Here is a 288,358-nt window from a genome sequence, read left to right on the forward strand (position 1 = left end):
CTCTCCCTATTTATTCCAGTTCCCTCCCCCCATCCCCCTCTCTGATGAAGGGTCTAGGCCCGAAACGTCAGCTTTTGTGCTCCTGAGATGCTGCTTGGCCTGCTGTGTTCATCCAGCCTCACATTTTATTAACATAGGTGGAGAGAGTATAGGTGGGGAGATAGGGAGGGGATAGGTCAGTCCAGGGAAGACGGACAGGTCAAGGAGGTGGGATGAGGTTAGTAGGTAGCTGGGGGTGTGGCTTGGGGTGGGAGGAAGGCATGGGTGAGAGGAAGAACAGGTTAGGGAGGCAGAGACAGGTTGGACTGGTTTTGGGATGCAGTGGGTGGAGGGGAAGAGCTGGGCTGGTTTTGGGATGCAGTGGGGGGAGGGGACGAACTGGGCTGGTTTAGGGATGCGGTGGGGGAAGGGGAGATTTTGAAACTGGTGAAGTCCACATTGATACCATTAGGCTGCAGGGTTCCCAGGCGGAATATGAGTTGCTGTTCCTGCAACCTTCGGGTGGCATCATTGTGTCACTGCAGGAGGCCCATGATGGACATGTCATCTAAAGAATGGGAGGGGGAGTGGAAATGGTTTGTGACTGGGAGGTGCAGTTGTTTGTTGCGAACCGAGCGGAGGTGTTCTGCAAAGCGGTCCCCAAGCCTCCGCTTGGTTTCCCCAATGTAGAGGAAGCCACACCGGGTACAGTGGATGCAGTATACCACATTGGCAGATGTGCAGGTGAACCTCTGCTTAATGTGGAATGTCATCTTGGGGCCTGGGATAGGGGTGAGGGAGGAGGTGTGGGGGCAAGTGTAGCATTTCCTGCGGTTGCAGGGGAAGGTGCCGGGTGTGGTGGGGTTGGAGGGCAGTGTGGAGCAAACAAGGGAGTCACGGAGACCTCCCACTGACTGAGGACGAACGGTCAGTCCTTAGTAAGGGGCTCACCTTTGTCCCCCTACAACCACACATCAACAAATACCAGTCACGACTGGACATAGAGCAGTTTTTCCGCCGTCTTCGCCTCCACGCCTACTTCTTCAACCGGGAACCTAACCCTCCCTCCACTGACCCCTTCACCCGCTTCCAACACAAGTCCTCCTCCTGGACACCACCCCCAGGCCTCCTACCCTCCCTCGAACTCTTCATCTCCAACTGCCGTCGAGACATTAACCGCCTCAACCTCTCCACCCCTCTCACCCACTCCAACCTCTTCCCCGCAGAACGGGCAGTCCTCCGCTCCCTCCGCCCCAACCCCAACCTCACCATCAAACTCGCAGACAAGGGTGGCGCAGTGGTAGTATGGCGCACTGACCTCTACATCGCTGAGGCCAGACGCCAACTCTCCGACACCACCTCCTACCACCCCCTCGATCATGACCCCACACCCGAGCACCAAACCATCATCTCCAACACCATTCATGACCTCATCACCTCAGGGGAACTCCCACCCACAGCCTCCAACCTCATTGTTCCCCAACGCCGCACGGCCCGTTTCTATCTCCTTCCCAAAATCCACAAACCTGCCTGCCCTGGTCGACCCATCGTCACAGCCTGCTCCTGCCCCACCGAACTCATCTCCACCTATCTGGACTCCATTTTGTCCCCTTTGGTCCAGCTACTCCCTACCTACGTCCGTGACACCACCCACGCCCTCCACCTCCTCCAGGACTTCCAATTCCCTGGCCCCCAACACCTCATCTTCACCATGGACGTCCAGTCCCTGTACACCTGCATTCCGCATGCAGATGGCCTCAAGGCCCTCCGCTTTTTCCTGTCCCGCAGGCCCGACCAGTCCCCCTCCACCGACACCCTCATCCGCCTAGCCGAACTCGTCCTCACCCTCAACAACTTCTCTTTTGACTCCTCCCACTTCCTACAGACTAAGGGGGTGGCCATGGGCACCCGCATGGGCCCCAGTTATGCCTGCCTCTTTGTAGGTTACGTGGAACAGTCCCTCTTCCACACCTACACAGGCCCCAAAACCCACCTCTTCCTCCGGTACATTGATGACTGTATCGGCGCCGCCTCTTGCTCCCCAGAGGAGCTCGAACAGTTCATCCACTTCACCAACACCTTCCACCCCAACCTTCAGTTCACCTGGGCCATCTCCAGCACATCCCTCGCCTTCCTGGACCTCTCAGTCTCTATCTCAGGCAACCAGCTTGTAACTGATGTCCATTTCAAGCCCACCGACTCCCACAGCTACCTAGAATACACCTCCTCCCACCCACCCTCCTGCAAAAATTCCATTCCCTATTCCCAATTCCTCCGCCTCCGCCGCATCTGCTCCCACGATAAGACATTCCACTCCTGCACATCCCAGATGTCCACGTTCTTCAAGGACCACAACTTTCCCCCCACAGTGATCGAGAACGCCCTTGACCGCGTCTCCCGCATTTCCCGCAACACATCCCTCACACCCCGCCCCCGCCACAACCGCCCTAAGAGGATCCCCCTCGTTCTCACACACCACCCCACCAACCTCCGGATACAACGCATCATCCTCCGACACTTCCGCCATCTACAATCCGACCCCACCACCCAAGACACTTTTCCATCCCCACCCCTGTCTGCTTTCCGGAGAGACCACTCTCTCCGTGACTCCCTTGTTCGCTCCACACTGCCCTCCAACCCCACCACACCTGGCACCTTCCCCTGCAACCGCAGGAAATGCTACACTTGCCCCCACACCTCCTCCCTCACCCCTATCCCAGGCCCCAAGATGACATTCCACATTAAGCAGAGGTTCACCTGCACATCTGCCAATGTGGTATACTGCATCCACTGTACCCGGTGTGGCTTCCTCTACATTGGGGAAACCAAGCGGAGGCTTGTGAACCGCTTTGCAGAACACCTCCGCTTGGTTCGCAATAAATAACTGCACCTCCCAGTCGCAAACCATTTCCACTCCCCTCCCATTCTTTAGATGACATGTCCATCATGGGCCTCCTGCAGTGACACAATGATGCCACCCGAAGGTTGCAGGAACAGCAACTCATATTCCGCCTGGGAACCCTGCAGCCTAATGGTATCAATGTGGACTTCACCAGTTTCAAAATCTCCCCTTCCCCCACCGCATCCCTAAACCAGCCCAGTTCGTCCCCTCCCCCCACTGCACCACACAACCAGTCCAGCTCTTCCCCTCCACCCACTGCATCCCAAAACCAGTCCAACCTGTCTCTGCCTCCCTAACCTGTTCTTCCTCTCACCCATGCCTTCCTCCCACCCCAAGCCGCACCCCTATCTACCTACTAACCTCATCCCACCTCCTTGACCTGTCCGTCTTCCCTGGACTGACCTATCCCCTCCCTACCTATACTCTCTCCACCTATCTTCTTTTCTCTCCATCTTCGGTCCGCCTCCCCCTCTCTCCCTATTTATTCCAGAACCCTCACCCCATCCCCCTCTCTGATGAAGGGTCTAGGCCCAAAACGTCAGTTTTTGTGTTCCTGAGATGCTGCTTGGCCTGCTGTGTTCATCCAGCCTCACGTTTTATTATCTTGGACTCTCCAGCATCTGCAGTTCCCACTATCTCCCCACTATCTCCAGGAGCCCTCACTACATCAGCACCTTTAGTAAAGATGGGATGGAGAGAGGAAGAAAGGCTTAAATATAAAATTGCAGAACCTGCTGTGTGTATGCAAACCTTTTCCGTGTGATGATGCTGGTTATCTGCAGGACAAGCCTGGCAGAAGAAGATATGCAAAAAGATTAAAATGCAAAATAGGGCTTATTCTTGGCACACATTAAGTAAAGATTATAAATTTTAAACACTTATCAGAAAGTAAGCAACATTGTAAAGTAAAGATTAACTAATAAGGTGATGTTTATATATAGAGAATACAAGGTGCAGAGCTGGATGAACACAGCAGGCCAAGCAGCATCAGAGGAGCAGGAAAGCTGATGTTTCGGGTCTAGACCCTTCTTCAGAAAGGAAGACCCTTCTGCCCCTATGATGCTGCTTGGCCTGCTGTGTTCATCCAGCTCTACACCTTGTTATCTCAGATTCTCCAGCATCAGCAGTTCCTACTATCTCTGTAACAATGTTTATATATAGTTTATTTTTGTTCTTAAGTATTTACTGTGACAACAGGGAAGAAATTGACTCCTTGGTGCCTGATAACACCCAAATTAAATATATATATGTGCCTTGGCATTGTCATGCCATCAGCCAGCACCTTCATTACTGAGCTAAGGAAATGAAAGAGAGGGCAATCTCTGATCTGTGTTCATTTATTGATTTCATCAAGGGTTTAGTCACAGCATTCCTTTCTAAGAAATGTGGCAGTGAGAGGTAGAGTGAAGGATATTGATTGCGTTTATTTGTTAGGATGAATTTTTGTGGTAATTTCCTGCCTGCTCATCAGTCATATAGTATGCTGCCATTTATTATAGATTATCATACAGCAAGTGTGGTCATTGCCTGTGCCTGCCTCTTAAATAACATAACATTAGCTAAACAGGAACTACATGTTCGACTTTCCACAATGATGTCTTCAATTCAAGGTGTGGTCAGATGATTATACAAATCTCCATCAGGATCATATTTCAGTTGGCAATCACTAAGTCACCTTTAGGTTAGTGTAGCCTGTATGTAATGATAGACCTGCAGAGTGACAAAAGCCAGCACCATAGACATTTATTGTTTCATCCCACAGACATTTTTAATGGACATTGAGAATTTTTATTTATTCACTAATTATCCCACACCCTGAGTTGTGACACACAACAGCTCAGTTTCCTGCCCCACCCTGCCCCCAAACATTCAAGTTGAGTGCAGGTAACTGCTGTAGTATGTTACTTCAGTAATGTGTATTTTTAAAAATATTTTTCCATGGAAATATTTACATTTACTGCCCATCCCCAGTTGCCCTTGAATTGATTGGTTTGTTTAACAGGTGAAAGTTAACCATATTGTTATGAGACTGGATTCACGTAGATAAGACCAGGAAAGGACATCTGAGTTTTTTCCCTAATGGACATCAGTGAACCAAATGGGTTTTTAATGACAATTGATATTCACTATTATGACATTAAGGATGCAATTTTACCTCTGCAATTTTTCCACCTCTTGGAGGTGGAGGGAAAATGACAAGAAGGGAAATAATTGGGTCAGTTGACCCTGGTATATGTTCCAGTACCGAAGATCCTTCTTGAAACCCCAACAATTACTGCACTTGAGTGGTCAATTGATGGCCACAAAAGGGCCTCAATTTGCCACACCCCCAATCATTCACCACCCCAACAAGTGATAAAGGTGGCTATTTTCCTGACTGTGAAATCAGGGTGCCCTGTCTACCAGGTTGGGGGAGTGTTTTCAATCGTTCCACTTGAGGACAGAGGGCAATCAGAGCACAGATGAGAGGGGCTAGGCCATCTGAAAGCCAACACCCTTGCCTTGACTCCCCTACCTGCCCTCTCTCTCAAACTCCACCCCACATGAACAGTGTACATTTTGGCTACTGGATTTCTTGAGGAGGAGACCACATGTTGTCAAACTCTAAGTGATGATACATTGAGAAATTTGTCTATCTGCCACTCTGTTCTTAATGAGCTGGTTGGCACATGACACAGCAAGCTTTACCACCTAACATATCTGCCTCCACACAATATGTTAACAAACAGAAAATCATAACCCAGTGTTCAAATCCACATTTATTAGTTGAATTTAAATTCGACCACTGCTATGGTGGGATTTGAATCTATGTCTCAAAACTCGCCATGTGACTGAATGTGTGTATAAGAGAAAGAGATAGGTAGCTCTAATTCTGGCTACTTTTCAGTGTGTGTGTTGACTAGCTAATCGTAGTCAAAGGGCGCATTGCTATAATCTGGCATCACTCACACATGATCTAACATTGGATATTGATTTAATAGGAATTCTAGTTAATTATTTTTCTATCATCAGTTCAGAAGCTCAAAGGTCAATTACCATTATTATCACTTCAACAGAGGTTAACAATTTACTTTTCCTTTTAGCTAAATGTTTGTAACATATTCAGACACTCCACAGGTGATTCAAACACCAACACAAAAAGTTGGAAAAGAAAATGCCTGGGGGTATAGTGAAAGGTGGGGGAGGTTTTTAGCAAGCTATGTGTGCAAAATAACATCATGCAGCATGCTACTGCTTGAAAGTTTTAACTCTGATTATGGACTGAAGGGAAAGAAAGCACCCAGAAGTCAAGCTTAATTTTTTAAAAGAATTTTTAAGAGTTTGAGGGAGCTAGGGCATGAGGTTGGAAACAAAGGGATGTATAAAATAAGATAAGGACCTTGAAGTCAATGGAAGCTGGTGAAAGTCCACAAAATAGGAGTGACTGGTGAATGAGATTTATTGTGAAATAGATGGATCTCCAGTTGAGTTGGAGTTTATGCATACTGGAGGCTGGAAAGGAAATTTGTGTAGGTATTGCGCACCATGGCTGGTGCTGAGGGGAAAAAGACTTTTAACAACAATAGATATTGAGATAGGGATTGAACTGGAGGATATCTTTAAAGCTGAAGGCACAGTTCACAGTTGAAAAGGGCACCACAAATTAACAATGTCAGGTTTAGCCAAAATGAAGTACTGTGAAAAGGATGGAGTAACATATTAAAACACAGAATGGCTTTGGTTGCACCAATGCTCAGCTGACAAACTCGGATTGAAGCATTTTCAAATTACTCCATTTCAAACCTGGCAGTGATAGTTTGGCTGAGTTGGCAACATACCGGACAGTGAAATCAGAACACTGGGTTCAATTTCCACACTGTGGTTGATAAATTTGATCTGACACGACAAGGAAGGAATTTTGCAGCAACAGAAGTTCTCTCATTCAGTTAAATTGTTAAACCAAGGTTCAGATTAGGCATTAAAATATTGTGAATTATTTGATAGGATGGTGGTTAGGTCAATTATTCTCTCAATAGATATCACCCAAATACTTTTTCTTAACCCATCATTAATTTCACTGCTTTTATGGGCAAAATGTCGGCTCTGTGCACAATTACATTATTGTGTGATTTTATGCCTACATCCATGAGTCTGGGCTAAAAAGAGATCCATTGAGGAGAAGGCAAGATCAAGAACTGTCTTCAGGCTTGGCCTTCTTTATAATACTATTTATTGCATGTGGAGATTAATTAAATTTAGAGATATACCAGATTCTAATTATGTTTTACATTATTGTAAAACTATTCCATTAACTCTATTATTTAATGCTAGGCGGTCTACTCATACTTTTTAGAACATGTTTCTGGTATTCACAAAGCTTCTGCCTAGTAAATCGTGTGTTTCTTGCTTCTCTCTAAATTCTGCCCATACTGTGCTATTTATACCCAATGAGGAAAAGCTCCATGACATCACTGCAAGGTCGCTCCAGGGTTCCTCTGATGCTACCTGGCCCACTGTGCTTCTCCATCACCACTTTCTGTCTCCTGCCATTAAGCCAATTTTGTAGCCAATTGGCAAACTCTCCCTGAATCCCATGTGATCCAACTTTACTAATTAGCCTACCATGCAGAACTCTGTCAAAGGCTTTCCTAAAATCCGAGTAAACTACGTCTACTGCTCTGCCCTCATCAATCTTCTTGGTTACTTCCTCAAAAACATCATACTGACCATCTTTAATCATTTCTTGCCCCTCCAAATGCACATAACCCTATCTCTCAGAATCACCCACCACTGAAGTCTGTCTCACAGGTCAATAGTTCCTAGACTTCTCCTTACATCCCTTCTTAAACGAAGGCACAACACCAGCCACTCTCCAGTCATCCAGCACCTCACCTGTAGTTATAGATGGTAGCAAATATTTCTACAAAGCCCACAATTTCTTCCCCAAGTTCCCACAATGTCCTGCGTCCTTACTGTGCTGAGCGAGTTGCTATGATAAAGATGGGACAGTTGTCTGAAAGGGATAAACAATCTGGGATCCTGCTTTCTGTGTGAATGCAAAAAGACCCAGAAAATGTTGCAAACACACAGCAGATCTAGCAGAGTCTTTATAGAACACAAATCAGCAAATGTTTCAGCTTGTGCAGACATAATGAACTAAATGATAAGTCTGAAGCTGGATGAACACAGCAGGCCAAGCAGCATCTCAGGAGCACAAAAGCTTACATTTTGGGCCGAGACCCTTCATCATAGAAGGGGATGGGGAGAGAGCTCTGGAATAAATAGGGAGAGAGGGGGAGGCGGACCGAACATGGAGAGAAAAGAAGATAGGTGGAGAGGAGAGTATAGGTGGGGAGGTGGGGAGGGGATAGGTCAGTCCAGGGAGGATGGACAGGTCAAGGAGGTGGGATGAGGTTAGTAGGTAGGAAATGGAGGTGCAGCTTGAGGAGGGAGGAAGGGATAGGTGAGAGGAAGAACAGGTTAGGGAGGTGGAGGCAGGCTGGGCTGGTTTTGGGATGCAGTGGGGGGAGGAGATGAGCTGGGCTGGTTTTGGGATGCAGTGGGGGAAGGGGAGATTTTGAAGCTTGTGAAGTCCACATTGATACCGTTGGGCTGCAGGGTTCCCAAGCGGAATATGAGTTGCTGTTCCTGCAACCTTCGGGTGGTATCGTTGTGGCACTGCAGGAGGCCCATGATGGACATATTGTCTGAGGAATTGGAGGGAGAGTTAAAATAGTTCGCAACTGGGAGGTGCAGTTGTTTACTGCGAACCGAGCGGAGGTGTTCTGCAAAGCGGTCCCCAAGCCTCCGCTTGGTTTCCCCAATGTAGAGGAAGCCACACCAGGTACAGTGGATACAGTATACCACATTGGCAGATGTGCAGGTGAACATCTGCTTAATATGGAAAGTCATCTTGGGGCCTGGGATGGGGGTGAGGGAGGAGGTGTGGGAGCAGGTGTAGCACTTCCTGCGGTTGCAGGGGAAGGTGCCGGGTGTGGTGGGGTTGGAGGGGAGTGTGGAGCAGACAAGGGAGTCACCGAGAGAGTGGTCTCTCCAAAAGGCAGACAAGGGTGGGGATGGAAAAATAGCTTGGGTGGGGGTGTTGGATTGTAGATGGCGGAAGTGTCGGAGGATAATGCGTTGTATCCGGAGGTTGGTGGGGTGGTATGTGAGAACGAGGGGGATCCTCTTGGGGCGGTTGTGGTGGGGGCAGGGTGTGAGGGATGTGTTGCGGGAAATGTGGGAGACGTGGTCAAGGACGTTCTCAACCACTGCGGAGGGAAAGGTGCGGTCCTTGAAGAACGTGGACATCTGGGATGTGCGGGAGTGGAATGCCTCATCCTGGGAGCAGATGTGGCAGAGGTGGAGGAATTGGGAATAGGGGGTGGAATTTTTGCAGGAGGGTGGGTGGGAGGAGGTGTATTCTAGGTAGCTGTGGGAGTCAGTGGGCTTGAAATGGACATCAGTTTCTAGCTGGTTACCTGAGATGGAGACTGAGAGGTCCAGGAAGGTGAGGGATGTGTTGGAGATGGCCCAGGTGAACTTGAGGCTGGAGTGGAATGTGTTGGTGAAGTGGATGAACTGTTCGAGCTCCTCTGGGGAGCCGATACAGTCATCAATGTAACGGAGAAAGAGGTGGGGTTTGGGGCCTGTGTAGGTGCGGAAGGGGGACTGTTCCACGTAACCTACAAAGAGGCAGGCTAGGCTTGGGCCCATGCAGGTACCCATGAGCTAAATGATTCCTTTTGCATTGTAACAATTCTGTGACCATCTGAAATAGGGAATAGTATAGACAAAAAACATGCAAAAGGAACAGAACAAAGGAAAGATAACAATAGCAAGAAAGATATTCAGTCATAGTACTGGAATATGGAAACATGACTCTGCTGAGGTGCTCCTGCAGCTGTAAAACCTGGCCACATAAATCCTGCAAGAAAAAGAAACGACAATTTTTGTTTTAAATTCAGAAGTTAGAGAATTCACCTTTTTGATGTTTTTCTTATTGTATGTAATTTTTGACTACATAGCATAGTAGATCAGAGACAAAGATACAAATTCACCTCTTTAACATTATCCAAATCTCTTGCCTAATACCACTGCAAACACTGAATGCATTTTCTTCCATTTATGGTTGAAAGTCTGTAAGCTGTATGCAACATGTGGGAGGGACTGTGGTTTCCTTCTGCATGAACACTGTTCCCACTGACAACAATCATTACAGAAATCAAAGTAATGAACCTCTGACACAACTCATTGGCAGGACTCTCCCAGACTGTTAAAGACATACTATGACATACTGACTGCATTCCTCACATTCCAAACCTGGTGCAGCTGGGAATCATAGCTTCTAAGTCCTCAGTTAAGCCTTGTCATTGGTTGTGATATAACCCTCAAAGTTCTTTCAGTTATGTACAATTTTCCCTTTTTAGGGCAGGGAGCAGCTGGAACGGGTTGGGCCTTAGTGTGGGATGGGAGGACTAGTAAAAGCACTGCTTTTTAGTCATTTGGCAAAAGATCCAGTGATTCATGCTAGGTTTCATGGGGAAATATAACTCATGCTCTCCACATACTCTGACAATTAATTTAATCTGTTAATTCACACTAGAACTGGTAACATATGCACAATGAGACCAAATTAATATTAAGATGAACTGATATCAGATCCAAATCAGGACTTAGGTTTAGAAATTTAGTGTTTGATACTTAACATGGTTGTTTGAGGTCCTTCATTGTTTGCCAGCAATGGCTCAGTGAGTTCCAATCTTGCCACTTGAGTCAGAAGTTGAAATTTTGACTCCTACTTGCTGAGCACATAGGCTGATGATTACAACTTCCAAAAAATCAAGGACTATTCCTTGTTTACGCTGTACCTTCAGGATGAAAGTTTTGTGGTGGATCTTATACTAAGGGAATGTAATTTTGTGGCTGGGATCCTTTTCCTCTGAAGGGGAAGATCTCTGCAAACATGAATGTAAAGATAATAGTTACTGAATAACTGGAAATCTTCTGAGCTGCTGACAAAGACAGTGAGCTCAATTTTCCACATTTTTGGAAAAGTGTCTTTTTGAGTGAGATTCGTGACACTTGGTCTGCCATGGCTTACGTTGACTTTTCTCAAGCAATCTTCCACTCTTTATCTTATTAATTATGTAACTAGCCTGTTCGGCACCTGTGACTTGGAATTGTGCCAAAGGAAATGCAGACTTGACTGCCATTGCTAGGCTTTTGCAATGTTTGTGCATTGGCACTGTGTTTAAACACCAGCACTTCAAGATTTGGCCTTCAAGTCGTGATGCTCCAGCCTTATTCCTGAGAGAGTGGCCTTGAAAAGTCAGTTAGCTCCCTGCTTTGGGGAAAAGGATAAGGATCTGGACGTGCTGGTGGATGGACTGGTGGGAAGCAAAGCCATCCTTTTTCTTGCTGATTGGCAAATGAGGCTGTGCCACCAGACACAGCCATTCTGGAATGAGATGGTGCTCTGGTTCAGTGTCCAACAGCGCTCAAGTCCAGTCGGGCCAGGGTTATCATACATAAATCACGGTCAGGAAAGTGGCCACTCCTACTGTGTTTGGATCAAGGGTGGAGCCACTATGCTCAGGTCAGGGGCAGGGAGGGGGCCATTCCAATTGTGCTTAGATTAGGGACAATACCACCATGTTTGGTTAGGGACTGGGGCCCACACCATTAGGAACTCCAGGACACGTTATTTCCATCCCTGGTCCCAATGCAGGAAGAAAACAAATGATATCCTGTGTTCTGCAAGGATACGTGCCACCATCTTCTCTCTGCTGCCTCACACTCACAGGGCCACCGCTCACTACTGCATGCAGCATATCCACTCATCAGCTCTCAGCTACCTCATCCCCAAATTACTAACTCTTCCTTTCTTTGTGCATCCTAATCATTCACTGGGGGCATCTGTTCTGTCCTGCATCACCACTAATGCCTCTGCACTTCCATCATAATCAATCTTTGTCCTGAATAATTGCAGGACATAATGTCTCTTAACTGGGCCAAGAGGACAAAGGTTGATGGTGGGGTGGTGGATATTAACGCCCTCACTCCATACAAGGAGATGATGCTAGATCTGGTCAGAGAAGAGCATAAGTGCTCGTGTGGAGATGCAGAGACCAACACAAGCAACAAACACAGTGAGCTTCATTGTGCTTTACTGCATAACACTTTGAAAAAAAAATGCAGATATAATAAGTGTACAATTAGATGGATAGTTAGCAGCAGATATGTTAAAAGATTGCAGAAACAACTGGGCCTACATGTACTTTGGACTGAGCAGGAACTGCTTGGGTAACTAATAGAAAAATTACACAATGAAAGGAAGTCCAAACTCAGTTCATTCATCCTGCAAGTGGTTTTCCGTTGGGTTCTGTCTGAAATTTCATGATACATTGCTCTGTCAAGCTGTCTTGGATGTTCCTCCTGATTCTCATTTGCATCCTTGAAAATTTCAGTCAATCTCCCATTTTCTCTGTATCCTAGATATTTCCACTTTGTCAGCTCCAACTGTGAAGGGCCACAGTGATGGCACACTCTTTTGGAAGGGTGCAGGCATGAAGCTTCCTTGTAGGAGACCTATAGTCTGTTCCACTATGATCCTGGTAAAAGCATGGGCAGCCTCATCTCTCCATATAGTCCAGTTTGAGGGTTTTGTCAATGTGTTGTTAGTCCCGTTTGGCCTAAGGAATTTGAAAGGAAACAGAAACCTGTGTGTTCTCCATAATCTACACATCATGACAGCTCCCAGGATATCTGGCGGACACCTCTAAACCCTAACATCTATGATCATAGATAAGTGAAATGATGTAACTTGCAACCATACTAAAAAGTTTAGAAATTCAGTCATTTCATAGGATCTTTTATCAATCTGTGTGTTCTGGCTGCAACTTTTAAAACTCAAGGGCTCCAAGTTATAGATGAGATACCATCAATTACAAATTCCTATATGTAATTTCAAATGTGGATCTGATGTTTCCAGCTAGAAATGGTTCACAACTGGGACGTGTAGTTGTTTAGTGCGAACTGAGCGTAGGTGTTCCTATTTCAACTCCCGCTCCCATTCCTCAGACGAAATGTCCACCCTGGGCCTCCTGCAGTGCCACTACGATGCCACTCAAAAGTTGCAGGAACAGCACCTCATACTCTGCTTAGGAACCCTGCAGCCCAATGGCATCAATGTGGATTTCACAAGCTTCAAAATCTTCCCTCCCCTGAATGCATCCCAAAACCAGCCCAGCTTGTCCCTGTTTCCCTAACCTGTTCTTCCTCCTACCTATCCCCTCCTCCCACCTCAAGTCCCACCTCCATCTCCTACCTACTAACCTCATCCCGCCCCCTCGACCTGTCCATTCTCCCTGGACTGAACTATCCCCTCCCTAACTCCCCAACCTACACTCACCTTTACTGCCTCCATCCCTGCCTCTTTGACCTGTCTGTCCCCTCTCCGCCTATCTTCTCCTGTATCCATCTTCTTTCCACCTCCCCCTCTCTCCCTACTTATTTCAGAATCCCCTTTCCCTCCCCCATTTCTGAAGAAGGGTCTAGGCCTGAAATGTCAGCTTTCCTGCTCCTCTGATGCTGCTTGGCCTGCTGTGTTCATCCAGCTGTACACCTTGTTATCTCAGATTCTCCAGCAACTCCTATTATCTCTGAAACAACTTGGGTGGCTATTTATTGTAGGGAGGCAGCAGAATTATACCAATGTCATTGATATAGTAATCCAGAGGCTCATGCTCTGGAGCTGCGGGTTCAAATCCTGCTGTGGCAGGTGATGAAATTTAAATTTTAGTAGCTGTGGCCATGAAACTACCAGTGATTGCTATAAAAACACATCTAGTTGACTAAACTCTTGTAGGATCAATAATAGGCCATTTAGCACAATAGGCCTGGCCTGCCATTCAATACAATCATCAACATTTCAATGCCTTTTACTCATCCCATGCCCACAACCCTATTTCCATTGGTCATGCTCAAAGACTGAATTTCAACAGACGTCTGTACTGGAGAATTCCAAAGGGTCTGTGTAAAATAATTCCTCATCATCTTGAACTTAAGCCCTTTGTTTTTAATTTGCTCCCCCCATCCCAGTTCTAGACTCTCCAACCAAGGGAAACATCTACCCTATCTATCCTTTTAAGTATTTTGTAACTTTCAACGAGATCACCCCTCATAATTCAAAGCTGTAGAGAATACAGGATCAGTTTGCCCAATCTCTCTTTATAGGTCAGTCCCAGTGTCCTGGGATGAACCTTTGCTGCTCTCCCTCAATGACAATAATATATTCTCTGAGATAAGGAGACCGAGGCTGCACACAGTATTCCAGATGAGTTCTAACCGAGCTCCTATACAGCTGAAGTAAGATTTCACTATTTCTGTACTCAAATCCTCTTGCAATAAAGGTTACCATGCCCTTCGTAATAGCTTGCTGCATGTTAGCCTTCAACTACTTATCAACAAGGACCACCCACGTCCTTTTGTACATCAACAAAGGAAATCAGTTGTCCTTACTTGGTCTGGCTGACATGTAACTGCAGACCCATGGAAATGTGGTGACTCTTTACTATTCTCTGACCTATTCGTTGGCCTTGCCTACCTCCCCTAAAAGAATATAGAAAAAAAATCAATTCAGAGCATAACCTACTTGCTTGCTGGCTCAGACTGTACACCTGCCAGCTAGAATAACTGGACAGCAACTGAAGAATTGATTACCTCTCTAAGTGTTTTAATATGATGGTTTCTCCTCCAGTTGCCATCCAGTTTCCTTCAGGTTAGGCCAAGAATTCACCCTTGCCCCCTTTTCTTTCTAATCAACATGTTCCTCACCAACAGCATTGTTTATAGACATGGATTCAAGCTTGCTAGTTTGTTCTCTTCCTTGAATCGTGACCATCTCCATTCTATTAGAATATCTGGCCCACTCAAAAACCTTGGAAGATCCAGAATTTTCTCCAGGTGAACAGCTGAGAGATCAAATCTATTGATTTTGTCCTCATCATCCCCTTCCCTGACAGCTGACTCAGGCTGAAACATTCTGTTTGACACAGAGTTGAGCTTGAAGCTAAAACTCTTACCAATCTTCATCAGCTATAGGCTCAATTTCTTCAATGTTTCACTTGACGATTTCCCAGATGCCACCTTTCATAAACTCCAAATTATGTGGTCCAGCTCTAGTGGCACAGCTTTCAAATCCTTGGTTCTATTTCTGGAACTCCCTCCCTAAAAACCTTCAACTTTCTATCCCTCTTCCTGTTTTTAAAAGCCTTCTCAAATTACATATCCTCAATCAAGAACTCAGTTACCCGCCATAAGCAGCAATGTCAACTTGTATCTATTTAGTGCCACCAACGTAATAGATGCTTACATGAGCATTATAAAACAAAATATGGCAATGAGCTTGGTACCTAAGGAGATACGGAGTCTTGTAGTCAAATGTCCAGTCAAAGCAGTAATTTTTATACAATGTTTGAAAGGAGGAAAGTGAGGTCGAGGTTGGAATTCCAAGATTTAGGGGCATGGCAACTGAAGACACCGCTAGTGAAACAAATAAAATTGCGATGCTTACACTGAATACAAAGATTTTGGAGAGTTCTGGAGCTGATGAAAGGTTACGGAGAAGGAGAAATGCAACTATGAAGGGATTTGAAAATAAGAATGAGGATTTTAAAGTCAAGGCATTGCTTGACAGGAGTCAGTGTAGATTAACAAGTAAAGGGGTGATCTAGTTGCAAAGACCTGGCATTCAAATCTGTACTCATTCATCATGTTAAAGATTAAGCACATCTGTTTCTAAAAAAATGCAGCCCAAGCTGACTTACTCTACTTAGCATTGAGAGGGCAAGGAAAACTACAGCAGCCTGTTTTGAGCCTCTCCCCAACTTCTCAAGATATGCCAGTTCACCATAAAACTTGCATCTTCTTAATAGTCTGATCCTGGTTTCCGTAACTGTTTTTACAGATTAACCTGATCAGTTTTGAATTACTCAGGCTCAGTCTGATAGTTAGCAGGATATAGTGAAATATATCAGTATCATTGAGCTTGGGGGTAAGTGAAAAAAAATCCAGTCACTGAATTTGATTCTAACCATTACCAGTTTCACAAGATGCACTACAGCAACTTTGACAGCACCTTCCAAATCATTGAGGTCTACTGCTCAGAAAGACAAGTGCAACAGGAGCATTGTACACCATCACTTGCAAGTTCCCTTCCAAGCCTGACTGGGAACAACTTTGTCATTCCTACACTGAGGCTGGAAGCTGGAACTCCCTTCTTATCAGCATCTTACGACAGCAGTTAAAAGAAGCCAGCTCACCACCATCTCCTCAATGGTAATTAGAATGGGCAATAAATGCTGGTCTAGTCAATGACATCCACATCCCTGAGAACAAACAAATAAATGTCACTGATGTGAGGACAGATTTGGTGATGCTGCTCCCAGTTTAAACACCTCTCCATCATTCACTGACTAAGCATGGAAATAAATTTCCAAGATATATTAGAAAGGCTGCTTACACCATAAAATTTTAGACCTGAAGCAACCCTGCCATTGAGACAGGAAAAAAGCAGACATTAGTGGGGCAAAATCAATAACTCACAGCAGAAGTCACCCAAATTTTCATGGAGCTTCTTCAGTCAACAGAATTCTTCATGAAACTCACATTTAGGTCAGAGCAGGTAAGCATAATAGACTTCCCTCCCCAAAAGACATTAGTGAAACAGATGCATTTTATAACAATGGTAGTGGTTACACAGTTGTCATTAAGCTGGGTTTTTGTTACATATCTTTGAATTCAAATATTGCCCATTTCCATGGTGGGATTCAAACTTATGTCTCCAGGATATTAACTTGGGCTCTAGATTTATTAGTTCACAGACATTATCATTATATTGCTGCTTTCCCAGAACACCTCAAATGTTACTGAGCTCATTGTCAGGATGTAGGTTTGGGTGTTATAATTAGATTTAACTGTTAGGCTTATGACAAGAAAAGCAACCAAGGCTGCTTTTACTGAATGCCATTCAGCAGCTAAGATGGGAAATGAATATAAGTAATGTTCAAGTAAAGCAAGCCGAGGCTGCAGTCATCTCAATTTGCTAATATTCGTTACAAAGTTTTGTGTAAACAGGGGTGAGTAACATTCATGAACCTGTACCTGCAAAGGGGATGAGGAAAGAAAACTACAAGAGGTCTAGAAACAATACAGGTGAGCAGTTCTAAATTCAGTCATTTCAAAAACAAAAGAAAGCACTAAACAAACAATGCACTAGATATCAAACAAACACTAAACATTTCCCACTGGAATTCTAAGAAGTGCATGTGAAAAGACACACCAAATTCAAGGAATTTGTAAGCTAAATCTCAAAGTCTTCCTCACTCTCCAGCCTCACTAACCTGAAATTTCTATCTGTCTTTCTCAACATCCTGACATCACATTGGGAAGACATTGGCAGACCCTATGGATAAATTATGATATCAGACCTGCAGAAATACTGTTGACTCTAAACAGCTCTCTTGGCAATTATGGATGGGCAATTCATTTTGACCTAGTTAGCAATACCAATATTGCATGAAAAAATTCCATGTAAAAAATTGCTGGAGTATTTCAGCTTTTGACTCAACTAAATAAAAGAACTTGCACTTATATTTGGATGAATTTGGAGAGGTTTTGTTGAACCGATTTTTTAATACATCAAGTCAACAGGACATGAGCCTCCTCAATCCATCCGCATGTAACCCAATTTTCAGATCCTTTTATTCTTTTGTTCCTCTCCGTCTATGCTATTCATCCCTACTGCTTCAATGTCATAGCAAGTTCCACATTTTACACAGACTCTTTTGCTTGAATTCATTAGATTGGATTCACTAACAACTAATTTATACTCAGTTATTTAGTGGTGTAGAACTTGAGTTTTATTGAAAAAAATACAGATTTTGTTGAAGCTTTTCATCTTGCATTCAAGATAATTCTCAAGAAATACCAAATGTAAAGGGATAACTACCTTGTTCTTATTTGTTCAGGGGATGAAGGGAGTGCTGGCTAGACAACATTTATTGCCCATAGGGCAGTCAAGAATCAACCACATTGATGTGGGCCTGGAGTCATATGTAGGTCAGACCAAGCAAGGATGGCAGTTTCCATCCCTAGAGGACATTAGTGAACAAGATGGGTTTTTCCAAATATCAACTCATGGTCATCTTTAGATTGTTAATTCCAGACAATTTATTGAATTAAAATCCTATCCAGCCATGGCAGGTCTCCACCATTCCCCCAGATCTCCCTCTCACTGAGGGCAAATGGTCAGTCCTCAGTTAAGGGCTCACCTTTGTCCCCCTCCATCCTAACATCAATGAATACAACTCACACTTGGACGTTGGACAGTTTTTCTACTGCCTCTGCCTCCACACTTACTTCTTTAATCATGAGCCCAATCCTCCCTCTACTGACCCCTTCTCCTGCCTCCAACACACCCTGTCTTCCTGGACACCGCCCCAAGGCCTCCTACCCTCCCTTGACCTCTTCATCTCCAACTGCCATTGAGACATCAATCGCCTCAACCTCTCCATCCCCTCACCCACTCCAACCTCTCCACCACAGAACATGCAGCCCTCTGCTCTCTCCGCTCCAATCCCAACCTCACCACAAAACCCGCGGACAATGGAGGCGCAGTTGTAGTTTGGCGCACTGACCTCTACGTCACCGAGGCCAGGCGCCAACTCTCCGACACCTCCTCTTACCACCCACTGGATCGTGATCCCACCCCCGACCACCAAAACATCATCTCCCAAACCATCCACAATCGCACCACCTCAGGTGACCTCCCACACACAGCCTCCAACCTCATCGTTCCCCAACCCTGCGCTGCCCATTTCTATCTCCTTCCCAAAATCCACAAACCTGACTGCCCTGGTCAACCCATTGCCTCTGCCTGCTCCTGCCCCACCAAACTCATCTCCACTTATCTCGACTCCATTTTCTCCCCCTTGGTTCAGGAACTCCCCACCTATGTCTGTAACACCACCCACACCCTCCAAAGCTTCTGATTCCCTGGTCCCCAACACCTCATCTTTACTATAGTTGTCCAGTCCCTGTACACTTGCATTCCCCATGCAGTTGGCCTAAAGGCCCTCCACTTCTTTCTGTCCCTCAGGCTCAACCAGTCCCCATCCAGTGACATCCTCATCTGCTTAGTTGAACTCGCCCTCATCGTTAACAACTTCTCCTTCAATTCCTTCCACATCTGACAGGCAAAGGGGGTGGCCATGGGTACCCACATGGGCCCAAGCTATGCCTGCCTCTTTGTAGGTTACGTGGAACAATCCCTCTGATGACTGTATCGGCCCCGCCTTGTGCTCCCACAAGGAGCTTGAACAGTTCATCCACTTCACTAACACCTTCCACCCCAACTTTAAGTTCACCTGGACTATCTTTGATACCTCTCTCTCCTTCCTGGACCTCTTTGTTTCCATCTCTGGCAAGCACCTGGAAACCGATATCCATTTCAAGCCCACCGACTCCCACAACTACTGAGAATACACCTCCTCCAACCCACCTTCCTGCAAAAAGGCCACCTCCTATTCCCAATTCCTTCACCTCCGCCACATCTGCTCCAAAGATTAGGCATTCCACTCTCGTACATCCCAGATGTCCTCATTTTTCAAGGACTGCAACTTCCCCTCCACAGTGGTCGAAAAGCCCTCGACTGTGCCTCTCACATTTCCTGCAACTCAACCCTCACACCCCATCCCCACAATAACAACCAAAACAGAATCCCCCTCATCCTCACGTACCACCCCACCAACCTCCGGAATCAACGTATCATCCTCCAACATTTCCGCCATCTGCAATCTGACCCCACCACCAAAGACATTTTTCCCTCCCCACCCTTATCTGCTTTCTGGAGGGACCACTCTCTCCGTGACTCCCTTGTCCACTTCACACTCCCCTCCAACCCCACCACCCCTGGGACTTGCAGCTGCAGGAAGTGCTACACCTGCCCCTATACTTCCTCTCTCACCCCCATCCCAGGCCCTAAGAAGACCTTCCACATCAAACAGATGCTCACCTGCACATCTGCTAATGTGGTATACTGTATCCGCTGTTCCCGTTGTGGCCTCCTCTACATGGGGAAACCAAGTGGAGGCTTAGGGACCGCCTTGTGGAACACCTCTGCTCGGTTCACAACAAACGACTGCACCTCCCAGTCGTGAACCATTTCAACTTCCCCTCCCACCCCTTAGACAACATGTCCATACTGGGCCTCCTGCAGCGCCACAACAATGCGACCCGAAAGATGCAGGAACAGTATCTCATATTCCGCCTGGGGACCCTGCAGCCCAATGGTATCAATGTGGACTTCACAAGCTTCAAAATCTCCCCTCCCTGGACTGAATACCAAAACCAGGCCAGCTCATACCCACCTCCCTGTCCTCCCACCTATCCCCTCCTCCCAACTCAAGCCCCACCCCCATCTCCTAGCTACTAACCTCATCCCACCTCCTTGACCTGTCCGTCCTCCCTGGACTGACCTATCTCCTCCCTAACTCCCCACCTACACCCACTTTTACAGGCTCCAACCCCACCTCCTTGACTTGCCTGTCTCTCTCCATCTATCTTCACCTTTATCCATCTTCTATCCACCTCCCCCTCTCTTCCTATTTATTTCAGAATCCCTTTTCCCTCCCCCATTTCTGAAGAAGAGTCTACACCCGAAGCGTCAGCTTTCCTGCTTCTCTGATGCTGCTTGGCCTGCGGTGGTCATCCAGCTCTACCCCTGTTATCCACCATCTACTGTGAAGCAATTTGAAACTGGGTCCCAGAATTTTATCTGGGTCTCTGGATTAACAGTCCAACAATAATACCACTAGGCCATCACATCCCCTGAGATAGCACTGCTGTATGGTTGGCAGGTGCTCTCTGTAGCATTGGTGTCGTGGAGAATGCATCTGTTAGATGATGACTGCCATTTAACTGGAAAGCTTAAAATATAATTACTTATTACCTCTAAAAATGACATTGTTTTCTCTACCTCACACGTAGGCCAGAGCAGGTAAGGACAGCAGATTTCCTTCTGTTTTAGACACGGTTACAATTACACTAACGTTTTATTAAAATCAACTTTGTCAAGGTGTGATTAAAATTGATCTGGGGTTGTGGATAACCAGTCCAGTGACATTACCACTACACCACTGCCTCCCTATCTGGCTTCTTAATTCTCCCTACCATAATACAACACCACACTTCTTTTTATCCATTCTTGGAACGTGAATATTGCTATGACAGTTTTAATTGTCCATCCCTAATTGCCTTTAACAAGATAATGGTGGGCCACTTTCCTAAAATGTTTTAACTGTGGTGTTAACACACCCACAGTGTTATTGGGGAGTTCAAGAATTTTGACTCAGAATTTTTATTGTAGTATAAATATAAAAGTCAATACATATATTTACGTGTAATTCTAAGTCAGAAGGTTGTGGGTTCATATGAAGAAATAAGCTAGGAGTAGTAGACCATTTGACCAAATGAGCCTGTACCACCATTTGATAAGATTATGGTTGATCTGATTGTGGCCTCGACTTTCTTGCTTAACCCTAACGCTCTGCCAGATTGTATACATAGAGCACATAATTCTGGATGATACTTCAGGTGTTGAGGGAATGCTGAAGTGTTGGCAATTCCAGACTAAATTTCAGATTTAATATTAAGTTGTCATTGTCGCCCCTCTCAGATGTTAAAGAACAAGAGAAATCAGTTCTTCTACCATCTGATCAGTAGTCTGACCAAATCTTTTAAGGGTTGTCATGATTGGAGTATGAGGCCTGCAAGTTAAAAGCACCAACACACACAATGCAAATGAAAAATAAAAGTTGTATCTTTTCATGTTGAATATTAGGTTTCAGTTTGGAGAGAATAAACTCATGTCACAAATGTCTGTTATCTGTTTGTGCAAAGCATCTCCTTATTCTAACCACATCCTGCTCAGCTCAGCACAGTACTGTGGTCTGACCCAGCATTTTGCAAGTTGAGATACAACATGTGTTGCAATAAAACTTTCAAGCAGAGGCCTTTTCTCATTCCTCTTGAACACATAAGCTTTTTGGCAAGGAATTCCAGCTGATGAGAAATGTGTACTTAATAGAAAGCAGCATCCGATTTTTTTTCTTCCCACATCTCCTTAGGAAGGTTTCCAAAAAAACAAAAATAAATCATGCTTGTTTTGTAAATGAATTGTTAATGTGGAAGTTAATGGAGGTGGATTGGAGCTGTTTCCTTTGTCATCATTTAGGTTTCAACACATCAGATTTAGTAGTCTGTAACAAATTGGTGAAGCAATACGGTGTTATCAATGCATAGCACATTGGAATTGGAAAGCACATATAGCCCCAAAGATTGGAGGGAAACGGGGTTCTTCTGCCGATCTTCAGTCCTCTCACATATCATTGTGGGAGAGTCCCATGGGTGAGTGTGGAAGGTGCCATCATTGCTAGTTTGCCATTCTGTTGGCTCAAATTCACATCCCTGATAAATCAGTTGGAAAGGCCAATGTGTATCTAAGCCACACAGCTCAGAAAGCATCAAGTTTGATGCTGTTCCTTTTTCACCCATGGTTGCAGTAAATGAAGAATAACTTACTTAAGGGTCCCCAGCTACAGCAGGAAATCAAACCACCCAGAATTCAACCTGCTGGTTGTGATCCAACACTGATTGGATGATGTAGTCACGGCTACTATACTTGACCAACCTGAAAGCATTTATTGATTCATCTTTTCGATAAGGTTATGGGTCAAGTGCTTCAAAATGGACTACAGCAGATAGGTGCTTGATAACTGAAACAGACACAACAGGCTAAGGAATCTCTTTCTGTGCCAAAAAATCCAATGGCTGTACTGCTAGGCATCCTGCATTCACGGAACCCAGCCATAATTGAGGTCAATGCCTTCAAGGGAGGAGAGAGGAGAAAGTGAGCCAACTCCAAGATTTAAGTCATGGTAGCAAGATGTGTACAAGCAAATGCGTACAAGTTCCCAATGCAGAAGTCCAGCTCATGAGAAATTTGAATATGTCTCCAGCAAGAGATCCAATCAACTGTACTTGAAGAAATGTCTTTGTAGAAATTCAAATCTTCCCTGTTGAAGGAAAAGAAATGGGGTGACAGTTCAGATAGATCCTATTTACTCCCTACTTTCAATAATGCTTGATTTTGGTTGTGGTGCTTAAAACTCCTGATGAGAAACTCATTTAAAAATACAAACCAGGGTCCCACATTGTATGTGGTACCCCAATAATTTTTTAACTCCTTCCTGAAAGTGATGCCAACCATAGCTAACCCTCCGTGTACAGCTTTGGGCAAACAGTGAGATCCTCTAAGTTAAGCTAAAGAACCTTAACTCCTAGCAGTGTGAACACCACCTTGCCAGCCCATGGGAATTCCAGATCTCTGCTGCTCTACTACCCCATCAGCAACTACAAAATATTCAACCCTGAACTTATTTCACTACTGGTAGCTTATCCAGGCATCAGTGATTTATCTCTGGCTTAACCAAGTTATGCTCCCCTCTCTCAATCCTGACTCCTCCTCGTTCACTTTCGTTACTTCTCCCTTGAAATGAATGATTCAGCTGTTAAATGGCAGCATTCAGCTGTGAAGTATTATGTTAAAAATAGTCTGCCTTCTTTTATACATGAAACAATGGTAAGGCCTTGCTGCTTTGGAACAGAGGGACCTAAGGGTGTAAGTACATAATTCTTTGAAGTTTGTCTTACATATAGACAGGGTGATTAAAAGGCATTTGGCATGCTTGCCTTCATTGCTCAGTCCTTTGAGTATAGGATTTGGGAAGTCATGTTGAGGTTGTACAGGCCATTAGTGAGGCTTCTTCTCGAATGCTGTGTCCAGTTTTGGTCACCCAGTTATATGAAGGATATTATTAAGTTAGAAAGGGTTCAGAAGAGATTTACCAGAATGTTGCCAAAGTCTGGAAAGTCTGAGTCATAAACAAAGGCTAGACAGGCTGGGACTTCTTTCACCGGAGCGTAGGAGATTGAGAGGCGATCTGATGGAAGTTTATAAAATAATGAAATAGAGTTAGTGGTAGTTGTCTTTCCCCTAGGATGGGGGATTTCAAGACTAGGGGGCACAGTTTTAAGGTGAGAGGAGAGACATTTTAAAAAAAGACACAAGGAGCAACTTTTTTTACACAAAGGGTGATTCATATGGGCAATGAACTTCCTGAGGAAGTAGTCGATGTTGGTACAATTACAACGTATAACAGGCATTTGGATAGATACATGAGTAAGTTTGGAGGGATGTGGTCCAGGAGCAGAAGGTGGGACTATATTAGTTTGGGATTATGTTCAGCATGGACTGGTTGGACCGAAGGGTTAGTTTCAGTTCTGTATGATTCAATGACAGTTATCTTTATGTTAATAGTTGGTCATGCTCAATCTAAACTTATACAAATTGAAAGCATATTTTCTGCAAACTGAAAAAAATCAGGATTAAGATCACCATATTTTAAATTGCAGGCCAAAAGGATTAGGAAAGAAAAGACTTAGTATTGATATCCTCAATTTGCAGATGGAGAAGGTAAATGCAATGTGATTATAATGAAACCTGGTGTGCAATCTTCATCCATGTTTATGTGCCAAAATCAGAAGACACATCAAATAATGCATTCACTTAAATAGTAGTTACATTTTACTCAGCATCCAACAAAGATTTTTGTAAGATATTAACATCCTTTATTGACAAGTTCCCTCCAAGATTGAATATTGGCTATCAAAGGTCAAACTGCTGAAGCTACCATATATTACTTAATTCAACAGATGATGTGGGATGATGTCTAACAAGTTAGTATGGTATAGAAAGGATAGACTGGGTTTGATTAAGAAGGGTGAAGCAGAGGCTTGTGTGAAGCATAAACCCATTAGGTTGAATGACGTTGTTTTCTATTCCACAAATATACTTCATTCATAAAATACCTAAAAATATATTCCAAGGCATTTTTAAATTGAACATTGCAACAAGTGCAGTAATACTGAACACATTGCAATCTTAGACCGCTCAATAAAAATGCAATCTGTGTCATTTACTATATGCATTCAATGACCTGTCCATCTTCTCTCCACCTATCTGCTCCTCTATCCACCTTCTATCATCGCCTCCCTCTCTCACTATTTATTTCTGAGCCCCCTTGCCTTTTCCCATTTCTGAAGAAGGGTTCAGACCCAGAATGTCAGCTTTCCTGATCCTCTGATGCTGCCTGGCCTGCTGCGTTCATCCAGCTCTCCACCTTATTATCTCAGATTCCAGCATCAGCAGCTCCTACTATCTCTCAGCCAGAACGAGCTGTCTTTCACAGAACTGCTGATCCTCCAACAGTAGATGATGCTTGTCTCAGTGTAGATCCTGGGAATTGCCTGTAGAATATAAAATCTTACTCTGTTGAGCTGTTCAGGCCAAATCAAGAACAGAAAATACTGCATCTTTCCAGACCTTCTTTACAAAAGCACATTTCAAGATTTGTATGGCAGTCTCTTCACTGCCATGGCCAAAGGTTGCATACAATAGCAGAGAATGTGCATGTGCATGAATTTTCTGAGTGTGTGTCCTTCTCACCATCAGCCATGTTACGTATTGATGCTTGTTTAAAAGTTCTGCTAAATAACTGTGTTTTTCATGCCTGGAAATTCTAGGGAGAAAAGGCAAGCTGCAGATCCCAGGAGTGTCACAACTCTCAGCCAGATCATAGTATCTTTTCTGGGTTGCCTTCCAGAGCTACCCCAAGAAAAACATGTCTATGTGTACTTTGGAGTCTACAAAGTACCAGAATTGTCTTTGATCCTCCAAGCACACAAAGATTTTACATATGAGCTAGGTACCAAAGAGCTGCCATAGCTACAGAACTGTCATGTCAGTTGAAAAGGAGGTGAAAAAATAGATATAGATATAACTGAAGATAAAAACATGTTAAAAATGGTGAATTAACGTCATCATTATGTTTGTGGCGTTATAGCACAGTTCACAGTGTAGATGTGAACATTTCCTGAGATTCTGCCTGCACAGTGGTCCTTATTCAATTTGGTTTGTCCAGTCGTTACACAGGGATCTAAACAGGGATGTGCATATTCAACCACAGGATCTAAGAAGGACCAATTTGAACTGAGCTGACAAGTTTCAGGTGGGGCCCGGCTGGGGAATAGTCCAATTTTTATTCTAGTGGCCTCCGCATAGAAAGAGGGAAAAAGAAATGTCAGTGATGGCGCTCAGTTCTGTACTTCTGCCTGTGAACCTATGTCAGGTGGAACCAGGATAAGGTTAGGATAGCATCCCTCTTTTATCCATTATTTGTGAAAGCATTCATGTGAAAAATAGTCAGTTTCCCAACACATGAGATAGCCAGAGCTTGGATCTCCTCTTTCAGCAGAGAGAAGCTAGGAAAGCATTTCAAATAAGAAAAAATAATTTTAAAAAGTCTTGCTGTCCAACGAATGCTGTGGCAATGGAATGTGAATAACTGACACCTGTGTTGTCTCTTCATATAAACGACACCACAAGAGTAGTTTGCAAACTATTAGGCTCATGAATGAGTCACTCAGTGGAATTTATAACTTCACCTCCAGGGCAAAATGGGAGTAATTTACAGTCAAGCTCAGTTTTAACTAGTGAGATTGCTGTTAGTAAATTGATAGTAGCTTGACAGAAAAAGTGTTGGTGCTCCTATTTACACAGACCAATGATTTTGGGAATAGATACAACCCATCAGAACAACTTTAAACATTAATTAAAGGAAAAGATGACATGTCTGAACTAAATACAGTACTGGTCAATTCAAAACACAATATTCAAAGTGGATCAATAATTTGTCAACACTTGAAGGATGAATGGAGTTCTCTGAAAAGTCTGCTTTATTGGACCTAAGTGATGGTGTTATACAATAAATTTTTTTGGTAAATATTTTGAGTATGAGGAGCTAGAAGTAACAAACAGCATCAAACATTTTATTAATCCTTATTCCTCTCTTTGAATGTGCTGGCTCACGTAGTGTTATGATTCCAGAGATTGAAATATTCCTACTCTTTTACTATAAATGTTAACTAGAAATGCCACAAAGTCATTACAGAAAGTGTTCCAGCCAAGTCCCACCCTGTCTTTAACTAAAGCTCGCATCTTTGGCAGAAGACATTAGATGGTGATTGGGAGTGAAAGAGTTTTCTTATTCGTCCATGGGACATGAATGTTGAAAGGCCAGCATTTGTTGTTCATCCCTAATTGTCCTTGACAGCAGTTAGGAGTCATCCACATTTTACTGGGCCCGGAGTCACATGCTGGCCTGACCAGGTAAAACAGATAAACTGACCTAAATATTAATGAATAATATTTTTGTTATGACAATTATTGATAGTTATCACAGTCACTATTAGTGAGATTAGCATTCAAATTAAGATCTTTTTAGTTAATTTTGCTTAAATTCCACTTACTACCTTAGTAAAATTTGAACCTGTGCTCCTCGGCATTGGTGCTACTCCTGATTATTGAGCCAGTAACATTTCCAATTTTACTACTAGGTATGCATAGAGAAATCAACAATCCCTCTTTTTAACACAAAATCTTCATTTGGTTGCAATAAGCATTTTTATTGTTTCCCTGTAAGCACATTTCAGTTGAAATTTAAATAAAAGAACAAAATCATAAGGTTTTCTTGTGTATATGGAAGACCTGCCAACCCTGAAATGAATAAAAATGTGACACCACACACATACACAAACACTGGTAATAAGTCTCCATGAGGTCCAGTAAGTTATCTCATACAACTGTCTGTTGTTCATTTCATTATATATGCACCATACTAATTGCACTCACTGTTGAGATATTCACTGCGGCTTTTCAGGATTTGTGCCACAGGTACCACATTTAAATCCAAGCTCTATACCAGATCAAATGTTGCAAGCCGGGAACTGATGCTCGTGGTGTGTTGCCGCATGGCTGAGAAAGGGAAATTGGCACCCTGAAATCCTAGTAGACAGAGTGGTGAAGGGGAGGGTCATCCTCTTCCCTCTGGACTGCTAGACAATACTACAGGATCAGATCCTGCCAACCTGATCTGATATTGTCACCCAGGTCAGTGAAGTGTCTGCAATCTGGAGGAATAGGCAGCAATGCTGCAAGAAGTTTAATGACCTTCTGTGCTTTGCAATGGTTAATGCTACTATCCACTTTCTGCTTCCTCACATTCAAACCCTATCTCTGCATCCAACCCCACCAAGGCTAATTGTCAGCCACTTCCATCATTGTATACAGCACCTTCTTTCACTTACTCTCACACTCCCAACACTATTAACCCTGCATGCTCTCTGTGCTTCTGCTCATTCACGTAGGAGACCTCACCAACTGTACTGCAACTAACAGCTATGGCAGCCACTTTCATCTCATTCAATCACTACCTTTCTCTAATTGCAGGAGAAAATGTCCCACAATGGGCCAGAGATGGATGGTGAGGTGCCCAACATTCGAATCCTCATGTTATACCAGGTCTTCGGGGAGAGGTGACATCTTGAGCTAATTCTGAGATTTCCATGTATATGAGACATAGTTCCACCAATGTGATATACAACTATAGCACAACATTTCTACTTTTACATTTTATACCCCTTAATAAATTGGCAACATTGCATTTACTTTCTTAATCACTTGCTGTACCTGTTACTACCAGTCAACGTACCTCTGCAGGACAGAGCCTTATAGTCAATCACTGCAGTAGAACAAATCTAGTTCTAATTTAGTTTAATAATCTAATTTGAAGCTGGAAATCATTTAACTTTTAGTTGTCAGAATATTCCTGAGTCTTTAGCAGATTTCGCCCAAGTTTTACCTAATGTCAGAGCATTTGCAAACAGTTTCGTAATGTGAGGGAAAGAGTCTTGCTAAGGATATGGAAAGAACGTTTCTTCCTTCAGGAAAATGTGGGTTTAGTAGTTGTCCATTTAAATAGAGATTATGCAAAGAAAGAATTTTCTCAGAGGGCAGTGAATCTCTGTGAAAAGGTAGTGATAGCACAGTTCTTGAATATTTTTAAGGCACAGACAGATAGATTATTGTTAAGCAAGGTTATCAGGGATTGGCATGAATGTGGATTTGAGGTTACAATCAAATCAATTATGATCTTACTCATCGTAGAGCAGGCTTTAGGGTCTGAATGATCAACTCCTGATCCTGATTTATATATTCCACCGGTTCATAACAAGTTCTAAAGTGCTGACCCAATTTTTGACAAAGCTACAACCATTCCCAACTGTTTTATGTCAAACACACAAAAAAACAAGCCTGATGTCTCAATATCCACAGCTATTAAAATACCTACAGAAAATAAAGGCTGCAGAGTCTATCGGTGTGAGGCTGGAAAGCACAGCAGATCAGACAGCATTTGAGGAGCAGGTATGTCAATATTTCAAGCTAAAGCCCTTTGCTGGGACCGGGGAGGATGAGGGGTGCCCATGAGGAAGGGGTGTGAAACTGGGTGAAGGGTAGGTGGTGGTGTTAGGTGAATGCAGGTGGTAGGTCGATGGTGATAGGTGAATGCAGGTAGGGGATTATTGTGATTGGTCTGTGGGAACGGTGGGGCAGATAGGTGAGTGGGAAGATGGATAGGTCAGGTTTGGTCAGGAGGGCGAGGGCTGGACATGGGATAAGGCTGGGGTTGGAGAGATATTGAAGCTGGTGCAGTCAACGTTAAGGCCATTGGGCTGTAAGCTTCCAAGGCGAAATATTAGGTGTTGTTTCTCCAGTTTACATTTGACTTCTCTCTGACAGTGAAGGAGGCCAAGGGTGGACAAGTCGTTAGCGGAGTGGGAGGGGGAATTAAAATGGATGATAACCAGAAGGTCAGGTTGGTTGTTGTGTGCACAGCACAGATGCTCCATGAACCAGTGTCTGTGTTTGGTCTCCCTGATATAGAAGAGACCACATCGGGAACAATAGATCCAATAGATGAGGTTGGGTGAAGTGCAAGCGAATCTCTGCCAGATCTGGAAGGATTGTTTTGGATCTTGGATGGAGCAGACAAGGGAGATGCAGGGGCACGTGTTGTACCTCATGCGGTTGCATGTAAAGGTACTGGCTGTGACTCAGGAATTGGTGGGGACTGCAGAGCTGACAACAGAGTCATGGAATGAACAGTCCTTGTAGAAAGCAGACGGGGTGGGGAGGGAAATATCTTTTCAGGGGTGATGTCTAATTGTAGGAATGTTGGACGATGATGTGTTGGATTCAGATGTTGGTGAAGTGGTAAGTGAGGACTAAAGGGACTCTACCCTTATTGCTGTTGGGAGGAGGAGGTTTGAGGGCAGAAGTGCAGGAAATGGAGGAGATGTGGTTGAGGGCATCCTTAATTATAGAGGAGGGGAAATTATGGTCCCTAAAGTAGGAGGATATCTGAGATGTCCTGCAGGGGGAGGTGATGGCCTAGTGGTATCATTGCTGGACTGTTAATCCAGAGATCCTGATAATGTTCTGGGAACCTGGGTTTGAATCCCGCTACTGGAGATGGTGGAATTTGCATTCAATAAATATCTGGAACTAAGAATCTAATGATGACCATTGTCGATTGTCAGGAAAAATTCATCTAGTTCACTAACGACCTGAAGGGAAGGAAACTGTCATCCTTACCTGGTCTGGCCTACATGTGATTCCAGACCCACAGCAATGTGGTTGACTCTGAACTGCCCTCTATGCAATTAGGAATGGCGGATAAATGCTGTTTGGCCAGTGACACCCCCATCCCAAGAATGAATTTTTTTAAAAAAGCCTCATCCTGGGGATGAAGGTGGAGGAATTGGTCATACGGGATAGCGTTTTTGCAGGAAAGTGAGCGAGAGGAGGTGCAGTTGAGGTATTTGTGGGAATCAGTGGGTTTGAAATGGATATCAATGAACTAAAAGGGAGTCTCGTTATTGCGGTCCTTTTTAAAATTGAAGAGGAAAAAGTAATTTGGAGCGTTTTTCATTGGTTGTTTCATTTTTTTTCAAATTATTAGATGTAATGAGCTGGGAATTGTGAGAGTTGATTGCTTTATCATGTACTTCTGGATCCACTGGGATTGAAAACAGGAGCAGCATTGGGAATATATAATCAGCAATGAACAGTCATCTAAAGTTTCCAATCTATCTATCTGGGCTGCATTCCCAGAATTGCAGAGCTGAAAAAGCAAAATTTTTATGAACGGAAACATTTCGTATAAATTTCTGTTAGGATCAAGTGACCAGAAACGGAATGTATATTGTTAGAACGCTTTGATGTTGAAAATATGGGCTCATCAGCCTTCAGTTTAATCATAGCTGTCACACTGGAGTAGACTATCCCACAGGTTTCAGGATCCCAAAGTTGAGTCTATAAGGAGGTACTGAACCCTTTCATTCTGGTGATGAACCCACAGGCACAACGTTCTAGGAAAGTGGCCTCCTGTTAATGATGGCAGGTGGGTCTCAGAGATGCAGGCCCATTTAGGCTCAAGGCAATATTAGTCCAGCAGTCCCTGCAAGTGGTGAGAGCACCACTGAGGCAGTCAGGCAAGCTCAAGAACATCTCAATATGGTGGACATGAAATAAAAAGGCCTAAGGTTGGTTGTGCCATTGAATAGAGGGGAAACGCACCTACAGTTTTAGTCACAGACAAACTGTGGTCTTTCATTCCCTGACTTTGTCATTGGGGCATGGAGGCTGCCTTGATTGAGCTACCATCCTTTACACACTGTTAATATTGGTAAAATACTAGAACTGGTGCAAAATGGCATCTAAGTGAGGACTTATTTCTACAAATTGGCTACCAGTTCAATGAAGCAGACCCTTCTTCAAGGCTGCCCAGAGAAATTCCACAGAGACACAGGAATATGTCACGATATCCTGATGAGGCATGCTATATTTTCCTGGCTGGCACCACCACCTCAAAAATCCAGCTCACTGAGTCCACCAGTAACTACTGTCCACATTTGGCTTCTTCTCTCCTCTTTCTTTGGAGCTGTAGCTTCTTACTGAATTGTCATTCCACAGAGACAGTAGGAACTGCAGATGCCGGAGAATCTGAGATAACAAGGTGTAGAGCTGGATGAACACAGCAGGCCAAGCAGCATCAGAGGAGCAGGAAGGCTGATGTTTTGGGCCTAGACCCTTCTTTAGAAATGGGGGAGGGAAAGGGGGTTCTGAAATAAATAGGGAGAGATGGGGAGGTGGATAGAAGATGGATAGAGGAGAAGATAGGTGGAGAGGAGACAGACAGGTCAAAGAGGTGGGGATGGAGCCTGTAAAGGTGAGTGTAGGTGGGGAGTTAGGGAGGAGCTAGGTCAGTCCAGGGAGGACGGACAGGTCAAGGGAATGGGATGAGGTTAGTAGGTAGGAAATGGAGGTGGGGCTTGAGGTGGGAGGAGGGGTAAGGTGGGAGGAAGGACAGGTTAGGGAGGCGGAGACAAGCTGGGCTGATTTTGGGATATGGTAGGGGGAGGGGAGATTTTGAAGCATGTGAAGCCTACAATATGGATAATGTGCACATACCAGTATGTGGTATATTGTATGCGCTGGTCCCGTTGTGTCCTCCTATACACGGCGGAAAGCAAGTGGAGGCTTGGGGACTGCTTTGCAGAACACCTATGCTCGGTTTGCACTAAACATCTGCACCTCATGTTGCAAACCATTTCAACTCCCCCTCCCATTCCTCAGATGACCTGTCCATCCTGGGCCTCCTGCAATGCCACAACGATGCTACCTGAAGGTTGCAGGAACAGCACCTCATATTCCGCTTGGATGCCCTACAGCCCAATGGCATCAATGTGGACTTCACAAGCTTCAAAATCTCTCCCCCTGCCACCACATCCCAAAACCAGCCCACCTTATCCATGCCTCCCTAACCTGTCCTTCCTCCCACCTTGCCCCTCCTCCCACCTCAAGCCCCACCCTCATTTCCTACCTACTAACCTCATCCTGCCTCCTTGACCTGTCTGTCCTCCCTGGACTGATCTATCCCCTCCCTAATTCCCCACCTACACTCACCTTTACTGGCTCTATCTCCGCCTCTTTGACCTGTGTCTCCTCTCCACCTATCTTCTCCTCTATCCATCTTGTATCCACCTCCCCCCCTCCTTATTTATTTTAGAATCCCCTTCCCCTCCCCCATTTCTGAAGAAGGGTCTAGGCCCAAAACGTCAGCCTTCCTGCTCCTCTGATGCTGTGTTCATCCAGCTCTACACCTTGATATCTGTCATTTCATACAGGGTGGTTGCATTAGAAAATAAACCTATCACCCATTCTTTCTAAATATATCTGTGTAGACTTCATGTTCTTAAGGAATTACACTTTCAAGCACGAATGCTTGGACAGCAATCAGAAATGTGAAAATTGGGTGATTTATAGAAACCCAAAGAACCACGGATGCTGCAAATCAGGAACAAAAATAGAAGCTGCTGGAAAAGCTCAGCAGGTCTGGTAGCATCTGTGAAGAAAAATCAGAGTTAAAGTTTCAGGTCCACTGACCCTTCCTCAGAACTGATGGTAGCTAGGAAAATGTCGGTTTATATGTAGAAGATAGAGTGGGGGGAGGGAGTCAGGAGTAAATGATAGGTGGGGATAGATCCCAAAGACAGAGAAGAACAATTGGACAGACAAAGGAGTGCCTTTCTGCCCCAAGTCCATAGGCTATCATCATAGTGGGTGGTGCTTATGGTGCTTACCCCTCAAAGTTAACCTTTTCAGACCCATATATGACACTATGAGAGATGGCAAATGTGAAAGTTAAGTGTATGAGGGTTAGAGTGACAGGTAGGTGGTGAGGGGATAGGTAGCAGGCAGATGGGTGTGAGATTGGGTCACATGTGGGTAAAGGGATTTTGTAGGTTGGGGTATTGGGTTTGGGAGTTTTAGGTGATGAAATTAAGTATGGTCAGGTTGGAGAAGGAATCAATTGTTGGAAGTGGACTGGGGTGTCAAGAAAGGTGCTAATGTTAAGTTTCAGAACGGTTGGCTTGGGTGTCTAAGTAATCAGTGCAAGGAGCGGGGTCAGGAATTAGAGCAAACTTTTATCCTCTAACTTTTGTAGGGCATTGATTTAGTTAATTAAGTTGGAATCCTTCAAAAGTCTCCAACTCTAACTCAGTGGAAAACATTTTTTCTGGGTTCCAGCTGTTGGATTACTGCCCATTACAAGTTTAAACATCTTGGGTAATTACCTTGTTGTCATTGTTGGGAGTTCCATAAAATTCAAAGACGGACTTACAAAGTAGATGCTGAGACACAGTTTACCCTGACTAGAGATTCTAGAAGTAGAAGACATGGGGTTAATTATTTACGAATGAGATAAGAGGGAATTGTTTTTGTCTAAGGGTTTGGGAATCTTTGGAATTCTTTATCCAAAAGGACTCTGAATGTTTGGTTGTTGAGTACATTCAAGGCTAGCTTAGAAATTTAGGGGAATCAAGGGATTGATTAATGGTTAAGAGAAAAGGAGAAATTGGGGTCCAATCTCAGCATGATCTTTCCCAATAATGCAGCACATTTGAGAGGCCTTAAGGTCTGTTCCTGTTTCTAGTTTTTACATCCTGTTTACAATTGCATATGTGTGTTGGCCTTGATTATGCAGGTTGGAGGAGGGTTTGAATCCAACTTTACTGACTCAGAGGCAGAAGCGCTATCAATAAAACATTGTTAGGAGCTGAAGTACCTGCTGTTGTCTATAACAATTAGAGACACTGAACTGCTGAAAGCAGCTGAAAGTATAGATGAGGGTCAGTGTCACAATAGGCATTTCACAAGTTAATAAGCCAGTCATATTATAAAGAGGTTTTGAATTTTAGAAACATATGAAAATGACAGACATAAAAAGACCAACTGGCACACCAAATCTGCTCCATCATACAGTTACAATTTTTAAAAGTATTTGGATAAGTACATGAATAGGAAAAGTTTGGAGAGATATGGGCCATGACCAGGTAGCTAGGACTAATTTAGTTAGGGATTATGTTCGGTATGGACTGGTTGGGCCAAAGGGTCTGTATAAGTCTATATGACCCAATGCTACACGACTGAGTCCCTATATGTCACACTATAGGAGTAGTTAATCCCTCACATTGTTTGATAACGAATCCAAAATGTGCTGGAGAAGGTGGTGTGAAGAAGAGACTATATTTCCTAAAGGAACACAGAAATTTAGATAGGATGTCCTTGTTGAACAGAGCTTGCACCTCCTGCTAGTTAGCCAAAGGAGACAGCAAACAGACTTCTTGAACTTACCATTTACCAGTTTTACAGTCTTGTTCATGGAGTGTTCATAGCCAAGCCAATTGTGTCCATATCCAATTTTGTCATTTGTACATTTTTCAGTTGTGATGAGTTTTTTTAAAAAATCATAGTTTTTAAGAGTTAGATATGTTGGTCATCCCTAATTGCCTTTGAACTGAGTGGCTTGCTGATCCATTTAAGAGGACAATTAAGAGTGAACTACATTACTGTGGGATTAAGACACATATTGTTCAGATCAGGCAAGCATGGCATATTTCCTTAAGGTGTTATTTAATGGCCACCATGACTGAAGCTAGCTTTAAATTCCAGACTATATCACTAAATTTGAATTCAATGTGTTGTCAAGGTGGGATTTAAAGCCATGCAGCCAGATGAGCTTCTAGATTATTAGTCTAGCAACAGCACCATTACACCATCATCTGTCCCTAAGGAATGAATCTGAAACCCGGACAGTTTTTTTTATCCCCATCAGACCATCAGATGAGGTCAACTGCAGCATTGAGCTCAGCTACCTTGACACAGACCAAGAAATCAAACTTACTTGCACTTGTGGCAAGTAATGACTCAAAACTTCACATTTTGGAGGAGTTCCAATATACCAATTTAAGCAAAAGATTACTGGATGTTTAGACATTTGTGTAATGTTCAATACCTGTCTGAGTCAGTTTCTCTGAAATAATCTGTCAACCTTCAGTCTGAAGTGAAGTTGTCAATCCCCTATGTTAAATTTCAGTGTTTCACACGCAAGTTAACAAAGCAGCAAACAGGTTTTTTTTCTGTTTCAATACTATCCCTATAAAATGTGCAAACATTACAAACCCAATCTTAAATTTCACAGAGAACAAGTCTTCTGACATCCCTGATGCAGCAATAAGTCGTGGTCAGGAGATTCTGAAGAGATGGTTCTTCATTCTTGAGCCATAACATGTGGTACCCAGTTTCAATGGTGGGGACTCCACCTGGGAGGAGCAGAAAAGGTAAAAAATGACCCTATAAAAAATTTCAAGAACAATATCAGGACAAATGATCAAAGGATGAAATATGGCTGTGCATCAGCAGTTTGGAGACGATTCACTTGACTCATTCCTAGAATGAAGAAACTATCTTGTGAGGAAAGATTTGATAGGCTGGGCCTTTACCCATTGGAGTTTAGAAGAATGATAGTCAATATTATGAAAGAAAGGATCCTGAGCAGGTCTTGCTACATTGGATATCAAAAGGATGGTTTCTTTTGTGAGGGAGACACGAACTAGGGAACGCATTTTCTAAATGAGAAATCTCCCTTTTAAAGGCAGATATGGGAGTTTTTTTCTCCTAGGGTATCATCAATGTGTGGGATTCTTCTTTTCCACAGAAGGTAATGGAGGTTCATTTACTGAAATTTTTCAAGGCTGAGTTGGATAGACAAGGGAATCAAAGTTTCTGGGTGGCAGACAAGAAAATGCAGTTCAGCCCATAACTAGATCCACCATTATATTTTTGAATGAAAGACTAGGCTTGAAGGGCCAAATGACCTGCTCCTAAGTCATAAGTTTTGACTCCAGAGTTGCCCCTTTCCTCCACTCTCCTCTGTCATTGATATTGTAGCAGATCTGTGTGAAGAGGGTGCAGGAGACTCTTAAGAGCCTGGGGCTCTCTAGGTTCTGAACCCACAAAGCACGCCCGATGAAATCTCTACAGTGACCAAGGGATTCCAGTCAGTAGGCTCAATCCACTCTAGCTGGAGATGTTGGGCCTTCACATAGATGCTTTGTAGGCAAACGAAGAAGAAATCCTTCTGATGACACTTCAGTGGGTATGAGTAGCTAATTGCATATATGAATATAATGCATATGAACATCATTTTTTTGGCTTCTGATGTAGTCTCATTTCTTCACTAAGATCTACATGATTGCCTGACATGAAAGCAATGCAACAGATTCCCCAATTACAATGACATGCTGCCTTTCCCCCAAGACACCTTTGAATTCCTCAATAATATGCACACATCTGTTCATAACCCAGTGAACATTAAACCTTGAATTGGTGCAGTACAGTCAAAGTTGCATAGGTAGTGTTCAGGGATCCACATTTTGTCCAATCAGTTCAATGGCAGGATACCGAACATGAACATCCACAAGTGGATGCTACACAAGTAATTGACAAAAGCCATGCTTAATAGTCACAGGGGTGCAGGAGCCAGAGGTCTTCTTCCTGGTTGGGGTCTCCTCAACAGGCAAGCCAATCTTAGGATATGAGCTAGGCAAAGCACATTTGAGAAATTACTCTCATCATTCCTGGGATGGGGGTATAGTGGGGAAGTGTAGTTATTCAAGCACATTTGATGTGACTGCTAACTCACTGAGAACACATGGCCATTGTAAAAGTATCATTAGGATCCTAAAATGATACAGCATTCTAAGTAGGGAGTGGGAAAAACAAGGTGAATGGAACAGGTAGAGTGTCATAGATCTGGTGAGTCTTCCTGAGGCTGATTGCTCCCTGGTTAGCCTTCTTGCTAATGAACAGGTGATCCAAAATATTGCAGCATTCCATGAGCCTGTTTGCAGGAATACCTATTTTGTTACAAATATTGGTGTTAAGCTTGACAGTCAATGCAGAGCCGCTATATCTCTCAGCTAGGCTTCCTGCCTCATAGTTACGACATTGCACAGCACAGAGAAGAAAGAATTTGCTTTTATTCTGAACAACATGAGTGAGGTGATACCCATGCGATATTATTTAGGACTACTAATCTAGAGACCCAGATAATGTTCTGGGGACCTCGGTTTGAGTCTCACCACAGCAGGTTGTGGGATTTGAATTCAAAGAAAAAGAAATCTGGAATTAAGAGTCTAATGGTGACCATGGATTGATTGTCCATTATCAGAAAAATGCATTAAATTCACTAATGTCCTTTAGGGATGGAAACTGCCATCCTTACCTGACTTGGCCTATATGTGACCAGACTCACAGCAATGTGGTTGACTCTTGACAGTTAAGGATGGACATAGCCAGTGATGACCTCATCCCAAGAATGAATTTTAAATACAAGATAGTTCTCGAAAAGTGAATGGGGTACAATGTTGAGAGGATGCAATGGCCTTCCATTACATACAGAACAGCAAAAAAATAACTTGTTCATGTAGCTTAGTCACCCTGGGAGCAAGTGGCTATGAGATCTTCATGTGCCTCAGTCACTTGGTGGACAAAGCCGTGTTGTCTTGGTGTTTGTGAGGGACTTCCTGGGCCGTGTCAGCATCATCTTCCTTACTAGAGGAGACTCTCAGCTCCTCCATCTCATCATGTCCCAAAACATCCCCTGATTTATTAAGTCAGGATGAGGAGGACATTATAAATAATTGTCAGTGGTTCACTATGTCAACTCTTTGTGTAACATTTGCGCACTTACATTATCTCTGGTCACAGATGATTTGCACCAATGTGGAATGAAACCCTTTTCAACTCATGAAGACTGCCGGCTACTGAAAGGGAGCCCTGATGGCCACATAGATACAATCAATTTGCATGCTCTGCCTGTTAAAATTTGCAATGCAGCAAATTCCCTGTCTTGGTTTCCTGACTTGCAGCATCCAAGGGGAAACTAATAAACAGCTGACCCTCAACAAACAGAAAAACACTGATCTCGCGGATGTATATGAGCTGATGCCTGTGAGATTCTGTACAGGTTCCCAGTGGCTCCTTGAAATGGTTAGATTAGATTCCCTAGAGTGTGGAAACAGGCCCTTTGGCCCAACAAGTCCACACCGCCCTTTGAAGCATCCCACCCAGACCCATCTCCCTATAATCCATGCACCTCTGAACACTGTGAGCAATTTAGTATGGCCAATCCACCTAGCCTGCACATCTTTGGACTGTGGGACGAAACCCACGCAGACACAGGGAGAACGTGCAAACTCCACACAGACAGTCGCCCGAGGCTGGAATCGAACCTGGGGTCCCTGGTGCAGTGAGGCTGAGCGCTAACCACTGAGCCACCGTGCCGCAAATGATTCATGGGCATAGAAATTAATAGGCACTTTTGTTTTCAAGGCAACTAGAATGGGATTCCCTCTTGATCCATAAGGATACAGATGCTCATCTAGCAGCTAGCAGATGCAGGAGTCAACTTTCCAGGATATTCTGACAAATTGTTGTCACTGATGGTTTGTTGTTATGAAGGTAGCTACATTAAATACTGCAGAATCAGTTTTGTGCCAACATTCCATGTCTACATGGGTCCTCTTCCATAGGTGAGTCTGCAGCCAGTGCCAGCTTCTGTTGTCATGGCTCTTGTCTTTCCTTTGGAGCAGTTGACACATGAGAGCATAGGAACTATGAATAAGAGTAAACAATTCAGTCCTTCGGCCTGCTCTGCCATTCAATACAATCATGGCTGAACTCATCTCAGCCTCAACTCTACTTTCCTGCCCACTCTCCATAACTGTTCAACCCCATCCCTCCTTTTACTAATTAAAAATCTGTCCATCTCCTTCTCCTTTACTCAGTGTGCTGGCATCCATTGCACTTTGGCATAGTGAATTCCAAAGAATCACAACACTTTGAGAGAAATAATTCTTTCTCATTTCTGTTTTAAATGTGTTAGCCCTTATTCTAAAACTATGGCCCCTCTCGTTCTGTATTGCCTCACAAGTGGAAATAGCTGCCCTCATCTACTTTGTCAACGTCTTATATGGACTTAGACCTCCTCTCATTCTTCTAAACTCTAGAGGGAATGGGCTTAAACTGCACAATCTCTTTTCATAAGATAAACCCCTCATTTCTGGAATCAATCGAGTGAACCTCCTTTGAACTGTCTCCAATGCAACTGCAATGTTCCACAAGTAAAACTGTATTTCAATACAGGTGCAATCTCACTAATACCTTGTACGATTGTAGCAACACTTTATACTCTATTCCTTTTGCAATAAATGCCAAAATTCCATGTGCCTTCCTTATTACCTATTGTACCTACACACAAGTTTTCTGTGAGTCATGCACAAGGACACTCAGTTCTCTCTGCATTGAAGCACTTTGAAGTTTCTCTTCATTTAGATAATAAGTTGCCTTTCTATACCTTCAACCAAAATGGATAGCCTCATACTTAGCAACATTAAACTCAATCTGCCAAGTTTTGGCACAATCACCTAGCCAATCCACATCCACTTGTAATTTAATTTTTTTTTCATTGCAACTTACTTTTTGCATTTACTTTGGTATCATCTGCAAGTTTGTCTATAGTACTCTCTATCCCTATATCCAAGTCATTAATATAGATTGTAAATAGTTTGGTTTTGAGGTCTGAATCCTGTGGCGCATCGCTGGTTACATCTTACTAACCAGAAGAAAAGATTTATCCAACTCTTTGGTTTCTGTTGGTTAGCCTTTTTTTTCATCCAAGCTAATGTATTACCCTTAAGCCTGTGTCATCCTATGTTGTGTACTAACTTTTATCTAGCATCTTACCCAATGTGTTCTGGAAGTCTGGAAATACTGCATGTACACAAGCCCCCCATTATCCACTTCATTAGTTATATCTTCAAAGAACTCTAGCAAATCAGTCAAACATAATTTAGCCTTCAGAAAACCATGCTGACTCAAATGTATTGAATTTTGACTTTCCAAATGGTTTTTAATAACTAAATTGATTGGTCTATAGTTTCCTGCATCTGCCTCCCTCCTCTTTTATATAAGGGTGTTATATCAGCATTTTTCCAATTCACTGAAAACTTTCCAGCATCCAGGAAATTTTGGGATATTACATGCTACCTAGAGTTTCTTCTGAAGAACAAAGTGATCAGAAGAGTGGCATGAGTGATGTGAACTGTATTGAGGTAGTTTTCAGGAAGTTTGTACAGATAGTAATATTATGCCTCTGGACTGCCAACCTGCCCCAGCATGTCTAGAAAAATCTATCGTCTTGTAGGTTTCCCACCTAGTCTCCTTCCCAACCATCATCTGTTTTGTGCAAAGTTACATCCTATGCAGCATCAAATACAGTCCTTGCAACCTATAGGGAATGAGTATTGCCTGGGGTTACTAAAAACATACTACTGTGCCTTCCCATTCACTATAGTTACTATTCCCATGAAAGAATAAGAATTCACTGTGTGCCAATTGGTCTTGGATATTACCCAAGGAGAAAGAGTGCCTGGGTCTGCTTAGATGTATTGACTGCACTTAAATTATGCTCACAGTCACACATGCTGTGTCTTTAAGCCATATTGCTGTAAAGTAGCAAATACTTACCCTGAAGCGGATGGAGTAGTGAAGCTGTGATAATGGGAACTGCAGAGGCTGGAGAATCCAAGATAATAAAATGTGAGGCTGGATGAACACAGCAGGCCCAGCAGCATCTCAGGAGCACAAAAGCTGACGTTTCGGGCCTAGACCCTTATCAGAGAGGGGGATGGGGTGAGGGTTCTGGAATAAATAGGGAGAGAGGGGGAGGTGGACCGAAGATGGAGAGAAAAGAAGATAGGTGGAGAGGACAGTATAGGTGGGGAGGGGAGAGGTCAGTCCAGGGAAGACGGACAGGTCAAGGAGGTGGGATGAGGTTGGTAGGTAGGAGATGGAGGTGCGGTTTGGGGTGGGAGGAAGGGATGGGTGAGAGGAAGAACAGGTTAGAGAGGCAGAGACAGGTTGGACTGGTTTTGATATGCAGTGGGTGGAGGGGAAGAGCTGGGCTGGTTGTGTGGTGCAGTGGGGGGAGGGGATGAACTGGGCTGGTTTTGGGATGCGGTGGGGGAAGGGGAGATTTTGAAGCTGGTGAAGTCCACATTGATACCATTGGGCTGCAGGGTTCCCAAGTGGAATATGAGTTGCTGTTCCTGCAACCTTCGGGCGGCATCATTGTGGCACTGCAGGAGGCCCATGATGGACATGTCATCTAAAGAATGGGAGGGGGAGTGGAAATGGTTTGCGACTGGGAGGTGCAGTTGTTTATTGCGAACCGAGCGGAGGTGTTCTGCAAAGCGGTCCCCAAGCCTCCGCTTGGTTTCCCCAATGTAGAGGAAGCCACACCGGGTACACTGGATGCAGTATACCACATTGGCAGATGTGCAGGTGAACCTCTGCTTAATATGGAAAGTCATCTTGGGGCCTGGGATAGGGGTGAGGGAGGAGGTGTGGGGGCAAGTGTAGTATTTCCTGCGGTTGCAGGGGAAGGTGCCGGGTGTGGTGGGGTTGGAGGGCAGTGTGGAGCGAACAAGGGAGTCACGGAGAGAGTGGTCTCTCCGGAAAGCAGACGGGTGGGGATGGAAAAATGTCTTGGGTGGTGGGGTCGGATTGTAGATGGCGGAAGTGTCGGAGGATGATGCGTTGTATCCGGAAGTTGGTGGGGTGGTGTGTGAGAACGAGGGGGATCCTCTTAGGGCGGTTGTGGCGGGGGCGGGGTGTGAGGGATGTGTTGCGGGAAATGTGGGAGACGCGGTCAAGGGCATTCTCGACCACTGTGGGGGGAAAGGTGCGGTCCTTGAAGAACCTGTACATCTGGGATGTGCGGGAGTGGAATGCCTCATCATGGGAGCAGATGCGGTGGAGGCGGAGGAATTGGGAATAGGGGATGGAATTTTTGCAGGGGGGTGGGTGGGAGGAGGTGTATTCTAGGTAGCTGTGGGAGTCGGTGGGCTTGAAATGGACATCAGTTACAAGCTGGTTGCCTGAGATGGAGACTGAGAGATCCAGGAAGGTGAGGGATGTGCTGGAGGTGGCCCAGGTTAACTGAAGGTTGGGGTGGAAGGTGTTAGTGAAGTGGATGAACTGTTCGAGCTCCTCTGGGGAGCAAGAGGCGGCACCGATACAGTCATCAATGTAACAGAGGAAGAGGTGGGGTTTGGGGCCTGTGTAGGTGCGGAAGAGGGACTGTTCCACGTAAGCTACAAAGAGGCAGGCATAGCTGGGGCCCATGCGGGTGCCCATGGCCACCCCCTTAGTCTGTAGGAAGTGGGAGGAATCGAAAGAGAAGTTGTTGAGGGTGAGGACGAGTTCAGCTAGGCGGATGAGGGTGTCAGTGGAGGGGGACTGGTCGGGCCTGCGGGACAGGAAGAAGCGGAGGGCCTTGAGGCCATCTGCATGCGGAATGCAGGTGTATAGGGACTGGACGTCCATGGTGAAAATGAGGTTTTGGGGACCAGGGAATTGGAAGTCCTGGAGGAGGTGGAGGGCGTGGCTGGTGTCACGGACGTAGGTCCCTATGTACCTACGTCCGTGACACCAGCCACGCCCTCCACCTCCTCCAGGACTTCCAATTCCCTGGCCCCCAACACCTCATTTTCACCATGGACGTCCAGTCCCTATACACCTGCATTCCGCATGCAGATGGCCTCAAGGCCCTCCGCTTCTTCCTGTCCCGCAGGCCAGACCAGTCCCCCTCCACCGACACCCTCATCCGCCTAGCCGAACTCGTCCTCACCCTCAACAACTTCTCTTTCGATTCCTCCCACTTACTACAGACTAAGGGGGTGGCCATGGGCACCCGCATGGGCCCCAGCTATGCCTGCCTCTTTGTAGGTTACGTGGAACAGTCCCTCTTCCGCACCTACACAGGCCCCAAACCCCACCTCTTCCTCCGTTACATTGATGACTGTATCGGCGCCGCCTCTTGCTCCCCAGAGGAGCTTGAGCAGTTCATCCACTTCACAAACACCTTCCACCCCAACCTTCAGTTCACCTGGGCCACTTCCAGCACATCCCTCACCTTCCTGGATCTCTCAGTCTCCATCTCAGGCAACCAGCTTGTAACTGATGTCCATTTCAAGCCCACCGACTCCCACAGCTACCTAGAATACACCTCCTCCCACCCACCCCCCTGCAAAAATTCCATCCCCTATTCCCAATTCCTCCGCCTCCACCGCATCTGCTCCCATGATGAGGCATTCCACTCCCGCACATCCCAGATGTACAGGTTCTTCAAGGACCGCACCTTTCCCCCCACAGTGGTCGAGAATGCCCTTGACCGCGTCTCCCGCATTTCCCGCAACACATCCCTCACACCCCGCCCCCGCCACAACCGCCCTAAGAGGATCCCCCTCATTCACACCACCCCACCAACCTCCGGATACAACGCATCATCCTCCGACACTTCCGCCATTTACAATCCGACCCCACCACCCAAGACATTTTTCCATCCCCACCCCTGTCTGCTTTCCGGAGAGACCACTCTCTCCGTGACTCCCTTGTTCGCTCCACACTGCCCTCCAACCCCACCACACCCGGCACCTTCCCCTGCAACCGCAGGAAATACTACACTTGCCCCCACACCTCCTCCCTCACCCCTATCCCAGGCCCCAAGATGACTTTCCATATTAAGCAGAGGTTCACCTGCACATCTGCCAATGTGGTATACTGCATCCAGTGTACCCGGTGTGGCTTCCTCTACATTGGGGAAACCAAACGGAGGCTTGGGGACCGCTTTGCAGAACACCTCCGCTCGGTTCGCAATAAACAACTGCACCTCCCAGTCGCAAACCATTTCCACTCCCCCTCCCATTCTTTAGATGACATGTCCATCATGGGCCTCCTGCAGTGCCACAATGATGCCGCCCGAAGGTTGCAGGAACAGCAACTCATATTCCACTTGGGAACCCTGCAGCCCAATGGTATCAATGTGGACTTCACCAGCTTCAAAATCTCCCCTTCCCCCACCGCATCCCAAAACCAGCCCAGTTCATCCCCTCCCCCCACTGCACCACACAACCAGCCCAGCTCTTCCCCTCCACCCACTGCATATCAAAACCAGTCCAACCTGTCTCTGCCTCCCTAACCTGTTCTTCCTCTCACCCATCCCTTCCTCCCACCCCAAACCGCACCTCCATCTCCTACCTACCAACCTCATCCCACCTCCTTGACCTGTCCGTCTTCCCTGGACTGACCTCTCCCCTCCACACCTATACTGTCCTCTCCACTTATCTTCTTTTCTCTCCATCTTCGGTCCGCCTCCCCCTCTCTCCCTATTTATTCCAGAACCCTCACCCCATCCCCCTCTCTGATGAAGGGTCTAGGCCCGAAACGTCAGCTTTTGTGCTCCTGAGATGCTGCTGGGCCTGCTGTATTCATCCAGCCTCACATTTTATTATCTTGGAGTAGTGAAGCTCATCAGTTAAGTTTGGAGCTTCTATGGTGTTGAGCTTTCAATTAAGTAGAATTTAATTGGGAAGGCAAAGTTAATTCCAGCAAGCTATTGGTAATAAGTAGTAACAAGGTGCAAATACATGCAGATAAGCTTCTTACCACCTCTTGGTGACATAGTCAACATGCTACCTGATGGGAGTAGCACTTAATCAGTCAAACCTTTTCTCTATTTTGAAAATTTGATTTTGGTTTTTTACCTGGTTAAGTTCACCAGCCCACCATTCTCCTTGCCATGTTGGGGAGTGGAAAATCTGGTTCATTGTTTAAATAGGGATGAAATGAATTGATGGGAGAGCTTGGAATGGCATGGAGGGATGGAAGAAATGGGAGAGAGATGGGATGAGAGGGGTAGATGAGATGATAGAACTGGTTAACTATGGGAAATTGTCAGGGACATACGTTTGACACAAGTTGTACTTAAAAGCTTTATTTGAGAGCTTATGTTTGATACAACTTTTACTTGAAAGCTATATTTTATGTTAAAAATGAAGATTCACTGGATTTAAATTAAAATGTTTTAGAAACGGAGTCAGATCAATTAAGAGTGGATCAGTGTTGATTCGAAATTCAAAGAAGCTGAGGACAGGCTATAGCCTCCAGAGTTTCCACACAGTCTAGCTCCAATTGGCATGCCACACACAAATTTAGAATCACAGAAGGAGTAGTTATAATGTTGTTACAAAACCGGAATTCTGAACAACGACTTTGTTAGTGAACAGATTGATAACGAGGAGGCTGCTCTATTTGGTGGTAGATACTGAAATTATATCACAGCAATGTCAAGGAAATACAGCCTTTATTTTTCACATAATATTGAGCCCATCAGATGTAAACTCTTCTAAAACTAAGGCAAAAATATTCCTCAATTAGACTTACATGTTCTTTGACTACAAATAAACAAAGTTTGATACTTCACAAATTTTATGATGATATTCCTAGGTCTGTTTTCACCAATTAACAAATTTATATAGCCTTTTTCTAGAATAAAACATCTTTATCTTGTTAAAACTTTTGTTAAAATGATCATTAGAGCTAACAAATTTAAAAAATTTATTGCAGCAATAGAATATATATATTTACTCCTTCACAAATGATTTTGTTGGTCTCTGCTAGTAAGGATACAATAGGACAGGTGACCAAAAAGCTCAGACAAATTGGGAAAATTTAAAGGAAATATATTTTAAAAGAAGAGACGAGGTAGACATTTAGAGGGGTATGCTACAGTCTAAGATCCAGACAGTTGATCCCATCACTATTGTGAAGCTACACCTGCGACAAAATATCTGGAAGAAAACAAAACAGGTCAAACAGGCAAGTCACTGAAGGCATATTGCTTTTACCCTCTGGATGAAACTGCTCCTTTAATGACACAAAATATAAACATATTTTAGTTACGCTGTTTCTGAGGTCTCTGGCCCAAAGGGGACTTAAGTTTTCAAACTATAATTCTCAGGGGCTTGCCTTTATATGAGAAGTAATATGATCCAGACTCCCAAAACACCATCTTACGCCAAAGTACCACATCAGATAGCAGAGATTCTAATATGCACAGCAAACTCTACTATCCCCAGCTGTGAAGTAACCTAGTAAATTTCCCTTGCCTCAGGAGGTTAAAGGGAGGAATGCAACAGGGAAAATTAAGTAAACAATAAAAAATGAGCAATTTCAATATTTTTAATATATCTGTAATTGATCTTACCTTGTCTAATGCATGTTACTTGTGATGTCCACAGTCGCAGTATGGGAGTAAGGTAATTCATCTCAGATAGTACATGGCTCCTGCTATAACTCAGTTTCTGAAAACAGTGAATAGGTGATCTAAACAGACCAGAAATATCCCAAATAGTTTGCAAATCTTAACCTGAGTGATACTACTGTTGATTTTACTGGCCTCTGTGCAGAGGGAAGAAAAGAATTGGATTTCCACTGTAGCAATAATGCCAGAAGATTAGGAGTACAGGGACTACCCAATCTATGGCGTCCCTCACATTGGTGGGGTGGGGGGAGATTCTGCCACACTGGGCCGAGATTCCAGGGTGAGGCACTGCCATGCCAAGCTGAGAGACTGCCATGGGCCATTGAGAGACGGGGCCAAGACACTGCCATACTAGGTTGAGAAACCAGCATGGGCTGCTGAGAGATGGGGCCAAGGCACCACTACATTGGGCCGAGAAACTGCCATGGGCCACCAAGAGACTCAGCCGAGAGACTGCCAGAGGCTGAGAGGAGACCTCACTGGGTCTGCATTGAGGCCGCGTGTGAAGAAAAGAAACACCAGGAGAGAAAAAAAAGAGAAAGAAATAGGAAAGAAATGGATAGAGTGGATGACCTCCTGCTGAAGCATCCTACTCCGGTGCCAATAGGAGGAAAGGAGCAATGTGTGTATCATCTTCTTAATATCACATCAGGGAGTGATACACTACTGTCTACTACAGACAGATAGTTTCAGGACAGGATTTCTCTTTCTTTGAGGTCAGTTTAGCTCAGTTGATTCTCATCTTTAAGTCAGCGGCTTCAACCTTAAAGCTTGCTCCTGGGCTTGAACATATCATCTAGCTGATACTTCAAAAGGCATAGAGAGTGCTGCATTGTTGGAAATGTTATATTTTAGATCAGCAATTAAGGTCTGATCTGTATTTTTATGTGAATGGAGAGATCCTACAACATTATTTATCTGAAAAAGATCATGGGGAGATGGATGATCTATCAATATCATAGGTGATATACTAGTGTTGTCATTAGACTAGTAATCCAGATATCTAGGCTAAAGCTCTTGGGACATGGGTTCAAATCCAACAATGTTCAACTTGAACTTAGTGAATAAATCTGGAACTAAAAGCTAATTTCATGGTAAGCATGAAGTAATTGCCAAAAACATCTGGTTCATGAATGCCCTTTGGATTGGGAAAATTTGCTATATTCACCTGGTGTAACCTGCAGTGAGCAAAGCAGTACTTACTCAGCAATAACCTACTCACTGTCGCTCAGTTTGTCTGGCCCACTGAGTTACTGTCCTCATTATAGGCTGGGTCCAAACATGAATAAAAGAGATGAACCTGTGAAGGAAAGTGAGGGTGATTGCCTTTGACATTAAGGCAACATTTGAACAAGTGTGGCACCAAGAAACCCTAGCCAAATGGGAATCAGAGGGAAAGCTCTTTGTTACTTGGAGTCATATTTAACGTAAAGTAAGATGTCTGTGGTCGTTGGTGATCAATCATCTTAGCCACAAGAAATCACTGCAGGAATTCCTCAGCTGTTTCAACAATTATGCACCCTTCATCATAAGGTCAGAAAGGGGCATGTTTATGGATGATTACACAATATTCAGAGCCATCATAGCTCCTTACATACTGAGGTAGCACAGTATGGAGCTGGAGGAACATAGCAGGCCAGGCAGCATCAGAGGAGCAGGAAAGTTGACGTTTTGGGTCAGGACCTTCTTCAGAAATGGGAAGGAGCAAGGGAGCTCAGAAATAGAGAGAGGGGTGGGGCTGGGGAAGGTAGGTGGGATGGTGATAGGTGCGTGCAGGTAGGGAGTGGGGGGATTGGTCGGTGTGATGTGTTGGGTAGATAGAAGATCGACAAATTGTGTCAGGTCAAGGAGGGGGGATGAGAGGGAGGGTTAGACACGGGATGAGGCCGGGCATAGGGAGATTTTAAAACTGGTGACATCAGTGTTTAGGCCATTGAGCTGTAGGCTCCCAAGGCAGAATGTGAGGTGGTGCTCTGCCAGTTTGTGGGTGGTGTCATTGTGACACTGAAGGAGGCCCAGGATAGACATGTCACCCAGGGAGTGGGAGGAGGAGTTAAAATGGTTGGTGACTGGAAGGTGTTGTTGTTAGCTCCGTACTGTATTGTCTCTGACTCCGGCATCTGCAGTTCTTGCTATCTCCTTAGATACTGAAACAGTCAGTGTCCAAATGCAGCAAGATCCTGACTTGGGCTGATAAGTGGAAAGGAGCATTTGCAATACACAAGTGCCAAGTAATGACCATCTCCAACAATACAGAATTCAACCATCTGCCCATGATGCATTATCATTCATAGTTGAATCTCCAACTATCAATATTCTGGGGGTTGCCACTGACTAGAAATGGACCATGACTAGCAATTTTAAACAGTGGCTAAAGCAGTATTAGTTAATTTTTCTTGATTCCAGGGCGGTCAAATGACATTCCAATCATTCTATCAAGATCATAAAACTCCACAACAACTTTTTAACAAACTTCTTGTTGCAGTCACTTCATGAAAAATAAATTAATGAAATGGACTTGACTATGTTGCCACTTGGTGCATATTGATTTAAATTCATGGTAGACCAAATCAAATGCCACAGAACCTAGATCTACCAGTTGTGGTGTTCATTCACTGTTTAGTTAGTTATTCAATTTTCAAATGGTGCTTCTACTGTCAGTTGTAGGATGCTTATGATCAAATAAGTCAACACAAACCAAGAGTGAATCAGGGGACGTTTGGGTTTTGGAATCATTGGACTTTCAAGTCATTGAACAGCCACTTATTGAATTGTTTTGGCAGCTTTGGTATGGCCTTTCGTCAGTTTGAATACCTTTCTTATCAGAGAATGTTCAGAGCTGCTTGTTATCAATTGCAGGGAAAATGATATGATGTGATGTGATAGAATGAGTATTTTTACGACTGTTAACAAGAAGTAATGATATACACAAAAATATTAATACAGAATAGAATCCCAGGTAGTGTAGTGCAAAAAACATACATAATTTAGGAATCGACTGGATTCTGTAAAGGGAGGGGAACCTTCAGAATAGTCTGCATTTCTAAATTGTATGCTGATGTCTGTAATTTTGTTATACTGGAAAGTGTGATTGAATCAATTGAACATGTGAGGATATTCATCTTGGTCAGTGGTGCAAAACGGGCAGTACTGGAGATTTTTCTATTCAACTTGTTCAGAGATGTAATTAAACACATTTGGAGCAGAAGTTCTGACAGAATAACTGGATTTGAAACCTTAACTCTGTTTTTCTCCCCAAAGATGCTTTAGACTTGCTGAGTTTCTCCAGCAATTTTTGTTTTTGTTTCAGAATTATTTGCAATTTTTGTCTTTGTTTTACTTTTAAGGCAAATGAAAGGTTGGCTTTTTTTCCAGTCAAAATTGTGTGTGTGGGTAGAGGGAACTCAGTGTGGACCCAGTGGAGCACAGCAGGCCAGGCAGCAACAGAGGAGCAGGAAAGTTGTCGTTTCAGGTCGGGATCCTTCTTCTGAAGATTCTGTTCTGTCAGATAGAATAAGGTAAGATTTTTAATTAGTAAGGGAACCAAAGGTTTTCGGAAAAAGGCAGGTAAGTGGAGTTGAGGTTTATCAGATCAACCGTGGTCTCATTAAATTGGAGAGCAGTTTCAATGGGCTGAATAGCTCAATATTTCTTAACAATGTTCTTATTCTTACCTGGTCAAGCCTACGTGACTCCAAAGTTCCAGTAACATGGTTATTTCTTGACTTCTCTCCGTACAATTAGGGATAGACAGCAGACGTTGGACCAAACAGTTTTGCCCACATACCCATCAACAAATAAAATAAAAATTAAGGCTAAGCAAGTCGGGAGCTACCAATCCCTTCAATTTTGAGCTTTTACCACATCCCCTCCTTCAATGTCCTTCTCCGTTGGCCGACCGAGATGTCGTTCAATCTTACCTCATCACTCCATATGACTGCGGCATTAGCCACTTTCCTGGCTTTGCCGCTGTAGGAGGAGTTATCAGTCAGTTGGAGAGGGAGCTGCCCCGACGATGGGGGATTCTTTCTTGCTATTTGTTATATCGTCTGCCACTCAACTAGCACGGCGCCCGTCTATTGGTCAGGGGTGGAAGTTTACGTCACGGGTGGGATCTGCCCAAACGGTTGGTGCGCGAGCTGCAGTTCGAGAGCTCGAGCGAAGCAGTGAATCGTGACGGACGGACAGCATTTTTAAAATTTTGGATTAAAAAGCGATAAGCAAAGTCCATCTATTTCTATAGATTATAATTCAGGAAGGCGACAGCGTTCGAAAAAAAACTTGAATCTCGGAGGTAAGCGACAGTTTGAAAAAGCACCTTGTTTTTGGTCGATTTATTAAGGCGGAAAAGGGAGAGAAACCAGGAAGAGAGTCAGACACCGGGTTGGGCCGGCGCGCTCGCCGCAGGCAAGAGGCTCCCGACCCAAGACGTCAACTTTCCTGCACCTCTGATGTTGCCTGGCCTGCTGTGTTCCTCCAGCTCCACACTGCTGTCTCGCCACGGGCAATTTCGTTCCTATCAAATTTAAATACTTTTTCCTTTTTAAAAAAAAAGTTCAGAGGATAGCTTTGCTCTATCGACTAACTCTACTGACGAATTTAAAAACTACCTTAATCTGCAAAAGAATTGAGTTTTTTGGAGTTAGTGTGAGCTGGATTGTTAATGCATTTTTGTAATTTTCAAACTCGTGCTAATCAGGGGACAGGTAACATGGAAACCGCCTTTCGCGTTCCAGCCACTATAAAAATGGGCTTGGCTTCCGCTTCTTCGGTTGTATGAACTCCCTGCCTCCTCTTAAAAAAAATCAAATGTGATTTTTCTCTCAGTCTAAAATAATTAGTTGGTAAGATAGCAGTTAAAATGATTACGTCTCTGGGACGTGGAATGCTGGCGAGAGGCATTTCATTGATTTAATATAGAGCAGAATAATCCACTCTTATGTACGCAATTGTCCTATATAAAATATTTTTGGTATCATTTAGCTTGCATAGTTATGTTCTGTTCCAGGACAGTAATGAAAAGCTGCTTTTATGAAGTTAAAATAAAACTTTGAATTTTGAAGAGAGGAGAATTCAATCTTTTCCCCAAGTGCCCATCCCATTATCATTAAAATTGTCAGCACCCTAAGGACAGTAATTGACTTTCTTGTTTCTGACAAGTAAAAACTATGGTGTGAAATGTTACTGTTATAATATCTAACAATTCATTTCCAAAATTAAATGCATAAGGAAACTTTGAAAACGTGGGTTATATAATTTGTGTTTAAGTAAAACACCCTTATGCACCTAGAATATAACCTTTGAATACTTCCTTTTAAAATGGTTAGATTTTTGTTTAAAAAAATTGTTAATTGGATAAATTACATATTCCCCAAATTTGGAGATGATGGTTTAAAAGGAAGAAGTTTAGATGGTGTACAGCTTATTTACCTGAAAGTACTGCAAATGAGGTCATTAAACTGCTTTGCCATATGATAGCTCTTTACCTTCTGCAAATCCTTAGGGCTTCTGCATGAACTAAAGCCCCACCCAGTTCGAAGTGTAAAACTGTAATGTAAGTCAAGAATGACTCATGGAGAAGTGTGCTGATAACTTACAAAAGCCTTCCCGTTAGCTGACTATAACTTTTCTGGAATTTGAAAATGTTATTGCTTCAAAATGCCTGGTAGCTTATACTGCCTACTAGTGAAGGATGCATTTTTACAGAGGTTAAGAATGTCAAAACAAGCTTGAATATTTCCAAAATGCATACTGTTGTTTTTCTTCTGATACTATGAATAATGCAGCAGTGAAATGCTGAGGATCACTTTCCTCATGCTTTTGTTTCCAGTAATGTGACATTGATCAAGCTTTTCTTCTATAAAATTTACATTCACCCAAACTTCTGTTGCTCATGTTCTATGCTTAACTTTTGCTCACCTGTCACTGTTTGAACTATTTGACTTCTGGTTTTGCAATGTTTTGATTTTAAAATTATCATCTTTAATTTTGAGTCCATCTCTTTCCCTTCAACCTCTGATCTCTAGCACTACAGGCTTCAGATTTTTGCACTCTTCAAATTCTGGCGGCTTGTGTGTCCCCATTTTTTCATCCCTGTATAATTGATAGCCTTTGGCTGCCTGAGCCCTAAGCTGTGGAATTCCCTCATTCAGCTGCAGTTCTTCTGTACCTTTTCTTCCTCCCATCCAACCTCGTCTTATTTATTTGAGGTGCTTTATTAAAACCATCCTCTTGTCTGTTTTAATGTCTTGTGTGGCTTGATGTTTAAGTTTGTATGTATTGTTCCTGTGCAGCACCTTGAAATGCTTCATTATATTAAAAGTCCCAAATAAACTATTTATCTACATGATTTATAAGATTTAGTCCATTTAAGTTAGTGTATCTTTCAAAATGTTGTCTGAAATCTCAATATTGTCAATGGGGAGGTTGCCCTGCTTCCTATTTGAGAATAAGTAATTAATAAATTGAGCCATAATTTACTGCAGTAAAAAGACCGTGTCACTTTCAAATGTGGCAAAGGACTTTTGACATTTCTATGGCATTTCAGAAGGTACTGAAATCTTGTAGTTTTGGCATTTGGACATTTTGTAATTATTGAAGTTTTAACTCTGTTATCTTCCTTTAGCTTTATGAAATCATTTGGAAAAAAGTAATCTAAATACTCCATTTGAAATTTCTAAGCTATTTAAATATAATGTTTTTGTACAGGACTAACTTCTGCAGAAATTATCATCTTTTCTGAATGTTCACACTTGGAAAAGGAATTTGGTAGTCAAATGGAACAATAATATAATATATTTCATAAAATAGAATTGGTAATTTATAAAAATCAAACCTGCATACCTTGAAGGTAAAAGCTAAAGGTATAGGTGACAATATGTCTGTATACGATCAAGGTATAAGTAGTCCAAACTCCTTTTTGTCTTGCATGATTTCCAAGTTTCTAGGGCATCAAGGTGTGGTGGCGTGCTTAAGAATGTAGAGTGGTGTTCTGACTTGTTCATGATGGATGTTTCATGTTTCCTTTGCACTGTCTTGCTTTGTTTCTTTCTGGAAAAGCTTTTACATAGGGAGCAGAAGAACAAAAAATGTGAAGTACTTTTTAAAAAGTTGGAAAGAATTTTAATGATATTGGTCTGTATTGGGTACTGTATTCTGCCAAAATTTCAGTGTACCATTCTTGATAACTTAAGATATTTTAAATAATGTCCATGCCCAAGAACTGAATTGCAGAAAGCCGTTTAAAATGAAGGGAGTGTGCAAAAAGATAAAAGGGAAAATGAACGCTTCTGTTTGCATTTGGTGTTCTAGTGGTATCATCATTAAGTTCTTTTATGAAGTTTTCATAATTAGCTGAAACTTGACTAGATGAGTGACATTATACAAATGTAGGTAGACGTATGCACAAATGAGTGGTCACAAGGATACTTCGGTGTAAGACAGAAGTTTATGAATGTGATGAAATATGTAACAGCAAAAATACTGAGGATGCTCAACACAGCTGGACAGAGGAGTTTTGCTGGTTCTCTAGCAATTATATCTTTGAAATGTCATCAGCTCCAAATCAGTCACCATCTTTAGTAAATGTGGTACTGTTTCACCCTTGACACTGGGCCTGAAATGCTCTAACCAAAAGCAGTTGCCTGCATCATGCCTACAAAAAAAAGGCCCTCCACTCTGAGGACATCAGGGCAACTAGGGATGGGTAGCAAACGTGGTCTGCTTATTTTCTACGTCATGACAGTAAATATAATTATGGTCACTACGTTGGATAACGGAAATGAAATGGAAACATGCTGTCAATACCCTGGACATCTTTGAAAGGATCAGAGTTACTGTTTTAGGTCTGAGAGCTTTCATCAAATCATTGAGGATTCTCACTTCCTCATTCTTCACTATCCATTCTTACTTATCTATATACAGTCAAATCTGATATGTTAGAATTTCCAGCTGGTGTTTTGTTGGGCCAGTTAAGAGCCCATGGTGTTGAAGATTGGCTAAGTATTAGGAGATGGACTTGGCATAAAATGGGCACTTTCAGGATGGCAGCCTGTAATTGCCATAGGGATCTGTGCTGGCACTGCAGTTATTTGTAAAATATTAATGACTCGGATGAGAAAGGTGAATGTACTATATTTATGTTTGTCAAAAATAGGTGGGAAGACAGGTGGTGTGGATGATGGCCTGGGGGATACCGACAAATAAGTGAGTGGGCAAAAGCCAGGCAGAATATAATGTGGAAACAAAAACTGTGTGCTTTAGCACGAAGAATGGAACTGAATATTATTTAAAAAGAGGAAAAACTGCAGGAAGTTAGAGCACAAAGGATTTGAGAGTTGTGGGTAGACCATAAAAATTGCTTGCAGGTTCAGCAGGAGCTACATAAGGCAAATGGCCCTTTTTGTTTCAAAGAGACTGGAATATTTAAAAAAAAGTGGTGCTGAGACTAAATAAGACAATGGTGTTATGGACCGGATCACAACCCCCAAAATATTTTGGCGCTAGCCTCGACCCAACCACTTTTAGTTTATCCTTAAAAGGCAAGTGTAAGGAGCTGTGTACCAGTTATATTTGATTGGTCCTCCACTACATTTTTTCTTACAACAAGTTAAATACAACAAAAGAATTGGCATAGCTTACATTATTTTACCTATTTCAGTGGAGTAATATTTAACAACGAATCTCAATCTGTTCCAAGTTAACTAGCATGGTATTACCACACAACCTCGGCAAAGGCACTTCAGTGCAGTTATTATTCTCATGTACTGTCCCTTTCCAGTCCAGTAGAGAAAAAAAACTGGAAGAGACAGTCTGCCCTCTTGATTTTCTTTTAAAAGAAGCCTGTCTGTCTAAGACTTGACTTTAGCAGCAGCAAACTCAAGCTTTCAGTTCCAGCAGCTAGTGAAAATCAGACATTAATAAGATGACCTTGTGGTTTAACTTTGCTCTGCTAAAACTACTGTATAGTTAATGATTTGTTCAATTTTTCAGCTATAAACCTCGTATCAAAGTCTAATTAGGAATGGAGACAGCAAAGATAGCAGATGATGAATGCCAGATTCTATACGTGTGAGGCTGAAAAAGCGCAGTAGGTCAGACAGGATCAGGAGCAGGAAAGTCAACGTTTTGGGTTGAAACCCTTCATCAGGACATCCTGAAACATTGACTTTCGAGCACCTCTGCTGTCTGCTCTGCTTTTTCAGCCTCTCTCCAATAGACTGATTTAGGAATGTTTGGGATCAATTTTGAGTGTCATTGAGTACTTAAATTTTTACTGTTACAAATACAGGAACAGGGATGCTTTTTGGTTTGTCACAACATGGAGACAATCTGAGAAAAACTGCACTGGAATTGAAGGCAGTTCACTAGGTTGTTCCAGGATATGAGATTTTCTTGAGGTGAGGTGAGGTTAGGCCTGTACTGATCGGAGCTTAGAAGAATGAGAGGTGATTTTTCTTTTTCTTTTTTGGAAACATTCAAGATTCTTAGAGGACTTGACGATGTAGATGTGCAAAGAATGTTCTTGTGGGAGGATCTGGAACCAGAAGAGTGAATCTCAAGACGAGATTGCGCGAATATAACCCAAATGAGGATTTTCTGACTCTGGAATTCCATTCTGCCTCTACAGCCATATAGTAGGTAATCCTTGAGCCTGAGATTCTTAATCAAAGGAATCTAGGGCTTGTGGGAAGAGGCTAGAAAATAAAGTTGAGTGCTATGAGATGAGTCAAGAACCCATTGAATGGCGGAATAGCCTGTAGGCTGAATGGCCTCCATCTTGCGGAATCTTTATTATAGTCTGCACCACATACTGTTCCCTTGAGTACTAGAGGCTACCTTCTTGGGTCAGCAAAGTGTAGATTAAATGCATGAAGATGCATTTGTAAGATTCTCCCAGGCACATTTACTGTCATTTTTCAATGTGAGGTGTTTACAATTGTTCTATCTAATTCTTTATCTGCTTTTTGGATTGGAGAGAAATGATGTAGGAAAAAATGCAAATAATGTTAATGATGTCTGAAGGGATAACCTGAAACTACTCCATATGTTAGTATTGTAACTTTGGAATTCATACATGATTGGCAAATTTTTAAAACTTAATGTTTGTGTTATCGGAATAGAGGTTGCTTCTTTTCAATGTTTTGCAATGTGACAACTTTTCTGCTTTAGAATGCCCACTTATATTTTTAATTTTTGTGAAGCTGCATGCTGATAGTCACATAGTAAGGGTAAAATAACCTGGGACATTGATTAATATAACAAAGGAAAATTGCAAAAAAGTACATCTTTAACCAATGAGGTCAGAACACTCAAGAGGAGGAAGGACATGAGTGAAGTGACTGAATTAGTATCAAATTGGATACATTGGGATAACAGACAAAAGATAAAATTTACCATTTTAAAATCTTAAAATGGTTCCAATCTAAAGGAATGGGAATCCATAAGACCATAAAGACACAGGAGTGGAAGTAAGGCTATTCGGCCCATCGAGTCCACTCCACCATTTAATCATGGCTGGGCATTTCAGCTCCACTTATCCACACTCACCCATAGCCCTTATTTCCTTGAGATCAAAAATTTATCAATCTCTGCCTTGAAGACATCTAATGTCCCGGCCTCCACGGGCCCACCACTCTCTGGCTGAAGAAACGTCTCCTCATTTCCATTCTAAATTGACCCCTTCTAATTCTAAGGCTGTGCCTGCGGGACGTAGTTTCCCTGCCTAACGGAAACAACTTCCTAGTGTCCATCCTTTCTAAGTCATGCATTATCTTGTAAGTTTCTATTAGATCTCCCCTCAACCTTCTAAACTTAATGAATACAATCCCAGGATCCTCAGCTGTTCATTGTATGTTAGGCCTACCATTCCAGGGATCATCTGTGTGAATCTCCAACCTATAAATTGTTTGTTTTATGGACAAGAGAGTTAACTGGCAGTAACTTAATGATTGTGTTAAAAGGCCACTTGAACTGTTAATGACTAAATCATGTGTGGTTTAACAACACCTTCATGAAAGTCATACTGGTTAAGTACAAGGTGCTGTTTGTTTGGAGCTAATGATGGAACAGCAGCAATTGGGCAGCACTTTGTTTACCAACTCATGGTACATTTTGCCTTGCTACATGATTCTTGTAGCTAACTTGTTTATTAATGGCATAAGGCCAGATTTGGCAATGTATTTCTGAAATAGAAGTTAAAAGAAAGCAGAAGAATTCCAAGTGGTTCGTGCCTGGTGCTTTTAAGCCTGGCTGATCTTTGGGATAGAGAAGGATTGGAAAGAATTTGAGATGCCTTTTCTTTGAAAAATTTTCAGTTATTGTGCAGATATGGCTTTGAAATTATGTTCAGATTTTCCTTTGGTTTTGGGAAGGAAAGCTTCCCTTTGAATGATGAAGGCCCAATGGACTGAATGGCCTACTTGTGCTCCTGTGTCTTATGGTGTTATTAGAATAATTGAGCAGGAAATGATTACCAAACTTTGGATTGTTACATAGAAATATATAAACTGTTGTTTTGTATATGTGGCCTGAATCAACCTCTGGGGAATTTTGCTTTGTAACAAAAAAATGAAAACAATTTGAAAAGTTAAACCATTTTTGTTCAAACAAGTCTAATTTTATATTTTGGTTACAATTCCTCAGCATTAGCTTCCGTATCTGGTTCAAATTACATTTGATGTAAAAACCTGAAGTGAGTGTGGAAATTGCATGTAAAATGCATAATTTTTAGCAGTGGCATCTGAGTGGGAGAATTGCTGATTTTTGTTTCTGCTTTCCAATTTAACAAGAACATTGTATGGCACCCTCACCTTTTTGAGGTTTGGCAAACTAAGCATAACTTAGCAAATTTGTTCAGGAAGTTTGCAGATTCATATCCCAGGTTATGTGGAATTTCATCTCGGCCAGGATGAGTGCAAATATGGAAGTTGCCCTCACTGTTTGAGATTATCATCTCCATCAAGAAATTGCCCCCCCCTCCCTTCCATGATATTCAATGGCATTATCAACTATTGAGTACCCATCTTGCTCAGCTCTTCAGTGTCAGGTAGTTTTCCTGTAACGTGATTGTTGAGTTCTTGTGTGACCTTGTGCTATAGGGAAATTGCTATACTTGTGCAGCAGAAGGTTTGAGTTATTCAGTGCCCTGTATTCATCAGTTGTGTTATAGCCAATTTGTGTTAATGAAACATGTTATAGCCTACAGGTAGTTCTGCTATGTTGAGTGATTCACCTCCAGAATCAGCAAACTGTATTTGTCACTTGCAGTCAAGGGAGTGATAGAATACGCTTCCTTTGGATAAGTGTATTCCCAACAGCATGAAGCTTGACTTTGTTTAGGATGAAGCAGCTCATTTGTCTGGCACCCCACTACCACCATTTAAGGTTAATTCACTTTAATACTGCTGCAACATGACTATAGTGTACACCACCTGAAAAAAGGGGTCATTGTAACCAAGACTTTGGCAGCACCACTAAGACTAGCAACCTGGACTGCCTAGAAGGGGATAAACACCGTGCACCCAGGATCACTACCTGCGTTTTACCTTTTTGAGCCATATGTGTCATCCTGTATTGAAAATGTCACTGTTCCTTTACCATACACTGGGTTCAGAGTTCACTAATAATAACCTTGTGGAAATACTTTGATCACACAGGCTGCAATAGCTTGACAAGCTTGCCACTATCTTCAGTGCTAGTAGCGGAGGATTGTAAATGCTAGCCTTGCCAGAGATGTCCACAATTCTGTTGAGTGATTAAAGCAGTACAGTGCATCTAAGAACTGTTGCCCTGAAGAAATAGCTTGCTATCTCGTTTCCACTGTTGTAACTTCAAATGCTTATAAAACATTTTATAAGCATTCAAGTTTAAAATTTCTTTTCAAGAAAGGTAGACCCAGCCCAACATCCCCCCCTCTTGATTTATTTTGCTATTTCTGAATGATAGTACCTGTGTAATCCAGGTCAAGGTGAAATGTGGTTTGTATGATATCTCAAAGTTATTGATGAATCATATTAACTATTGCATAGCTAGACTGCAAATACTTCAGTTTTCCTAGGCTGTGATGAAACTTTGAAAACCACCTAACTTGTACTTGAAGTAATGGTTAATTAATACAGAGAATTTTCACAATTATGGTTTATGAATTAAAGAGCTCTAATTTCAAACAAGAATCCAGATTATATTTCCAATAAGTAACTTAATTCCCTCAGGATCTACTTTTTATGCAGCTGTTTTCATAATATTAGGGAGCAAAAAAATTTCAATATTTTGTGCTTGGTGGCGACTGGCAAACCTAATCTGGTACTCACTGGCTAGATACTAGTACATGCTGTTGTGTTCCCTTTCAAGCATTTGTGTTTGTCTTGCTCTTTCGAAGTGATCTTTAAGATTGATTTTTGCCGTTGGTTCATCCCACATGAATTAGTTGTTTCTGTCCTCCACTGTCCGCTAGAAGTGCATGCATTACCTTTTTAAATCTGTACTTTGTCTTTAAGCAGTTTGAGAACCAGCTAAACTGATTCAACGTGGATGAGTGACTTAAAATATCCTTATTTGCTTCAACTGTGTCATTTTAAGTCAGTTATGTCAGTAAACAAATTGTAAACAACGCAGCTGCTTGATTTTTGTCTACATTTATGTTGACTTAACTCTGACAGTAAGAGTGAAACAATTCTTCTAAATCATTCCCAGATTATAAGTGAGAAAATTTAATGTAATTCGGAACATTGTTTGCATTGGTGTAACTTTCAGTGTATGCATATGTGGGTTACAAGGAAAATGATCAGACGTAGCTGTGTGTCCTTACATTTGAATTGTATATGTGGAGGCTGCCTTATTTCTGTTAGGTAAAACGTCTGTGATAGGTTTGAAATCATTCCTCGGCAAGGACCCAACAGTAAAGGGAGAGGAACGTTGAAGCAAATGTGAATTAATGAAAGGGGAAAGTTGTCATTTTTTTTTGAGTTAACTTTTAAACTTTGATTAGAGGCTGGAGATCCGTTTAGACGCCATTGGATAATAAATGAATTATAGATTTTGTGAAATAAATTTTGTGAAAGAAGATTGATTGTCAAATAAGACTTCAGAAATCAGACTTCAGATGTAACTTCATACAGAGATAGTAGGAATTGCTGATGCTGGAGAATCTGAGATAACATGGTGTGAAGCTGGATGAACACAGTGGGCTGAGCAGCAAAGCTTGACATTTCGGGTCGGGACCCTTCTTCAGGGGAGGAAAAAGAAAGGGAAAAACTCGTGTGGTTCACTAATATTCTTTTAGGGAAGGAAACTGTCACCCCAACATGATCTGGCCTTCACTTTTACCAGTACATGTCCAGGCTGAGAAATGGTAGCATTTACTGTCACTGATAACTGTGCATGCCCATTGGGAAATGCATGGTGTCAGGCACGTAATAGTATGTACAGGTGATATTATGCCACAAATGCAGGAAAGCATGCATGGTATTAAAGCAGTTTTCAGTGGTGGGGAGAGGGATACCAGACACAAGAAGAGGCCCTTGGATACTTCAAGGCTGCACTGGTTGTCCGGTACCAGTCTACTGTAATTCCCTTTCCTCTAACTTGACTGCTATGATGTTTCAAGTGTTCATCTAAATATTGTTAAATAGACCCATACAGTCTGGAAACACACCGTTTGATTCAACAAGTGCACACTGACCATGTTCCCAAACTAAAATAGTTCCACTTGCCTGCATTTGGCCCATCTCCCTCCAGATCTTTCCTATTCATGTACTTATCCATGTGACTTTTAAATGTTGTAACCTACCAGCATTCAGCACTTTTCTGGCTGATCGTTCCACATGCTAACTATTGTTGTCTTTTTTTAAAAAACAAGCCCCTCGTGTCTATTACTAAAATGTTCTTCTCTTATCTTAAAAATATGCCCCTAGTTTTGAATTCACACACTCTAGGGAAAAGACTTTTGCTATTCACCTTATCTATGCCCCTCATGACTTCATAAAGCTCTGTGAGGTCACCTTTCAACCTCCTAGGCTCCAGCTAAAAAAGTTCTAGTGCATTTTTTAATCACTCAAACCCTCCATCCTTGGCAATATCTGGTAAATCTTATTTGAACCCTCTCCAATTTAAAAACAATTATCTAGAACTGCACGCATACTCCAGAAGAGGACTCATCAACATCTTGTACAACTTTCAACATGACATCCCAACTCCAATACTAAAGGGTCTGAGCAGTGAAGGTAAGTGTGGTAAATGCTGCCTTAGCCACCCTGTCTGCCTGTGATGCAGCTTTCAAAGAATTGTGTGTCTGTATTCTACAATACTACCCAGGGCCCTACCATTAATTGTATAAATCCTGACCTCATTTGTTTCACCGAAGTGCAATACCTCCTAGTTATCCAAATTAAACTCCATCTGCCATTTCTCAGCCCATTGACCCAATTGATCAAGGTCTCTTTGTAATTTCCGATGACTACCTTCAGTGTCCACTATACTGCCAATTTTGCTGTCATCTGCAAACTTACTAACCAGGTCTCCTACATTCTCATAAGTCGTTTATATAAATGACACAAAAGTGGACCCAGTGCTGATCCCTGTGAAACACTACTGGTCATAGTCCTCCAATCTGGAAAGCAGCCTTTCACCATCATCTATCTCCTACTATCAAGCCAATTTTATATCTAATTGGCAAACTCGCCCTGAATTCCAAGATAATAAAATGTGAGGCTGGATGAACACAGCAGGCCAAGCAGATCTCAGGAGCACAAAAGCTGACGTTTCGGGCCTAGACCCTTCATCAGAGAGGGGGATGGGGAGAGGGAACTGGAATAAATAGGGAGAGAGGGGGAGGCGGACCGAAGATGGAGAGTAAAGAAGATAGGTGGAGAGAGTATAGGTAGGGAGGGGATAGGTCAGTCCAGGGAAGACGGACAGGTCAAGGAGGTGGGATGAGGTTAGTAGGTAGCTGGGGGTACGGCTTGGGGTGGGAGGAAGGGATGGGTGAGAGGAAGAGCCGGTTAGGGAGGCAGAGACAGGTTGGACTGATTTTGGGATGCAGTGGGTGGGGGGGGAAGAGCTGGGCTGGTTGTGTGGTGCAGTGGGGGGAGGGGACAAACTAGGCTGGTTAAGGGATGCAGTAGGGGAAGGGGAGATTTTGAAACTGGTGAAGTCCACATTGATACCATATGGCTGCAGGGTTCCCAGGCGGAATATGAGTTGCTGTTCCTGCAACCTTCGGGTGGCATCATTGTGGCAGTGCAGGAGGCCCATGATGGACATGTCATCTAGAGAATGGGAGGGGGAGTGGAAATGGTTTGCAACTGGGAGGTGCAGTTGTTTGTTGCGAACTGAGCGGAGGTGTTCTGCAAAGCGGTCCCCAAGCCTCCGCTTGGTTTCCCCAATGTAGAGGAAGCCGCACCGGGTACAGTGGATGCAGTATACCACATTGGCAGATGTGCAGGTGAACCTCTGCTTAATGTGGAATGTCATCTTGGGGCCTGGGATAGGGGTGAGGGAGGAGGTGTGGGGACAAGTGTAGCATTTCCTGCGGTTGCAGGGGAAGGTGCCGGGTGTGGTGGGGTTGGAGGGCAGTGTGGAGCGAACAAGGGAGTCACGGAGAGAGTGGTCTCTCCGGAAAGCAGACAGGGGAGGGGATGGAAAAATGTCTTGGGTGGTGGGGTCGGATTGTAAATGGCGGAAGTGTCGGAGGATGATGCGTTGTATCCGGAGGTTGGTGGGGTGGTGTGTGAGAACGAGGGGGATCCTCTTAGGGCGGTTGTGGCGGGGGCGGGGTGTGAGGGATGTGTTGCGGGAAATACGGGAGACGCGGTCAAGGGCGTTCTCGATCACTGTGGGGGGGAATGTTGCTGTCCTTAAAGAACTTGGACTTCTGGGATGTGCGGGAGTGGAATGTCTTATCGTGGGAGCAGATGCGGCGGAGGCAGAGGAATTGGGAATAGGGGATGGAATTTTTGCAGGAGGGTGGGTGGGAGGAGGTGTATTCTAGGTAGCTGTGGGAGTCGGTGGGCTTGAAATGGACATGAGTTACAAGCTGGTTGCCGGAGATGGAGACTGAGAGGTCCAGGAAGGTGAGGGATGTGCTGGAGATGGCCCAGGTGAACTGAAGGTTGGGGTGGAAGGTGTTGGTGAAGTGGATGAACTGTTCGAGCTCCTCTGGGGAGCAAGAGGCGGCGCCGATACAGTCATCAATGTACCGGAGGAAGAGGTGGGGTTTGGGGCCTGTGTAGGTGCGGAAGAGGGACTGTTCCACGTAACCTACAAAGAGGCAGGCATAGCTGGGGCCCATGCGGGTGCCCATGGCCACCCCCTTAGTCTGTAGGAAGTGGGAAGAGTCAAAAGAGAAGTTGTTGAGTGTGAGGACGAGTTCAGCTAGGCGGATGACTGCACCTCCCAGTTGCAAACCATTTCCACTCCCCCTCCCATTCTCTAGATGACATGTCCATCATGGGCCTCCTGCACCGCCACAATGATGCCACCCGAAGGTTGCAGGAACAGCAACTCATATTCCGCCTGGGAACCCTGCAGCCATATGGTATCAATGTGGACTTCACCAGTTTCAAAATCTCCCCTTCCCCTACTGCATCCCTTAACCAGCCTAGTTTGTCCCCTCCCCCCACTGCACCACACAACCAGCCCAGCTCTTTCCCCCCCCCCACCCACTGCATCCCAAAATCAGTCCAACCTGTCTCTGCCTCCCTAACCGGCTCTTCCTCTCACCCATCCCTTCCTCCCACCCCAAGCCGTACCCCCAGCTACCTACTAACCTCATCCCACCTCCTTGACCTGTCCGTCTTCCCTGGACTGACCTATCCCCTCCCTACCTATACTCTCTCCACCTATCTTCTTTACTCTCCATCTTCGGTCCGCCTCCCCCTCTCTCCCTATTTATTCCAGTTCCCTCTCCCCATCCCCCTCTCTGATGAAGGGTCTAGGCCCGAAACGTCAGCTTTTGTGCTCCTGAGATGCTGCTTGGCCTGCTGTGTTCATCCAGCCTCACATTTTATTATCTTGGAATTCTCCAGCATCTGCAGTTCCCATTATCTCTCGCCCTGAATTCCATGTGATCTAACATACTTGTATCTTGAGTGGATGGGAGAGGTCGAGGTGAAGTGAGTGGCAGGGCAAAGCAGAGAATGGTGGAGTGGTGAGCAGGACAGTGATAAAGTCCTGCCATTTAGCTCTGTTTCCTGAGCGCTTTGGCTACAGACAGCAGAAGGTCAAAGCTGTCAAACAGACAGCAACCTGTAACTGCCAGACACTATACTCAGTACAGAGTCTTCGTTTCACCATAGACAGACACCCTTTTCAGCAATATACCCTCCAAAGCATTTACTCGGGTTTCTCTGTTTGTCAATGAAAACCTTGACAAACAATATTCCTGGAAGGCCTTAACGTCTGGAACAGATCTTGATCTCAACACCTGGAGCGAGTGGTTATATAAACAGTACCTCAGTTCAGTCATCCTTTCTGACACCCAGTTGTAATGGCTCCCACCTCTGACAATACCGTACCTTTTTAAGAGATGTGTTCTGTCTTGTTCTCTTGTGGAAGGGTGTTGTCACGGTGATGCTGAATCCCTTCATACAGGCAGTTGGTAAACAGTTTTGAGTTCTTCCTGTGTGTTTTTTAAAATGAAGAATCAGGAGTGTCAGCGTCAAGCTTGCTCAACCAAAAGGATTTTGTTTCGGTTTTCAGTTAGTTGGTTTTATTGGCTGCTGGGTGATGTCTTAGACAGACAGGAGGCTTCCTCTTAAAAATCAAAAGGGCAGATCGTTACTTTCTGCTGAACTGAAGAGAGGAACCTGTGCAAATAGCAAGCGTTAAATTGCCCTTGCCAGGATGTGGTCTGCATTGGAACAATTGATTAGTGTTCAATAATGCATTATCTTGTTAAATCTTGTTCAATAAAATTATGCCTTTTTTGTTTTAACAGTAGTAAGAATAGTGTGCTTTGATTAAAGATTAGTTGTGGACCAGTTAAATCTTATCTGGAACACTACCATATGCTTGCCTTTCAAACAAAAAAGTTGAAAGTTAGGGTCTAGGCTATCTCTATATATTTTGGGGAGGCGAGGCTAGTCTGGTCCATTAGACCCCGACCATCCTTCTCAGGCAGTGAGTTCCAGATGCCCACCACCCTACTGGTTTAAAGAAAATTACCCCCTAAATCTCCTCCCCCTTAATACCCCTGGTACTTGACCCCTCTAAATGAAGAGCTTATTCCTCTCATGCTATCTGTGCCCCCCCCCCCCGTTTTGTAAACATCAAAATTCCCTTCTAAGAAATCAGTGGCTAAAGTTGGTGTGTGTTGAATTGAAAAAAGATTGACCTGGTTGAGCTGTATTCTGAAAGACAAGGATATTGTTAGAATCATCACCAGAAGTGCAGCTTTCCCAACATGTGGTAACTTCTTAATTGTTTTTTAAAATTTCAGGACGCCAATTCTTAGTCATCATGACCCAACGAGATGCAGAGCGTTATCTCTACGTGGACAAAAATGTCATCAATAACCCATTGACACAAGCTGATTGGGCAGCAAAAAAACTGGTATGGGTGCCGTCAGAACGTCATGGATTTGAGGCTGCAAGCCTCAAGGAGGAAACTGGTGATGAGGCATTAGTTGAGCTGGTAGAAAATGGCAAAAAAGTCAAAGTCAACAAGGATGACATCCAGAAGATGAACCCGCCCAAGTTCTCCAAGGTTGAAGACATGGCAGAGCTGACTTGTCTGAATGAGGCTTCTGTACTGCACAATTTGAAAGAACGTTATTACTCAGGGTTAATCTATGTAAGTATTTATTTAATAGTTATTCAATTTTATGACATTGTTTACTGATTAACTTTTGCCATTCTAATATGTATTTTCAATCTGTATTCCTAATATTTCTGGTTTATGGCCTGTCAGGCTTGTCTTGTTTTCTTGGTGAAACATACACTATCGAGCCCATTTTGGTTAACTTGATCCCCTTGGAAGGGGAAGATGACTTAGCTGAATTTACAAAAACCATGGGCACATTTCTTTCCAAACCTTGAAGATATTTGATGAAGCTGCATGGTGAATATTTGCACTAGTTCCATTCTAACTCAACTACCTTCTGCAGCACTATATCATTTTGATGTAAGGGATGTTATCCTGTGTTATAAGAAAATGCAGCGAGTCCACACTTTTTTTCCCCAAAAGCTGATACCTTGAAAATGGGTATCTGACAGTTTTTTCTTTATCTGGATACGATTAGCAAAGCCAGCACTTGTTGCTCTTCCTTAATTGCGGTTGAACTGTGACATCTTAGAGCATTTTGAATAGCAGGTATAAAGTTCATTATATTATGAATCTGGAGTAGCATGTGGACTGGATTAGGTAAGTAAGGTAACTAGGTAAGGATAGCAGATTTTCTTCTTTAAAAGACTTTTTTTAAGCAGTCCATGATGATTGTCATGGTCAACATGATTGAGACTAACTTCCAATAAAAACCTTGATCAGCTGAATTTAAATTCCATCAGTTGCTATTGTGGGATTTGTACCCATGACGTTAGCATTATGTTAGGTTTCTGGATTTCTAAATCATTGAAATTAATGCCACGCCAGCACCTGTCCCTGATGGAATAGCACTTCCTAACACTACCTTACATAATCTGTAAGAACAAAGGAATTGTAAGCCATTTGGTTCGTTGTCTCTTTCCCCATTTAGTAAGATCATTGGCTGATTTTCCATACCTTTACCTTCTTCCCTTTGAATTCAAATCTCTGGATTTTTACCACCGAATACATTCGACAATGAAGCATCCATTGTGCACTGGTATAGTGAATCCTAATGATAACTTGCTTGACTGAAGAAATTTCTTTCTTTATTTCAGGGCTGACTGGCTGATTCCCTATCCTGACACTGATTCTTGGTTCTGTCAAAATAGTCAAACAGCAGACTGACATTGGCATACTCACAGGATCATACCTTTACAGGCAATATCCCAAATGCCACAATTGCTACTCCTGGATATGTTCCTGTCTTGCTGGCTGAACAGGCCTAGCTGAGTGTTGTACAGTTGGGAGTGAGTTGCCCTGGCAGTCCTCAGTGACCTTCTGGCTACATGAAGTCTCATGACATCAGATCAAACATTGGCAAGGCAATCTCCTCCTGACTTACCATATACTGTTTTCCCTTAGCTAATGAATCACTGTTTCTCCATGTGGAATAAGACTTGGAGGAAGTACTGAAGTTGGCAAGGGTGCAGAATGTGTTTTGGGAGGGGAATTTCAGTATTAGTCACCAAGAATTGCTTGACAGAAGCTCCACTGATCAACTAACCAGTCCTAAACTTCTAGGCTGGCAGAATGTGAGGGAACCAGCAAGAGGGAAGAATGTACTTCACCTCTTCCTCACCAGTTGGCCTGCTGGAGATGACTCTCATGGCAAGGGTGACCACGGTTGAGTCTATGTACAGACAAAGTTCTGCTTTGACATTGAGAATTTCTTTCACTTTGTTATGCGATGTTATCACCATGCTGAATGGGAAAGATTTTGTAGAGATTGGGAATCCACAAGGTCTGTGGGCTATCAGCAGCAGAGTCCTACTCCAGCACAATTGGCAACCTTTTGTGGCATATCCCCTGTACTACCATTGCTATGAAACCAGGGATTTCACCCTATTTCAGTAGGGATTTGCCAGGATGCTGCTTTGCGTGGAAGACTTTAAATTATGAGGAAAGGTGGATAGACTTGGATGGCTTTTTGTGGGAGAAGAAAAGATGGGAATGATCTGATTGAGATGTACCAGATATGAGGGACGTAGACAGTATGGATAAGGAGCATCTGCTCCCCTTAGTTGAAGAGTCAGTCACAAGAGGTGGAGTGGGAAGTTTTAGGGGATGTGAGCAAAAACTTTTTTTTTTAATCCAGAGGTGGTGACAATCTGGAATTTGCTACCTCAGATTGTTGGAAGTCAGCTGCGCCTCATATTAAAGTACCTGGATAAGCACATGATACATCATAATCTGAAGAAGGGTCCAGGCCTGAAATGTCAGCCTTCCTGCTCCTCTGCTTGGCCTGCTGTATTCATCCAGCTCTACACCTTGTTATAACATTCAAGACAGTGATGGCAGGTGGGATTAACACAGAAACATGGAAAACAGATGCTAGAGGCCCCCAAGGCGACTCTGCCCTGAATGTATACCACTCTACTGCCACCCTGTGGGGGGGGCAAGACGTACCAGGGATGGTACTGGTGGTTGGGACATTGTAAGATATAATTTCTGTGAGTGACTTCCATGCTTAACTAGTCAATGAGGCAGCTCCCCTAATTTTGGCACTACCCCCAGAGGACTTGGCAGGGTTGACAAAGCTCTTTCTGCTGTTGTCTTTTCTGAAGACTTTGTAAAGATTGATGTAACTGTTACAGATTGCTAGGCCATTTCAGATGTCAGTTGAGTCAAGTGCACTGCTGTGGCTCTGGAATCACATGAGGGCTGCTAATCTTAAACTGAGTTTGAGAGATGGGTTTTATTGATACAGAATCCGGACAGAATTTTATAAGTCTGTCAAGATTTCTCTCCACCACCACCCCCCCCACCTCACTCGCGCTGCCGCTGGCCATTTGTGTGAATTCCAGTGAAAACAATCCTAACCTAGTCAATCTTCCTCGTAAATCAGTCCTGCCAGCCCCAGAATCAGCCTGGTAAACCTTCGCTGTACTCCCTTGAGAGCAAGAGCATCCTTCCTCAGAAAAGAAACACAATATTCTAGGTGTGGCCTCACCAAGGCCCTTTGTGAGTGCAACAACACATGCCTGCTCCTGTACTCAATCTCTTGCAATGAAGGCCAGCATAGCATTTGCCTTCTTTACCATCTGCTACGCATACATGCATGTTTAACTTCAGCGACCCAGTGCACAAGGACACCTAGGTCCTGCTGCACCCTCCCCTCTCCCAACTTATAGTCATTCAGATAGTAATCTACTGCCTTGTTTTCACTTCCATAATGAATAACCTCTCACTTATCCAAATTATACTGCATCTGCTATTGATTTGCCCACTCGCCCAACCTGTCCAGATCATGCTGAAGGATCTCTGCATCCTTGTCACAGTTCACCCTCCCACCCAACTTGGTACCATCTGCAGACTTGGACAAGTTATATTTTATTCCCTCATCCATATATATATATATAGCTGGAGTCCCAGCATGGATCCTTGTGGCACCTCACTCGTTATTGCCTGCTGATTTGAAAATGTTTCATTAATTCCGACTCCTTGTTTTCTCTCTGCCAACCAGTTTCTTATCCATCTCAATGCACCTCCCCTATTCCTCTAGACTTTAATCTTGTATAATTATCTCTTATACGGTTCTTTGTCAAACACTTTCTGAAAGTCCAAATATGCCACATTGACTGGCTCCCTTTGTCTACTCAACCAGTTACATCTTCATAGAATTCCAACAGGTTTGCCAAGCATGATTTCCCCTTCATAAGTCCATGCTGACTCTGTCTGATCCTGCCACTGCTTTCTAAATGCTCTGCTGTAAAGTCTCTAGTAATGGATTTGCGAATTTCCCCACTACTGGTCTATCATTCCCCTGTTTTCTCTTGGCCTCTCTCTTTGAAGATTGGAGTGACATTAGCTACTCCTGGAGCTGCAGGGACTGTTCCAGGGACGGCCAGTGCATCCACTATTTCTAAAACCACTTCCTTAAATACTCCGGATGTAGATTCAGGCCCTGAGGGATTTATCTGCCTTCAATCCCGTCAATTTTCCTCGTACCATTTCTCTACTAGTATTGATTTCCCTCAATTCTTCCCTCTCACTAAATCTTGCATTCCCCAACATTTCTGGTATCTGATATGTGTCTTTTAAGACAGAACCAAAGTATGTATTTAGTTGCTCGGCCATTTCTTCGTCCCCATTATACGTTCCCATGTTTACACCTGTTGGGGACCTACATTTGTCTTTACCAATCCCTTTCTCTTCACGTACCTATAGAAACTCTTAGCATCAGTCTTTATCTTCTCTGCAAGCTTATTTTTGTACTGTATTTTCCTCCCCTTAGTCAATTCCTTGGTCCTTCTTTGAATTCTGAATGGCTGTCAATCTTCAGACATGTTATTTTTCTTGGCCAATCTGTATGCGTCTTTCTTGGATTGGATGCTATCTCTAATTTCCTTTGAATGCCATGGAGTGGCTCTCTTACCCACTTTGTTTTTGTGCCAGACAGGAATAAACAGTTGTTGCAGTTCCCCACCGTGTGCATGTGTTCCTTGAACATTTGCCGTTGCTGATTCACTGTCATCCCTTTAAGTAACTCTGCCCGATCTATCAAGACTGACTTACACCTCATATCTTCATAGTTTCTTTTTTATTAAGATTCAACACCCCAGTCTCCAAATCAACCGCCTCACTGCCCATCTTGACTTTAAAAAAAGTCATGTTACGGTTGCTCATCCCCAAAAGGGGTCTCGCACAGTTAAATTAGAACTGATTCCCTTCTCGTTACACCGTACTCAGTCTAAGATGACCTGCTCTCTAGTTGGTTCCTCCACATATTGATCAGGAAAACCATCTTGTATAGACTCCAGGAATTCTTTGTTTACGGCATTGTGACGAATTTGATTTGCCCAATTTATGTGCTGGTTAAAATCAGCCATGATCACTGATACTCCCTTATCACAGGCACTCCTAACTTCTGCTTTAATGCTATTCCCAACATCACCGCTGCAGTTTGGTTGGGGGGTCTGTATATGACACCCACTAATGTTTTTTACCCATTGGTATTTCTCAACTCTACCCATAAAGCCTCCACATTCAGAGCTGATATCCTTTCTCACCGTTGTATTAATTTTCTCTTTAACCAGCAATGCAACTCCACCACCTTTTCCTTTTTGCCTATCCTTCCTAAATACTGAATACGCTGGGACATTCAGTTCCCGTGCCTGGTCACCTTGCAGCCTTGTCTCCATAATCCCCAATTATATCGTACCCGTTTACACCTGTTTGTGTGATTAGTTCATTGCATTTATTGCACATGCTCCGCACATTAGGCATAAAACTCTTAAGCTTGTCATTTTAACCTGGTTTGTCTCGCTCTTTATTATTTTCAGTAGCTGTGGCTGTCTTGTCCATCCTTTTATGTCTCTTCATCCATGGGATGAATTTTTTGTTCCTCCTGAATTATGGTCAGAAACCCATGCCATTGCTGCTCTGCTGAGTTCCTTGCTTTGCTCTCCTTCCAATCAATTCTGGCTAGCTTCTCCCTCATGTCTTGGTAGTTACCTTTTACTCAATTGTAATACTGTCACATTTGATTCCAGCTCCTCCCTGCTGCCCAAAGGGAAAACTGCACAGTAAATTCTATCATAGTATGGTCACTGCACCCTAGGAATTCCTTCACCGTAAGCTAATCAAGTTTGCCTGATTACACATCATCAAATCCACAATTCTTAGTGGGCTCTATCACAAGCTGCTCAAAAAACCATCTTAGACATTGCACAAATTCAGTTTCTTAGGATTTACTACCAACCTGATTTTTCTCAGTCCACCTACATATTAAAGCCCCATAATTTTTGTAATTGTGCCTTTCTTACATGCCTCTATCTCCTGATTTTATTTTCTTACCCACATCCTGAGGCCTATACATAGTCCCATCAGCATGCCCATCTGCGTACCCCACTGAAAGGGTCTATATCCTTGGATGTTTGGTTGCTATAACTGGTCCCCTTGCTGCCATGTCTGTCATACCCACAATTTAGTTGCTGCCAACTTCAGCCTGCGCTATGGCCTCACTTAAATTGACTTGTATACTGCATGCATTTGTGTATAACACCCTTAGTCCTCAGCCTGTTCCTGCCCCACTGAACATGACCCCACCCCTGAGCACCAAACCATCATCTCCAACACCATCCATGACCTCATCACCTCAGGGGACCTCCCACCCACAGCCTCCAACCTCATTGTTCCCCAACCCTGCACGGCCTGTTTCTATCTCCTTCCCAAAATCCACAAACCTGCCTTCTCCGGTCGACCCATTGTCTCAACCTGTTCCTGCCCCACCAAACTCATCTCCACCAATCTGGACTCCATTTTCTGCCCTTTGGTCCAGGAACTCCCTACCTACGTCTGTGACGCCACCCACGCCCTCCACCTCCTCCAGGACTTCCAATTCCCTGGCCCCCAACACCTCATTTTCACCATGGACGTCCAGTCCGTATACACCTGTATTCCTCATGCAGATGGCCTCAAGGCCATCCGCTTCTTCCTGTTTCGTAGGCCCGACCAATCCCCCTCCACCGACCCCCTCATCCGTCTAGCCGAACTCGTCCTCACCCACATGGGCCCAAGCTATGCCTGCCTCTTTGTAGGTTATGTGGAACGGTCCCTCTTCTGCACCTACACAGGCCCCAAACCCCACCTCTTCCTCTGTTACATTTGATGACTGTATCGGCTTCCCAGAGGAGCTTGAACAGTTCATCCACTTCACCAACACCTCCACTCCAACCTCAAGTTCACCTGGGCCATCTCCAACACATCCCTCACCTTCCTGGACCCCTCTGTCTCCATCTCGGGTAACCAACTAGAAACTGATGTCCATTTCAAGCCCACTGACTCCCACAGCTAACTAGAATACACTTCTTCCCACCTGCCTTCCTGAAAAAAATTCCATCCCCTTTTCCCAATTCCTTCGCCTCCGCCGCATCTGCTCCCAGGATGAGGCATTCCACTCCCGCACATCCCAGATGTCCACGTTCTTCAAGGACCGCAACTTTCCCGCTGCAGTGGTCGAGAACGCCTTTGACCACTTCTCCCGCATTTCCCACAACACATCCCTCACACTCTGCCCCTGCCAGAACCGCCCTAAGAGGATCCCCCTTGTTCTCACATACCACCCCACCAACCTCCGGATACAACATATCATCCTCCGACACTTCTGCCATCTACAATCCAACTCCAACTCCAACACCCAAGCTATTTTTCCATCCCCACCCTTGTCTGCCTTCCGGAGAGACCACTCTCTCCGCAAATCCCTTGTCTGCTCCATGCTCTCCTCCAACCCCATCTCACCTGGCACCTTCCCCTGCAACCGCAGGAAGTGCTACACTTGCCCCCACACCTCCTCCCTCACCCCTATCCCAGGCCCCAAGATGACCTTCCATATCGAGCAGATGTTCACCTGCACATCTGCCAATGTGGTATATTGTATCCATTGTACCTGATGTGGCTTCCTCTACATTGGGGAAACTGAGCGGAGGCTTGGGGACCGCTTGCAGAACACCTCCGCTCGGTTCGCAACAAACAACTGCACCTCCCAGTTGCGAACCATTTCCATTTCCACTCCCCCTCCCATTCCTCAGACGACGTGTCCATCATGGGCCTCCTGCAGTGCCACAATGATGCCACCCTAAGGTTGCAAGAACAGCAACTCCTATTCCGCTTGGGAACCCTGCAGCCCAATGGCATCAATGTGGACTTCACAAGCTTCAAAATTTCCCGTCCCCCCACTGCATTCCAAAACCAGCCCAGCCTGTCTCTGCTTCCTTAATCTGTTCTTCCTCTCACCCATCCCTTCCTCCCACCTCAAGCCGCAGCTCCATTTCCTATCTACCACCTCATCCCGCCTCCTTGACCTGTCCGTCTTCCCTAGACTGACCTATCCCCTCCTTATCTCCTCACCTATGCTCTCCTCTCTACCTATCGTCTTTTCTCTCCATCTTCGGTCCGCCTCCCCCTCTCTCCCTATTTATTCCATTTCCCTCTCCCCATCCCCCTCTCTGAAAGGTCTCTGACGTCTGAAACATCAGCTTTTGTGCTCCTGAGATGCTGCTTGGCCTACTGTGTTCATCCAGCTCGATACTTTGTTACCCTTAGTCCTGCATTGACTGCCCCATCTGATAATTGTCTCCTTAACTGCAGTGCCTGAAGTTAGCTTCATGAGCATTTGCGTACTGTCAGGCCTGTTAATTGTTCTGGAAACTATTTAATACCCTCTGTTAACAGCACCACCACTTACCCACCCAACCTGTAATGTTCTGTGTAACTGAACCACACCACCTTGTCATCTGGCCCTAGTTTGAGTTTTTTTTCCATTAGGTTAAACCTTACTTTATGATTTCAACGAATCTGTAAATTTGGGTTGTCGGGTTTTTTTAACTTGGATAGTGATGAAACACACTTGAACTGCAATTGATGTCGAATGCAAAGAATGATTTAAAGTTAACGTCATAGTTCATTTTCAAATCGGCTTGAATCATAGATCTCCACGTGCTTTGAAAAGGGATTAACTGCAATCTCTAATTTATCAGATTGTGGAAAAGAGCAGTCTGTTGGTTTTAAAAAGAAAATGAACGGGAAGATGTGCTTTAGCAGGGGAAAAAAGTGTTGTGCAGCTCGAAAGAAATTAGGGGAAAAAAAAAAATCTGCTGAGCATACTAGATAATAGTTCCATTTGCGCCTGTAGACTTAAACTGCTAGAGTATATTATGGAAGCCAACTAATGTTGAATGATAATGTTAGGAGAGACACTTACTTGCCTTATGAAAGTGACCGAGTGGCTGCCAAAATTAATTTCAGACATTGTCAAGTCAAGTGTTTTTCTAATGGCATTTGTTGATCCATTAAGTACTCTGCAGTTATGAAAGCTACAGTATTTTGAAATCACGGAGGAAAATTTAGATAATCTCTTATCAATATTGACACCTGGGTCTAAGGCCTTATCCACAGATCTCCTTTTTGAATAATCCTGTGTTTCTGATACAGCAGCTCATTCTAGTTTTGTGCAAGTGATCTAAACCTTGTGTGGGGAAGGGAGTGGAGTGCATCAGTTGAGCTGTGCATCCTGATCTTCGGTGTCTACAGTTTGTTTTTGATCAGTGATCAATATTCAGTAAGAAAAGTTGAGGATCTGTTTTCCTGCTGCCTTTTATTTAACCCCTCAAGATTTCGGAAGCTTGTTGTAGTCATACCAGTTTCATTTGAGGTCAGTCAGTTCTTTGCAGGTAAGGGTTCAAAACTAAGTTTCTGGGTCAGCATGGCTTGACATTGAGTCCTACAGCAGCCTCAGAGAATGGGATGTTTGTATCCTTGTGCACACTTACTATAAAACTGTCGGCTTTGTGTTTGAGTTCTTACTTTTATGCTTAACATGAGAATAAGAGATGTCAATTTCTTGATAGTTTGTCCTTCCATGTCTATTATTGATTCACTTGGTTGGACACTCAATTTGTGATGCAGTTTGATACCAACAGTATGGGTTCAATTTCTGCACTGGCTGAGATTACCATGAAGGACTTTCTTCTTTGACCCCTCTCCTGTGCCTGAGGCATTGTAACCCTCTGGTTAAACCACCATTGTCATCTCTCTGTAATGAGAGAACAGCCTTATGGTCTGGTAGGGCTATGGTGATTTTATCTTTTTTATTATTGACAGCAAAATTTACAGGAACAAAGTAGAACGCCAAGAGCTAGAAATAAAAAACAGTTGCTTAGTATTTTAAAGAAAGGTATAATGTTTAGGTTGTAGATGAGACTGGATTTGGGCCTTCCCCAAAAAGTCAGCTTTTTAAAAACTGGATGCTGTGTACTCCCACTGTTTTACTTCAACTTTGAAGCATTTGTTCAGGTGAAGAAATGTTTTGATTTTACTTTTTGGCAAATGCTGTACTAATTTTAGGAAATTTTGAAGTCGTTGGGCCAATGTCGCCCAATCCTTTTTCAGATTCTCTGAAAATTCTACTTGAATAGCAACTAAAAGAACAGCTGAAAGAATGGCAAAACAAAAGCTTCAACTTTTTAGTTTAATTATGTTAACTTGCAGAACACCTTCCTTTTCAATTATTATGGATTGTGATTAGAATTTAAAAATTGACCAGCATAGAATTCTGCCAATCAAATTGCTGGTGATTTGGCCATCCATCAACAAGGGGACAAATCATAAAATACGTCCAGTACTATACCATAGGAGCTAAATGCATTGATTTTTTTTCCACCTTGGCTATAACTTTCATATGCCTTGGCAGTTGGGGAATCTAAATTCAGTTAATTAAATGAATAAATCTTGCCAATAAGTTGACAAAACCAGTTCCTCCTTGGTCTAGAAGAGCACAACAAATCTTGTTTGAAGTTTTCATTAATTTCACTGCCACTTAGAGTCTGAACAAATCTTTTCTGATTCATTCATTTTATTTCTAAGATTTGAAATGAGAATTATTTTTACAATTAGATTATGCTGTATGTTTTTAATGCTAGTTTGGGCAGATGGGATTAACACAGGAAAGCTTGTAATTTTTTAAAAAGGGGTTTAGTCCAATTTCTTCCTTGTTAATCTGCCTCAACCAATAGTGATGTCAGGGGTACCAGAGCTGAACACCATGCCTCCAGACTTGATGTAGTGTTTTTTTATTATTTTACTGTTATTTTAGAATTTCAATTGATATTAGGAAGTCACTGAATCAAGGTGTGCAAGCAACTGTGTTTTGAGCACTGGACTGAGTTTAAAATAGCCTTTTCTATTATTTCTCTGCATTTGGGCACACATGTTCCAGTGAAGTACAAATAATTGAACAACAAAGTAGCTTTGAATTGAGAATGTAAATGGGTGCTTGTTAAATTCTTTCCAGAACAATTGGTTGTGGAACATTATGCCATAATGGTGATTTCATTGCCTTCTGGTCATGTGACCTTGCATTACTGCCTATCTTTGTAAGAGTGATGATTGCAACTAACTAAATTGCAGGAAATCCCACAACGCTGCTGAATTATCCAGTTTTCTCCTTGACCTTCTGTTATGGACTAAACCCCACACAACCCCTCAAAATATATTGAGAGCTTCGATCCTAACTTGTGCTTACATTTAAAATAAGAACAAGGTGTTGCGTTCCAAATGCAATTCGATTGGTCAAACTACTTGACTTTAAGCAAGCACCTTATTTTAACTTTAGTGTAAAAACACAGACAGAATAATGAAAGAATTGATGTAACTGTAACTCTCTGCTTAACAAAATAGTATTAACTGTATTATTAATTAGCATGTCATTAACTATGCAATAATGCATATACTAATTAACGGTTCCAATATAGTAAGATCCCATAAACACAGCATTGGCAAAGGCAAATTCAGCCAAATAGATTCGTCTCATATGCAATTCCAGCAGCAAGAAGAGAAGCCCAGCCTTTAGCTGTAACGGAGAGGCTTAAGAGCTCCTACATCCAGTTTCAAGAATGCGACAATTGCTGAAAGCTAAAACTCAAAATCCTGGATCTGTGGGAGGTTGACCCCACCCATTCAGGCAGTTTCTATTGTTCTGGCATTTATTTTGAAAAAAACAAGATGCCTCAAGCTGTTTACTTTATTGGGTTTGAGTGGATTGCATGTCATCCCTGTCTCAACATTTCTTCAGAAGAAAAACCAGGACACAATACATCTTAATGTCATAGTATTGTCACACTTCCAGCAGTCATTCACCCTTTATTGAAGTTCACAGTCCTATCTAATTCACATGGCCGTTTTCATTTGTAGATATTTTCTAATCAGCCTACAGTTAGATAAATAAATCCTGCAAATAAGTTTACAAAACCAGTTCCTTCTTGCTCTAAAAGAGCACAAAAAACTTGTTTGAAGTTTGTTTTACTAATTTCTCTGCCATTTACACAACCTGAGTCTGGAGTAGGAGAGACTTGAACCTCCTTGTTTAGAGGCAAAGACTTGGCTTTCACTTGTAAGTTGACACAAGTGCACTTTTTACCATTTGGTCATTGGATCTTGATGAGGGAAATGAGTTGTTACCCTTTTTGACTAAAAGACACAATGAATATATTTGCCTTATTTAGGACCTGACATTGCTAGATGTGTTTATCATGTAAATCATGGGGATCCAATCAATTTTAATCTTTTACATAGTTTCCATCAACTCTTGGCTACCATAACACCATAGAATCACTACAGTGTGGAACACTGAAATACAATCTATAGGCGGCTTGTAAATTTCATCAGTTTTAGTTGTAGGACCTAAAAATCATGTTCTTATCTCCCTTCAGTTGCTTAAGGATAAACATGCTTTCAAGCATATTTTTGGCCTACAGTTTCTTAAATGTTAGGTAGTGTCTAGTATCTCCTTTTGAATTAGTTTTTTTAAATGTAGGGATCTTAATGTAACAGTGGGTATTCCAATAGGTCGGGTAGTTACAGCTGTCTCCAATTCTGTCCCCACGCACCAATAAGCAAAAGTGAGAACTTTGTTTAAAATCGCTATGTTGTCTTGGGTGAACCAAAGTTGTTTTTTTAATTTCATCAGAGATTATATCACAATGCCATCAATCTTACTGAAAGCAGTTGATTTGGCATCTGGTTAATTGTTTGGAAATCAAATTTGGCTGCCTTGAAGTAACGTGGGCAACAAGAACTGCCTGATGTAAATTTTGCAATGTAGTACTGTTACACAAGAACACCCATTGCTTACCACAATTCTGTAAGCATTTCAGTATGAGTTATGTCTTGACATTGTAATACAGTGAAATTGTAACTTGGATTGTGAGTTGAGATCTGACATCTGACTTGGTTGAAGGCATGTGTATTGATTTCTTTTTGAAAGATACCACTTGGATCCATGCATTATCTTTCATGAGCTAAGGATGTTCCAAAATACTGTGTAGCCAGATTTATACTACAGTGTGGTAGTGGTAGACATCAGAAAATAACAGTCGTGGCTTCTCTTTCAACATTTGAATATTATGTCAGGCTACAGATTCATAAGGTAAGGAACCAAAATGCTGCTGCTGGAAAAAATAGTTTTGGGCAATATCTATGGAGACAGAAATAACTAATATTTCAGATATTTTTAAAAGATTCCAATTCTGACACAATATGCCTCACCTGTATGGCTCTTTAGATACTGGTTAATTAACCTGATCAGAGATGATGTTACACAGCTCTGGACCAGGTGGGTCTTAAATCCGCAGTCCCCAAGATCTTGTGAATAGTCCAAATTTGGACGAAATATGTTAATTACAATTCACTTACAATTGGGTCATTTGGATTTAGAATTCCTAACGTGAAATCTAACTATTTGTATTTTTATGGAATTGTTCTTAAAACTTTATATATGTGGAATTATGAATGTGTTAGACATTTTTTAAATGCGTGCATAAGTTGAATTTGGGTTTTGTTTTTGTGGTTGGACATAGCTTGTTTTCTTCCTTCTGGGCCTGAAGGCATTGAAGCTTCGGCTGCTGTGCCATTTGGAACCAATTCTCCTCCAGTGCCTTACCTAAGACACTTACCGTCAATTTATTAGCATTAGTGATGAATTTTGTTGATCTAGTTAATTGCTGGGGTTGTAGTTGAGCCTAGGCTTATCTTTTGTAGGGCATTTGCCAATGATGAGTAGAATCCATGACAGATTATAATTTTACTGCCTCACTAAGCGAGGTTTGCTGAAGCTGTTTGTTCTTGTCATTGTCAAAACTGTAATTATTTAACTGAACATGGGCAAGAGATTGAACCTGGGAATTTGTGTTTCAAATCCTTCTTGGAAAGCCTAGAATTATTATAGGAAACATTTGATTTGGCATTAAATGACCGATTTGAAACTTGAGAAATAAATACTGAATTTAAAATTTACAAATATTAGTAAAATAATAAATTCTGTCTAACTTGATCTTTTTTGTTTAAAAAAGACTTACTCAGGTCTTTTCTGTGTGGTGATCAATCCATACAAGAATCTGCCTATCTACACGGAGGAGATTGTTGAGATGTACAAGGGAAAAAAGCGGCATGAATTGCCACCTCACATCTATGCCATTACAGACACTGCATATAGGAGCATGTTACAAGGTGAGGACTTTGCCTTAAAGTATGTTGGTATCCAAGAATTACTGACTTATTACTGCTATGATCACTTCAGAATTTTGAGAGAATTATTTTTGACCGTTTATAACAGGTTAGTTTCTGTGCTAATTTAATGCTACTTGTTTTCTGGTGAAATTTTGTTTCTTTTGAAGCTGCAAGAATCCTTGCTAGTAGAGTTCCAAAAAAACAAGTCATTTGATTTTTTTTTTAAGATTGAGTTTTTATATATATAAGCATGAACCGTGTCTATAACGTATTCAAAATAAACATTTCTGCCTTAATCATCTTCAATGATATCTCTATCTTGATGTCCACCATTGTCCATGCATGCATATTTCCAGAGGTTTTTCCAGATAGTGAGCTGGCCACTAGCTAATCTTCCACTTCTGAAACAGTAAAATTACAATTGAATGAGGTGAATGGAAGCAAGAACTGTTCTTCTTTATAAGCAGGAGAATGTGCAGATGAGACTGAGTAATGTAGTTATGAGTTTCTGTCTATGGTGCACCTTTTTAAAAAAAGTAGTATCTCTGACGTTAGCACCATTTTAAGCTGCTTTTTGCATAGTGATTGCTTATTCAATGAGGTTCTATGTTCAATTTATTCTTATTTACTATTCTTCGTAGAGCTCTGACTAAACCTAAGATGAGTAGGAATTAAAGCAATGTACAATATATTAAAAACTAGGAAGTCACCACTAACTTGAAGTGTTTGTGGAGTTAATAGAAAAGTTAAAACTTTGGCTATGGACTGTTTTGTACTTTAAACCTAAATGGCTTTCTTAAAATACCTGATCTGTCTGTTGTATTATATGTTAGAAATTTCTATCATCTGCGGGATCTTTATTTTGCGCAAGACATTTAACTTAAAAACACTGACAATAGTTAGAATGATCTCACCCCTTGTTCAGGTTTTTATAGGGTGTGGTAGTGTGTTTCTCTTGATTACAGAGCAGCCTGAAATAACACAATGGATAATTAAAAGGAAGGGTGAACGTTCCAATGTGAAATGGTTTTGCAGTAGTTGAAATTTACATGCTTATGCTGTTAGTATCTAGGAGTAACTGAATCAATGTCCATTAGGAATGGAGTGTAATAGAAAATTGTAGATTTTCTTTAAGTGTAACTTTCAAAACTTGTCTTTGCATCGCTTTCCAACCTCCAAGATGAATTATCATCTTTTCTTGGTAGTAGAATTCAACTTGCAGATGTGTAAATGGACTTTTTTTAGATTGCATAGCATTTGTTAACCAGAATGCTTTTGTATGTTTTAACTTTTTGTGCTTCTTGATTCAATGCAGAATTGTTCAAGTTGCAGTTATTTTTGCTTTAATTTAACCCTCCTGCTAAAGGGCCGTCTTTTAACATTCTTCATGCAAATGCATCTTCCTGTTATAGCATTTTTGGTGGAGTGACCACTACACAGTCCTTGTAGATAGTTGAACAAATCCCTCATGCGAAGTGAGAAGAATGGATGACCTATTTCTGTCTTCTCCTGTGTCTCCCTTGGTGACTCTTGTTTTCAGCTAATTTTAGATATTCTGTGAGACAGAACGACTGGATGCACTGGGCATTATGATGGCCTTGGATGCTGACACATTTCTACTTGTGTTGAAGGCATGCTCCAAAACTGATGCTGCGTCTCTGGTACAAACTAATTTATGAAAGTTCCTCTATAAAGTGGAAAACTCCAGAATTTGTTCTCGTACAGAAAGAACAAATGATATTGCTTTGGCTGTTATTGTCTCCCTCAAATATGAATAAGGGAATGTCCTGTAGATTGCCACCTACTTAGCTCCCTCACCTGGCTTGTGAATCAGATCATTGTGCAGGTGATAGTGTATGCTGTCAACAAAATGAATTCGCTGCGAGAGCCAAGCAAGACTTATAAAATAGCATCTTCAAAAGTCGAAACTACCACTGCCTTGAAGGACAGGGATGGTAGGCGCATAGAACTGTGTGACATACAGTCTTCTCGCCAAGTGTCTCTCTTTGTGGTTGAGAAATCTAATGTTCACTTATCTTCCTGCAGTGTGAGAGCATCTTCACTGTAAATGTGGCAGTAGTTCAAGTAGTTTCCCCTTCTTCTCAAAGGTGGGGATGAACAATAAATGTTGGCGTAATTTGCATCCATTTCCTGTGAACGATTTAAAGAAACAATAACTCTATAACAGAGCCAATTTCTTAAGACTGTGTTAGGATTCTGCTCTTTTTTAAGGTTTCATACAACCTACAGAGGATAAGTATCTTACTTATTTTTGGGGAGTGGTTGGTCTTGCAAAGGCATGATAGTCGATTACCAAATTCTGCATGCATAGGTGATCCTTAAAATTCTAGGAGCATCTTTTCTGCAATACATGGAGTGCAACAACTTGTTCTGACAAGCTGGCTTTTAACACCAAAATAGTTGCTGCAGGTCATTGAATTTGGGCTTGTTTAATGAGAAGGCTGATGACTGAGGCAGGCAGTTCTGCTTTTCCTTATATGGTGAAGTTCGACAAACTGTCACATGTAAATAGAGGTGAAGAAGCGGTTTTTCAGGATGTGGTCGATGTGTGTGGCGATGGGTTTTGGGGAAGTCTCCACAATATTGTCTTCCCTGCCACATAACTGAAATCTTCATGTCTATAATTATTAAATATTTGAGAATACCTTATTAATTTTGGGCTTTCCTCTTTGTTTTAATTCTATATCAACCTTAATCGTACCTTGAATGTGACAGGCACACTGTCCTCCTTTATCCTTTGATCTCCTCTGCATATTTGACATTCATCACGTAATGGGTCTACAATGCTTGCCTTAAAGTAGGAAATCCTGTAAATACTTTGCTGATCAGGCAGCATCTGTGGAGGGGAAAATATTGTTTCTGTTTTCGTTCTGTGAGCTTGTGGCATTTGGTCTTGCCTGTGCATCGTATCCCTGGTGTCACGTGATTCCATCCTTGCATCCCATCTTTTCCATGTTCTTCTTTTTTGAATGACTACATTTGTCCCATGGTAAAATCTCAAGTTTGGGATTGGACTCTACTTTTCAATTGATAGCCCATCTTTTGCATTTTTTGTCACTTAAATTGTTCATAAAATAGGATGTCACTTGTTAGGCCAATATTTATTGTTTATTGCTAATTGTTCTTCAAGATGGTGAATTACATTCTTGAGTTACTATAGTTTGTCCCATAGTAAAATTTTCCAAAAGCATGGGATTGGACTGTGCTTGTCAACTGATAACCCATCCACCTTTCCAAACCTTTACATGCTGTAGATGGTATAAGACTACTTATCTGATGTCTGTGCTTGTATGTGCTGCAAACCTCAAGGTTTTTTAAATTCATTCGTGGGATGACAGCATCACTGAGTAGACAGTGTTTATTGCGCATCCCTAATTGCCCAGAAGACAGATAAGAGTCAACTACATTGCTGTGGGCCTGGAGTCATGTGTAAGTCAGACCTGGTATGCATGGCAGTTTCCTTCCCTAAAGGACAATAGTGAACGGATGAATATTTCCAACAATCGACAATGGATTCACGGTCATTGGATTTTTAATTCCAGATGTTTATTGAATTCGAATTCAATCACCAGCCTTGGGAATTGAACCTGGGTCCCCAGACTGCTTTCTAGGCCTCTGGATTAACAGTCCAGCGATAATCTCACTAAGCTGTTGCCTCACCCTATTGTAGGTTGTAGCAACAGTGTCGTTTTGTTTTAGGGTCCCACCACAGATTCTGTACCTATTTCCAGTTGAGTCTTTTTAATCTAAAATTTTAAAAGTTAACTGTAAATGGTACTAGCTACGAGGGAAATGCTTCAATAATTCATCTTTTTTAAAAACCCTTCTGTTTAAGTAAATGCATTCAATTGACAGAAAGCTCTGTCTTTTTAGCTGTAGAATGTTGAAATATGAGGTTTAGAATAATTTAGTAAAACATAGACTTTAGAGGAAGGAAGGAAAGGTACCAAGACCTGAACATAAAGAAATTTTGGAAGTTTTCAGTTTGAGGTTCATTTGATTGACGGAGAGGCAAGATTTTTAACTATGGATAAAAACAAAAAAATTGGAAATATTCACAGGTCTGACAGTTTCTGTGATGTGAAAAAACATTGAATTACTCAGCTGGATAAGGAATTGAGCATTGGAAATTATTTAGAAGAATATTGTCTTCTGAAATGGATTTATTTCTTAAATTACTCTTAATATTTTAAAAAAAACCTGCAATATTTTCTAGCAGTAAATCTTTCTGGACGCAGGTTTTGAATTTGGTTTGTTTTCTTAACCAAAAAGCACTTGGAGTGTTGTACTATTGAGAATGCCATCCTTAAATTGCATTTTAGTGATGTGCCACCTGTCCTGTCAGGTGGATGTTTTTTTAAAAAAAAATCTTGTTCAAAGAAATGTATGTGTCTTGGCTGAAATAAATTCTTTAAATCAACGCCACAAAGTCTATTACCTGTACATGTACAACACCTTCCACCCCAACCTCAAGTTCACCTGGGCCATCTCCAACACATCCCTTACCTTCCTGGACCCCTCTGTCTCCATCTCAGGTAACCAACTAGAAACTGATGTCCATTTCAAGCCCACCGACTCCCACAGCTAACTAGAATACACCCCTCCCACCCACCTTCCTGAAAAAATTCCATCCCCTATTCCCAATTCCTTCGCCTCCGCTGCATCTGCTCCCAGGATGAGGCATATCACTCCGCGCATCTTCAAGGACTGCACCCCCCCCCCCGCCCAAAAGCAGTGGTTGAGAATGCCCTTAACTGCGTCTCCCGCAACACATCCCCCCACATCCCGCCCCCGCGTTAACCGCCCTAAGAGGATCCCCCTCGTCCTCGCACCACCCCACCAACCTCCAGATACAACGCATCATCCTCCCAACATTTCTGCCATCTATACTCCGACCCCACCACCCAAGACATTTTTCCATCCCCACCCTTGTCTGCCTTTTGGGAGAGACCACTGTCTCCGTGACTCCCTTGTCCGCTCCACACTCCCCTCCAACCCCACCACACCTGGCACCTTCCCCTGCAACCGCAGGAAATGCTACACTTGCCCCCACACCACCTCCCTCACCCACATCCCAGGCCCCAAGATGACTTTCCATATTAAGCAGAGTTTCACCTGCACATATGCCAATGTAGTATACTGTATCCACTGTACCTGGTGTGGCTGCTTCTACATCGGGGAAACTAAGCGGAGGCTTGGGGACTGCTTTGCAGAACACCTCCGCTTGGTTCACAACAAACAACTGCACCTCCCAGTTGCAAACCACTTTAACTCCCCCTCCCATTCCTCAGACGACATGTCCATCATGGGTCTCCTGCAGTGCCACAAGGATGCCACCCGAAGGTTGCAGGAACAGCAACTCATATTCTGCTTGGGAACCCTGCAGCCCAATGGCATCAATGTGGACTTCACAAGCTTCAAAATCTCCCCTCCCCCCACTGCATCCCAGCTCAACATCTCCTCCCCACCCCCCTGCCACCTAACCTGTTCTTCCTCTCACCTATCTTCTCTCCCCCCCCCCCCCCCCACCTGAAGCCGCACCTCCATTTCCTACCTACTAACCTCGTCCCATCTCCTTGACCTGTCCTTCCTTCCCTGGACTGACCTATCCCCTCTCCACCTATCTTCTCCTCTATCCATCTTCGGTCCGCCTCTTCTCTCCTTCCCCCCCCCCCCCCCCCCTTATTTCAGAACCTTCTCCCCATCCCCCTCTCTGATGGGTCTAGGCCTGAAATGTCGGCTTTTGTGCTCCTGAGATGCTGCTTGGCCTGCTGTATTCATCCAGCTTCGCAGTTTGTTATCTCTGATAATTTTATTGGGTTTGGATACCAGTTCAGCTTCAGACTTTACAAACAACGAGGGAAAGGTGGTGGCATAGTGGTAACATCTCTGGAATAATAATTCAGAACGCCAGGCAAATGTTCTGCTGGATATAGATTTGTTTTTTTTTTATACTGTGACTGAATTGTGTGGAGGTGGCTGTATTAAGATTCAGTTGCAATATCCTGATTTTTGTAAATGGCATCAGAAATGTTTTTGTGACCTTCTGGGCTTTTCACAGGCTGTAGGTGTGCACTGAGAGATCTGATGATAATGCCGAAGATGTGGACCAGACAGAAGCTACTGGTTTATTAAATGATTAAAGTCCACATATTTCAAATACTATTACTTTGTAAATTGCTTTAAAATTCACACTTGTATGGTACTGGTGAATTCTTTAACTTGTAAGCATAACTGTGTGCTTTCTTTCCACTGCCCACTGGAAGAGACTTACTTTTGGAGCACAGGCAGTTTATACATTGCGGTCAAACTTTAAACCAATTTTGAATTGAGTAGCCACGAAGCATTTATTTCATTTAGCAGTTTAGTGTATAATAAACTTAATCTTTGAGAGAGCTACATAAGTTTTGTTTTCCCATGATGTCAGACATTCAGGTACTAGTGTAGATCAATAAGGATAGAATTTGGTTAGGCAACTGCTGTAGAGTTTTCCCTAGGTTAGAATTTCTGGGGAAAGCAAAAGATGATATGATGTTCAGCTCAACGTTGTGAACAATGAGGTTCAGTCAAGAGTAACAAAAAGGAGAATGGATCTGATGTTGAGACTACAGGAATTGTAGTGGGGTGTAAAATCAATGACTTCTATCTTAACACTGTTTAACTGTACGTAACTCCACCTTGTCTAGGGCTGTATGTCAGGAAACTAATTTGACTATGAGACATTTAGGGGCCTCGATGTTGAGAATATAATTCTAGATGTCTCTGACCTAAATGTAGAAGCTTAGCTTCTCACTTCTGATGATTATTACCTAGGGACAGCTTGTAGATGACAGGATTAATCATTTGGACACCTGAAATATGGCATTATGAAAGTAAGAAGGAACCTCACTGATCATGCAGAATGAGAAGGATCTGATTGGAACATCTAAAATTCTAGACAGACTAGATGCAGGAAGGACTGGGGAGTTTAGAACCAGGAGTAACTGCCTCTGAACTGATGAGCTTGTTTTCACTTGGAGGGGTGGTTATCCTGTGAAATTTGCTACTATAGAAGACTTGGGTCACTGAGTACATACAAGAAAGAAATTAGTAGCTATGGGCTTCAGTTCCAGGCAGTTTTTGCAAACTTTTGGAATGGACTGTTGACTTCTTTTTTTGGTCGGTCTTGCAGAACACAACATTCAGTGAACACAGCAGGTCAAGCAGCATTTCAGGAGCACAATTGCTGATGTTTCGGGCCTAGACCCTTCATCAGAGACCTCTCTGACGAAGCGTCTAGGCTCGAAACGTCTGCTTTTGTGCTCCTGAGATGCTGCTTGGCCTGCTGTGTTCATCCAGCCTCACACTTTGTTATCTTGGATTCTCTAGCATCTGCAGTACGCGTTATCTCTGACTACATTCAGTGAAACTAAATTTTCACTAATTGTCCAAAACAGTGGGGAAATTCAATTTGTGTTGAGTTGCATAACTTTACCAACTTGAATGTTTTTGAGCCTCACTATAAACTTTGCATTTTGTTATTGGATCCAAGTATGTTCTTGGTAACATTTTGCCTCTCAACTGAGATCATGGTAATCACTTTTCTGTAGCCTCCTCAGGCAAAGAACTTTATCAGCTAGTTGTTTCTTCTATTGGCGCCTTGTGTGTATCAGCGTTCTGATCATGTCACAGCAGTCAGTATTTACGTCCCAAACCAGGACTTTTTAATCTTGATGTGCACTTTGCATTGAGGTAGAACAATAAAAGCATCAACAATGATACTTTGAGATTGCTTGCTGCCTTTTAAATGTCTTTGTTATATCTGGCAATTGGAACTGCAATTCCTTTTAAATTTTAGCTTTCATCGTTTATAGGAAGAATGTGTCACTGGCTAGACCAGCATTTACATCCTATTCCAAATTGTACTTGGGAAGGTGCTAGTGAGCTGCCGTCTTGAACTGTGGCAGCGTATGGTGTAGGTACGCCCTCTGTGCTATTGGGGAGTACCAGAATTTTACATAGTAACTGGAGGAAAATTTACTTGGTTCCATGTCTGGATGATGTGTAGCTTAGAGGAGGACTTGAAAATGGTAGTGTTCTCAAGTTGTTAAATGGGAGTTAATTAGTGGCTGACTTGTCCTGGATAATGTTGAGTAGCATTTATCTGGACAAATGGAGGGTACAGTGTGGCACTCCTAAAATGAGTTTAGCAAATGTGCTTTGAGAAGTCAGGATATCAACTTTTTTTTCTCCCACCTCTCCCCCAAAAAAAAACACTACAGCATAAATGCAGCCTCCTCCACACTTTAGCTCTAAAGTCATGTAGACTCGAAATGTTACCTTGCGCTGTCTCCGTGGATGCTGTTTGACCTCCTGTGATTTCCAGCATTACTTGTTTTTGATGAAGAATGTAGTGTTACAGCTACAAAAGCTGCAGAGAAACATCAAATCTAGTATGAGAGATCTGTTCATAAGTCTGATAACAGTGGGGGAGAAGCTGTTCTTGAATCTCTGTTCTCAATGTTTGTATCTTCTACCTGTTGGAAGAGAGTATAACCAGGGTGAGAGAGACCCATGATTTATGTTGGCTGCTTTTCTGAGGCAATGGGAAGTGTAGACCGAGTCAATGTAAGGAAGCCTGGGTTATGCTCACAACCTCTGCTGTTTGGATCAAAACTGCCACAACACGATAGGAACATTGAGTTTAGGAGTAGGCAATTCAGCCTTTCATGCCTCAGTGCCATTTAACATGAAAATGGCTGATCTTGCCCTGGTCTCAACTCCAGTTTCCTACCTGCTTCTCATAGCCATTTATCCAGCTTTTCATCAGGAACATACCTATATCTGTCTCGAATCTGTTGGTTGATGCTGCCTCCACTGCGCACACAGGCAGTGAATTCTGAGAAGTAGTTTCTCCTCATCTGTTTTGGACCTACCTCCTTTCACTCTCTCTATTTTTGACCTCTTGTTTGAGACTGACTATTTGACAAGGGAGGAGCATCAGTTCAACATCCACCTGATCAATCCTCTTTAGCACTTTATGTACCTCAATCAGATTCTGCCTCATTCTTAAATCCCGTGAGTACAAACCCAAGCTTTTCAACTGCTCCACTAGCCCTTTCATGCCTGGAGTCAACCTGGTGAACTGAATGTACTGCTGCCCATCTATGTAAGAATGTACTTCAGGGCTTTGCCATTGTATCTCATATCAATTGTTAAAAATAAGAGAATTCAAGAGTAGAAAGTTACATGGCTATTCTTCATTATTAAATTAGTGCCTTGTGGGGAAGCTGTAATCTGTCATGTAAGTTCCTGTCAAACTAAACTAATACTACTTTAATGCTAACCTCCAAATTTGCATTTGCTTGTCAGTGAAATGTCATTTCATAAAGGGAGGCAATGGCCTTAGTGGTATTATTGCTGGACTGTTAATCTAGGTCCCCAGATATGTCCTGCCACGGCAGATCGTGAAATTTTGAATTCAATAAATATCTGGAATTAAGAATCTGGTGATAAGTTAACAATAGGTTCATGGTTAGGAAAACCCATCTGGCTCACTAATGCCCTTTTAAGAAAGGAAACTGCTATCCTTACCTGGCCTCGCTTGCATGTGACTCCAGACCCACAGCAAAGTGGTTGACTGTTAACTTCCCTCTGGGCAATTGGGGATAGGCAATAAATGTCTAGCCAGTGATGCCCTTGTCCTGTGTGCAAATATTAAAAAATGCAAATTTTGATTAGTTAAGGTTCTGCATGTTTTATATTCCAAACAACTGGGTTGAAATTGCTGTAAAAGGCTGACTGCATCTTAGACAGTTTATAATGGAAATAGTAATAGGCAAATGAATTGGAGATGACTATACAAAATGGCTGGGAATTGGAATGCATTGCCTGAGGTGGTAATTACAAATTCTATAGTCTCCTTCAAAAGGAAATAGAATAAATAATCATAGGAGGAATGAGTTATGGAGATATGGGATGCAGTTGGGAAGTGAAGCTAACTAGAATGCTCTTTGAGAAAGCTGATGCAGCTTTGATGGGTCTCCTGTGATGCTCATATATGGTTCAGAGAATTTTGCATGCAGGCATGTGACAGACAAATCTTGCAGCATTAAAATTGTGAAATCAACCTGTTAGTGTTGTACTGATTCTTTATGTTAATACTGCATAATTTTTAATGTGGTATTTAGTGTACCTTTTCAAGGCATTTCACATGCCACCTAAGTGATAACTATACTGCCGATCACCTTTAAGATCAACTTTGGGAGCTCTCTAATCAGATGTCTAAAGGATGTATCTAACCAACATAACTAGATCTTTTTGCAGCTTTTGAGAAATAAGAATTCACTATCTTGTCCTATCACTTAATGCCAGTGATTCTCAAGTAGAAATGGTTAAAATTGTTTCATGCAGTAGCTGAATCAGGCTTGTAACTTCTGTTCGTTTTATGGGGCTGAGTGTGTGTCAATATTGGAGAGTCAGTTGGTAGACTTAGCCCTTTTCCTGTAAGGAAATCTGTTTTTCAAAGGTGGAACTGGCTGTGCCAATCCAGCAGGTGACAGCATATTTGATGTACCATTTTTAAAAAAATTAGGTAGCTAAGTTCACTTTTTTGAGTAGTAAATTATTGATTATAACTATGTTGGATTTGACTGGGAGATTAGGTATGGACTGGACCATGATTTCTAACTTGATTAGGCTGAACTGCTACGATGCTTGAACCATGCAGTTAAATTATGCCCTCATATCCTTGAAGATATTTGATTGCTATGAGTAGTCGTTGGCAGATGTGCAGGCCAGGAAAGGTGGTCTGTCGTTTTATTATATGGGCCTTAGGATTGGAACTTTGAATGTTGAAAAAGAACCTCTCCTCAACAGATGTGCAAAAGGAAATAAGGCTCAAATGTTTATGGAGTAAACATTCTTTTAAAACAAATGAAGTTGAGAAAATAGTGATCACTGAAAATTTGAAATAAAGCAGTCTACTAGAATGCACAATTTGCCAGTCATCTGTCAATGAATCGGAGGCCACAATTTTGAATCCATGCTGTAATCTTAAATTCTGATGAAATCTTGCACATCTTGCATGTTGAGACTCCATTTTTCAGAGTTGAATGTAATCTGATTCAGGATTGATTATTTAAATTTGAACAACCCTTGCTCAATTGTGCCAACACTTGAGATTTTTAATAAATCTTTGGTTCATTTTTTTTATAATTGCAAGTTTCGTTTCAAGATTTTTTTCCCGTTGGTAATTGGGGTATTGTGGGAAATAAGGAAAGACTAGTAAGTATAGTTGAGATATTAAAAAAAAGTGGAATATACATGAGTCTCAGTAGCCTCCAATTATTCTTCGTCCTCTCTGGTGTGGGGTTCAGAGTGTGAGTTTGCATAACAAAATGCATGAAATGTAAACTTCTGGATTTTGATTAATGTAACCTGCTTGGTAGTGATGGGTGTTATTAGCACATAAGTTTTAACTTTTATTCTAAATGAGTCAGTTGCTTCTGCAAGTTGCTTTTGATATTTCAAGTGATGCCACTCGTGGGGAAACTGATGACAGAATTGTCATTTTATTCCTTCCTTTTTAAGGAAGTAAAAGTGCATTTTGCGTGGTTTTTTTTGCCAGACCACTGTAAAACCAAATTAAATATGTATTTCTGCTCCTCCCAAAAGGTGTTATGTAAATTTACTCTTATTTGTCAATGGCCATGCATCTGTTTAAGATATTTTTCACACTGCCGTCCGTGGGTAACTTGATGAGATTGCTTCAGTGTTTAATGTTTCAGCTAGTCGTTTGTCATTTTTGTCCCATTGTGATCCAGCTTAATGGACATTCTATTACTAGTCTACAGGAATTTTGAGTTTTTGGTTTCCCATTTTTTTCTAAATTTGCAATTTTTGGTTTTAAATTTTGTATCCTTTTAAGCATTAAACCCACTGGATATTTTGTCTAGTTGGGGCATGGCTCTATGCAGCTTGCTGGACCAGTTGGTTAAAATATCACAGCATAATTCACTTGCAACTGTGACCTGGTTTACCTGCTGCAGTCAAATGCAGTACTGTCTAACTCTTGCTCCAGGAAAGGTTGTTGCATAGCATTTGGAAGTGGGAACTTTTGCTTATTTTCCCCGTTACTACTGAGTGACAGTCAGACCTCTTGCATTGGCTCTACTTACTTTATCAAACCTACAATGATGTGTCCAGAGCAGTGGGATGAGAGCTTTGCTGATAAGGCTAGCATTTATTGTCCATCTCTAATTGCCCAGAGGGTAATTGAAGTGTCAGTCACATTGCTGTGGGTCTGAAGTCACATATAGGCCAAACCAGTTAAGGATGGCATTTGCCTTCACCAAAGGACATCAGTGAACCAAATAGGTTTTTCCAACATGCAGCAATGGATTCATGTTCATCAAATTCCAGATCTGTGTTGCATTCAGATTCTACCATCTACCATCTACCATGGTGGGGTTCTAACCTGCACCCCTAGGACATTAACTGGGTCCAAGTCCCATGATAATACCCTTAGGCTGCTACCTCCCAACCTGGATTTCTATTCGAAATCCATAAAACCTAGGAGTAGAGTTAGGTCATTTGACCTAACAAGCCTGCTCGGCCATTCAATCCTGGCTGAAATGTTTCTCAACTCCATTCTCATGTCTTCTCTGCATGCACTTTGATCCCTTACTAATCAAGAACCTATCCATCTGTCTTAAATACATTCAATGATTTGGCTTCCACAGGCTTTTGTGGCAATGAGGTTCTCGCATTCACCATCCCTTTGCTAAAGAATTTCCTCCTCATCTCAGTTTTTCAAAAGTTGCCCCTTCATGCTCTCCCTGTGCTGTTGGGCCTTTGTCTCTCCTTAGGGGAAGCATCGTCTCCGTGTCCGCTCTAAACAAGCCTGTAAGTTTTCTGTTCCCCTCATCTTCAATGAGATCCTTCCTTATCCTTTTAAATTTGACCGAGTACAGATCCAGAGTTCTCGACTGCTCCTCTAGAACAAGGCCTTCATACCTGAGCTCATTCCTGCACACTTCTCTGGATCCTGCCCAAGGCCAGATTGTCCTACCTCGAATAGAGGGCCTAAAACTGTGCTTAATATTCCAAATATGGGTCTGATCAGATCCTTATGCAGCCTCAGCAGCACATCCCTGCTGTTGTATTCGCGCCTTAGTGAAATAAATACTAACATTGCTTTTGCATTCCTAACTGCCAGCTGGACCTGCATGTTAACCTTTAGAGAATCCTGAACTAGGACTCCTAAATCCCTTTGTACTTCACACTTCCAAAGCCATTCCCCAATCAGAAAAGTCTATACTTTTATGCATTTGATAGTAAGAATAGCTTTGCACTTTCCCAAGTTGCATTCCATCTACCACTTCCTTGCCCACTCTGCAGCTGTCCCCACATCTGTCTTTGTCATCTGCAAACTTGGTAACAATGCCCTCAGTTCCTTCGTTCACATCATTAATGTTCAACATTAATAGTTGTGGTCCCATCACTTGGCTCTGCAGAACTCCACTAGCCATTGGCAGCCAATCTGAGAGTCCCTTATATCCACAGCCTATGCTTTTTGCCAGTCAGTCATGCCAGTAGGTTGTCACTAACACAGTGTGCTCTTGTCTCATTTAGTAGTCTCCAATGTGGCACCTTGTCAAAGGCCTAGTGGTAGGGGTATTACCACTGCAGCACAAAACTTGTATTTAATTGTTTATAGAAACGGCTTCCTCCTGACTTTCAATTCACCTCTGAGAATAAACTCCATTTAAAGTAGATAGCTGTCATTCATCTTATGCTTTTCAGTCAAAGGCGGGTGGTGAGGAAGAATATATTTGTTTTAGACTTATGACAGTTTGGAAAACTTTGACTTGTGATCAAGTTCAGGATTAATAATCAGGAGTTAATGTGAATGAGCAAAACGCCTGTCAGTGGTACAGCAGGTAGACCAAAGTAGTGGGTCTCCTGAAGCTGCCATTGGTTTTCACCTATTCTCTTAATGTTATCCTCTTGGGCTTCCTTGTGTGACTGGACATTGCTTATTAGTGGGTTCTTATTCTGTTCTTTGTTTGATAGACTATCCATTAAATTTCACAGGATGTTTGGAAATGGACTGGAGCACTTCCATGCTGTCTTTCCCATGCCCAATTTTCTCACCTTCCCAGTGCAGAATGTTCCAAAAGCATGGATTCATCTCAACGATGTGGCTTTTGCACTGTTGTTTCTCTCTTTATCATGCAACACGTGCAAGTGGTTTGCAGGCCGCCAGCATTTTTAGCCTAATGTTAAAATATTAGGCAAAGTGAAAATAAGTTGCTCAGAATTTGAATTGCAGTTGACTTCGGAGGGGTGAGGGGGATGCCTGTTCTGAAGTATCTTAAACAGTGTAGTTAAGATATCAAATTTTTATTTTTTGAGGTGTTGAAATATGTTTTTTGTTGACTTGATGTTCTCGCTTCATTATTGAAGAAAAGCGCAAGCTTTGTTCAGGATGCTTGATTTATCAGCAATGAGTATTTCTGGCTAATCACTACAGTTACAGTTGCATCCAAATTTACAGAAAGGTAGTCAATAAAAACGTGGTGGACTGATGGTCAAGTCTGAATTGTGCATGTTTGTTTCTGGGTGGGTGTAAGTAGGGCAGTTGTTTTCTTCTGGACTAAGCACAGCTTTATTTAGAATCAACTTAAAGCTTTTTGTTACATAATGTGCATGCAAGCTTTCAATTAGTTCTGTTTTAAAGTTTTGTGAATGTTCTACATTAACTTCCTTCAATCTGAATGAATGCATGCAATTTGTAGACTAAATTTGGAATCTGTCTTATGTTTGTATTGTTGGGCAGGAGTCTGGCTGAAGTAGAAAGGGGAAAACTTGGTGATGGTGGTGGGGGTTGGGGGGGGTGGGAGGTGCGCGGTGGTTTGTTTATTCTTTTGCATGCTACCTAGTGTGCTCTCCCTCCATCTTTTTCAGTATCTGTTACAAAAGCAGTGCTGCAACCTGGTACCATCACTTTATTTTCTATCCTCACTAAAATGTATGCGTGGTAATGGAACTTGTATTTGGCTTTCGTAAGCGTACTGCCTTTGCATTTGCCTTTGGAATCTAAAATGTCACTGGCTACATTTAACACATCCAACCAAATTTCAAGATAATCTGCAGATTTTTAGATTTTAAAAAAAATTGCCATTGTCAGCAGTAAGTTTGTAAATGCGTCTATCTGTATTTTGGAAGTGAACTTGAGAACAAATGGCAGTTTGGCTCAAGGTGAGAAACAAATCTAATTTTCTAATGATTAATGGGTCTCAACTGTTGTTTGCCTGCACACCTGAGATGAGTGCTGTTTCGTGCCTTACTTAAATAAGGTCATACTGAACATTCTACTGTAAGAGTGTTCAAGGCAAATTGATATTTTGAGGAAGGAATGGTCCACAACAGACAAAAATGGGGAAAAAATAATCTTTCATTTTGTTTCATTTCAGATCGTGAGGATCAGTCAATCCTGTGCACGTAAGAAATCTTTTGCTTTTTATTTAAATGCATTTTTGTGAGACAGTCTTTTATTGCCTTCAGGTTCTGCAGACGTGAAGTCCTGCTACAAACCCTTTTGACTGAATATAGAATTTACATGTTAAATATTCTTAGTATCACTCCTAACGATTTCCCACAAAAAAATGCTATATTCTCAAGTTGCTTTTGTACACGTTTTTCCAAACAATGGTGACTATCGAAGTGTTGCTCTGACAGGAAATATGAAGAGACCTGGACCAGAACGTCACGAATGGAATTTCTGGCCCCTCTTTTTGATAGCGTAGGACATGACTTCCACCAAGGGCCAGCTATTCTGTATATGTCCAGAATAAGACGGCAGTATCAGCCTTGTTGATTTCCTGACCATTACTGAAAATGCACAAGTTTTGTTTGTAATTCATGTGATGTGGATGTCTTTGGCTGCTCCAGCATTTCTTTCTCACTACTAAATGCCTAGGAAAAGATGATTGTAAGCTATGGCCTTCAACTACTGAAGATTTTGGTGTGTAGGGAACCCATAATGCTGTTAAGCCGTTCTGGGATTTTGATCCAGTGATGATGAATGAATGACAAAAAAATTACAACTCGGGCTGGTTGTTTTTTTTAAATTACTCAAGCAAAAGATGAGGGCATCACTGGCCATGTCAGCATTTATTGCCCATCCCTAACTTCCTAGAAAGTAATTGAAGCACCCATGTTATTCTGGATCTGGAGTCACATGTAGGCTAAACCAGGTAAGGCTGGCAGTTTCCTTCCCTAAAGGACATTAGTGAACCAGATGGGCTTTTTTGACAGACCATGGATTCATGGTAACTGTTAGATTCTTACTTCCAGACTTTTACTGAATTCCAATCCTGTCGTCTGCCCTAGTTACCTGGTTCTCTGGGTTAACAGCCCAGTGATAATAGGAACTTTCAACTGTTGATGTATCCGTACATTTGTCTATATCGTCTTTCCAGGTGATAAAGGTGAATTTGAATGTTGCTGGTGTGAGGAGCTTTGTGTTCCTGCAGTGCATCTTGTAGGTGTACGCGTCATTGTTATGCTGTGTTGGTGAGCAAATGTTAAGGGTAGTGGATGGGATGCCAATCAAATGGGCTATTTTGTCCTGGGAGTTGTCATGTTGCTTTAGTATTTTAGGAGTTGCAATCATCAAGGCAAGTTGAGAGTATTCCATCACTCTGCTAATTTGAACTTTGTAGGGGGTGGATGGGGATGGAGTGACAGAAGGCGAGTTACTTGCCGCAGAAGTTCTAGCCTGAAACCTACTTTTGTATCCTTGGTATTTATATGGCTGGCCAGTTCAGTTTTTAGACTATAGTAAATTGTACGAAGATGTTGATAGTAAGGGGTTCAGTGGTAATTACATTGAATGTTGTGGACCAGACCAAACTTGCTCAAAGTATGCAAAGAGCTGGCATAGCTTTTAAATTATTTGGAGGCAAATGTGAGGCACTATGTTCCAGATGTGATTTGATTGGTCTCAACCAGGCTTTACATAAAACACTTTATTCTCACACCACAAACGCAAGCAAAAGAAGTGCAATTTTAACCATATTGAAATACTTTACTTTAAGTAATATATTATTTAATGCTACTCAACAACTGTTCTATCAAAGCAGCATCACATAAACACACCCTTGGCATTGGCAAATTCAGCAAAACAGATTTCCCTTACTGTCTCCTCCATTCGAGGAGAAAGGAACACCAATAGACTGAATCTAGCAACAGAGAATTCTGAAGTAGCAGAGACTGAACCACACCTAGTGGCTTCAATTCCAAAAATCCTAACTTGCCCTGAAAGCAAAACTCACATCCTGGGTCTCTGAGCCTCACTCCCCATTTGTGCTGCTTTTGTCTAATTTAAAAAAAAACCTAAAGCTATTTACTGTGTTTTCCATGGAGCAGACACTTCAGCAACAAGTTGACAACACCCTTCAAGAGAAACAGGACAGAATAAAATCCTGTTAAAGGCACATATCCTCAGTGTCAAAGTGCGAAGGTCACAATATCTCTTGGAGATGCCTGTCAGTTTGGCACAATTGTTACTTGCCCCTTGACAGCCCACATCAGGGTTTTGTTCAGGTCTTGCTTCTTGTGGAGTTGACTGCTTCAGTATCTGAGGATTTTTGGTGAGCTTATCTGGAGAAAGAAAATCTTGGCTTGAAGGCAGACCAGTTCAGACTTGGTAGGTTGATTCTGGCTTGGAGTGATTTTTCTTCTAGAGGATGTTGAGCAGATTGGACTTTGCCTCTCACTCTTCCAAACTCCATTGAGCACAATCTGAACAAAACAAATGATTGTCAGGAGCCTTGGCAGAGCAGATACTGAGAGGTTCTTTCCCTTTGTGCGAGAGTATAGATTGAGGGGACACCTGTTTAAGCAGAAGTTAATGCACCATAGCAAAGTTTGAGTGTGACCAAATAGGTGGGAAGACATGTAAGGCAAATGACACAGGATGCATCAGAAGGATATAGACAGGTTGAGTAGGGAAGAACAGCTTGGTAGTTGGAAGATAATGTGGGAAAATGTGAGATTATGCACTTTGGCAGGAAGAATAGAAGACCTGAATATTATTTAAAAAGGGAAAGACTGCAGATAGTTGCTACACATACTGATTTCAGGGTCCTAATATGTAAATCTCTCATAATCAGCTGTGTTTAGTGGGTAATAGTGAAAGCAAATGGAATGTTGGCCTTTATTTTGGAGGGAATGGAGCAAATAAAAAGATATTGATAAAACTGCAGAAGGCACTAGTCAGACCACAGCTGGAATACTGAACAGGTCAAGTCCCCCTATCTAAGGAACTGTATATTGGCATTGGAGGCAGTCCAGAAATGGTTGACTATGTTGATCCTGAGTGTGGAGGGATTTTCTTAGGGAAAAAGTTCAGTAGGTTGGACTTGTACTCATACATATTGGAGTTCAGAAGAACGAGAAGAGTCTTAGTGAACCAGCTAAGATTCTAAGAAGGTAAGACAAAGTAGATGCTGAGCCATTGTTTCCCCTTGTAGGAGAGTCTGTGAACAAAGAACATTAATGTAAGTGAGGAATTGCCCATTTTGCTGAAATAAGGAAGATTTTTTCAATGTGGGCAATCTGGGGAATTATTTACCACAGTGGGTTGTTGAGTATATTCCAGACTGCGATAGATCAATTTCTAATCAGTCAGGAATTCCAGGGTATGTGGACAAGCCAGATGGTGGAGTTGAGGATTATCAGATCAACGGTAATCTTGTTGAATGGTGAAACAGACTCCTCCTACATATTAAAGAATAATGTGAGCACTCTTATATCATCTCATTGAAGTTGATTTTAGAAGAAGTCAAATCGAGAACCTTAGTTAACTAGCACTTCTTGTTTTTGAGCTCAACATTTAACTTATTCTGTTATGATCATTTCATCTAAATTTATTTTTAATTGACCTGTTTGGACAAGTTATGACATGCATCTGGTGCAGGAAGGGATGCTGCTATTGTGCCCCACAACCCTCTTCACTAAGCCTAATATTAAATGTGGTTTACTAATAAATCTAAAAATGATCTGTTAACTTGACCAAGTAGTTATTTTCCATGTGTCATTCTAGTTCAGTTTATTTTCAGTGTATTTGTAGACATGTCAGACTCATAGAGAAAATGTTTCTTAATTGTTCCTGTTCAGGTTCTATGAAACGCTTCGGGTCCGGTGACACCCAGAACCTGGACCCGAAATGGCAACTTTTTGTTTCCTTCACAGATGCTGCCAGACCCACTGAGCTTTTCCAGCAACATCTGTTTTTGTTCCTGATTTACAGTATCTGCAGTTCTTTTGGTTTCTATGAAATGTTTGCATCTTTTGGATTGTTTAGTATTTCTCAATGTAATTGGTGGCCTTATTAATCAGACTTTCATTAAGGGAATAGTCTGCATTATGGTTAACCTAGCCGTATTAATTCATTCCAAGCTTTAACCATGGTGTATATTCGCTCAATGAAGCACTATGGAAGTGTTAATACAAATATATTTACTTACAGTGGAGAGTCAGGTGCTGGTAAGACAGAAAACACCAAGAAAGTGATTCAGTACTTAGCTCATGTTGCGTCATCACACAAATCTAGAAAGGAACAGGTAAGTGTCTTTTGTCTCTGTTCAATGTGTTCACAAATGTCAGGCACTGATCATTATTTATAACAAAGCTGTTTAATCTCTGTGAAATTAACTTGGAATTAACAACATTAAATGTCATGATCTATCTGTAAAATGATTTAGATGTCCTGCTTGTTTAAAATTTATTCTATGAAAATTGTAATTTTGAACGTATTGTAGCTTAACGTTTCATACTGCCTTTCAGGCTGTTAAGTCCCTTTAACAAAGTAAATGCTTGAAGAATTCTTACGATTTTTGCATGCCATTGATAACACTTTCCCCCTTCAACATTTGCAGCAGTCTACGGTGTTAGCATACGTGAGTGGGTTATTATAATTTGATTTGCATATTCTGCACTTTTTACGTCTTGTATACAGATCCGACATCTGTTTGGGAAGTGGAGAAACTTTTGATTGTTTCCAAAAATCAATTTTCAGAAATTAATCTGTGTTCCTGGATATATAACTGCGTTGAATTAGTGAAACCAAAGTAGTAATTGATGTTAGTGCAATTATTTCATGCTGGTCAAATTTTGTGACGGTCCTTAAAATTGCCGTTGAATTAGTAGTAGTCATTTTTGATTGAGCTGAAAATGACTCTTTACAACATTTTGTGTTAGTCCAATTTTAAATCCTACTAGTTTCTGATAGAACTAGCATTGGCACAATGATTGGCTCCAGAAGTTAGTGTAAGAAATGAATTCTCAGAAGCTTGGCCATTTTGGTTTTGGGGAGCAGGTTCGGATCTGTATATTTATGTTGCATGCTTTGGGTGTAAAGGTGATGCAAGTGTATCCTGGTTTTTTTTAGAAAGAGTTGGTAATGATTGTTTGTAACAGAACATTTAACTCAAATGGAATGCTTCCTTTCCTGAGAGTACCTCTTCCAATACAGAAACTGGGTGCCATCTGGCACCATCAGAAGAAAATGAATTCAAGTAAGTTTCCAAAACCACCATGATCCATCCCTCTTGGCACAATTGTCACCAGACCGTTTGCAAATATGGGTGGTACAATCACATTGTGATAGTGAGAGGAAATCAAAATATCTGTCCAGAGATTAGCCATTTTCCCCACAATGTAAATTCCACTCTTCAATTTTGTAATTGAAGTCATTTTACGTTTCCCTCATTTACTTTATGATTTATCTATTCATCAGCAGTACAAAACACAATGTACAAGCATCATGCTTTTTCCGCCAGACGTTTCACTGGTTCCCACAGCTGTTTTTGCCGACTTTAGAAGTTTCCTTAACTGTAGCTCTTTTTTAGTCTTTAAGTCTGCTCCTCCAAAGAAATGAAAATTGTTCAGAATTTAAATATTAACTAAAATTTGAGTGCCCTGTATCTGGCTGTTTCCATGTCGTGGTCACCAATCTCGCTACATTTAATATGTGCATTGACTGACTCTTCCAAATACAGTATCTAGTAACAAGGGTATAAAATTTTATTAGTCACATGTACACCTCTGTAAAACTCAAATTTCACTTTTTGCATTGTAGAGCTGTAGAGATCTACAGATGCCTCAACTGACACATTTGGCAACTTGAGATGGTGTGTGTAAAACAGTTAGATTTGAGCCCTTGTACGTGCTGTTTGCAAATTTTATGGCATTATGTACATTCAGCTGCCCAAATTTCATAAGTCTAAACTTATTCCACTTTAAACATCCAAATTATATCAAGATTAGTTTGCAGCTCTGTATAGACTGAACAATTTCCATGCCTTGCTTCTCACTTGCCTAACTTAGCACTAATGCTAGTGAAAGCTACTGACCTATTCTAACAGTTATAAATGCTGAAATTGATCATTAGTCAGTGTGTTCTTCGATGCATATTTCAAAAATAGTGTTAAGAATGGCATGGTTTAAATTAAAGGGCTATGTTTGTTTCTTACTATGGTAACCTATGTTGAAAACGCAAGTCATTTTGCAATCTTCCATTTACCCACTTCAATGGCATGTAATGCTGTGCTTAGGGAAGTCAAGTGAAGACAAGGATCTGATTTCTGATGCTACCATGTTATGAAGAGACTGCCAAGACTTTTCATGGGATTTATCTTGACGTGGATCAGGGCAGTCTTTTAATATCTATCAAGCAAGTTGTATAATTTGTATCCCACTTGTCGAAGTTTTTAATGTGTACCACCATCTTTTCCTCATCTTAAGTGGGAGCCTACGACCGTCTGTGCATCACATTTTGTCAAGTCTAAGCTGGATGCACCTGAGTTTTTCTGCTGGATAATTGAGAACTAATTCTCTGGAGTCAAATTAAATGTGTACCAATATCTTGACCAGTTGCAAAAATCTCAGTTGATTTGTTATTTGGTTCCAGATAGCACTTGATGTGCCTGAAGAACAAATAGTGGTCCTCGTGAATGTGTAGTGTCTGAATGTGCTATTGGAGTCTTGTGTTGGGTGTATTGTTTCCAGTGGTGACTTAAAAATTTGTAATTGGCATATGTGTGCATGAGTTGCCAAAGGGATAATAGTGAGTGTAAGTCCTGTAGGTCTTTCAAGTAAATGTACATATTTCTTTAGACATTGATGTTACAAGTATCTTGATTAGAAGTAATGGCATAGATTTGTCATGAGGGACTAAAATTTGAACTCATTAAACAATGCAACTTTTTTGATGTCGACCAAGTCTCTCCTCTTCTCCTCTCCCCCCCCCCCCCCCCCAAAAAAAAAAATCGAGTAGTAGTATCCTGTTTTTATCTTGGACTTTGGCAGAACAATTTGTTGGGAGAGAAGAGCTGCTCTTTAAGAATTTTTTTTGTAACAGGAAATTTGCTAATGTCCATTTGTGACCATCTAGATGTCTTTATTTGGTCTTCAGTATTCTTTCCTAATACTGGAAGTGCCAAGCTGGAATTATTGGCTTGTTTTCAAATTAAATGATGCTTGCAGAACCTGCAATTGGTTTTGTTTAGGAATAACAAATTTTAACTTTTACCAGATGGTCTGTCTGGGAAAATACTCTTGTTTACTAGATAAATCTGTTTGCGTTCCATTTCAGGGTGACCAAAAACATGTATTTATACCCTCATTGCAGTCAGCTGTTACTTCTAAAGTTTTTCATTTTGCATCAAAGTCTTTTGCAGATCTGTAAACAGTACTTCAAAATCTTCACAAATCTCTAACAAGTTTTACTTGCAAAGCAGATTTTCCATTAACTAATCTCAGTCCTGTTATGATTACAGGGAGAGCTTGAGAGGCAACTGCTCCAAGCCAATCCTATCCTTGAAGCTTTTGGCAATGCAAAAACTGTGAAAAATGACAACTCTTCCAGATTTGTGAGTTTAAAACAAAATTACAATGTCTTTTATAACTAGCGAACTTCAGTATGCCCATGGAACTCTATTATTCTTCCTTGGGATATGGATGTTGATGGTCAATAGAGGCCAGAATTTGCTGTCTATCCATAATTGCCCTTGAACTGTGAGGACAGTTAGGATTCATCCACCTGTGTGTCTGGAGCCATGTGTAGACCTAACCAGCCAGGTATATCTGTTTTCCTTGCCTAGAGGATTTTAGTGAGCCAGATGAATTTCTAATTGATGTAATTTGTAGTTCTGAAACTAGCTTTCTGTACCAGATTGTTAATTAAATTTAAATGCCAGCTGCCATATTTGGATTAGAGCTGGTCTCCCCAGAGCATTAGCCTGGGGATTTTGGGCTACTAGTCTCTGATATTAGCACAATGCAACTCTCTAATGACTGATTTTTATGACTGGTTGCTTTGTACTACCTCTTTGGGTCCCAAGGTATATTTTCCTACAAATGTGTTTTAAGAAAATGCATCAGTGAAAATTGAATCGAAACAACAGGCACGTTTCCTCACTTAAATCTTGAAGGGTGGAGCAAGAGAAATCTTATTGATATGTCTGTTTTCTTATGATCTTCCAAGCATTTAACTTGTACCTCTGTTTTTAACATACAGGGTAAATTTATTCGAATTAACTTTGATGTGAATGGCTACATTGTCGGAGCCAATATTGAAACTTGTATCCTTTTACAGCCATGAAAAGCCACAAAGGGATTCACATCGTAGGCTTGCCTCAGTACGTTTACTTGAAGTCAAGTGTGAACAATATTGATACATTGTCCTATATTTTTAACAGTGGGTGAAATTCAGTAAAACAATTTTGAAGTTCGACATGGCTGTCTTGACTAGGATATGAAGTTTCATTCTGTCCCTGATCAATTATAGAAAGAACCGATATTTTGAAATGTTGATGCAGAATCTCCTGTTCTTAGAGCATTTTTGAGCTGGCTACTAGGTATCTCAAAGATTTAAGAAAAACAAGGTTAATGGTGAAGCATCATCTCTTCAAAATTAAATTAGCTTGCCCTATTATAATTTACTATGTTTGGAGAAAACACATTGACATTGGTGTGAAAAGTACACCAAGAATTGGTAAGAATTTAACATTAAGATTTAGAGAAACTGAGGCGAGTTTGAGGAAGACTAATATTTACTAGTAATGGAGAAAGATTTATGTGGTGTAAGGTCTAACTGAGTTAATAGGAATGGAAATTGAAACACAAAAGAAGGAAATTAATTGGGATTGCACCTAATTGCTGTGACAAAAGGAGTGTGTTGGTTAATTGCTCCAGGAAAACAGTTAAGTAGTTACAGAAGATTTAAATTAGGCAAAATTGAAGAATAGAATAAGGGTGAGGTCAATTCATGAAACAGGTCTATGAAGTTGATGGATTTTTTTTGTTCCAAGCTTCGTTACTTTTTGTATGATGAGAAACAGGCACTTGTGGACTGAAAGTGATAAATACAAAATAGTTTGAAGTCTTTGAAATAAACTAAAATACTTCCGAAAAGCCTTGAAATAGGAAATAATGATAAAGTTGCCTTTGATCAGCCTTGAGAATTTAACTATATAATATATATGTAACTATGATGTGGCCAAGTGACACTCCTCATTTTTTTTTTTCCTCAGTCTGCATTATATTTCTGCAGGTTTTGGAGAACAAGTTGCTCACCTTATTTTAAACCTTGATTATCTGGAAAAGATACAGCAAGTAATTAACTGTTGCTTATATCCATCTAGCTTTTATCCATCCTGTGAGCAGTTGTAATCTGATATTGCTGTTCACATCATTAGTAGTCTCTTTAACCACCATCTTCCAGATCTGTTGGAAAAATCTCGTGCCATACGCCAAGCCAAAGATGAACGCACCTTCCATATTTTTTACTACCTACTTTCTGGTGCTGGAGAACACTTGAAGAGTAAGCATGCATAATGAATAATATCCAACAGATGGGAATACAGTGCCTAAATCATTTGAAAGTGCTTGCATCATAAGGCCAAAATATTTCTAGATTTCATGGTTTTTATGTTTATTATCTTTATCTAAAATTGATTTCTTGGTTTTGTAATTAAGTATTTCCAGATGCCAGATACCACACATAACCTTTTGCTCACCCAAACCGATTTCCTTCAGTATTGTTTTCTATAGCTGTATGCTCAAGATCTCTCCTTGGCATTTCCTTTACGTGTGATGTTGCAGTCTCCCACCACTGCATTATGCAGTTTCTGTAGAGCCATAGAATGGTTGTAGTAAAAGAGGAAGTCCATTGACATTTCTTGTATGTGCCAGCTATCTGTGAGAACAGATCAGCCACATTTTTCTCTAATGCTATAAATCTTTTCTATCCAGATAATTATCCAATTCACTTTTGAAGACCATGATTGATGGTAATATCACACGAATTTGCAGGTAGTGCATTCTGGATCCTAACCCCTCCATTAGATAAAAGTAATCTTCTCACTGCAAGTTAAGTCCTTTTGCCTTTCATCTTAAATCACCACCAGCTGGTTTTCAGCCCTTGCGTCAACGGAGACAAGGTCTGCTATTTACTGATCCAGATCTTTCTATTTTTGTCATCACTTCTCCTGTAACCTAGTCTTCTCCAATTTATTCTTGTAACTGAGGTCCCTTAGCCATTCTAGGCAATCTTTTCCACATCCTCTCTCATGTCATTATACCCTTTCTAAAGTATAATGCCCAGACTTGTTCATGATACTCCAGTTAAGGCCAAACCATTATTTTATAAAGATTCTGGGATATCTCCCTGCTTTTACACTCTCTCTCTGTCTATTTATTAAGTCCATGATACTGTACATCTTAACTGCTTGGTTCCTTACACTCACTCACTCCCTTTAGAGTTGTATCTTTTATGTATTGCCTCTTTTCTCTCCCTTCCAAAACGCATCACTTTACACATCTCTGCATTAGATCTCATCTGCCAACTGTCCACCCACACCATCAACATGTTAGTGTCCTCTTCGCTGTTCACAAGGTTTTTTTTGTCAGTAGGTTTTAAAACTCTTCTGTGTACCCAAATTTGTATAGCTAATGTAGCTAAGAAAATGTAGGGTCCTTAATACTGACCCATATGGGATCCCACTACGTATCATCATCCAGACCAATAAATATCTGTTCACCACTATAGATCCTATCAGTTAACTAACTTTGTGTCCTGCGGCCACTCCTTTTTATTGTACAGCCCTCAAATTTTCATTGAGCCTGTTACTTGTCAGTTTTTCAAATATGATTTGAAAGTCCATCTACTCCACATCAGCAGCATTACTGCCATTAGTGGTCCGTTTCTCTCATCACATACATGCTTTGGCTTCAGCAAATCTGTACTGGCTTTCCGTAGTTAATTCACATTTGTCCAAGCAAATGTTAATTATGTCCTGAATTGCCACTTTTATTTGCTCACTGGCCAGGTGTCTCTCTAGCTTGACCAGTATTTATTGCCAGTCCCTAACCCAGGAAGGTGGTCGTGAATCAACTTCTTGGACAGCTGTTTATGGAAGCAGATACACCCACAGTGCTAATAGGAAGGGAATTCCAGGATGTTGATCTGGCAACAGTGACGGAATGATAGTTCCAAATCAGATTGGAAATTTGGTGGTTGTGGCCTGGCTTACAAACAGTTGTTGAACCCTATAACTTGCGTGTGCAGCAGCTGCTCTGATGTTCTATATACAATGATACATGTTAATGTACTGATCATAGCAACAGTTTTTTGTTGTGGAAATCTCTGCTGCACATAGGCCTTGCAGGCCCGTGCTGCCTGTAGAAAAAATTAAAGGGAGCGCTGCTGGCAGAACCCAAACTGAGTGTCAGTTTTAAAAAAAAATGTTGACAAAGTGCACCTTTATAGTGCTTGAAACCCTTCCATCACTTTGACCAAGAGTAGATTGATAAGGTGGTGTTCGACCAATATCGGATATTTGCTGCTTTTTGTAGACAAGATATAGCTGGACACTTTCTGCTTTGCTTGATAAATTCATACATAAGTGGTTTGTCTGGGATTGTTCCTAGTTCTGGAGCACAGATTTTCACTGCTTTGCTGGCAAATTGTCAGGGCCTTTGTACAGTGCAGTGCCCTTCAGTTGCTTTATCAGTGATATTTCTGAAAGCATTTCTGCCACTATAGTTGAACTGACTGTAGATGCTAAGTTTATCCTTTAATCTCTTTTTGTATGAGTTCAGCATCTGCAATTCTCAAGTCCTTGACCCACGCTTCACATCTGTTCAAAAAAAACCTGCCTTCATGAACTTGGAGACAGTAAGGACTGCTGATGTTGGAAGCTAGAGTCAACAAGTGTGGAGCCAGTAAAGCGCAGCCGGTCAGATAGCATCAGCCTAGCAGGAAGGTCCATGTTTTGGCCCAAAACATTGACTTTCCTGCTCTTTGGATGCTGTCTGACTTCCTGTCTTTTTCCTGCCTGCAGTAAATTTAATTCATTGTCTTATGTATTTTTTTCTTTAATTTGAAATTGTTGATTTGCTATCTTAAATTGTTATAGTTGGTTAATTTGGTGTTTGCAAAGTTGACCAGTTTGTTTTGAGTTCCCTAAAGGTTTTTAGCCTTCATAAGGATGATTTCACTATGTCCGGAGTACTGACTACATCTCAGCACTTCATTGACTGTAAAACATTATTGGATGCCCTGAAATCAAATGATTCTATACGTATGCAAGTTCCTCTTTTCCTTCTAATACTAATTAATGAAATCTCCTGATTGCAGCTGATCTGTTACTAGAGGGTTACAACAACTACAGATTTCTCTCTAATGGACACATCACCATTCCTGGACAACAAGACAAGGATTTGTTTCAGGAAACGATGGAGGCATTCCGAATCATGGGAATTTCCGATGATGAACTAATTGGTATGCTTTGAATAGCAATTAATTGTGGAGTAATGCATGTATGTGTTGTACTTGATGTTCGTACTGAATTTGAGAGGGCCCTTTTAATCCATTTAAAGAATTATGTATCCTTCTTCCCAGTTTCTTAACTTACTAGTGTTGAGCTAAGTTCTGAATGCATGCAGTTCAGTTCACATTAGAAGGATCAGTTGAACTATAGTTTGCATCTCTTTCACAGAGGTTTCTGTGATAAGTAATTTTAAAAATTTCCTTTGATTATTTTACTTAGAAGGAAATGCCTCCAGTTCTGATAATTCAAAAGCCGAGCCAGTAATAGCTATTAAAGAATATTGGGGGAAAAAGAATAGCTTTCTGTCAGAAAACAGTTCAGGGTTTCTACTGGATATATGTTGAATTTTAAATATTACTTATTACTGATGTCAGCATAGATTCTTTACTCTATTTCAGACTTTAAATTTTTACTTTCCTAAACCTTCCAAAACACCCGCTATAGAAAGAGAACTCTAAGATAGGGGAGGTGTGGAGAGAAACCAAATTAAGCAATAGTGATTATGAAGCAAAGAAATTTGCACCATTGTTGAAGTGGTTAGACCTACAGATCTATACAATAAGGTTTTAAACATTTGTTTGGCTGTGGTTTTAAAAAAATTGTGTCATAGTTGAATAGAAGTGCAGTTGTTTCTAAATCAGATTTTCAGGAAGTGAGCAGCAAAGCAAGGCCAATACGTACTATCTGTCCCTGGATGCTGTAGATGAGGTGTTATGCCTTGAGGGTAAATAGGAGTTTATCTTTCATTGGAAGTATTCTTTGTCAATTAATAAATCTAACAGTCATTTTTTCATTGTTCTGTATTGTTTTTGTTGAGGGGAAAGCAGTTGGATCATATAGTTAGCTCAAATTTTTCAGCTTCTCAATAAGAACTGGAAGAATTGCAGATGCTAGAAATCAAACAGAAATTATGGTCTGGCAGCATCTTTGGAGAGAAATCAGAGTTAACATTTGGGTCCAGTGACCCTTCTTCAAAACTGATGGCTAGGAAAATGTTGGCTTCTAAGCAGAAGATAAGTTGGCCCGAGGGGCTAAGGAGTAGACAATATGTGGAAATAGAGCCCAAAGAGAGAAGAACAGTTAAACGTGCAAAGGAGTGGATAACGGTTAGCCTAGGAGAGTAACAAAAACAAAGTTGCTGGAGACGCTCAGCAGGTTTGGCAGCATCTGTGAAGGAAACAACAAAGTTAACATTTCGTGTCCAGTGAATATTCAAATTTCTCCTGGAATAAGGGTCCAAAAGAGAACATTCTATCGTTAGGTCCAACTTCAGTATTACCACAGTCAATGTACATACCATAACTCTGACCATAGACATCTACATTTTATTTAATTTTCTTATTCTAGCTTATTGAAAGTTCAGCCAGGCCAATCAACTCCACCTGTTGCTGTTGACTCTTGACAACGTAATGCACAAATTCGCATTCCACTTAAATTTTAGTCTTGTCTGTTGTGCTTCATCTATAATCTTTGGATAATTGCATGTTGATTATCATCATTGGTGACTACCTGTTAGCAAAGAAGAATAAACTATTTTGTTTGTTACATCTTTTTATCATTAGTCTTTTTTTCTAAATCCCTTCCTGACATTCCCAGACTGAAGACATGCAACCTGCTGTGTTTTACCCAATGTTGTTTTTCCAATCTGAGGTGGAGACACTTAAATTATTAGATTTTACATACTCTGCAAAGTTTTGTCAGTAAGGTGGTGATGATGTATTAACTCAAAGTATACTGACTCATTTCTTATTAGTACGAATGTTGATTTCAGTTATGCATTGAATTTTTGCTTTTCTTTCCAGCCATGCTGAAGGTTGTTTCTGCAGTACTTCAATTTGGCAACATAGTTTTCAAGAAGGAACGCAATACAGACCAAGCCTCCATGCCTGATAATACAGGTAAATCAAATTTGTAACAAGAGAAACTTGTGGGAGTTAGGCTTTCTTCTTTGTTATCTTGTTCATGTAAGTAATCTTTCACTTTTCAAAGCGCTTAATTGGTTGAAGTGTTTTTCCTGAATTCGTGTAGTGCTACCAACTAACATCTATGCTTTAGGCAGGCATAGCCAAAAAAAAGCTATAAATTATTCCCTTCTTATGCCTTATGCCCTCCTCACAACTTACTTCCCTACTTGTATTTGTCATTAGAAAATTTAGCAAATCATACTTTACATCTCTTGTTCCAAATATTGTTAGAACAGTTAAGGCCCCGGCATTGATTCCTGTGGCACAGCACTCTTCAATCTCTTGATCACCAGAAAAACATTTATGCCATCTCATTTCTTGTTGGTTAATCAGATTTCTATTCCATGCTGCTATGTTACTCTCACCAGCCACTTTTAGGATGCTATGTTGAATTTTTAGGATCTTAGAACTTGTTGATCTGTAACTCTAGCAATTCGTTTCGTACCATTTTCTTGTGTTTGCAATTTTCCTGAGGTCCTCCCTCTCCCATTCCCTGATTTATATGTATTTCAGAGATGTTATTTGTCATCTCTATAATGAAGGCTAATCCAAAATACCTGTTCAACTCATCTGTCATCACCTTTATTTTTCAACAACTAGTACTAATTGACCATTCTAAATAGGCTGTTCCTAAAATTGGAGTTTTCTTCTTGAACTATTGACAGAATTCAGTGTATTTTAAGAGTCACAGCATAAAACAAATATTGACTTTTTTCTTCTGAACATGAAACAAATGTAATCAGTTATAAACTTGACTTTCTTCTTATTCTACAGTTTCCTGTTTTAAAACATAATAATTAGTCTCTATTGTAATGTTGCTTGGTGGGTGTGAAGGTGTGCAAGTTTTATAAACAGAGCTAGCAATTCGAAACAGGCAGTTATGAAAGGGACTTCTCTCTCTAGCCCCCCACCCCCCCCCCCCCCCCCCCACCCCCCACGCACGCACACACCCCCTCGGCCTTACCCTTGAACGACAAACTCCTTCTCAAAGTTACTATATGGAACCTGTCTCATCTTCCATTCTAAAATACATCTCAAAGATTATAGCAGAAGAACAAGCCCTTTGGCCCTCCAAGACTGTGCTGATCGAGATCCTGTGTCTAAACCTGTCATCAGTTTTCTAAGTGTCTGTTTCCCTTTGCTCCTTGCCCATCTGTGTACGTGTCCAGATACATCATAAAAGACACTACCATGTCTGTGTCTACCACCTCCGCAAGCAATGCGTTCCATGCATATTTCCCATAAACTTTCCTCCTCTCACTTTGAACTCATGACCCCTAGTAATTGAGTCCCCCACTCTGGGGGGGGGGGAGGGGAAAGAGTGGTGTGGATAGGTAAAAGTTTCTTGCTATCCACCTCGTCTGTACCCCTCATGATTTTGTAGATCACAATCTCCGTCTTTCTAATGAAAATAATCCTAATCCACTCAACCTTTCTTCATAGCTAGTGCCCTCTATACCAGGCAACATCCTAATGAACATCCTCTGCACCCTCTCCAAAGCATCCACATCCTTTTGGTAATGTGGCGACCAGAACTGTACACAGTACTCTAAATATGGCCGAGCCAAAGTCTTATACAACTGTAACATGACCTGCCAACTGTTGTATTCACTATCCCGTCCAATGAAGGAAAGCATGCCATATGCTGCCTTGACGACCCTCTAGACCTGCGTTGCCACCTTCAGGGAACAATGGACCCGGACACCCAGATCTTTCTGTACATCAAATTTCCCCAGGACTTTTCCATTTACTATATAGTTCGCCCTTGAATTAGATCTTCCAAAATGCATCACCTCACATTTTCCTGGCTTGAACTCCATCTGCCGTTTATCTGCCCAACTCTCCAATCTATCTATATTCTGCTGTAATCTCTGACAGTCCCCTTCACTGTCTGCTACTCCACCAATCTTCGTGTCATCTGCAAACTCCAAAGCTTTCACTATGCTGGATTCCATTTAACATTATACCTCTGAGATTGCTCATAACGTCAGCTTAGAGTCCAACATAGAATGCTCACAGCGTGGAAACAGGCCCTTTAGCCCAACAAGTCCACACTGACTCTCCGAGCATCCCACCCAGACCCATCCCCCTACAACCCACCTATTCTACACACCCCTGAATGCTATGGGAAATTTAGCACCACCAATCCACCTAGCCTGCACATTTTTTTTTGTACTGTGGGAGGAACCAGACAAATCGCACCCGGATCCCTGGCGCTGAGGCAGCAATGCTAACCACTGAGCCACCATTCTGCCCATGCCTCAAACTTCTGAAAGGACTTGGAGTCAGAGACATACAGCATGGAAACAGACCATGCCAACCTTAATCCCAAAGTAAAACCTGCCTGCTCCTGGCCCATATCCCTCCAAAACTTTCCTATTCATGTACTTTGTACTCATCCAAATGTCTTTTCAACGTTGTAATTGTACCCACAAACACCATTTCTTCAGGAAGTTCATTCCACCCCTTTTTTTGAAAAAGAAAACTGCCTCTCCTGTCTTTAACCAGTTCTCTTCACCTTTTAAAAACGTACACCCTAATTCAGACCCTAGTCTGAAAAGCAGCCTTCCTCCACCACTGTGACTCCTGTCACTATGCCAGTTGTGTCCAATTGGCAAGCTCACCCTGGGTTCTGCATGACCTCATTTTACTGATTAGTCTACAATGCAGAATCTTGTCCAAGGCTCTGTTTATTTGGATTTTAATGTCTACTGCTGTGCCCTCATCAATATTTTTGGTAACTTCCTCACAAAACTGAACCAAATTTGATACACTGCTTTCCTTGCAGAAAACTATGGTGACTATCCCTAATCAATTTTTGCACCCCTCAATGTCCGTGAATCCTGTCTTTTACAATCGCCTCCAACAGTTGACCTACAACCGATTATCGCCCTCGTAGGTCTGTAGTTCCCCAGTATCATCTTTCTTACTTTCTTAAACAAAGGTACAACATTAACCACCCTCCAGTATTCGGCACCTCACCAGTCGTTGTAGATGAAGCAAAAATTTCTGCGAGGGGTCTTGCAATTTCCTCCTTTACTTCCCTCAACACTCTGGGATACATTAGACTAGGTCCTACAGGCTCATCCACCTTTTTCTATCTTCTAAGACATCCTGACTTACTACTTCTGTAATGTGAATTGTTTCTAAAATATCAGTTTATTTTTGTGCATTATCTAGACTTTTTCTCCACAGTAAAAACCAGCATGAAATATTTGTTAGTATTTCTCCCATCTCTTGGGGTTCCACACAAAGACAACCTCCTGGATCTTTAAGAGGGCATACCCCCTCTCTAGTTACCCTCTTGCTCTTAATGTATTTGTAGAATCTCTTTGGATTATCCTTAAACCTTATCTAGCAATGCTATCTCATATCCCCAATTTGCTTTCCTGATTTCTTTCTTAAGAATGCCCCTACACTCTATATTTTGATTTAGGAGATTTAATTGAGCCAAGTTTTATATATCTCCAAAGTAAGACTGTCTATTCTTCTTGATTCGAACCTCAATATCTTTATTCATCCATTGTTCTTTTAATCTTATCAAGCCATACCCTTCACTGTAATAGGAACATAATACCTCTGAATGCTCGTCATCGCACTTTTGAAAGTTCTTGTGTTCCTAAAAGGCACCTTTACTCCTTATTTCTGTGCCTACTCCAGCCCTTGGAGAATTCTTCTCAATCCTTGCTGTTGAATCCCCTGTTTTATTTTACCTTTTGGTAGCTGTATTTTCAGCAATCTGCAACAAACGTTTTGCATTTATGTGGTATCTTTAGTGTATTAAAGTTTTTTTGGGGCTTTCATGCTATCTTTAAGCCAAATCTGATACCAAGCCAAATGAGATATTAGGAGGGATACTCAAACATTTGTCCAAATATGTAGGTCTTAAGGAGTGCCTTAATTGACAAAAGAAAAATAAAAAGGAAATTGACAGCCAAAGGCATGAACATTCATACAAAGTAATTAAAATTAGTGAACATCTTGGTGAGAAATAGGAGGACCATGATTATAAATATTTTTAATCAACTTGTTTCATACATGCTGTTACTCCCCTCTGAAGCAGGTGAGACTTGAATCCAGGTCTCCTGGTTTGGAGGTAGGAAGACTACCACTTGACTGCAAGATCCAAGCTTGAGGTTGGAGGAGATTAGAGATGGTGAGGGGTAGTAAGGATGAAGTTGAGGCAGTGAGCAATTTGAATACTTGGGAAGAATTAAAATTGTGTAACTGGGAGCCCATATCATGCATGGTGAGTGATTGATTGGGACTGGGCATGAGTTAAGCAGCAGGCAGCGGATTTTGGATGATCTAAGGATTTTGAAATGCTGTCTGTTTCCCAGCGAACTACGTGCTTGCATTTTCGCAAAGTAATCAGGAAGGTACATGCAGGTTGCTCATAAATTGTTTCTTGGGATACTACACAAATTTAAATTTGTTGAACATTGAAATAAGTCAAAACACAGCCCCTAAGCGCTGGAAATTTCTCCCTAAAACCTCTTTCACTTTTTTTCACTCTACCACTTTTTCATTTGAAGTGCTGCTTAAAACCCATATCTTTGGCTAGGCTCTTGTTCAACTGCCTGAGCATCTCCTTATTTATCATGTGAAGTACCTTGAGATGCCATATGTTTAGGATACTATACAAATGCATTTCATTAGCAAACTGTTGTGGTACAGTAGAGATTCTGTTCCTGAAACACAGTCTCCAGTTTTGTTATGGACTAGACCTGATCCCCCTCTAAAGTATTATAAGAAGCTAGCTTAGGCCCTAACCTTCATATTTATTTAAAGGCAAGTGTAAAGTACTGTGTTTTCAATGCAATTTGATTGGTCCATCACTAGGCTTTAATCAAAACAGACTTTTGTATTTTAAGTGTGTTGTAATAATAAAAAGTTGGCATAATTAACTTTATTGAAATCTTAGATTTATTAGCCACTATACTGTTCCAGTATAGGTAGTATCCCATAAACACATCCTTGGCAAAAATGCAATTCAGCGAAACAACAGTTTTTTCATTCATGAGATGAAGGCATCACTGACCAGGCAGCATTTATTGCCCATCCTTAATTGCCCAAAGCGCAGTTAAGATTCAACCACATTGCTGTGGGTCTGGAGTCACATGTAGGCCAGACCAGGTAAAGATGACAGTGTCCTCCCCTAAAGGACATTGGTGAACCCCAGATGGGTTTTTCTGACAATCGACAATGGGTTTATGGTCATCATTAGATTCTTAATTCAGTTCACATTCCACCATCCGCCATGATAGGGTTCAAACCCAGGTCCCCAGAACGTTATCTGGGCCTCTGGATTAACAGTTCAACAATAACACTAGACCGTTGCCTCCTGATGTACTGTCATGCTGCCTGTCTTCAGTCCAGAAGAAAGAAACAATCTGCCCCTTGTGATTTTTTTTAAGAGGCTTTGCTGTCTGAGGCTTCACTTTACCAGCCGGGAACTCAAGCTTTTAGCTCAGCAGCCAGCAGAAAACTTCCTCAACTAACTGATAACAACTAAAAGCCTCCCTAGGTCTGTTGAGCCCTTATCCCACCCACTCATGATTCTTTTGTCTCTCAAAAACGGAACACTCTTGAGAACTCAAAAGTTGTTTACCAACTGCATGCTTGAAGCAGATATTTCAACAGCACCGTGGCAACACATCTGTCTTACTGGCACAGTACCATCGCATACGCACCAGATTTTTGAGAACTTAGGAGAAGACCTGTTAACACTAGTACTAGTGTAACTAGCATAATATATCAGATGGTGCTTGTAGCTTTTACACTTATATAAATGATTTTGATTTCAGAATCAAAAATACAGTTAGAACAATATTACAAATAACAAATTTGACCAAATCAGAGGCACAAATAGTGAGGAAATACTGTGACAAAATTAAAGATGTTAATGAAATTGTAAAATAGTTGTGTAAATGGCAAATTCATTACAATATCAATGTGTGGCATGCGTGCTTTTTTTTTGTAGGAAGGCAAGATACAAGTCTAAATAGGTACAAAGCACTTGAGTTAGTTACAGATATTGTTCACTGCAGGTTAAGACCAAACTGTATGTAAGCTAAGTGCGAGATTATTTTGAAGACAAATAGAATTGAAAAGCAGAAAAGATGTGTTCATGTTGTAGAATGTTAGCTTAATCAGATTTTGTGCTTTAATCATTTCTGATATCTCTTACGTAGTGAAATAAGTGGACATTACATAAAAATTTATAAGGATCTTGACTGAACTAAGTTTAAACAGCTCTTTGCTCAAAAAGGTGGTTGAGGGGTGACTTAATAGGCTGCTTAGCTGGGTGAGCATAGGGGATGTCAATTAGTAATCATAAATGTGATAATATGAATGGGGCAAGGGTGAGTAAAATAAAATTGGTGGTTAGAAATAATCTGCTAACACCAGAGTAGTTGCAGATAGGTTGGATACGGTAAAGAGCAAAGTGAGTCACATGGGTGAAAGGTATAGAAAAATATGCTAATTGTGTAGAATAAAGAAAGGTGGGAAAAGACTTGTTTGGAGCACGCACACTGACATAGACCTCTTGGATTGAATTGTCAGTTTCTATGCTGTAAACTCAACATGTTTCTGTATGTGCAAGGATTTATTGAACGTGCAACTGATTTTGTTGACAATAGTGTTAGATTCTCATTGATATTAAAATTTACAATAGTAAAGGGCTGTTCAATCTTCAAGACATGTCTTTGCTCTACAGCTGCCCAAAAAGTCTGCCATCTGCTGGGAATCAATGTTACTGACTTCAGCAGGGCAATTCTCACTCCCCGCATTAAAGTTGGAAGGGATTATGTTCAGAAAGCTCAGACCAAAGAACAAGTGAGTATTGGCTTAGTTCCTCAAGAATATTTTTAAATGCTAACTGAAGTTAACAAATGAAAATGGTTTCACAGCTTAAGTTTCTTAAACAACTTTGTCAACTCCAAGATTTAAAGCAATTGGAGTAGCAGCATGTAAAAGTCGCTTACATTTGTTTAGACCAATTTTAGTATATGCTTTTTGCTGGTAAGTCCCATGCTCTGTCATACAACCCTGACTTGTAATGAAGCTTGCTGACAAGGTGGTGCTGTGGGTATCTGGCAGACTTCTTTTTAAAAAAACAATTCCCTGGTTTGGGGCGGGGGGTGGGGCAGCGCAGAAGCCTGAACTGTCCCCATCCTCTTGCTTCACCCTCCATGACTGAGATTGTTCTCATTCTGAGCAGCTTCTCTCTTAACTCCCCTACCTTTCCGGTTGAAGGGGTGGCCACAGGTACCTGCATGGGGCCCCAGTTATACATTGTGGGGCACGTGGAACATTCCATGTTCCAGTCCTGTTCTAGCCCCTACTCACACACCCTTTCTCTGGCTCATCAATGCTGCTTCCCCATCTGAGCCAGAAATGGATAAATTTTATGGATTTCACTTCCAATTTCCACCTTACTCTCAACTTCACCTGGTCCATCTCTGACTTGTCCCTTCCCTTCCTCAATAGCTGTTTCTAGTTCTGGGGATAGCTGGCCACCAGTATCCATCACAAACCAACTGACTGCAGCAGTTACCTTGACTTATACATCCTCATGCCCTTGTTCCTCTGTCCCTGTCATGTCTGTTCAGATGATGCCAACTTTGACAAGGGGGCCTCCTTATTCCTCAACTGAGGATCCCCCAGTGCCATAGGAGACCCTCAGCCGGATTTGACCCATCTCTCTCTGTCGCGCGCTCTCTCTCTCTCGCGCTGAATGGCACCATCAATCCCCCCCCGAATCATTCCCTCCACGACAGCCTAATTCACTTCTTCACGCCTAACATCACCATCGTACCTTGGTGTAATATCTGCTCATTTACTACTACTCTCCTCAGTATCCAAGGACCAAGCACACTTTCCAGGCGAAGCAGCACATTCTGCTGCAAAAGAGACCCTGGGCTTCCAGTTGCCTTCTCCCATGCCTTTACCTCACCCCCTACATGGCAGGCCTTGTTATCATGTGGTCTACTGTTACACACCACCCATTGTCAGCCACTAATAGTCCCTATTATCAGCTATTCATTTTCCTAGGCTGACCATCATCCACTCTTGTCTGCCTAAGTGTTCTCTCTCTCTTTGGGCTCTTTTTCCCCATCTGTTGTCTCCCCCTGCCCCCACTTCTGTATAAAAACCAACTTTTTTTCTAGCTACCACCCATTCTGAAGAAGGGTGCCTGGACCTGAAACGTTAACTCTAACTCTGATTATTCTCCACAGATGTTGTCAGACCTGTTGAGCTTTTTCAGCAATTTGTGTTTTTCTGATTTCCAACGTCTGAAGTTTTTCGTTTAGTATACCTCTTGTCTGAGGTTTAGATACTTGAGAGGATTGTGTTGAACACATTTACTGTTTGTTTTTTTAACAGCTTTTAAATGTTGCTAAAAGGAAATATAAAGTTGAAGCTTTTCATCTTCCACCATTTGGACTAAGTTGCAAGAATCCAGACTTGGGAAAGGAAGACTAATTTAATCAGCATAAGAATCCCCCAATTGAATCATCATTGGCGTGGAGATGGTAGCAGAATCAGTTAATATCAACTTTACTTCTCAGGCCAGACAAGTAGACTCTAATTGGTCTGGATGTTGTGATTAGGAATGCAGCAGATTTTTAGGAAAGGAGTTTAGGGAGACTGTCAATGAGAAAAGTACCTACTATTATATAGATTTGAGCATGCACAAGTGCATCAAACTGTAGGCCTGACTGATTGATTGTGTTAAATTGGCTTTTAATTGTATTTCTGAACACTGTCTGGATTATTTAGTAAATTCTATCCAGTAGAAGAATCCATCTTCTGTTGACTGTGAATGTGAGCATGACTGTTTGAGCATTATTGGCACATTGCCCACAGGTAGTCTCTGTGATCCCTTTCTCTTGATCACTTGCAATCTCTGTTTGGTTAGCATGTTGCTGTCCAGTCAGTCTGTCTGACTGGTCTGAGACTTAAGTTTGACAGTTAACTGTTCCTGCTGCAGTGTCATGCCAACAATGGTCCAATCAATGATCCTACTTTTCTTTCACAGTTTAAAATTCATATTCCCTTTCCAAGTACGGTTTATTGCATTGTAGTCCCGATGAGTGCAAAATGAACAGCTTTGACTTTTGGCAGTGTCTAAATTCTGTACTACATGCAATAATTAAGGCTATGGAAGGACATTATCTGTTTCACGATAGTGGCTACTGGGAGCTAGCTGTTTTTCTAATATGTCTCTAATATGGATAATGACTAGATTCCTTTTATAAAGTAAGACCTTTAATGATATATAGCAACGTAAAACTTAGAAAGCAGGAGTAAGCCTGTTCCACCATTCAATATGATCATGGCGAATCGTCCAACTCGGTACCCTGTTACTACTTCTTGCTCCATACCCTTTGATCCTATCAGCGCAAAGAGCTTTTTGAAGCATTCAATGTTTTGGCCTCACCTGTTTGCTGGTGGCAGCAAATACCACAGGCTCACTATTCTCTGGATGAAGACATTTCTCCTCATCTCGGTTCTAAATCATCTATCCCATATCCTTAGACTGGCTCTTGGGTCTGGACTTACCATTATCAAGAGCATCCTTCCCACATTTATTCTGACTTGTCCTGTTAGAAAATATTTTTGTGGGTTTCTATGTGATCATCCCTCGTTCTTTGAAACTGTCGGGCAGCACAGTGGCTCAGTGGAGGGCAGCACGGTGGCCTCACAGTGCCAGGCACCCGGGTTCAATTCCAGCCTTGGGCGACTGTCTGTGTGGAGTTTGCACACTCTCCCCATATCTGCGTGGGTTTCCTCCGGGAGCTCCAGTTTCCTCCCACAGTCCAAAGATGTGCAGGCTAGGTGGATCGGCCATGCTAAATTGCCCATAGTGTTCAGGCGTGTGTAGGCTATAGACGAATGGGTCTGGGTGGGAAGCTTCAAGAGGTGGTGTGGACTCGTTTGGCTGAAGGGCCTGTTTCCACACTGTAGGTAATTAATCTAATCTGAAGTGAAAGTAATCCTAGTCAAGTCTGTGTTCGTTTATCAGTCCTGCCGCATTACTTCTGTTTTAACTTCTTTCTGTTGTTTTTGCTTCCAGGTCCAGGTTTGCCAGGTTATCTTGATGTGTATTTATTTACTTTCCAAGAAAATGGCAATTGACCCCGTTTAATCAATGCTCTTAAAATGCCATTTACAAACATCCTTAAATACACTTTGAAGAAATTCTGTTATTTCTTATGCTGCATCTAGGTCAAAGATTCCATGCATACTTGAGAGAGCTTCATTAGCTGGATGCTTATTTTGCAGGTTCATTCTAAATATCTCATAGTCTATTGTGAGTCCTCTAATGCAAGTACAGCAATACAGATAGAACCCTGGAAGCAGGTCTCCACTGTTTTTGCTCAGAATGGATCAAGGAAAAGATCCCCATTTATGTTGCCTAATTGCTACCTATAATTTCTTGTAGTCATTTTGTGGCCATTATGTCTGTTTTACGGCACTTAATCAGAGTCTATATAATATCACGAGCTGTTGACTGAAGAGGTAATTGCTGGATTCACAAGTTCTGTGCAGGTCTACATACATTCAGTGTGGTCAATATTACAAAATACGTTTGGTAATGGCCATTATTGCAAGCAGTTCTCCAGTGGCATATTCCCAGTGAATTCCTCAGGACTGAGGAATGTGGAATAAGACCATAAAATGTAAGAGCAGATGTGGGCCATTCACCCCATTAATTCAGATGAGATTATGGCTGACCTGACATCTGTCACTTTTCTCTCTCTTGTCTTTTTCCCCATCACACTCTCCATGTCTTTATTGATTAAAAGTCTGTCTGCCTCAATCTTGAATATATGTATCAATCCAGCCTCGACAGACCTCTGCAGCAGGGAGTTCCAGAACCCACAGAAGAAATTCCTTCCATTTGTCATAAGTATGCAGCTTCTTCTGAGAGGTCCTGGTCTCTCATTGTCAGAGTCGCAGTTATACAGCATGGAAACAGCCCCTTTGGTCCAACTCTTCTACACCAGCCAGATGTCCCAGTCTCATCTAGCCCCATTTGGCCTGTGTCCCTCAAAACCCTTCATTCCCATCCAGATGCCTTTTGAATGATCTAATTGTATCCGCTGCCTCCACTTCCTCTGACAACTTGTTCCATTCAAGTACCATCCTCTGCACGAAAAAGTTGATATTCAGGTCCTTTTTTAAATCTTTCCCTTCTTGCCTAAACCTTGGCCATCTAATTTCCCTTACCCTAGGAAAATGACTTTGGCAGTCAGGTCCTGTCAGATTTTTTCATTTCAATAAGGTCGCTTCTCATTTTTCTAACCTCAATCAGTGCAGGCCCAATCTATTCAATCTCTTCTCATTAGTCAGTCCCACCATAACCAGTATCAACTAAGTGAACTTTCGCTGGACTGCCTCTAATGCCAATATATCTTGCCCTAGATAATGGGCCCAAAACTGTTCATAGTGTTCACGTTGTGATCTGACTCATGCCTTTTTCTTATAAGAAAAAAGTAAATCTCCTACTTTTTAATGTCCTATTCCTTTTGAAATAAAGGCCAACATTTGCCTTCCCTAGCACTGGATGCTAACTTTGTGATTTTTATGAGCAAGGACTCCCAAATCTCTCTCTCCTGTAGCTTTGTGCAGTCTTTCTCCACTTAAATAATATTCAGTCCTGTATTCTTGCCAAAGTTCATAACCCTTCATTTCCCCACATTGTATTCCATCTGCCAATTTTTTTGCCCACTCAACATGTCTTATTTTCCTCATCCAAGTCATTAATGTATAATGTTAAGTAATTTGTAATATGTGACTCTGCATTGGGATAAGTGTAATAAGGAAGACCATCTGGCTGAAGTTGCCAGACTGACTTTGATCCACATAGACATATATTAGAAGCTCATTGAATCTAGTGCTGTTAGCAATTTTGTAATGCTTTCTATAGATACTGCAAAGTAAATAATTGGGCATAATTTTTTCAGTGCTTCCTATTTTTTAGAAATGATTGCACATTTCATGCGCTGACTTCATGTTTAATTTTCTGTTAAAAATTATTCTTCCATGTATTATTCAGTTTTGATAATGAACTAATTACTGACTATTTACTGTTTTTATTTGCTGTTTAATCTTTTTTCTTAAATAGCTTACCTGAATTTCGTTTTGTTTTAGGCTGACTTTGCTGTTGAGGCTTTGGCCAAAGCTACGTATGAGCGCCTGTTCCGCTGGCTGGTTATGCGTATCAACAAAGCTCTGGATAGGACCAAGAGGCAGGGTGCTTCGTTTGTGGGCATTCTCGATATTGCTGGCTTTGAGATCTTTGAGGTATCTTGGAATAGCTTGGGTTGTTCAACTGGAGATTTTTAAAACTTACAGGTGGTTTGCTGGCATGACAGCCAAGAGCAGCAAGAGCCTTTTGAGACACTACTGGGGCTATATTTTCAGCTGAGATTTTAGGGCTATTTATAACAGTTTGCAACCTGTAACTGAGTGAAAGCCAATTTTCCTTCTGTTTAAATTATGGCCTCATATCTATTATGTATGTCGGTTTTTGTTTAACCTTTGGAGTGGAAGACTTTTGGGGCAAATATTGAATATGTTTCAAAGACTTGACATTTGTTGGTCAGTGTGGACTCAATGGGCCAAATGACCTATTTTCATGCTTTAGAGACCCTATGACTTCTGTGACTGTTAAACTGATAAATACCCAGACTTTGGCTGTAGGCTTTCATTTTTGAACTAACTTGACTGTTGAATATAAAAATTAAATAAACATCTGGTCTACCGTTGTAGATGAGCAATACCTTTTTTGCTTTGTTTAGAGCTACAACTCCCAAAATCATGTAATTGGATTTCACATTTAACCTTTACCATTCTACTTAGCTAGAGAAAATTGGAATTGTGAGCAAACATGTAAAAGTGTTTAATTTCTTCCATGCTCCTATGATGAAAGTTAGTACTGGATGGTAGAATGTTATATTTCTGATGCCAAGTATCTGGACCAACCACTCCCAGCTTCTATATAGCACAGTTGGTTTCAGAGTAGTGCACTTTTAACCTATTATAACTTAAAATATTTCGCTGTTCAAAATTCAGGCTAATGTGACAATTTCTTCCCATGCTGATTTTAAGTGTGCCAACTTCTAATGTTGCCACTTAGATCTGGTTTAAAGATGGCATTCATATCTGGGCATATGCCCATTAGAAGGTAAGTTGAAATTGTTCCAACTTGTCAATGTTCAAACTACATTGTTGCATTGGAGTCCTGCCGTCAATGGATACAGACAGCTATCTCGTTGGAGTTTTGAGTAATCATGTGAACTAATTTTTCAGCCCAGAATCTGCAGTGGAAGCAAATAGAATTGAGTTGGTCGTCTAGGTAGTGATATGTTGAAAGCAAGCAAAAATGATCCATCTCTAGTTTACTAAAATAATTAAGGATAGGATTAATTAGCTCAAAGAAAGCTTAAAATGTTGCAGATAATAGTAAGTCTAAGGACTGGGAGTGCTATAGAAACCACCAAAAAGTTGGTCAAAATGGGGAAAAATAAAACTCAAGTAAAATAACCAGGAATATATAAGTAAAATGTAAAAAATTCTGCAAGTAAGCATTGGCTGCTTTAAAAGCACAGTCCAGAGAAATTAATCTGGGGAGTGGACAGAGATGGTGAGCAAATATTTTGTATCAATTTTATCAGAAGATGCAAATGATATACTAGAAGTAGACACTTAACCCAAGGACTAATGAGTGTTAGGAATTTAAACTAATTTTTATCAGAGGGGGAAAAAGGGGCTGTGATGGCACAGTGGTTAGCACTGCTGCCTCAGTGCCAGGCAGCTAGCTTCAACTCCAGCCTTGGGTGACTGTCTTAATGGAGTTTGCACATTCTCCTTGAGTTCATTTGGGTTTCTGCTGGGTGCTCCAGTTTCCTTCTGTACTCTAAACATGTGATGCTTTGATGAATTAGCTATGCTGAATAGCCCTGTAATGTCTAATGTTGTGCAGGTGAGGTGGATTAGCCATGCTAAATAAGAGTTGCAGGGATAGGATTGGGATTGCATGGAGGTGGGAGAGAGGGTTGCTGATCTGGGTGGGAGATGTTGATTTGGCAGAGCAATGCGGAGTCATTGGGCTGAATGGTATTTTTCCACACAGGGATTCTGAGAAACTCCAGAATAAAATTGGATAAATTCAGAGGACCTATATGCAAGAGTTCAAAAAAGAGAGAACTGCATGTATAGTGCATGTGCTGTCTGATTTTTTTTTTTTTTGCATTTTGGTAAACTTTTAAATAATCCCAGTAGAGATTTTTAATCCACCTGTTCAGGTGCTTTACAAACCACCAACACCACCGCCCCCCCACAAACCAGGGTGGGACACTGCCACTGTACCAGAAGAACCCCTATTCTGAGCAGAGATATTTTAATCAATCTGTTCAGATTTGTTAAGGCGCCAACTAGGCAGGTGAGACTTCAGCTGCAGTCTCCTGGTTCAGAGGTATGGATGTCACCACTACACCTCAATCCCTTATTCTCAGATTGGAAATTGACAAATGTAACATAGCTGTTGAGAGATGAGGATAAAAGGAAGGGAACTGCAGGCTAGTTAGTCCGCTATAAGTCACTGGAAAAAAGCAGGACTCCTTTTATGAAGGTCTGAAAGCACTTAAAGTATTAAACATATAACAAAAAAAAACCAAGATAACAAAATGTGGAGCTGGGTGATCACACAAAAGCTGACGTTTCGGGCCTAGACCCTTTCTGATGAAGGGTCTAGGCCTGAAACGTCAGCTTTGGTGCTCCTGAGATGCTGCTTGGCCTGCTGTGATCATCCAGCTCCACACTTTGTATCTCGGATTCTCCAGCATCTGCAGTTCCCATTATCTCTGAAACAAAAAAACCAACATGGTTTTACAAATTGGAAATGCCATGTGATGAAGTTGAGTTTTTTGAGAATGTAACGACTCTCTGATAAAAGGGAATTTGTTGGTATAAATATGTATTTGGACTTTGAAAGGGTATTTGATAGGCCATGCTGAAACTTAATACACATGTCTTGGAATTAGGGTATGACGTATTAACTAGTGTTCCGAGTAATTGCCTTTTCTTCTGCACTAACTTCAGTGGTCCATGCATGGCAGAGGTATCCGGAACCAGAAGTCATTGGTGTGAACAGTTGCATGCTGATTGCTGTGTGCAAACACTTGGAATTGCTGAAAGAATGTTGATATCAAAATACATAGTACATTGGTTAACAGACGTGAAGCAGAAAATGGAGTTAAGTGTGCTGTTCTTAAGTTGACTTGCAGTAACTGGTCGAGCACCACAGTGCTGGGGCCCAAGTGACCTAATTTATATTAGGAGTTATCTAGGTTTGCTAATGTTACAAAGCAAGCTGGGAAGGCAGGTTGTGGGGAGGACATGAGCCACGGAGATGTAAAGAGGTCACATGAATGGGCAACGGGGTAGTAGATGGAGTATGATGCAAGAAAGTGCAGTTATTCATTTTGCTTGTATGAACAGAAAAGACATTCCATCCTGTGTCTCAATGGTTTAAAGCTTGGAATGTGCTAATGTGTTGAGAAAGACGGGCATGCTTGTACAATGAATACAAAATTAGCATGCAGGTACAGCAGACCATTAGGAAAGCAAATGGTATGTTAGTATTTTATTCTGAATGTGCCATGCCTACCTACTGCAATTCAATACAGATAAGTGTGAGGTGTTACACTTTTGGAAAGTCAGACCAAGGTAGGACAGTAAATGGTCAGGTCCTGCACAGTGGTGTGGAACAGCCCTAGGAGTACAAGTACGTTGTTCATTCAAAGTGATAGCACAGATGGACAGGGTGGTGGAAGGAGGCATTTAGCCTGCTGGCTTTCATCGGTTGAGGCATTGAGTATGGGATGTTATGTTACGATTGTATAAATAGTTGGTTAGGCTGTACAGTGTACTGTGTACAGTTTTGGTTACCCTGTTATAGGAAAGACATAGTTAAATTGGACAGCATGCAAAAATGATTAACAAGGATGTTGCCAGCGCTAATAGGCCTGAGTTATAGGGAGAGGATAGGACTATATTCCTTGGGATGTAGGAGACTGAGGGCTGACTTAATTAAGGTGTATAAAATCATGAGGGGCATCGATAGGATGAATGCATGTAGTCTTTTTCCTGGGGATGGGGAATTGAAAACTAGAGGGCATAGGTTTAAGGTGAGAAGGAAAACATTTATTAAGCCCTGAGGGGCAAACTTCTTTGTACAGGGTGTGGCATATATACGGAATGGGTTGCTAGAGAAAGTGGTTATGGCCGGTACAGTAGCAACATTTTTTTTAAAAAAAGGTGTTTGGATAGGTACATAGGTGAGAAGGGTTTGGAGATATATGGACCAAATGCAGGCAATTGGAACTAGCTGAGTGGACGCCATGGCTGAAGGGCCTGTATCTGTTGTATTGCTCTGACTCTCTGACTCTGTGTAGGAGTCTTGTGGCATAGTGCTAGTGCCCCTCCCCAAGGGCCAGAAAGCTTCGGTTTATCTCTAACTGCTCCAAAGGTATCATAACTTGTCTGAAGAGGTTGATTAAAAATATCTGCCATATCTATTGTCTCCAAGTGGTTACATTCTCAACAACCCTCTCTAATAAATTTGTTAAATAGTATATTGATCTCTATTGTCTTAGTATACAAGAATGGAGCTTTGGAATGTAGGAATAAGGAGGCGGCTACAAAAGTGGAGTTTAACCTAAGTTGAGCTGTTACCATATTGCCTGGCTGAGCAGGCTTGATAGGCAGTATGGTCTTCTCCCCCTTTTTAAATTTTAACCTGGCTGAATGTTAATGTTCTTTTTAAATGTACTGTTCTTTGATTATTATACCTTTTACAGCCAATATTTTGTAAAGATAGTTTTCTGTTATCATAGCACATTTTATATTGAGGCGTCTGTCCAGTGGTCTAAAAAGTAGAATAAATTCGTATTGTCTGCTGAAATGTCTATTATTGAAATTAATTGCGTGGAACTCCCTTGTGTGAGATAAAAAGGTTAGCCAAAAAGATGGGGACCCAACTGTACTGTCTTTTGACAACTCAATTACCTGGAATTATTTTGCAATTACCTTGCAATTATCTCCACCTATAATTTCTGTGACACTGTGCTTCCTTCCACTTCACCTGATAAAGGAGCAGCGCTCTAAAACTTGTGATTTCAAGTAAACCCTTTAGACGAGAACCTGATATTGCGATTTCTGACTGAGGTTGTAATGTTAACATTCTGACTAGTTATTGGTGAGATCCTTCAAGGCAGGAATTTTGCCACTCTTAACTAAGAAAGAAGGTGCTTTGTGTTTAGTGAATAGTCGCCAAAACACACACATTGTTGTGGGGTACTATCTAATTCATGCCCCCTTTCCAGTAACTTTATCTTTTGTGCTTTTGCAGCTGAACTCCTTTGAACAGTTATGCATTAACTACACAAATGAAAAGCTGCAACAGCTCTTTAATCACACAATGTTTATACTGGAGCAAGAAGAATATCAGCGAGAAGGAATTGAATGGAACTTTATCGATTTTGGCCTTGACTTGCAACCTTGCATTGACTTAATTGAAAAATCTGTAAGTTTTTGTCCCGTTAGTGCTTTCAGTCAGTTTGCTTACCAGAACTATATTGGAGCTAACAATTTTCCAAAAAAAAATTTTTCAGGCTAGCCCTCCAGGTATTCTTGCTCTGCTTGATGAAGAGTGCTGGTTCCCGAAAGCCACTGACAAGACATTTGTGGAGAAAGTGGTGCAGGAGCAAGGAACCCATCCTAAGTTCCAGAAACCTAAGCAGCTGAAAGACAAAGCTGACTTCTGCATTATTCATTACGCTGGCAAGGTAAGCTGGCTCAGAACTTGTCATTTATATAGTTTACCTAAAATAATTTATGATGGGGGCATAAGGTAGCCCAGCCATTTTAACTGCTATTTAATTGAACTGTTTTATTCTTTTTACTTTAGCATTTGCTATCTTACATGCACCATAAGCAAAATCTACATGCTCCAAACTTCATAACCAGGACTCATTCAAGTATATAATGATGACATTTGATTCACTGTGCAGGAATTTATTGAATAATGCCTCTTTTCAATGCAGGTGGACTACAAAGCAAATGAATGGCTGATGAAAAATATGGACCCCCTGAATGATAACATTGCCACCTTACTGCATCAGTCTTCTGATAAGTTTATAGCTGATCTCTGGAGAGATGGTATGTAAAAATGAATAACTTGAGCTATCTCATACTTCTTTTCTATGGTTTATGTTGCTTTTGATTTCAGATGTTTTTTATGCAGAGCACAGTCTGTTGTATATTTCTCTGAATCTAGAAAGCGACACATTTTAGCATTGGCAAATTTTTAATTTGGTATTCCAGTTACTTTTCAAACTCTTGAGATTTTGAACATCTTTAGTGTACCTAATTATAACTCTTAAGATTGCAGGGCTCCAGCACTGATTTATCCATAGTATGCAACTGTGCCTTGATTTAGTTCATGTAATGAAAATGTGCTAGCCGTAGATTGCCATCCTCTTGTAGATGGGACAACTCAATCCTCTTTTGGCTTCAGTGGAGTTTCAGTTACTTAGAAATTTTTAAATTTGCTTAGAACATCGGTTAGCTAAACTGTGATTAGTAAATTGAGTAGTGAGGTGTCTCATCCTGTAATCACAGTTGCCATTTAGACTTTTGCGGAAATCAGCATGGAAAAATAGTGGTTTGGTAGAATACAAGAAGGATCATTTTACTTCCACGTGGAATATATCCTTTTATTGTTTGAAATTTCTTGGGTTTAGTTACTTTGAGCAAAGACATTACAAGAAATAGGGTAAGCTATATGGCACATTGAACATACAATACCATTCAGACCATGTAGTCCATTGAACCTAGCCATTCAGCTCCAACTTCGGGTCCATTATCCATGCCACTACACTTCCTGAGAAACAAAATTCAACCTGTCTTAGCCTTAAATATATTCAACAATGAAGCATTCATGAAACTCTGGGGTAGATAATTCCAAACATTTATGACCCGTTGAGTGAATACACCTCTTCTCAATCCTAAATTATTAAAATCTTATTTTGAGCCTCTGTCCCTGTGATATGGATTCTTATCCAGTGATGGGAAGCTCTGCTGTACTTTGTCAAACATCTTCAGGGTCTTGCATATTTTAAATGAGATCAGCTCCCATTTTAAACTCGAGAATATACCAATTTTTTTTCAGCCTGTCATCATAAAACAACCATTATCCCATGGACCAATGAAGGGAATCTTCGCTGTATTACTTTTTAATGCAACAGTGTTATATCTGTTAAAGATGGAGGTCAAGCTGCATGAAGCACTCCCACCAGAGCCCCACACAATTGTCAGATTTCCTTTATCTTGTTGGACCAATGAAGGCCAGCATTCTGTTTATCTCCCCAATTTCTGTTGCAGCTTGGTAACTTTTTGGATTACCTGTACAACTACATAACTGACTCAATATCAGCATTATAATAAAATGTGAGGCTGGATGAACACAGCAGGCCAAGCAGCATCTCAGGAGCACAAAAGCTGACGTTTCGGGCCTAGACCCTTCATCAGAGAGGGGGATGGGGTGAGGGTTCTGGAATAAATAGGGAGAGAGGGGGAGGCAGATCGAAGATGGAGAGAAAAGAAGATAGGTGGGTACTCTCTCCACCTATCATCTTTTCTGTCCATCTTCGGTCCGCCTCCCCCTCTCTCCCTATTTATTCCAGAACCCTCACCCCATCCCCCTCTCTGATGAAGGGTCTAGGCCCAAAATGTCAGCTTTTGTGCTCCTGAGATGCTGCTTGGCCTGCTGTGTTCATCCAGCCTCACATTTTATTATCTTGGATTCTCCAGCATCTGCAGTTCCCATTATCTCTCAATATCAGCATTTACGAGTTTCGTATCTTATTTTAAATTATAACTTTTTTCTAAAAATTAGCTTTTTTCATTTTTGTGATCAAGGTGAATAACCTCTTTTTTTAGTCTCTTTCAATTCTAACTACCTACCTTATTGAATATTTATTAAATTTGTCTATATCTCTTTTTGCAACCAGTTCTCACAGCTTGTGTTTGCACCTAGCTTTGAATAGTTAGCATACTTGGATGACTGTATTATTTCTAAGTCTTGATCATAAGTTAATAGCTGAAGTCCTAGCCTTGATCTTTTTGCCACTCCATTAGCTGCAACCTGTCTACTGTTTCTAATGCGGGTCTGTTAACCAGTCCCTTGTCCATGCAATTTAAAATTGCACGTTATTGTTTTATATGGCACCTTTTCAGAAATGAAGTATGCTATGTCTGTTGGTTTCACTTTGTTGCACTATTTGTTGCATATTCTTTGTTTTACAATTAAAATTTGGCTAGTTTCCTTTTCCATAACACTGACTCTTCCTTGATTATTCCATGATTTTCTCAAATGTATTTTTAAAACCACCTCACTATTAGATACCAGTGCTTTCCTGATCACTGCTGTCAGGCTAGTAAAGTAACATATTGAGATTTTTCTTGCATTTTGACTCAAGCTATTTGTGTTGGAAGCTGCATCACTACTTCCATTTTACAAGGAATACAATAACCTTTTACTGTAGAAAAATATTTCATCTTTAGCTCTACCTGCCCTCTTACAAATCCACAACAGCACACTTGCTCAAGACGGACAGGTGATCTGGCCTCTGTTAATGCTGCTTAGGAACTTGACATAAAGAATTGATGAGTGACATTTCTGTCTTTTGATTATTCCCTGCCTCACTCTTCAGAGGAACACCTGGTCTGCACTTAGCACCTACTTCTGAAGAATCAGCCTATACTATAATTGCTAAATGACTCATTTAACAATTGGTTAAGTGACTAAGGAGACCAAATCAAATCTTGTGTATCTTTGTAGATTTCATTGTTAGATTTTTTTAAAGGATTTTTTCTTATTTTTGTCTTGATGCCTCTGTGTCTGTTGCAGAGATAAAAAGCTTTCAGAGAGCCTATTTCTATACACGCTTTCCTATTCTACATCTAGAACCAGGTGACGTGAGAGAGGAGATTGTGGTAGTGCCGTAGATCGATGCTTCCGAGAATCGCCTGCTTTGAATGCTCATCTTTCCTCTCCATTCCTGCTTGTGCAGTTTTCTTTTCTGTTTCCCCTTCGCTTGAGGTTAATGCAGTTCAACCATTTCAACAGTGCCTCATCCTGAGCTGCAATGGTGAAACACATTCCACCAACTCGTAAGCAAAATGCACCTGTGTGGAAAAAGTTAAAACTAGCTTGATCTTAGTAGTGACACTTTTGGAATACAAGGAATTTTCTTCTGCATTTAACAATGAGATTGATTTCATTAGTACAATCATCTGGTTTTTGGTGAACCTAAAATTAGATATAGCTTTCTACTCCTGGGGCTTGGTGACATGCAAGTTATTTTAAAGGTAATGGTTATTACAAACTAATTCTGAATTCGGCATTTTTTAAACTGTCATTTCTGCAATTCCTCTTCTAACTCACTTCCAACTTGGTATCCAGCACCCATCTTTTACTGACAAAGAAGGAAAATTGACATGTTACTGGACCGTTTTTGTTTTTACAGTATCAGGTTTGATTGGGCTGGGAGAATACTTAAACAAATAGTCCAAAGTATTCCCTCCTTTCAGTTCTATTATGTGTAAACATCAGGCAGCCTTGGCTCTTGCAGTCTTTGCAACTTGCATAGTTAGAAATTTGAACTAGCCGCCTTGGAATAAAATATTAAAGTGAATGTTATCAATCCCTTCTGTGTTCCATGAGCTATGTTTTATGAAATTGAGGTTCTGATTGGTCGTTTTAAGAATGTGGCAGGTTTGTGAACAGTGCAGGCATGTTTCCTGGCATGTGGCATAAAATATTGTTGCATGAGATTTGGTTTCCAAAAGCATGTATTGTTGCTTATTTTCATAATTATTACTGCGTACTGGTATATCAGCATCAAAATTTTATTCACTAACTTGGAGTCAATTAACTTTAAGGTTTGCAGATCTGTCAAAAACATGAAGAGAATCACTGTCTCTACCTTGGTAGTCCAGCATTGAAAAATACTTTTGTACTGGCTCTATTGGATTCTTAAACATTATATTGCACTGACATACTACTATCCTGACAGTGCAAGAGAACTTTCAAAAAGAGAGAAATCTTTGTTGCAAATGTTGGATAGTACTGTGCTAGTTAGCTTAAAGCTATGAAATACTAACCTAAAACGTACAGGGAATTGATGGTGCCAAAAGGGAGCTGGATGCTTTATGGAAGATAGGATGTGAGTGCAGTGGGAATAGAGACAATGTCTGTCTGCTTCTAATATGTTCCCTTTTCCATCAATGTAAATCTACACAAGTTCAGAGTAATTGAAAAAAACCAATAAATACAACATGGCCTAGTGGTATTATTAGAACCATAGAGTAGTGTGAAAACAACATTGAAACAGGCCCTTTTGTCCATGGTGCCCGCTCAGCTAGTTCTAATTGCCTGCATTTGGTCCATATCCCTCTAAACCCTTCTCACCTATGTACCTATCCAAACGCACTTTTTTTAAATGTTGCTATTGTACCCGCCTTGACCACTGTCTGGCAGCCCATTTCATATATACACCACTTTCTGTATGAAGAAGTTGCAAATCAGATCTTTACACATCTTTTTCTTTCTCACCTTTAACCTTATGCCTCTAGATTTCAATTCCCCATCCCTGGGAAAAAGACTATATGCTTTCATTCTATCTATGCCCCTCATGATTTTATACACCTCAATTAGGTCAGCCCTTAGTCTCCTACATCCCAAGGAATAAAGTCCTATCCTCTCCCTATAACTCTGGCCTATTAGCCCTGGCAACATCCTTGTTAATCATTTTTGCATGCTGTCCAATTTAACTGTCTTTCCTATAACAGGGTGACCAAAACTCTACGCAATACACTACAGCCTAACCAACTGTTTATACAACTGTAACATAACGTCCCATACTCAATGCTTTGTCTGATGAAAGCCAGCAGGCTGATTGCCTCCTTCCACCACCCTGTCCATCTGTGATGTTGCTTTGAATGAGCAATGTACTTGTATTCCCTAGGCCCTTCTGTTCCACACCACTGCTCAGCACCTTACAATTTACTGTATAAGTCCAACCTTGGTTTTACTTTCCAAAGTGCAACACCTCATGCTTATCTGCATTGAATTGTATTTGCCAATCCTCAGCCCAGTTTCCCATCTGATCAAGATCCCTCGAATTGTTGATAACTTTTTGCTGTCAACGATGCCCCCTAATTTTGTATCATCCATAAACTTACTAATCATGCCTTTATACATTGACACCAAGATCATTCATGTAAATAACAAAGGTCTCAACACTGACCGCTGTGGTGCACCACTAGTCACAGGCCTTCAGTCTGAGAAACAACCTTCAACCATCACCCTCTACTTCCTACCATGGAGCCAACTTTGTATCCAGTTAGCTAGCTCTCCCTGGATTCCATGCAACCTAACTTATTGACTAGCCTGCCATGTGGGACCTTGTCAGAGGGCTTAAAAGTTCACGTAGACAACATCCACTGCCCTACCCTCCTCTGTCCTCTTGGTTAAAAGATCTGTTAGATGTAACTTTCTGTGCACAAATGTGCTGATTATCTCCCTAATCAGACCCTATTGGTTGACCCTGTCCCTCAGTATCCTTTCCAATAACTTGTCTACCACTGATGTCAGGCTCATTGGCCTGTAGTTCTGGCTTGTGTTTGCTACCTTTCTTAAACAATAGAACAACATTAGCCACCTTTCAGTCTTCTGGACCTTCACCAGTGCCTAAAGACAAAGCAATAATCTCTGCAGGGACCTTTTTTAATTTCTTCTCGAGCCTCCCACAACATCTGAAGATGGACTTGATCAGGCCAGGTGATTTATCCGCCTTAATGTGCTTTAAGGCTGCAAACATCTCTCTGCTAATGTGTATGCATTCCAAAACATCTCCACTTGCTTCCCTTATTAGCAGCCATGGTTCTCTCCTCAGTGTTTACCGAGGAGAAACATTCATTTAAAATCTTCCCCCTTCTCCTGTAGCTCCACACAGACAGCCGTGCTGATCTTTAAGGGGACCCATTCTCTCCCTAGACACCCTTTTTTTAATCTGGCTATAGAATCTCTTGGGATTATTTTTAACATTATCTGCCAGATCCATTTTATACCCTCTTTTTGCAGTTCTGATTTCACTCTCTTGAGAGTACATCTACACTTTTTACAGTCATCTAGGGATTCACTTGAGCCCGATTGCTTACACAATGTATGCCACCACCTTTTTCCTGATCATAGCCTCAATATCCCTTGCCGGCCCAGGGATCCCTAAACCTCAGTTGGAAGGTATATTGTCCCTGAAGTCTTGATATCACACTCTTAAAAGTCTCCCATTTGCCAACCATTCCTTTTCCTTCAAACAGACTCTCCCAGTTGATCTCTGGTAGACCCTGCCTAATGGCCCCCAAACTTGACCTTGCTCCAGTTCAGCACCTCAGCAGAGCCGTCCTATCTTTTTCTATAACTATGTTAAAACTTCAGAGAGTTACGGTCACTGGACCCTAAGTGTTCTCCAACTGACAATTCAGTTACTTTCCCAACCTAATTTCCTAAGGGGAGCTTCAATGTTGTTTCTTATTGGCTAGGGTCTTCTACATATTGAATTTTAGGAAATTTTTTGGGCACACTTGACAAATACCGTCCAGTCCAGACCTCTTACACTCTGGGTGGCCCAGTCTATATAAGGGAAATTAAAATCTCCAGTCAATATTATTCCTACAGGTTCTGCAATCTCTCTACATGTCTTCTCCTCTAGTTTTTTCTTTTCCTCATTAATGGAATGAGGACGTCACTGGCTGGGCAGCATTTATCGTCCATTCCCAGTTGCCTAGAGGGCAATGTCAGCGTCAACCACGTTGCTGTAAGTCTGAGAATCATATGTAGGCCAGACCAGATAAGGATGGCAGTTTCCTTCCTACCAATTGACAATGGACAGCATTGGATTCCTAATTCCAGACCTTTTTTATTGAATTCAAATTCCATCATCTGCTGTGGCGGGAAGTCAAACCCGGGTCTCAGGAATGTTATCTGGATCACTGGATTAACAGCCCAGCAAGCATACCGCTAGGTCGTTGACTCCCCTGATGTTATATTTGGGACTCGATAACATAGTCCCAACAGAGTGACCATCCCCTTCTTGTTTATAAGCTCGAAACATATGGCCTCATTTGATGACCCCCTTAAGAATATCCTCTCTAAGCACTTGTTGTCTTCTCCCTTATCAAAAGAAAATCTCCTCTTCCTTGCTTGTACTTCTGTCGTGTCTGTAGCTTCTGTATCCTGAACGTTGAGTTGCCAATCCAGCCCTTCTGTCAGGCATGTATCTGGTTTGGCTATAATATCCCAGTCCCTAGAGCCAGTTCATGCTCTGAACTCATCTGCCTCGCCAGTCAGGCCTTGTGTGTTGAAATAAATGTACTTTAAACCAGAAGTCTTTTCCCTCCCTTTTTACTGTGCCCTTGGCTGTCCTGAGTTGTAAATTCGCTCTGGTTGGCTAATGTGTTTTCCCCTGACTTCTCTGGCTTCTCTCTTGTTCAGAGTCCCATGTCCCTGCCAAACTGATTTAAACCCTCTCAGGCAATACTAGCAAATCTCCCGAAAGGGCATTGGACCCCCTCCAGTTCAAGTGCAACCCGTTCCTCTTGCACAGGTCACCTCTACTCTAAAGAGGTGCCAGTGATCGAAGAGCTGAACACCTTGCCACCTCCACCAGCTCCTCAGCCATGCATTCATCTGGCCTAACTTTCTATTACTATCTTCACTGGCACATGGCACTGGGAATAATCCGGAGATCACAACTCCTGAGATCCAGCTTGTTAAATTCTTACCTAACTCCCTATATTCATTTCACCCCATCCCTTTGTCTATTTACGTCAATTGTCCACGTTGGTGCTGATGTATGCCTTGACCTCTGGCTGTTTACCCTCCCTGTTCAGAATGTTCTGCTCAGAGATGTCCTTCACCGTGGCAGATGGGAGGCAGCACACCATCTTGCTTTCTTTTCTGCGTCCACAGATTCACCTGTCTCCCCCACTTTGTAATTAAGTCCCCTATCAGTATTGCTCTGTCTGACTGTGCCCTTTCCCTCTGAGCCTCCGAGACAGTCACGGTGCCACTGACCTGACTGCTGCTAGTAGCCCCTGAAATTCATTCCAAGTAGTAGACTATAAATCCAGAAACTCAGTTCGTGTTCTAGGGACCTAGGTGCAAATCCAGCTACCGCAGAGGATGGAATTTGAATTCAATAAAATATATGGAATTAAGATTCTAATGATGACCATGAAACCACTGCCAATTGTCGGAAAAAGCTATCTGGTTCATACTTCCTTCGGGGTAGGATGTCTGCCATCCTCAGCTAGTCTGGTCTCACCTGGCCGATTTTATGTGAATCCAGAGCCACAGCAATATGGTCAATTCTGAGCTGCCTTCTGAAATGCCACACTTTTGCATCAGTCACTGTGAAGAAATGAAACTAGACAAACCATTTGGCATCAACCAAGACACCAGAAGTGACAACGGCAAAAATGACCTGATCAATCCTGAAAAGTCCCCCATACGAATTAACTAGTTCCAAGACTGGGAGATCTGTCTCTCAGACTAGCTAAAACAACAGTCTGGTGTAGTTATATTCATGGAATCATACCTTACAAACACCTGTGTTATAAACCCTGGCTATGTCCTGTCCCATCCCATCAGGAGGACAGACTCGGCAGAGGTGGTGGCACAGTGGTATGCAGTCAGGTAGGAGTTACCCTGCAACATTGACTGACTGTGTGGACCCTATTAAATCTCTGCATCAGGTTAAGCATGGGCAAGGTAGCCTACTGATTAAACTTAGAGTTAGACTTCTTCATAACGTGCTCAAGTACAGTGAAAATACCTGGGTATAAAATCTTATTTACAGATGAAGAAAAAAAAATACAAGTTATAAAGTTCAGTACTTTAGTTGCCTTTAGTATAAAAGTGGAAAAATAAATAATTTTTTTTTAAAAGTACACTGTTCTTAAGCCACAGGCCAGCAGACTCTCCCAAGTTGGGCATCCCTCTCTTTCTTCTCTCTTCCCCCCCCCCCCCCCAAAAAAAAGGGCCCTCTCTTCCCCCACACTGGGCTAAGACCTGTCCTGTCTGTGGTTGCTGGCTGCCTTCACTGCTGATCTCCATCACATTCCAAGCTTTGCTACCACTTGCAAAGCTTTGACCCCAGCTGCTGCTTTAAGGAGCGGCACTGCTGTCATTCTTCAACATCGATGACTCACTTTGGGCCCCAGTCACAGATGCTCCCCCCCTCCCCCCTAATGAATCAATACTCCATGTTGATTAACACTTGGAGGAGCCACTAGAGGTGGCATCAGCGCAAAATGTACTCTGGATGGGGGATTTTATTGTCCACCACAGAGCGTGGCTCAGCTGAGTAAAGTTGTTAGGTTTCTAAAGGATATAGCTTTTAGTCTGGGTTTGAAGTATGTGTTGAGGGAACTAACCAGAAGGGGAAAAAAATACTTGTTCTTATCTTGACTGATCTGCCTGCTGCAGATGCATTTGTACGTGACAGGATAAGTCCCACTCCTACCTCCATCTTGTGTTGCTGTGTCACCATGCTAAATCAGACAGATTTCTAACAGCTCTACATTGGGCATCCATGAGGTGTTGTTGGCCATTAACAGCAGCAGCAGCAGAATCATACTCTATCCAGCACAGTCTGGTCTATCCTCCACTCAACCATTACCATCAAGCCAAGGGATTAACCGTGGTTCAGTAGAGAGTGCAGAAGTGCATACCTAAAGATATGAGGTGTCAACCTGGTTAGGCTACTAAATAGGATTACTTGCATGCCAAATAGATGAACAGTTAGTGAAAGGCAGATGTTAGCAATGTCACAATCAATGGACCAAATCTAAGCTCTGCAGTCCACCCACAGTTGTGAATGGTGGTGGACCATTAAACAGCTTACTGGGGTACAAGGCTCCACAAATATCCATGTCTTCAATAATGGAAAAGCCTAGTACATCAGTGCAAAAGATAAAGTTGAAGCACTCCGAGCAATCCTGAGCCAGAAGTGCTGGTCAATCTCTGCCTTTTCCAGTGGCCCCCAGCATTAGACATACCATTATTCAGCCAATCTGATCTGTTCCCCATGTTAATGAGAAACGGTGGAGGTGCTGGATACTGCAAAGATTTTTGGCCCTGGCAACATTTGGCAGTAGTACTCGAGAATTGCGCCGAACTTGCGTCCAGAACATCCCTAGCCCAACTGTTCCAGTACAGCAAGAAACACAAGCAACAACCTGACAGTATGGAAAATTGTCTTGTACCTGCAAGTCATGACGAATCCAACCTGGTCAATCACTACCCCATCAGTCTGCTGCTGAGCATTAGTGAACTGATGGAAAGTGTCAAGTGGTATCTGCTCAGCAGTAACTTCACTGATGCTTAGTTTGGGTTCTGCCAGAGCCACTCAGTTCCTAACCTCATTACAGCCTTGGTTCAAACCTGGACAAGAGTTGAATTCCAGAAGTGAGGTGAAAGTGACAGCCATTTACATCAAGGCCACATTCCACCCCATGTGGCACCAAGGAGCCCCTATCAAAACTGGAAGCAAACTCTGCTAGTAGGAGGCATATATGGCAAGTAAATGATATTGATTGTTGGTCAGTGATCTTAACTCTGGGACATCTCTACAGGAGTTCCTAAGGTTAGTGTCCTTGGCTCAGCAGTCTTCACTGATTCAATAACCTTTCCTGACGACTCAGACATGGAAGCATGTTCAAATGTGACACTATCTACACAACATGCAGACTTGCACGGAAAAGTGGTAATAACATTCATGCGACCAAAGCCAGGAAATGGCCATCTCCAATAACTGACAATCTAACCATTGGCCCTTAGCATCACCAAATTCCCCATGATCAACATCCTTGAGTTTACTAATAACCAAGAACTGAACTGGACACTCAATATAAATACAGTGGCTGCAAGAGCAGATCAGGAGTTAGGAATATTGTGGCGTGTAACTCGCCTAACTCCCCAAAGTCTGTCCATCATCTAAAGGCACAAGTCAGGAGTATGACTGAATACACCCTGCTTGCCTGGGTGGGTGCAGCTACAGCAGTACTTGAAACTTGACACCATCCAGGACATGACAAACTGCTTGATTGACACCACATCCACAAGTATCTACCACCTCCATAGCAGCAGCCTACACTGTCTACGCATTGCACTGCGGAAATTCATCAGTGATCCTTAGCACCATCCACACCCACAACCATTTTTGTCTAAAAGGACAAGGGCAGTAAGTGGTGTTCTTCTCCAAGCCACTCACTGTTCTGACTTGGAAATATGTTGCTATTCCTTCATTGTCACTGGGTCAGAATCCTGGAATTCCCTCTATCGGCAAAATATGGGTTTATCTACAGCACACGGACTGCAGTGATTCAAGAAGGCAGCTTGCCACCACCTTCCCGAAGGCAATTAATAATGGGCCAACTAGCAATTGCCAAGTCCCACAAGAGAATTAAGTGAGAAAAGAATGAAAAAGGATTATCAAAAAGTCTTGTATAGGTATGTTTACCACAGTCGTACAAGGGTGATAACATGAATGGAGACGACGCAGGGCCCTAAAGGAGATTTGTGGTTGGAAGCAGGAGACATTGCTGAGGTGTTAATAAAATGCTTGCATCTGTCTTTATAAAGGAAGAAGATGCTAGCCAGATTGTGAAGGAGTTAGTTTAAATGTTTTTGTTTAAAATTAATGAGGATATACTAGTTATGATGTCTCTCATTTCAATTGATGGCACAGAGATTGCACCCTAGGATGCTGAAGGTAGCCAGATTAAAAACTTGGTGTGCCAACCATGAGCTGCAAGGATGTTGGTGCAGAAGTTCAAAAAAGTGAGACTGGTTGTTTGGGCAAAATGTGGCAGATGATAAAAATTTCATATGGAGAAGTTTGAAGTGATTCATTTTGATCGGAATAATGCAAAGAGACTATATAAAATAAGGGTGCAACTCTAAAGGAGAGGTAGGATCAGAGGGATTTTTTGCATATTATATACATACGTTGTTGAACGTGACAGAGCCGTTTGAGAGACCTTTTAAAGAAACATGACGTCTTGGGCTCTACTGCTAGAAAATACTGATTTGACCTCTGCTTGAATATTGTCTGGTTCTGGGTGAACACTTCCTAAAGAATATGAAGGTTTTAGGCAGGTTGCAGAAAAGATTCATAAGAAAGGTTCTAGGGCTGAGGAATTTCAGTTGTCTAGAAAGACTGCAAAAGATTGGAATTTGATCAAAGTAATTAAAATTGTGAGAAATATGGGTAGAAAAGATTGGGGAAACGGTTCATCCTATTGAAAGGATTAAAAGAAGACAAAATGAGAATTGGCAAAGCTACCATTTGTGACATGAGAGGAAAGCTTTACACAATGATTGGGATTTGGAATCCACTGCCAGAGAATGGTGGAAGCAGGTTCACACGTCTGTGGGGAAATACCAGGGCCGTGACACTGGATTAATCACTCTGAGGGCCAACTTGTACACGCTTTCTATGGTCTATGCATTGATATTTTTCATCTTCTAGAGCAGTTGAAGATTCCTTGAAATCTATGATTTATATGATCTATATAAAATTGATTTTAGTTGGTACCTTTTTTAACAAAACCAGTTTTGTTTATAATTTAATTTAGTTTTCCACACCTTGCATTTATGTAACAGCAACATTTGTCTGCACTAAAGCCCAACTTAGTCAGTTAACCTGATTACAAAATACTTCAGCTGTAATTTTTATAATCCAAGTGAAGAATTCCCCTTCCAGCCCAGGTTTTCTTCAAGGGAAGTATTTTTACCACATCACTAACCCCTAAATGTTAACTTGAGTATCTTTCTCTAAATAAGAGATTGCCAATCAGTTTTTCATGTCTGAGAAGTGTCAAGTTTAGGTGTACACCCATGTCCTGGTGTAGACTCAAATATATGCAGTATACAATTCAGGGCATCTTTTTAGGGCTGAGCAGTTGGTTCCTGTAACTGGAAGTTTGGGATGCAGCCGATGGCTCAGTTTGTTGGTGGCTTACCTCCCCAAAAAATGCTTGTTAATTTTGATTTACACAGATGAAAAGTAGTCAGTGTTGATCTCTCAATCTAAATTAGAGCATTGTTTTGGCACTTAAGACCTTAAATTTGAGTTATGAATTATTGTAAGAGTTTTCATCCTGAATGAGAGATTGCAATGAATGTAAAATAGTTTAAATTTTCAGCATAGTGAGCAGTGAGATCTTGGCATTCATTTGCACAATTCTGTAAAGATGGTAGGGTATTTGATAAGGTGATTTAAGAGGTCAAGTGGTTACATGGGTGATAAATGGAGGAATAGGACAACACAAGTAAGGAAACTGTTAGGACTTTACAGTTCACTCATTAAGACCCACGTGGGGTTTTTAGACCATTCTGGACACCATAATCCAGAAAAGGTGCATGTACTGTAGAGAGGGTTAGGAGGATGCAGAGTATGATGTGTACCAGGGAGAGGGACTTGAATTATGAGATGTTGGGAAAGTTCAGACTTGTAACCTTTTTATAGTTAAAGGTTACAAGCAAATAGCAGGACTCTGATTCAAAATTGTTGGTTTTAAGATCTGGATGAGAAATGACTTTTATTTTAACTCTGCATGATTAGAATCTGAAAGTCTTTACTTGAAAAGGTGAAATTTTACCACCTAAAAGAAAATTTGATGATACTTGAAGATAAAAATTTTCAGGGTTACAAACACAAAAATTGGAGAGGCGGCACTAAGCAAACTGTTCTTCCAAAAATCCTGAATGGGTAATGTGGGTCTAATGGTCTCGTTTCACGGTCTCCATGATATGGAAGATGCATTGTGCCAAAAAAAAGTAGCTTTTAACTAAAACTTTTAAGACTGGAGCTATTCTGGAAAGGACCTTTCCGAATTTGAGGGATAATTCCCATTTATTTGCACTAGTTTTAAAATATCAACTGAAGGCATAACTTGAGGCAATGTTGTAAGAATGAAAGGAAGTTAACCTAAAATATTTTGACAGAAGGATTGCTTTACCAGAAAAGCTGTGATCGATCTGATTTGAAAAGACATTGTAAGAGAAAATAGGAAAAAGAAATTGTTGATGGCTGTAGTTTAAATAACTTGGCCAAGATTGTAAAGTGTAACATTTTTTAATTTTAATTGGAGTCTGAAGAAATTGGAAATAGGACGTGTAGTTCTTAGTGGTGTCATTTCTGATTGTTCAGCTGTAAACTTTAACTGCTGGGAGAGAAAAGGTCAGCTGTATAATTTTCTTTTGCAGAAGAACCATTGTAACATTGTGACTACTTGGATATTGATTATTTTCAATATCACCAATGGCTGCAGCGATTGAGGGAAAAACTGTTCCTTACGCTCAGATTAGTTTCTGTGCATTGATTACATTGTGCATTGCCGAGTCTTGAACTTGTTTTGAGTGGTATGTCCCCAAGATGTTTCCTCTAAAGTTGCACTGGATGTACTGTGTAGAAATTACAGCTGAAGTTGAAAACTGTAGTGTAATTTGTTTATCCTACATGGGTGTTAAGACTGATTTCTCACATTTTAGTTAAAATGTATCTTAACTGTTTTTACTGGTATGGATACTGTGGTACTGTAGCCAGTAGAAATGCCCTCAGCATATCCATTGCAGAGAATTCTATTTTACATAGCCATTCTTTGCGCTGTGTTCACAGTTTTTGAAACTGATGCTGCTATCTCCTTTTGGCAGGGAAAAATCCCTGCGTCAACTTGCTCAATTTTGGTAATGTCACATTCTGCCTATCAGTGCTTCATTACTTGAGGTATCTGACTTGCCCAGCCAAACTGCTTGGAAAAGGGAAAAATATTTTTAAAAATGCATATACTGTGTTTGAACCCATAAGCAGCTTTGTGTAAACCATGGTAATAAAACAGGTGGAGCATTCTTTAGCAGGTCTACATATGTTTCCACAATGTGCCCAAAATGCGGGTATGCAAAGGGGGTGTTCCGCGAACAAGATGATTTATAGATTTTATTTGCAGTTATTGACATGTGAAGGGCACTGGTGCTGGTGAATGGTATGGTTTGTCATTTTGGATGTAGCTCTGTATCAAACACTAAGTCTGTAGAATGACTGGCTGCAGATTAAAGTTTGCATCTTAACTGAGATGTGGCACTAAAGCCCCTGCCACATCAATGTATTGTTGTCACTTCTGTCACAAGCAACTTCCATAATCTAATTACAAAGGACAAATTGAAGTCACTTGTTTTTGAGGTATACATGTTTAAAAATTGTGATTATATCAAGTTTTTTTTTAAAACCAGAGACTGCGTAATTCCGGGATAGACTGGCATAAAAGATCAGCTTGCTAGCCAGCTTTTTCAATTCATCCTGAAGCATGTCCATACCTATTTTTATTTTCAGACATTTAAACAATATTTGGTACTTTATGATCCATTAATGTTCCATGAAAGTCTTCTCTGAGACTTTGTATCAGGACAAAATCAACATTACTATGATCAGTCTTCTGTTAAATAATGTTACTTTATTTTCTGACCTCTTACACTAATACTGGTGTATGTAATGTACTTGAGTTCCTCATAACTTAAATCTTAAAATCCTTCACACTCTTCTAAACAGTTCTGTGCCACTTGTATGAACTCTCAAATTTATTAATATTTTTCTGAAGTTATGCCATTGCCTGTTAGTTAATTGCAACAAGACAGCAATTAACAAAATATACTCAAGGTTAGGAAGTAGGTTTACATATTTTTCAATGGTCATGAAATCTTTTACTGCCATTGATAGCAATTTCATCTGTTGTTAACTTGTTTATTTGCCAACGTGTGTCGCTGTTTTTGCCTAGTATAAATTCACCTACCATTCTATCAATGAAAGGTTTTTAGCACCTTTTTGAATGTCATCAGTTTCTCAGTATTTACGTGGGATTTGAAAAGCCAAGACCAGGAAATGGGTTGAGAAGACTTTATTCCATGTAACTTTTCCTTCCTTTTTGTATTTTTAAATTTCTATGTTCACTTGAACAATTAAAGATAAATTTGTAATGTTTTGAAATATCACCTGTGTGGGTTAATCAAAATTGCTGCAGCTTTTCAGTGTTTATTACTGCTCGCTGTCACTACTCACTACATCCCTATTTTACCACATCTCCCGTCTTCATAGTTTTCTACACTCCTAACATGGTTAATCAACTTAGATTAATTGCTTTCTCAGTGGACCGCATTGTTGGACTGGATCAAGTTGTAGAGATGTCCCATACAGCATTGCCTGGTGCATTCAAAACCAAAAGGGGCATGTTCCGTACAGTTAGTCAACTCTACAAAGAGCAGCTCTCAAAATTGATGGCCACACTGAGGAACACCAACCCTAACTTTGTACGCTGCATTATTCCTAACCACGAGAAGAAGGTGAGTGTCTGATCTGTCAGTTGATGGATGAGTTAGGGAGGGTCACAAAATTGATTGAAAAGCCAATTAAAACTGCAGAGCATCATCAAATATGGCTGTGAGGGTGAGACCAAAATACTACAGGAAATTGCACTACTGTGTGTTCTACAGACTCCCAAATAATCATAATGAAATGAAAGAGCAAACATCGAGGCGAGTCTCTCAAATGGTCCAATCCTAGTGTGCAGGAGGCAATTTGAAAACTTGCAGGTGGCAAATGAGGGGAGGGCAGTATAGAACTCCAAAAGGACATAGCCATGTTGGTGGCAGATTGCCTTCAATGCAGAGATGTGAAGTGACACCTTGGTTGGAAGAACATTGAAAGACAGTACAAAACAGGGGGTGCAATTCCAAAGAGACAGCACAAATACAGGGATCAGGGTACGTACATAAAGATCATTAAAGGTGTTGGGACAGGTGGAAAGAGTGGAATGTAAACTAGTGTCCTTGACTTTATTAACAAGAGCATAGAGTTGAAGAACACGGATGTGTTATTGAACTTGTACAAGACACTTGTTAGACCTCAGCTGGTGTTTGCTGTACACTCCTCAATGCCATATTATAGGAAAGGTGTCAGCGCATTGAAGAGAGGGCAGAAGTGCTTTGCAAGAATGGTTCTGGGGTGTGAATTTCAGTTATGAGGATTAATTGACAGCATAGCGATTAGCACTGCTGCCTCACAGTGCTAAGGGTCTGTGTTTGATTCCAGCCTTGGGTGACTGTGTGGAGTTCACTCGTTTCTCCTGTCTACATGAGTTTTCACTGGATGGTCAGGCTTCCTCCCACAGATGTGCAGGTTAAGTAAAGTGGCCATGCTAAATTGCCCTGCAGTGTCTATGGATATGCAGGCTGGGTGGATTAACTGTGGTATTGCAGGAGTATGGGAATTGGATGCAGGTTGGTCTGGGTAGGATGCTCTTTGGAGGGTTGTTGCAGACCTGTTGGGCTGAATGGCCTCTGCCTGCACACTAGGGATTCTACAAGCAGAGCTGATTGGAAAAACTTGGGACTATTATCCTTGGAGAAAAGGAGACTGAGGAGATCTGAAAGATTTTCAAAATGGTTGAGTGGCTGGATACGGTCATCAGGGAGAAACTGTTCCATTTGTAAAATGAATTAAGTATAAAAGGGCACATTTAAAGTGATTTGCAAAAGCAGCTGGGTGACTTTGTTTTTTTCACTCTGCAAGTAGTTAGTATATGAATGCGTTGTCTGGAATTGGTAAAGGCTGGTTAAGTTAAAGATTCAAGAGGGAGGTGGATGATTGGGTAAAGATAATATACAAGGATATGGGGAAAAGTAGGAAATTGGCATTAAGTAATGTTGATTTAAGTGGTTCAGACATGATGGGCCAAATGGTGTCTCTGTGCAGTAAGACATGATAATGTGAAGTGCAAAACACTATGGCAGGATATAGAGAAAGTTCAACTATGATAACTAATTCAAAATTGGTGTGAATGCACAGGGAACAGAATTCTTGAAATGCATTCAAAGGACATTTTTAGCCGGTGCAGAGTATGCCCAGTAAGAAGTTAGGGGCTGTTTTGGATTTCTTTTGGCAATTGAAACTGCAGGTAGAGGGTTATCAGTTTGGGAACACTTTGGTGCAAGTGATCAGAATTCATTTATGTTTAAGATAATTGCAGAAAGGGCAAAAGACCCAAAATAATTCCTCAAACCAGAAGAAACTACATTTCCATCCTAAGATGTGTTTGTCAAGTTGACAGCTACCTAAAAGTAAATTAGTGCCAGATTAGTGACAGTCACTCAAGGGAGCAATTAGTGTTTTGTGGTAATTAGAAAGGTGTGGCATTAATAAATCCAGAGTTTCTAGATAGGGGACTTAAGGAATGGTTTATGAAGGTAATGCATTTTTGACATGGTCCTACATGGCAGACTGGACATGGAAGTATAAGATCCTGGGAACTCAAGGTAAAATGGCAAGTTGGATCCAAAATCTGATCAAAGTTGGGAAGCAAAATGAAATAACAAAGTAGAGAGCTGGATAAACACAGGCCAAGCAGTATCATAAGAGCAGGAAAGCTGAAGTTTCAGGCCTAGACCCTCCTTGGTAGTTTTTGGCTGGAAAACTGTTTCTACTTGGCTTCCACAAGGCTCAGGACTAGGCCCCCTTTTGACGTCTATGTATCAATGACTTGGATTTCATTGTAGGAGGCATGATTGAGACGTTTATAGATTATTCAAAAATTGGTTATGTGACTGGTAGGAAGAAAGCTGGAGACTGCAAGATGATAAAGGGTTAGTCAAGTGGGTGGTGAAATTGTGGCAAGTGGAGTTTAATCTGGAGAAGTGTGGTGTAGTGCATTTAGGAAAGGTTAAGAGCAGAGAGAATATACTGAAACTGTATTAAATATTTATTATTCCAAAGCTGGAGCAATGCTTACAGTTCTGATCACTGCACAATAGGAAAGATATAATTGTGCTAGAGATAATGCAGATGTGATTAGGGAGGAATTTACTTGGAATGAGGAATTTTAGCTATAAGGAAAGATGGCATATGGTTCGACTTTGTTTTATTTCAGACCTGAGGAGCCTAAAATGTGCTTAATTGTGAAGCACAATGATGGCTGTACTATCCTTTGAGCCCAAACCAGGGGGCATTCATGTAGAGTCATGGATAAGTTGAGGTGGGGTTCAAGGGGATGTTTATTACCCAGAGGGTGATTGAGTTCTTACTGCCTGAAAGAGTGATGAGATTAAAAAAGGTCAACAGTTGAAAAGTACTTGAACTCCAAGATCTTACAAGACTGTAAGCTATAGACCAACGGCTGGAAAACAGAACTAGGCTAGATCATTTGTGGGCCAATTGGCTGCTTTCAGTGGTGTAAATTTGAGATTTCTGTCTTGCCTTGAGAGTTTTTTTATAAAAACCCTTGAAGGGAGGGTAAATAAAAGTGAACTATTTCAAGCTAAAATAATAGTGTGAAACTGGACGAACACAGCAGGCCAAGCAGCATCTCAGGAGCACAAAAGCTGACGTTTCGGGCCTAGACCCTTCATCGAAACATCAGCTCTTGTGCTCCTGAGATGCTGCTTGGCCTGCTGTGTTCATCCAGCTTCACACTTTACAGATGCTGGAGAATCCAAGATAACAGTTCCCATTATCTCTGATCACTATTTCAAGCTAAACCCTGATTGCAAAATCTTTAGTTTTTTGAATTTTGAGCATAACAGTATTACAAAACTTGGTAAATCAGGATTATTGCCAAAATAGCCTTGCATTATTTCCCAGTGAATTAAAAACTTGCGCAACTTTACATATATTTATTTTTAAAAGCAAAACATTGCAAATCGTGGAAATCTGAAACAAACACAATGCTGGAGAAACTCAGCAAGTCTATGGCACCATCTGTCAGAGACAGTTAAGTTTTACTGAGCTTGAAATGTTAGCATTGTTTCTCTCTCTGCAGTTGTTGCCAGATAAGCTTGTATAAATTTGGCAGTTTCAGTAGGCAAAAACTGGGGAAGCAAACTAAGTTAGATTTAAGTATTTTGGGCTCGGCATTCAGCTTGATCTTGGGATTATGAGGCTTGTGCCAATTACCATGACATTGCATCTGCTTTACAAGATGCATTTTTACTGTAAAATACTTTAAACTTTTGCCCTCTTTGATTTTAATAGTCCGGAAAACTGGAAGCTCACCTTGTTCTGGATCAGTTACGATGCAATGGTGTCCTTGAAGGTATTCGAATCTGCAGACAAGGGTTTCCTAACAGGATTGTGTTCCAGGAATTCCGTCAAAGGTATTCTGCCTTGATGTTTTCAAAAGTGAATGTGTCTGTATGCTGCATAATCATGAAGCAAAATAGTTCTATCAAAAAAGAAGCATGTTCTTGTTGATCAAGAGGGCAATAACACCATAAACATGGTTTTGTTAAGAAAGGCCAGGAGCAATGGAAAGATAACATTGTATTGTCACAGAATTGAGGGTTAAAGAAAAGTTGTGTAGATTGTTGAACTACTAGCTCGTTAGTGATGGCTGAGACAAGAGTCAATCTGTACTCAGTTTGGATTTATTTAGTGATGTGTACAGCTTGACTCAGACTTTGCCCCAGTTCTCAGTAAACATAGAGAAGATATCTATTCTGATTGCTTATGCTAATAGAGTAGCAAAACAATTGCATCAATGTGCTATGCAAGTTATTCTCAAATCATTCAGCCTATACTGACAAGGTTTTTAAAAATATATTGTTTATGTAGATAGCTAGTATCTAGTCACTTAATGAAGTTAACTTTGTATATAAATGAGCTGATAGTTTGCTTTTGTTTTGATTCTTTTGTTGACATTCTGTTGCAGATATGAAATCCTTACTCCTAATTCAATTCCTAAAGGTTTCATGGATGGAAAGCAGGCTTGTGTACTTATGGTATGTAATTTTACATCTGTTTGTGGATTTGTGAATATTTTCTAGCTTAACTTTTTTTAAAAATTGAGATGTAGGTATCATTGACAAGGACACATTTAATGAATGATGTGAGCATCTGAGCACTAACCCTTGATTCAATATGAAGTGCAATTATAAACATTGTTTCATTTTTAAAGCAGCCAGGAGACTGGTGTATGGTCCAATCTACCCACCTTCGTAGCTGCATAAAATGCTGTAACATGGCTGAAATCTTAATGAATGTAATTTATGTTCACTTAAACTCTCAGTGCAGTGGTCCCAGAATGGGACGTGGCCAGTCAATGGATCCTGTACTGGGGTCAGCTCTCTGAAAGAACAATTTAGTTGAAAGAACAACTCGTCTGTCTTGTCCAGCCTGTCCGTACCCTTAAATTGCACTTGTGTGTCTGTCATCACTGTAGATCAAGATCACAATAGAAACTCTGATGAGCCCCTTTGTAAAAGTACTACTTGTCCAGGAAAAATACATCCACATCTCCATTAACAAATTCATATTGTGATCATCTTGGCTCAGGTCGTCGTCCTCGCTGCACTTTTTATATTGTTTGTGTGACAATGGAAGATTGTTTTGGATTACCTTTTTTGTTTGTTACCAATTTTTTTTTGTTATTTTATTTCTTTCCTCAACTCCTGAACTTTGTATATTTGGCTTGGTTTTCACTTGTGTAATCAACCTGCTGTTTGTCATATATCCCCAGTTTTCTATTTTATCTATTTATACTGGTCTATCTGAATTGATTTGGTCCCACTTGCCCCAACTATTCTGAATATTCTGGAAATCTGCTCTGTCTCCTGCTTGATTCCAGCCATGCATTTATCTGTCCCAGTTTCCCGTTGCTATACTCGTGCAGGGTACTGAAGGTAATAAAGAACAAAGAAACATACAGGACAGGAACGGGCCCTTCGGCCCTCCAACCCTGCGCCGATCAAGATCCTCTGTCTAACCTGTCATCTGTTTTCTAACGATCTGTGTCCATTTGCTCCCTGCCCATCCATGTACCTGCTCCAAATATATCTTAAAAGACGCTAACGTGTCTGCGTCTACCACCACTGCTGGCAACACGTTCCAAGCACCCACCACCCTTCGCATAAAGGACTTTCCACGCATATTTCCCATAAACTTTCCTCCTCTCACTTTTGAACTTATGACCCCTAGTAATTGAGTCCCCCACTCTGGGGGGGGAAAAAGCTTTTTGCTCTCCACCCTGTCTATACCCCTCATGATTTTGTAGACCTCAATTAGGTCCCCCCTCAATCTTCGTCTTTCTAATGAAAATAATCCTAATCTACTCAACCTCTCTTCATAGCTAGCACCCTCCATACCAGGCAACCTCCTGATGAACCTCCTCTGTACCCTGTCCAAAGCGTCCACATCCTTTTGGTAATGTGGCGACCAGAACTGTACACAGTACTCCAAATGTGGCCGAGCCAAAGTCCTATACAACTGCAACATGACCTGCCAACTCTTGTATTCACTACCCTGTCCGATGAAAGAAAGCATGCTGTATGCTGCCTTGACCACCCTATTGACCTGCGTTGTCACCTTCAGGGAACAATGGACCTGAACACCCAGATCTCTCTGTTCATCAATTTTCCCCAGGACCTTTCCATTTACTGTATAGTTCGCCCTTGAATTAGATTGTCCAAAATGCATCACCTCGCATTTTCCCGGATTGAACTCCATCTGCCATTTATCTGCCCAACTCTCCAGTCTGTCTATATTCTGCTGTAATCTCTGACAGTCCCCTTCACTATCTGCTACTCCACCAATCTTAGTGTCATCAGCAAACTTGCTGATCAGACCACCTACACCTTCTGCCAAATCATTTACATATATCACAAACAACAGTGGTCCCAGCACAGATCCTTGTGGAACACCACTGGTCATAGGTCTCCAATTTGAGAAACTCCCTTCTACTAGTACTCTGTCTCCTGTTGCCTAGCCAGTTTTTTTTATCCATCTAGCTAGCACACCCTGGACCCCATGTGACCTCACTTTCTCCATCAGCCTACCATGGGGAACCTTATCAAACACCTTACTGAAATCCATGTATATGATATCTACAGCCTTTCCCTCATCAACCAACTTTGTCACGTCCTCAAAGAATTCTATTAAGTTGGTAAGACATGACCTTCCCTGCACAAAACCATGTTGCCTATCACTGATAAGCCCATTTTCTTCCAAGTGGGAATAGATCCTATCCCTCAGTATCTTCTCCAGTAGCTTCCCTACCACTGACGTCAGGCTCACCCGGTCGATAATTACCTGGATTATCCTTGCTGCCCTCCTTAAACAAGGGGACAACATTAGCAAGTCTCCAGTCCTCCGGGACCTCACCCGTGTCTAAGGATGCTGCAGAGATATCTGTTAAAACCCTCGCTATTTCCTCAGTACCCTGGGATAGACCTCATCCGGACCTGGGGACTTGTCCACCTTAATGTCTTTTAGGATGCCCAACACTACTTCCTTCCTTATGTCAACTTGACCTAGAGTAAGCAAACATCGATCCCTAAACTCAACATCTGTCATGTCCCTCTCCTTGGTGAATACTGATGCAAAGTACTCGTTAAGAATGTCACCCATTTTCTCTGACTCGGCGCATAACTTTCCTTCTTTGTCCTTAAGTGGGCCAATCCTTTCTCTAGTTACCCTCTTGCTCTTTATATGTGAATAAAAGGCTTTGGGATTTTCCTTAACCATGTTTGCCTGCAATATCTCCCGTCCTCTCTCTGCCCTCTTTAATCCCTTGTTTCAGGTTCGCTCTACGTTTCTGATATTCTTGCAAAGCTTCGTCTTGTCTTCAGTCGCCTAGACCAAATGTATGCTTCCTTTTTCCTCTTGTCTAGTCTCTCAATTTCACCTGTCATCCATGGTTCCTTAATCTTGCCATTTCTATTCCTCATTTTCACAGGAACATGTCTCTCCTGCATGCTAATCAACCTCTCCTTAAAAGCCTCCCACATATCAAATGTGGATTTACCTTCAAACAGTTTCTTCCAATCTACATTCCTCAGATTCTGCCGAATCTTGGTGTAGTCGGCCTTCCCCCAGTTTAGTACTCTTCCTTTAGGGCCACTCCCATCCTTGTCCGTGAGTATTGTAAAACTTATGGAATTGTGGTCGCTATTTCCAAAGTAGTCCCCTACTGTAATATCAACCACCTGGCCGGGTTCATTCCCCAACACCAGGTCCGGTATGGCCCCTTCCCGAGTTGGACTACGTACATACTGCTCTAGAAAACCCTCCTGGACACACCTTACAAATTCTGCTCCATCTTGACCCCTAACACTGAGTGAATCCCAGTCAATGTTGGGAAAATTAAAATCTCCCATCACCACCACCATGTTTCTCCTACACCTTTCCATTATCTGTTCACATATTTGTACCTCTATCTCACGCTCGCTGTTGGGAGGCCTGTAGTACAGCCCCAACATTGTTAGTGCATCCTTCCTATTTCTGAGTTCTACCCATAATCTTACTGTCTTCAGGATTACTGTCGTCAGGGTCATGTTTTATAATGTTCTTCCTGACTCCCTAAACTCTACTACAGAATTGCTTACCTCTTCCTATGTCTCACTGGATCAAGGGTCCTGGCTGTTTGCAGGTCCCCTTGAACTGATCTACAGCTCCTCTGTGCCATGTTATAAAGGAAGCAACATGCTATCCTGGAGACAAAGTCCGCAGCAACTGAGAACTTTTCACTCCTCTAATGAGAGGATCCCTATCATTTCTGCTTTCCACATCTTCCACCTGATGTGTGTAGCGCTGAGTACAGTGGGGGAATTGAGGATTATAGGGAAGGGGCAGAGAAGTGAATGTAGAGAGTGTCAGATCAGTCATTCACCTATTGAATGGTGAGCTGGCTCAAGGAGCTGATTAGCGTACTCCTTTTCCTCTTTGCTATGATCTTAGGTCTGTGGTTGTGTTCCCCAGAGGATTCTCCCTCTCCCCCCCACTCCCCCCAACACTCACCAGCATTCTGAATTCTGCATACAGAAAAAAAATATAAATTTACTGATCTAAATATAAAGAGTTTGTTTGTTATTAATTAGCCATCTCTTTTCTGTTGGTGTAATATTCTTCTGAAGTATTGTTTCACATGAGTTTGCTCTAATCTTAACAGTTTATAGCGTGAGCTTAGACAATGACATTGTCATAACAGAATCCTATCTTGGCATCTACTGATGTCTGTGATTCAGTAGCCACCATTGGCTATCTAACAGGGTGAAGAAAGCTGACTATTCAAGATGATATTTAATACCTCATTCCATGAGTTTCAGATCACAAACCCATCAGGAGAGACTGATTATAGCTGTCCCTTGAAAAAAAATTAACACTTGGATTCTCCCCCTGTCCTGTTGCTACATTCTTACAGATCAAAGCTCTAGAGTTGGATCCCAACCTGTACCGGATTGGACAGAGTAAGGTGTTCTTCCGTGCTGGTGTATTGGCTCATCTTGAGGAAGAGCGAGACTTGAAGATCACAGATGTCATCATTGAATTCCAAGCCTTGTGCAGAGGCTATTTGGCAAGAAAGTAAGAGATCTGTTTTCGAATTGTTTAATTTAATTCTAGGGTAAAGTTGGACTCTGCTATTCCTGCCCCAACCATGTTGAAAGTGGGTGTGTCTTAATCTGACTCCCTTTCTTGGGCTGAGTAACTTTGTTTTTAAACATAAGAATTTAGAACTGCCCCTTTTTTTCAATGTTCATTTGCCTACCAGGAGGTATAAAAGCAACTTGGAATGACATTTCCTTGCAATATAAAGAAGCTGAGATCAATACCCTCTCACCAGGCTTTGCGCTGGTATATATTACATATGTATCTCCACTTTGTTCCTCCCATGTTTCCTCTTCCTGTTCCAAATAGTTAATTGTAGTTTCTGCTACCCCCTGTTTGTCATTGCTTGGTAATTAGAAATCCCAAGATGTTTCCTTGCCCTATTCTCAACTCCTCAAAATCATCCCTCTTCCAATCTATTAATTTGGTTTTCAATATAGTTATGACCACATTTTAAAGTGCACTGTATTATGGTCAGCTACATGATTCTGCACTAAATTCTCTTATCTGATCCAATAGCAAATCTTCCCTTTCTTTCAGAGTTGGAGAGGAGTCTGTACATATTGTAGGAACTCCATTCATTCTCCCTTTCATCTACCTCTTCTAGCCAGTTAATGCGAAGGTAGTTGAAATCCCTCATTATTGCATTTCTTTTCAAATTCCATTCCCTAAACATGTCTGCATATTTTTCCTCAACCTCACTTTTACAATTCAATGGTCTGTAGAGAATACTACTACTGCAATTGAACCTTTTCATTATCTTTTATTCTTATCCATATTGGTTATGAAAGTGGCAGCAAGAGTCGGCCATCCATCTTCTCGAGCTTGCTTCGCTACTCTAGATCATGGCTGATCATTTTCCTCACTGTTATATCCCTCTGCTGTCCCCATATCCATTACATCATTAACTAGAAGTCAGTCAATCTCTCTTGATTTAAGAGCTTCCATGTCCTCTAGAACAGAATAAGACACCCTCTGAGTGAAGAAATTCCTCCTCCTTGTGCTAAATGACTTGTCTTTTATTCTGTTCCCCCCTTCTGATTTTTAGACTTCACGGCCAGGGTTTATTCTTAAGAATTTTCTAAGTTTCTGAGCTTGTCATGTTTCTAACCTCCGTACAGGCCGCTTTTTTTAAAAAGATCATATTTTACCCTTCAAGTTTAATTCCTGGTCCTGATTTGTTTGCAGCCACAACTTGGTAGTTATTACAATGTCTAGTTTGCACAATGCATACTTGCCTTCAGTTTCCCTGTTTTGTATGGCCACGATCTGTATAGACGTCTTGACTCCCTTTAATGATTCTACTCATTTGTACGGTTAACCATCCTTCAGACTCCTGTTTTATAACTCTCCTGTAAGAGTTTAATGTTGTCCGGCTGTTTTAGGAGCTATGTTTTAATAGCCGGTATATTGCAGGGCATTTGCTCGGCGCCAGCAACAGTTGAATGCCATGAAGGTGATACAGAGGAACTGTGCTGCTTACCTGAAACTGCGTAACTGGCAGTGGTGGAGACTGTTCACAAAGGCAAGTATGATGTCAACCCCTGAGATGGGGGCAGCAAAATTCCTTGACTTAAGTTGTTTGTAAGCTCTTCTCCTTTACCATGGATATTAACATGTAGTAATTAGTGACTTTCCATGATAATGGATACTCTAAAAGTACTGGAAATGCCCAGCAAGGTCAGCAGTACCTGAGAAGAAAATTAAGGATAACATTTCAGTTTATAGTGCTCTTCTCAAATGTTGGGACTGTTGAGTGAAGTCTTTCATATGAGACATGGTACATCAGCACCTCATCATCTAAAAGTAGCTGATGCAAAATTTACACTCCATAGAAGAGACAGATGTTAAGGTAGTAATTGATAGATGATGGAATAACTTCAGTTTATAAATTTGAGGAATAGAATTCTTATGAAATCACTCCTTAGGCTTCGATTTGAAATACTGCAGTTTGGGGAAAATGTCAGTAGTTTAGAAAGGATGCAGAAGACATTTCCTAGGGGTAAAGACCTGTAGTTATGGGAAGTTAAAGTTAGGACTCTTCTTGTGACGAAGGTTGAGTTGACAGAGGTTTTCATGATAGGTTGACATAGGTTAAAAGGAATGCTAAATTCCTTCTGGCAACCAGTCAATAACTAGAGATCGTAAACCAATTGGCAAAATGTTGAATCGGGGGAAGAGGAGATGGAAACTAAGAAGTTGCTGGAGTTTGGAACACCACCTGAAAAGCTAGTGAAAGCTTATTCTGTAAATAATTCTGAAAGGTTGCCCGACAGGCTCTGAAGTCTGAGGAACTTTGAGGATTATGGACAAAAAGCAGGGATATTGGAGTGACCCGATTAAAGACCAAGCACTGATATGACTAGCCAAATATGTCATCATTTTCAGTGGTTCTGTGAATTCTGCAGGCAAGGTGGCCAGAAACACAGGTTGTTACTGTTGTATCCATCTATTTTCTTGCTTTTAAATGGCTTTTTTAAACATATCATTCAGCATTTCAGTCTATGTATGTCACCAATTGTATCTTGAAAATGGGCAATGTAACTAATTCAACAAGAATGATCCATTCAGAATTTTGAAAGATTTAAGATTTTCGCTAAATCACTGTCTTATCATAACTTAACTAGATACAGTTCATGCTGTCATGTGAAACAACTGATCTATTACCCTGAATTGTTAACCTTTTATGTCTGTATACAAGCATTTTTGAATTCATCTGAGAAATTATCTATTGGATTGTTCCTTCTAACTACTACTCTTAATACACAGGTGAAGCCATTGCTTCAGGTGAGTCGACAGGAGGAGGAAATGATTGCCAAAGAGGATGAGTTGATGAAAATTAAGGAGAAACACTTGCAAGCAGAGAACAGATTGTCTGAACTAGAGGAGCAACAGACCCAGGTGAATACTTGCCTTCATAAGGATATATGTTCCTTTATGCCCTGTATTAGTAACTTCAAGTAACAGTGAAATAAAATATTTGTGAACAGAACTGCATGAAGAGTGATAGAGCCTTTTGTGATAAAACTTGGAGACCACGGATTTCACTGGAAGGGGATGGTTGGAGAGCAATTTCACTGAAGTAGTTCCTCTGTTTAAATTATTTAGTATTAGTTGAATAAAATTCAACCTAATGGTGGATCTTGTAGTTTTGTTTTATAAATTTGAATTAATTGGACAATATATGGGGAATGTTCAAGTTTGTAAAACATCTCCATTCAAGCCCGCTTCATCACTTGTGACGCATTTTGCTTCTCTAGATTTAATCAGTTATATATTTTTGCATCCTTTGACCTTTCATGACCTTTTTGAAAGAAACTCGCTTATTTCTCTATACTGTTAAAAATTTACCCATTTTGTTTGCAAATTAATAACCGTTGGAATTGAAATGTTAATGGAATTTTGATGTGGCCGATGTAGATTAAGCTGATTTTAAAATTATCAATTTTAGTGCTAAGTTATTGCTAACTGGGATAGTCTCAAGAGAACTGAGAAATGTGAACAAATGAGTACATATTGAAAACCAGGTCCTGCGAAGACTTGATTGCCCATGTAATCTATGCTGTACAGCGTCCATGTGCACTTTAAGACTGCTACACTGCAAAGAATAAGAGGAGGACTAGGCCATTTCAAAACTAATCTGCGTCATCTGGATTCGGCTAACCCTGGGGAGGAAGCATTGAAGTATTCCAAGTTTTTAATTGAGTCTTGAATTGAGTGGTTCTTGGACTCTCTTGAGGTTTCATCCGTACTGTTCGCTGGGAACACTCCTACTTGACCTGACTGGAGAAATCCTGTGGTATTTGCGTTGTCAAGAAAATTATTTTTAACTTTGGGCCATATTTTGATCAGAACTTATTTCTCCTCAAAATGCAAACACATTAATTCCCCAAGTTTCTTAATTTAACCCCTCTTGTGGAGATTATTGTCTGCGTTTGTTACTTAAATTCTCATACTTATGTCAACTTGCCAATTGTCTTGCAGTTGTTGTCTGAGAAGTCTGCTCTGCAGGAGCAGCTACAAGCTGAGACTGAGCTCTGTGCTGAGGCAGAGGAGATGAGGGCACGACTTGCAGCTAAGAAGCAGGAGCTAGAAGAGATCCTTCATGATCTGGAAGCACGAGTAGAGGAGGAGGAGGAACACTGTCAGCAGCTAATAACAGATAGGAAGAAAATGCAACAAACCATCCAGGTAAAGTTCTGTGTCTCGAAGAGTATGCTGGGCTGTTAGAATTGCAGGGTTGAATCACCTCCATCCAAACCCAAGAAGACTAGAGGGGACGAAATATCAGTTTCTTTTTTTAAGCCTTCGTAGAAAGTGCTAGTTACTTTGGTTTGAGATTGTGTGCATAGTTTAATATCTAATAGACTAAAGAAACAATCTTGAAAAAACAAGTTTAACTTAGAATGTCAGCATACACTGGGATTTTGTCTGATAATGGGAGCTTATTGCAAGCCATTGTCAAAGCAACGACTGTTAATCAATTGTTGCAAGAGCTGGTTGATCAGACCATGAGCTTGTTGCAGGAACTGAAACAACATTGTCAACTGTTGGCAGTACCTCCATACTGACTTAAATTGCACACTATGAAGGTACAAAAATTGACAAAAAGGGGAAGAAGGGTCCTAACCCAAATTATCAACTTTCCTACTCTGCTGCCTGACCTGCATTCCTTCAGCTCCACACTGTTGCCTGTGACTCCAGCATCTTTAGTTCTTATTATCTCCACGGGGTGGGGGAGGGGGAGGAGGAGGAGGAGATGGAGGAGATTTATCTACTGGTCCAGCCAGATTGTCCCATGCCTATGTGTATCACAATACATGCACCCCTCTGCTCCTAACCCCACAAGAAAGCTGTATAATTTTCCTTGGAAAGGCAAAATAATGTCAGTTAAAAGAATATAAATTCTATAATATCCCCTTCTTATTTCATTAGGCAATGAAATCTGGAACAGGAAAATTGCTTTGACTCTGATTTTTTTTATGCAATGCCTACTCATGAGGTGATCTCTGTTTGAGCTTAAATGGTTTAGCTCTAAAACAAAATCAAAAATAGCTGGAGAAACTCAGCAGGTGTGGCAGCATATGTGAAGAAAAAGCTGTTCTGAAGAAGGGTCACTGAACTTGAAACATGGACTCTGCTTTCTGTCTACAGGTGCTGCCAGACCTGAATTTCTCCACCTATATCTGTTTGTTTCAAATTTCCAGCATACACAATGTTTGTTTTTTTTGTTTATTGGTTCAGTTTTTTGTCTTGAATGATGCCCATGTATTCGATGTTCTTTCTATGTTGTACAAGCTGGCATGCTCCATAAGTCCACCGTTCGGATAAGAAGTGTTTCTAATAGCTAAACTAATTTAGTTTTTTACATAAACTGAGACTAAGTGATCAGATTTAGCTTCAATGTTTTTGCCTTCTGGCTAATAATGAGTAATAATATGGATTCTCCAGTTTCACTGGGCAAGTGCCTAAGAAGTCTGAAATGTTGGTTAATGTTCACTGAACAACCTATCCATTATGTTTCATCAGGTGAGGATTGTGCAGAGTCGTACCCTAATCTGGGGCAATGTGCAACCCAAGTGCAGGAACAGAAAGGATATAAGTTTCCATTTTGGAGTTGTCCTTCTCCCCGGTTTAGCTACTAAACAAACTAGAGTGCCACTTCTGCCTTTTCTACATTACCATCCACCCTGCGTTCTTCCACATTGTCAGTCAGGAAAGGCTAATTGGTCAGTGGCTGGGATTTGAAATTAGATTTTTCCTTCTGCTAGGAAGGCTGCAGATAAAGTCAGTTAGTAGGAATTTGATTAAGGGTGGCTATTTAAAGCACTGATTATTTGGAACTTATGACAAGCTTATCAATTCTTCATTCTGGCCCTTCCTAAGGCTTTGATCACTCTAGTGACTTATGTATAATCTACAGTTTATCAAGTGTACTGTGAAATAGATTTGTAGACTGGGAAAAGAAGAAAATGATTCCTTGACTGTATACTCTTGATCCGTGACTCTCATTTTACACTGACAACGCTACACTTGATCTAGAGAAAGTGGTTGAACTCTGCAGTTAAACTTAGACAATAGGTGCAGGAGTAGGCCATTCGGCCCTTCGAGCCAGCACCACCATTCATTATGATCATGGCTGATCATCCACAATCAATATCCTGTTCCTGCCTTATCCCCATAACCCTTGATTCCACTATCTTTAAGAGCTGTATCCATCTCTTTCTTGAAAGTATCCAGAGAGTTGGCCTCCACTGCCTTCTGGGGCAGAGCATTCCATATATCCCCCACTCTCTGGGTGAAGAAGTTTCTCCTCAACTCTGTTCTAAATGGCCTACCTCTTATTTTTAAACTGTGTCCTCCTGGTTCTGGACTCACCCATCAGCAGAAAGATGCTTCCTGCTTACAGATTGTCCAATCCCTTAATAATCTTATGTCTTAATCAGATCCCCTCTCACCCTCCTAAACTCAAGTGTATACAAGCCCAGTTGCTCCAATCTTTCAATCGCTCCAAACTTGCAAGATACCTGATTGTAAGGAAAGGAAAAAAGTTCAGTTGCGCTATTAGGAATTATTTGATTTGTGAGAATGTTCATGATTATTTGGGCCAATATTTCTCTTTTGTTAGCTAAAATCTTCAGTGAGGTTCTTCAAAATCAGAACCAGACATGTGTGGCATTTAGGAATTAAGGGCAGGCTTTGGCCTAACTATTAAATTAGATATCACTCATTCCTTGCTTGAATGTAAGTGACTAATGGTTTAATTTAAAATGCATTTGAAGTGTAGCAACCAAAGAACTTCATAAGTCCATAGATTTATAGGAGGCTGGAAAACAGAAGAATTTGTTCATAAAATTGTATCACCATCTTGGTGGGAAGGCTGATCCAGAAGGTTTGAGTTGGAATTTATGGTGCTGTGAATCCAACTGTATTGTCAGTATATATAATACCTGTTTGTTCCATGTTTTTGACAATGAATGGATATGGTGAATGTATTTGAATGCCCCAAAGCTAGGGAAGGGTTGCTTATTGTGTTTAGGGAATGGGTGATAGTAATGATCCATGTTAATTTCTGCATTTCCAGGAATTGGAGGAACAGCTAGAAGAGGAGGAGGCAACGCGACAAAGGCTGCAGCTGGAAAAGAGTGCTGTTGATTCTAAGATGAAGACCATGAGTGATGAAATATTTCTACTGGAAGATCAGAGCAATAAACTCATGAAGGTTAGTTATGTTTTAAAGTCTTTGTATACAGTACATGGTTTTCCCAAACTTAAGTAAAAGTTGTGAAGTATCACCAGCAATGACTTTTATTATCCATTTTTTAATACTCTTGTACACGTGTGGATCCATAGGAAAAAAAACTTATGGAGGAGAGAATAGCAGAGTTCACCACTAACCTTGCAGAAGAGGAGGAGAAGTCCAAAAGTCTGACCAAACTCAAGACTAAACATGAAACCATGATTACAGACCTGGAAGGTGAGGAACTGCATCAGCAGTGTTTATCTGCATCAGTATTGTATATGACTGTATTAATATTCGTAAAAACCTGCTTTTGCAGTCTTAGTTCAATTTTGAGTCATAATGCTTGTCATAATTCATCTTGGACCCTGTTTAGGTGGATTGTGTTCAATCGCTTGCTTGAAATGTTTGAACTCAAGTCCTGAAGGTCATCCAAAATATTAATTACTTTATTATGTATTTCTCAAGATGTAGGTGTAACAGGATGCTGTGCATTCCCATCCCTACGTACACTGAGTTTTAATTTGGTGCGCAGATTAGTTGAATTGGCCATGCTAATTTGCCTGTAGTGTCCAGGGTTGTGTAGACTAGGAGGATTAGCCGTGGTAAATGTGGGGTTACGAGGAGAGGGTGTGGTGAATTTGATGGGCTGAATGGCCTCTTTCTGCACGGTAGATGCTGATTCTGTAATTTTGTTAAAACTGAATAATTTGCTCAGGCACTTTAAAAGGATATTTCAAAATCAACCATGCCATGTAACTCCAGTTCCACAACATAGTAAGGACAGGAAGTTTTCCACCCTTTAAAAAGACATCAGTTGATAATTTTGCAACTACCTGATGTCTGTTTTTACTGTACTTTACTTTTTAAAAAGTAGAGTTAAACATGATAGGACTTCATCTTGCCTTGTCAGGATTAATAGTCCTAGCCTCTGAATTAGTAATCCAATATAATCGCTGCACCACCATAATCCGTGAGTGCTTTTTCGACCTGGAGTATTCTGAAATCACTGGCAGTTTGAAGATACCCTTGAACGTTTTGTGTTCGGAGGTGACCGTGAAAGAAAAGAATTTTGCGATTCAGTTATTAGTCCTGATCAGGGTAAGAAGCAGTTCGGTTACCTATCTTGCAAGTCAGTCTGCAATTTTCCCAGCATATTTTAGCATTTGAAAGAGGTAAGCATGATGTGAAAATTGAGAGTTTGAGTTTCACAGCTGCCAGTTGCACCCAGACTGGCAAAAGTTTGCAACCTGATTTAAAATGGCTTACAGCAATGAACTGTTCTCCATTTTTTGAAGATGGTTTTTGTAGCCTAGCATGTATTGGGTTCTTGTATTCATTTGATCAACCTTTGGTCCACAAGAAATCATTTCTGTACAGTATCCCGCTTCCATCCTGAGCAAGATCTGTGATTTGAGATACCAATTGCTTTTGAGGGTGTATATACATAAAATCAGTGTGGCAGTATGTTTTAATTTTGACAGATCGTTTGAAGAGAGAGGAAAAGCTGCGACAAGAATTGGAGAAGAATCGCCGTAAATTGGAGGGAGACTCCTCTGATTTACATGACCAGATTTCTGAACTACAGCAGCAGATTGCAGAACTCCGTGCACTCTTAGCCAAGAAAGAGGAGGAGCTCCAGGCTGCACTGTCCAGGTAAAAATTGCAGTAGAATGGTAAATGGAAAAAATGGATTTTCACCTCCTATTAATATGTAGAAGTTATTTTGCAGACAACTGATTTGGAATAAGCAAGATGTTCATTGGTCAAAAAATAAACCCAATAAGAGTCATAGATGCTGGAAATTAGAAACAAGTACAGAAATTTCTGGAAAAACTCAGCTGGTCTGACAGCATCTGTGGATGTCCAGTTCTGAAAAAGGGTCACTGGACCTGAAACGTTAACTCTGATTTCTTTCCATAGACCTGTTAATTGGTCATGTACCCCTGTCATTCAATTACTGGAAGCCAGTGTATTTTAGATGGGAATTGGATTTCTGAATGATGTATTTTCAGCTTCCTGCTTAGTGGTCTGGCAAAGGCAAACAAAAAGTCACTATGTGCACCTGGCAAGTATTGCTGCTAGCCACTCCAGAAAGCATCTAAAGTTTTGAACTGGTTTCATATCTTCTACAGAATAGATGAAGAAGCTACACAGAAGAATATTGCCCTGAAGAAAATCCGTGAACTGGAATCTCACATTAGTGAGCTGCAGGAGGATTTGGAATCTGAGAAAATTGCTAGAGCTAAGGCTGATAAACAGAAAAGAGATCTTGGTGAGGAGCTGGAGGCTTTGAAAACGGAACTGGAAGATACACTTGACTCTACAGCTGCCCAACAAGAACTCAGGTAATCAGAGGAGCAATGACTACAGCCACATTTCAGCTAGCTGTAAAATTCAATTTTAAAGAAGATAGGTGAAAGCAGAGCCGTAGAAGTTGTCTACGTGGACTTTAAACAAGGCCTTTGACAAGGTTCGACATGGTAGACTGGTAAGTAAGGTTAGACCTCATGGGATGCAGGGAGAGCTAACCAACTGGATGTGAAATTAGCTTGATGTTAGGAGACAGGTGATGGGGAGGGCTTTTGTTCACACTGGAGGCCTGTGGCCAGCGGTGTGCCCACAAGGATCAGTGCTGAGTCCACTGTTTGCTATTTACTAAAAAATTTGGATGACAATGAGAAGCATCGTTGGTAAGTTTGCAGGTGGCTCCAAAATTGGTGTTGTGGACAGTGAAGAAGGTTATCTTACAATGGGATCTTGATTAACTGGGCCACTGGACTAGGGAATGGCAGGTGGGATTTAATTCCAATAAATGCAAGCTAAGGCGTACCAGGGTGGGACTTCACAGTTGATGATATGGCCCTGGGGAAAGAGACCTAGGGATACAGTATATTGTTCCATGAAAGTGGCATCACATGTAGGTAGGGTGGTGAAGGCAGCATTTGGCATGCTTGCCTTCATCAGTTAGAGCATTTAGTACAGGAGTTCGGATGTCGTCATTCAGTTGTACAAGATATTGCCTTCAGATCCTGGCATCAAGAATCCATCTGGTTCCTCGTATTGCATGAGAATTAGGTGATGTTGAATCATGTCCCAATTTTTTTACATCCATATATTTTAAGTTTAAATCACCTAAGGCTGACTGTCTCCAGTTGTTCGTCTCACTTATTTGTTTGGTGTAAATGCCCTCTGGCAGTAAATAGAAAGGGTGACGGCACTATCTGGGAGGAAGGGGGAAGGAAGATAGCTGTAGAAATCTCCCTCCTACTGATTAAAATCTTAGCGGTGACAATACTTGAGTAGTTCTGGCCACTTGCTTTTTAAAACAAATCTGTCTTGTGGCGAGGATCAAGTTCTTCCAGCTGTCACTAGTATTCCTCATGCAGGTTTGGGTAACCCATTCCTTATGTGGGGAGATTTACCCCCTCATGCTTTTTAGGTCCAAAGTGAATGACCCATATTTTTCTCTTATTTGCCGATTAAAGTTAATCCCTTGATAGTTTGAGAAATAAATTCCAAAAATCTGTTTTATCATACTGCCTTCTAATATATTTATATAATTACCAAATTTAGATGTGTGGTTGTCTAACCAATCATCTAGCTCAGCACTGAATTATTGAGGAATGAGCATTCAATCTTAGCCATTACTAATCACACCAACCAACCAAAGTTCTTTCACTTTTGTTCCTATTCTGTTTCTTCCATTTGACTGTTCCCCAACCAGATCAACAGTTTGTCTTCAATTCTGCTTGACATCAATTGTGATCCCTTTATGAAAGGACTTTATCAAATTCCTTCTGAAAATTCATATAAATAACAACATGCATAAATGCTACCATGTCTGCTTGTTTAGTCTCTTCTTCAAAAACTTAAAATCAGTGGGATTTTTCTCCCAGTTGTGGTAATTAGTGTACTGGATTGCATTTGGTATCTTTTAATATGATAAAAGGTGAATTTTTTTCCCGTGCAAATGTATTAAGCATTTTGTTTCTACCTTTCTTTTTATCTGCGCTCTCTCCTCCATTTATCTTTAATAAAGAGCAAAGCGGGAGCAAGAAGTGAGTCAGATGAAGAGAGCCCTGGAAGATGAAGCAAAGACCCATGAATTGCAGATCCAGGAAATGAGACAAAAACACTCTCAGATTGTGGAAGATCTATCTGAGCAGTTAGAACAGACAAAACGGGTATGTTAATTTCTTTATTGGTATGAGATTTGGAGTTTGAAGGAGCTGTATCTGAGGGATAACTCCTTGGATGCTGAAGCAGTCTATGCACAAATGCAGCAAGACCTGGACAATATCCAGGCTTGGGCTCATGAGTAGCAAGTAACATTGCCTGGTACTTGCTTTGTGTCAATGGCCATCTACGGTGAGAGAGAATCTAATTGTTGCTCCCTGACATTCAATAGTATCACCATCACTGAAAACCCCAGGATGTTGATAGTGGGGTAATCATTGACCAGAAACTGAAGTGGACTAGTCACAAGTACTGTGACTACAAGAACACGCCAGAGGCTGGGTATCTTTGTAGTGAGTAACTTGTCGTCTTACTCCCTAATGCCTTATCACCATCTAAAAGCTCAAATCAGGAGCATGTTAAGAATGCTTGCCACTTAGCTGTATGAATGCAATGCTCAAGCCTGACACCATCCAGGACAGAAGTCTGTTTGATTGGTACTATATCCACAAATACCTAGTCTTTCTTCCACTGACACTCAGCAGCAATGGATACCGTCTACAAGATGCACTGTAGCAGTTCACCAAGACTCCTTCCAAGCCAGTGAACACGATCAGACACACTGGAACACATGCTGTAAATCCTCCTCCAAGCCACTTACCATTCAGATTTGGAAATGTATCATTCTTCCTGTAGTGTCACTGAGTCAACATACTGGAATTGCCTCCTTAACAGCATCATGGCTGCACCCACCAAGTAGACCGCAGCAGCTTAAGGCAGATCACCACCACCTTGAGGGCATCAGAGTGGCAGTAAATGCTGGCACATCCCAAATTGCCCTAGAACTGAGTGGCAAGCTTGGTGATTTCAGAGAATGACTGTGTAAACTTTGTTAATTTGGTCTGAGGTCATAATAAGGCTAGATCAGGTCAGGATCAGAGATTTTGTTCCCTTAAGGTCATTAGTGAACCTGATGGGTTTTAACAAAAGTCAATAGTTGCATGGTCACCATTACTGAGGCGTGTTTTCAATTACAATTTTTGCTTCATTTATTGAATTTAAATTTTGATTTGAACCAAAGTCCAATTGTTTTAAACTCCTGTATTGTCCAAAATGGGTAAAACCTGTATTAATGGTACATGCATTCCTCAATCAGGAATGTCTAGTGGAACAAACCACCTAACAATGGTGTAGTTAATTTTCTTTATACGGTAACAATGTTGTCAAGATTCTGATAGGATTCAGGATGGTGGGAACAACAGAAGTGGTCCAGATAGATTCATTCACAAGTGTGAATAGTTCTTTTTGCATAACATACAAATTGGCCCTAAACTGACTTCCAGAAAATATCTGGATTGGAGATGAAATGTTGCTGGACTCCAAGATGCTGAGAAGAAAGATCTATTTGGCGGCATGTGGTAGCTAACCTGGCAAAAATGAATGTTTTGGGATGAATGGGAAATTGTTCAACCTTTGCCTGCAGGCCAGAACCAAAACCTGCCATTGAATTGCAGTATGCAGATGACAGCTGCATACATCTAAGAGGCTGACCTACTAACTAACATTGATTAGGGCATATTGAGAATGGCCCCCAGATTAAATGTCTGGAAAACCAATGCTCCTTTACCAACTCACTTGTGCTACACAACACTGTCCCTGACCATCAGAATCCATGGTGAGCCCCTGGACAACACGGATTATTTCCCATATCTTGGATGCCTCCTTTCAGGGTGAGCAGGTAGTGACAATGAAATTGAACATTGCCAATATGTCAGTACAGCCTTTGGATGTCAGAGAAAGTGTTTGAAGTTCGACACTTCAAGCCCAGCACAAAGCTTAATTTGTCATTTTCTGAAATTTTAGTTTTTAAAAATTACTTTGATTTGTGCAAAATTACATGAAAGTTGTATCTATGTGCAGTTCTATTTTTAATTCTTCCAGAAATGTGGTACAGATTTAAAGCAATTACTATCCTACTTCATTATTTGCATATCCTTTCCTCCTGCCTTGCAGATCTATCTAATAAACTTACGTAGAATACACAGAACTGAAATAGGGTCTTCTTTGCTCATTTAAATTATCTCATCCATTCACCATCTCTTTTTACTCGGTTTTCTCTTGAACTTGTCTAGTTTCCTTGCAGATTTACTTGAGCCACTTGTGATAGCATCTGTATATTTTAGCCATGTTTCAGGAAATTTCTGTCTACACCCTATTGACTTTATTCATAACTATCTTACATTTATTGTTTTCGATATTCCCACAAGTGAAAACCTGATCTCCACAGCTACCCTTTCTAACCTATCCGTAAATTTGTCAGGTCTCAATATTTATTAATATCTATATTCTGTCAGTTCTGATACCATCCTTATGAATGGTTTTGCATCATCACAGGTGTTACTATACACAGTTTAAGGAAGTATCCTGAACTGCGCACAGGACTTGTGTGGCATGGAAGATGAAGAATACATAAAAAATTTAACTTGCAGTGGTGTAGAATAATGATAGTCAACCCACTGAATGAATATTGATCCAATTAAATGGGTGTTGTAATTTTTGGGCCTTGCGGTGAGCTAAGTTTTGACCATTCTAAACTGACTCTGCTGCTACTCTCTACAGTTCAAAGCCGGACTGGAGAAAGCCAAACAGGCCCTGGAGAATGAACGCAGTGAGATAAGCACTGAAGTGAAGCGTCTGATGCAGGCTAAAGCTGAATCTGAGCACAAGCGGAAGAAGGTGGAGACCCAATTGCAGGAGCTTCAGGTTAAAAATACAGATGGGGATCGGTCTCGAACTGAACTCGCTGAGAAAGTTAGCAAGTTACAGGTAAATACACAAGCAAGGTGTTGCTGCTACTTGGTGAAATTAGGTTAATGTATTCTAATGATTAAGTTTTTTACTCTAAATGTATTTATAATACCATCAAGTATATTTGTCATCAATATTGTTTGAAAATCCCAAGACCTTTTTGTTTGTCTACATTTGCTCCATTTCAGAATCAGTCAAGCCACCCCCACTATTCAGTGACACCACTGGAGAGTTGGCTGTAAAAAGGCAATGTGGGTTTTTGTGCCAGAATTTACCCTTCGTTAGAAATCTTGGATTCGCACGCAGTCTGTCATCTTCTCCAGGACATAAGTGAGGTCCCAACATACGTTTTATGGAATGGCAAGAGCTAACTGACTTCACTGAATCAGAGTGATGACAACTGTGTGGCGTTGATCCTGCCTTATAGGATTTTCTTCTAAATTATCGATCGTATTGGTTGACAGTGTCTTGACTAGCTTTCCTTTTGCCCACCATTCTCCCCATTCCCCCCCCCCCCCCCCCCCAATTGAAATGATGTCATGAGCGGCAACCCAATGCTAACTTGCCCAAATGTCTGTTACTGTGTGACCCTAAGAAATGACTGACTGGTGGTTTGAGACTGAAACAGCATGGAGGTGCAAATGTTACAAATGGTTTCCTCATAGTTCAGAAATGCTGAAATTAAACACACATCTCTAGCACCTGCAGTTGTGAACAAACAAAACCAAAAGTGCTAGAGAAACTAAGCAGGGCTGAGTGGCAAGAAACAGTTGAATTTTGATGCCAGTGACTCCTCTTCACAACTAGAAATAGCTAGGAAAATGTGGACTTTTTATTGATGGAGGGGACAGGTGGAGAAAAGAAGTGAATGGCAAGATGGATATGGAGACCAGAGAGAGAAAAAAGAATGGTAGGTTAAGGGAATGTTGATAGTAAGCCAGGGAAGAGGAGGAACTATATGGGTGGTAATGGGGACTGAGTAGTTGAAAATAGATTGGTTGTGCTGAAAGCAACCCATTTCGTGATGGTACCTGCAGTTATGGCAATAGGCGACAGGCAATAGACATAGGTGGTGTTTGTGCTCGGTAAGTGTTGAGCTTGATGTTAAATCAAAAGTATATAAGTATCATATATAAAATGAGGTATTGTTTCTCCAACTTGCATTGAGCCTGGATGGAACTCTGTAGCAGACCTGAGACAAAATATTGGCATGGGAACATTTGGTATGTTGAAGCGGTACACAGCTCTGTTCTCTCACTCATTCTAACCTGTTTCCAACTGAACTAACTACAGTCTGCTCGCAGATCCAACCCTGACTTTATCAGATCTGCTAGTTCTGTAGTTATCTGTTGTATTGACATCTACATGTGAAGTCTGAGCATTAGCACATGGCCTCCAATCTCAAACCCGGACCACGACTCTACCATCAAACATCATGCCGTGTCCCTGACTATCATAAACCTCATTTCATCGGGGATGTTCCTTTCCCAACAATCCTTGAACTCATAGCCCCCCTACGGTATACAGTCACTTCAGACACCTTCCCAAAATCCATGAACAGAACTGCCTGGGTCACCTGATTATTTCTACTTGTTCTGGTCCCGTGGAACTTAGTTTTTTCTATCTGGACTCTTTTTTTTCACCCCAGTGACCAATTTCTTCCCACTTGCTTTTGATTGTGGCGCTTTGCATTGATTTCCAGTTTACGGGTACATTACCATGAGTGTGTAATACCTCTGCATGTCCAATCCCATCAGGATGGTCTTGTGGTTCTCCACTTACTCCTGGAAAGACAACCTGAACCATCCGAAACAATCACCACCCTTCTGTGATGGCGGAGCTCATCCTCATTTGACGTCGCCTGCTTTAAATCTTCCCACTGTTTTCAAATAAAAGGTGTAGCTGAGTTACCCGCATGAACCCTAGTTATGTCTGTCTCTTTGTGGGTATGCAAGTCATTCCTTGTTCCAGACTGCTGAGGGCATTTCCCCACAACTGCTTGCCCCTGGAATTGGACAAACTTAAGTTTGCTTCCTACTTCCATTCTTCTCTATCCTTTTACCCTGGTCTACCCCTGACTCTTCCCTTCCTCAACACTCCTGTTAGCTGAGCAACCAATATCTGTTATGCACACTCTGACTCCCACAGTTGCATTGACTATATGTACTTTCACAGTGCTTCTTGAAAGTACTCTTCCATTCTCCAGGTTTCTTCTTCACACTCTTTTTTTCTGTGATGCTCCCTACTGCAGCGGGTCTTCCGACACGCCCACATTTTGCCTCAACTGAGCATTCTCTGCTACCTTTGACAGGGCCTTCAACTGTGTTTGACCCATTTCCTGAACTTCTGCCTTCACCCTTTCCCATCCCTTATCTTCCACAGTAATAATAGGGTCCTTCTTGCCCTCACACCCCCCCCCCCCCAATCAATCATCCACATCCAATTATCGTCATTTCCCCACCTCCAGAAGGATGTCATCACCTCCAAGAGACACATGACCCCCTCCCCGCAACTTCCCGTAATCATCACAAAGTGTGCAACACTTGATAATTTACCTCCTCCCTCCTCGCTATTTAGGGCCTCTGACTCATCACCTTCCATCTGGAGAAGCAATTTGCCTGCACTTCATTCAGTCAAGTGTACTGCATTTGTTCCTCTACACTGGGGAGTCAAAACGCAGGCTGGGTGATTGCTTTGCAGAGCACTCTTTCCTGTCCACAGAAATGACTCTCTCAGCTTCTAGTTGCCAGCCTCTTCAATGCACAATCATGTTCCACTGCCAACATTTCTGACTTGGGTTTAACAAAGCTGGAGTAACAACACCTCACCTACTCGGATCCCCTTATCACCCCTCTACCTTATCTTCAATAGATTACTACCAACAATTATCTTCATAGGATCATAGAATCCCTACACTGGCGCAGGCAAATTGCGCATCAAGTCCACACCAACTGTCCAAAGAGGATCTTACCCATCCCCATTACTCCACATTTACCCTGGCTAATCCACCTATCCTGCACATCTTTGCACAGTGAGAGGAAATCAGAGCACCCAGAGGAAAACAGCACAGATGTGGGGAGAATGTGCAGACTCCAGACAGACAATTGCCCCAGGGTGGAATCAAACCCAGGTCCTTTGCGCTGTGAGGCAGCTAACAACTGTGCCACTGTGCACCCAAACTGTATGACTACCTCTATTTCCTTTTTCAGTTCTGTCCCCACCACATCCACCCTCCCAAAAAAAAATCATCGGCATGAATGCCACCTTTTCCCAGCTGCCTCTGATTCTGAAGATGAGTTGCTGGCCTCAATGTTAACTGTTTGCTCTCCACAAATGCTGCCAGATCTGTTGAGTTTCTCCACCAATTTGTTTGTTTTTTGTTTCAAAGATTTTGAAGCTAATTGTAGAACTCAGACCTCTCATGTCACCCATAGATAGTGGATAGAATATGGAGCTCAGCTTCATATCGGTGTAGCTTACATATCCATATCTGTTGCAAAAGCTATTCAAAAATGCAAATTATTGATTGCTGTAATGAAAGTAGTATGATTGTTCAGTTCTCTTCCTAAGGAAAGAAATGTAGTTTTGACATGGTATTATTCAACTTGCTGTTCTTCAGACCCACAGTTTGAGATGATTGACGAAGTTACTAATGAATGTGCTTCACAATTTAGAAACCAATGCTGCTTTTTGTCTGTCTTAGCAATAATTTGCGTTGGTAGCTTTTTCCATACTACTTTAGCTATAGAAGGTAGTTGAGATTTGGAAAGCATTAGAGGTCTGGAAGCAAACAAACTACATATAGGGATAGCAAGAACTGCAGATGCTGGAGTCTGAGATAACGAAGCAGCAGGCCAGGCAGCATCAGAAACTGGAAAGTTGATGTTTAGGCTCGGGACTGTTCTTCAGATCTTCAAACATCAACTTTCCTGCTCCTCTGCTGCCTGGTCTGCTGTGGTCCTCAAACTACACATGAGAATGGAATCTAAAATGGTAGTCGGGCACCCTAGTTCCAAGGTGGGAGTTTAATATTTGCTCATAATTCTTGCTATTAAAAGGAATACCTGGTGACTGAAATTTTTTTTATGTTCAGAGTGAGTTGGACAATGTCACTTCGTTGATGAGTCAGGCGGAAAGCAAGTCCATTAAACTAACCAAGGATCACAGCACCCTGGAATCCCAGCTACAGGACACACAGGTATGAGAGGCAGAACTGATTTGAATGATTTTGTGAAAAGCCCTTGCTTGACACACATTCTGCAATCGTGCATCTAGAAGCTCCATGAAAAGGTGAAAAGAGGTTGAAGAAAATTCCTTCAAAGTGGAAAAGATGAGTGGTAAACCAGAGAACTAGGCAAGTTTTTTTAAGCCAACAAAAGATGTCCAGAAGAAATGGAGAAAAACAATAAGGCTATTTAAGCAAATAACAGAAGATTGAACAATAAGGGTTTCTTTATTATATAGAATCGAACAGAGACCACATTGAACATAAGCACTTTTGGAAACTAGGCTGGGTAAATAATGGGAGCCAGGAAATGACAGAAGAGTTGAATAAATACTTTTCATCAGTCTTCTTGGCAGAGGGCAGTAATAACTTTCCAAAAAATATTAAGGGCCTAGATGGGGGTTGGAAATAAACAGAACTATCACGAAAGAAAAATTGCTGGGGAAACCAGTTAGGCTAAAGACCAATAAATTGCCTTGATCTGGTGAGTCGCAACCGCCTATTTTAAAAAATATAGCTACAGAGATAGTGGATGTAGTAACAATGGCAATAATCTTCCAAGAATCCTTAGATTATGATTTCATGCCAGAGGATTTGAAAATGTAATCCCTTCCTCAAAAAAGAGGGAGACAAAAACAGGCAACTGTAGGCCAGTTAACGTGTATCATTGGGAAAATGTCAGTCTTGCAGAGTGGAAAGAATTGATGGGTATTTGACTGGAGAAGGCAAAAGTAAAAAGGTGCAGAATGGAGAAATAGGATAGGAATGTAGATTCAAATGGTGTTTGAAAAAAGCTACTTTTGAAAGCGTTGTGAAAAGTTGCACTAAATTTAGTGTAGATCTTTGGATAGCCTGATTTCCAGGTTGTGATGGAATGAAACCGTGTTGAAATAAAATCTAATAGGTAAAAATTTCCCCAATGCAGGTAACTGATTACAGATAACTGAAGCATCATATCTATGAGTACATATTTTGTGTGCTCCATATCCTTGCTCTGTTTTGCTGCATTCGCCTGTGATGTGTTAAAACTTTCTCATCCCTGTACAGGAACTGCTTCAAGAGGAGACACGACAGAAGTTGGCTTTTAGTACCAAGTTGAGACACATGGAAGATGAGAACAATCGCCTCCAAGAGCAGCTTGAAGAGGAAGAAGAAGCAAAGAGAAACCTGGAGAAACAGATTGCCAACATCCACACTCAAGTAAAATGCCTCCTAACACTTCTGTTCTATTTTGGTTATGTATATGCTGCTGCTGCTGTAAGCCCCTTCTGTCCCTTCTGAGTCTACTGCCACTGTGACACAGTATGATGGAAGCTCCGAGAGAAGACAAATTTAAACACCTATCATAAATATGATCTTAGACGTAGCACAGTTAAAATAATGTGCTTTAACTTGTTCTATTGTTATTCCATCCATATCTTCATTTTGGAGAAGTTGGAATAAGCAGTTGACTTTGGAGCATAACTATCCACTAGTTTTTCAGCTTGCAGTTCAAATTCTAGTTTTGTTGGTGTAGTTGTCTGTCTTGTGTTTGAAGTTGGCAAAATTGAAAGGGATTTATTCATTGATGTTCTTTGTAGAATGTTTAAAGGTTTAAGCTTTCAGCTTGTATAATTACCAAAATGCACAAAGTATTCCCTCAGTGCAAAATTAAATCAGTCTGCGTAATGCTCGGGACATTATATATTTAATGAATACTTTGAGATTTTCATTTACATTTTTCACATCATTTGGTCATCTGGCTTTACATGCCACGTGTATTTCTCACCATGCACTATTAAAAATTGCATTGAACAGATTTGAGCTATAATAATCAATATGCACACATAGAATACATTACAGTTGAATTTTTATTCATTAGTGAATATTTCAGTTAGCAGAGTCTAAGAAGCGCCAGGAAGATGGGAATGCATCACTGGAACTTGCCGAGGAAGGAAAGAGAAAGCTACAGAAAGATATGGAAGTCTTGACTCAGCGTTGTGAAGAGAAAACAGCTGCCTATGACAAGTTAGAGAAGACCAAGAACCGTCTGCAGCAAGAGCTAGATGATCTGATTGTGGGTCTGGACCACCAAAGGCAGACTGTTTCCAATCTTGAGAAGAAACAAAAGAAATTTGACCAGGTGGGAGTTGATTGAAGGTCTGTCATTTTGGCTTTTAAACCAGTCAGTGTTTAGTTATCCTAACGACGTATACATTCAGGGCTTATTGCAAGAATGAAAGATTCAAAAATTAAACTATGATGCATATATAAGGTATCTAAAAGAACCAATTCAGCATCTGTGTTTTTAATTTTAGACATTGAAACAAACCTTTCCTATAACTAGTAAAATTTTGGTCTGAAATTTGAAGTTTATTGAAGTTGTAAAATCCAAACCAATATTCTTGATTTTATTTGTTAGCAGTAACTATGTACAAGAACAAAATTCATGATTAGTTTATTCGTGGACAATGTGTAAACTTGCCATTTAGCAGAAACTTGGAATCAATATTGTCTAGTGCTAGAAAGGAGTCAGAAGATAATGACTTTCGACTCTTGGATGTAGTTTTCCTTCAAGATACAACCATATTGTACCAAGAATGGTACCTTTGAACGTGATATATCAATTCTAAGATAACCAGCTTTGGCTTTTATCTTGTCTCACCTTGAAACTTATTCATATTTGGGTTAATGCAAGAATATTCTCAAAAGCATTACATGAGTTGTGCACTTATCCTTTATCTAAAAAAAATTAGTGCAGTCCTGTTAAATGGGTCACATTTTTCTGTTTCAGATGCTGGCTGAAGAAAAGAACATCTCCTTAAAGAACGCAGAGGAACGGGATCGTGCGCAGGCAGAAGCACGGGAGAAAGAGACCAAAACTTTGTCACTGACTCGTGCCTTGGAGACAGCTATGGAGCAGAAAGAAGAGATGGAGAAAATGAGCAAGCTGCTGCGTGCAGAGATGGAAGACCTTGTTAGCTCCAAGGATGATGTAGGAAAGAATGTAAGTCAATGCCCCGGGGTTTAGGGATCTGCCCTTTAGAGGTGGCTTAACGATATCACAGTTAACCTCCCAGGTGTGTTTTCTTATACTGGGCAAGAAAACTGAGACCAACAGTTGCTCTTAACTGGGGTCTCCTAATTCGGTGAAAATCTCAAATGAAAAAAAAGACCTTCTGGTTTCTGCAGCTTAGGACTACTTGCAGGGAGCTCTGGAACCAACTCCACCATGAAATCCATCATTTAGCATGAATGCACTTTATTTTTGTTCTCTTTAATGTGGTGCTTGTTAGGTTACTGTGGAAAATTGTCTCCCCAGTACCATCCAAATGGAGTGGGAGTCATGTAAATGGCCACGTTTCATGTGTTACTAATCTTGTTGAAAGGGAGCTTGTTTTGACAATATCTGATCTTCTGTTACTGTGATGGAAAGACACTGTTGTAAATCTACAGTAACTTACATTGTTTTATTTATTTGTGTCCAGGTGCATGAACTGGAAAAGTCAAAACGTGCTCTGGAGCAGCAGGTGGAAGAGATGAAAACTCAACTGGAAGAGCTGGAGGATGAGCTCCAAGCCACTGAAGATGCTAAGCTACGACTGGAAGTAAACCTGCAAGCCATGAAAACTCAGTTTGACAGGGACCTGCTGAGTAAGGATGAGCAGAGCGAGGAAAAGAGGAGACAGCTAATTAAGCAGGCAAGTACACTCAACTCGAGGAATACATCAAGAGCTTAAGTACTTTTAATTAACCTAGTCAGGATATGACACCTCTGGAACAGGCTGGACAAATCTTAAGACTGTATCATTAACAAGTGAATATCATAAGTTTAACTTAAAGTTCTAAGAAAAGATGGAGAAAAACAGACATTCTAATACCTAATTGAAGTTTTTACCTTAAATTGATTAAGCTGATCTAGGGACTTCATTCACCGGCTAGTTGAGCTATACCTAATGGCTTTGTCCTGTTCCTTGTCCATTTTTAAGTGGGTTTAGTGGAAGTGATCATTTTTAGTTGATTAGTACGTTTTAATGAACGTACCATTTAGAGAGCATAAGTATCTTAATTACAGCTAATATTTTCCAGGTTCGTGAGATGGAGAGTGAACTGGAAGATGAGCGGAAGCAGCGTTCCATAGCCATTACCACGAAGAAGAAGCTGGAAATGGATTTGAAGGATTTGGAGGGACAAATCGAAACATCAAACAAAGGTCGTGATGAAGCTTTGAAGCAGTTCCGCAAACTACAAGTAAGCTTTGGCGTTTAACATTGGTGTATGATAGAACACTCAGCACTGGTTTCTGTGGGCAGATCACTTCGTTTTGAAATTTTGTGAAGGATGATCGGTGTCAGTCCTCAGTAGTGCAGTGAATTAGGAAATGTTAGCATCCTCCCTTTACTGGCTTGCATGTGACGTTAGGCTCATATCAATATGGTTGACTTTACCTAGGTCGATGCAACTTGGTCTTGCTAGGCCATTTCAAGGGTACTGAAATAGACATGCAGATGCAGCCCTTTGACACTGCAAAGTTCTATTTACTTACCAACATCTGGGGATATGAACCACATCTGGGAGAGCTAATTCACAGACTTGCCAAGCAACAGCTTGACCTAGTCATGCTCACAGAATCAGAATAGTGTCCCTCCCATCAACAGGACAGACTCGCTGTAGGTGGCAGAACAGTGTTATACAGTTAGAAGTTGCCCTGTTAGTCCTTAACATAGACTCCACAAAGTTTCATGGCATTAGGTCAAACATTTGCAAGGAAATCACCCTGACTACCATGCAGTCAAGTGCCCTTCCCAGCCTTCACCTGTGGACATCTGTGATGCATTGTGGGCCCATCAGTAGAAGCAGAATTGTATTAATTTCTCCTAGTCTGACACATCCCACTGTACTGTCACTGTCAGACTAATTCTGAGGAGCAGTGTAAGATATACCTAAAATGAGTGTCAACTCATGAAAAGAGACAGTAGGAACTGCTGATACTGGAGAATTTGAGATAACAAGGTGTAGTGCTGGATGAACACAGGCCAAGCAACATCAAAGGAGCATGAAAACTGATGTTTCGGGCCTAAACCCCCCGCTTCGGAAATGGGGAGGGGAAGGGGATTCTGAATGGGGGGAGGTGGAGGGAAGATGGATAAAGGAGCAGATAGGTGGAAAGGAGACAGGCAGCTCAAAGACGCGGGGATGGAGCCAATAAAGGTGAGTGTAGGTGGGGAATTAGGGTGGGGGTAGGTCAGTCCGGGGAAGGCGGACAGGTCAAAGAGGCGGGATGAGGCTGGTAGGTTGGAAATGAGGGTGGGGCTTGAGGTGGGAGGAAGGACAGGACAGGACTGGCGGGAGTCTTGGGACGCGGTAGGGGAGGGCAGATTTTGAAGTGTGTGAAGTCCATATTGATGCCATTAGGCTGTAGGGTTCCCAAGTGGAATATGAGATGCTGTTACTGCAACCTTTGGGTGGCATCGTTGTGGTACTGGAGGAGACCCATAATGGGCATGTCTCCCAAGGAGTGGGAGGGGGAGTTGATGTGGTTCGCGACTGGGAGATAGTTGTTTGTCTCGAATCGAGCGTAGGTGTTCCTCAAAGCTGACTCCAAGCCTCCACTTGGTTTCCTCATGACGTCTACGTTGGACATGGTGACGGACAATTAAACAACTGATCGGCTGGACCAAGGGGCTGAGCAGTGGCAAATGGAGTTTAATTTAGATAAATGTGAGGTGCTGCATTTTGAAAAAATTTTATATACCTTAATGGTAAGCTCCTGGGGAATGTTGCTGAGCAAAGATACGTTGGAGTGCAAGTTCATAGCTCCTTGAAAAGTGGAGTCACAGGTAGATAGGATAGCGAAGCAGGCATTTGGTATACTTTATTGGTCAGTGCATTGAGTATAGGAGCTCAGATCATTTTACAACTCTGCAAGACATTCATTCAGCCACTTCTGGAGTATTATATGTAATTCTACTGTTCTTGCTATAGGAAGGTTATTGTGAAACTAGAAAGGGTTTAGAAAAGAATTACAAGGATGTTGCCAGGCTTGGATGGTTTGAGCTGTAGGGAGAGGCTGAAAAGGCTGGGGCTATTTTCCCTGAAACTTCAGAGGCTGAGGGGTGACCTTACAGAGGTTTATAAAATCATGACGGATGGGGAGAGGGTAAATAGGCAAGGTGTTTTCCCTGGGGTGGGAAGTCCAAAACTAGAGGGCATAGGTTTAAAGTGAGGAAGGAAAGGTAGAAGAGCGACCCAAGGGACACTGTTTTCACACAGGGTGGTGCATCTCTGGCAGCTCATTCCATGTGAATTGGTGGAGGCTAGTACAATAACAGCATTTAAAAAGAACCCGCATGGATATATGAATAGGAAGGGTTTAGAAGGATATGGGCAAGATGCTGGCAAACAGGGCTTTATATTGGATATCTGGTCAGCATGGATGAGTTGGACCAAAAGGTGACTCTAACTCACTGGATCCATTAGATCCCCATTCTCAAAGTACAAAAGACAACGCTGAAGAATTTGCATCTATTTTCAGTCAGAAAGGCCAAGTGGATGATTTATCATGGCTTCTTTCTGCTGTCCCCAGCATCATGGTTGCAGTCTTCAACCAACTGGATTCATTCCAAGTCCGATCAAGAAGCAACTGAAGACGCTGAGTGCTGACAACACTCTGGCAATAGTGTTGAAGATTTGTACTCCTGAAAAAGCATACTCCTAGCCCATCTATTCTAATACAGCTAACTTCATGGCATGCATTGACAATATAAGAAAACTGACCAAGTTTTTTTTTGAAGAACAAAACCAACCCAACTCTCAATTGTTAGCAAAGTGATGGAAGGGTTCATTGCTGCTCTGTGGAATAGCCTGCTTGCTCTTAGTTGGGGGTTTCGGTTTTCTCAGGATCACCTGGCTTCAGTCCTGTCTCTCAGTACTAGTCCAAACATGGGCAAAAGATCTATAGAAGAGCGGTGAACCTTGACATCGGGACAGCCTTTGACAGTGAGTGAGCAAGGAACCCTAACAAAACTAGAGTCAATGGGAATTGGTGGAGGTAGGAGAGAGACTCCACTAGTTGGAGTCACATTTTAACAAAAAGGAAGATTATTATGGTTTTAGGGCAACATCTTGGCCCCCAAGACAGAACTGCAAAAGATTCTTCAGGTAGTGACTTCTGCTCAACCATCTTCATTTATCAATGACCTTCCATCCATTGTGTTTAGAGCTGGGATGGTTTGTTGGTGATTGTACAAATGTTCAGCACCATTCATGAGTCCGCAGACTGAAACTGTCTTTGTCCAAATGCAGCAAGGCCTGGACAACCAGGATTGTGCTGATGAGGGTCAAGCAATTTGTCAGGCACTTGTGTGATGTGAAATGACTCTTTCCAAAAAGCAAATTTAACTTGTGCCCCATGATGATTAGTGGCATTACTGGTGGTGAATCCCTGCATACAACATCCTTAGGCAGTCACCAAAAACTGAACTGGACCAGTTGTACGAATACGATGACTCCAAGAGCAAGTCATGAGAAACTCACTGACAGTTTCTCCAATGCCTAGTCTTCCACAAAGCAAAGGTCAGGAGTGTGTTGGAGTATTCCACTTTCCTGAATGATTGTAGTTCCAACAACAGTCAAAAATCCCAACAGCATCCAGGGCAAAACAACCTGCTCAGTTGTAACCACAACCACCACTTCATGTAACGAAGGGAGTGAACACAGCAAATAGTGTGTACCATCTGCAAAATTCTCTGCACTAACTTGACAATGAGCCTGTTACAGCACATTCCAAACTGGCAACTTTTGCCACCTAGGTGGTCTAGGTCTCCAGAAACATGGAAACCCACTTGAAGCTATATTGTGTTACTTCACTACTGCCGAGTCGCTCTCTGATTGGATTGTGGGTATTCCTAAAATTCTAGGACTGCAGCAGTTCAAGAAGTCAGCTTTCTGCCATCTTGTCCAGGGTAGTTAAGGATGGGTAATAAACTGCTGGCTTTGCCAGCAATAGCCACATCCAAGATTGTTATTTTTAAAAGTTTGGAACCAACACTGTAGTAATCAACTGCATGGATAAAGCTTGAATATAGTTTCATATTTGAGCTACACTTTAAATAACCCCCTAAATGATGGTACTTATGTTGCCAGTTGCTTATCAGTCCCATGTTTGAAGTTTCATCCACTGGTGTACTGTCTCCACATGTCTTCCAGTGACTAAGCAGGTCACTATCGTCCAGCTGCTCCGACAGTGTCTCATTGGATTTTGACACTGTATCCTTTTCTAACTCCGGCCCTTTGACGCAAGTTAAAATCCCACATCAAGTCATCTATTGGTATTTGGTATCATGGTGCCTCATTGGCTTCCAAAACCACTTAGTATGTGGTCATTTCCTGTTGTTAATAACAGGAACTCTAGGTACAGACCAGCAATAGAAGGCATTTGTGACATCTCTTCGAATAAGGCAGGGAAAAAACCATTTCCAGGAAAACCGTAGTCTAAAAGGTTAGTCCAGAGTATCTGGTGCATTTGGCATAGGACATTGCCTTATTTATATTTCCTGAACTATCTGTATTTCCTTGGTCGGTTAGACCTATCCCTTTTCTGTTTAAAAGTGCTGTGTGAAATGCATCAATAATTGTCTTTGGGAAAAGGGCAGAAGAATTCTTGAGAATTATCTTCATAACACAAGCCCCACCATGCAATTCGCATAGCACCTTTTCATTTCTGCAGCTAGAGTCCAAATCAGCTTGCTTCTATTTCCTGTTGTCTTCCTGAGCATAAGAGTAACAGCACCAATACGACATAGTACCAGAAACTGCTGATTTTGATACTACCACATTCTGGGCTCATCTCACTCCATCAAACAAGCCTGTAACCACATAGCTCCATTGCAAGATATTGGAACATGGTGGGATTTTCCACTGAAGCAAATTGAGTTCTGGATTAGAAGGCCTGTGGATGACCACCTGACCAACCTCCAGTTAAGGCCCTTGAATGGTCAATTACCAAGTAGTTGAGAGCATCAATCCAGCAATGTCCCAATTACTTACCTATCCAGCAGGCAAGAAAAGTGGCTGCTTTTCCAGGAGGGAAACCAGGGTGACCTTCCTGCTGGGCTTGAGGTGGGTGTTTGCTACTTGCCACAAACTGTAATTTTGGGGTGTTAGTGATGGTAATGGTGTGCAGGCATTTGGCTGCTGAACCTACCCCGGCCTTGCTTCTGATTTCCCTGATCTCCCTTTCCACAACCCCCTCTCTGGGATTTTCAAACATACTTGTCTTGCTGGTGTCAGTATTGAAGTTTGATCAGCAAAAGCAGGCAGTGACACTCTTGCAGCTCTGTGACTGCTGATCTCTAGCTGGCAGCTTCAAGGATGGAAAGGCTTCCATCATACCACCTGATGAGTTAAGAAGCCCATGGTGAGATCAAAGTGCCTAATTAGTGCTTGATTCAGCACAGGCTGGAAACTAGTATGTGGAAGAACATACCAATCCCTTAAGAAATACCTGCTGTTGGAGAGATGGCTGTGGGCATGACTGTATTTTGTGACATGTTATGTTTTCAATAGGCTCAGCTTAAAGACTACCAGCGTGAACTGGAGGAAGCTTGCAGCTCTCGAGAGGAAATCCTGACTCAGTCCAAAGAAAATGAGAAGAAGCTCAAGGCACTTGAGGCAGAAATGCTTCACATGCAGGAGGTACAAGATTAAAATATGCTGAGATTAATGCAGAAGAAAATTTATTAAAACACTTGGAGGTTTTGAAACTGAGATTTTTGGCTCTCAACAAGTTGTTTCTTGTGCTGATCCAATGATTACCAACCATGTGAAAAATGTCCATTTTTCTGACAACATGCTTATTTAAGTGGACTTGTTGCTGTGAATTTAACAACAGGCACATACGTCATTTGACATCTAAAGTGCATACAAAATACAACATTATCCACTTGCAGCAATAAAACTTCAAAAAGTCCGAGTGCCATCAGAATGTGACATAGCGTGGCATCTGGAATGCACTGCCTGGATGTGATGAAACCAGATTCAGGTGCAGCTTTCAAAAGGGCAAATTATTTCAAATTTACAAGGCTCTATGAAAGGGTGGGAGAATGGGACTCGGAGTTGCTCTTGTTGAGAGCTGACAAACGTGCAGAAAGTGAATGATCTTTAATGCTGAAACCGTTCTATAACTCTGTGCATGTGTAGCATCTATATTTTTGACATTTCTACTTATTCCTTTATGCACAATGAAATCTCACTAGAGAGGGCAATATCTTAGACTGCATGCAAATACTGACTGAAAAGTTAAGTAATTTACTTCAGCCTATTAAATCTGCCCAGTCTTCCGCAAGCAAACCTACTTAATGGTTGGTGATTGAAGCAAAGTTTGATCAGTAATTTTTTAGTGTGTTGAATGTTTTCACTGCTTTTGTGTTGAATTTCTGAAAAGAAAAGTTTTCATTTATGAAACAGCAAATGGTAGCTGTGAGTTGCAATGAGGGCCCAGTCAAAAGGCAGCTGGTCCACAGAAGTGGATCTTTGCTGAATGCTTGCAGACTTTGCTGTCGCCATAGAGAGAATCTGTGCATAGCTTAACAATCCCTTGTGGTTCTGTTATTTTGACTGTTCCTTCTAGTTGAGTGTTTTTGCCAAAAAACTGATTATCTTTGGACTGTCACGGCTGGTATGTATGTTAAATAACATAGTTAAATGCCTCCCATGAACAGTGTAACTTAAACAGAAGTTTCAGAATTGACCCTGGAATTGCTAAATGCATGAAAGAACTTATGCAGGGCATTCATCTTAATAGGTGGAGAATGCTGAAATATGCATTTTGCAGGCAACTATTCGTCTTATTTAAGTTTTTTTTTTGTTTTTCTTTTTAAGATCATGACTGTTTGAAAGGAAGTAATGTTTTTAACTAGCACTTTTAAAAAATTATCTAGGAACTTGCTGCAGCTGAGCGTGCTAAGCGACTGATACAGCAGGAGAGGGATGAGCTGGCTGAGGAGATTGCCAGCAACAGTTCTGGAAAGTATGTACTTCTCCCAAATGGGGCTTTATTTTCTGCAATTCTTGTACAAATGGCTATATGAATGGTACAATGATTTCCTCCTCTGGAAAGAGCTAAACAGGGACAATTTTGTGAACATTTGATAGATTAGAACACTTGATATTCAGATTCAGTCATTGGATACATGGTTCAGTTGGTATACAGTAATCCGATTTCACTTGACCCTCTCTCTAGAGGGCAGACACATCACTAACAGTTGAATTTGCTCCATTTAACTTTTACTAAGTTGAAGCCAATTGTGACACTGATGATGTAACTAATTTGGGCCTCTGAATGTTCCCTTAGTTGTAGTGATCATGCTGTTCGTACAAGTGATTTGGCCACTTTGTCTTACTAGGATGAGCAATAATTGCTGGCCAGTCAACGACTCCCACATCCCATGAGTAAATTTGAAGTGTTTCCTTATTACCCAATCATAGCTTTTGTGATGAAATCACTTGCAGCTTCGACAAACTTAATCAAGAGGAATTTAACCCAGTACAACTTATGAAAACACTTCATATTTAAAGTTTCTCGGAATTAATTTTTCTAGATCCTTCAAAATTAATGTTTCCCCTTGTGGAAATACTTGGTATGGTAGAGAGATCATTGAAAGGCCATTGAAAAATCACATGACTCAATAACAATTGGTTTTGCTGTACACCCATGCTGGGGCTGTTTTGAGCAGCAACTGGCTTAAAAAGTTCCTTTTCTTTTTGCCTCTCTTTCACTTTGAGCATGAAACCTCCTGAGGAAGTGTTAACAGGTTGATCATCTTTTTCTGAAAAGAAGACCCTCTTGTTGAGTTCAGGGTAAAAACTATTTGCACTTCTGAAAGTGTAGTTTCAAGAAAAAGATGGGAAAATTAACCGTACAAATAGTTTTGAACAACTGTGATATTACAATTTGGGAACATAGCTGCAGGACGACAAACGCTGGGATCTCTATCCAAGGGTATTCAACCTTTTGGGAAGGACCGGCAAAGAGGAAAAAGAGGTGGGGTTGTATTGCAAATGGAAGTTGAAATCAGTGAGAAGGGATCCTGGTGCAGGAAATCTGTGGTATCTGTCTTGGAGGAACTAAGAAGCAACCAAGAATGAAAAACATTAGTGGATTTGTCTGTAGGAAAGGCATTAAGCAGGAAATTGAAGATGCATGCTGCAGTAATTTTTTACTTTTAAACTGGGCAAAGCATATTAACCATAATATTGTGATAGCAAAATTCTTGGCATGTGCAAGATGACTTTATAGAATAGTGTGTTGAGACCTGCAATCAGCTATCCTACTTTTGGTTTTGCACAATGATAAGGACTTAATGAATAATCTTATTGTAAGAAGATCTTTAGGAAAAAATAACCATTGCATGAGTTCTTTGAGAAGGTGACCAAACAGGTAGATGAGAGTAAACCGGTTGTTGTGGTGTATATGGATTTCAGCAAGGCGTTTGATAAGGTTCCCCACAATAGGCTATTGTACAAAATGCAGAGGAATGGAATTGTGGGAGATATAGCAGTTTGGATCGGAAATTGGCTTGCTGAAAGAAGACAGAGGGTGGTAGTTGATGGGAAATGTTCATCCTGGAGACCAGTTACTAGTGGTGTACTGCAAGGGTCAGTATTGGGTCCACTGCTGTTGGTCATTTTTATAAATGACCTGGATGAGGGCCGAGAAGGATGGGTTAGTAAACTTGCAGACGACACTAAGGTCGATGGAGTTGTGGATAGTGACGAAGGATGCTGTAGGTTGCAGAGAGACATAAATAAGCTACAGAGCTGGGCTGAGAGGTGGCAAATGGAGTTTAATGCAGACAAGTGTGAGGTGATGCACTTTGGTAGGAGTAACCAGAAGGCAAAGTACAGGGCTAATGGTAAGATTCTTAGTAGTGTAGATGAGCAGAGAGATCTTGGTGTCCATGTACACAGATCCTTGAAAGTTGCCACCCAGGTTGACAGGGCTGTTAAGAAGGCATACAGTGTTTTAGCTCTTATTAATAGAGGGATCGAGTTCCTGAACCAAGAGGTTATGGTGAAGCTGTACAAAACTCTGGTGCGGCCGCACTTGGAGTATTGTGTACAGTTCTGGTCACCGCATTATAAGAAGGATGTGGAAGCTTTGGAAAGGGTGCCGAGGAGATTTACTAGGATGTTGCCTGGTACGGAGGGAAGGTCTTACGAGGAAAGGCTGAGGGACTTGAGGCTGTTTTCATTAGAGAGAAGAAGGTCGAGAGGTGACTTAATTGAAACATATAAAATAATCAGAGGGTTAGATAGGGTGGATAGGGAGAGACTTTTTCCTAGGATGGTGATGGCGAGCACGAGGGGGCATAACTTTAAATTGGGTGAAAGATATAGGACAGATGTCAGAGGTGGTTTCTTTACTCAGAAGTAAGGGAATGGAGCACTTTGCCTGCAATGGTAGTAGATTCGCCAACTTTAGGTACATTTAAGTCGTCATTGGACAAGCATATGGACGTACATGGAATAGTGTAGGTTAGATGGGCTTGATCGGTATGACAGGTCAGCACAACATCGAGGGCTGAAGGGCCTGTACTGTGCTGTAATGTTCTATGATAGCATCCTTCATTAGAAAGGAAAGAGAAGTAGTGCAATCTGAAACTAGGGTCCTATAACAAAACAAAAGAAGCTGCAAAGATATGAGGGGTGAGTTGGTTGCAAAAATGGGTAACTTCCTTAAAAGGCTCAGCATTGGAAAAGCAATGTCAAGCATTTAAGAAATTGATGTATTTCAATTTATTCAGGCAAAATAACAGTAGAGAATGTAGCCCAACAATGGCTTACAAACGGTAAGTCTAGTAACTCAAAAGCAGTGTCATAAATTCCTTGAGAAAGAGCTAAGCCTGATTGGGAGCAAGTCTGAATTCAGCAAAGGGCCAAGATAACAAGTGTGGACTTGGATGAACACAGCAGGCCAAGCAGCATCTCAGGAGCGCAAAAGCTGACGTTTCGGGCCTAGGCCCTTCTTCAAAGGGCCAAGAAGTTGATTTTTGAAGAGCTTGAAGATGAGAATGAGAGAAACAGGTGGATTGTAAAAGCTTCCATTTGTATATAAAAGGAAGAGGAATATTGCAGACAAATTTATGCCTGTTACAGTCTGAAGTGGACAAATTAATCAAGGAGAACAAGGAAATGGCACAGCATTTAGACAACTACTTTAGTTGTGCCTTTACAGAAGAAAACAAACAACTTTCAGAAATGCTAGGGAAGCAGTGGTCTTTTGGAAAGGAAGAATTGAACGAAATGAGTATTAGTTATAAGGAAAATGTGCTGAAGAAATTAGTGGAACAGAAAACTATTAAATATCCAGGGCTTGATAATCTTCCCAGCTACTAAAGTGACTGTGGAGAAAGTAGATGAGTTGGTTGTCATCTTGAATTTAAAAGCGGATAATTGTTTTCAAAGAACAAAGAAAATTACAGCACAGGAACAGGCCCTTTGGCCCTCCAAGCCTGTGCCGATCAAGATCCTCTGTCTAACCTGTCATCTGTTTGCTAACGTGTCTGGCAACACGTTCCAGGCACCCACCACCCTCTGTAAAGAACTTTCCACGCGTGTATGGTTTCATGTATAGTTTTTTAATTTTGTCATAAGCCAGCTGAGCCAACACTTTGAAATAAGGTTATACTTCACAGTATAACCATGCAATTATAATCACTTACTTCAATAAGTGCAACTTGTCCTCTTTGTGCAAAGTTATGAGAAAACCATACGCTCCTATTGTAGTACTTCATCTCATTTGATTTGAAAAGATTTACTTCCTTGCTTACATCTTTTCTCTAACCACTTGACTTTTTGTTGAATTGGGCTATATCACAACTTTAATTTTTAAAAATTGATTGCCTATATCATTTTATTCTCGCTCCATCCAGAAATATGTTAACTTTCTCACATAACGTGTAAAGTGTTTTCCAGTTGCTGAGGCTGACAAACCACTTTTCACATCCCAGCTGTAGAGACAACCCAGCCCCACCACGTCCCATGTGTGATGGTGATGCGTATCTATCTTTTACCTTTCATTCTTTCACAGGATGTGAATGTTTCTGGCAAAGCCAGCAATTTTTGCTCATCACCGATTCCCATTGAACTTGTTGGCTTGTTAGGCTATTTGAGCAATTAAGGATCAATCACAGTGCCTTGAATCTGGAGTTACGAATGTCAGACCACGTAAACCATGGTGTGGAGGTACTGGAATTGAACGAGGATGGTAAAGTCAAGTCACATGACACCAGCTTTATAGTCAGGTGAAATTGACATAGGAGCAGTGCTCCAAAAGCTTATAATTTCAAACAAACCTGTTGGACTGTAGCCTGGTGTCATGTAACTTCTGACTTGCACAATAGTAAATTAGTGAACCTGATGTTTTGTTAATGATATTCAATGATGGTTGCATACTCACCATTATGCAGACAAAAGCTATATTAACTGGTTTTAAATTCTACCTGCTGCTGTGGTTGGATTTGAAATTGTGTTCAGGAAGTTAACCTGGGCCTCAGGTTTACTATTCCAATGATTATAAGCATGTGCTGCTTCTCCTTCAGTGTTTTGGTGATGTAAATGATTATAAGGGGGTTTAATAGTAGTACTATTTTCTAAACTTTGGATTTGCCTAGTTGGGTTTTAGTGTTTGTCTCTGATCTGTGCATCCCTGTATTTGTACAACAGGCAGCAATTGGCTTCGTGCTGAAGGAGTCTGTCTCATGGTTGGGCGTGGAAGGTTGACCCCTGGGGAAAGTGACAGGTGTGCTGACTGTTTTAAGTGCATGTGTGAGAGTGTGTCTGTCCAGAATAGGTTCAGGGGTTGGCTTTTGTTGCAGTATTTCTACTTAGGAAGAGAAACACTGACAATTGAAGGATTATTTCTGACCAATTATTTTTTTGTTTTTTTTTAAATATAGATCTTTGGCTCTCGAAGAAAAGAGACGGCTTGAGGCCAGGATTGCTCAACTGGAGGAGGAGGTAGAGGAGGAGCAGACCAATGCTGAAATGGCCAATGATCGCCTCAGAAAAGCTAATCTCCAGGTATGTGCTAAATGAACGTTCACTTTGTTTTTCATGTAATTCATCATGTTCTATGGATAGTTAAAAATTACATAATCCCATTTCCTCATCAAATTACTGTATTGACTTAAACGGATGGGTCAAAAAATGTTAGACAATTTTTGTCGACAAAGTGTGACCATAGGTTAAAAATAGGCAGTGTTTATTTGTGCTGTGACATTGTGAAGGACGTGCTCAGTTGTAGCTTTCAGCATGTCCTGTGAGCTGGTGACATGAAACTGAATAGGTTGATTTGACATAAACGGGCAGTAAAGTTTATCCATTTTTAGGTGTGCAGGTCTTCTATGTGGTCCACTTATTGTTTACTAAATGTTTCTTCTGTAACATGCTTCTGCTAATTCAGTAAATTAATGTAAGGATCAGTTTTAAAATATATTTCTTAATTTTTTTCTTAAAAATTACTAATGTGGAATTATTGAAACTCTTATTAACCTCAGGAATTGACCTACCTGAACTGTGTTGAAACCCTTTGCAGAAAAAGGATCTAGCCTAAGGATGCAGGCCTAAGGATCTAAAATGCTGACATAAAACTTCATTGTGATTGTGATCTCATCACAAATGGGGAATTGGAGTAAATTTTTGCCCATGTGTTCTGTGTTCTACACTGAAATACTGCAGTGGAATTTTCATTATAATGCCATTAGTGATATTATTGACCACATAGTAGATGGAAGCAACGAATTTTAATGTTGAAAATCCCATGGGAAATGCTCACATTGCAGATTCTAAAGCATTGGGAGGTGACATTGTCTTTCATAGATCCAAAATCTGTCGCTGACCAGGAAGGTGTCAGGAACAACTGTGTATGTGCCTATGGCTGCGTTGTGGACCAAATTTGCATGTGGGACATTTCCTGTTGTCTTTTCAATCAGCGGCAGGAGTTAGAATTCAAAATATGGCCTCTAAACTGTATAGCCTTAGTTAACTAACATACATATTTGTGTGTCGGTGGCATTAAGCTCCTTGAAATTACCTTACTGTTACAATTTATTGGTCGCGAGCCAGTCTTTATTGATTGCCTAAATTTCAGTTTAATTGTAACTTGAAAAATTTTGTAAGCAAAAATAAAATTGGGGTATGTGTGTTGCACACAGTCCACAGACTTGGGCAGGTAATGTGAACTGTTTTTTTAAATGTGGATGAGTTAGTCGGCACAGTTGAATTTACTTGTGAGACTTGAAACAATTGTTCTAAAGATTCTGATAAAGAACATGCATGATTTAGTGACCCTACGTATTGGGGACCCTAAATTAATACTGCTGCAGTATACCTGTAATCCCCTACTCTGTACTTCTGGGGAGAACTTAGCAGAGTAGTTAGTTTGTAAGAACTAGAAATGATGCTCTGGTTAGGGCATTTTGGTCAAAAGGTTTCACTCAACTCTCACGTATTGTTGGTTGAGTGTTAAAACCTGTTTAAATGTCAGTATTTTGTGTTAAATGTTAAATCTTTTGCATTTAATGATTCTGTTGCAAAGGTTGACCAGATAAATGCAGATCTTTCAGCTGAACGCAGCAATGCCCAGAAGGCTGAAAATGCTCGCCAGCAATTAGAACGTCAGAATAAGGAGCTGAAAGCCAAGTTGCAAGAGATGGAGAATGCTGTTAGATCTAAATACAAGGCAAATATCACAGCACTGGAGGCCAAAATTGCTCAACTGGAGGAGCAGCTTGATGCAGAGACACGGTACAAATAGTTCTGAAATAATATAGATGAAGTATGCTAGGAGTAAATATCTTTGAGGAGGAGGTCGGGAAAGATGCTATTTATAGTGTTTGTTGGAGATGTTTAGTTTCCAATCAATGTTCCCTGATGTGACCTGCTATGCACTTAGCTTCCTGAAATAGTGAATTTGAGAAATATAAATGGACAGTTTAACATTAGCATTTAAAATTGGAATTAGAATGTTTCTATGCGTTAGTACAGAACTGAATAAAACAAAGTTCCCTTTTGTTCTAGTGCTGCTTTGATCAAGATATCCCTGCAAAAGTTCTTTTAATAAAACTTTTAAGTAAAAGTTTATAGTTACAGCACAGAATGAGGCCGCGACGTCTGTTGTTTTTGTGCTAGTTCTCAATAGATTAGGGTTTGTTGTGGGGGAGGGTGTTGGTCATAATCTTATTGTATTCTCTCTTAATCTGACCCTAATTAATAGCTTGCTATTTCCTACTCTAGTCTGTCAATTCTTTTTACACCTAGCTTCTCCTTTCCTAACAATGCATTGTGCCTCAGGGTCGAGTTATTTTAAACCTTCAACCATATCACAAGCACACCTCCCTATTTGGGCAATTGACCCTGTCCTGTTGAGCTGTCTTTACAAGCTCCATCTCACTGCCAGTGGAATCTTTCTTTCCTCCAATATCTGTCCAATCATGCATGCACCTACTGTATCATCCAATTTCTGTATCCATTAATTTTTGGTTACTGGGAATAATCTGGAAGTTAGTGCCTTTTTGATCTCCTTCCTTGTTTAAAATTTCTCTGAAGCACCTCATTTCTGTTTTTGCCTAAGCTTTCCAGAATTGACACTTTCTGCTTGTTTGCCCTCCAACTTCTATGCTCTGCAGCTATTTGGTGACATCTTGACCCTGACATTAGGAAGCAATATGCTGACCTGGAATCATGACTGCAGCCATGTAAATATCTGCCTGTCCCTTAATTGTAGAATCCTCAATTATTGTTGCAAGAGGAATTACCAGTTGCCAGTATTGAAACCTTTTTTGCTAGGTTAAAAAAGAAAATCCACTCTCATTACTCCTGCGATACTTGCTGATTCTCAAGTCACTGGTGGACATCTGTTCCCCTTCTGCCTGTACACTCCCATAAGCTACAACATGACTGCTTTTACAAGTATCCCATCCAGTGAGATCTGCAAGAATGAAAGAATATGGAGTACTTTAAAGTGAGGGCTCTGTCTGTTAGAATGGGATCATAGTTATAAGTCAGACAGAACTCTAGTGATTCCCTGGAACTTGCTTGAGGTCCCAACCATCACTTTTGGAATGGATTAGGATGTCACTGTTTGAATCTAGGGGTGGGTACTCATTCTAGCACAGCCATCTCCAAGAATGAAGAGAAAAGACCACTGCATTGTTCAAAGGCTATTTCAGCCAATTCTGCAATATTTAAAGAAAATTTGGAAATATATTGCTCTTCCTTCACAGTTGCTGGGTCAAAATCTTGAAATTTTGTCCCTGATGGCATTGTGGGTCAACCCACAGCAAATGGACTGCAGTGGTTCAAGAAGGGAGCTCACCACCACTACCACCTCAAGGGCAGTTAGGGATGGGCGATAAATGCTGACCAGCCAGCAACGCTCAAAGTGCACATGAATTTTTTTAAAAAAGGCACTGACAAGATACTTCAGTTTTGATTTTGAGGGTATGAATGGGTTAGTCCAAATGGTAATCCAGCTGCAACTGAATTAGCTGATCGTTGGATATTTTTGTTCATTTACTTGACTTGTGGTGTAGTGTACTAATTTGAGTTCAATTTTAAACCTCATTGATCAGTATTCTTCTTTCAAATACCTGTTAACCAGTAACAGCCAATGAAACTAAGATGTAATTGGCTAGGTTGGTAAATAGCGCACTTGTTGTGGAGATGAACCATTGTTTCAGGAAAACTCCAGGTTTGAACTTTGCTCTGTGGTTAGTTAACTGACCTCAGTTGGGACATACTTAGGCTATAATTTGAGTTTGGAAAGAGAATATTAATTAGCAGTGATGATTATTTAATATCTTAGGGAGGACTGGCTGTAAGAGTACTTTGAGGACAGTCCTCACCTGTAATATTCTGAACAGTCAAATAGCCTTTAAAGTTGAATAGATCTCATACTTAACCCCTTGGGTGAAGTACAGTGGGCTGTCAGCGCACACATCTATTGACCAGTTCGTGTTAGCGCCTTGAGAAAATCTGCAAACTAATTTACTGACTTTGTCAAACTAGGGAAAAACAAGCTGCCAGTAAACTAGTGCGTCGTTCTGAAAAGAGGCTGAAGGAGGTGGTGTTGCAGATGGAGGATGAAAGACGCAATTCTGATCAATACAAAGACCAGGTCAGTCTCGAGCTTTGATCTCTACAGAGATGTGATGTGCTTCTGAAATATGAGCTGCACACAAGATTCGCTTGTTTTGTTCTCTTCTTCCCAAATACTTTCTCTGCCACATGCTTACCTTGGCAGAGTTATCTGACTGGACCTCTAAGATTGCCGCCAAGATTACTCTGCCTCGTCTCTTTTTCCAAGATGGTGTGATGAATCAAACAGCAAGGGAAATGTGAACGTATAAATTACAGAGTGGTATACTACTTCTATTCTGTATGTTCATATGTGGTTTGTTGTAGTTTAATCTTATGAAAATCTTCCAAGGCAATGACTTAATGCTATTATTGCTGGACCATTAATCCAGAGACGCAGATAACATTCTGGGGACGTGGGTTTGACCCCCGCCCAGCAGATGGTGGAATTTGAATTCTGTAAACTATCTGGAATTAAGACTCTAGTGATTTACCACAAATAGATTGTCAGAAAATCCCACCTGGTTCACTAATGTCCTTTAGGGAAGGAAACTGTCATCCGTACTCTCGTCTGGCCCATACGTGACTCCAGTCCCACAGCAATATGGTTGACTCTGAACCGCCCTCTGGGCAATTAGGGATGGACAATAAATGCTGCCTACCCAGTAATCCCCTCATCTCATTAATGAATAAAGAAAGAAAAATATCTCTTACTCACTCCATAACTTTTCACAGGATTTATGAATTTTAGCTAACCTGTGTGTTCATATTTCAATCTACAGTTCAACATAGGCAACAGGTCAAAGGTTATTAAATCAAAAAATTGAAGCATTTATTTCTCCAATATAGTCAGCTTTTTTTCTATGTTTCATGAAACTTGTCCTGAAACTTATGATCTTCTGTTAACCCTCTGGACCTAGTACTTTCAAACTGGCTGATGGTTGGAGCAATCCAAGGACAGTTCTGAATTTCCTGCCATTCGCAAAAGCTGCATGAATTCTGTTCAATATCTCTTGCTGCCGCAGTAGCCCAAATCAGATCATAGTTGGGCTTCAGCCTTTACCCATTAGTCTTGAGTCCTTTTGATATCACCTGATTGCTCTGGAGCAACATTTTAAAAATTTTGCCAAAGGTTGCAATTCCTTAGAACAACTGTGCTCGTTACATACGCCATCTACAGGTTTATTTTCTTAGCCGGTTTTGGATTTGAAGTTTGTTCCAGCCTTGGCTGCGCCAAAACCACCCACTAGCTTTTGGTAAGCATTAAATAGGCAGGGTGGTCTCTTTTTTGTGTTGTTATGATTGTCTCACAGGAATAAAACTTCACTCTCCAGAATGTCAGTGTCAGATTCTTCCAGTGGAATGTTGAGTTAAATAGCCAAATTATTAGAATACATAAAAGAACTGGTCATTAGTTAACTGTAAGTGTTTTCAAGAGTCCAGAGCTTAAACTGCTGAAGGTAGAACTGCAGGGAATTATAATAATCACTTCAGTCATTTGTTGTATCTTATGTTGTTAAATATGCTAGTTAGTACTTTAGCCATCTTTCTAAAGAAAATATATCCATGGTGATTGGCATACTGGAGTAATTGAAGTTATAGCTCTATGATCCCAGTTTGTACACTCTGTCATTACAGATGGAAAAAGCAAACTCCCGTTTGAAGCAATTGAAACGACAGCTGGAGGAGGCAGAAGAGGAAGCCCAGCGTGCGAATGCTTCCCGCAGAAAACTGCAGCGAGAACTGGAAGATACTACTGAAACTGCGGATGCAATGACCCGTGAAGTCAGTGCACTCAAGAGCAAGCTCAGGTGAGAAGAGGTTGACAGAGTGCTCACACTGAGAATCCTGTCCTGCGAGCATTAAGAAAGCCAAAACACACATTGTTGGAAAAATTCAGGATGTCAGGCAGCACTTGTGAGAAGAAAGCAGAGTTGATATTTCAAGAGGTGATTCTTCAGAACTGTTAGTAGCTAGAAGCTGAAGTAGGCGAGGGGTGGTGGAGAAAAGGGGAGAATGGAGTGGACAGAGCCCAGAGGGGAGAGAAATGAAAGAGGTAGGTGAGCAAGGAAATAATGGCTAGCAGGCCAGGACAGAAGAAAAGCTGAATAAGAGATAAGAGCTGAGTGTGAGACAATGGGTTAGCAGTGCTGAATCCAACCTAAATAATGCAGTAATGGACCTAAGAGTACATTGGAATGGGTGACTGTGCTAAAAGCAAACCATTGTTGTTACAGGACAAGATGTGGGATGGACTTTTTTAAAAAAAAAGGAAGAATGGAATCGGGCTCTAAAGTTATTGAAGCTGATGTTGATTCCTAGAGGCTGCAGGGTCCCGAAGCAGAAAATGTGATGTTTTTATTCATGCTTGCACCATGGCATGCTGGAACGCTGCAGCAGCCTGCAACAGGAATGTTGGCAGAGAACGTAGAGGAGTATTGAAGTGACAGGCAACTAGAAGTTTTGGGTCAGTTTTGTGAATAGAGCATTGATGTTCTATAAAATAATGACCCAATCTGTGTTTTGTCTTCCGAATGTAGCAGAAGAACACATTGCTACATTTGGTATTCACAGACTGGATTGAGTCAAGTACAGGTGAATCGCTATTTCAGCAGGAGGTTATGTCTGGGACCTTGGATGGGGAGGAAAGAGGTGGTAAATGGGCAGACACTAAAGCTTCTGTGATCGCAAAGGAAGGTGCTGTGGGAGTGTGAGGAGATGTTGAGAATGGAGGAGTGGTGTACCAGAGGGTACCATCCTTGTGGAATGCTGACAAGGGAAGGGAGAGAAATGTGTGTCTGGTCATGGCAACCCATTGGAGGTGACAGAAATGGAAGCTTACAGTCTTTCTGATGTGGAGGCTTGTGAGGACCAGAGGGATCTTATTTTTGGTGGGGGGGTGGGGGGGAGAAGGAAGGGAAGGGATGAGGGAGGAAGTGCAGGAGATGGGTCAGACACAACTAATAGTTCTGTCGACCATAGTAGCAGGGAATCCTTGGTTGAGGAGAAAGGTAGACATTTCTGAGGGCCCCTGCAGAAGGTGACATCATCAGAGCAGATGCAACTGAGAAATTGGATGGAGTCCTTGGAGCAAGGTGTGAGGATGCATGGTTGAAGTAACTGGGGGTTGTTGGGTTTGTAATGTACATCGCTGGTCAGTCTATCCCCAGAAATGGAAATAGATGTTGAGGAAGGGAAGGAACGAATCTGTGATGGACCAGGTGAAAGTGAGTGCACAGTGGAAATTGCAAACTAAATTGACAATTTTTTTCTAGTTTTGAATGAGGGGGAAGCAGCACTAATCATCAGTATACTGGAGAAATCGCTGTGGGGTGGGACCCAAGTAAGTTGGGAACAGGGAATGTTCCATGTCCCACAAAGAGACAGGCATAACTGGGGCGCATGTGTGTAGCCATGGCCACACCTTTGACTTAAAGAAACGTATTTATGTATTAAAATTAACCGAGTCTGTCTAGCTTTCATTTGTCTCTAGCGGCACTTCGTGGTGCTGTTTTTACTTTGTCAACATGTTGGAAGAAAGGCAGGAATGTGTATGTTAACATTCAGCCTTGGCAGTGAAACAACATTCAGTTGTAAAACAGCAGAAATAAAAAACAATTACTGTGACAAGACCAAAGAGGTGTTCCCAATCAAGATACACTGGGGGATTCAATGGGAATTGGAAGGGAATAAGGTGGGTTGTAAATTGTAAGACTTGAAAATTAATGGAACAAGTAATAGGGAATTCATTTCATCTAGCAAGGAAATTTGAACCGTAAAGGAAACTAAGGTCACAACAAATTTAAAACTGTTTGTTTAGCTTCAGTCACATTCGCCTCAGGAGCCTACAGCCTGATGGCCTGAACATGGATTTTACTAGTTTCAAAATCTCCCCCACCCCAGCCTCATCCCATGACCAACCCTCCCTCTCATCCCTGCTTCCTTGACCTGACACAACCTGTCCATCCTCCCTCCCATCTATCTACCAGTCCCCACCACTGTCTACAGTCACTCACTGACCTTCCCCAGCCCAGCCCCCCTCTTTGTGCTCCCCTCCCCGTCCCTTTTTCTTAAAGCTCCCGAACCAAAACGTCAGCTTTCCTGTTTCTCTGGTGCTGCCTGGCCTGCTGTGTTCCTCCAGCTCCACACTTTGTTAACCCTGTCTCCAGCATCTGCAGTTCTTGCTATCTCTAGGTTCAGTCATGCTCTTTTGAAAACTTGAAATTGAAAAAGTATTGTTCAGTTTTTAGTTTTCCGATCCATTGGGAAGAGTCTGTGTTTTCAGTCTCTGCCGGTCAGCAAAAAGGCCTATTTCCTGAAACAGTTCATGTTTTTAGTCTGCTAAGGTCAGCAGGAACATGAAGCCAGTTTGGGCTGCAGCAAATTTCACAGCAGAAGAAATTAAGTATGTGTATTTATTGTAAGTGCACAAACTGTCTGAAAATCTTGTCACAATTCATAGCTTGTGCTGAAATAAAGTGTCTGTTTGAGTTTCAGATCCATTCCTGTAACCTTGTTTATATTTCCTTCATCTCCCTACATCTTCCAACTATGCAAATGCAGTAAGGCTTCTAACCAGTACTCCTTGTTCTCTGCACCTTTTTTGAGTGGCATTAAAAATGCAAACTACATTTCCTGCTTAAATCAGTTATTTGCTGAGCATTCTGCTTGGTTCAGTCACCCCCCTCACCACCCCACCCCTCATTGTTCAAGGCCTCAAAGGCAACTTCTTGGTGAAGCAGTGTTTCTAACCCTTTTCAGTTCTGAAGTCATAGGCTCTTGGCTGTTACTTTCTTCACAGATGTTACCAGACCCACTGAATTCCTACAACATTTTCCCTTTATTTCAGATTTCAAGCATCTGCAGTATTTACTTTCATTTTAGTTGAAATCTGTGCTCTGATGCCAAGGTGACTGAGATTTTCAAGAGTAAATCGATAGGTGTTTGTTAGGTTTGGGTATTGAGTGATACAGAATAATGGCAAATAAATACAGTTTAGAAACAGATTCTTTGATCTAATTGAATGGCAGAACAGGCTCCAAGTATTGTACAATGGCAAGGAAATCTGAATTTCTGGTTTGTGCTATCAGCTTTTTTTATATAAATTGTCAGTTTTAAGGGTCCTGATTTTAAAACTTATTGAATCCTTAACATGTCCACTAGTGTTTAGCTAACGTGTAATCTGTTGAGAAACTAATTACAGGAGAAGCTCTGACCTCCTATTCAGCTGAAATTACTGCATGTTGGTAATCAGTGTATTTCTCTCAAGCTCTTAAATTGTTTGACATCAAGTTCATTGTGAAAAAATATTTGAATATGTTTCTTCATAGGCGTGGGGATGTGCCATTCACTGTGCGTCGTACCGCAGGCAGAAAACTGGATGAAATCTCGGATGATGATGTTGAAAGTCGAAGTGATGCAGGAGATTCCAAAGCTGCTGAATAAATGCCAAAATGCCAACCTGCATTTGCAGTGTAAATGCCATTATTGGGCCAATTGTGATTATGACTTTTTTGAAAATGCATAGCTGTGTATTTTATGCTGCTGTAGGTAACACCAGGGCACTTGCCCCATCTTCTTTCCCGCTCAGCTTTATATAACTTCTTTCTGAATAATTTTGTAATGTGCTAATAGCATAGAACAGTTATTGTGTATCAGGAAGAATAAGGTTCATCATACATACATGCAGCAGCAGACCCAGTGAAGGAGGGTTAATACCGAACCCTTATGTAGAATTACGTTTCTTAAAATTAATTGCAGCTCTCTAATTCTCAGTTTGTGACCTGACCTAACCTGGAATTGAGCCTGTGGAGCAATACTTTTCATTTTCTTTAAAAGAAGAGTTTTTGTCCTTGTTTTACTTCAGTTATGTTTTTAGTATTGTGATTTTGGATTGTAGAATTCCATTGGGCAAGAGGCTCCTGAAACTCGTGTCTAGTTTTAGATGACAAATGCACGTTGTTTTGACAATCCTTTATAACCATTTGGGGTTCATGCAGCAAAAGTTAATTCACTGGTTCAGAAGCATCAATGGGTGTTGTACAAATGGCACAGTGATGATCTGAAAACTCAATTCTGAGGAAAGCATTGATATGTACTAACAGCAGTTCTGCCTCATTCAAAGTATTTCTTATTTGAAGTCTTGCTGCTTGGAGTTGGTTCCTTGTGGAGAGCAGGCTACCCAATCACTGCCAGAGAGGTTTCAGTGGCATTGAGAACAGAATTTTCTCTCTTCCTGCTGATGCGAATTAGCTCAGATTGTAACAGAAAACAATTAACATCTAATTGGAAACCTCTTTTCAGTTTACTTTTGTCCATACTGATTTGAGGCCTAGCAAACCAGTGTGCTTTCCCTAATACCCTTTTATTTTTTATGAATTAATTGTGACAATCTTCACTTACTACTTTAGCTTTTGGGATCTATTGATGGAATGGTCTATTTTCATGAGAAAATATATCATTTTCCCTCCAGTCAGTCTCTCTCAATGCTTTCAAGTAATGAACTTATTCAAAGAGCCAGCTCCACAATATGCAGTTAGCATGGGCATCCATCTTAATTTAAAAGTTAGGCTTCTCACCAGTACTCCTTGTTCTCTGTGGTACGCCTTTTGAGAGGTTTAAAAATGCAAACTACAATTCCTGCTTGATCCGGTTGTTCTGCTTGGTTCAGAATGTCCACTTGAAATCCTTGGTCAAGAGCAGTGCAGAACTGGTTGATGGGAGCGGATGTACATGTTCACTAATAGTCCAGACAATACAAATCAAATCTGGCCAGTTCCAAGACTTGACTTCTCTGCAAATGTTTTAATGTGCAATGACATCCCAAGAAGACTGTTGAAAGGAAACCCATAGATATATATATTCATTTTTATCTAAATGACAATTGCTTCATAGTTTTGGAATGGTTTTTGATAATCTGTTGGCTATACTGGATTTGTAAAATGACTTCATTTCCTGTGATTCTTTTAAGGACCAAATATATATTTAAACAAGGAAATATATAATCAAGAAAAATTTGGTAATGGATTCTCATTTTTATATATATGCATATAATGTAACCATTTGCTCTGGCCAATCATGATCTTTCTTTTTCTGAGCACTGGCCTCCAATTAAAATAAAACTGGAAAATGTGCTAAATCTTGAACTGCACAGTTTTAAACTCCATGCCCAGTTCTAGTAAGAGATGCAGTGTTCTCTGCGTACAACAATCCTGGATCCATCTTCCCTCATTCACTGAGTTGTATGGGACCTTGGTTTGATATGTTTTACATACACAACACACTAGTATTGGGCTAAGAGAGGAAAAAGTGTCTCACTTTCCTAAATGCTGCAACATTTATCTTGCGCACAGGAAAATTTGCTCCATTTTTCTTCGTGTAAGGTTTGCTACAGAAACTGGTTGAATTCTTAACAGACACATACGCACTGTCATAGTTCTATAAAAGTGCCTTAAACATGTGTCACACCAGTGCCGCTAAACTGAATTGTAACAGTGGTTTGCAGATGTTACCACAATTGTGTTACAAATAAAGATTTATTGAAAAATTCTGGTTGATGTGGAATGTTTGTCGACTGTCCAATTTGTGATATTCATGAGAGTTAAACTCCTTTTATGTTGAACTTTTCTGTGCTGTCCTGCAACTATAAAGGGCTGCTTCCTGCTTGCGACCAATGCAGCAGTTCAGGTGTATTTATTTTACAGCTTTGTGGTACTCCCCAGCTATCTCCCTGCTTCATTTCAGTTCTGCCCTACAAACCCTTGGGAATTCAGTGTTATGCATATACAGTGTTTCCTGATTTTTATGGCAGTGAGGCTTTCATTTTCTGACTAAAATTCAATTTAAATAGTAAAATAGGAATGAAGAGAGTCAAAATTTCAATTAACGTTAGATTATCCTTTATCCCTTCATAGAAATTATAAGCAGGCCATTTGGCCCTGTGAGCCTGCTCTGCAATTCAGTAGAACTGTGGCTGATCATCTCAATGTCATATTCTTGCTATCTCCCCATACCCCTTGATGCCTTTAAAAGCTATAGAATATATTCAAGATAAATAAATTTATCATTTGGCATCCAAAGCCTTCAGTGTTAAAGAATTCCACAGGTGGATTACACTTCGAATGAAGATATTTTCCTTATCTCAGTCCTTAATGGTCTACCCCAATATCCTGAAACACACTCTTCACTGGTTCTAAACTCTCCAACCAGGAAAAATGGCCTCCTTGCATCTAGTTATCTGTACAGCCCTGATAGAATATTTCTGTGTCAGTCAGATTTCCCCCTTCTTTCTGAACTGTGGTGAATACAAGCCCAGTCAACCAGTATCTCCTTGGTACAGACCAACCATTCTCACAGTAGAGAACCTTCTGTGCACTCCCTGTAAGGCCAGTATGTCCTTCCTTATAGGGGGACCAAAATTACATGAAATATTCTATGCATGGTTTCACCAATGTCCCCAAAAGTTGCAGTAAATCAAGTCATCCCTACTTCTGAACTCTTGCAATGAAGGCCAACGTACTATTTGCCTTCCTAAATGCTTGCTGCACCTGCCTGTCTATCTTTGGTGTACAAATGACATCCAGATCCCTTTGTACATCCATCCACACCTTCCAATATATCACTATTTAACTAACATTCTTCCTTTTTATTCAAACATGCAAGTGAATAGATTCATACTTAGACATATTGTACTACTTCTGCCATGTGTTTGCCCACTCACTCAACTTGTCAATCACCTTGAAACCTCTTTACCTCCAGGTCTCAATCCTGCCCAGTTTTGTTCTAACAACAGACTTTTAAATGCTGCATTTGTTTCCCTCATCCAGGTCATTTTACATGTCCTGAATAACTGAGGCTCAAGCATTTATCCTTGCAGTATACCACGAGCCATGCCTGCCTCTTGAAAAATTCTTGGTCTATGCTAATATAGTGTCACCTATTCTGTGTGCTTGTATATTTGCCCACTAACCTCTTGTGACAGATTTTGAAAAAAAGTCAATCTGAAAATACAAATAAGCCATATCTACTGGTCCTTCATTATCTATTGTACCCATAACATCCTGCAAAATTCCAGATTTTCTTTTAGAAACAGCCCTTTCGGCCCAACAAGTCCATACCACCCCTTGAAGCATCCCACCCAGACCTATCCTCCTATAACTGACACACCTCTGAACACTACAGGCAATTTACCATAGCCAATCCGCCTAGCCTGCACATCTTTGAACTGTGGGAGGAAACCAGAGCACCCGGAGGAAACCCACGCAGATATGGGGAGAATGTGCAAACTCCACACACAGTCGCCCAAGGCTGGAATCAAACCTGGGTCCCTGGCACTGAGAGGTGGCAGTGCTGTTTGTTTAGCATGACTTGCCTTGCATAAACTCATGCTTTTTCTAACCCTGTTAATACTTTCCAAATGTAATGTTATTAGGTTTGATAAGGTTCCACATGGTGGACTGACTAGTAAAGTTAGATCACATGAGATTCAGGGAGATCTTGTCATTTGGATGCAAAAATCAGCCTGTTCAAATGCAATTTAAATGTTGTAACTCTACCTGCATCTACCATTTTCTCCAGCAGTTCATTCGACATACAAACCACCCCACCATATTCCTTTTTAAATTTTACTCCTCTCAGCTTATTTTTTTTTTAAAAAAAAGCTCCCTAGTTTTGCGCACTCCCACTCTAGGGCAAAAACCTTTCCTATTCACTTTATTCAACCACTCATGATTTTATAAACCCCCTGAGGTCACCCCTTGACCTCCTACACTCCGGTGAAAAGACCTAGCCTATCCAACTTGTTTTTGTAACTGAAACTCTCCATGCTTGGTAAATCTTTTATGATCCCTCCCCAGTGATAGACCAATCCCTTGCATGAAAACTAAGTGAATTAACCAATGGTTAGCACTCATCCACTTAACCTGGAATAACCTCTTCATTGAGCAGGACTTGTTTGGTAAGCAGTAATGGTTTGAATTAAGAACTAAAGATCCAAATAGTTTGAGACCACAAACATTGGCTGCCATTTCAGAGCAGCTGGTAATAAGTGATAGCCTGGCAGAAAAGATCCATAATTTTCAGTAACTATTGCTTTATGCATTGGTATTTTGTTCTCGTTAGGGTTAACACTGGCAGTTAAGTAACTATCTTGGGAAGATTGTACAAGTAGAGGAAAGGACTTGTATTATTCGTTGGGATTGAGAGTTGTGCAAAATAGGCAGCTATGAGAGGAATCAATGCATTCAACGGATAGTTAGTGATCGAAAATGCATCATTGCGGACAGGCATCAATGGTTTTTTTTTTCAGTTCAACTGCTGCAGCAAGCTGTCAAATCAAGGCATTCAATTTATGCAAATAATAGTTATTAAAGCAAAGGCAAAAATGCATTTTATCGGTCACAATGAATGTCAAGGTCCCTGAGTCTCTATATCGAACTGCACTTGGAAACTCCTCATCAGAACTTTGTGTCTACAAGAAAAATTGCATGCTCAGCACTTTGAATCCAAGCCACTGGAATATGCAATTCTTCTGACTAAGCCATGGGCTAGCGAGGGCAGCGTGGGCTTCACGGAATCACATACCAGTATCGTTTAGAATGAGGCCATTCAGCCTTTTCTTTTGCACTGGCTCTCCTGATTTGGTGCCATTCTCCCACCTTTCTCCATACCTTTGATCATTGTTCCTATTTGATCATCTTGTGCCATTGGAATGCTTTAATTAAAACTGCCTCCACCACATTTCCATAAAGTATTATCCAGATTCAATTCATTGGGGAACTTTTCCTATGTCATTTTTGCTATTATGTAAATCCCTTTAAATCTATATATTCTTGTCCTTAATCCTTTAGAACAGAAACTGTTTCTCCCCCATCTGCTCTATTCAGGCCCCTTGTGATTTTTGAAAACTTCTATCAGAGCCCCTCTTAGCTATCTTCTCTTGAAGGAGAACAATCTCTGGATTTGTAAACTGTAATTCATGTCTAGTAAATCTATTCGAATTTGAAGGGGTAGGTAAGGGATTACCTATTGATTTTTATTCTGTAGAAACTTCATTGATAAGATTCCACGAAGAAGTTTTAACAAAAAGCATGTAATATTGGAGGTAATGTTGCTTTAAGCATGGAATTTGTCAAGGGTGAGGGAGCAAGAGCAGGGATAAGATTATGTGCAATTGGCAAGATGTGACCAGTGCAACCACAAGAGTTGTACACTAGGGTCACGGCTTTTTGCTATCAATTATTTATAGAAAGTAGTGTAAACAAGTTGGTGACACCAAGTTAGTGGCACAGTTTAGGATATAGATGGGAGCAGCATGTTGCAAAGACACTTTGGATAAATTAAGTGAGGAAAACTGGTTAGTGGTTTTATGATCATCCATTTTAAAAGAGTTGAGGGTGTCAGAAATCACAAATCACAAGTACAGAAATCTCAATGCTAATGTAACTGAGATGGAAGGAATATACTGTCTTTCTCCACTAGCAGATCTTTAGGTCAGAGCATAAACCTAATTGTTTTATCTCGGTACTGATATGGCCAATTGTGTGCTTTCTCTGTATTAGACTTTTAAAAGATCCATTGATCTAGGTTCTTCAATTAGTTTTGAGTTAACATTAAACGAAGATGTGAAGGTTTCTAAAATGATAATATAAATGTTTACCCCTTTGAATAACCCACAACATGCAAATAAACATTCAGTAGGCAAAGGAAAAATATTATCTCGGCAGAAGCTCACTTCGTTTTTTTTAAAGAAAAGGCTTTTGGCCAAAATTGTTAGCTCTTGAACATAAAAATGAGAACATTTGAGATTTCTTGGCATGTGTGGACTGGTCCTATAGGCTTCAAGGCCTTATCTAGAGTCTTATCGTTCTGGATTTTGAAAATCAATGAGGATATATTTTCCCTTGAGAGGCTGTACTGATGCTTTAGCAGAATTACACCAGTGAAAAGTTAAATTATGGAAACAGCTTGCACAACCTAGGCTTCAATTCCTTTGAATATAGAATGTTAAGAGGCAAATGAGTCAAAAGGGTAGAGAGAGAGAAAAACTATTTAATCTGGTGCCAGGAGTTCAAATTTAGGAGGGAATAACGTTGATGTTAGAATTAGGGCAAATGACCTTTTCTCACAAAGGGTTATGAAAATTTGGCACTTTTTCCCAAGCTTCCCAAACCCAAAACTTATCTTGTGGCTGGAGGTGAGCTCAATATTTCCTGAGATTGACAGATGTTTGTTTAATAAGGGTCTAAAAGCTATGAAATGCAAGTGGGTAGGTGGTAATAATGTGCACTGCAGCCATGATTTAATTGAACAGAGCTGATTGTCACACACTGAGCTTGTCTTGTTACTCATTCTTTAAGGGTTTCAGTCTTTGAGATGAGAAAGATGAATGAAACTTGTAATGTGTATTATGTAAATCATAACCTCAGGACTTTTCAAAGCTTTTTGCAGCCAGCTAATTACCATTCAAGTCCCACTTACTTTGATGTTTCAGAACAAGCAGCTGCTAATATGCATACAACTAGATCCCATAAACAGCAATATGATAATGATCAATCATATTATCATAAAAATCATAAGACGGAGAAGCGGCATTAGGCCATTCAGCTCATTGACTCTGCTCTGCCACTTAATAAGATCATGGCTGATCTGATCATCCTCTACCCCACCTGCCTGTTTTTTTTTCCCCCATAACCTTTTATTCCCTTACTGATTAAAAATCCCTCTATCTCAACCTTGAATATACTTCATAACAGAGACTCAATAGCCTTCTGCGGTAAAGAATTCCACAGATTCACAACCCTCAGAAGAAATTCTTCCTCTGTCTTAAATGTGCAACCTTTATTCTGTGATTATGCCCTCTGGTTCTAGACTCTGTCACGGGGGAACAATCTTTCTGTCAATTCCCTCAAAAAATCTTGTACAGTCGCTTCTGATATAACACACTAGTTCTGTTCTCATGCGTTCTCTTGTATTAAGAAAATCACATGATAGCTGCGCATTTAAACTAATGGGTCTGGAATTGCGTTACAGCCAATACAGATAACAAAAGTTCCAGTTCTACAAATAGCGGTCTAAATTCTTCAATAGCGTTAACCCCAATTTGTGTTGAAGAAACATGCATTATATTGGAACCTACTGTATGTTTCATAATGTTGCCTCTCATTCTTCTAAATTCCAATGAATACAGGCCCAATCTAACAACTCTCCTCCATACCCGGTATCAATCTAATTACCTTCTCTGAACTACGGCCATTACTAGTTTATTTTTTCCTAGTTAGGGGGCCCAAAACTATTCACTTTATTTCCAGTTTGGTCTGATTAGTGCCTTGTATGTTTTAAGCAAAACCTCCCTAATTTTAATGACAGTACTATGCCTTTGGGAGAGATGTGTTCTGTCTTGTTTTTGCAGAAAGGTGTTACCAAAGTGATGCCAAAATGTCTGCTTCAGAGTTGGTAAACAAATTTTGAGTTTCCCTGTGTGTTTTAATGACACAAAAGAATCATGAGTGGGTGGTGTCAGGGCTCACACAAACCCAAGAAGATTTTTAGTTTGGTTTTGAGTTGGTGAGAAAGTTTTCTATTGCTGGATCTAACAGCTAGAGTGCTCTCTCTGCTGCTAGAATGAGAAGACTAAACTGTTTTAATTTATTCACTCGCAGGATGAGGGCATTTCTGGCTGGGCAGCATTTAATGCCCATCACTAATTGTCCAGAGGGCAGCTCAGAGTCAACCACATTGGTGTGGGTCTGGAATCACATGTAGGCCAGGCCAGGTAAGGATGGTAATTTCGTTTCCTAAAGGACGCAGCAGAATATAGATAGACTGGAGAGTTGGGCAGATAAATGGCAGATGGAGTTCAATTCGGGCAAATGCGAGGTGATGCATTTTGGAAGATCTAATTCAAGGGCGAACTATACAGTAAGTGGAAAAGTCCTGGGGAAATTTGATGTACAGAGAGGTCTGGGTGTTCAGGTCCATTGTTCCCTGAAGGTGGCAACGCAGGTCAATGGGGTGGTTAAGAAGGTATACAGCATGCTTTCCTTCATCGGACAGGGTATTGAGTACAAGAGTTAGCAGGTCATGTTGCAGTTGTATAATACTTTGGTTCGGCCACATTTAGAGTAGTGTGTACAGTTCTGGCCACCACATTACTGAAAGGATGTGGATGCTTTGGAGAGGGTACAGAGGAGGTTCACCAAGATGGTGCCTGGTGTGGAGGGTGCGAGCTATGAAGAGAGGTTGAGTAGATTAGGATTATTTTCATTAGAAAGTCGGAGATTGAGGAGGGAACCTGATTCAGGTCTACAAAATCATGAGGGGTATAGACAGGGTGGATAGCAAGAAGCTTTTTCCCAGAGTGGGGGACTCAATTACTAGGAGTCATGAGTTCAAAGTGAGAGGAGGAAAGTTTAAGGGAGATATGCGTGGAAAGTTCTTTACACAGAGGGTGGTGGGTGCCTGGAACACGTTGTCAGCGGAGGTGGTAGACGCAGTCATGTTAGCATCTTTTAAGATATATCTGGACAGGTACATGGATGGGCGGGGAGCAAATGGACGCAGACCCTTAGAAAATAGATGACAGGTTAGACAGAGGATCTCGATCGGCGCAGGCTTGGAGGGCCGAAAGGCTTGTTCCTGTGCTGTAATTTTCTTTGTTCTTTGACATTAGGGAACTAATTGGGCTTTTCTGACAATCAATTCATGGTCATCATTAGACTCTTAAATCTGGATTTTTTTAAAAATTGGATTCAAATTCTACCCTCTAGGCTGTCCCCTTACTACATTTTGAGGGTGTCTGGTCTGGTCCGGTCCATTACATTTTGCATTCTATTCCCTTTACACTGAAGGCCAACATTCAATTTGTTTTCTATTACATGCTGGACTTAGATATTAGCTTTTTGTGATTCATTACAGAGGCCTCATAAATTCCACTGTTTTGTAGCTTTCTGCAGTTTTTCTCAATTTAAATGATATTTAGCTCTTACATTCTTCCGCCAAATAAAGCTAGAGTGGCCCTGGTCCTCCCATATCACCCCACACCCCACAAATCTCCAAATCTGATATATCATCCTCACTACCACAGAAAACAGTCGAGGTCAAACACAGTATGATTTCAGAAAGAAGCATATGTAGCGTTTGGGACCGAAGTGATACAGGGGGGAGAAAAGCAGGAACAGTCTCCTAAATTGGATGATCAGCCATGATCACATTGAATGACAAAGAAAGCTCGAAGGGCCAAATTCCTGCTCCTATTTTCTGTGTTTTAACTCTGACGAAGTGTCACAGGACTCGAACCTTAACGCAGTTTATCCCTCTACAGTTTCTGCCAGACCAACTGAGTTTCTCCAGCTATTTCTATTTTTGTATGAAAACATAACTAATCGTTTCAGGCAAGATAACAAAATGTGAAGCTGGATGAACACAGCAGGCCAAGCAGCATCTCAGGAGCTCAAAAGCTGACGTTTCGGGCCTAGACCCTTCATCAGAGAGGGGGATGGGGAGAGGGTTCTGGAATAAATAGGGAGAGAGCGGGAGGCAGACCGAAGATGGAGAGAAAAGAAGATAGGTGGGGAGGCAGGGAGGGGATAGGTCAGCCCAGGGAAGACGGACAGGTCAAGGAGGTGGGATGAGGTTAGTAGGTAGGAAATGGAGGTGCAGCTTGAGTTGGAACAGGTTAGGGAGGTGGGGACAGGCTGGGCTGGTTTTGGGATGCAGTGGGGGAAGGGGAGATTTTGAAGCTGGTGAAGTCCACATTGATACCATTGGGCTGCAGGGTTCCCAAGCGGAATATGAGTTGCTGTTCCTGCAACCTTTGAGTGGCATCATTGTGGCACTGCAGGAGGCCCATGATGGACATGTCATCTAAAGAATGGGAGGGGGAGTGGAAATGGTTTGCGACTGGGAGGTGCAGTTGTTTATTGCGAACCGAGCGGAGGTGTTCTGCAAAGCGGTCCCCAAGCCTCTGCTTGGCTTCCCCAATGTAGAGGAAGCCACAGCAGATACAGTATACCACATTGGCAGATGTGCAGGTGAACATCTGCTTACTATGGAAAGTCATCTTGGGGCCTGGGATGGGGGTGAGGGAGGAGGTGTGGGGGCAGGTGTAGCACTTCCCGCGGTTGCAGGGAAAAGTGCCTGGTGTGGTGAGGTTGGAGGGGAGTGTGGAGCGAACAAGGGAGTCACTGAGAGAGTGGTCTCTCCGGAAAGCAGAAAGGGTGGGGATGGAAAATGTCTTGGGTGGTGGGGTCGGATTGTAGATGGTGGAAGTGTCGGAGGGTGATGCGTTGTATCCGGAGGTCGGTGGGGTGGTGTGTGAGAACGAGGGGGATCCTCTTAGGGCGGTTGTGGCGGGGGCAGGGTGTGAGGGATGTGTTGCAGGAAATGTGGGAGACGCAGTCAAGGGCGTTCTCGACCACTGCGGGGGTAAGGTTGCAGACCTTGAAGAACGTGGACATCTGGGATGTGTGGGAGTGGAATGCCTCATCCTGGGAGCAGATGTGGTGGAGGCGGAGGAATTGGGAATAGGGGATGGAATTTTTGCAGGAGGGTGGGTGGGTGGGAGGAGGTGTATTCTAGGTAGCTGTGGGAGTCGGTGGGCTTGAAATGGACATCAGTTTCTAGCTGGTTACCTCCTTTCAGGCAGTCACGAAGTGTGCCAGTTTTGACCATGAAGTCCGCAAGGAGTGGTCGTTGGCTACGAATGCAGCTGTTGCTTTGATTTCACGTTTCTAATTGACAACACATTGTTGTTACATTAGCTCGAGCACAGCCAATTGCCATTGGATTCCCAAATCAGGAGTATCCCCGTTTCAGCAGGAGCCAGCAGATGGCGCTCACCGCCCATGCGGGGGCCGGTCCCTGTTGTGTCCAATAGGTGGCGGTCACGGTCCAATCGGGGCCTGTCCTTGTTCCGCCCAACAGATGTCGGCAGGTGGCAGTCACGGTCCTGGCGGGGCCGGGGTGCTTGTTCTGCCCAATAGGTGCCGGCAGGTGGCAGTCACGGTCCTTGCGGGGCCGGGGTGCTTATTCTGCCCAATAGATGCCGGCAGGTGGCAGTCACGGACCATGCGGGACCGGGGTGCTTGTCCTGCCCAATAGGTGCCGACAGGTGGCAGTCACGGACCATGCGGGACCGGGGTGCTTGTCCTGCCCAATAGGTGCCGACAGGTGGCAGTCACGGACCATGCGGGGCGGGGGTGCTTGTCCTGCCCAATAGGTGCCGACAGGTGGCAGTCACGGACCATGCGGGACCGGGGTGCTTGTCCTGCCCAATAGGTGCCGACAGGTGGCAGTCACGGTCCTCGTGGGGCCGGCTCAGGGGCAGAAGCAGCTGAAACCGGTTTGGATCTGGAGCGATAGAGTGGATCACGGAACCGAGATCGGAGTTGGAGCTACTGGGAGACGGTGTGGATTGACGTATGGTTGAGAAACAAAAAAAAGTAGAAGATGAGGTGTTGTAAAGTACAGAGAATCCTCTGTGACCTGTAGCCTGGGATCAGGATCTGAATCAGAATCGATTCCAGATCCCGGAACCGAATCAACCCAAAACTAATCTCAGGAGCTCGGACTGAGGGTACTATTTGGATTCGATCCCGTCTCAGAAGCCGATCTTAGGACACTGAAGACTCGATCCCAAGATCACAGACTGATCCCAGGACAACAAGGACTGGATTCAGGGATCAGGAACTGATCTCCAGATCACCCACTGATCCCAGGAGGAGCTCCAGTCCTGGGCACTAGGTAATTGTGGCCTCATCCCTCCCTGACATAGTTGTTTGTGTTCCTTGAGGTTTTATTTAATAAAAGTTTTGCATTCAGTTTTGGTCAAACATCCAGAAGTTCCTGAAAAGACTGAAAGTCACTTCTTTTTAAGCGATTGACATCTCCACCCCTCACCCCCCTTCACATTGAATGGCATTTTAATGAAATCTCCCTGACCCTCATGTGACAATCTACTCGTCAAGGAGCATTTCTCTGAGAGTTTGTGGAGATTCCTGGAGGGTGACAGTGTAGACTGGAAGTAGGAAAGATATATCTTTACTCTGTGCTCAAATTGTAGTTTTATATTTACTTTTTGTTTGTTTAAATGAATCAAGAGTTGAGATCGATAATCCAGGATTGGGTCCTGAGGAAGAAACGGAAGATGGAAGTTTATTTGGTAAGTGAATGCATTTGGTTTAATGGAGAGATGTGGTGGGGTGCGATTTGAAGATCCAGGAACGTTCAATGGAGCAGGGAGATAGTATTCAGCCCCTTAAACCTGTTCCATTGATCAACCCTGTGCCTTCTGTACTCCTACATTATTTCTGATATTCTAACCTAGTCAAACTGTGATTTTGAGATTTTTCAGTTGATCTACAGCATTGACAGGTTTTCTGGGGTAGAAAGCTTCAAAATTCCATTCCCCTTTCTGTGAAGAAATATTTCCTGACATCACCCCTGAATGGCCTTGTGCTTAATTTGAGATTTTGCATCTTGTTCCAGACTCCCCGCTCAGAGCAACTAGTCTCTCCCTGTTGACCTTATTAACTCGTTTAATCAATATGAAAATCCTCAACGTGATCATCCTTAATCATCCAGACCCCAGGAAACATAAACTGAGTCAATACAATCTGTCCTCAAAGCCTACCCTTTTAGCCCAGGTTGAAGTTGATATTCAGTTTGTTTTTGTGGGTTTGCTGAACAAACATCTTTTCTAGGTGTAAAGGTCCAGTAGGCTGGGTTTGCTGCCTGGCTGTGGGGAATACAAATTGTGTTTGGGAAGATAAAAGCAGCTGGAGAGTCCCTCCAGCCTTGTAGCACGTTGAGTACTCATAGGGAGGTGCCCTGGTTTTGATCCACATCCGACTAATGGCCCCACTGACCGTCACCCCACCACCATTTCCCATCATCATTCTGGTGTGACGGAGAGAAAGAAGGGTGAGTGATAGATTGTACGAGAGGATAAGAGACTGATGGCATGAAAGAATGAGAGATGGAAAGACAGTGTGAGAAAGAGAGAGAATGGGAGAAGTGGAGTGAGAGAGCGTGAGCAAGTGAGAGAGATAGAGTGAGCAAGAGATGGAGTGAGCGAGAGAGAGTGTGAACTAGATGTTGCAAGGAAATGAGGGCATCACAGTGTGTGAGAGAGAGAGACGGATAGTGAGGTGGAGAAAAGGAGAGCAAACAAAATGTTTGTCTTTATTGCAAGAATTGAAGTATAAAAGTAGAGAAGTCTTGCTAGAACAGTGTAGAATGTTTGTGAGACCTCATCTAGACCACAGTTTTCCTCCTTATTTAAGGAAAGATTATGATATAAGCAGTTTCAGCGAATGGTTGAAGACTGATTCCTGGGATCAGGAATTTGTCTGCCAGAGGAAAGATTGAACAGGCTGGACAGTTTGGAATTGAGAACAGTGAGAAGGTGAACTTATGGAAATAAAATTCTGAGAGGGGCAGTTGACAGGTTGAGTGTGAGAGGATGTTGTGGGGTATCTAGAACTCAAGATATGGTTTAAAACTGTGGGGTCTCTTTTGGTCTTTCTTTGTCTTTCTCTTTCTAACAGTCTCTCTCTCTCATGATTTTTTTTCTTTCTCTGTCTCTGTCAGTTTTGCTTTCTCTCTCTCTTTCCCTGTCTCTGTTGGCCTTCATATTTCTCTCCCTGTCTTTCTATCTCTGTTTTCTTTTCCTCTCTTATTGTCTCTCTCACTTCTTTCCTCTCTGTTTCCCTTTCTGTCTGTCTTTATCTCTCCGAGTCTGTCTCTCTTTCTGTCTTTCTCTCTCTCTCTCTCTCTCTCTCTCTGACTCACAGACATTGATGCCAGACCTGCCCCCTTCACTCCCCCCATTCCTTGCTGTCTGATTGGCTTACTCGGCTGTAGTCAGCAGCATTGAGCACAGTTTCCTGTTTCCTGCAGCCGATGGATTAAATGCAAGTGTGTGGCAGAGTCTGAGAGAGTGCATGCCAAATGTATAACTGGAAGACTATCTCCCTGCTTACCAGTGCTGCAGTCCACATGTCTGCTGGATATGGGCCTGAAATAGCAAAGTGCCTATTGTTTCAGTTCCCCAACCCCTTGAAAGCAGAGTTAAATGGGTCCGGAATGTACTGAGGTTTCAGATGATCATGAACAGCAATGTGTTCATCGATCTCTATCAGGAAAATGGATCAACACTGAAGTAATTTCACAGAGACTGGTATCTTGTCACCAAGTCCCCCATTGTTTACAGGTGGAATATCTTAACACTGATCCAGCTCACGCAGAGCTTCCTGTCATAGTGACAAGATGTCTGACACTCTGCTTTTTATCTGGCAGCCAGGGCTACCTGATTGGGCATGCTAACCTGGTCCAATCAGGGAACTCATATTCTATGAGGCCCACTTGGCTGACCTTGTTATAATCATTACATTCCTTGCCCTCTGAGTCTGAGGACAAAGATGGGTACTTTTTCTTGTAGCTCCTTCTGGGGCGTTTTAACACCTGGTCAGGTTCCTCTGACTCTACCTCTGATATGGGCATGTGTAATAATGCTCGCCTCCTGTGCCCTGAACCTCTTGAGAGAACTTCATTCTGTTCTTCAGGGGCGTCCATCATGTCAGCCCCAGTTTCTGAGGTCTCTTCCATAGTTGCTGGAGGGGAAGAACCCATGACTTCTGTCAGGCTATCCAACTGTTCCAAGGAGCTGGTCATGTTTTGCTTCTGCCCGTTTGCAAGTTTGCAGCTTCCATATGGTCCACGTGCTTGTTCAGGACCATCGCAGCTACCTGAACTTTATAAGTCATGAGTCCTGACCTTGTGTCAACCATGCCACTTGGCCATGAAGAGCCATTCCCATGGTTCCTGCACCAGACTTTGTCCCCTGAAGTAAACTGTCTGTCTCACTTAGCAGTGTCCTTTGTCCAGCATTGGTGTCCCTGATGCGATTCTCCCCACCCTGCCCAGGACTGGGAAGACCAGTTTTGACCAAGTGTTGAGTCTTCTCCCCATTAGCTATTCTACTGGAGCTGTCCCTATAGTTGCACGGGGAGTAGTCCTCTAGTTAAATAAGAGCCATAACAGTTTGGTATCTAGTGAAGCTGAAGGCTGTTTCTTTTAACACTGTCTTCAAAGTTTGGATTGCTCTTTCTGCCCGACCCTTGGATGATGGATAGTATGGAGCTGCCCTTGTATGTTGAATACCATTTGGCTTTAGAAATTACTCAGATTCCCTGCTGGTAAATGATGGCCTGCTATCTCTGATCAACACTTCTGGGAGTCTGTATATTGCAGAAGTTGCTCGTGGTTTTCTACCGTCATGCCCATGTTTGGCGAATGAACTCTGTGCACGTTCAGCCACTTTGAACGGGTGTCCACGATGACAAAGACATTGAGCCTGTGAAAGGACCTGCATAGTCCACATGTAACCGAGTCTCAGGTTTGCCCATCTATTCTTACGAATATGGGACAGCTGCTGGCAGTACTTTTTGCCCTTGTTGGCACTCTGAGCACTGCCCTACCAATGCAGCTACGTCTGCATTTGCCAGTATCTCCATATTGGAAACTTCTGGATGATCCGAATGGAGTTCAGCCAATATCTGGTGGCGATTGTAGCTCAGGCAATTACTCTTGCTCCCCATAATCACATGTCGTCCTCTGTTGTGATCTGGACTATCTGAGTCCAAAAAAGCCTGGTTATGATAGCCCTTTGGTTTTTTTTATCATCACCATCAGCTGTTCCAGTTTTGTCAGGACCCGATCCTTTTGCATCCAAAGGCTGATACTGTCAGCTATGACAGGAGGTGTGCCCTGAAACTTTAAAACCATTGTGGACTCTTCCAGCAGCATTACCGCTAGTGGAATGCGGCTCGATGCGTCCACATTTGTTAACTGGCCTCCTGGATGTTGATCCAACTTGTAATTTGCGCATTTCGTATTAGATCCCACTGCTGAATTTGGCCTGACACTACGGGTGGCACTACCTTGTAATCTTTAAGTAGACTTAGCAGGGGTTTGTACTGCGTTATTATTACAAATTTACATCCATAAAAGTATTGGTGGAACTTCCTGACTCCATATGTGACTGCCAACCTTTACTTCTCTACCTGAGCATGTTTATACTCTGCATTAGCCAAAGTGCTGGATGCGTACGCTATTGGGCTTTTCTGTGGGTCACCGATGTGCTCCTATTATCCCAGTGCGATATGGGGAGGCAATGTATGTCAATACCAGGTCTCGCTTGGGATCAAGGTGTGCCAACACCTTAGAGGATGATCACTGTTTCTTCACTTCCCTGAAAGCAGTGGCTTGGCTCCAGGACCCTTTCCAAGGCTCAGATAGTAGGAAGTGCCGATGCTGGAGTCTGAGGCGTGGAGGAGCTGGATGAACACAGCAGGCCAAGCAGTATCAGAGGAGCAGGAATGCTGACGTTTAAACCATTTCCAAGGCTCATCCATTTTAAAGAGTTGATGCAAAGGTGCCAGGATGGAAGCCAGGTTATGTATGAACTTTCCATGATAATTCACCAGCCCAAGGAAAGATCTAAGCTCCAGTTCAGACGTGGGAGCCAGGGCACCTATGATCACCCTCACTTTATCTTCCACCAGGTATAACCTGGTCTTTTCAGTCTGTACCTGAAATAGGTCACTAGGATGCCTGGAACACACATGTATCCCTTGTAAGGCATATGCCTGCCTGGGAGAAACATCTAAGGACTATGTGCAAGTTCTCTAAGTACCCCTCCTTTGTCCTTGCCTGTCTTTGAGGTAAGTGGCGACATGGGTAGACATTTTAAAATGTTTTTCATGGTCGTCTGAAAAATTGCACAGGCTGATGATACCCCTGATGGCAGCCTTGTACAATGGTACAAACTCTTATGGGTATTAATTGTAGCATACGTCTGGGACTCCTCATCTAACCACAATTGCAAGTTCACATTGCTCATGTCTAGCATTGTGGAGGACACCCACCCAGCCAGCCAGCATTGCGTATAAATCATGTATGTGAAGGATTGGGTATTTATCTAGCTGCAAAAAGTGGTTTACCATTTGTTTAAAATCCCCACAAAGGCAAACCAACCTGTAAGGTTTCACAATTTCTATGACTGGTGCTTCCTATTTTGCAACCTGGAGTGGTTTGATGATTCCTTCACTTTCCACCCTTCAGGTTTCTGTCTCAATGTTTGCCTGTGGGCTTTGCAGAATCTTCTAATTGTTCCCTGGTCAAGATGTAGGGTGGTCTTGCCTCCTTTGAGGGTCTGTAGACCTTCCTGAAAAACGTCCAGGTATTTAATTAGGACTTCACTCAGGCAGTCATTTTCTAATCGAAAAATGTTGAGCAGATCAAGGTGAATCTTTCTCAATCAATTCTGCTCCATCAAGCTTGGACCTGAACTTGTTACTACAGTCAGTAATAATTGAACCAATTGCTTCTCATAAAAGTCCAGAACAGAATTTGTACCCTTTAATCTGTAAAGGTTCCCTGATATAGTTTCTCAGTCTAATCGAGTTCTTGTGCAAATTTAATGCTTGGAGTCCGGAGAGAATTTTGTTAAAGACTGGTCCTGCAATGACTGAAACGGCCACACTGGCATCAACCTCCAGTAGAGCCAGACGACCATTTAACCAGATGTTTATTTTGATTGGTTCTGATTTGCCTTGCTAAGCTGTTTAACTGTCCCAAACCAGGTGTAGGGGACTTTCCAGTGTGTACACTGTCCTGGAAAACGGCCTATGAGTTCTCAGTCAGTTTAGGTCTAGCGGGACTCTTTTGCAGCCTCGGCAGCCTGGATCCTGAAGAAAATTTTCACTATTTGGCTGAGGCTTGCCTTTGTTTTGAGGTTTTTGCTGTGGGCTGACCTAGAGTCCTTCTATTCAGCATATGTCCTGAGTGAGGCCATGCCATTGCCTTCACTCAATTGATGTTCCCCAAGCTCCATCAGACTGATGAAGTTGACCACTTCTATTGGAATACCCTGCACTCATGGTCCATTTGCCACTTTTTCCAATGATAGAGCTAATTGAAGTGCCTGTTTGAAGTTGAGTTAGGCTTCAGCTGGTAGGCGCTTTTGCATGGTTAGTTCATTAATGTCACCTATCAAATGGTTTCTCAGCATCTCGTTGAGGGTTAAACAAAGTCACATGCCTTTGCCAGTTGTCTTAACCTAGTCAAAAATCCCAGTATGGATTCCCTGTTCCCAAACTGCTGAGTAAAACTGAAAGCATCTAAAAATTACAGGATGCTTATGTTCTTAATAGTCTTTAACTAAATCTATCAACCTTTGAAAGGTTTTAGTATCTGGTGTCTCAGGGAAAGTTAAGCTAATAACTGAAAAAGCTTTGGGTCCATAAGCAGTCAGGAGAACTACTCGTTGCTTTACATCTGCCCAGTGACATTTGCCTGGAAAAAACTGACTCATTCTTTCCACTTACTGGGCCCAGTCTTCGATGGCAGCATCGAATGAGTCAAACTTGCCAAATGATGGCAAGATGCTTACCCTGATTCAAAGACGACAGTTGTGAGTGAAACCCTTCAGGAGCATGCTTTACTCTCGTCGCCACTGAAATAACACCACAGAGGCCAGTATCCCGTCACCAGATCCCCCTTCTGTTTACATGTGGAAAGTACTATAAACTGATCCAGCTCCCTCGGAGCCAGTTGTCAGAGTGACAGGATGTCCGACACTCATATTTATATCTGTCAGCCAGGACTCCCTGGTTGAACCAGATTTACAGCCCCAGTCAGGGAACTCCTATTTGACTGACCTCATTACAGTCACCACAGACAGCACCTTCCCAGTCCAACCTACACCAATTACAGTCAGACAGTGACGGACCCACTGCACTCTTCATGGGGCACTGATAACCGGAGGAAATTGGCAACATTACTGGTGACACCCACATTAAAATACATGTCCCAGTACTGCTTGTTCCACTTGTTTGAAGTTTTGTGGGATGTAGATGAGACAAGTAACATGATGGAGTGAGCTGAAGAGAGAGGCTTGTGTGGAATATAAACACAGGCGCTGCCTGGTTGGGTGAATGAGTTGTTTCTGTACCGAAGACTGGTAGAAATCTGTCACACACTGTGGTGAGTCAGAGGATCAAATCAAAGAACAGAATTTAAATTTATATTTTTCTTCATACAGAGTCAGCCTATATTTCATGTTTTCTTCTTTCTTTGTTTCTCCCTCCCAGTGCCATCCGGTGCTGAAAGCTTTCATGTGTGGCTCTCTGAGTGGGACTTGTTCGACATTGCTGTTCCAGCCCCTTGACCTGGTGAAGACCCGTCTCCAGACTGGGCAGAGTTCAGTGAATGGGTGTGTGTTCATAGTGCGAGGAGGGTAGAGTGGGTGAGATCCAGAGCTAGGGGGATGGCGGGAACAGTTGTGCAAGGGGATGACGGGAAGGGGAGCGTAGGGTCATGGCGGGAGTGTAGGGGGATGTTAGGAGCGGTTGCGGAGGGGGATGGCAGGAGGGTGTATGTAGGAATGGTGGAAGCAGGTACGTAGAGGGATGGCAGGGGCGTGTACGTTGGGACAGTGGGAGCGGATGCGGAGGGAGATGGCAGGAGCGTGTACGTAGGGATGGTGGGAGCAGAAACGTAGAGGGATGGCAGAGGTGTGTACATTGGGACAGTGGGAGCAGGTACGTAGAGGGATGGCAGTAGCATGTACGTTGGGACGGTGGGAGCAGGTACATAGAGGGATGGCAGTAGTGTGTACTTTGGGACGGTGGGAGCAGGTACGTAGAGGGATGGCAGGGGCATGTACGTTGGGACGGTGGGAGCAGATATGTAGAGGGATGGCAGGAATGTGTATGTTGGGACGGTGGGAGCAGGTACGTAGAGGGATGGCAGGGACGTGTATGTAGGGACGGTGGGAGCAGGTACGTAGAGGGATGGCAGGGACGTGTATGTTGGGACGGTGGGAGCAGGTACGTAGAGGGATGGCAGGGGCGTGTACATTGGGACGGTGGGAGCAGGTACGTAGAGGGATGGCAGGGGCGTGTACGTAGGGATGGTGGGAGCAGGTATGTAGAGGAATGCCAGGTGCGTGTACGTAGGGACGGTGGGAGCGGGTACGTAGAGGGATGTCAGGGGTGTGTATGTTTGGACGGTGGGAGCGGGTATGTAGAGGGATGGCAGGGCTGTGTACGTTGGGACGGTGGGAGCAGGTATGTAGAGGGATGGCAGGGGCGTGTACGTAGGGATGGTGGGAGCGGGTACATAGAGGGATGGCAGGGGCATGTATGTTTGGACGGTGGGAGCAGGTACGTAGAGGGATGGCAGGGGTGTGTACATTGGGACGGTGGGAGCAGGTACATAGAGGGATGGCAGGGGCGTGTACGTAGGGATGATGGGAGCAGGTATGTAGAGGGATGGCAGGGGCGTGTACGTTGGGACGGTGGGAGCAGGTACGTAGAGGGATGGCAGGGGCGTGTAAGTTGGGACGGTGGGAGCAGGTACGTAGAGGGATGGCAGGGGCATGTACGTAGGGACGGTGGGAACAGGTACGTAGAGGGATGGCGGGGCATGCATGTAGGGACAGTGGGAGCAGGTACGTAGAGGGATGGCAGGGGTGTATACGTAGGGACGGTGGGAGCAGGTATGTAGAGGGATGGCAGGGGCGTGTACGTAGGGATGGTGGGAGCAGGTACGTAGAGGGATGGCAGGGGCGTGTACGTAGGGATGGTGGGAGCAGGTACGTAGAGGGATGGCAGGGGCGTGTAAGTTGGGACGGTGGGAGCAGGTACGTAGAGGGATGGCAGGGGCATGTACGTAGGGACGGTGGGAACAGGTACGTAGAGGGATGGCGGGGCATGCATGTAGGGACAGTGGGAGCAGGTACGTAGAGGGATGGCAGGGGTGTATACGTAGGGACGGTGGGAGCAGGTATGTAGAGGGATGGCAGGGGCGTGTACGTAGGGATGGTGGGAGCAGGTACGTAGAGGGATGGCAGGGGCGTGTACGTAGGGACGGTGGGAGCAGGTACATAGAGGGATGGCAGGGGCGTGTACGTAGGGATGGTGGGAGCAGGTACGTAGAGGGATGGCAGGGGCGTGTATGTTGGGACGGTGGGAGCAGGTACGTAGAGGGATAGCAGGGGCATGTACGTAGGGACGGTGGGAGCAGGTACGTAGAGGGATGGCGGGGCATGCATGTAGGGACAGTGGGAGCAGGTACGTAGAGGGATGGCAGGGGTGTATACGTAGGGACGGTGGGAGCAGGTATGTAGAGGGATGGCAGGGGCGTGTACGTAGGGATGGTGGGAGCAGGTACGTAGAGGGATGGCAGGGGCGTGTATGTAGGGACGGTGGGAGCAGGTACGTAGACGGATGGCAGGGGCGTGTACATTGGGACGGTGGGAGCAGGTATGTAGAGGGATGGCAGGGGCGTGTACGTAGGGATGGTGGGAGCAGGTATGTAGAGGAATGCCAGGTGCGTGTACGTAGGGACGGTGGGAGGGGGTACGTAGAGGGATGGCAGGGGTGTGTATGTTTGGACGGTGGGAGCAGGTATGTAGAGGGATGGCAGGGGTGTGTACAGTGGGAGCAGGTACGTAGAGGGATGGCAGGGGTGTGTACGTTTGGACGGTGGGAGCAGGTATGTAGAGGTATGGCAGGGGCGTGTACTTTGGGATGGTGGGAGCAGGTATGTAGAGGGATGGCAGGGGCGTGTACGTAGGGATGGTGGGAGCAGGTATGTAGAGGAATGCCAGGTGCGTGTACGTAGGGACGGTGGGAGCAGGTACGTAGAGGGATGGCAGGGGCGTGTACGTTGGGACGGTGGGAGCAGGTACGTAGAGGGATGGCAGGGGCGTGTATGTTGGGACGGTGGGAGCAGGTACGTAGAGGGATGGCAGGGGCGTGTACGTAGGGATGGTGGGAGCAGGTATGTAGAGGGATGGCAGGGGCGTGTATGTTGGGACGGTGGGAGCAGGTACGTAGAGGGATGGCAGGGGCGTGTACGTTGGGACGGTGGGAGCAGGTACGTAGAGGGATGGCAGGGGCGTGTATGTTGGGACGGTGGGAGCAGGTACGTAGAGGGATGGCAGGGGCATGTACGTAGGGACGGTGGGAGCAGGTACGTAGAGGGATGGCGGGGCATGCATGTAGGGACAGTGGGAGCAGGTACGTAGAGGGATGGCAGGGGCGTGTACGTAGGGACGGTGGGAGCAGGTACGTAGACGGATGGCAGGGGCGTGTACATTGGGACGGTGGGAGCAGGTATGTAGAGGAATGCCAGGTGCGTGTACGTAGGGACGGTGGGAGGGGGTACGTAGAGGGATGGCATGGGTGTGTATGTTTGGACGGTGGGAGCAGGTATGTAGAGGGATGGCAGGGGTGTGTACAGTGGGAGCAGGTACGTAGAGGGATGGCAGGGGTGTGTACGTTTGGACGGTGGGAGCAGGTATGTAGAGGTATGGCAGGGGCGTGTACTTTGGGACGGTGGGAGCAGGTATGTAGAGGGATGGCAGGGGCGTGTACGTAGGGATGGTGGGAGCAGGTATGTAGAGGAATGCCAGGTGCGTGTACGTAGGGACGGTGGGAGCGGGTACATAGAGGGATGGCAGGGGCATGTATGTTTGGACGGTGGGAGCAGGTATGTAGAGGGATGGCAGGGGTGTGTACATTGGGACGGTGGGAACAGGTACATAGAGGGATGGCAGGGGCGTGTACGTAGGGATGGTGGGAGCAGGTACGTAGAGGGATGGCAGGGGCGTGTACAGTGGGACGGTGGGAGCAGGTATGTAGAGGGATGGCAGGGGTGTGTACACTGGGACGGTGGGAGCAGGTACGTAGAGGGATGGCAGGGGTGTGTACGTAGGGATGGTGGGAGCAGGTACGTAGAGGGATGGCAGGGGCGTGTACGTTGGGACGGTGGGAGCAGGTACGTAGAGGGATGGCAGGGGCATGTATGTTGGGACGGTGGGAGCAGGTACGTAGAGGGATGGCAGGGGCATGTACGTAGGGACAGTGGGAGCAGGTACATAAGGTGATTACAGAAGTAGGTACATAGGGATGTCAGCAGCGGGTGTGCAAGGGGAATTTAGAGGGAAGGGTACATGGGGAAGACGGAAGGGGTCACGTAGGTACGGTGGGAGCAAGTAGGTAGGGAGTATCTGGGGGCTTACCTAGGGATGGTTGGAATGGCTAAATAGGGGATGGCAGGGGCGTGTACATAGGATCAGTGGGAGCAGTTATGTAGGGGAATGGTGGGAGCGTGTACGTAGGGATGGTGGGAGCCGGTACATAGGGCCATGAAGGGAGGGGTACATAGGGACAGTGGGAGCGGGTGCATGAGGGACAGCGGGATGGGGTACATCGGGACGGTGGGAGTGGGTGCATGAGGGGGATGGCAAGGGTGGAATGTGGAGTGTATCACATAAACCCTTTTTATGTTCAGGAGATTTTATTTTGCGATTTTGGATGTGTTTGTGTAATAGATCTGGGCGAGTTGGAATGATTACAGTCTTGCTGAATGTTATACGAACTGAACGAATTCTCGGATTATGGAAAGGAGTCTCTCCGGTATGTGAGTGATAGATATGGCCTCATTTTGTGTTTTCACTGTGTTACTCCCCCTTTGAGGAAAATGCAGATTAAATGTAATGCCTGCTGCTCATCCCGTAATGGTGACTGTGTAGTGCTTCACCGTGCTTGGAGACAGGAATGGGGTGGAGTGGGATCTATACCCCAGTCTTGTCATTAGACTTTTTAGGTGAGCACAAGATCAGGTTTGATAGTGATGTTCCTCCTGGTCAGATAGCCAGCTTGCATGTGACTGTTTTGGCTATCACTATAACAGCCAAATTTAGGGCGGCACAGTGGCTCAGTGGTTAGCACTGCAGCCTCACAGCACCAGGGACCCGGGTTCGATTCCAGCCTCGGGCGACTGTCTGTGCGGAGTTTGCACATTCTCCCTGGGTCTGTGTGGGTTTTCTCCGGGTGCTCCGGTTTCCTCCCATAGTCCAAAGATGTGCAGGCTCGGTGGATCGGCCATGCCAAATTATCCGTAGTGTTCAAGGGTGTGTGGGTTATAGGGGGATGGGTCTGGATGGGATGCTCCAAGGGGCGGTGTGGACTTGTTGGGCTGAAGGGCCTGTTTCCACACTGTAGAGAATCTAATCTAGTCTAACAGTTCATCAGAAAAGAAGGTGATGGTGTAGATAAACTGGGTGTGAGGGGAAATGGGAAAAGGTAGGTACTGGAGTAAAGATACAGATTAGCAGCGCCTTTATGCATTGTGGTCAGAACATTTGCAAGGTGCCGAATGGCCTCCCCTATTCTGGTGCAAACAAATGAATCATTAATGAGACATCTTAAGCTGATTCAGTGGACTGTGATAAGAAACTGCATCAGCGTAGGAACCATTCAGCCCATTGACTCTGTCCTGGTGCAGGCTGACCACACGCTTCCCTCTCACTGTCCTCACTGGTGTAGTACAGTTGTGTTTGCCAATAGCTTTCGCTATCTCTAGGTAACCCAGGCACCTGGGACAGCCAGTATCCCTTAGCATGAGTCAGCACAGAACTGGAATCTACCAAGTCTGTGTTGGAATTAACTTGGCAGCAGTGGTGGTAGATCTGTGTACTGTCAAAAGGTTTTTAGCCTGTCAACTGCTGCACTCCAGGGAATGGGTGAGGGGCTGATAGAGTACTGCAAGTGAGCAGAGCCTTTTCTGATACCTTTAAGCATGTTGTGAGCCTCTTGCCTGACTCCTTTTCTACTTGTTTATCTTTCTTCATTCAGTCGTTTGTCCGCTGTATTCCTGGAGTTGGGATTTACTTCAGCATGCTGTACTCTATGAAGCAGCAGTTCTTCAGGTGAGAACTTTGGGATGTTTCATCACATGGATCTTTTAATTCCAAAACCTACAATCTCATTCTTCCCAAGGCAGTGCCTATCTCTGCTTAATGTGAAATGGTATCTGGCATGTTCTGGCCAGTGTAAACCTGGAAGATCCACTGAACCATGTCAAAAGTAAGGGGTCATAGGGATCACAAGAGTCACAGTTGTTTGCTGTATCAGAGTGTACAGAAGGAGCAGTATTATGCATTTAGCCTGTGCTCTGGGACCGTTTGATGAAGAATGTGTAAGACAGCTTTTCTCTAAATCAAACCCAATGCGGTATCTGCTCTTGGACATTGAAGGATTTCGAGCAGGGTTGTCCAACTCCTTTGCAATGATGGGAGAGGTATAGTTCAATTATTGTCTCATTTGGTGGTGGGGGTTTAGTGAAAAGATTTCAGGAAGGTAATAGTGAAAATGGTACAACAGTAAATATGAATGAAAAATCTCAAGCAATAAATATAATCAAATGATTAATTAATAGAATTGGTCATTAAAATGTGTTAAACGGTAGAACTAACAAATAAAACCTTTTTTTGTTTTTTTTTTCGGTTGAGAAGCAGAGCTATTGAGAGACAGGTTTAGGCATCAAGTCCTGATCGTCTTGGAATGGGATTGGACCAGAGCTGAATTTAGGAGGTGGATTAAACTAACAACAATCCTTGGTTCATTTCTAGTCAGTCCACACTCCAAGCTGATCTTGAGATTTCAGCTGTGTTTGAATTTTAAAGTAGGATGCCAGTTAACCTGGATATTTCTCCTCTTCCAGTCCAGTATGTAGATTTTTGAGGAGGGAAGGGAATAGGAAATATGTAGGTCTGGCTCACAGTCTCAGTCACACACAGTCAGAATCACTGATTCTCACACACAATTATTCTGTCTCTCTGTCTCTCTCGCACTCTCTCTCTCTCTATCTCATGTGCATACACAAATTCACTCACATTCAGTCTCACCCACGTACAGACCAAATTGCTCAGTCACACGAACAAAAGAATCTCTCACTTCCTCACTTGCACACGGACAGAATTACCACTCATACAATCTGACGCACATACACACAAGGACCAGGCCATGTGCTTTGTCATCTTGACAACAGTTCTTTGGTAGTTAGAAGCTGCTGGGGAGGGTGAAAATCTTGTTTTCTCCAAATATCTGCGTTTCTTGCTGCTCACACAGGCCTTTCTCTGTTCTGCTTCCTGGTGTTTGGCCCTGTTCACACGGACCTGTCGCTGTCTTTTCTTACTGGCCTTCTCCCTACTCGTGGACCTCTCTCCATCTTGCTCCTGTGTACGGGAAACTGAAAATAATCGCTGCTGCTTAGGATTTTAATTACTCCTGCTCGTCTAATCACAGTCTTTTTTTTTGCACTGAGGGCAACTCTGTAGCAACTTTCAAAACCCCTCCTCGCCAACTGTTCCATGCTTAGTTTCTTCAGAAGTGCAGAGGGACATTTGGATAATGGAAAATTTGAGACACTCACAAACATTATGGTGCCACCAAGATAGTTCAGATGAAGGTTTGCCTGTCCAGCTCCTACACTTACTATTGTGTGATGTTCATTTTAAGACTTTTGGTCTGCAAGAGCACCATTTTGAATGTAAATAGATTTATTCCCCAGGAATTTCATAGGAAGGATGTGAGGATACCGTGGGTGGATTTATGTGCCTCGCAAACTGATCCAGCTGATTGGCTAAATGCTGAAACCCTGCTGTACGCTTGACCTTGGGTCAGGCTTTACGGTCAGTTTCAAAATAAACATCTAGGGCTACTCATCGCAAGCGAAGTGGGCTGTTAGGGCTGGGATGATTGTGGATCATATTTTAACGTCCTCTACCCCTGAGGTGTTGTGTCCCCAGGCTCTGAGTCCCAGCTCGCGAGAGCCTGACCCTCTGCCCAATGACGATATCTTACAAAAAACCTTTTTTTCCTCTCTAGCGAGAGAAGCCCAACAGCGCTGGAGTCGGTGGGTTTGGGTGCCAGTGCTCGTACAGTGGCGGGCATCTGCATGTTGCCTGTGACCGTGGTGAAGACTCGATATGAGGTGAGTTTTGATGCCATGTCCTGACCACAGGGCTTTTCAGATGTTCGGTACATCTGTGGCAAGTACTAGCGAGGTGGGGGAGGGTACTTATCTGATAGGCCCTTTCCTCAGATGGATTCATCATGTGGTGCATATCACAGCCCATTACTGCTGCGCATCTGCTTGGTTGAAAACTGCAAGTGGAATAATTGAGAGATGGGCACTAGGTTGTGTAAAGACCGGGAGCTGTAAAAGCCCAGGTGGAAGGGAAGGAACAATAGATTCCTGGTTAGGCTGGCCTCTGTTTCTTGGCGTGATGTACAAAAATCAAAACTGGCCCTGACTGGGCAATTCACCCGTTGTAGGAAATGAAAGGCTGCCACTACTTTCCAAGGTAGAGTTCAGTTGATTTGTACAAACGCCAGTTTGTAGCTTCGTCAGTTCCACTTTCAGCATCCGTAACCTATCCTCTGGACCATTCTTACAAGTAGATTTGATCTCTCTGTCCCCCTGCACACTCACACCCTTTACCACCACCACCCCCCCGTCCCAAACCCCCCAACCACCCCGCCAACAGAGGTCTTTTGCTATGTTTTCTGTCGCCCCAAGACTCTTCCCTTTCAGCTCACTCAGCTGTTGTGGTTAAGAATAAATTGTAGAAAGAACTGGTGCCATAGTTGAGAGACTGCAAGCAAGACATCGGCCTGTAGTGTGCTTCCTGGGGCTAGTCCATTGGTACCAGGAACTTGAAAAAGGTACATGGAAAAACTTCTTCCCCATAGCTGCCCCTCTTTGTCACTTCCCAAAGCCAAGTGACCTGCAAGTAGGACTCATACCAGGTTTCCAGTCAGCCCAGGGTCTCACCACTGAGTGAATAATTTTGTGTGAACCAAGATTGTGCGTTTGGCCAGGTGTTGAAGAACACTGATACTGTTTGAAGAAAAGCAGGATGTGTCATTGATTATCGCTGGATAATGTTCGTACTTCGGCCAAAACCAATTCAGTGGATTGCTCAGTGATGCCCATGTGACAACGTAGCTGCTGCCTTGTCTGGGATTATGACAATTTCATTGCAGGAGCTTCCTGGAGATTTGGGAAGAAAGACCTTGCAGCTGTGATAGAGCCTCTGATGAACTCTGGATACCCCTAAACACTTGTCAACCAGTGCATTCTTTGCTCCTGATGAACTGTGATTTGTTTGATGGACAAATGAGGTAGCCAAGCAGTGCAGAGCAAGATCCCACAGTTCTCATTCTGATGACATAACCAGAGATAATTTGTTATAATGTGTAGATGGCAGGATGGGAGACCCTTGTTTTGTCGTCTGGGAATCTTTCATATCTATCTGAACAAAGAAGAACTTAGTCCAGCATCCATCAAATGATCCCACCTGTGACGATGCAACATTGGAGGGTCATCTTGGATAGATTCTGTGCTGAAGTGAGATCTGAACTCAGCTGGCCTCCTACAGTGACTTCTGAAAGGTCATATCAGCTGTTCCAAAGGGGAAAGATAGAATCACAGCAGGAACATTTCTATTTCAGTTTTAATAGTAATGAAAATCAATCAGGCCTGATGAAAATGTAATGGTAGAAATCTAGTGATCTTTCTATTTCCCTTGTGGACCCTGAGGATCCCAAGTATAGAAACAAGCAGTTGGACTCCAAATCAGAAACAAACACAAAGATTCTTGGGAGAGCTGATGAAGCACTGTATAAATCTCTGTTGCTGCATGAAACCATCACTTCCTTAATTCAACGTATGTGTAAGTGGGGAGATGGGGAATTGGGAGAAGGGAAGAGAAAATGAATGTGTGTGTGTCTACATCTGCAGAGCGGGAAGTATCGGTACGAAAGTGTGTTTGGTGCTTTGAGAAACATCTATAAGACGGAGGGTACACGAGCACTGTTCAGCGGACTAACGGCTACACTCCTTCGCGACGCCCCCTTCTCAGGGGTTTACCTGATGTTTTATACACAGACCAAGAAAGCCTTGCCTGAAGGTGGGTGTGGGTTTTGATATTGTGTTAATGAAAGGTATTTTTTAGGGGAAGCAGTAGGGCGTTGGTTCATGCAGGCACTGCTCCTTGCTTAATATACTTAAGATTCTAGCTCAGTGGCAGTGGTAAAGATCCACTTCACTCCACTGCAACCTGCATGTCCTTCAAATCCCATGAGAAATTCCTGCATAAACCAATCCACTATGGAAGTGCTGCGGGATCAATACCCGTTATCAGGTATAACTACACTGTGACACATTTTACATGGCAGTTTTTGCTTTGTCTGTGGACACAGGAATTTCTAATGGAAATATAAAAATAAGAAACAGAATTTCTTGCTTAAAAATAGCCCTTACTTGGGTCAGCTATTATTGCTTCCTTCTCAAGGATGAATATTGGTGTCCATTCCATGTTTCCAATCCCAAAGGAGATCAATTGGTTCTCCTGAATAATCTGCCAAGTACTTGGGAGGAGGGGTTAGCGTGGATTGGGTTTGACCATATCTATCAGAGATTGTAGGAACTGCTGATGCTGGAGTCTGAGATAACAAGGTGCAGAGCTGGATGAACACATCAGGCTAGGCAGCATCAGAGGAGCAGGAAAGCTGACATTTCGGCTCTGGATCCTTCTTCAGAAATGGGGGAGGGGCGGGGACTCAAATAAATAGGGAGAGGGGGAGGCGATGATGGAAGATGGATAAAGGAGCAGATAGGTGGAGAGAAGACGAACATAGAACATAGAACATAGAACAGTACAGCACAGAACAGGCCCTTCAGCCCACAATGTTGTGCCGACCATTGATCCTCATGGATGCACCCTCAAATTTCTGTGACCATATGCATGTCCAGCAGTCTCTTAAATGACCCCAATGACCTTGCTTCCACAACTGCTGCTGGCAACGCATTCCATGCTCTCACAACTCTCTGCGTAAAGAACCTGCCTCTGACATCCCCTCTATACTTTCCACCAACCAGCTTAAAACTATGACCCCTCGTGCTAGCCATTTCTGCCCTGGGAAATAGTCTCTGGCTATCGACTCTATCTATGCCTCTCATTATCTTGTATACCTCAATTAGGTCAACAGGTGAAGGAGACAGGGATGGAGCCAGTAAAGGTGAGTGTAGGTAGGGAGTTTCCCCTCCACAGAGGTTGAAAATGCCCTTGACTGCTTCTCTCGCGTTTTATTCACTTCCCCTCCCCACAATAACAACAAAAACAGAATCCCCCTCATCCTCACATATCCCCCCACCAACCTCCGGATTCAATGCATCATCCTCCGCCACCTGCAATCTGATCCCACCATCATGGACATTTTTCCCTCCCCACCCTTATCTGCCTTCTGGAGGGACGTTCTCTCCATGACTCCCTCATCTGCTCCACACTCCCCAGTAGCTCCACCACCCCCGGCACTTTTCCCTGCAACCGCAGGAAGTGCTACACCTGCCCCTACACCTCCCCCCTCACCCTCATCCCTGGCCCCAAGTAAACCTTACACATTAAACACATGTTCACCTGTACGTCTACTAATGTGGTATATTGTATCTGCTGTTTCCGATGTGGCCTCCTCTACATCAGGGAAATCAAGCAGAGTCTTGGAGACTGCTTTGTGGAACACCTATGCTCGGTTCATGACAAACAACTGCACCTCCCAGTCGCAAACCACTTCAACTCCCATTCCCATTCCTTGGACAACATGTCCATCCTGGGCCTCCTCCAGTGCCACAACGATGCCACCCGAAGGCTGCAGGAACAGTACCTCATATTTCGCTTGGCAACCCTGCAGCCCAATGGTCTCAATGTGGACTGCACAAGCTTCAAGATCTCCCCATCCACGACTTCATCCAAGACCAGCCCAGTTCATCCCTGCCTCCTTGACCTGTCCACCTTTTCTAGCACCTCACTGACCAATCCCCACCCCAACTTCCTAACTACTAGCCTCATCCCCGCTTCCTTGACCTGTCTGTCTTCTCTCAACTGACCCACCCCGATTTCGACTCTCCACCTACACTCACCTTTACTGTCTCCATCCCCACCTCCTTGACCTGCCCATCTTCTCTCCACCTGTCTGCTCCTTTATCCATCTTCCATCTTCGCCTCCCCCTCTCTGTCTATTTATTTCAGAGTCCCCTTCCCTCCCCCACTTCTGAAGAAAGGTCCAGACCTGAAATGTCAGCTTTCCTGCTCCTCTGATGCTGCCTGGCCTGCTGTGTTCATCCAGCTCTACACCTTGACCATATCTCTGTTTTTGCTCTGTCTAGAGACCTGTCACTGAATGTTGGGAATATTCCAACAGGAAGAGTCCTAAGGCAGATTGCAGATTACTGACAAGAGCGGGGTGGTGGGAGGCTGCAGGAGGTGGCGTTTTTATCCTGCTGGACCCACCGGAGCAGCTTCTTAACAGTTCCAGCACCAAAAGGACTGGAGCAATTCAAGAAAGCGGCTCACCATGGCAATTAGTTACACGCAGTAGATGCTAGCATGCCAGAAATATCTACTTCTGATGAAGGAATTTATTGAAACACAGTATGAAGAATTCACGCAATTGATACCTCCCCTCTGACAACTGATCCAGGTCCAGTCTATTATAGCTCTAAGTCGGTCACTGTCAGATGATGATTTTTTTTCCACATTCAAAATGATAGAGACGCAGACACTTGGAATTTATCGTCTAATAGGGCAAGGGTACCAATAAAAGATTCATCTTTAATTTTCAAAAGATATGTGAATAAATACTTAACAAAAGACAGATCGCAGAGCTATTGAACAGAGTGGAGTGGGGGATGGTGGGAAATGGGATTAATCGGACAGCCCTTTCAAATGACGACAAGGTGTAGAGCTGGATGAGCACACCAGGCCAAGCAGCATCAGAGGAGAAGGAAAGCTGACGTTTCGGGACTGGATCCTTCTTCAGAAAAACGTTTCAGGCCAGTAACATCAGCCTTCCTGCGCTTCTGATGCTGCTGGGCTTGCTGTGTTCATCCAGCTCTACACCTTGTTATCTCAGATTCTCCAGCATCTGCAGTTCCTATTGTCTCTGAAGCCCTTTCAAATGGCCTCCATACCACAAAGGCATCTTGTGGTTTTTGTATTTATTCATTAACAGGATCTGATATCACTGGCTAGCCATGCATTTGTTGAAAATCCCTAACTGCCCTTGAAGAGATAGTGGTGAGCTGCTGTTTTAAACTGCTACACTCTGTGGTGTAGGTGTATCCATAATGTGATTAGGGAGGGAGTTCCAGGAGGTGGTATTCCCATGTGTCTGCTGCGCTTGACCTTCTGGCTGTTAGAGGTCATGGGTTTGGAAGTTGGTGTCTAAGGAGCCTTGGTGAATTTTTGCAGTGTATCTTGTAGATGGTACACACTGCTACCACCTGCGTCATTGGTGGATGGAGTGTGAATCATTCAGCTTTATCAAGCTTCTTAGTTGGGGCTGCACTTGACAAGGCAAGATGAGCATATTTCATCACACTCCTAATTTGTGCCTTATTGATCATGGGAAGTCAAGAAGTGATTTACTTACCATTGTGATTACAACTGAACTGTGACAATTGACTGAGAAACATAAAATGGGAAATGTTGACATGGCAGTGAAGTAAGCAAATCTTGTGAATAGTAAGCATGTATGGTTTATGGAGAGATAGATGAGTATGTCAATTACCTCAGGATGGTTGGGAACGCAAAAGGAGATCAACTGAGTTGCTTTTGTATAGTCAAAGTTGATTTTGATTGTATCTTTCAGAGCGGTTCGATACACCACTTGTCCCTCTGATCAACTTCAGCTGTGGCATCTTTGCTGGCATTCTGGCATCTGTGTCGACGCAGCCAGCTGATGTTATAAAAACGCACATGCAGCTTTCCCCCCAAAAGTACCGACGTGTCAGACACACCGTAATATTTATATTTGAGGTACAGATGTTCGGCACAGTTTGTTTTCAGCTCGTTATTTTTCAACTCTTGCCTTGTCTTCAACCAACTGTTTCTGTGGTAACAGGCTATGATACTTTGAATGGCCCATGATTGGGCACAAGGGTGTGTGACTGCGAGTTGGGCAGTTACAGGGATTGAGAACGGAGAAGTGGAGGCGTCTCAGCTCTTGCAATTAGAGTCATAGAGATCTGCAGCACTGAAACAGGCCTTTCAGCCCAACTACTCCATGCCGACCAGGTTTCCTGAACTGAACTAATCCCATTTTCCATATCCCTCTAAACCTTTCCTTTCAGTGTATCTGCCCAAATGTCTTCTAAATGTTGTAATTGTACCTGCCTCTACCGCTTCCTCTTGCAACACCCTCTTTATGGAAAAGTTACCCTTTGGGTCCCTTTTAAATCTTTCCCTCTCGGTTGAGAAATGGTCTCATCAAGGTCCAGTATAACAACGATAAGGCATCCTTGCTTCGAAACTCAAATTCTGCTACAATGAAAGGCACTATTCCACTTGCCTTTCTAATTGCATTCTGCGCCTGTGGTTGGCTTTCATTTGATTGGTTTCAAAGAACACCCTTTATACATGCAGGCTTCCCAATATATAACTCTTTAGTTAATACTCTTCCTTTCTCTTTTTTGCACTGAAATGTGTAACTTCTCACTTACTCGTATCGTGCTGCATCTACCATACATTTGCCCACTTACTCAATTGTCTAAATCACCTTGAAGCTTCCTTGCATCCTCTTCACAACTCTCACTTCTTCCAAGTTTTGTGTCATGAGCAAAGTTGACATTTATTTACACACACAAAAAACAGAAATTGTTGGAAAAGCTCAGCAAGTCTGGCAGCAACTGTGAAGAAAAATCAGAGTTAACGTTTCAGGTCTGGTGCCCTTGCCCTAGAAGGGTCTGTTATGAAGAATGGTCACGGACCTGGAACGTTAACTCTGATTTTCCTTCACAAATGCTGCTAGACCTGCTGAGCTTTTCCAGCAACTTTTGTTTTTGTTTCTACTTTACACACTCTCTCATTTCTTTCAGTTTTTATTTGACATTTATTTATATTGGGAATAGCTGTTGGTCAAGTGCTGATCCTTGTGGATTCCCAGTACTCACTGCTTACCACTCAGAAAGAAACCCATTTATTCTCTGTTTTCTAGATAACAAAGTGTGGAGCTGAATGAACACAGCAGGCCAAGCAGCATCTTAGGAGCACAAAAACTGACGTTTCGGGCCCAGACCCTTCATCTGAAACGTCAGCTTTTGTGCTCCTAAGATGCTGCTTGTCTTGCCGTGTTCATCCAGCTCCACACTTTGTTATCTCAGATTCTCCAGCATCTGCAGTTCCCATTATCTCTAATACAATTTTCTTCTCTGTTTCCTGTTGTCAACCAATGCTCAAACCATGCCAATATATTACCCTGAACCCATGTGCTTTGATTTTGCACGCTAATCTCAAATGGGAGGCCTTTTCAGAAACCATCTGAAAATTCATCAATTGTTTCTCCCTTTTCTATTTGACTTGTAGCATCCTCACAAAACCCCATTTGATTTAAAACATAGAACATAGAACAGTACAGCGCAGTAAAGGCCCTTAAGCCCACAATGTTGTGCCGAACTGTTACCCTAAACCTAAGGTCTATCTAACCTCCACCGCCACCTTATACTATCACCCATATGCCTATCTAATAGCTGCTTAAATGCCCCTAATGAGGCCGACTCCACTACTCTCTCTGGCAATGCATTCCACGCCCTGACCACTCTCTGAGTAAAGAACCCATCTCTGACGTGTCCCTGATATCTACCTCCTTTCACTTTAAAACTATGTCCCCTCGTAAAAGCTACCTCCACCCTAGGAAAATGTTTCTGGCTGTCTACGGTATCTATACCTCTGATCATTTTGTACACCTCTATCAAGTCACCTCTCATCCTTCGTTATTCTAAAGAGAAAAGCCATATCTCTCTCAACCTTTCCTCATAAGACCTTCCCTCTGTTCCAGGCAACATCCTGGTAAATCTCCTCTGTACCTTTTCTAACGGTGACCAGAACTGGACACAGTACTCCAGATTTGGCCGAACCAAGCTTTTATATAGCTGGAGCATAACTTCACGGCTCTTGAACTCGAACCCTCTATTAATGAAAGCTAACACACCATATGCCTTCTTAACAACTCCATCCACCTGGGTGGCAGCTCGCAGGGAACTGTGAACATGATCCCCAAGATCCCTTTGCTCCTCCACACTGCCAAGAATTTTTCCATTAACCCTGTATTCTCCTTTCAAGTTTGTCCTTCCAACATGAATCCCCTCACACTTTTCAGGGTTAAACTCCATCTGCCACTTCTCAGCCCAGCTCTGCATTCTTTCGATGTCCCTCTGTAACCTAGAACAGCCCTCCACACTTGTCCATAACGTGACCCACCTTTGTATCATCCGCGAACTTGCTAATCCACCCTTCCACTCCTTCATCCAAATCATTTACAAAAATCACAAATAGAAGAGGACCCAGAATGGGTCCCTGTGGTACACCACTAGTAACTGAGCACCATGTTGAATATTTTCTGTCCACTACCACCCTTTGTCTTCTAAGGGTCAGCCAATTCTGAATCCAATCTGCCACATTTCCATGCCTCCTTACCTTCTGCATGAGCCTACCATGGGAAATCTTATCAAACACCTTAAAGGGTTACCTCTTCAAAGAATTCCATAAGGTTTGTCAGGCATGATCTACCCCTCACAAAAAAATTGTTTAGCCTGATTTATCTTTCATAAACCCAGGCTGACTTTTTCCAATCCTGTTAATGCTTTCAAACTCCACTACTAATGTTAGTCTAACTGGTCTGTAATTCCTTCTTTTTCTCACTCCCCCCACCCAGCTGACTTCAGTACTCTGGGATGTAGGATTTCCCTAGCACCATTTTCTTACCAGTTCTGATTTTCTTCAGTTCTACTCCCTCACTAGTCCCTTGGTCCCCTAACATTTCTGGAATTTATTAGTGCTCTCTTTTATGAGGTTAGAGCCGGAGTATATATTCAGTTTATCTAATCTCTTATATGTCTCTTCTTTGGATCCAATACTATCCCTAATTTATTTTGTAAACTGTAGTTGAACCACATTCCTTTTTAATTTTGTGCCAAACAGGAAGGAATAATTTATTGTAATTAATACACATGTTCTTTTAAATATGAATGATTGACTATCCACCATTAACTCTGTATGTAAGGTTCCTTGCCAATTCATACCACATACCCTTGTAGTTTCTTTATTTGAGGCTTCAGTTTCGGTTTTGACTACTTCACGCACCATCTTAATGAAGACTTTAATCATATTATGGTTGCCTTTCCCAAATGGATGTCATGCAGCAAGAGTTCTTTCTCATTGCAGAATATCCAGCCTAGATTAGCCTGTCCTCCGCATGGTTCCTCAACTTTTCGGTCTAAAAAAAATTAAGTGCACAATCCAGGAAATCCTAGAAACATTTCTAGTTTAGTTTGTCCAATCTATATGTAAAGTCTCTGAATGATTACTGTTGTACTATTGTTACATGCCTCTCTGAGCTTTTGTTTAATGCTTTCCCTTTCATCTCCACTGCTGTTTGAGGCCTGTAGACACACCCCAACAATGTTCTCAGAATGTTTGCATTTGTTATCTTCAGCCATACAGATTCCACGTGATTTTCTAAGCCAGTATCCTTCTTCACTGTTGCCTTGTAATATTCTTCACCAACGATGCTTCCCCACCTCCTTTTTCCTTTTTAGTCAATCCTTGCTAAATTCTGAATACCTGAGTGTTCAGTTCCCATCTTCGGTCACCTTGTAGCCATGTCTTTGTAATTGCAACTATACCATAAACATTTAAATCTCGTTGCACAGCTAATTCATCTACCTTATCACAAATGCTCCACGCTTTCAGACGTAAAGCCTTTAGACTCATCTTTTTGACTTGATCAAGTGAGTGAGGTTGTGATAAATTAACAGACAAGAGAACAACATAACAATATTGGCAATGATAATCACATTATGATTGCACAAATAATAAAAAGACAGAAGTAAAGACATTGTATATGATTTTACATTCTATTCATATGAAAATATGTGCAAACAACTCAACTGCAATAAATATGTATGAATTGATAACCATTACAGACATGGCTATAAGATAACTATGGCTTGGGACCTGAATGTCCAAAGGATACATGACATTTTGGATGATCAGGCAGTTAGGAAAACAGGGCAGTGGGGAAGCCTTGTAAATTAAGGACGGTATGAGTCCAGTAGGGAGCAATGACAACATCTAGAGATCAAGATATAAAGTTAATTTGGGTAGTAATAAGAAGTAGCAGAGGTAACAAGTCATCTGTGGGAGCAATTTATACAACTCCTAACTGGAACTGCAGTGTAGGAGGGGATCTACAGGAAGAACTAATCGGGCCTTGTAAGAAAGGGACAACAATAATCATGGATAATGTTAATTCAAAGGAACATTCCATGTGTTCTGTAACCTCCTGACGTCTGTGCTGTTCCCCAAGGTTATGTAACAGGCAGATGAAACCTGTTTTTAACTTTGGACTCAAATTTGACCTTTTCCTCATTAGTTGGCACTTTTCAGACCAAAATGTCATGTATCCTTTGGACATTCAGGTCCCAAGCCATAGTTATCTTATAGCCATGTCTGTAATGGTTATCAATTCATACATATTTATTGCAGTTGAGTTGTTTGCACATATTTTCATATGAATAGAATGTAAAATCATATACAATGTCTTTACTTCTGTCTTTTTATTATTTGTGCAATCATAATGTGATTATCATTGCCAATATTGTTATGTTGTTCTCTTGTCTGTTAATAGAGATTGGATGAATCAGATTGTCAAAGGTTGCCTTGAAGTTGAATTCATCTTCCATGAGTTTAAAATGGGAAAACAAAAATGGGAGCATTGGAATTGTCCTCTAGCCTGGTCAGGACGAAGAATTAGACTGAGCACCTTCTTGTCAGAACCTTGATTTGATTCATTACCAGCAAAATAACATTAACACTCCTCTCCCTTTCCCTCCTCAGAACCATGGCATGGTGGGCTTTTTCCGGGGTGCTGTTCCCCGGTCATTGCGTCGATCACTTATGGCTGCCATGGCCTGGACAGTTTATGAACAGATGATGACCAAGTTGGGCCTCAAGTCATGAGATCCTAGGCTGATAAATTAAGGACTGTTTGGAAATGGAGGGGAGGATCTTCCTGTCAGTTGAAAATTTTGCTACTGGAGACTTCACTGGGACTGGAGGCTTTGAAAGTGAACAGTGGTTCCTTTTATTTTGGTTTCAAATAATTTGCTTCATAGAAGAGCACTGTTTGAATCTGTGCCAAAGAGCTCTTGGTAAATGTATGCACATAGCTACAAATTCCATGTGTTCTGTAACCTCCTGACGTCTGTGCTGTTCCCCAAGGTTATGTAACAGGCAGATGAAACCTGTTTTTAACTTTGGACTCAAATTTGACCTTTTCCTCATTAGTTGGCACTTTTCAGAGCTCTGGCCCTGGGCCAGTGGAAACTAAGCAGTAAGTCAGATTGTATTAAAATGGTCGAAACTTAACTTGCTCAACAGGAGCTGAGCACGTCTCCTGTTGATGTAATATTGAGGGTAACTTCCAGTTAACTGAAGAACTGGGGAAAAATTATGGTTAGCCCCCTTTAGGATAAGGTGCAAGAACCCTGAGCTGCCCATTTCAGTTAACGTTTTGTGACCTTCACAACCTGAAGCACATTCGCTCATATTTCCTGAAAGGAAAGGGTGAATATACCACCCTTTGCCATTCTGTGTGAGCACAGAAGTTGCTTGTCTATTCAGGTTCAGAAATAGGAGTTTTCTGCTGTTGGCCTCAGTGACTGTGCTGTATGGAAATTGAGTCAAATCCTCCCCTGATCCAGGCATTTGGGGGCAGAAAATGGCATGAGTAGCTGTGATGCCATCCAGTGTTTGAATAGCCAGTAATATATTCAACTTTCCAAGCTCAGTCGGCTTCGTTGAATTCCAGTAAGCCAAGGACGGTTTTACCACATGCAGCCATATTTGTCTAAATATCAAATGATTGCTGGATTATTAAAAACAACTACCTTTATCCCCATACAATGATCACACTAACTTTTCTGGATGAGTGTCTGTGCAGCTGCAAACACTGCAGGAACATGGCAGTCCAGGAAGGTTAAAATTAATTACAGTTTTTCTGAGAGGAAGGTTAGAATTATAATTATTTCTTTATGATTCACATAAGGTTAGTTAATTTTGGAGTATTCTGAAATCTGCTGGCTTAATCTGTAAAGGTTTCAGTTTGACGTAGATTGGAAATTTGTACAGACTCATGACCTGGAATCTGATTTACCCAGACTTGATGCCAGCACAGGGAGGCTGGGTTTGATATTGGCACTGTGGCACTACTCTGATTTTTGACAAGTTTTGGGAGCAACCAGATTCAGGAACTACAGATCTCCTTGTAGCCGAGTGCCACATTATGCCCAGAACCCAATATATAGAAAAACAAACAAACTTTCAACCTATTGATTTTTTTTTCTCTGTATTTCTTGCCTTCTGAGTACATCTATGAACTTGGACTTTTGGAAAGACCTGTATCTCAGTGCTGATATTTGATTTTATTTTATTTTGGAGGCAGGGAATAAATCCTAAATCCAAAAATTATATCTGTGGAAGCTGGAAATTGATAGGAAAATTGGATTTAAACATTTTATTCCATGCATTGCAAAATTCAGGGTGCAACTTGAAGAAACATTTGAACAAAAAAAAGCTTGATTCACCAAAGATTTTGATGCTTTTGGATTCTTCATTAATGCTGCCTATCAGGTTAATTCCCTCCTTGGATATTGGACGGGAGCTGGAATCTTTGGTTTACTGTGGGACAGCTTTGGATTTTCTAATCCTTCATTTGAAGTTGCTGCACCAACTCCCTCTTGCCCACAGATTCAGCTGTACCCACCCACATGTTGTGCAGAAACTGTGAAGTTAGTAAGCTGCAAGAACGAACCTGAATCTCCATGAAGTTTCAGTAGAGATCAGCTCAGCCATGACACACACACATGGTTCCTCATACAGACACTCCTCAAATACATCTCTCCCTCTGTCATTTTCTATGATTAATTTTGGCGTTAAATGCTATTATCAATACAGTAACAGTAATTGTAGGTTTACAAATACTGAATGTGCAATATACGTCTCTGGGCCAATACAGAGATCTGTATGAATTGTTTAGTGCTAATGGATGAAAGTTAGGAGACACTGCATTTTCACAGTATCAGATTTTTAAAAGAACTTGCTCTTTTTAAAGCCCCTGATTGTTTTTCTTGCCTCTCGCTTATTTAAATGGAACCTAATGCTCACAGCATTTGCTGCCTTTCTTCAGATACCACCAGAGAAACTCACTCTGTGTCAGATGGAAGAACAACAGAGAAATGAGTGTCCTGCAGCAGAGAGAGAAATGTAACAATGTCTGTCCATATTCTTCCCTCTGACAATATATTGGGCATTGCCAAACCATCAGAGCTTAAAGTTGCTCTACAGTCTGGTGAACAGTTTATACTGGACTCAGTGGGAGAGGTAAGAGATCAGCATTGATCTCTCTAGCTGCCGGCAGTTTAGTGTAACTCACTAATTCCTCTGTCTTGTTAGGTAAATGCACCATGTTGCACAGGACAGGGCATTCTGAGATTCATTCTGTCAGATCGGTCACTGAAGGGTGACGGGGCAAAGTCCAGTGCTGATCATTTGTTTGATAAGCTTGCAGGAAAGTGCAACTCTGTGTAAGCTTGGATTTGTTTGTGCTGACTGAAGGCTTCCAGCATTCATGAGTTGAGCTAACTGTTTGAATAGTTGTCTTTTGGGTGTGAAATTTGAGGGCTTTTCTAGCTTGAATCTCAGTGAGAGTCAGTAGAGGGAGGGGAGAATATTGATCTGGCAGCGTGCAGTTTATACATTGCAGTGTGATTCTGCTAATCAGCACTACACACCCCTGTCAAAGGCAAATTTAAATTGTGCAAGGTGGAACATGAGCTTGATTTTTTTTTAAATCCTCTGTTCTCCTATGGGGACAGACGCGCCTACCCTTAAGATTCTGTCAAAACTGCCCTTTAACCAGCTAGTACAAGATGTCATTAAGTGACTCCTTGTTCCTTTTTTCCTTCCTCTCTGGGAAAGCATACTCTAGGGTGACCCAACACCAAAGGGCAGGATCACAAGAACAAAAGATAATGATTTTGACCTGTTGGCACTTTCTGCCAGAATATTTAGAATGTATTGCTGCAAAGGCAGGTCTTCTGATTGCTGTCAGTCAGTAAGTCAGTTTGTTTCAATACAAGGCATGGTAACAAGCAAAGCTGAAACTTCCCATAAAAATGTTCTAAATGAAAATTCTTCTGCGCTGCAATTGCCTCTGCTGTCTGCCAACTCTTAAGAAATATAGCTGATCACAGTTCCTCGTTTTGATGGGATCTGTCTTGTGGGAAACCTTGCAAGAGTTTTATTTAAGAACAGTCTGCATTGGAAAGGCTGAGTGATCATACGCTGAATAATATGCACTTTTAATTAAATGAGTGTAAAAATGATATTGTTGATATTGCTGAACATTGACTATGAAAGTTTGAAATGGTGCTCAAATTCATGTTATTGACCCAGCTAAAAACATGTAACTAAAATTTATTTAATTGGGATCAATAAAATTTGATTTGTTTTAAGTGTGGATTTTTATATTTGGCTTCGAAGTGGAATATCTGAGCAGTTACTTTACACTTTATTACCTCAAATAGCTCTGCTACATTTTGTTTGTTTTTACCAAGTGGACACCAAGGCTGACATTTATTGTATACTCTGACATTTCCTGAGGAGAAGGTAATGGTCCTCTTTCTTGAGCCCTGAAAGCAATGCTGGATCACTGGAGAGGGAAGTTAGAAACAACCACTTTGGACTGGGACTGGAGTCACATAGGTAACTAAGGTAAGCATGCCAGAAACGCTGGCCTATTTGTTATTCAGTGGATAAAGCCTGAAGGTCATGAATTCAAGTCCCCCTCAGAAGATTTGAAAACAGTCAAAACTCCAGTGCCAGTACTGGCCTTTTGGAGATGCTATCTTTCAGATAAGACTTCAGCTGAGGCCCCTTCTGCCTGCTGAAGAAATCGGTACTATTTCAAAGATGACCTGGCTTCCTAGCCAATGGTTATCTCTGTACCAACATTATTAAAACTATTATTTTGGTCATTATGGTGCTTATGTTTACAGGAGCTTGCTATTTATAAGTGGGTTGAGGTGCTTGCTACATTACAATAAGCACTGTGCTTCAAAAATACTTTTTAGTATTGGCTGTAAGTTGCTTTTGGGTGGTCCTGGCGTGTCCCGAGGACCTGAACATGACCGTCTTTTCTGATGTGAAGATGGGATATTTTATTGTATGGAGATAGTTTATTTTTCTTGGCTTCTCCCCTTACTTTACAAAGAAACAACAATCTCAAGCTTTTAATAGTACACTAGTACAGATTTCCAACTGGTCAGCAAGTCTGTTGTTGTGGTTTAGCATGAGCTGGGATCAGTCCTGGCTGACCTAAACAACTCCTTGAAATTAAAGCACGATGCTCTGGGCACTGGCCAAGAACATGTTTACGATACCAATCCTTTCAAGATCACTGAGGCAAGGACGAAAACACTTGGGAGCAAAAGCAGTAAACTTTTTTTTATTCCCCCTCTTCTCAGTTCACTGACTCATGCTGGTATTTGATGAGCTAAGTGTTGACATGAGTAACATGTGACTACTTTTCATCTGACAGTTGTGGGGGGAGTGGGAAGTCTGAGGTGTCAGTAATGCCTAAGTGGGTTGTGTTTGCACCTCGGCATTAGAAATTTGTGGGTCAGCTTCCACTCGAGACAGGGTCATCTAGGCTGATGTGATTAGTGCAGTAACTTTCAGATAGAGGAGTTCAGTTTAATGTCCTGTGCCCCCCTTAGGTCAGTGCAGAAAAGAAAATCCACCTGCAGCAATCTGAAGAAGAGGAGAGGAGTTATTTTGGGTGTACTCCAAGATTTATTCCTTCAACATTGTCTTTGCCACACTGTACTTTGTGAGACCTTGCTGTATGCAATTTCATTGCTTGTTTCCTCGAATCCAGCAGTGACTACACTTGAAAAGTTCTTCGGAATTCTGAAGTTGTGCACTACATAAATACAAACCTTTTACTATTTAGAGATTACATCAGAATCCAATCCTGTCTGACTTGAGGCTTTATGATCTGACTAGTTCGAGGCCAAAGAACATAATGCTCTCTCTCTCTCTCTCTCAATATGAGCACTGAGGTCCTAGGAAGAAAGATTTATAAAAGCAAAAGGCTTCCCAAATCAGAATTAGCAGTTCAAAGGTTAAACTTTCACTGGTGAGCCTGTAAAAAAAAGAGGCAGATGTTTCTAATGCAAGTTTGTGTGGATCACCTATTAAAGTAATTTTTAAAATGCCTCTGCAATTGTGTGTTTTCATTCCGGAGTTAGGATTTAAATCTGGACATATGAAATGAACATTCCTATGGGCCTGAGGCAAAAAAAAATGATCCTGATGAGTGTTGACACAATGTGTACAAGCCAATGACAGTATCACATGAAAAGATTGGGAAATCCTGATCTGAAAGACAATGATACTACCATATAAAGCGTATCTACAAATATTGTAGGGAGGAAAGAACTGACAGAATGACAGTAGGAAGGAAAAGGGACAAAGATGGGCCACAAACATAAAGCACAACTAAGAAATTCTTTCAGATTGGTGCTTAAACAGAAATAGGGCAATGAGATCAGATGTGAGAAGCATAAAACTTTGTTTAGACCAAATTAAAATGTACTGCCTGCCTGTTACAGGCTCCTTTTTCACAAAACCAAGAAGGTGGAAGAAATATTTACAAGGATTCTGAAAAGATGTAACTATCAGAAAAGATTGAACGGGCAGATGTTCTTTTTCTAGAAAGCAGGCAGCGAAGAAATGGGTTGGCGGTGACATTATTTTGATGTCACAGAACTAGTAAACTAGATCTCCAGGCTAATGTTCTGGGTACTTAGGTCTATATCCAACCATGGCAGAGGTTGAAATTTTATTTCAATTCATAAAATTTTAGCCTAAAGGCCACTATGGAACTATTTGCCATAAAACTCCATCTGATTCACTAACGTCTGTTTAGGAAAGGAATCCTTAATCTTAGGACAGTTAATGATCAACAATAAATGTGGTCTAGCCAGCAATGCCTTTTCCCCATAAATGAATAAAAACCAATTAAAATTCGAAAAGTGATTGAAAGAGATGTTTCAGAGAAACTTTGTGCTGAGAATGTGAAATTTGCTACCATGGGAGCAGTTGAACTGAATAGCATAGGGGAAATCTGGATAAATAGTTGAGGGAGAGGAGAATTAAAGTGATTTGTAAATGAGACTAGATGAAGCAGGCATGAGGACTGTGTAAATATTACAGGCTGAATAGTTGAGTTCAATGCTGGAAATTCTATGTGAGCATTCAACAGGACTAGTGAAATATTGGCTGAAATGCAAAGATAATAAAGCGATTCTTCAGATATGCAGGACCTTTGTCAGATCCCATGTGAAGTACTGTATTCAGTTCTGTGAATTGCACCTCAGCAAGACCTCAGGATGCAGAACATTACCGTAGCTGAAACGGTTACATTATGGGGACAGGGTTTATATAAACTTTATTTGTATTCTCTGGAGTTTTAGAAGTTGAGGGTGATCTAAATAGGGTCTAGGCCCGAAACGTCAGCTTTCCTGCTCCTGTGATGCTGCTTGACCTGCTGTGTTCATCCAGCTCTACACCTTGTTATCTTGGTGATCTAATTGGGATGTTTGAAATGATGAATAGATTTAGTAGGGGATTGCAGAAAGATTTACATCATAAAAGATGATATCTGGATCACAAATGTCTAGCCTACATTTATGTCGCTGTCCACTCCCCTATTTTTTAAATTGACTGAATTATCATGTTTTATTCAAGGTTACAAAATGTTCCGAAATGTGATATCAGACACAACAATGTGGTTGGCTCTTAGGCTCTTAACTGCCTTCTGGACAGTTAAGAATGGGCAGTGAATGCTGGCCTAGCCAATGATATCCAAATTCCATGACTGAACAAATAAAGATTCAGAAGAAAAATTCAGAAACACTTTATACCCAAAGGCTGTGCAAATGTGAACTCCCCTTCCAACTTCATTATAGACCAGGCTCAGAAAGCTTTATGATCTCTTCCAGTTCCTATGTCAGAATAAAACATGATAATTCAGTCAATTTAAAAAATAGGGGAGTGGACAGCGACATAAAGCATTTACATATATAAGGGAGTGAGACTGTTGGTTAGCTCAGTTGGTTTACAAGGCAAAGTGGGACGAACAGTCAATAGTGTGGGTTCAGTTCTTGCACTGGATGAGGTTACTGTGAAGTCTCCTGAGACATGATGACCTTCAGGTTCAACCACTACCAGTTATCTTAATGAGTGAGCAGCCCAATGGTTTGCTAAGACTTTGGCAACTTTCTCTTTGTGAAAAGGAAGTATTACCGTATTAAACAGGATCGGATTAAAAAGACCTGTGGAGAGTATAAAGGAAGATTTAAAGTGCAGGTATGTGCATGGACAGTGTGGTAAATAAGGTAAGTGACCCAAAATCACAAATAGCTGAGTGGAAATTATGACATAGTGGCAATAACAGAAATGTGGTTTAAATGATGATTGACTGGACATATTATTCAAGGTTACAAAATGTTCCGAAAAGACACATCACAGGACTAGTCCCTTTAGCCTAAGTAAAAAGGGAAGTGGTAACGAGCAATCACCTACATAACTATTTTATTCTTTTGGAAGCTGTGAGCATCAATGATAAGGCTAGTATTTATTACCCATCCATTCTTGCTTTTAGTGGTAATGGTGAGTCACCTTTTTGATTCGCTGCAGTTCATCTGCTGTAGATTCACTCAGAGTGCTGTTAGGAAGGGAATCCAGGCTTTTGATCCAGCAACAGTGAAGAAAATGCTATAGTTTCAAGTTTGAATGGTGTGTGGCTTGGAGAGAATTTGCAAATAGTAGTGCTCCCATCTTGCTGTACTAGGTATTTGGGGTCGCAGTTTTGAAAGATGCTGTCAAAGGAGCTTTGACTAGTTATTACAATGATATTTGAATTGCCACAGTATTTATATGCTGATCTACTTAAGATTCTGGTCATTCATAATCTCAGGATGTTGATGGTGGGAGATTCAGCAACGGTAATGCTGTTGATTGTCAAGAGGGGATGGTTAGATTCTTTTGTTGGACATGGTCATTGCCTGGAATATGAGGTGGCAAATGTTAGTTGCCACTATCAGCATACACCCAAAAGTTACATAGATTTTGTTGCATGTGGATATGGACTGCTTCAATAACTGAGGAGTAACAAATAGACCTGAACACTTCAATCATCAACTTATAATGGAGGGAAGATCATTGATAAAACAGCTGAAAAAGTTGGACCTAGGGCACTACCTCGGGGAAATCCTGCAAGAATGTACCAGGAGTCTTTTTGAACGCTCACTGTAATTATCTTCATACTTTCCAGAATGTACCCTAATCTATAATTGTTTGGGACAGAACAGATAACCTTACTTGCAATGAACTCCATCTGCCTCGGTTTGTAATTTTATGTTATCATTTACACTTTCTACAATGCTTCCTAAATTAGTGTCAGCAGCAAATTTGAATGTTGACTTTCTATTCCAATATCCAAGTTGTTAATAAATAAGGTGAGTATTTAAGGCCCTCAGATCCTTGTGAGATATCACTGGTCACATCCTGTCAATTTGAGTACCTTATCCCTACTTTCACTGCCACTCAGCCAATTTCCCAGTCATTTCTTTCTCTTAGTTTTGATGTCAAGTTTCCTTCAAAAATCTCTTTTAGGACCTCTTATAAGCTACTTTGTGGCTGTTTGCTGTTGTGTCTTAGCAATTCAGCAGGATCTGGGTTGTTATTTTGCATTTTTGTAAGCGCTTTCTTTTAATTTTATACTGTCCCTTACTTCTAGTTGTCTAGCTGTTTTTTTCTGTAAGATGGAGCTTTTGCCCCCTCATGAGTATAAATTGGTTTTATATTGTGGTAACCGTTTCTTTAAACAATTTGTTGATCAGTTGTTTTACCCATTAGCAGGTTTTCCCAGTTTACTGTAGATATTCTCTGTCTCATCTTAAGACAGCCTTATTTAAAAGTAAAACTTTAGTAGCTGATCCATGGTCTTCTCTTTCAATGTTACATTGAATTTGATCATGTTGCGATCACTATTCAATAAATATTCACACACGATTAGGTTACTAATTAAATATGGCTCATTAATCATTAATAAATCATTTATTGCTTATCCCTCGTTGCACTCAGAACATATTGTTGTAGGAAACTATCCTGGGCAGACTTCAGAAATTCACTACCTTTCTGGCAGGTGCTTATTTGCCTCTCCCAATCTACGGTAAAGTTTCCCATTAATACTACTCTGGCTTTGCTCAGCACTTGCCCAGTTTCTGCATTTACACAATCAAGCATCTCAGAGCTGCTACCAGGGAGTCTAAACATACCACCCATTATAGTCTTAGATCCTTTTTTGTTCCTAAGTTCCACTCATGTGGTCTGCATTATATACTTTCCCCTTATTATATCCTCCCTCACCACTGAAGTAATTTGGTTACTAATTCCACCTCCTGTACTATTTTCCCATACCTTATAACCTGGCATATTTAGTTCCCAATCCTGAACATCCAACAGGCATGTCTCAGTAATGGCTACTATATCAATCTCCAATTTGAATATGTGCCTGCAGCTCATTTAAGTTTATTCATTATGCCCCATGCATTCATGTATGGAACCCATATTTGAGTCAAACACATAACATGTCCCTGAGGACTGCCACTTCATTCACCTGTTTAATCAGTACATTTTTAAAGTTTTGCCACTACCTGCCATAACCAAAGTAGGATTCCTGACTGACTGACTTTACTCTCTGTCCTGTTAATTCCTTTGAGCCCTCCCCCATTACTAGTTAAAGTCATTGTGACTATGCTATTTAGCCATTCCTCTAGGACTTTAGGCCCAGGTCAATTCAGGTACTGTTCCTTCCCGTGCCAATTCTGATGCCAGTGCCCCACAAAATGGAACCTCTTTTGCCCCACACCAGTCCTCCAACCACGCATTTTACTTCCCTAATTTTCTTAGTTCTATGCCATTTGTACCTCAGGTAATAATCCAGAGATTATAACCTTTTGAAGTCCTGTTTTATAATTTTGTTCCCATATCTTGTTATTCCCCAAACAAAACCTCTTCTCGATGTTGATATAACACAGTGTAAAGCTGGAGGAATGCAGCAGGCCAGGCAGCATCAGAGGAGCAGGAAAGTTGACATTTCGGGTAGAGACCCTTCTTCAGAAATGGGGGAGGGGAAAGGGAGCTCTGAAATAAATAGAGAGAGGAGGGGTGGAATTGAGGAAAGTAGGTGGGATGGTGATAGGTGAGTGCAGGTAGGCAGTGGAGGGGATTGGGGTCAGTGAGGTGGGACAAGTGGATAGGTGGGAGAGAAGATGGACAGGTTGTATCAGGTCAAGGAGGCAGGGATAAGAGGGAGGGTTGGTCATGGGATGAGGCTGGGTTTGGGGAGATTTTTGAAGCTGGTAAAGTCCACATTGAAACCATTGGGTTGTAGGCTCCCAAGGTTCCTGTGCTATTGATCCCAACATGGGATGAGGCTGGGTTTGGGGAGATTTTTGAAGCTGGTAAAGTCCACATTGAAACCATTGGGTTGTAGGCTCCCAAGGTTCCTGTGCTATTGGTCCCAACATGGACCACAGAACTGGATCTTCCTCCTCCCACTCTAATATCTTTTCAAGATGATTCAATATTTCCTTTACCTTGGCACCAGGCAGACAACACACCATGTGGGACACTTGTTCCTGCTTACAAAGATTCTTTGCCCTAATTACAGAATTCCCTACCAGTTTTTTGCTACCGCTCTTCAATATCTTCCTGTACCACGGTGAAGTGGTTGGTTTGCCCATCCTCCCTACAGCCCTGTTCCTAATCTACGCAGAGAGTAAGGTTGGACAAGGTCAAGAACTGAGGCTCCTCTAATGTTAAATTCATGTTCTCTCTACCTGCCTCGCTTGTAGTCAGACCCTCCTGTCCCTGATGACTGTCCAAACTTGAAGTACTTAACCTTTAGAATGTGATTGCCTTCCGAAACACTGTATTCAGGTAACTGTCCCACTCCCTGATGTATCACAGTGGCCAAAGTTCAGCTTCTAGTTTATAAATTTTGAGTCAGGCTTCCTCAAGCAAGCAACTCTTGTTACAGATGTAGTCACTATGAGCCATGATGGGGACTACTAACTCCCACATTGTGTAAGTACAGCACATCACTTGGTCATACATCTCTAAATTATTTAAATAGGTTTGATTTTATGTTTAAATTTACCACTGGTCTTTGGTTTTGAATCTGTGAAATATTTATCTGATTTACCTTTGTTCTGAAAGCAGCTTAGTATAGGTATTCATGTTAGTAGGTATTTACCAACCAATGAACTTATGGCTTCTCTTGTGATGTCACTTTTTTTTCCCCACACCTTTTCTGATCCCTGAGTCTCATTCCCTGTTGGCTTCTCTCATGCTCTCTCTCTCTCTCCCTGCCTCGGCTCCCAAATCAGCATGAAGGCCTTGATTTTTACTTCTTGCTCAGTCTCAATCTCCTTCCCTGCTGGCTCCTCTTTCTATTTATATCCAAATTCCCTACAACCTTTCTTTAATATTAAAAAGTAGAAGTGTTCACCATTGGAAGAAGAGGAGTGACTGATCTCCTTGTCCCTCTTACACCTACCATCATTTAGTGTAAAAAGCAGCCCTGAACAAGATCTCTGTATAGCATCTAATTCAAAGGCTTCTGAAACGGGATTAAATCACTTGTCTAATTAACTATGGCTTTGTGTATGGGAAATCATGTCTCACTAACTTGATTGAGTTTTTGAAGAAGTAACGAAGAGGATTGATGAGAGCAGAATGGTGGATGTGATCTATATGAACTTGAGTAAGGCATTCGACAAGGTTCCTCATGATAGACTGGTTGGCAAGGTTAGATCACAAGGAATACAGGGAGAACTAGCCAGTTGGGTACAGAACTGGCTCAAAGGTACAGAACAGAGACAGTAGTGGTAGAGGGTTGCTTTTCAGACTGGAGGCCTGTGACCAGCGGTGCGCCACAAGTATCAATGCTGGGTCCATAGCTTTGCATCATGTATATAAATGATTTGGATGTGAACATAGCAGATATTGTTATTAAATTTGCAGTTGACACCAAAATTGGAGCAAAGAAGGTTACCACAGAGCACAATGGGATCTTGATCAGATGGGTCAATGGGCCGAGGAGTGGCAGATGGAGTTTAATTTAGAGAAATGTGAGACGCTACATTTTGGAAAGGCAGATCAGGGCAGGACCTCGACACTTAATGGTCCTGAGGAGTGTTGCTGAATAAAGAGACCTTGGAGTGCAGGTTCATAGTTCTTTGAAAGTGGAGTTGCAAGTAGATAGGATAGTGAAGAAGTCATTTGGTATTCTTGCCTGTATTGGTCAGTGCGTTTGAGTATTGGAGTTGGGAGGTCATTTTGCAGCTGTCTGGGACATTGGTTAGGCCATTTTTGGAATACTATGTGCAATTCTGGTCTCCCTGCTTTAGGAAAGATGTTGTGCAACTTGGAAGGGTTCAGAAAAGATTTACAAGGATATTGCCCAGGTTGGAGGGGTTCGTGCTACAGGGAGAGGCTGAATGTGGTGAGGCTATTTTCTCTGGAACGTCAGAAGCTGAGGTGTGATTTTATGGAGGTTTATAAAATCATGATGAGATGAATAGGGTAAATAGACAAGGTCTTTTCTGTGGGGTGGGGGAGTCAAAAACTAGAGGGGCAAAGGTTTAAGGTAAGAGGGGAAAGATTTAAAAGGGACCTAAGGGGCAGCTTTTTCACACAGAGGGTGGTGTGTGTATGGAATGAGCTGCCAGAGGAAGTGGTGGAGGCTGGTACAGTTACAGCATTTAAAAGGGATCTGGATGGGCATACGAATAGGAAGGATTTAGAGGAATATGGGCCAAATGCTGGCAAATGGAACTAGATTTATCTAGGATATCTGGCCGGCATGGATGGGTTGGACCAAAGGGTCTGTTTGCACATTGTACATCTCTATGACTGACTGTTAAGTACGGTGGAGGAGGCTCATGTTGAATGTTAACGCCGGCTTAGACCATGAGGATTCAAATGGCTATTTATTTAAATAAAGATACAGTGGAAAATATAAGGTAAAAATAAAATATACTCATGTATGTAGAATTTTTTTTTCAGGAAGCTGAACATGCAGTTGAAGTTAATAGTTGAAGTCGCATAAATACAAATTAGAAGGGTGTATTTTCAACTTAGTAATGTTCCAACTGAACGGTGGGATTGATGTGACTGTTACATTGTGGAGACATGATGGGGGCCTGCTGTCTTCCGTGTGGAATGATCTTGGTGATACTGTTATGTTGTCTCACGTCCAAAAATAACTGGCTCTTTGGGTGGGGTTTCAGAAAACTCATAGAAATTTGGACTGTTCAGGGTGTTGCCTCTACCCGCATTGTAACTTTAAGTGATGCAAGCAGTTGGGTGCAGGGACCAATCATTTTGAGCCACTATATTTTGCAAATGATTGAAGTGTAGGCAAATAAGAACGGGAACTTGCTGTCGGCTGAGGAAAAACAACTTTGTTCTGTGCTCTGGTGACAGGATTTCTACAGCAGCTGCCCAAAAGCAGCTGAGGACTAGCATGGGTGTAGCTTTGGGTGATTAGATTATCAACTGCTTCAGGACACAAGTATATGATCAGAGGTTTGCCAAAAAATAAACACATTTAGAATAGTCTCTGCTCAGTCCAGTCACTACTGCACAGTTAAATGGGGGCATGAGAGAAGAAAGTCTTGATTCAGAACATGTACTTAAATGCTTACTCTAAAAATTAAAATTATAAAACTCATGGGTATACTTTAACCAGTATTGGAAAAGAGATGAATTTACAGTCAGAGATTCCCACAGACTCAGGATGCCCTAATGTGCTTTGCAATTAATGAAGTACTTTCTGAAATGTGATCATTTTTGTAATGTAGGATATTTAGTGGCCAATTTTTGCACAAAAAGCTGCCACAAACAGCATTGTGATGATGATCAAGTAATCTGATCAGCTGTGATCTAAGTGGATTGCAGAACAGGATTGTGGCTGAATGACCTACTCTTGCTCCTACTGATACATTTTAAATCAGTTGTTAATGGGTTATGACATTTGTGAAAATTCACCAACGACTCTCAGATACCATCTTCCAAACCCATGACGACATTGGTCGAGAAAGACAAGGGCAGCAGATATATGAAAACATCATCACCTTCAAGTTTCCCTCCATGCCACTCACCATCCTGAGTTCAAAACATGTTGCTGTGCTTTCACGGCTGCTGGGTCAAAATCCTGGAATTTCCCTCCCTAAAATTGCATTGTAGGTCAACCCACAGCAGGTGGACTGCAGCAGTTCAAGATTGCAGCTCATCATCACCTTCTCAAGGGCAACTAGGGATGAGCAATAAATGCTGGCCCAGGCGGCAATGCCCTCATCCATTAAATGAGTTAAAAAAAACACACACTTCTGGGACAGGGATAGCAGGAACTTCTGGAACAGTTGAGACTTGAACCTGGGCCTTCTAGCTTAGATGTAGGGACAATACCACTGCATCACAAGGCTCTCAGGCTCTTCCACTTGTAGGTATTTTCCTAACAAACCTGTTCAGCGATGTTGTAATTCCTATTTGGAGCAGATAGGAATTGAACTCAGGATTCCTGGTACTACTACAGTGCCACAAGAGCTCCCTCTGCCACTTGTGTGCTGTACTTAATCAGGTAGGATATGTGACATAGAATATCACAAAGTGGAAAATTGAACAGTCAGCACTATTAGTAATCAATTAATCACAAAACAAGGCATTCATTCACTAAAGGAGTTTCAGTATCTGAACAAAGCCGCCATTATTCCTTGCAGTCGCAAGTTCACAGTTCTTTATCTGTCCAAGATGGCAATGACATCTTGTTTAACAGGGTGTTTGCAATAGTTCCTGTTGCAATAGTGATGGGCTGTTCTCCGATAATCCCTGACTACTCTGATTCCCAGGGTCAGTTAAAATATCACAAGTTAAATTCAGCCAGAAAAGACTGTTGTGTACAACTTAGCTCCTCCAACTATATCTTAAATGACTCTCTCTAAGTTATATTTGTGGTTGGTCATTCTCTTTGTGGGAAGCTCTTTCTATTATTGTGGCTTAAAGGATTAAATTAGAAGGACAGATTGCATGGACTAGGCTTGCATTTCCTTCACTATAGAAAATTAAGAGACAAACTAATTGGGATTTAATAAGTTAGATACTATCTTCACTGGAAGGGCAGAATCCAGAACAAGGAGGCATAACCTTAACATTGGGTCTATGCTCTTCGGGGGTGATGTCAGAAAGCATTTCTTCCCATAACAGGTAGTATAAATCTGAAATTCCTCACCCAAAAAGCTGTTGAGCCCAGTGTCAACTGAAAATGCCAAATCTAAGATTGAGAAACAGGTTAAGAGTTATGAAAGAGATAATGGGAACTGCACATGCTGGAGAATTCCAAGATAATAAAATGTGAGGCTGGATGAACACAGCAGGCCAAGCAGCATCTCAGGAGCACAAAAGCTGACGTTTCGGGCCTAGATCCTTCATCAGAGAGGGGGATGGGGAGAGGGAACTGGAATAAATAGGGAGAGAGGGGGAGGCGGACCGAAGATGGAGAGTAAAGAAGATAGGTGGAGAGAGTATAGGTGGGGAGGTAGGGAGGGGATAGGTCAGTCCAGGGAAGACAGACAGGTCAAGGAGGTGGGATGATGTTAGTAGGTAGCTGGGGGTGCGGCTTGGGGTGGGAGGAAGGGATGGGTGAGAGGAAGAACCGGTTAGGGAGGCAGAGACAGGTTGGACTGGTTTTGGGATGCAGTGGGTGGGGGGGAAGAGCTGGGCTGGTTGTGTGGTGCAGTGGGGGGAGGGGACGAACTGGGCTGGTTTAGGGATGCAGTAGGGGAAGGGGAGATTTTGAAACTGGTGAAGTCCACATTGATACTATTAGGCTGCAGGGTTCCCAGGCGGAATATGAGTTGCTGTTCCTGCAACCTTCGGGTGGCATCATTGCGGCAGTGCAGGAGGCCCATGATGGACATGTCATCTAGAGAATGGGAGGGGGAGTGGAAATGGTTTGCGACTGGGAGGTGCAGTTGTTTGTTGCGAACTGAGCGGAGGTGTTCTGCAAAGCGGTCCCCAAGCCTCCGCTTGGTTTCCCCAATGTAGAGGTAGCAGCACCAGGTACAGTGGATGCAGTATACCACATTGGCAGATGTGCAGGTGAACCTCTGCTTAATGTGGAATGTCATCTTGGGGCCTGGGATAGGGGTGAGGGAGGAGGTGTGGGGACAAGTGTAGCATTTCCTGCGGTTGCAGGGGAAGGTGCCGGGTGTGGTGGGGTTGGAGGGCAGTGTGGAGCGAACAAGGGAGTCACGGAGAGAGTGGTCTCTCCGGAAAGCAGACAGTGGAGGGGATGGAAAAATGTCTTGGGTGGTGGGGTCGGATTGTAAATGGCGGAAGTGTCGGAGGATGATGCGTTGTATCCGGAGGTTGGTAGGGTGGTGTGTGAGAACGAGGGGGATCCTCTTAGGGCGGTTGTGGCGGGGGCGGGGTGTGAGGGATGTGTTGCGGGAAACATGGGAGACGTGGTCAAGGGCGTTCTCGATCACTGTGGGGGAAAGTTGCGGTCCTTAAAGAACTTGGACATCTGGGATGTGCGGGAGTGGAATGTCTTATCGTGGGAGCAGATGCGGCGGAGGCGGAGGAATTGGGAATAGGGGATGGAATTTTTGCAGGAGGGTGGGTGGGAGGAGGTGTATTCTAGGTAGCTGTGGGAGTCGGTGGGCTTGAAATGGACATCAGTTACAAGCTGGTTGCCTGAGATGGAGACTGAGAGGTCCAGGAAGGTGAGGGATGTGCTCATCCCACCTCCTTGACCTGTCCGTCTTCCCTGGACTGATCTATCCCCTCCCTACCTCCCCACCTATACTCTCTCCACCGATCTTCTTTACTCTCCATCTTCGGTCCGCCTCCCCCTCTCTCCCTATTTATTCCAGTTCCCTCTCCCCATCCCCCTCTCTGATGAAGGGTCTAGGCCCGAAACGTCAGCTTTTGTGCTCCTGAGATGCTGCTTGGCCTGCTGTGTTCATCCAGCCTCACATTTTATTATCTAAGTGTTATGAAACCTATTTGGTAGATGGAGTTAAGATTCAGATTAGCCAATATCTAATTGATTGACAGTGTGTGCTCTAAGGGCTATGAGACATAGATTTCCCTAATTGCCAGGCATCCTAGTCTTGACGACTAGACCAAGAAATGTCTCAAACCTGAGCCTGAACGTAACATTTTTTTCAGAAGAGGATCACTGATCAAGAGGCAGAACTGGGAACTGAAAATACCAAATTGCTATTCTGACTGATACCAACAATTGCCAGAGTTGTATAATAGGAAGATGGTTTTCTTTTCCCTTTATTCAGTCCCAGGATGAGGGCATCACTGACTAGGCAGCATTTATTGCCCAGAGGGCAGTTAAGAGTTAACCGCATTGCTCTGGGTAAGGGTGGCAGTTTCCTCCCCTAAAGGGCATTAATGAACCAGAGGTTCTTCCCCGACAATAGATTCACGGTCATCATTAGATTCCTAATTCCAAGCATTTATTGAATTCAAATTCAACCAGCTGCCATGGCAGGATTCGAACCCAGGTCCCCAGAACATTATCTGGGTCTCTGCATTAACGGTCCAGCGATTATAGCACTAGGCCAAGACCTCCCCTACTGGTGCTGAAGTGAACTGATGCACTCTAAGATTGACATATTTCAAGAATCTCAATGGCAGTCGCGTAGGATCAATTTGCTTTAATTTTGGATTGATGGATACTGAATTGAGTTAGATAGCTGAATGTGATTCATTTCTTGACAGAACTTTGGTCAAATGTTTTCAAGAAGATTTGTAGCTCGTTGTAGATATGCTTGCCAAGCCGGTGAGTTTGTTTGCAAATGTGTTATCACCCTGCTAGGTAACATCAACAGTGTGTGTCCGGTGAAGTGTTGTTGTTCTGTCTTGCTTGTTATTTATATGCCTCAGTTTGTTGGGGTGTATAGTACCAATTCTGGTTCTGTTTCTCAGTGGTTTGTACATAGGGCCTAATTCAATGTGTTTGTTGATGGAGTTCCAGTTAGAATACCAGGCCTCCAGGAATTCCCTGGCATGTCTCTGTTTGGCTTGTGTGATTATGCATGTGTTGTCCCAGTCGAATTCATGTCCCTCTTTGTCCGTGTTTAAAAGGACAAGTGAGAATTGGCCGGAGATAGTAGAAACTGCCGATGCTGGAGAATCTGAGATAACACGGTGTGAAGCTGGATAAACACAGCAGGCCAAGCAACATCAGAGGAGCAGGAAAGCTTGGTGTTTCGGGTTGGGATCCTTCTTCAGAAATGGGGGAGGGGAAGGGGATTCTGAAATAAATAGGGAGACAGGGGCAGGCGGATAGAAGATGGATAAAGGAGAAGATAGGGTGAGAGGAGACAGACAGGTCAAAGAGGTGGGGTTAGAGCCAGTGAAAGTGAATGTAGGTGGGGAGTTAGGGAGTGGATAGGTCAGTCCAGGGAGGACAGACAGGTCAGGGGGATGGGATGAGGTTAGTGGGTAGGGGATGGGGTGGGGCTTGAGGTGGGAGGTGCAGGTGTTTGTTGCAAACTGAGTGTAGCTGTTCTGCAAAGCCATCCCCAAGCCTCCGCTTGGTTTCCCCGATGTAGAGGAGGCCACAACGGGAACAGTGGATACAGTAAATAACATTGGTAGATGTGCAGGTGAACATTTGCTTGATGTGGAAAGTCTTCTTGGGGCCTGGGATAGGGGTGAGGGAGGAGGTGTGGGGGCAGGTGTAGCACTTCCTGCGGTTGCAGGGGAAAGTGCCGGGTGTGGTGGGGTTGGAGGGGAGTGTGGAGCGGACAAGGGAGTCGCGGAGAGAGTGGTCTCTCCGGAAAGCAGACAAGGGTGGGGATGGAAAAATGTGGATGTGAGATTGCTCGCTGAGCTGGAAGGTTCATTTTCAGACATTTTGTTAGTTTTCAGACGTTTCGTCACCATTCTAGGTAACATCATCAGTGAGCCTCCGACAAAGCGCTGGAGTTATGTCCCGCTTTCTATTTATCTGGTTAGGTTTCCTTGGGTTGGTGATGTCATTTCCTGTTCTTTTTCTCAGGGGATGGTAGATTGGCTCCAAATCAATGTGTTTGTTGATGGAGTTCCGGTCGGAATGCCATGCTTCTAGGAATTCTTGTGCGTGTCTCTGCTTGACTTGTCCTAGGATGGATGTGTTGTCCCAATCATAGTGGTGCCCTTCCTTATCTGTATGTAAGGATACGATTGATAGTGGGTCATGTCGTTTTGTGGCTAGTTGATGTTCATGTATCCTGGTGGCTAGCTTCCTGCCAGTTTGTCCAATGTAGTGTTTGTCACAGTTCTTGCAAGGTATTTTGTAGATGACGTCGTTTTGCTTGTTGTCCGTATAGGGTCTTTTAAGTTCATTAGCTGCTGTTTTAGTGTGTTGGTGGGTTTGTGGGCTACCCTGATGCCAAGGGGTCCGAGTAATCTGGCAGTCATTTCGGAAATGCCTTTGATGTAGGGGAGCGTGGTTATGGTTTCTGAGCCCGTTTTGTCTGTTTGTTTGGGTTTGTTGCTGAGGAATCGGCGGACTGTGTTCATTGGGTACCCATTCTTTTTGAATACGCTGTAGAGGTGATTTTCCTCTGCTCTGCGTAGTTCCTCTGTGCTACAGTGTGTGGTGGCTCGTTGGAATAATGTTCTAACGCAGCTTCATTTGTGGGTGTTGGGATGGTTGCTCCTGTAGTTCAGTATTTGGTCCGTATGTGTTGTTTTCCTGTAGACGCTGGTTTGAAGTTCCCCATTGGCTGTTCGCTCTACTGTAGATCACCCGGAAACGAATGTCCCACCAGCTTCGAGCTGATTGATCGAGGTTCGCGGGGTGTGGCTCGGGGGGGGTCACCTATAAATGGCGTCACTTCCTGCGCTAGGCCTCTTTTGCTGCCGAGCTTCCACACGGCGTTGTACCGAGTGAGTGAAGCAAAGATGAGGGGGAGGGGGAGGCGGACGGTGCGGGTCGGGTCGGGTCGGGTCGGCGGCGCGTACAGTCCGCTGTATATACACGTTCTTACACGCACAAACACTTTCCCGTTAAAACAATCACGGCATCTTAGTCAATCGTTAGAAGGACTCGGGCGAAGATCCAGTCGCTTCAGCCGGGGAACGTGGGTGGGTTTTAGGCCTCAGGCTCTGAGCGTTTGGCGGCCCAGCGGCAGTCAGTAAAATGATGGAGGCTGAGCGTGCTTCAGGGAGGAAATTCAAGCGGAGCCTTACCCCTAGGCTGCTGTTATATTTCAGGGAGCAGGGAGCGGGCCGCAGGATATAGTAGCGGGTCAACACGTGGTCCTGAGGCCAAATGCTCTCAGCCCCATGTCAGTGAGGCACCGTTCAGCTGAACGCTTACAATTTGACATTCCTGTCAGTTCCTAATTGCGCTTGGCGATGTGGTGCTGCACTACTGCAGTCCATGTGGTGTTGGGGGCCCTGCCGTGCTGTGAAGGGAATTCCATGATTTTGACCAGTGACGTTTACCGAATGATGATGTGTGACTTGCAGGGAAGTTTCTGGGTGGGGGTATTCAGAGCCTAACGTCTTGGCCAGGTACTGCCAAAGAAGCTGTGCTTAAATATACCACTGCCTCTTGTATATTGTACATACTGCACCCCTTGGTAGTTGCAAACATTGCTTCCATACTGAGCTATCGCTGTTATCAGCTGTCTGTTGGTGGCAACTGTAACCTCCCTAATCAACCTGCTTGGCCAGCATATGGCAGTTTGAGGGAAAGATGTGGGTCTGAGAATATTTTTAAAGATTTAAATCCAGTCGAGGGCACATAAACTTAGAGCTAGCTAAAGTGAATTAGTAGAGTGGGTTAAATGATAGGTCACTCAAGATGCAGTGACTGACATTTAAGGGGATATTGCAGAACACCACACGTGGGGTGCATTCATTATGTAGAATAAGAAAAATCCCAAGGGACGTACTCACCACCTCTCTCTAACTAGAAAAGTTCAAGGTAGTATCAAGCGTTTAGGAAAAGTGTAGTGTGCAAAGATATGCTTCAAGTCAGAAGTTGAACAGAATATAACAGTAAAGAATGGTGACAAAAATTAACAAGGATGGAAAAATTGAGGAAGTTTTCTCAAAGTATGAAACTTGATAGCGTTTGTATAAATATTTTTAGAATTTATCGGTTCTAAATATCTGGAGGATTAATAATTGAAAATGAGATGGTGGTTGAATTAACAGATGTTATGCATTATTCTTTATTAAAGAGGATGCATGCAACATTCCGGAAGCAGCAATAAATTTGGAAATGGAAGGGAGGGGAGGGACTGTGTTAAATCGCAATCACCAGAAAAGCAGTGCTGAATAAATTTTGGAGTCACGGGCAGACAAATGTCTAGGTTACATTTGTATCTTAAGAAATGACTGGTGTTAATATATTGGCTTTAATTTTCCAAAACTCAATTGAGGAAGGTCTCATAAGATTGAAAGAGAGCAAGCTTAGCTCCTTTTTTAAAAAAAAAGTTATAGGCACCTAGACAAATTCAAGATAATCAGGCAGGGTCAACATGATTTCTTGAAACAGAACTCCAGCTTGACCAATCTTTTTGAAGTTGTTTAAGGTAGCAGCATGTGCTGTGGATGAAGGTATTGAACAGCCATGTTACAGGTTATTGCAAAAAGTAGGAGTTCTTGATGTATGGGGTAGCATATTGATATGGGCAGAAAATTGCTGGGTAACAGCAAGCAGAATAAGCACAACTGGGCGTTTTTCTGGTTGGCAGACTGTGACAAGTGACATCATGGGATCATTGCTGAGACTTGGTTGAAGGGATGAAAAGTGTTATTGCCAGATTTGCTGATGAGACAAAGACGGGCAGGAGCATACATTTTGAGGAGGCCCAAAAAGATGATAGCAGATTCAGTGAGTGGCAAAGAACTGGCAAATGGACTACAATGTAGGAAAATGCGAAATTCTTCACTCTGGTGGGAAGATTGCGGAATTCAATAATTAGGTGGAAACACGGAGCTTTGAATTGGAGAGGATCTGGGTGTGTTAATGCAGGAATTACAATAGTTATTATGCAGATACAGCCAATAACTAAAGTTAGCAATGTTTTTATTTTGTAGGGAATGAATGGAGTACAAAAATAGGGAGGTAATGCTCTGTCTATACAGTACATTAGTGGTAATATGTCTCAAGTATCGTAAGCTGTATTGTTCATCTTATTTAAGGAAGAATATAATGCATTGGTGACCGGACTAGTACTTGGAATGTGTGGGTTGTCTTAAGGTAGAGTTCAACAGGCTGGCCTTTCATCTGCTGAAGTTTTGAAGCACTTGATTTAGATCGAAGGATTGGGAGCAAGCAGATAGAGGCATAGATAGTTGGAGTCTTTTTGTTTTACAGGGTAGAAATGTTGGCAATTTTTTTTTTGCATGGAATGATAAGTGCCTGGAATGCACTGCCAGAAGTGTGATGGAGGCAGTTACAATGAAATTGTCACACAAAAGCCAAATACTGCTGGAAACCTGAAATGAAAACCGAAGATGCTGAATGTTCCTAGCAGGTTTAGCAGTGTCTGTAGTGTATAATGAAGTCAACATTAACTTTGAGTCATTCAGCATAGAAGGAAGACCTTTGGCCCACTGTTTCTATACCTACCAACAAACACCGATCTACACCAATCCAATTTACCTGCTGTTGGTCCATAGCCTACTGTGCCCTGGCACTTTGTGCCCATCTAGATACTAATTTCATAAAAATGAAGTGAGAAGTGCTGAAGTTGTAACTATACTGTGGGACTTCATCTGCCTGTACTCATGTTTCTGTCTGTTTAACATGTCTGACTCTTTTGTGTTTTAGGTTACCCATCGTTGCTTTTAACGGGAAACATTCACAATGTCCGGAGGTCTCGATGCGTTGCAGATGAAGGAAGAGGATGTCCTTAAATTCCTTGCTGCTTCTACCCACCTGGGCAGCACCAACCTGGACTTCCAGATGGAGCAGTATGTCTACAAGAGGAAGAGTGATGGTAGGCACATGATATGAGTCAAAGGAGGAGTTTAAACTTGGGGGAGGTTATATTTTGTTTATGCAGTACTACTGCTCAGCTCAGCACTGACGGTCTCAGAAAATCCCAGGAACCAAAATAGGTTAATCAGACCGTGTGTCTGCTGTGGAATTTGAATTATCATGGATTCATAGAATTCCTACAGTGTGCAAACAGGCCCTTTGGCCCAAAAAGTCCACAACGACCCTCGGAGCATCCCAACCTGACCCATACCCCTATACCCAACTAACCGGCACATCCCTGAACACTACGGACAATTTAGCATGGCCAATTGACCTAGCCTGCACATATTTAGACTGTGGGAGGAAACAGGAGCACCTGGAGGAAACCCATACAGACACAGGGAGAATGTGCAAACTCCACACAGACAGTCACCTGAGGCTGGAATTGAACATGGGTCCCTGGCACTGAGAGGCAGCAGTGCTAACCACTGAGCCACTGTGATAAGACCATGGTTTGTGGCTTAATTCTCCTTCTCTATAATCATTCACTCCTTTGTCAATCAAAGATCTAATTCTGTCTTAAAAGCACGCAGTGATTCTGCTGCCACTCTTCTCTGGAGAAGAGAATTCTCTGGACCCATGACTCATCGAGGGGGGAAAAAATTCCTCTAATTTTATCCAGTGGGGGTTCTTTATTTTTAAACTTTGTCCTGTCATTCCTGACTGTACAAGAAGAGGAAACATTGTGTTCACCCTACCATGATGTTCAGTAAGTTCAACTCTCTTGCAATCTGCAGTGGGTACGCATCTGAGCTATGCAGTATTTCTTTGCAAGATAACCTTTTCATTCTAGGAATCATTTGAATGAACTTTATCTGATATTACAGTTGAATCCTTTACGTAAGGGCATTAACTATGCAGCATTCTAAATGTGGCTCCACTACATGGCAAAATTGTCCTATTTTTACACTATGCTCACAGTCCTTGTTGGATCTGTTTCCTGTGGTAGTTGGGAACTTTCAAACTTCTCATTGTGGCTTCTTTAATCTTTGGGGTGCACTGGAGAAAGGGGCTTGCTTCTGTGCATTCGCACCACGTCAGTGCTGTGCAGCTCTGCTAATCTCAGTACACCCTCACAACAAGTCACTAAAATCTCAGATCCTCTGGTGCTCTTTGAAATGTACTTTTTCAACATGTTTGCAGTTGCTTGTCTTGGTTTTTTTATTTTGTTTTTTTTTCTATACATTGAAGACACTTTATTAGCACATGGTTCTTTTCCATTTCTTATACCAGGTTTAATTTGCCAGTTGTATGACTGTCCCATTTAGTTGTGGAACTGATAGTCTGGGCTGGATTTGAACTCTGGTCCCATTGAAACCACCCAGTTTCCCCAGCTCGCTTGCTTTTTAAAATTTATTTGTGAGATGTGGGTGCAGTTGAAACGTCTGGCGTTATTGCTTGTCTCTAACAGTGGAGCTGCTCACTGATGTTTCAGATGTTCCTGATGATTTGGACGCACATGTAGTCCAGACCAGATAATGACAACAGGTTTACTTGGTACTTGTGTCTCTGAATCTTTAGTACCAGCCTCAGGGTGACAAGCTCACTCTGCTGTTAATCCTTTTTTAGTGTGTATAGTCTAAAGTTAAAGATTTGTTACATTTCAATGATAATTGCTAGATTACTGTGTGCATTAGTATCTCGTAAGTGGGTTATCTTAGCTGCAGGGAACATCCTGGCTTAAGGCACTACAATTTCAGCATACAGTATTATGGAGCACTGTATTGTTTTTACTATATTCTTTATGCTATGCCAAAGCTGCCCCTCTGTTGAAGCTGGATGAACACAGCAGGCCAAGCAGTATCTTAGGAGCTCAAAAGCTGACGTTTTGGGCCTAGACCCTTCATCGGGAGAGGGTCCTGAAATAAATAGGGAGAGGGGGACATGGACCGAAGATGGATAGAGGAGAAGGTAGGTGGAGAGGAGAGTATAGTTGGGGAGGTAGGGAGGGGATAGGTCAGTCCAGGGAGGACAGACCGGTCAAGGGGGCGGGATGAGGTTAGTAGTTGGGAAATGACGGTGCGGCTTGAGGTGGGAGGAGGGGATAGGTGAGAGGAAGAACAGGTTAGGGAGGCGGGAACGAGCTGGGCTGCTTTTGGGATGCAGAGTGGGGAGGGGAGATTTTGAAGCTTGTGAAATCCACATTGATACCATTGGGCTGCAGGGTTCCCAAGTGGAATGAGTTGCTGTTCCTGCAACCTTCAGGTGGCATCATTATGGCACTGCAGGAGGCCCAGAATGGACATGTCGTCTAAGGAATGGGAGGGGGAGTTAAAATGGTTCACGACTGGGGTTGCAGTTGTTCATTGCAAAGCGGTCCCCAGGCCTCCGCTTGGTTTCCCCAATGTAAAGGGAAGCCACAACAGGTACACTGGATACAGTATACCACATTGGCAGATGTGCAGGTGAACATCTGCTTGATATGGAAAGTCATCTTGGGGCCTGGGGTGGGGGTGAGGGAGAGGGAGGAGGTGTGGGGGCAAGTGTAGAACTTCCTGCGGTTGCAGGGGAAAGTGCTGGGTAGGAGGCAATGCCATGAGGATGTGGATCTGGGGAATTGGAGGAAATCCTGGTACCTCCAGCTTCCAAAGGATGTGGGGTGATTTTCTTTGCTCTATTTTCAATGTTCTTAAAACCTGGAGTTGAGGTCAGTCCTTGGTCAATGAACTCTGGGTGTTGGAGATGTGCTACACTAAATTGGCAGGTATTTCGCTCACACTACTAGCGTCTCTGATTTAATGAGTGGGGTTTGATAATAGTTCCTGCTGCAAAAGGTGTGAAGCATGTAGTCATTGCACTGGGGGATGCTTGTGTTATAATCTGGAATGGATAAATGGGTGCATTTGGCCAAGAAAGAGGCAGACTGTTAATGCTCTGCATTCTTTTTGTTAGCTGGTTTGAGGCTTTCAGCAGTTCTCCAGCGATATCCAGAGGATTCTGTTCTCCTCTAGTGGTACAATATGCTATGCAATTGAATCTGTTAGGATAATGTGTTGGTTTACACGTTGCCTCTAATCTCTGCCAGAAGTGAGTCATTTTCTTCCCTACAAAGTCACCTTTCCTGGAGAGCCCCACCTCAAGTCTGTTGTTAACTGGACAGCAAAGAAGAATTTTCAGTGATGCAGTGCTCAACAATTTACAAGTGTCTTTTTTATGCAGGATAGTGCATCAGTAGAATTCTTTACTGAAAAGGGCTGTTGAGGCTGGGTCATTAAGTATATTCATGACCAAGGTAGAAAAAGTTTCATTCTGTGATGGAATCAAGAATTCTGGGGTAAAAGCAGAAAAGTGGAGTTGGGCCATCTCTATCAGCCATTATCCCATCGTTCGTCAGTTGTCTAACTTTTCATAGATTATTGTTGCATATGAATCGTTCAGTACCCGTATTGGGCTGTTTTGAAAACTGCCCAGTGAATTTCACTTATCACGTTCCCTTGCAAATCCATCCCTTGGAGTAATTAGCCATTTCTGTTTGCGTGTTTTGCGGACCATAATTAACATTGTTTTAGGGAAGGAAGGGTTTATGTCACAAAACACAGGATTAACTGTGATTTTGCCTGTTGATGAGCAGGTATCTATATTATCAATCTGAGGAAAACATGGGAGAAACTGCTGCTTGCTGCTCGTGCCATTGTCTCTATTGAGAACCCAGCTGACGTTTGTGTCATCTCCTCTAGACCATTTGGACAGGTGGGTACGAAAGTAACGATCTGTTTGAGTCTGTTTTCACTGAGTGACTGGTATCTTGTAAAACTGCACATTATTAAAACCTGGGAGCTGGGGCCAGTATCTTGGTCAGTGAACTCTCAAGTGTCGGAAATGTGCTACAATAAATCTGGCAGGTTTTTCGCTAACACCACAAGGGTCCTTGTGACTCGATGAGTGGGGTTTGATAGTAATCCTTGTCACAATTAGTTCTCACATTGGCATTACAGTGGGGTGCAGCTTAACTTTGAGATAACCTTAATCTTTGAAAGCTGAGAATGGACACCTGTTGGATATTAATAATGAAGCGGGCTATGAAAGAGTTACCACATTTTAACATCTTTGAAGGTTTGTTAAATCCCACTTCGGAGTTGCACACATCCATTTTCTGTTTTGAACCATCTTCAAATATTGAAGAAATTCAAGGTGGGCTCGGCTGGTTTACTGAGTGGTTCTTACCAAGTTTGTTTACAGTGACTGCCTCTTGCTCCCCAGCGTGCTGTGCTGAAGTTTGCTGCTGCCACTGGTGCCACCCCAATTGCAGGAAGGTTTACCCCAGGTACATTCACAAATCAAATCCAGGCTGCCTTCAGGGAGCCCCGTCTGCTGGTAGTGACAGACCCTCGACAGGATCACCAGCCATTAACTGAAGCATCATATGTCAACATCCCAACCATTGCCATGTGCAACACTGACTCACCGCTGCGTTATGTGGATATTGCAGTTCCGTGCAACAACAAGGTACAGCTGTTTATTACTCTGCATTCATCCAGTGTGGCTTAATTGACGCAACTTTAACTTCATTCTGAAGATGCTGTTTGCAATTTTCTTGATAATGAAGGCTGCTGTCTTGTGTTAGAGATATTTCCTGATGTTATGCCTTTACTGCTCATATATGTATATGAGAGAAATTTGCTGTCTTTGTCCAGTTGATCAGAACAGTTGATGGTCTAACCTGGATGGAGCATGCTCAGGGTGGGCAGGCAGGGGAGGAGGAAGAGAGACCCGTGCACAAAGGAGCCCTGATTCGGAATGAGATGAGGTCGGAAGAAATGAGAGTAAAGCTATACTGAAGGGACATTGGAAGAGCTGGGGCTGCAATCAATGGAATGCCTATTTCATTAGGGACTTGGCTTATTGCGGACCCATTTAGGATCTGTGGTCGGAAGTGTTTTATGACAATAATTATGCCATTACAGTATCTGATTTTTTAATTAACGTATTTTCAACCACATCGGGTTTTCAGATGTGTCTGACACAACTGAAGGTACTGCTTGAGCAAGTGAAAGATCTAGTGGATGTGGGAACGCAGCGGATGCTGTGCCTGTGGACTTAAGAACATTTTCGTTGAGGTGTCATGTAGGAGACAGTGTGTAATAAAAGGGGTCATAGGAAAACTGATTGTGGTGAATCTGAATCTTGGTGTGGGCAGCAGTGCACATTGCTAGAACTTGGAGCTGAGGCCACTCAGTGGCCAATGAACTCTGAGAGTAGGAAATGTGCAACACTATTACGCAGGAATCTCTAACACTGCTCGAGTCTCTGGCTCAGTCAGTAAGGTTTGGTAGTAATCCCTGCTACATTGGAAATAATATTAGTAATCCTTACAGATTCAGTCCCAGGCAGTTGATGAGACCCTCCGGCCATTTCGGACTGCTTTGTGCTGCTTGAGCAAATGAGTAGATGTCTGGAATTCTTTTTCCCAAATACCAGACGAGATGGTCGTTGAATACTTTTAAGACAAAAGTAATTAGATCCTTGACTAACGAGTCAGAAGTTTTCTGGGAAAGTCTGATGCTCAATTCCACTTTCTAATCAGATTAGCCATGATTTTAAATTGCAGAGTGGACTTGAGGGATTGAGTAGTTTATATCTTTGAATGATCTTATGAGCAGATTCTATGGTACTTCATGACTGTAAAGTGCTTTGAGATGTCTTGGGGTTCTGTGTATAACTTATTATAATGAGGGTTTTTCCTATCCAAGTTGATAGGAATGACTGCCAGAGGGCCTCTTGTGGGTCATTACTGCCCCTGTGCATTGCTGCCATCTACTAACATTGTTGCTCACTGAGGCAACTGGTGCCTGCCTCTCATAGCAAGCGGTATCTGCACGCAGCCAGTGAACTCCCAAATAGAACACTGCTGACAGGAGTTGTTCAGCTCGTCCTGTCGGTCAAGAAACAAATGAGGGATAATCCGATCCACCACGTATAATACATTTTACAATACGTTGATTGACTGCTGTAACCTTGTGACTTTGAAATGTTGTGTAAGGTTTTGATCTTTCACTGCAGATATTGGGAGATGGAAGCCCATGACCAGATTTCTCAACTGTTTGTGTTTTCTCCGCTAGGGTGCGCACTCCATTGGTCTGATGTGGTGGATGCTTGCCCGGGAAGTTCTGCGTATGCGTGGAACCATTAGCCGTGAACATCCGTGGGAGGTGATGCCTGATCTGTACTTCTACAGGGATCCTGATGAGGTGAGTTTGATAAATGACTGATTACCGTTTGTTTGAGAGTTGTCTGGTTACTTCTGAAAGATCTTTGTGCACCACTTTTAATTTTTCCATTTCCAAACTGAGATCTGCTGCCTTGCTCAATTAATTCCCTCAGAGTGTCCGATTTATTTTCATCTGATCTTGCCAATACTGTGTATATAAAAAAAATGACAACAGTGACTGTGGAGATGTCTTCCCTTTTGTGTTAAAAGGTTGCATCTGATAAATTTGTTCGAAGTTAGCCTATGACATCCCTGAGCTCAGGGCTATTTGACAAGGTGCTCTGCTGTCGGCTGAAGACCACATTGGTACTAATCTGTCATTGGAATATCTAGGGAGTGATTTTGAATTTAACTATTGTTAAAATAACATTGGTATCTCACTGCATTTACACACCTTGACAAGAGTATCACTTTTGCTTGAAACAATGAATGACTCGTGGTTCTTGTTAACTACATCTCTCTTTCTTTTGAAAATCGGTTCTCATGTAGATTGAGAAGGAGGAGCAAGCTGCTGCAGAGAAGGCTGCTGGTAAGGAGGAGTACCAGGGTGAGTGGACTGCTCCTGTCGCAGAGTTCGTTCAGCCTGAGGTTGCCGACTGGTCCGAGGGGGTGCAAGTCCCGTCTGTGCCCATCCAGCAATTTGCAGCTGCAACTGGTAAAAACCTGGCCGAGACGCTGGAGGCAGCGAGTACGTATGCCAAGCCGGCAACATTCACTGCTGAAACAGCTTCAAGTGAGTTTCAGGGTAACCAGCACTTCACTAGTGAATGATTTTGGTCAGAGTTAGGAGATTGGAGGCTGTGGGAGAAGCAAACCATTTTTTAAAATAAAGCTTCACCTCTGTCTTGCGTCAGTAACAGTTCTTTTTTTGATGTGCAGTTGCACACTCAACATCCCAGACGATGTCCAGCCTCATTACAGCTGTTCCATCCCACTATCACTAGAACAGTTTTGATCTCCATCTTTAAACTGTCAGCAAGGATTATTTTTTAATGTTCTCTAGTAACTGATTTCTTGAAGCATTAAACTGTGCTAACAAATATGCCATTCCAGTTTATTAGCTGCATTTCCTGAATTCAATAGAATTATTTTCCAGTAAGTGGGTCTATAATATTGTTTTGTCACAACTGATAGAATTCACTGTTGCCAGATTTTGTGGATTGCAAAATCAAACTCGCCAAGTACAGAATGCAGCTGTCGAGAGCACAAGATCCCTCACTCACTGTTGACCAGAGTCCAGTAGCCTTTGAAGATCCAAAGATTAGTTTGAATGAATACAGTATGTGTGCAGAAGATATGAGGTGGGCAGGGGGAATTAGTAACTTTGCAGATGATGTAAAGATTGGCCGGGTAGTTGACAGTGAGGAAGGTGGTTTTTGGTTGCAGCGGGATATAGATGAATTGGTTAGATGGGCAGATGCAGTGGTAAATGCACTTTGGGAAAAGTGAAAAAAGACAAGGGAGTAGTCAATGAATGACAGGACACTAGCAAGCTTGGAGCAGAGGGATCTTTGGGTATTTGTCCACCAGAAGGTGGTAGAACAGAAGGGTTTTGCCATACCAGCATGGATTATGAGAGCCAGAGTTAGACAGCACAGAAACACATCCTTCAGTCCAACTTGCCCATGCCAATCAAATATCCTAAACTGATTTAGTCCCATTTGCCAGCATTTGGCCTATATCCTACTTAAACCCTTCCTATTCATGTACCCATCCAGAAGCCTTTTAAATGTTGTAATTGTACCCACCTCCACTTCCTGTGGTAGCTCATTCTATACATGCACCGACTTTTGTGTGAAAATGTTGCCCCGAGGTCACTTTAAATCTTTCCTGCGTCACCTTAAACCTATGCCCTCTAGTTTTGGACTCCCCTACCCTGGGAAATATACCTTGGTTGTTCACTCTGTCCATGCCCCCCCATGATTCTACAAGGTCGTCTCTCAGCCTCTGATGCTCCAGGGAAAACAGCCCCAGCCTATTCAGCCTCTTCCTACAGCTCAAACCCTCCAATCCTGGCAACGTCCTTGTAAATCTTTTTTGAACCCTTTCAAGTTTAACAATATCTTCCCTAAAGCAAGGACACCAAAACTGTACATAACATTCGAAAAGTGGCCTCACCAATATATTGTACAGCTAGTGAGTTTTGAGAAGATTTGTAGCTCAGGTTGAGGTTCTGGATGTGAGTTTGCTCACTGAGCTGGAAGGTTAGTTTTCAGACGTTTTGTCACCATTCTAGGTAACATCATCAGTGAGCCTCTGACGAAGCACTGGTGTTATGTCCCGCTTTCTATTTATCTGGTTAGGTTTCCTTGGGTTGGTGATGTCATTTCCTGTTCTTTTTCTCAGGGGATGGTAGATTGATTTGGAGCCAATGTGTTTGTTGATGGAATTCCGGTTGGAATGCCAGGCTTCTAGGAATTCTTGTGCGTGTCTCTGTTTGGCTTGTCCTAGGATGGATGCGTTGTCCCAATCAAAGTGGTGTCTTTCCTCATCTGTGTGTAAGGATATGAATGATAGTGGGTCATGTCGTGTGTAAGGAAACGACATGACCCATTATCACTCGTATCCTTACTTACAGATGAGGAAACACATCACTTTGATTGGGACAACACACCCATCCTAGGACAAACCAATCAGAGACATGCACGAGAATTCCTAGAAGCGTGGCATTCCAACTGGAATTCCATCAACAAACACATTGATTTGGAGCCAATCTACCATCCCCTGAGAAAAAGAACGGGAAATGGCATCACCAACCCAAGGAAACCTAACCAGATAAATAGAAAGCGGGACATAACACCAGCGCTTTGTCGGAGGCTCACTGATGATGTTACCTAGAATGGTGACGAAACGTCTGAAAACTAACCTTCCAGCTCAGCGAGCAAACTCACATCCTGAATATTGTACAGCCTCAGCGTGATATCCCAACTCCTATACTCTGCACTAACCGATGAACTCATGGAGATTGAGTTATTTTTGTAAGCGCAGCCTCTGGGCCAAATGATTCTCTTTTGGTAAAAGATTTGTGGGTTTAGTTTTCAGTTCTGCAGTTCCTGGTTTGAAGGTATCATTGAAACATCCATCAGGTTAGTTGGGGACAAGGAGAACTGTGTGGGTGTTTATGAACAGAGGTAATGTGAACTGCAGATGCTGGAGAATCCAAGACAACACAGTGTGAGGCTGGATGAACACAGCAGGCCAAGCAGCATCTCAGGAGCGCAAAAGTTTCGGGCCTAGACCCTCCACCCTCTGAAGGGTCTAGGCTTGAAACATCAGCTTTTGTGCTCCTGGGATGCTGCTTGGCCTGCTGTGTTCATCCAGCTTCACACTTTGTCGTCTTGGGTGTTTATGAAGTTTGACTTGGCAGTCAAGTGAAGGCTGGAGGATAGAATACCAGCCTTAATTTTGAATGATGTCCATGATAAATCCATGTGAAGGTTGTTTGCATAGAGAGTGATTGACTCCTGTAATTTTGGTTAGTTGATCCTTTAGCAGGCACTAATGTTGATCCTCTGTCTTTGTGATTGATGATCTCCTGAGTTCAGGGATTCTCTAATGCTTTTCCTTTTTTTTTAAACAGAGGACTGGAGTGCCCAGCCTGCTGCTGATGATTGGTCAGCTGCTCCCACTGCCCAGGCTCCAGAATGGGGTGGTGCTGCTGCAGACTGGTCCTAAGACTGGGGATGGTGTTGACTGGGAGAACCGATCTATCTTTGGTTGAAAGCAGGAAATAAAAGTGATTTGATTTTAAAATATTCTTGTCTGGTGTTATCTCTGGGTTTGGGCGGGGTGATGGAAATTGTCTTCTAAGGCCAAGCTGATTACATTTCTAATTGGGTATTATGAGAGCGCAGTGAATTTTGTTGTTTTTTGGATTGCCGCACTAAAGGAAACACAACTGGAACATTCCATTGAGGATGCTTTGTTTCTCCTGGCAACTGTTGATGTCTCTGAAATGATGGGCACAAACCAACTGAGGTGGACTCTGCAGTAAATGGGAGGTGGGCTGAATTGGCTTCTCTGCATTAATTTGTACTTTGTTCATGCCTTTTGAGGCTGGGCCTGTTGCGATCCAGCTGGGAAATAGAGCTCTAGGTATGCTTCATTGTCAATAGTCAATTTCTGCTCTGAGCGAGAAATCTTCTTAAATTCTTGATGTCCCTGAGGTTTTTTAAATCAGGATTCGTTGATAAATAAAATGGTAAATTAGGAATATCAGGCATCTTTTGCAGTCATTTGGGAAGGGGGCTTCTGTCTTTTGTACGTATGCCCACAATGCTGTTGGGGGATGAGTTCCAAGATGTTGACCCAGTGATAGTGATAACAGTCAATATAGTTCCAAAGAGGACTGTGTGGCTCAAAGGGCAACTTTCGGGTGGTGCTGTCCCTGGGCGTCTGCTGCATGTGTGGTTCTGTATGCTGGAGGCTGTAGGTTTGGAGGGTGTTAAAGGAGCCGTAGTACGGTTTGTAGATGGTACAAACTGCTGTTAATATAAATCAGTGGGGAGTGCATGTTGAAATCATTGATGCTAATCAAATGCTGTTTTGTCCTGAATGGTGTATCGCTGTTTAAATGTTAGGGCAGCATTCTCTCTTTTGATGGGAGATCATGCCATCGCGCTCCTGATTTATGCCCAATGGTTGACAAAAGGACCTGGGGAATCAAGTGACTTGTTATAAAATTGCCAGCCTCTGATGCTACAGTACATGGCTTGCCCACTTCCATTTCTAGCTCAACTTCCAGTTTCTGGTCATCCTGGGATGTTTAATATTGGGGATTCAGCAATAGTAATACTGTAATACCTTCAGGGAAATGATTTGTTCTCTTTTTGTATATGGTCACTTCCTGGGTGAATGACTGCACCAATGTTACTTGGCACTCCAGTTGCTTGAATGTTGCTGGATGGTTTGTATATTCATCCAAATTTGGAGGCCTATTCTTAATCGCTAAAAGATAGCTGCAAATTAACAGGCCAACTGCAATATTGGTATGAGGGCCCCTACTTTCAGTCTCTGGGATATAAACAATCCTTGCCTAAGGACAATTTTAGTTACACTAACAAATGGTGACTGAGTCAGAATATCATTTGTAGGTATAGCAATCTGTACGAGACATGATTTGAGTAGATTTGCAGTGCTGAACTGAACCATTATTGCATGCAAATTTGTGACACAGCCCAGAAATGAATCTTTTTGATTCAACACTGATGTCTCTAACCTTTTTATGTTGTAGTTATCAACCAGTCCCTTCTAGTAGTGTAAGAACTTGAGCATTATAGGTTCACACTACATTTGGTGTACACTACATTTAATTACAGACCATTTCCTGACCTCCCTTATGACCTGTGGTGGTGATGTAGCTGTTGCTATTAACAGTTCAGGTTTCCTGAGCCATTATGGAAAAAAATCTACACCAGATGGGAGTCACTTCCTCAGCTTTTCAAAGTTAAGAAAACTTAGAGGCTTTGGGTAGTTTAATGCCTGGAGACATTTGGATGAGAAGATGGTGGGTAAATATTTAATTGGTGTCAAAATACCAGTTACTTAACTGACCCCAGTAAATATTATGCAATCTTAGGGAGAATCTGCATATAAATTTGTTGCATCACTGCTGGTAAATTCCAAATACTTCCTTTTTGACTTGTTTCCTGATGTACTGCCAAGTGGCTTTTGCCAAGCCTTTAATTCTTCCCTGTTTTCCAGCATTGATCGTTGCTTGGAGATTTCAGAAGCTTATGTGAAACCTTGTTTCTTTCCCGACTGTTCATATGGACATTCATACAATTGTATGAATTTGGAGCAGAGGCAGGACTTTTAGCCATTCAAGCCTGCTGTACCATTTGATAATACCATTGCTACTCAGTCCGTGTTCTGAATTCCAGATTCTCTTGCCAGATAAGAATCTGTTTATCCCCTAACTTTAGAAATGTTCAGTAACTCTTGCTTCCACTTTTGAGGCAGTGTTTCAAAACCCCTCAAACCTTTGAACGCACTTTCCTTCATCTCTAAATGGGCAACCTTGAATTTTAGGTGTTCTAATTCTGGTTGCCAACAAACCAGGACGTACTAGGCATGTCCAGTTTATCAATGCCAGTCAGTAGACAAACCCGAAGGTTTAAATGAGATGAGCTGTAGAGCTGGATGAACAGGCCAAGCAGACTCTTCTGAAACGTCAGTCTTCCTGCTCCTCTGCTGCTTGGCCTGCTGTGTTCATCCAGCTCTACATCTTGTTATCTCTGATTCTCCAGCATTTGCAGTTCCTACTATCTCCCAAAGGTTTAAATGTCAGATGAATGGGCTTTTGTAGTACAGTGGTAATGTCCATACCTCCACCTGAGAAGGCCCAAATTCAAGTTGAATCTGTTTTAGAAATGTAGCATGACATTTCTGGAAAAGTTGATTTAAAAACAACTCTGGTGAGGAGCAATGTTGTAAAGATGGAGGTTTCGTTGACCTCAACCAGTGTAGGATTTGAACCTATAATGCTGATATCCCTCACTTTCTGAAACCAGCTGTCTTGCAGAGCCAACAGTTGAATGCAATGTTCATATGCAAATTTTAGCTCGTAATATCACTTATTCCCTTTTGTCTAACTGCCCCTCTTAAGGTATTGGCCACTTTAGTGATGTATGTGACATGGAGACCTTTTTGCTGCTTCTCTGTAATCTTGCCACTAAGAAAGCATTACGGTTTATCTCACTTGGCTCTGAAATGAATTTCCTCACAGTTGATCACATTGAAATCCATCTGCCACTTCTGATTTCTCACATCTGTTTATGTCCCTTTACAACATCACACTCCCATCAGACCAATTGGCTGCGATCAAGTGCTGGGGCTTTGTGCCTCAGTGAGGGGAAAATTTGTGTGTTGGGGGGGTGGGAGAACAACAATGTAAAAACATCACACTCCCATCCATGGTGCCTCTTACTGTAGTGTTCTTTCTGGCCATAGGATCTATGTTATTTGATAAATATGATGGAAGGCTGAGGCCTTAGTCCAGATTACTGATGGGCAATCCTGAGTGTTCCCTTCAGTTCCTCCTTGATGTGTTCAAACATACACAATTATTGTGCCAGTGGTCTCCTATGGTACTTTACCAAATGCTATTTTGAATTCCACATTAGATAGCCGAGTGTCAGTGTTGCTACTAGGTAGCTTCAGGTAAGTCAGATATTACTGCCTTTCTCAAATTCAAATGAGCTCTGATTTCCTAATACATCCTTTTTCCTTCTTGACTCAATTTGTCCCTTATCCTGACAACGTACCCTTCTTGCCTTGATCATAATATCACTAATTTCCAGTATCAACCTATTAGTGGTATTGGGAGGTGTTTCTGGTTAGGTTTTTCATCTCTAGTTGCCTTGGAGAAGGTGGTGCTGACCTGACTTCTTGAACCTCGAGTTTGTGAGGTCAGAACATGTTAGGCAGGAATCAAAAAAAATTAACCCATGGACAGTGGAAGGAATGGCAACATACATTTTCAAGTCAGGATGGTGTGTGGCTTGGAGTGGACCTTGGTGTTCCCATACATTTAGGGATTGATAACTGGATCAGGAGATGTGAACCAAGAAGCTTGTTATGGAGGGTGTTCAGGCCTTGAGCCTAGGCATCTGAAGCAAGGAATGGTCACTGATGGTGGATAAGTCATAATCAGGGACACTCAAGAGATCAGAAATAAATATGTATACATAAATGTCTTGGACATTTGTATGGGCAAGGGAGGTTACAAAGCAAGGAAGAGCCTGATGAAGGGTCTAGGCCTGAAACGTCAGCTTTTGTGCTCCTGAGATGCTGCTTGGCCTGCTGTGTTCATCCAGCCTCACATTTTATTATCTTGGATTCTCCAGCATCTGCAGTTCCCATTATCTCTGAGCTTGTTATGTAGTCGGTTTTCTTGATTGAAAAATTCAAATATATTGTGCAAGAGCACCCCCTGCTGGTAGCAGGAGTCACCACATCAAGAGATCCCAGTGGAATCCCAGACCAGTCCTAAACCTGCTCAGTTTCCAAAATCTGATTTAAATGCATTTATGACATGGTGATCATGTCTTTGAATGGTTGAGAGAAGATTGTCATGGTTCAAAGACATGATCACCATGTCATAAATGCATTTAAATCAGATTTTGGAAACTGAGCAGGTTCAGGACTGGGATAATAAAATGTGAGGCTGGATGAACACAGCAGGCCAAGCAGCATCTCAGGAGCACAAAAGCTGACGTTTCGGGCCCAGACCCTTCATCAGAGAGGTTCAGGACTGGTCTGGGATTCCACTGGGATCTCTTGATGTAGTGACTCCTGCTACCAGCAGGGGGTGCTCTTGCACAATATATTTGAATTTTTCAATCAAGAAAACCGACTACATAACAAGCTCAGAGATAATGGGAACTGCAGATGCTGGAGAATCCAAGATAATAAAATGTGAGGCTGGATGAACACAGCAGGCCAAGCAGCATCTCAGGAGCACAAAAGCTGACGTTTCGGGCCTAGACCCTTCATCAGCCTCTTCCTTGCTTTGTAACCTCCCTTGCCCATACAAATGTCCAAGACATTTATGTATACATATTTATTTCTGATCTCTTGAGTGTCCCTGATTATGACTTATCCACCATCAGTGACCATTCCTTGCTTCAGATGCCTAGGCTCAAGGCCTGAACACCCTCCATAAATTATTTTCTTTTCCAGAAGTGCTCTTACACCCAGCTGAACATTTGTTTTTCTCCCCTATCACCAATAAATCACGTATATTTTTCAAACTGATTCATTTTTTGGCAAGGCCATCAAGGGTAATGTAGACCACCAAAGGTGAGAGGTAGGGAGAGCGATGGAGTTGGAGCTTTCCCACTTCTAAGATATTTATTTAAACCTACTCATTTCTGAAAAAGGATCCTGACCTGAAACATCAACTTTCCTGCTCCTCTGATGCTGCCTGGCCTGGTGTGATCGTCCAGCTCCATACTGTGTTGACTCTTGTTATTGATCAAGTTGCTGGCCATCACTATAATCTCCTTCAGCTCAATGTTTAATTTTACTTCATAACATTCCTGTGAACTGCCTTAGGTCATTTTATTACATTGAAAGGCTATATGTAAATAAAGCTTGGTTTTAGCTACAGAAAGTGAGAACTAAAGATAATAACAACTTCACTGCTTTTATGCTTTACCATTTGTTAGCTTTAGAATTAAACTCAATTTATAGCCCATGCCGTTAATCCTTTCAACTTCAAAATCTGCTGAGAAAGTGGTATTCTTAAACTTTTTTCTGAATAATGGTTGTAATCCTCAGTCTGTATTTAAAATAATTTCTAATTTATTTCCATCCTTTTGTAATATTGAACATTCCTTTATAGAATGATCACAAATCTAGCCACAATGAATATTAAGTTGATTTGACCAAATCATCACAAAAAATGTCCCTTGGGATTCCTCTGTCTCATTCAATTGTCAAACATGCTTGAAATTATTGAATGGTGGATGTAAGACCAGTAAATGGCTTGGCTTTTGCCTCTCTATTAACTCCATCAGCTTCACCATTCTTGCTGGTCCCTCATACCTTTGGATACAGGCATTCAGGGAATTGTCTTTACTTCTCTCAGGCCCGAGTGTTGGACTGAATCAAACGTAAGTAAATGAAATTAGGGTATAGAGCAGCTCAGATCTAGTACCTTGGCTCTAGAAAATAAAGGAGTGAAAGAACTAAAGTAGTTTAATTGTCTTAAAGGATAAAAGAAAATATGTAGAACCTATTCCCTCTGATTTAATCCTAATTCTGGATTCTCCTTTAAAAAATTATAACTAGACTGTTCAGACCTGATGCCAGAAAGTGTGCTTTTGCTTATCAATGGTTGTGGAAATCTGGATCTTGTCCCCCAAAGCACTGTTAAGGTTGGAGCCAACTGAAAATTCAGATTTATTTTGTGCAGTGTAAGGGCTATGTGGGCAGGAAATGGTCTAGTGGTATTATCGATAGACTATTAATCTAGCAACTTGGCTAATGTTCTGGGGACCTGGGATCAAATCCTGCCAAAGACACATGGTGGAATTTGAATTCAATAAAAAGTTGGAATTAAGAGTTTAATGATGACTGCAAATCCCTTGTCAATTGTCAGGTTAAAGATACTGGCTTCCTAATGCCCTTGACGAAGGAAAACTGCCATCTTTACCTGGTCTGGCCAATGTATGACTCCAAACCCACAGCAATGTGGTTGACTCTTAACTGCCCTCTGGGCAATTAGGGATGGGCAAAAAATGCTGGCCTAGCCAGGGATGCCCCACATCCTGTCAGTAGATAATAAAAATACAAATCATCCAAGCCTCGAGTGGACTGAAAACAGTCTATGCCTGCTTTGCACGTTCACATACACCCAAAGCATATTACTGTTGTTTAAGCGATCACTGCAAAATGTCAGATTTGTCTATTTGGACACCAGTCAACTGCCAGTGAAGGTTCTGTCCTTCATTCTGCTGGTGCTGACTGAGCAATATACTAAAAGCTAGAAGCTATATTCAGAACATTGTGTCCACAGCCTGAAAATGTCAACAGTTAATGACACTCACAGTTAATATCTAATGATGTGAACTTCAGACATCTCTCCTGCATTAATAAATCACTATTTCTTCTTTCCTAGTAAGTCCTGAATATTCCTTGAATGTGGGAGCAAGTTATTTGTGGAATCTCATTATGAACTGGCTAGGATCGCGTTTGCTAGCACCAGCAGAATCAATTACTAATCCAGCCCCTCCAACTATGTTTACAGAAGGGAAACAGACAGCCAGAGTCAGCAGGAATGGAGAATCCTCCTTCCTTATCATTCATCATCATCAATGCCTAACCTTAAACCAATTCAGCTATTTAGTTACTGGTGATTGAACAAAGGTGCTGAAGTTGTGAAGGTCGCAATGTTCAAAACATTAACCAGTCTGATACTAAACTAGCTTGGAATTCAGGGCTGAGATTCATTCAGGGTGTCTCCACATTTTTTCACTCATTTGTGGAACACGTGCATCAGTATTTAACCCAGCCTAATTGCCCTCTAGAAAGAGGTGATGATGAGCTGCCTCTAAAAATTGATATAGACCCGATGGCACAGGTTACAATGCTGTTAGCTAGGGAGTTCCAGGATTTTGACCCAGTAACAATGAGGGAATTGTGATAGCTACAAGGTGGGACAGGGGACATACTAGTTGTGCTGTTCCTATGCATCTGTTGCTCTTGTCCTTTAAGGCAGTAGAAGTTGTAAGTTTGAAAGTTGCTGTCAAACACTTTTGAATTAGTCAGCATTTGGCTGGGCTCTCGTGGTACCTGCTAGAAATATGACTGACAAATCTACCACTCAGCCTTTACCTGCACAACCGTTTGTAATACTGGGAATAGTTGCCTGTTAGCAAACCTTTTCCATTGCATGCAACTCAGAGAGGTTCAGTCACTGATTTCTGGGATGAAGGGTTTGTCTTGGGGAAAGAAATTGAGCAGTATGGGCCTACACTCACTCATTGGAGTTTAGAAAAAGGAGACAACTTGATTCTATTAACATAAGCTCAGGAGGAGGGCTGGTAAAGCAGATGGTGGGAGAGGATATTTCCCAATGTCTTGTGGAACCTAAAACTGGGGTGATATTTCAAAATGACTGGTGTTCCACTTTGAGGGAAGAAATTTCTCCTTAAGGTTATTATTGTTTGGAATTCTGTTCACTCAACAGCAGTGGAGGCTGAGTCATTGAATATATTCCAGAAAACTGACAAGGGTTGTCAAAGGTTATGGGGGCAAGGAAGGAAAGTGGAGTAAGGGCAACTACGAGATTTGCCATATCCTTATGGAATGATAAGGCAGGTCTGAAGAACTAAAAGGCAGAGTCCTACTCCTATGTCTTACCATGTTACAATCGAATGTGCTAATAAAGCATAATGTTGATTGAAGGTGTCCAAAATCTGCTCCCAGTTGGAAATCAGCATGTGACAGATTCAAGCATGTGGGCTGCTTGAGCCTCCCACACAGAGTAGAGTGAAGCTGCCAAACTGGGAAGTGTACGTCATTTGGAGCAATGGTCCAAATCCAGGGCACATCCCACAGATAACCTCCAGACAAAAATGCCTGGAGCTGCAGTTCTGGAGAAATTAATCAGGAATCAGATGCTGTTAACTCCACACCACCTTCCCCTGTCTCCCCAACAAAAAAATAGACAAGTTGTAAGTTAAATTCATGTTTGCATGTTTATATATTTTAAAATGTTTTCTGCTTGTCCCTGACAGAGGCTCATTCAGGTTAGCAGGGTCCATCTCCCATGACTTCAGCAGAGAACAATGCGTTTTCACTGACAGAGAATACTGGCAAGCTATTCAACCTGTTGAGGCACAGTGGCTAGGGACTGCCTGGTCTGCAGCATGCAGCGGCTGCCATTTATTTCCTCTCCCTTTTCTCGGGCCAAGCAACCACTGTTCATTCCTAGCACCGGAAAATCCAGAAGACAGAATTTTCAAAACAAAAAGTTACCCCTGCACACGCTGTTTATTGTGGGAGAGGCAATCCTGCCATTATTTATCATCATTAAACACACATACACAGCAGGCAGCCTTGGAAAATCCTTCAGAAGATCTGGTTTAAACAGCAGCACCAACGCCCTTAGTCAGACAATGATACAGGACAGTGCTCACCTCCCTCCCTGTGCCAGAGGTGACTGGGAATGTGCTAAATCCCACCAGCTGCCCTCAGAGCCCCAATTCAGTGATGTGACATTCAGCAACGCCCGCGTTTCCAACACAAAGGGGCAGCCTTATTCCACTCCAATTTGAAGTAACATTAATTAAAAAAAAAATTAATTATTTAATTCTGAAAGTTAAGAGTTTAAAGATGTGGGAAGCTCGGAAGCTCCTCCAATGGTACACGCGCCCCCCCCCCCCGCATTCCCCCTGAAGTTCCCAACACTAGCAACAGCATTCAGCCTCATTCAAAATGTGGCTAAAGATAGAGCTCAGAAACGATGCAGCCAAAGAGGGTATACTCTGACGAGTCAAAAGCTGTCCTGGTCCTTCATGTATACATGAGCAACAAGGTGGATTTTCACACGCCGAGTAGGATGCTGAGTTGATAACAGTACAGCCCACTTGAGATCAGCCGATGTGGCAGCAATAATGCACCAGCTGAATCAGCTCTATGAAGTCTCAAAACATTGGCAGTGCCTTAACCATGGTTGGTACTAGCACCAACCACAGAGAAAGGCAGCAGAGGCTTAAAGCTAAATGCAGCAAGTATATATCGCAGAATAAATCATGAATCTTCAGACAGCCATTACATGATCCTCCTGTGCTCAGAGGTTGGCCAGAACTGCTGCAGGAGCTGCTGCACTTTCTGGTGGCCATCCAGTAGAAAAGCTGATATGGGCTGCTGAAATGCATTTCAAAGTAGTTTGCACAGTTCTGGGGACTTCCCTAACTAATCAGTCATCTGCCTGATCCATAATGTTGGTCAGTACGTGATAAGAATAGCGTTTTTGTTGAGGCTATTCCAGGCAAAGACTGACCTGCCTTAGGGACGTTAGAATATCTTGCCAGACTGATTTATTGCCCTTTTAGCACCTTGAATTTTGTCTGCTAGGTTAATGCACCTCCCCTCTCCCTCACTTTCTGTTATTGTTTATTCCAATATCTCACCACCTTCTGTACATAAGGCCTACTGGGTATTGGATAAATAGAACATTTAAAAAAAAAAGTCACTTGTCCTGAACTCCTGAACAGATCTTCAGCCTCACTTCTTGCAAAGTCTTCAGCCCCACACACCATTCCCACTGCCCCCAGGCTTTGCTCTCGACAGTCACTCTTCCCCAGGCCTGAGATTTCATCCCCTCACTCTCACCACACACACCCCTCCCCCTCTCAATGCACCGAATCCTCCTCCACTTGGTTCTGCTCCCATGGGACCCATGGCTGCTCTACACATTCATGTGGAAAAAGATGTGCTTTTTTTGAATGACCCCTTGCTTTGGAATCCTATTTAACATTTTCAATCAGTCTTTTAATCCAATGAACAGCTCCATACATGTGGCTGAAGTCCTCCTGGCTAGCAGATGAGCTAACAGACTCAGTTGCTAACTCCTTGTCAAACTCCAGTTGAATTAGGTCCACTTTGTAAATCAAACTCTGTAAATGTTTCCCTTTTCCACAGTGCTCTGGGTCGTAAGTGTTATAAATGTAACAAAAGGAGACTATCCTCAGTCAGGTACCCAACAAGAAACCTCCTAATTGGTGGAGGCCACCGGACCAACTGGGAAATTTAAATCCAACATATCCCATGAGATGTTGTCTACTGCGACCTCAGAAGTCATTGTGATTTTCTTTGAACCTTCGAAGAGTCTCCCTGGCTTTGGTTGCCGTCTATGGAAGAGGAGAAATTGGTTATATTAATAATGTTAATGATTCTTTTTACAGTTAAGTGCAGAATCATACAATTGTACACACATCTGCCAGTTTGTGCCAGCTTCTGAAAGAGTTATACAATTAGCCCATGCTCCTAATGTTTTCCTACAGATGCCTGGGGGTGGGGGGTACTTGGTAGAGTGATTGGGTAGGATTTAAACCAGTGTGGCAGGGGGCTGGGAATCAGAGGAGTAGGGCAGTAGATGCAGAAATTGAGGGAGAGGTCGACACCAAGGCAAACATGACTAAAAATAAGAACAGGCAGGGGAACACGGCTGAAAAGTGCAGGGGAGGTGGTCTGAAATGCATGTGTTTCAATGCGAGAAGATGATTTTAGAGCTGTGGTTAGTATTTGGAACTATGACATTATTGCAATCACAGAGACTTGGCTGAAAAAGGGACAGGCTGGTATCTAAATGTCCCAGGATTCAGATGTTTCAGGTGTAATAGAAGGGGATGTAAAAAGGGGTGGGGGAGTTGCATTTCTGGTAACGGAGTATTTCACAGTTGTACTGAGGACTTGTGCAGTGAGGCAATATGGATAGAATTCAAGAATACGAAGGGGGAAATCACAATGCTGTGGTTATACTACAGGCCTCCCAATAGCCAGGAGATAATAGGACCGAAGACGTAGAAAAGATTTTGAAATGATGTAAAAACAGCAGAGTTGGTGTGATGGGTGATTTTAACTTCCCTTAAATTGACTGGGATTCACTTCAGAGATAATGGGGACTGCAGATGCTGCAGAATCCAAGATAACAAAGTGTGAAGCTGGATGAACACAACAGGCCAAGCAGCATCTCAGGAGCACAAAAGCTGACATTTCGGGCCTAGACCCCAACCCTCTCTGATGAAGGGTCTAGGCCCAAAACGTCAGCTTTTGTGCTCCTGAGATGCTGCTTGGCCTGTTGTGTTCATCCAGCTTCACACTTTGTTATCTGGGATTCACTTCATGCCAGGGGCCTGGATGAGGCAGAATTTATGAGGACCATGAGAATTTATGAGAAGTGCTTCTTGACCCAGTATGTAAACAGTCTGACCAGGGAGGCAGTTACACTGGACCTGGTTTTGGGAAATGAGCCTGGCCAGGAGAGTGAAGTTTCAGTGGAGGTGTGTTTTGGGCATAGTGACCATAATGCTGAGAGTTTTAAGATACTCATAGGGATAACTGCAGTCCTTGGGTGAAGGTGTTAAATTGGGGGAAGGCACACTACAATAATATTAGGCAAGAAGTGGAAAATTTTGATTGGAGGCAGTCGTTTGGGTAAAATCTGCATTGGACATGTGGCAGTATTTCAAATGGCAGTTGATAAGAGTTCAGGAGCAGCATGTTCATACAAGAATGAAGGACAAATGCGGCAAGTTACATGAACCCTGGATGTCTTCAGTCAGAAAGAAAAAGGAAGCATATGTAAGGTCTGAGATAATGGGAACTGCAGATGCTGGAGATTCCGAGATAACGAAGTGTGGGGCTGGATGAACACAGCAGGCCAAGCAGCATCTCAGGAGCACAAAAGCTGACGTTTTGGGCCTAGACCCTTCATCAGAAAAGGTAAAGATGGGAACTGACAAAGCCCTTGAAGTACACAAGGAAAGTAAGACAGTAGGACACAAGGAATTAAAAGGGCTAAAAGGGGTCAGGGAAAGGGTTGGCCCACTCAAGGACATAGGAGGGAATCTGTGTGTGGAGCCGGAAGAAGTAGGTGAGGTCATAAACTAATACTTTGTGTCAGTATTCACCAAGGAGAAGGAATTGGTGCAGGGAAGTGTGTGTCAAAATCCTAAGCCAAGTTGCTATTAAAAGGGAAGAGGTGTTGTTCGTATTAAAAAGTGTTAAGGTAGTAGATAAGTCCCTGGATCCTGATGGGATCTATCCCGGACGATTGAGGCAGACATCTTTGTATCCTCTGTGGCTACAGGAGAAGTCTGAAGAATAGCCGACGTTGTCCCATTGTTTAAGGACGGTGACAGAAATAATCCTGGAAATTACAAATCTGTGAGCCTCATGTCGGTGGTAGGGAAATTATTGCAAAAGATTCTCAGGGACAAGATCTACTTAGAGGTACTTTAAAGCAAATGGACTTATTAGTGATAGACAGCATGGTTTTATGCGGGGGAGGTTGTGCCTCACTAACTTGATTGTGTTTTTTGAGGAAGTGAAGATGAGGGAGAAGCAGTTGATGTTGTCTACATGAATTTCGGTAAAACCTTTGACAAGATCCCTCATGGAAGATTGGTACAAAAGGTGAAGTCATACTGTATGAGGGGTAAGCTGTCAAGATGGATACACACTGGGTTAGTCATAGGAGACCGAGGGTAGTGGGGGAAGGATGCTTTTCAGAATGGAGGGCTGTGATTAGTGGCGTTCCACTGGGATCGGTGCTGGGACCTCTGCTATTCGTGATCTACATAAATGGTTTGGAGGAAAACGTGGCTGGTCTAATTAATAAAATTTGTGAGCCACACAAAGGTTGGTGTAGTTGCAGATAGTGAAGAGGATTATCAGAGGATAAGCAACATATAGATCAGTTGGAGGCATGGGCAGAAAAATGGCAGATGGAGTTTAATCTGGACAAATGTGAGGTGATGCATTTTGCAAGGTCAAGTACAGGTGGAAGTTATCCAGAGAATGGCAGAACCCTTTGGAGCATTGATATGCAGAGGGAACTGGGTGTGCAGGTCCACCGATACTGAAGATGGCCGTGCAGGTAGATCAGGTAGTTAAAAAATGCCTATGACATGCTTCATTGGAAGGAACATTGAGTACAAGGAGAGGCAAGTTATGCTGCAGCTTTATAGAACTTTAATTAGGCCACACTTGGAATACTGCTTCTGGTTTTCTGGTCATCACACTCTCAGAAAGATGTGGATACTTCTGAAAGGGTACAGAAAAGATTTGTTTTTGTGGAATGCAGGAGCTTGAGGGGTGACCTAATAGAAATTTCTAAGATTGTGAATGGCATGGATAAAGTGGAAAGTAAGTGGCTTTTTCCCCCAGGGTGGAGGGGGAAATTACTATGGGACACAGGTTCAAGATGCGGGGTGGGGGGAGTTTCAAAGAGATGTGCGAGGCATGTTTTTCACACAAAGGGTGGTGAGTGCCTGGAATACGCTGCAGAGGTGGTGGTTAAAGCAGACACAATAGCAGCTTTCAAGAAACACCTGGATGAATACATGAATTGGAAGGGAATAGAGGGATCCTGTAAGTGAAGACAAGTTTACTATGGAAGGGCAAACCATGTCCGCAGAGGCTTGGGGAACTTTCTTATTCTTTGCTCCATCCCTGGTTATCTGGTGAATCTCTTGTGCACGCCCTCCAGTGTAATCACATCACATATTGTGTAGTGACCAGAACTGCACACAGTGTTCCAGCTGTGGCCTAACCAAAGTCCCACTGAAGCTCAAAATAAATGCCTGGTTCTATTCTATTGAATTGTTTCTGCACCTTTATCAAGATCTTGACATGCAGCTCTATGCATGGTGCTCAGTCTGGGACACAATACACAATAGAGTGCTAACTCTCATCCTATAAAAATCTAACATAACTCCTTGCTTTTGTACTCTATGAATCTATCAATAAAGCCTTGGATCCCATATGGTTTTAAACCGTTGTCTTGACTTTTCCTGTCATCTTGAAGCATCGTTTGTGTACATACTCCCAAGCGTCTGTCCCTGTACCACGTCAGAAGTTTCTGTTCCTTTGTCTTTGTTTGCTTTTCGAGGCACACCACATTTCAGGACAGTTTAACAGCAGTTTCACAGCTTACTGACTGATGACAGGATTTATACAGAATTCAAAGGAGATGACAACAGGGTATGATAGGTAAAGAGCAGTTACTGCACAGTATTAGTGACATTGGCTTCAAATCTCACCATAATTTATTTTAATTTCACTTTATTGTCTTTGTCCAGGCCTGCATTACAAGGTTAATCCTTTACTTCTTTCAAATGGCTTGACAAATCAGCCAATTCACTCTAATTAGGAATAGGCAATATACAGGTTTGTCAGCGACATTCAGGTTCTGAGTATAAAAGGGAGGTGCTTCCAAGCTCACATGGTGAGACAGTAAGAGGATTTTAAAAGGTTACCAGATTTTGGTACGTATTTCTGTTGCTGGGCATTAATGGCTATCTGACACTGTCCTTTAGAATGTAGGTGCCGTAATGAGCAAGTTGTCTTATTGAGGAAATGTTGGATAGACCGGGCTGGTTGTTACCAGAGTTTACAAAAGTGAAGGGCTACTTGATTCAAATGTACAAGATCCTAAATGGTCTTCACAAGGTGGATGCGGAAGAAGATTGTTCCTTTTATGGGAGCTCCTTCAGGGGCACTGTTTTAAACTGGTTAGACAGGAGAGGATTTTTCTTTTTAAAATCTCAGAAGGTATGCAAATTTGAACTCTCCTCCTCAAGGTGGTGGCAGGAGGGTCACAGAATATTTTTATTTCCTCCTCTGACTCCATTTCGATTTAGTATATCCCCCACCCACTCCTTCATCTTTTTTTGTTGTCAGCATTGCCCTTAGCAGGCTTTGCTGGTTAATACCAAATTGGCCATGTGGGTGCTTTCTGGAGTTTGAAAACAGTATTTATAATAAAGTTAAAACCAAAAGTAAAGATGGAGGTAGATTCTTTTTCGACAACTGAGTCAAAGATCATCTGGAGAGATGGGAAGATCATGAGACATAGGAACAGGAGTAATCCATCAGGCCATCAAATCTGCTCTGCCAATCAATGTAATTATGACTTTTTCATTCATTTGTGGAACATAGGTGTGGGGGGAAAAAAGAGAGGGGGGAGGGGAGGAAAAAGAGAGGGGGGAGGGGAGGAAAAAGAGAGGGGGGAGGGGAGGAAGAGGGGGGGGAGGGCGGGGAAGAGGGGGGGGAGGGCGGGGAAGAGGGGGGGGGAGGGCGGGGAAGAGGGGGGGGAGGGCGGGAAGAGGGGGGAGGGCGGGAAGAGGGGGGAGGGCGGGGAAGAGGGGGGAGGGCGGGGAAGAGGGGGGGAGGGCGGGGAAGAGGGGGGGAGGGCGGGGAAGAGGGGGGGAGGGCGGGGAAGAGGGGGGGAGGGCGGGGAAGAGGGGGGGGAGGGCGGGGAAGAGGGGGGGAGGGCGGGGAAGGGCGGGGAAGAGGGGGGGAGAGACAGACAGAAAAGGTGGGAGATAGGAAGAGGAGAAGACAGCAAGTGAGGGAAAACAGGCAGATGGCATGGGGGTGGGGGAGGAATCAGGAAGTATACATAGAGAGAGAAAGAAATGGAGAGGGACAGAGATGGGAGGTGAACAACGATAGACAGACAATAGAGAATAGTTACAGCAACAGACTTAAATCTAAACATTTAGGAGCATTTAGCCAGACACAATAACAGGCAGGGAAGAGAAAGATGTGATCCATATGCAGACAAATGTGATTAGTTTAGAATGGCATAACGATCAACATACACAGTGGGCTGAAGGACCTGCTCTGTTCTATACTGTCACATTTTCCCACATTATATTCCACCTGCCCAGTTTTTCACCCACTCACTTCATATTCCTCTGCATAGACTTGTGTCACCCTGATCACTTGCCTTCTGACCTATTTTTTTGCCATCCACAACCTTGACACAATCCCTCTTAGTACTTTCAAGGGTAGGATTCTCTTCAGAGTGTCAGTGCAGACTTGATGGCCTGATTGGTCTCTTTAGGCACTGTTGGGTTTCTACAATTACAAATTATTATGTGTTATAAATTACAGTGGCTCCAGCACTGATCTCTGTGACTCACCTCCAGTTACAAGCTGCCATCCCGAAAATGCCCTCTTTATCCCAAATGTGTCAGAGTCATACAGCACGAAAACAAACCCTACTGTCCAACTCGTCCATGACGACCAGATATCCTAAACTAATCTGCCCCCATCTGTCAACATTTGGTCCACATCCCTGTAGAGCCTTCGTACTCATAGACCCTTCCAGATATCTTTTAAATGTTGTTACTGTACCAGCCTCCATCACTTCCTCTGGCAGCTCATTCCATACACACACCACCCTCTGCACGGAAACGTTGCCCCTTAGGTCCCTTTTAAATCTTTCCCTTCTCACCTTAAACCTATGCCCTCTAGTTCTGGATGTCCCCACCCCAGAGAAAAGACCTGGCTATTCACCTTCTCCATGCTCATGATTTTATAAACCTCTGAAAGATCAGCCCTCAGCCTCTGACACTCCAGGGAAAATAGCTCCAGCCTATTTAAGCCTCTCCCTATAGTCAAACTCTGCAACCTGGGCAACATCCTTGTCAATTTACCAACCATACATTCCTTGTTCACTTCCAAATCATTTATATAAATGTTGAAAAGCAATGGACCCGGAACCAATCCTAATGGCACTCCACTGGTCACAATCCTCCAGTCTGACCACCACCATCTGTCTTCTACCTTCAAGTCAGTTTTATATCCAAATGGCTAGTTCTCTCTGCATTCCATGAGATCTAACCTTGCCAACAAGTCTACCATGAGGAACCTTGTTAATGCCTTACTGAAGTCCACAGATATCACGTCCACCACTCTGCCCGCATCAATTCTCTTCTTTACTTGTTCAAAAAACTCAATCAAGTTAGTGAGGCACTGTCTTTTATTAGTTAGCCAATCCCCTACCTATGTTAATAAAGTACCTCCAACACCAAGGGCTCTCATCTTATTAATTACTCTAATGTGAAGCACCTTATCAAACACCTTCTGAAAATCCAAATATATTACATCTAAGTTTTCCCCTTTATTTATCCTGCTTATTATTCTGCCTCACCAAAGAATTCTAGTAAATTTGTCAAGCATAAATTTCCCTTCATGAGTCCATGTTGACACCGCATGATTGTATTATTATTCTGGATGTGAGATTGCTCGCTGATCTGGAAGGTTCGTTTTCAGACGTTTCGTCACCATTCTAGGTAACATCATCAGTGAGCCTCCGACGAAGTACTGGTGTTATGTCCCGCTTTCTATTTATCTGATTAGGTTTCCTTGGGTTGGTGGTGTCATTTCCTGCATTGGTTATGTCATTTCCTGTTCTTTTTCTCAGGGGATGGTAGATTGGCTCCAAATCAATGTGTTTGTTGATGGAGTTCCGGTTGGAATGCCATGCTTCTAGGAATTCTCGTGCGTGTCTCTGTTTGGCTTGTCCTAGGATGGATGTGTTGTCCCAATCAAAGTGGTGTCCTTCCTCATCTGTACGTAAGGGTACGAGTGATAGTGGGTCATGTCGTTTTGTGGCTAGTTGATGTTCATGTATTCTGGTGGCTAGCTTTCTGCCAGTTTGTCCAATGTAGTGATGATGTTACCTACGAAACGTCTGAAAACGAACCTTCCAGCTCAGCGAGCAATCTTACATCCAGAACCTCATCCTGAGCTACAAATCTTCTCAAAACTCGCTGTATTATTATTATTTAAATGCTCTGCTATTATATCCTTTATACTACATGAACATTTTCCCAATAATAGACATTAAGCTAACTGGCCTGTAATTACCCGTTTTTCTCTCCTTCGCTTCTTAAATAAAGGTGTTACATTGGCAATTTTCTAGTCCCGTCACTTTTGCAGAATCTAAGAATTCTTGGAAGATTACAATCAGTGCACGCATTGGCTCTGTAGCTATTTCCTTTAATATTCTAGGGCGCATCAGGTAGAGGAGACATATCAGTCTTTAGCCCCATTAGTGTCTTTCGCGCATTTTGTCTAGTGTTAGATTTGTATTTATTTCCTCTCCTCCTTTGCCCCTA

The 288,358-nt window shown here is 42.3% G+C and overlaps 4 protein-coding genes, 1 long non-coding RNA gene and 3 other non-coding genes across 10 annotated transcripts in view; 6 read left to right on the forward strand and 2 right to left on the reverse strand.

Annotated features, from left to right (window-relative positions):
* Positions 1-36,067: 36,067 nt before the first annotated feature.
* Positions 36,068-50,904, reverse strand: LOC132206437 (uncharacterized). Its single transcript, XR_009443026.1, has 3 exons — positions 50,691-50,904; positions 46,960-50,517; positions 36,068-36,109 (listed from the first exon to the last, which is right to left on the reverse strand). It is a non-coding gene; the product is annotated as an uncharacterized LOC132206437 (long non-coding RNA).
* A 234-nt stretch (positions 50,905-51,138) lies between these two features.
* Positions 51,139-200,375, forward strand: LOC125447308 (myosin-9-like). Of its 2 annotated transcripts, XM_048521626.1 has the most exons (42): positions 51,139-51,310; positions 66,452-66,804; positions 80,661-80,817; positions 96,297-96,324; positions 100,358-100,451; positions 100,767-100,787; positions 103,668-103,760; positions 104,408-104,471; positions 105,614-105,712; positions 108,530-108,673; positions 110,525-110,620; positions 117,408-117,526; positions 122,852-123,004; positions 128,115-128,288; positions 128,377-128,550; positions 128,809-128,923; positions 145,036-145,229; positions 148,912-149,033; positions 149,588-149,657; positions 154,073-154,233; positions 155,674-155,782; positions 157,027-157,158; positions 158,242-158,448; positions 161,342-161,479; positions 161,611-161,734; positions 162,982-163,153; positions 163,633-163,845; positions 165,540-165,684; positions 168,296-168,502; positions 172,578-172,682; positions 173,757-173,909; positions 174,583-174,831; positions 175,483-175,695; positions 176,177-176,389; positions 176,778-176,939; positions 182,256-182,384; positions 183,629-183,717; positions 188,648-188,771; positions 190,288-190,496; positions 192,759-192,867; positions 194,466-194,638; positions 198,158-200,375. In XM_048521626.1, exons 2-42 carry the CDS (start codon positions 66,472-66,474, stop codon positions 198,270-198,272), a joined length of 5,901 nt encoding a protein of 1,966 aa, XP_048377583.1. In that variant the 5' UTR covers positions 51,139-51,310; positions 66,452-66,471; the 3' UTR covers positions 198,273-200,375. The 2 variants fall into 2 exon arrangements, with proteins under 2 accessions (XP_048377583.1, XP_048377584.1); XM_048521627.1 differs by lacking the exon at positions 100,767-100,787.
* Positions 200,376-210,134: 9,759 nt separating this feature from the next.
* On the forward strand, positions 210,135-240,314 carry slc25a38b (solute carrier family 25 member 38b). 2 transcript variants are annotated; one of them, XM_048521394.1, is made up of 9 exons: positions 210,135-210,566; positions 210,923-210,984; positions 217,979-218,100; positions 222,229-222,313; positions 223,535-223,608; positions 225,569-225,674; positions 227,487-227,655; positions 231,395-231,561; positions 236,638-240,314. In XM_048521394.1, exons 2-9 carry the CDS (start codon positions 210,970-210,972, stop codon positions 236,758-236,760), a joined length of 861 nt encoding a protein of 286 aa, XP_048377351.1. In that variant the 5' UTR covers positions 210,135-210,566; positions 210,923-210,969; the 3' UTR covers positions 236,761-240,314. The 2 variants fall into 2 exon arrangements, with proteins under 2 accessions (XP_048377351.1, XP_048377352.1); XM_048521395.1 differs by lacking the exons at positions 210,135-210,566; positions 210,923-210,984 and adding an exon at positions 211,637-211,745.
* A 16,471-nt stretch (positions 240,315-256,785) lies between these two features.
* Positions 256,786-269,963, forward strand: rpsa (ribosomal protein SA). The gene is made up of 7 exons (XM_048521524.2): positions 256,786-256,890; positions 259,793-259,961; positions 263,574-263,692; positions 264,203-264,448; positions 266,062-266,190; positions 266,700-266,943; positions 269,791-269,963. The coding sequence occupies exons 2-7, from the start codon at positions 259,829-259,831 to the stop codon at positions 269,883-269,885; spliced, it is 966 nt and encodes a 321-aa protein (XP_048377481.1). The 5' UTR covers positions 256,786-256,890; positions 259,793-259,828; the 3' UTR covers positions 269,886-269,963.
* Positions 262,621-262,775, forward strand: LOC125447334 (small nucleolar RNA SNORA62/SNORA6 family). Its single transcript, XR_007246541.1, has one exon. It is a non-coding gene; the product is annotated as a small nucleolar RNA SNORA62/SNORA6 family (small nucleolar RNA).
* Positions 263,755-263,915, forward strand: LOC125447332 (small nucleolar RNA SNORA62/SNORA6 family). Its single transcript, XR_007246539.1, has one exon. It is a non-coding gene; the product is annotated as a small nucleolar RNA SNORA62/SNORA6 family (small nucleolar RNA).
* LOC125447333 (small nucleolar RNA SNORA62/SNORA6 family) lies at positions 265,141-265,292 on the forward strand. Its single transcript, XR_007246540.1, has one exon. It is a non-coding gene; the product is annotated as a small nucleolar RNA SNORA62/SNORA6 family (small nucleolar RNA).
* Positions 269,964-278,402: 8,439 nt separating the features above from the next.
* LOC125446965 (ubinuclein-2-like) overlaps positions 278,403-288,358 on the reverse strand; it is a 138,277-nt gene continuing 128,321 nt past the window's right edge. Inside the window, exon 17 of the mRNA XM_048520997.2 lies at positions 278,403-280,573. Within this exon, the coding sequence (XP_048376954.1) occupies positions 280,521-280,573 (53 nt within the window). The 3' untranslated portion in view covers positions 278,403-280,520. The remainder of the gene's footprint in view (positions 280,574-288,358) is intronic.

This window comes from Stegostoma tigrinum, chromosome 38 (assembly GCF_030684315.1).
Source record: "Stegostoma tigrinum isolate sSteTig4 chromosome 38, sSteTig4.hap1, whole genome shotgun sequence".
In the NCBI taxonomy this organism is placed as follows: domain Eukaryota; kingdom Metazoa; phylum Chordata; class Chondrichthyes; order Orectolobiformes; family Stegostomatidae; genus Stegostoma; species Stegostoma tigrinum.

Excerpts from the sequence above, each read along its gene's own strand:
- LOC125447308 (XM_048521626.1), top strand. The coding sequence starts at position 66,472 with ATGACCCAACGAGATGCAGAGCGTTATCTCTACGTGGACAAAAATGTC. Across the intron at positions 80,818-96,296 it reads ATATAGGAGCATGTTACAAG|ATCGTGAGGATCAGTCAATC; the intron begins GTGAGGACTTTG and ends GTTTCATTTCAG. Across the intron at positions 192,868-194,465 it reads CTGATCAATACAAAGACCAG|ATGGAAAAAGCAAACTCCCG; the intron begins GTCAGTCTCGAG and ends CTGTCATTACAG.
- slc25a38b (XM_048521394.1), top strand. Across the intron at positions 223,609-225,568 it reads ATGAAGCAGCAGTTCTTCAG|CGAGAGAAGCCCAACAGCGC; the intron begins GTGAGAACTTTG and ends TTTCCTCTCTAG. Across the intron at positions 225,675-227,486 it reads TGGTGAAGACTCGATATGAG|AGCGGGAAGTATCGGTACGA; the intron begins GTGAGTTTTGAT and ends CTACATCTGCAG.
- rpsa (XM_048521524.2), top strand. The coding sequence starts at position 259,829 with ATGTCCGGAGGTCTCGATGCGTTGCAGATGAAGGAAGAGGATGTCCTT. Across the intron at positions 264,449-266,061 it reads CAGTTCCGTGCAACAACAAG|GGTGCGCACTCCATTGGTCT; the intron begins GTACAGCTGTTT and ends TTTCTCCGCTAG. Across the intron at positions 266,944-269,790 it reads CACTGCTGAAACAGCTTCAA|AGGACTGGAGTGCCCAGCCT; the intron begins GTGAGTTTCAGG and ends TTTTTTAAACAG.